This window comes from Mauremys reevesii, linkage group 16, assembly GCF_016161935.1.
Source record: "Mauremys reevesii isolate NIE-2019 linkage group 16, ASM1616193v1, whole genome shotgun sequence".
In the NCBI taxonomy this organism is placed as follows: domain Eukaryota; kingdom Metazoa; phylum Chordata; order Testudines; family Geoemydidae; genus Mauremys; species Mauremys reevesii.
In genome coordinates this window covers 33,883,172-34,133,251 of record NC_052638.1, presented here as the reverse complement: position 1 = coordinate 34,133,251, position 250,080 = coordinate 33,883,172, and the positions used below count along the sequence as shown (strand labels likewise).

The following is a 250,080-nucleotide window of genomic DNA, read 5'->3' as shown; positions in this document are numbered from 1 at the left end:
TTAATCTCATCTGGATAAGTGGCCAATAAACTGCAGATTGGAAGTCCTGGACTATAGTGGGAATGGTATATTCGGTCATCCTTCCATGCCTCCTGCCAAGTTATCTTCAGCATGAAGCCCATGAGTCCTCCAAGCCTACAGCCAAGCATGAGCACCGTCCACCCAGCCACTAGAAACCCTATAGTGGTAGAGCGAAGGGAGCACTGGTTGGTTGGAGGTCATAGAGGCACAGAGGTTGAGGCCAGGAGGGACTGCCAGATCATCCAGCCCACCCTCCTGTACATCATAGGCTACCGAACACTATCCAGCCACTGCCATACCCAGCTCAACAACCAGAACAAAAACAAAGTCTTATAGCCCTCAGGAGACTAAACTTGTGTGCCACTGGCTGAGAACAGAAGGGACTGAGGTGCAGCACTGCCTAAGGTCCCTGTAATGGCAGGGAACCAATTAAGCCCTGGTCTACATTTAAATTTAGATCAACTCAGCTGTGTTGCCCAGAGGTGTGAAAAATTCAAACCCCTCAGGGCCATAGTTAAGCTACCCTAACCTCTGGTGGGGAGGCAGATAGGTCAATGCAAGAATTCTTCCACAGACCTATCTACTGCTGCATTGGGAGGTGTCTTACGTACAGTGATGAACAAAATCTTCCATCGCTGTAGGAAGTGCCTGTAGTGTAATCATGCCTAAAGCCAGTGTGTTTCCTTGTAAAAACAAGGTGTGCGAATGCTCTGCTCCGTTAAAGTCTAGACATGAACACAACAGACTATCCCTCAGGAACTAGCCCATTTTAAAGACAGTCAAGGAGAGATGGACCCAGAAGAACCCCCTGGATCTGAACGCCCCCAAACTTTCTGAGTTTTGTGGCTCTGCCCCAGATCAGTGGTGGGCAACCAGTGGCCCATCAGGGTAATCCACTGGTGGGCCCTGAGACAGTTTGTTTACATTGACCATCCACAGCTGCCAGTGGCCGGGTTACTTCATTCATAATCTGAGAGAGTTCCCCTCCCACCAAACCCTCTGCATTCTTGCCACAGCGGCTAACCTGGGACCCCTCCCCCCAGGTCATCAGTCTCTAAGGAGGCTCATCAGCATTCCTTCCAAGAACACCTGCTAAGCCACCCAGCCTAGTTAGCAGAGAGCTGGCTGTTTGGGGCGGTGCTTTTCACCCTATCTCTGCTCCTGTTTGTGGAACTGCCAATCCTTCCTGCCTAATCATATGTAAACACATAAAAATGCCTCTTTTATAGAAGGAAACAAAGAGGATGTTTAATCCAAGGGCAAAAGACAGCAGCCTAATAAAGTAGTTGTCAAAATTCAAAAAAACAGTTGCTTTAAATAAATGTATAATTAAAATGAATTCCCCTCCCTCTCCATTAGCTTTGATTGTGTTACTATGCACTGGTGGAGAGCCACACACATTTCTGGGATGCAAAGCAGCCTGTGTGAGAGAGATCTTTTAGACTGCAGTTTTGGTGGGAGTCCTCAGTTGGTGCTGTTACAGTCTTACAAGTTCCTTCTCTTAGGGTGCATGCAGTGTACAGTCCTTGGAGAAAGGTTACTTTGTTGTTAGTTTAGTGATGTAATTTATTTTGGGGAAAGCTGTTGCAAATGGGAAGGGAATTTCTCCTGCTTTAATCTCTATGGGGAGCCAATTTTGGGGGTGGAGATGACCTCTGGGAACTGAGTATTAGTGTTTGGGGCAGTAATTTAAAAAAGAGGGGATTGTTACATGCCATTTGTAACCACTTCTGCTCCAGGACTGGTGTACATGGTGTAAATAAAATCCATTACACTAAGAAAATATCCTGACTATACCACTGATTTCTTTTCCAACAGGAAACCGAGCTGCAAAGCCCCAAAATCTGCTACCTCATAGCAGAAGGGCTACACAGCATAATAATGAGTGACTAGCAGAGGAACGACTAAGCCCTTGTGGTACCTGTCCAATTGCTGCAATGGATGACCTGCCAGAGACTGCTTTTTGTCCTCTGGAGATAGTTTAGCAGTGCCAAGGGATGGTGAATGAATCCTCGATAAGGAAATCACATAGGCACTCAACTTCAAACAGGCAAGTCACTTAGAGCTAGGTCCTTACTTACCTAGCCACACAGGGAGGGAAGTACGTAAGCTGCCTTGTGCCTCTCCTCAGCTGTGACTCTGGCTACAATGGGAGAGCAGTTAATTACTCACTTAATACTCCCTGCTGTTCATAAGTGGGTGGGAGGGGCACAGTAGGGTGGGGGAGTGGGAAGAGCCTTGGATCCAGATAGAGCAACTGGCCAGAGGTACTAAGAGAGGGCCTGTTTCCAGGAAAAGGAGTGAAGTACCTTCCTCTCCTCAGCACGAGGGGGGTAGCTGAGCCAGTAGCTCTAGCTCTGAGACAGAATTAGTTCCTTGTTCTGCTGGTTTGGCACAGCTGCACTGTGGGATTTGTCCCAGAGCTGCGAGGGGTTCTGCCACCGCCTGCCCTGTAGCTGTGGGTGCCTTAAATGCTATGCTGCTGTGGCTCACAGCCCGGACACCAATAGCCAGAAAACAAGCGTCCAGGTCAAACCTTGGCCTCCACTGCCCAGTTACTGTTTGCAGATGACCCCAACACCCTCCCAGGCCCAAGTTTTCCCCAAATCACTGGCCAATATGGCAATCGGCTGAGGTTCCCAGAACTGCGAATTCCTGAGTCACCCCCTCAGCCAGTGAGAGCTTTGCTACTGCTAAGCTGTGGGACACTCGCTGACACACCAGCTGGTCTTTCCCGCAAACTCTTTAGGACTCTGCCAGTCTAAACCTTGCCTTGCAGGTACCAATCAATCAATGCCTATTTCCCTGCAGTGTCCGGCTTTCTCACCAAACACTCAGAGAGGTCAATTGCTTCTTTAAAGAGACAATACTCTGCAGTGCATTAATTTAACAGGGCTTTGACAAACCCTCTTATGCCAATCATAGTGCTGAATTGGGTTAAGAGTAAAGCAGATTTAGTTAACACAAGGACATAGGATTAAGTGATGCCAAGTATAAGGAATCAAGATATAAAGGCTTACAAGCAAACAAAAGTAAAAAATACAATTCTAAGACTAAAACTTAATTTTAGCAAGTCACTATCTTTGCCTAAGCAGGTTTCTCACCCAGACTCAGTTCCCAGAGACTTCGAACCCCCTTCTGGGAGTTCAGATTCTCTGGCCCCTTGAATCCCCCAAGTGATAGAACCAGAAAGCCATTTTGGTATCCATCTCTCAACTTCACTGACCCTGTTACAAGAGGCAGGAAGGCTTCTGATTTTTCTTCCCCTCCTGGTGACTTCCCATCTCCCTACTGATTAATATGTAAATAGGGCTTACATTGTTTTGATTCCACAATGCGTAATTTACTGTGGAGACAGGTAGATAGCTCCCATCCCTTCTGTCTGGGAGAAAACCTGTTTCTCCCTGTGTTTGCTCAGACTTTAAAGCATAATATCCGTGAGCATAAATCCTCATATGATGGTTCATACTGATATTAATCACCAGTGGATCTCAAACATTCATAAAAGACCTTACTTGATACACTTGTATAATACAATAATATTGTATATAATCAATTGATTCAATTGCCTATTCTTTGAGGTTCAGCCTCACCCCCATCTTTGTAGCCTTTGAAATGTATTACTTGAAAAGTAAGCCCAGCCCAAGCTTCTCTCTCCTGCTGGGGTGTGGAGGCCATGCTGGCTTGATAGCTTTGTTTACCTAATATGTAAATGTACCTTCATTGCTCTGCCTGATGACCAGGCTGGTGAGCCAAGCAAATACACATTCCTTTGTCTAAGGCAGACAAATGTGTTTAGGCATTGCTTGCCAAACACATCTTAATATAATTCTGGCACATATTTATGTATCTTTGTGCACACCCCATATGTGTACCATGCAATGATGTTCGGGACCGGTGTGTTACCAGTTTGTATTTGACACTATATGATACCTTTTCACTCTAGATGATGACAACAGTGTGTTAGGTGTAATGAGTATGTCGGCCTGACAAGAGTCGCTGACACAAAGTAGCGAATCATCAATGGGCCTCTGTGTCACAGATGCATTGTCCCTTCTTCAGGGCAGCTTGTGATGTTACAGTTTAGCCTTTAGGGTTTCATCCTGCAAGGTGCTGAGTGCACTCAACTCCCCCTGAGGTCTGTGGCCATAGGGCCAGTCCTGCAAAGGGCTGAAGGCCCTCAGTGCCCACCGCGACCTTGCAGGATTGGGCCTTAGGCTCTTTGGGCCCCTGTTTAAACACCAATAAAAAGGTATAAATACTGCCCAATCTCCCCGGAAAGGGGAGCGGCTTAATTACTGTTTGCACACTGGGGGGAGGGGGATGCTAGTGAAGGCCACAGCACCATTTATTACCCAAGCTCCTCATGAATATAAATCGGGACAGGCACATCTTTTGAAGTGGCTGGTTTGAATTTGTGAGGCAGGGGAGAGGAGCAGAGACTCAGCCGCGAGGAATCATAAGAATGCAGGTGTGTACTCAAGGGGTGTCTGAGGAAATTGGGCAAAGGTTTCCTGGAAGAGCAGAAGGGAATAGGCCAGGGAAGACGGGAGAGAGCTGGCTGGAAGAACTAGGCTGCTGCAGCCATCTCACCTTGTTCACGGTCTTCCCATGCCCCAACAGGATATTGCAGCATTAAGGGCCGGGTGTAACCTGCAAAGTCAAGGTCCCACCACAGCAGGCTGGGGGCTGCGGGGAAAGGAGAGATCTGTCTGTCACTTTGCTATGGGGTGTCTGAGGAGTTTCTTATAGAGAGGATCGATCGTGGAAAGAACTGTGCTCAGGCCAGCAGAGCACAGAGGAGTGGTTCTGCTAAGGGCAAGAAGCTGAAAACAGAGCCCTCCCCATGAGCAATGTTAGCAAGCTAGGACCTGTAGCATTTCCCCCGAGTCACCTCCATTCTCTTAGCCAGCACGGTTACTGCACCCATCTGGGGTACTTGTATGTCCCCTGTTACCATGCACTCTGAACTCGCCCCCTGTAAAGTATTTATCCTCACAACCCCCCGGTGAGGCAGGACAGGGCTTTTCTCCCCATGTACAGAAGAACCGAGGGACTAAGTGACTTACCCAAAGCCATTCTAGAACTCTGGGGTGGAACAGGAAATTGAACTCAGGTCACCTGAGTATCAGGCTAGGACTCTAACCACTGGCCCATCCTTCCTCTTCCTCTGCGTCTGCCACAGGGTCCAGTAACAGCCTGCCAGTGACATTACCATTAACCCCTCCCCATTGCTGACAAACAGCAGGTAGCCATGGCATTCACCTGCCCATAACAGGTACAAATCACAGCAGCTGACCTGAGGTGGAATCACTGTTAACTGAGGGAGGCAGGTAGGATCTTACTTGCTTGACTGATTTCTGTAACGAATTGTCTTGTTAACAAGACCACCACATTTGCAGCATTTCTGTGCTAGGCCCGGGGGGGTGTCTCATCCCTCACTAAACACCCACCTCTTTGCTGCAATTGCAAAACTGAACTGCCAAAAACTGAACCAGGAGAAAGGATTTACTCAGGTCAGTGTGTGAAAAAGGAGGAGGGAAGGTGGTTATTGATTAGAGCAGGGGATTGGGACTAGAGATGGGGGGAAAATTTGATGCTGCTTTTAATCACTGAATTACAATGAGTTCCCTATATGTGCTGTATTGTCACCATTCTTAATATTAATTTGAGCCAGAAAGGGTTACTGAGGAGAGAGAAGCAGCATGCTGTTGCAAATTCTCAGACTTTCATTGTGAGGCTCAAGATGTCTAGTGGTTACCTGAAAGCGCCTGGAGTCCTGTGATTTTTGGGGAGAATCTCTGTTTTTTTTTAAACATTTGCACATTTTTGTTGCTATCCTTTTTGTTTGGAAAACACAAACACTGAAAGGTGCCCACTCAAAGTCCTTAAAAATAGTATTATTTTTAAAATTTCACAATCTTCAGGCAGTTTTCATGATTTTATTACACTGACACTAATAATGCCTGCATCTGTACTTTTCACTCCATGCATCTGAAGAAGTGGGTTTTTTACCCAGAAATAAATCTGTTAAATCTTTAAGGTGCCACCGGACTCCCTGTTGTTTTTGTGGTTACAGACTAACACAGCTACCCCCTGATATGATAGTCAAACTTACCCCACATTCAAGCTTTATTTTGCCAGTCAGCGGGGTGGTTTGTTTTTGCTGCATACAAATACCAAAAGGTCGTGAGCAATGGTAACTGGAGTAAGCAGTAAGAACAGGGTTGATTTTAATAACTACGCACATCCCCAAGAGCAGAAAAACGTGTTTTGACTTGTAAATGGCATAAACCTGTCATAGCAGTGATAGGCGTCTCACAGGCCCGCAATTCTACCCTCCTGCAGTTTGCAGAACAGAATGGCCCTATTCTTTCATTCAGCAGAAACAAAAACTATTTCCTCCAGGTCTTATTTTATTTTATTTTTTAGCAGAACTGGTTAAAAAAAATGTGCGAAGTTCTGCAGGGAATTTGTTCTCCTTCCCATGAAAATATCCTGACCTATTCTGTTTTTTAACAGGACAAACTCTAAATCCAAACGGAGCCCCCTTATCCAGCAGTTTGAAAGTCTGCACAGCACCCATTGCAGTCAATGCAAGGACTACTCCCGCGCTTATCTTCTGCACAGGGTCAATGTTTGCAGGATCAGGTCCTCACTTTGTTTACTTATTTCTGACTAACCATTGAAAGCCTCACTCAGTGCAAATAACTGCTTTCTGCATAATGCCAGGATTTCCTGGAACTTTGCATGACCAATTGTAGCCAAAAGTGACTGGACTGATCTCAACACGTCACACATGCACACGAGGGTGTGAGTGAGTGAGATGGAAGGGGCTGATTTTCCTTTATTCTTAAATTTGAAGAAAATCAAATATACAAACATGACTTGGTCTGAGTGGGCTGTTTCTAGAGTTCCCCCATCTTATCCTTAGACTCTACCAATGCCCCAACTCACAAACCTTTCTACACATTTGGATTGGAGCTAATGAAACCTACTGATTTTGGCTTCTGGCATGAGTCATCCGAACAGCCCTACTGCTTGGTGCGGAACCCTCAAACCTCACACCAAGGCAGCAGCCCAGCTGACTTTAGCCCTAGCGCTGAAGGAATCTCAACAACGTTGTGGTTTGGATGAAATTTGGATTCTTGTTTGAAAGTCTTGGGTTGATAGAATTGGGCTAGAGAAGTCTCATGGGAAGCTATGTTCTCACTGCACTTTGGCACCTTCACTTCACTTCTGATTCCAGCTGGGAAATGGAAACAGAGCTTCAAAGGGGGGAGGAGGGGGCTCTAGTTGAAGGTCACTTATACAAATGGGCAAAGGGGTGGAGAGTTCTCATTGTTCCCTCTATCCTTACTAACCCTGTGCTGAAACTAGCCAGCAACTCACTACTGCGCTGCTGTCACTGAGATGTTCTTGGCATCTGACTAATACCCAGACATTGGTGAGTCCTGCTTCTGGGTCATGATTTTATAAGAAGAACGTCAGCATAAAGAAGAACAAACACAAAGGAGCAGTATCATCACAGGGTAAGGTTTGAGGGTGGAGCTATTTTAATTAGTCATCTGAAGCATTAGGTTAGAAAAGAGAGAGCTTTGCAATTAGTCACCACTAGAGGAAGACTGTGGAATTTCAGTCTTTGCTTCCAGCAGTCAGTCAGTCAGGCTAAAACGTGGTGCACTTTCAACAGGGAACCGTAAAGACTAGGACTTGCTATATAAACAATTGACTAGGGTAGTTGTCTCCTTAGCTGACAGAAGACCATTCAATGAAGAAAGGATGGTATAGGCCTGTGTTACACGCCACACCCCTAATTCATGAAAAGTATTGGGATGATGCAACACATCATGAGCACAGCACATTTCTCTGAGTGGATAGTTTAAGCTCAGCCAATGGCCTATACCTGAAGGGTGTATTCCAGCATGTTCTTCCTCAGCCCTTGGCTAGGCTCCTTTCTTACCGTGTGGGTTGCACAATTACTTACCTGCAAACCGGTTTTGTTTTCATTGCATTTATACAATCAGCCTCACAATTCAAAGTTTTCTTTAAAAAGCAGGTCGATTACAGGGTCCCCCCACTCCTTTCTTTGTCATTGTAATAAAGAGCAGAACATAGGAAAATCCAGCTCTCAGAGCTAGTTATAAAAACCAAAGGTCTGGATTATGGTACATCAAAGGGAGACAGTAATTACTAACTCTCCATTTTCACGTGTGTGTGATTCATGAACTGCTTTAGGAGCATGAAGAAGTGATTTAGGATGGCTCAGACCCAGGTAAAAAATTAAATTAATAGTAATGAGCTGATTTCCATAGAAATGGGCTAATCTCTAACCCAGCTGTCAGTGCCAGGCAGGACCAAGCCACCCGGGAAATAGGCTTGGTGTTTGCAGCTCTTCGGGCCTACAAAGGGCAGACCTTTGCTCCTGGCAAGAGAAGGTGTGGTATGAGAATTTAAGATGAAGGATGGGTTAAAATTCTATTTGACTACATTTCGTGCTCTAAAAGCAGGTGAAACTATGTAGATTTAGGTGAAATGGGTAGCTGGCAAATTGTGAATCAATTTAAAAAAATAGTGTGCTATACAGGGACCCTCGGTATTATTCTGGACAGTGGAAAATGCAAAGAGCCATTTTTTTTTTAAAAAGTTGAAAAGCTTTGTTAAGATTTTATTGCAAACAGTGCATCCAGTTCGGTCACCTAGACAGTCAGTCCAGCACCTTTCCCCAGCACTAAACATAGACAGGCTGATATTCATTCAGCAGCACAGTAGCTACAAAAGGTACCTGATGCAGAGGAGCTGGGGCAGTTCTGGTGCATGGGAAAAGGTGGCCAAGTAGGAGGACTCCATACTTTCGGCATTTGCAGAGCAGAGCTGTGCTCCAGGGCCATGTAAACCAAAACTGGGGTGGATGGGGCTTGGGTGTTGGCTAGGAAAGGAGCATAACTCCCTCTCCACATCGTATCATAATCAGTGGAATTAGGGTCAGGGGGCCCATGTTCCTTGGTGGGACTGTTATTGATGGGACAAAGACACCAGGCGAACTGGGGAACACAGGAGTGCAGCTGGAAGCAACCCAGCCGCATGGATAGAGCAATCCCTAAGGTGTTGTTCAGCTTAACCTCCATTTGGCTTCACTCATTGCTAATGAGCTGTGGTGGTAGGCACTGAGCTGTGAGTGCTCTGCAGTGCCACAGGCAGCAGCGTGAACCCTGGAACTCAACCTGAAGCCCCCTGGAAGCCTGGCTTGTCCGTGGGGGATGGAGGCGTGTGAGCTGTACCCTGACCTGGCCGCACAGGAGGGTGACAATGGCAGGAAAGTAAAACTGTTACTTTACCTTATTGGGGAACAAAGAAGCTCTACACTGCCTCAAGCCTCACAGCATCCCTGGGAGCCCAGGGGAACGATCGCTCCCCGTAATCGAATGAGACTGTGGAGTAACACAGGTTTTTCACTAGAGACCAATGCACAGGGGAGGGAATAGACTCCCCCAGTTACTCCCTTACGCACACTGGCTGATACATGCAATTTTGGGGACTCAACAGACTTAATCTGGAACAGGATACTTTGAGGTAAGTGGGATCAGCACCTGCCAGTGATGACTCCTTAGACAGATGCTCAGACATGGGCAGGGGCGGCTCCAGGCACCAGCACGCCAAGCGTGTGCCTGGGGCGGCAAGGCATGGGGGGTGCTCTGCCGGTTGCCACGAGGGCGGCAGGCAGGTTGCCTTCAGCGGCATGCCTGCGGAGGGTCTGCTGGTCCCGCGGCTTCGGCGGACCTCCCGCAGGCTGCCGCCGAATCCGCGGGACCAGGGACCTCCCGCAGGCAAGCCGCCAAAGGCAGCCTGCCAGCTGTGCTTGGGGCGGCAAAATACCTAGAACCGCCCCTGGACATGGGGCACGCAACAGAAGCCTTAAGAGGAAGGATGAAAGCCCTGAGAGGCACAACACCCCCAGAAATACATATAGTGCTACAACAGCTAAAGAGAGCAGGTGACCAGGGTTCCACAGTGAGATGTATTGAATGTGGGAGACAGCATGAGTGGGTAAAGCCAGACAAGCATCCCGCACTAGGACAGCATTGCAAGGAATGTGGCAAGTTGAACCACTTAGCAGCATGTGTAAAAGCAGAAGCAGCTCTCAGATAGGGCTTGTCTACACTACGCGACGGATCGGCGGGCAGCTATTGATCCAGCAGGGGTTGATTTATCGCGTCTAGTATAGACGCAATAAATCGACCGCTGAGCACTCTCCCGTCAACTCCGGTACTCCACCAGAACGAGAAGCGCAAGCGGAGTTGATGGGAGAGTGTCAGCTGTCGACACCGCAGTAAGTAGATCTAAGTACATCGACTTCAGCTACTCTATTCACGTAGCTGAAGTTGCATATCTTGGATCGACCCTGTGCGGTAGTGTAGACAAGCCCAAAGATTCAGTCAGACTTGTACAAGAGAGGGAATGGCAGCTCTGACATCATGGCTCTCTCCTGGAGTCTGAGAGCACGTCAGGCTGTAGGGACAGGAAAGCAACGAGACACCATACCAAACTCTTTGCGTGCAGCAATGGTAATAGGGAAACACCATGTGCGATTTCAGCTGGATAGAGGGGCTTCCTGCAATGTGATTCCTCAGGGTGAACTAGGCTTGAATATGCTCAGTACAAAGAGCTGTTACAATTTAATAATGTACAATGAGACCATAATGCAGCCCATAGGAAAATGTGACCTCATAGTAACTAACCTGAAAAATAATATATGGTACCAGCTGAAGTTATAGGTGGTGGATGACCACAGACCCCTCTTAGGAAATACAGCCATACAAGCCATGGATCTGATCAGAGTGCGGCATCAGAACTTTATAGTTGCAGTGCAAGTTGCAAAAGAAGGACACTGATGGATGATGGAGACAATTGCATAGGGGGATATTTTCAAAGGCAATGGGTGTCTTGAAGGAAAGCTGCAGTGGGAAGTAGACCTCCCACAGTGGAACCTGTGTGTTTACCATGAAGGAAAATTCCAGTAGCACTACATAATCTAGTATGCAAGGAGCTCAAAAGTCTGCAGAGCAGGGGTACCTAGCATCTGTAGCGATCAATATAGCCTGGGTAAGCAACAAGGTGCCAATAAAGAAGTCATCAACAAATTATGCCTCTGCATAGACCCAAAGCTACTGAACTGGGCAATGAAAGATGCTACTATCCACTGCCCACAACTGATACCAGAACTCTCCAAAGCCAGAATCTTTATGGTTTGTGATGTGAGGGAAAGGTTTTGGCCCATAAGCCTGGATGAAGATTCCAACATGCTGACCATCTTTGAAACACCATTTAGTCATGACAGATAGCTGCACATGCCAATGGTCATAGGCCCAGCACCAGAAATGTTCCAAGGAACTCACCCAAGCACTGGAAGGACTTCCTTGGGTGAAAATAATTACAGATGATATTCTTATTATAAGTGAAAGGAGTAATGGTACAGAAGCTGAACAAGACCATGACTGAAAACTACAACCTTTACTACAGGAATTTGGGAACAAGAACATAAAATTCATCCCAGAAAAAATGTGACTCAAACTGCGTGGAGTGATGTACGTTGGACACCTGCTCACTGCCGAGGGACTATAAGCAGATCCCAACAAGATCAAGGCAGTCAGAGGCATGCCTGCTCCAGGGGATGTGAAACGGGTACAGCACTTCTTAGGAATGATAAATTCTCTGTCCAAGTTCTATCCACAGCTGGTTGTAGTAGCAGACCCTACACACCAGCTCACAGGGGAGAATGTTGAGTGAGACTGGGCAAATTCCAACAGGAAGCATTTGACACACTGAAACAAATGGTAACAGATGCCCTGTCTTGAAGTACTACCAGCCCAGAGAGTCACTGACACACCAGTGTGATGCTTTGGAGACAGGACTGGATATAGCTTTTTTTCTGTTTTGCTGGAGCAGCTGTTCGCTTATGCCAGCAGAGCTGGGTCAGACACCGAACAGGGGTACAGCCAAATAGCAAAAGAGCTTTTGGCCATGGTATTTGGAATGGAGCTATTTCATCAATACACCCTTGGCCGCCCATTTATAGTGCAATAGACCACAAATCTCTAGAGACAACCATGGCAAAGCCCCTTCTTAATGCTCCAAAGAGATACCAGAATATGGGATTCCAGGACAATTACTGGTGTTAGCCAACACCCTGAGCAGGGTATATGTCCAGCATCAGCAAGTTGGGGGTAGGGAATGAAGACATTGAATCCATTAGCATGTCACGCTCTCTCTCAGTTCCGTAAAGTGACGCTAGTAGAAATCAGAGAGTCTACGGAAAAGGATGTCCAACCATAGGCAGTCAAGAGAGTGATACTAGGGGAGGGATAGTTCAGTGGTTTGACCATTGGCCTGCTAAACCCAGGGTTCTGAGTTTAATCCTTGAGGGGGGCCATTTAGGGATTGGGGGGAAAAATGGAGAAAAAAAACTGTCAGGGACAGTACTTGGTCCTGCTAGTGAAGGCAAGGGACTGGACTTGATGACCTTTTAAGATCCCTTCCAGTTCTATGAGATAGATAGGGTGGCCAGAAGACAAAAGGTAGGAACAGAGCCATATTTTCAAATTAACGATAAAATGAGTGTGCAGAATGCAGTTATATGTTGAAGACAGAGAGCTGTTGTCCCCACCTTGTTGCTTAAGGATGTCATGCAACAAATACCTCACACCTGGACACGGACAGCTGACTCATATGGGCTCGAGCATGTTTACACTCACCAGGAACAAATACATAACTCTGCTCCTTGACAGAAAGGTGCAACACCTGCCGGTTGTGTGATAACCACCAGCACACAGAGATTCTGTTACCACATGAACTGATCACCCAACCATGGGAAAAGGTGGGAGCAGCCTCATTTACCTTCAATGAAAAGCAATAATTAAGTGGACAACTATTCAAATTTCTGGGTGATCAATGCCCTGCCTGATACAAGAAGCAACTCAGTGACTGGCAAACTGAAGGCCGTTTTGCAAGATATAGCATGTCAGACCCAGTGTTCGCTGACCATGGATGTTAATGTATCTCGTAAGAATTCAAGGAATTTGCACACGAATAGGAGTTTGACCACCACACCTTCTCCCCAGCATACCCTTAGAGGTATGGTAAGCTGGAATCAGCTGTGAAAACAGCTAAGAGACAGTTGCACAAGCCTGCTTCTTCTGGTGAGCATGTTTGGCACACAGGAATACCCCAACATAGGTGGGAGTCTCCCGGAATCAGGCTCTATCTCCAGGAGGCTACTGAAGACAAACCGGGAGATTTTAGGCCGCTAAAAATCCAGCGGCACAGGGGGGCTAAGGCAGGCTCCCGGCCTACCCTGGTTCTGCGCCGCTCCTGGAAACGGCCGGCACGTCCCTGCTGCCCCTGGTTGGGGACAGATGGTCTTTGCGCACTGCCCTCCCCAGTGCTGACTCCCGGCGGTTCCTGCAGGCAGGGGCAGCGCACGGAGCCCCCAGGCCCCTCCCCAACCCCCTACCCCAGCCCTGAGCCCCCTCCCACCCCTCCCACACCCAAACTACCTCTCAGAGCCTGCACCCCGCACCCCTCTCTGCACCCCAGCCCAGAGCCTCCTCCAGCACCCAAACTCCCTCCCACAGCTTGCACCCCAGACCCCCTCCCACACTCTGAACCCCTTGGCCCAGCCCAGAGCCCGCACCCTCTCCCAAACCCCGGCCCCTGCCCCAGCCCAGTGAAAGCGAGAGCGAGCGATGGAGGAAGGGGGGATGGAGTGAGCAGGGCAGGGCCTCAGAGAAGGAGGGGACAAGGGTGTTTGGCTTTGTGTGATTAGACAGTTGGCAACTCTAATGTAAACACGGGTGTAAATGACACAGCAGTGCACATAGAGTAAGGGGAGGGCTCAGGGCTGTCACAGATTTGAAAGCAGACAGAAAATTTCAAAGGCAGTTTTGGGCAACAAGTGCTGCCAAGGTGCTGCCAAGACACTGTGAACGAGCAAAGGGAAGGCCAGTGGCGAGAGAGCCAGGCACGAGCGAAAGGAGCCAGGGGAGAGGCCAGCACCAGCCCATTGAAGGCTGGAATGCAAAGGCAGACAGCGAAATGAATGGGGAGCTGGTGGAGTTGGCTGAGGACAGGTAGGATGTGGCTGTCTCTCCTCGGACACGTGAGGAGGTGGGTGGGCGGCAGCGCGCTGCACGTGGGGCTAGTGTAAGTAACCATAGTAATGCGCTCAGCTGAGCACAGAGCTTCAATCGGGCAGGATTTAGCATTTCAAAGCACAGTTCTCCTTTTTGTGACTCCTACCACAGGCTTAAAATAGACCACTGGTTATTTATAGAAGCTGTGAGAGCTAATCCTGCTTGGATCTCTTGAAAGGAACCAGATGATGAAGGGGGTTTTAAGTCACATCGGGCCCAGATCCTCAAAGATATTAAGGCACCTAACTCCCATTGAAATCAATGGAAATTAGGCACCTAAATACCTTTGAGGATCTGGGCCCTCGGTGTATTTGGGGAGGCCAGAGCCCCAGGGGAAGTTAGAATAGACCCAGCGCTGCTGCACTTACACTCTCGTCCCCTATGGGTGCTGAAAAGTAGAAACAGCCATAATGCTGTGCACTGGTGCCACCTCCCCTCCCCACCCTCATTGTGTACCTATCATTCCTGGGAGTAAAGACGGTGCTGAGCCCTAATGCTAGCGTGCGACGTCAGCCAGGGAAGCCCCCTGCACAGGAGGGATTCCCAAAGATCTTTTCCATCTCATTGTAAAGTCCCTTTCTGCTGCTGCCGCTTTAGTGTAACTGAGATCCAGGCCTGTGGCCTGCTTAGGATTAAAGGTAGCTGGAGTTTGCTGACCGGTGGCAGGCAGCTGGGGGAAGATAACACTTTCAACTGATCCTACTCACAATTATTTAAAGACGGAGCAACAGAGGCCAACATAAGGGATGTCTGGTTTTCTGGACTGAAACTAAGGCATAGCGAGATTTCAGACTAGTCCCGGGGCCTGCGGGGGAGCCATATCCTCCAAGGTGAGACATGGAGGCTGCTGGCAAACTTGGCTTGTTTCTCCCTCCGCTCTGGGAGAAAAAGGTGCCAGTCACTACAGCCTGCTGGTTGGAAGAGCTGGAACGTGCCATGCAGCAGGCACTTGACATGGGCTGGTTGCTGCAAGCGGCCGGAACACCTGGGATGAGCCGTTTGACCCAGGTTCAGCGGAGGTGGGGGCAGCTCACAGTGATTTCTCCCAGAGATTGATGTGACATGCACAACTATTTTAGGCACACTTGCCAATTTTCACGTGGTAAATAAGCACCCGACTTTCACAATAAGCCAAAAAAACCAAGCTACTCCCATTTCAAACCAAGGCCGAAACAAGCCAATCCCTATGAATCCCAACACTCTATGTGGCCAGATCCCCCCCGCGTGCAGTCTGGGACTGTGGTGGGCCTGCTGTGCACCCCTTGCTCTCCCCCCGCCTCTGCTTGCCAGGAGCCGATCAAAAAACAAACAAAAAAGCAGCAACAAAGCTATAAGCCAAAGACTAGCCAACAAACTCCTCCCAGGCCAATTAAGCCAAAAACAAGCCCAATTTCTGCGTTTTTTTCACGGGTTTGGCATGTCTGATTTTAGGTACATTAGTTCAGCCAGTGCCTGCTGATTCCACACTGCAGTGCCTGGCATAGGGGAGTTACCCCACCTGCTCGCTCCCGTCAGGGCCCTGCTGCCAGGTGCTGCAGGAGATCCAGAATGAACGGGGATTGGCTTGGTTGTAAGGAGTGCAGTGTACATGCCAACATGCTTCTGTCACTGGTGTTGCTGTGTGGATGTATGCAATTGTTGCCCTGACAAGCAAGACATTCCGTGTTCCTGTCGAGTGTAACTAACGAGAGTCACTGATATGCAGCACCTCACAGGATCAAGCCCTTAGACACATCCTGAGTTAAAGGAAAACATGTAACTCAGGCACCAGTCACAGAGCTGAGGTGGGAACAGCTTGGAAGGGAGTTAGAGAAAAAGAGGCAGAACTCCCTGTGATGTCAATAGAAAGTACGGTGGGGCAGGAAGGGGCTCATAATCCCCTTCCCATTCCCCAGATCCTACCCTGGCTGTATACCAGGCAGGATTTCTGGAATAAGTTAAAGCAGCCTAAGGACTGCTCTAAATTACACCATTTGCCAATGTTCCTGATGGACTGTAATGGCTGGGGTAGGACAAGGCAACCCTAGTCATGACCTCTACATCTGCCACAGATGGGGAAGGAGCCATTAGCCTGCTCCTCACCAGCAGAGGACCCCCCTCTGCACTGAGCTCATCCTGCCTTGGCTACGTCCACTTTAGATCATGGTTCTAATGGAGTGGAGAATGTGGCTTTTTGTGACAGAACTACAGAATCTGGCCCTCCCACCCCCAATTAGTGATACAGCCCAGCCCTCTCTACAGCATCTGCTCTATGATGCATACATGGTAGAAGCTGTTCATAGGTGTCTTTTGCTACTGCACATGCACATGCGGTGACACAGGGGTAGGGAAAGTTTACTGCCTTTTTGTGGTCTGAGTGGCTACGTCAAACAGCTTTTTCCTTTAATGTTGCAAAAACCTGATAGTGCTGTGTGTTCCAAAAGGGGCCTGGGGGGGAAATCTGCTTTCCTTTTCAAAACAAAGAACATCAAAGCTGCCCTGAAAAATTAAAAGCTTCTGGCTAGAGTCTTAATATATTAATAAAAAGCAAAACATGGATCCATTTCAAAGCACTCTTTCCAAAGGTCCTTGCTAAATACGAAATGGGAAATGGTTCATCCTAGGCACTAGCAAAACAGCAAGCCTTGCTTTTAATATTTTTCACCTGCAACCCTGGCCTAGCCTATGGGCTGATGAATATTGTGCTCTGTGGACTAATCTGATGATGTTGCACAGCAAGAAAAGAAAATGTTTCAAAGTTTGGAAAGAACTCGGAAAAACTAGAGTCACACGCGACACTTCCCTTTCCCCAGAGAGATAGGATTGCTGCGTGGCTTTCCCTTTCCTGATGATAAGCATATCCTGGTGGATAAAAATACATTTGTTCTTACCGTAAATTCCCTTTTGCCAACTCCTTCATCCCAGGCTGGGTGTTTGGGGCTTAGGCTTCCTTACAGGCATAGGAAGACCAAGAGCTTTGCCTGTTTCAACTCTGAATAGCAAAGGGAGAAACAATAATAGCCCGAGCCTGCTCCCATCAAAGTCAATGACAAAACATCCAGTGGCTTCACCTGGAGCAGACGCCGCAAGATCTAGACCACGGCAACAGTAATACACCTCTAAATTATTTATTCTTTCACAGGGCCCCATTGACTTGGCAGCAAATTGGACCTCAATTCTTCAGCAACTTCAAATACATGAAAGAAAATGGAGGGCTTTGTTTAATTAAATCTGATCAGCAGAATCCCTTGTGTTGTCTAATTAAATCCTCTTTCCCTACATTTTCAATGTGCCCCAGATTTCTGTACTGGCAATGCAGAGCTACGCGCCACAAAGTGGGGACAGACGGTCTAGTGTGTAGAGGTTTAGCCCAGTGATTAGGGCACTTCCCCAAAGCGGGGACACCTGGATTCAGTTCCTCTCCCTGATGTGGAGAAAGGATTTGAGTGGTGGTCTCTTACCCCCCAGGTGAATGCCCTCACCACTGGGCTAGCTTCATTCTCATGCTCTCTCTGGCCCAATGCACATTTAATTATTTGATACAAAGTGGAACAGCTTCAACAGAGAAGAGAGAGAGAGAGAGAGAGAGAAATAGGGAGTGCGCGAGCACACCGTCCCAGGATGCCCTATAGCTGAGCAGTTAGGGCACGCCCCTGGGCGACTCTGGGTGCCCTACACCAAGCACAGTGGGGATTTGAACCTGGGTCTCCCCTGCATTTCAGGTGAGTGCTCTAATCGCTGGACTATAGGATCCAAAAGGGGGTTACCCCCCTAGTGTTTTGTGGTGGGCTCAATCCAATAGGCATGCTCAGAGCACGCTTACCAGCTCAGGCCCCACTGCTGAGACAGGCAGGGGATTGCATCGTCCGAGGATCTCAGCAGCAGAAATTTAGGCGGTAGCTAAATTGGGGTTTTGAGGATCTAAATTTTTGACCCGGGTGCCTCAACCCATTTGTGGCTCTAGCGCCGTGCGTGTTACTGGCCAAAAGGCACAGCCAAAGGAGCAGTCATGATACCAAAGGAGCTTGGGCTAGGAGTGCTGTGGTGACCGTCCACTTAGCCACTGCGGGCAGGGCATTGCCGTACTCAGCTAGGCCTAAGGTGCTAGGGAAGGCAAAAAAAAAAGACGTTTTGGGAAGCATTGAGGAAGGGGCAGCATGGGAAGGTAGCTCTGCAGTTAACGGAACAAACACCTCAGTGTTCTGTAAATACAGTAGGTGCCTTTCCTACGCAGACATGAAAGGCCCATTGCTCAAATTCATCTGGAGGACAGAACTGCTACGTAAAAACCTTCTATTGTTATTAAGTGCAAAAGCTACATAAACATGAAGCACAGATCCAGACTCAACTGCCAGGGAGGTTGGTGCAGACAACCTGAGGGCTCCAGTGTAAACACGGGCTCGATGATATAGAATCTAATGTTGATTTACTTTTGTTGCTGGTGTTCCCATGGTTATTGCTGCGTAGAGGGGCTCTGCCGTATCTCCTCTGTCTTACTGAGACTTGGAAACAACGAGGAGAGGTTGAACTTGGATTTATCTTTGTTCCACAGGCCGGAATCCTAACTGCTGCTGGGTTTCCTTTGCCTTTCATGTACAGTGGAGATATTGCTCCCCCGAAGGCTTGAACCTTCTATTTTACCCCACCCAGAAAGTGGGGGCTTGTTTTTTGTTTAATTTTCAAACCACAAAGGGGTCAAAAGCCGAATGATTTGCAAAGAGTGCAGGTAGGAAAGTCCCGGAACGTACAGACCTAGCACTTTCCGTGCAAGTATCTTAAAAGTACTTCACAAAAAATGGGGGAAAACGGAGAAACAGAGAGGTTAAGTCACTTGCCCAAGGTCATACAGAGTCCAGAGACAGGACCACAGATTTCCATGCTCTAGCCATGTATCAGAGAGTGGATGGCATAATAGCCATGAGGTCTGAAATACCAAGTCTTGCTGGAACTACTGACAGCACCTTGTCCTACTAAGATAGTTCACCGCCAGTATCTATCTGGCATGCAGTGTATGGCACAGGAGATCTTTGCCAAGGTGTGCATGGGCACTGAAGAGCCCAAGGCTATTTTCATTATTGCAGTTTGGCCTTTGGAGACTCAGACCAAAATGTCGCCCTCTCACCAGCAATGGATGTTGCCCTCCACCCTAAAGTTAGCTGCATTTCACTGCGTACAAATTATTTTGAGACTTTTGGAAAGAGACTATTTATGGGTATATACAATATAAGGTCTGTAGCTTGGTTTTGATCTCCAAAAGAGAAATTATCCATCTACTGATAGACGAGCTTCCTTCCAAAGACAGATTCCAATGACATCGGGGGAACAGCATGCAGACCCCACCATGAAAGGGCAACCTGTCTGCTTTTTAGTATTTCTCTCAGCTAAACACAATCTGAGCAGAGCACGCCTCTTGCCGCTTAGCCATGTTATAGGCAGATGGCTTAAACGGATGCTGAGCTGTGTGTATCTGGAAGGAACCTGATACCTGGTCACAAATTTGTTACTGGACCTGGATTCATTCAGGGAAGTAGAAACTGTTTTAGCCATATTGGCATAAGTAAGAGGACATTAACTGGGCAGCCTGGGCTACAGCTGGCCACATCCTAGGATGGCCACTAAGTCTACCCTCCTCAGACCCCTCTGGTGCCAGATCTGCAGTTTGCTTTTTCTAATTTTGGTCTTGGAGGGTTGAGATGGGGTAGATGCAGAGAAGAATGGTAGGAGGACATGGGCCTGAGTTTCAACCTCAGTAAAAGGCCTTTGAAATTAAGCCTAGGTAGTCCAACAGCACACACGAGGGTGGTGGACAGATTCCATATCCTAAGGAGTCCAAATTCTGCCAGAGTTGCAACCAAAATAGCATTTACCTCCTGCATGGACAAGGCATCATTTCTGGAATTCCAGTGTTCATATCACAGGGTCATATCTTCTGAGATACTGAGTGCTTCCCACAAGGCCCTGAGCATCCTCCAACTCTCACTTGCTTTGACAGGACCTTAGCACCTCCCAGGACTGAGCCCTAATGGCTCTCTTAGTAAGTAAGAGACACAGGAACAGCATTAACTATTTGCTGAAGCACAGCAGAGAGATGACTTTCCTAGTATCAAGCCAGTCACCATCTATTGATGTTGCTGCTTATCACACTCAGCTGAAGATCTATAAGCCATACACCAATGTAGGGCTACTGGTAGTTAAATTGTGAGTTAAGCTGTGTAACACTAATTTGCCAGTTATTCAAAAGTAATTGGGCCAAACAGTCCCAATACAAGCATGTGAAATGTTGGAGCTGCACCCACTTGCAGCAGGTCTGAATTTGGGTTCTAGTTTTGGTTTCTTTAATATACTTTATTGCATAAAGGAGCCATTCTAGAGAAGGGTCTGGAGAGGATGTGCCTCCAAAATGGTCAAAGCCATAGTTTCTTCATTAATTGCAAAAAGACAATCTGGGTCGGCTGGAAAAGAGGTCAGGTTTGACTGTTTGATCAAATGAAGAGCCTGGGACAAAAATTCAGGGCTCCTGGTGAAGAATAAAGTCTTGCTTCTCTAGTCTCACTATGACAACTGATAAGCTTCTGATTAATGAGAAGCAGCACAGAAGGAAGGGTCTTTCAGTCATGCACGCAGAACTCTTTCTAACCTATAGAAGAACTTGTGACGCTGACACTAGTTAGGTTTTTGTTACCTAGTTCTTCAAATGGCATCCTCTTGCTTCTCCCAAGATCCATCCTTCTGAATTTCATCTATTACCCAAATCTAATTTTTATTAAAGATGTGTAAGCCCCAATGGTCTAAGTGCAAAATGTATCTCTATCATACTTTACATTAAGGTACCATTTATGCAATGTTGTTATAACCATGTTTCAGAGATGAATATTGAGTGTTATAAATTATTATAACTACATCGATAAGTGGGGTTATATATGGCCATAAGCAACCTATTGACCAGGACTAATAGTTAACTATCAATCATATACTAACCCCTAATAAATGGAACATCATCAGGCATACTTTGTATTAAAAACAGAATGCATACATACCTTTTGTACTTTATGTGACCTATTTACTATCTATTTCTCTATTTTTCTCTGTTTGTTAGTTTGGTACAAAGTTTCAAAAGTGCCTATGTGACTTATACAATAGATAAGTTTTCAAAAACACATTTGACAGCACTTTGTGCATAGTTAAGCTTTCACTGTGTGTGTAGATTTTTAAAATGTTTTCCTCCTTTTCTGCTGCTGCATGAAAATGAGACAGGAAAATGTGAGTGTAAAATTATAAAAATTGGCAAAGGGACCCAGGGTAAGGTGGAGCATCTGAAAATGCTAATCATTCATTTTTTAAAAAAATGACTAGATTTCAAGTTGTGTCCTCTTTTTAACCTTCCATTTAAAGAAAAGGGAAACCCTGAAAATTTCACTTGAAATAATCAATTTGGTGGTTCAGTAATCATGTTTAAAAGAGATCCCAATAACTTTGAAAGTGAATTTTGAACTACATTTCACCATTTAAAAAAAATCAGAAAAATAGAAAGCTGCATTAGGTTTAACAGAGTAATTAACAAGTCTTCAAACTATTAATGTTTTATTTGGTTAGTTTATTAAACACCTTTAAGACAATTACTTTTGGTCTGTACCCTTCTAAAAAATATTTCAAGTCTTGAACGGACCTCCAATACATAAAGCAAAGGTGACTTTACCATACACAAATTTCAGATCAAAATACAACACTCTGTTTTCTGACATTTATAAAACCCGGTCAATACAAACTACATTAAAAAAGATAAAACACTTTCACTGATCCTTGGTACAATATTACAGCACAATTTGCACATTGGCAACTAAGTCCCCAGAGCACAATTCATGTGCTTTTAAATGGGAACTTCCCCTTAGTTACTCAACATTATACTGAACATGTAAACAAAGTAAGTGCTACTTAATCCAGGAAAGTTTTTGTATCCCTTTTTGCATCATTAAAACATGTAAACCAAAGAACAATTCTGCAAGAAAGGTTACTGATAAGAATCAAGTAATTGTTCCACATTGTAACTGCAAAGTTATGCAGGATTATGCCATGAAAATAAACTGATGGAGGTGGACCAGAGAGTTTGTTGGGAGATTTTATGACAAAGTAAATTCAGCAACACATTATTCCTAATAGTGTATTATAAAGCTCTGAAATTACATCCCCACCAAATTATTTGAGGGTACAGCTTGAAAAATTACCAATTTCAACACTTGAAAGACATTCAAGTACACACAGTCCTCTTTTAACTGTTAATACAATTTGTTCCATTGCAAAACCCATTTTTTCAGCAGTAGGTCACAAAGTGCCATTAAAAATTGCACGTTTAAAAAAAAAAGAATACATGTTAGCATGAATAATGTTCGTTCATAACTATTCCTAGGAGCTTGGACTTTTGCTAACCTATGAAAGATGCAGAATCTCTTATTAAGCAAAACACGCCAACAAATCAGAAAATATATATAACTATAATGAAAACTGAAGTGTGGGTTGACAAACATTCACTTGGAATTCCCTAAGTAGCAAACATAACCATAACCATCTTTTGGAGAAGATAAACTAAATCAGAGTAATGACAAAATATAAGAGATCTGATTTTTGCAAACTGTATACCTTATGTTGCATAGGCAGTTGAGGCAATTGCTCATGCAAATTAGTTGTGCGATTCATATTTTCTACCTGCAGTTTTCAAAATCAGTCTTTTTATTTTTCCCTGTAGTAGTTCTCCAATAGCCTAATTTTGTTTAAAGTAATTGAATTTGAAATTAAATTGTATAGTTTCCACTAACGCTAAAAGAATATTGTGCATCAGTTAAGGGAAAATATATAAACCAATCCAATTACATGTATATTTAATTTTTTCAACACATCTCATCTGGTTCTAATTCAGAGCCCATTAACTGGGATGCCATAAGAACTCTGGAACTTTTCAGGTTCGTGACCATTAATGCCACAATGATATAATGAAGGAAAGTTGCATACTGCACAAGTAGTACATATTATGTAATTAGCACTCAAATGTAAAAACTATAGGATGGAAAAAAATTACAATAATATCTATAAATTTGGTAACTTAGTTGGTCAAATACGACTGAATTACTGCACACTGCTCTTTTCAAAAGATAAAGTGTTCCAGAATTCTGCCCACACTGCTAGGATTATTCCCTTTAAGCTACAAGTCCATTCTATAACTCACTATACTGACACTATGAAAATACGTGTGTGTGTGGGGGGGGAATTAATGTACAGGGGTAGCTAAGGGCTTTGTAGTAACTGAATGGAATGGAAGGAGGAACCATGGGAAAATTTCATCATGTATTTTAAAAAATATTACTAATAATTTCTAACACAAAACAGTAAGTATATTTTGAAAAATGCATAAAAACCCTGTCAATACAAAAATCCCCACTAAAATTACATAGCTAATGAATTTTAATCTAAATATTTTATGTGCTTTTCCTATAAAGGCCACTTTGACATCAAAGTACAAAAATTGTACATTTCCCAAAATAATATTTCTCAATTAAAAATATTGAATATGGAAGCATAAGAAACTTCTAATCTGCTAACAATGTGGACTGGCTACTTCTAAGGAAGAAAAATATTTCCTAGACTAACATTTTCAGTAAACAAAAACAAAACACTTTCAGACTTTTTTCTGATTGCATTGTTCTATAGAAGAATTTGGGTTTAGGACTGAAGTGAAACCAACAAGACATTTTATTTCACCCAAGCAGAGTTGATTTCAGACACTTCACAGTGTGATATGTCAGGTCAGAGGGATATGTACAAGTAAACAAAGGCTAACCTGAATTAAAAAGGGCAAAAAAGAGTGATGGGGATTAAGAAAGAGGCATGGGGTAAGGTAAAAGTATGTTCAGTAGACCAAAAAGTCCACCTAGAAGTTAACATAGAGGCGAAAAGTGAATGCAGGCAAGAGGTGGTAATTGGAAGAGGATAATTTACCAGTAGAATGTACAGTTAGAGGCAAATGTTTTCCATTTTCAATTCTGTTGACAAGGGGATGAGTGAAAGGGGACAGAAACACCATAAGACAGAACCAACTTTACTGGAAGACAAAATGGTGACAGAACTCAGGATCTCTAGCAAGACTCCGGAGCACACAGGATCCATCTCTGAATTCTGATGCAAGTGGTACCACCAAAACAGTGGCAGAAATTAAACAGATTTAGGCTGGGTTTTTGGTATCTAACTTCTTTAGGCTCTTTTCAAAAGTCCAAGCTACAAGTATTTCTGAAAATATCAGAGGCACCAGTGGATGACATGGGGATACATGCAAGAGCTACGTTTACCTGGAAGGATCCAGCACGTTACGATGGCCCAATATACCACTGGCATAAAGGAGTACAAATGCTATGAAGTTAATGGAATGACACTCACTCCAACTGGTGGTAGGTCTGGCTCCATGTCTAGAAGCTCTGCTTCACCAGGAAGAGGTTATTGGCAATAGTAATAAGAGATTGACTAGCGGGACACACACTGGGAAGTATATTATTTAAAGAGTCAGAATGCTTAACAAATCAGAGAAAAATCTGGCAGGAAATGGTGGATGTAGTTTATTTGGACGTGAGATTTTTGGGCACCAGTCCATCAAAAGCTTTCCTAATCTAAGGTCAGCATGGTATAAAGAGAAGTATTTGGGTGGGTAAGAAAAAAAATAAAAAAAAACATGCCGATATTAAAAACTTAGCACTTATATAAGTTTTATCTTCAAAAAGCTTTAAACCATTAACACCCCCATTTTGCAGATGGAGACAAAATAACCGGGGGAGACATTAAGGTGAGAAATCCAACCCCACTTCCATGGCCATGGCAGGCCTCTCATGCAATAGAGCTATTGTGGTAGGGCTGATGGTGGGAGGGGAAGAGGACTGTGCTTGGAAAAGCCACACACCGCATGCACTTCTGTGTTGCAAAAGGCTCAGCTCCACAGTGATCCTTGTGTGACTGCACAAGGTCCTCAGTTGCAGACCCTCCAGTCCTTCCTCTGTGGAAGAGGCAGGGCTCTTCCAGCCCCCCATCTCTCAAGCAGATACACTCAACCCCAGCCTGATTCCCCAGTTTGGCCCCGAGTGACTTACACTATTCAGTTTTAAGTCAGTTAATGAAGATCCGGAGTGGGGAATAAGATAGAAATAAAAGATCTGTTTCCATAAATTACTAAAAAAAATAAATAAAAAAAAATCCAAGTTAAAATCTTCAACAACCAGCAAGTTTATAGAATGACAGTCTATGAACAATTCGGTGACATATTAACCTTGTTCCTAAACTGAGACTATGTAACCGACCAGATGAGCACGTCTCTAGAGAACTATGCTTGAAGACTTTCTAATGGGAAAGCGACAAGACATTTTCCTTGACCCAGACAGAGTTTTACAGGAAAGTCATCATAAAATAGTGCTATCATAGCAGATATTGATGTAGGATACCGCAGGAGTAGCAGCATGCAAAGGCTAGACATTATGGGGATGTCAGCATTCTGACTTTTCTAACACTACTTTCACTGAGTGACTAATGCAATCATAAATGCTCCATTGAGACTGTTATTGCATTGTCCAGTGCTAAAACATAGTAAGGAAACAAAGTGGGTGAGGTAGTATCTTTTACTGCACTAACTTCTGTTGCTGAAAGAGACAAGCTTTTGAGCTACAGAGAGCTCTTCTTCAGGCCACCTGAAGAACACCTGAAGGAGGACACCTGAAGAAGAGTTACGTGCAGCTCAAAAGCTTGTCTCATTCAGCAATGGAAGTTTGTCCAGTAAAAAATACTACTTCAGCCACTTGTGTCTCTAATATCCCGGGACCAACACAGCTACAACTACACTGCAAAAAACATATTAAGGGCCAAATAGGGACTGCACATGATTCAGCCCCAAGACTGGACCGAATAAAAAGCACGAATGTTTTTTTTATTATTATTCTTTAGCCCCACCCAACAGGATCCACGATATTATATAAACCGGGGTTAAAGAAGGCAAACCTTGAAGACAGAGTATGAAGGAAAACAGTGACTTTTCTTTTGAAGGTCTGATTAGAAGAATCTCAAATAGCCAGACTCCAAAAGAAAAAATCATGAAAAGTGTTCAAACAATTAATCACAAAATGTACACATCCCTATAGTTCTTTTCTATATGTTTGTAAAGAATTTAGCTGTCAAATACTTCCTAATATTACAACATTTGCTAAACTCTCTTGTAGTAAGACTTCCATATCCTTCACTCCCAAATTTCCAATACCTTCCGCCAACATGGCAATACTGCACAAGAGGACAGTTCATTACTTAGCCAAGGGTGTTAGACAGCAGGGCTGAATTAACTACAGAACCACTGCTTGCAGGCCCACAAACCAAAGGGAGCCCTAGACTTATCCTAGTCTTGTTCAGAACAAAAATGTTTTAAATTGTTGAGATTTATATTTTGTTGCAATGTCACAAAGAACATTCCATTTTCATAAAAGGTCTGTAAAATTTTAGAAGCAGCAAAGAATCCTGTGGCACCTTATAGACTAACAGACGTTTTGCAGCATGAGCTGTCGTGAGTGAATACCCACTTCTTCGGATGCAAGAAGGACTTGCATCCGAAGAAGTGGGTATTCACCCACGAAAGCTCATGCTGCAAAACGTCTATTAGTCTATAAGGTGCCACAGGATTCTTTGCTGCTTCTACAGAACCAGACTAACACGGCTACCCCTCTGATACTTGTAAAATTTTACTATTTCTCATTTACACTCAAAACATCTTTTTTGAGCAAACATTCTAGCCTTTTTTAATGTCAATATTTTGAGCTTAAGCGATCTTGTTTGGAACATTATCAACCTTCTCAATGAAGAACATGAACATTTTGAATTTTTATATCCATGCAAAATCGTGTTTTACAAGATTTCAGAGAATGGACATTAGACAAACATGGTGTTAATTGCAATGAAATTTGGAGAACTGAAGCAAAACGCTTTCACGGTTTCCTAAAGTCCTGCCAGTAACACAGCAAAGTAAAATCACATCAAACTTCAAACATGATGTAATAACATGTAATGCCACCTACAGCTCATATCCCAGGGCTTGTATATCCCATTTTTTTCTTGCCCTGCTATGTAGGAAATGATGTGGACTCATTCTTACCAACATTCAGAGAGCTGCAGGAGGCCATGGCCTTCCATGCAGAGGCCACGTCCACACTGCAGCAGGGAAACGTAATTCTCAGTTTGGGCAGATATACACAGCCCTGTCTGAGATCCTGGGTATGTACAGGGGCAGCTAACCAGAGCCACCATGGCCACACTGCTCTTTATAGCATGCCACCTTGAGCAGAGCTAGCTTGTGTATGTCCACCTAAGCTGGGAATCTCACCTAACAGTTGTAGCACAGATGTATCCTGTCAGCAGGTTTGGCTCTGGTGCCCCCTCCTTCAGCTTTCCTTAAAAAAGGGGGAAGCTTCTAAGGTGAAGAATAGGGATGCTTTTAAGTTCCATTACTTATTGGTGAATTCCCCAAGGGGCAAGTGAACAATGTATATAATTGCCCATCCCCCCTTCACTTAGGGGCTCCCAGCATGGAGGATTCTCAATAAGTTTGTAATGCTTGCCATGGGATCAGCTGACCTCATTTTATGTTTGGAGAAGTGACATGGGCTCATAAATGGCTATAATCCCATGATTCTTCCCCCTCCCCCAACTGGAGCAGGAGCAAGAGCTTCTATGTTCTCCATGACATCAAAAACCTTTTATAATTGTCAGTTACCAATTCCCCAAACTGAGCTGATGATCTTGATTAAAAGAAAACAGGATTAAAAAATAGCTTTTTATCCCTTAGCCAGCATTTAAGGGACTTGCTCATCAGACCAACTAAGTCTGTTTTGTGCTCCTCTGGGAGTGCAAAGCAAACAAAGCTATACCACTTCAAGCTGGCACCACACCACATAAGTGGCAAGGCTGAGGGGAAAATATGTGGGGGTGGAGGGAGGTCATATCCAGAGCTCCACTGGGGTGCAGTGGTCCCTAGCTGATATAGTGGCCCTTTGTAGGCCACTGCATCAGATGCAACTTTGATCAGCCCTGAGGCTAAGTTGTGCCCAGTACCCGGGACTGGCCCAGCACCCTGAAAAGTCAGGGAGCCACGTGGATGGGAATGCTCCCCACAGGCAGGATGCAGGATACACCTCCCAAGTGCAAAGCAGATGTACCATTTGCAGGAACATGCACAGTCATTACAATTTTAGTTTAACTGAGTTAAATTTATCTGAACAATTTAAGATGAATATTTTGAGGGAAGCTTCCTTTGTGAAATGTTTCATATTTTGATTTTACAAAAAAAGGTCTGAAGGCTATTTCTTAAAATTTGCATTTGTATCTTTAAGGCCCTTACAAGTTAAGGAGCTGTACAAAATTAAAGATAATTGCATATAAGCACTGAATATTCAAGAAAAAAGCACCAACAGTTATCGATTTACTAGTGGCATTTTAACAAGTCAAACACAGTGTTTAAGAAATCAGAAGTGTGTCAAAACAGCACCTTTAGGAAAGACAAAGAATGAATTGGTCCCTTTTTATTCAAACTGAACAGAAGCTGGATACCTGAAGGTTCCAAAGTAGGTGGCAAAATCATGCTCTCAAATCTGGAAGATGGAAATCAACTTAGATATTCTGCTCTTCCTAGATGGGCAGGTTGGGAATTCCAAACAAAAAGGGCCTGATCCAACATCAATGAAGTCAATAGGAGTTTTTCCATTTACTTCAAAGGAGATGTAATCAAGTCCACACGTAGAGCAGAATATACAGTAGGACTAGAGAGAAGCTTGCCTAACTGGTCTAGTTCACTTACAAGTGCAAAGATTTTGAAGTACTTTCCTATTTAAAGCCATAAGAACATATGCCTTTGACTGCTTCTTACATTTACAACTACAAAAGTTTAGTTACTTTCAAGTAATTGTCTTGCAGCAGCTGCAGGAGAACCCTTATGCCTGCTAGTGAAGACAGACGTTGTTAAAGGAAACTAGGGTAAACTATCCTTGAACAATGGCAATATTCCACCCTGCTTCCCATTTGCGTCTAGCCTTTTGTTAAAGGATAGAATGCAATCTAAAAAAAATTCCACAATTTGGCAAAGTGCAAAAAATAAAATAAAATAAACCACTGAGGTAGCTGGGTATAAGGGTTTATTCCCAATTAAAAAAAAATAAAAAAAATCAAAGGACAAATTATTAAAAAGACAAATACTTCCTGCTACAAATAAAACAGATACGTGGAAGCGTGCTACACATGTTCTATCCATAGACCAATCATAGGTATTCAGATGAACTATAACCCATATATGCAGGGGCGGCTCTAGGCACCAGCAAAACAAGCTGGTGCCTAGGGCGGCAAAATCTAGGGGGCGGCAAAAGGCTGGGGCCCCAGCTCATCCTGCCGCTGCGAGCCGAGGAGCGGCCCGTCCCCTGCAGCCGGGGGGGGCGGCAGGCTGGGCCGGCGGACCTGCCGCAGTCATGCCTGCGGGAGGTCCACCGGAGCCCCGGGACGACTGGACCTGCCGCAGGCATGACTGCGGAGGGGGCGCTCGTCCCGCGGCTCGGCTGGACCTCCCGCAGGCATGACTGCGGCAGCTCAAGCGGAGCCGCCGGACCTGCGAACCGTCCGCAGCCGCGGGAGGTCCAGCCGAGCCACGCGGGACCAGCGGTCCCTCTGCAGTCATGCCCGCGGGAGGTCCGCTGCTCCCGCGGCTCCGGGGCGCCTCCCGCGCATGACTGCTTGGGGCGGCCAAAAAGGTAGAGCCGCCCCTGCATATATGTTTGATGGAAAGCAAGTCTTAACTGAAAATGCACAACTGAATTATTCATCTTAATGCAATGCATAGCATAGAAGAGAGTACAACGCCAGTGGCAAAATGCCAGTGTATAGAAAAGTAGAGTTGTTTGTGGCATATTCCATGCAGTTCCATTCAAATTTAGGAATTAGCACTGGGCTGGAGTGGTAATAGAGCCATGGTGCTAGCAAAGAGAAAAATGGAGAGGGTAGGAAGTAGTTAAATAGCAGACCCTCCACAAGAATGGCCAGAGACCTGTGACCCTCTGATTCCATAAGGTTTTGAAAGCTGCCCCTCTGGACTTCCAACAGAGGTCTGCAAATCCTCTGCCCCTTGATTAAACAATTGGTCATTAACACCGCAAAGTGAGCTCTAGGCCCAAATTACTAGCTGTGCTGAATATCTGATGGGTGCAGTTGAGGAGAGGGTCAGAAAAGAAGCCAGTTGCAGCCAGTTTTCTACCAGGTCAGGCCCCTAGAGACCATTCTGGCCACTGAGGATTACTGGAGCACTGGATCATTCTAGCCATGGTTTGTTTCAATGCCAGGAGCTGCAAAGGAGGCAGCACTTTTGTGAGAATTTATGGGCCCTTTGCTCTGGCCTGCCACAAGACTATAAGCGCGTGTCCCCGACTCTTGGAGCTTGATATTTCCCTCCTCACTCTCATGTTTAATATTAATGCTATATTTTAAAAGCGCACTATTAGTACTATGTAAGATCTGAATCAAATGCACTTAAGCATCAATACAATATTGCATTACTCTGCATAATACTATATACAGTCTCGATGAGAAACATATTTCTCTAGTGTTAAAAAAAACAAAAAACTTCCAAGTATGATGAGAAAAAACTACAAGGTTTTGGAACCTCACGGAAAAAATTAAATTCAAATGGGTCTGAACATTAGCCTTTTTTTGCACCAAAATAAGGATGAATTGTATTTCAGCAGATCATCCACAAATTATTGTGTGTGTGTGTGTGTGTGTGTGTGTGTGTGTGTGTGTGTGTGTGTAACAGCCACCAACAAAAAAGTTTAACACTAATTCTGAAAGCATTTGTTCATGTGACTGCATCTCTTGATTTCTATTGAAAATGATCTGAAACCTTAACAAGTGCTTTAATGAATAATACTTTAGTACAACTTGATTACTGTACCAGACATCCTTCTGTGCCCCCCTGCTGGCTCTTAGTCAATATACAAGCTTCAGGGAAGCTAGTAAATTTCTTGTTCCAAGTTTTGGGGAACAAAGTCTTATTTGTCTGCAAAGCATTTAGAGTTTACCAGCTCTTATTCTAATAACGAAAGGCTGAAATTAATTTTTCTGCTATAGTGCTACATTTTTTTAAACTTAAACAATTAATACAAGCAATAAGTGACACAGCTTAGTTCTTACCTTTAAGCTAGAATCTACGTTTTCCTATTGTGCTCCATGAATAAATTAATCAAACAAACAGACGCTGCCTAGCTGGAGCTCTCAAACACATGAATTCACAAAGAGAGAGAAACTCAGGAACAGCCAATGATAAATATGTTGTAGCCTATTACCTATTGCACATTAAGACCCAGATTTTCAGCAATGGTCTTTGATTTTAAAGGTGCAATTTTGTGCACAAAAATGGTTTTTAGCCTGCCATTAATTAAATGCAGGTGTTCACATGCACGCACAAGATTACATCAATAAAAACAGAGACAGAGCTGGGACCTGGTTGAAAAATCAGGCCCCCAAACTGGATTTAAATTAAATACAGCTTCAAAAAATACATTAATATTAGCATTGATATGGAGAGGGAAGGAAAATCAGATTTAGAAGTACTTACTATGTATAATTTAAAAAAAAAAACATATTTACATTTTCATAACTTATCACTGAAGTAACACTTTAAGTAAGAGTTTCTTCTAGAGATAGTAATAAGAAAGCATCCCTCTCCCAAAAAGGTCTCAATACGGTCTCATTTCATTTTTAAACGAGAAGGCCATATCTAGCTGATGGCATAATTCATTTACAGTCTGAGCAACTCTGTGACAGATGTATATGGTATTCACATGCTCATCCTGCTTGGAATTGAATAATAAAAAAAGAAAAGACACCATGCAACAAGATATAAGCTATTATGTTGAAAAGTTCCAGCCTTCCAGTTTAGTTTTAAGGCATTACAACATGGTCTTTCAGGTGACCTCCAATTATTATTGGATAAATTTCCCCCTTAGCTTTAAACATTTATGGTAATTTAATTTTTATAAGTAGCATACAAGCTACCTATTTTAGGGTTGCCAAGAAAATTTAAGGGATTCAAATCACTGAAATAAATGTAAAGTACCTCACCTGTTGGTAATGCCTTATGATTTAATGCATTTATTACCATAGTCCCTATTTCACCTAACAGAGAAAGCTTTGTGTCTGTTTAATTAGGCACTTGGAAAGGTGTTCACTAGTCTTAAAGCATATATTAATCTACATTTTATTTAAAAACTGGTAACTAGTCCAACTATTAAGTTACAGAAATGTCATCTGCCATTTTGCCAAACTCAGTAGGGCGGCCATGTTATTACAGCATTTAGTAAGTACTGTCTGTAAACAAGAGGTTCTTCCTCGAGTGATAAAATTTAACATTGCACCCTATTGAGGTTTTGTAGGTAAGCTGTGTATTCAGAAGGCCCAACCTACCAACAGACCTTAGAACACCTGCTTATGCATTCTGAAGTAAAGCCTATTTATTTATTTATTTATTCCCTCTGAACTAAATCCAACAGGGAGCCAAGTGCTATCAAGTCAATGGACACTGAATGCAATCAGCACTTCATAAAATCAGGCCCCAAATCTTATTGGATGAGTGATGTAAGTATGGTTGCCAACCCTCCAGGATTGTCCAGGAGTCTCCAGGAATTAAAGATTAATCTTTAATTAAAGATTATGTCATGTGATGAAACCTCCAGGAATATATCCTACCAAAATTGGCAACCCTAGATGTAAGGCGTACGAAAGTAAACACTGTGCCTCAAAATATATGTATATTTTCCTTTATGATGTACAGTAGCATGCAACTGAAACATGGACCCTACCTGGTAAAGAAAGCTTTTAATCACACTAATAAGCAAGAGGATTGCAAACATTAAAGCAGTTACAGTACTAATGTCTGTCTAGAGCTGAACACTTGCCACCAGTTCAACATCACCATAACATCAACAGCACCAAAATCCTGCAAATTAACTGAGAATCAGTACATTCTAAGTGAAAATAAATTTATATCTAATGAACCCTGGAGACAGAATTTATACACGCAGCTCAGGAACAAAATAAACTTAAGAGAAACCCAGACAGAATGCTTAATATGTCAATATCCTTATCCTAAATTAAATGCAACAACACAAAACTCCTTGAAAAGTGTCATTGAGAGTGGCACAAGAATACACATTGGTTACAATAGAAGGAACTGTAGCCTATGAGTACATCTGTGTCCCTGTTAATACTCACATTTGCTGTGACTTAACCTGAGACGCAACCTTCCTTCTGCAGGCGAGATTAGTTAAAATGAATTGCACTTTATCCAAATATTATTATTGTCAGCTGCCATTTTTTATTTACATGCATGTAACTAGTGCCCTAATAAAGAGCAGAGTGACCATATGCATCACATGGAGTGATGTTTCAAGGCAGCAATGTAGAGTAACACAAACCTGCAGAACAGTATTTAAAATAATAAAGAGATTTACAGTGTTTAAAAGTAGCATTAATTTACAAAAAAAAATCACTTTTTTTTTTTAAAAACACAGTGAATTTTAAACATCCCTGTAACAGAAGAATAGTGTATTACCTGTATATAGAGAGAAAACCAAAAGTTTGGCACTTATAACAGCTTTCCTTTTGTTATTGCATACTACACCGTGTATGGCAAACACATAATACCAAAAACAATCAATCATTCTGTATAGACTGTATATTTATGGAACTACTGAATAGAGAAACTGCACTTAAAACATAAAAATTCACTTTTGTACCATTGTGCAATTACCAAGACATGCAAGCACAAGAAATATTAAAAAAAATAAAATAAAATAAAAAAAGTACTACCACTTAACTCCTTTGAAATATTACTAACATCTCTAATGGAAACTAAACTGCTTGGGATTTTTTGGAAGGGGAACCCAATGCATAAAGGTAAAGTTAAGGACTGCAGTAGCTTTGATGAATGTCCACCTTTTATATTTTCAGTGATAACTCCGACTCATAAGACAGTGTCTGAACGTGCTTTTGAGTATTATGATTCCACAGGCACACAGAACCAAGTGTGTCTGCAGTGATTAATAAATAAGATTTTAAAAATTGGGATTAACTTCCAGATTCTTCATCTTTTCTTGTTAGTTTTAAAGAGAGCTTCAGGGCTACTGCAAGTCTCTTGACTGAGGACAAGTTGACACGGCATTGTCAGGATAAATCATGTGCTGTTGCTGGTAAAATATTAAAAGGAGAAATGACCTGTTTTGCTATAGTTAAGCAGAGGACTCTTAACTAGAGCTGTATAAAGGGTAAACAAGCAAAGAGGTTGTGAATTTGAAATCCAATCTAGCATTGGATGTTCAGCAGCACAAATTTCCCATGTGATTATACAATGTGTAGAAACAGACTTGGGTTCCCAGGCTTAAAAGACCAGAGACTGGTTACTACACTGATGCCACGCTGGTTGGCTGGGGAGGAAATGGTGCCAGGTGGATCTTTCTTTAACCTTTGCCAGAGTCCTCACAGCAAAACTTTATCAGAAACCACGCACTGTACTAGTTATTTCTGGTTTTGAACTTTTCCTCTACCCCTCTAGCAAAGAAGCCACAGGCTTACATTCTTAAACCAGGAATATGACAGTGCCACTATGATTAAGGTTGCAGAACCATTAACCCCTTTTTATTTTTATTGATTTATTTTAATAACTTGCCAAAACATTCATATTTTATTCTGAAGATCTCAATTCTGGGGCTCCACCTTAAGGCAAATTTTTTTTTGGGTAAAGTGAACAAAATCCTCTATTTATTTATTGTCAAGTTCAACCTAAGGGAAAGAAACACAAACCACCACTATTCCCATTTAAAAAAAAAAAAAAAAAAAAAAAAGATTGGGCTAAAACAAAAATGGCTGAAGTTTGAAACTTGACCCAAAACAATTCTCACGAAGGCCTTTAATTTTACAAAAAATATTTGATTCAAGACACAACCATTTAAAAACTGCATACTAAGCATGCATGATAGATATTTTCCTTAACGCATGCACTGTGTACACAGTAAGTTAGTTAGCTGTACACTTAAATGTACAATTATTGGTTCAAAGAATTTAGGCCCCAATCCTGCAGTAGCTCATAGAACTATTCACATGCTTAAAGTTAAACGTGTGTAGGTGTTTCAGAATAAGTGGCTTATACTCCTCTGTCAAATCCAACAGAGTATTTTAGCTACACAAGACGATTATTTTATTTATTTTCCTTTTTTAGAAAATGCAAAAATAACCCTAATGTTAATCCTACTTTACCTCATTAAATGTAAACTAACATTTTACTTATTAACTTTTGCCATAAAACATGGCCAGAGCACACAGAATTTGGGATTTATTTAAATTTATTTTGTGCATTTACTACCCAGTCTTGCTGGGCGATGAATGCCAGTAGCTCTAACTTCAGTTCTCAGGAGGTACTTCTTGCAAGATATTAGATAAAGTTTTCAAAAGCATCTACATTACTTAGGAGCCAAAATTCATTTTCAAAGTGACTTGGGTACTTAGGCTCTTTAGACTTAGAGCATGTCTACACACAGCCGCTATAGTGGTATAGCTCTGGCCGCTGAAGTGTGGATGCTTCCCATATCAATAGAAGGGGTTTTTCAGTGAATATAGTTAATCTACCTCTTTGAGAGGCACTAGGCAGTCACCACAAAGCTCTTCTGTTGACCTAGCTGCTTCTACACCTGGGGTTAGGTCAACCTAACTACGTTGTACTGTGCACACAATTTTTCACAGCACCACTATGCAATGTAGCTGGGTTGATCTAATTTTAAATGAAGACCAGGGCCTTAGGCTCCTAAATGAATAAATTACTTTTGAAAACAGAACTTATGTGATTTTGAACATTTTACCTTAAGCCTTTAATTTATAAAAAATGGGAATCTTTACAAAACTTTTTCAACACAAAATCTAAAGATGAAAACAGCAGCTTACATTTTTGTAATAAAGCATAATATAACAAATCTAAAGACAAATACTAAGTCAAGTAAATTTCTACTACAATGTGTAAAAAACTATTAAAAACATACTGATTAAAAATAGGTTACTGTATACAGTTCAGATTCTGCAGCACTTCAGCATTACAAAAATCAAGGGACTAGATTCTACCTGCAGTTATTGATTTAACTGGATTATTCTGTTACCATTACAGAATGATGAAAATTAGTAAATCTTGGAATGTTTCATCAAGGAAAATTTAGATAGTTGAACCATAGCTATTTTGTTCTAGTTGTGGTCTTTATTTGAGAAGATTACTTAGAATGGATCAAAGGAGTTAATCTGGATTTATACGTGTATAACGGAGGGCAAAACCTGGCCCACTGATTTTTGGTTGAGGTCCTTCAAAGTTTCAGAGTGGAAAGAATAGTGTCTTGTAACAGTACCAGCAACACTACAAAGTATTAGAAGAGTCTTTTTAGGGTGGAGATAAGGATAAGTTTCCAGCTCCATTTCTTTTTTTTTTTTTTTTTTTTCCCCCCTAGTGTTGTGTGTCACCCATCACAAGTAACAAAAATGAAATTAAGTAATGAGGTAAAGTGTGTTCTACCAGCAGATCTTTCCTACTAACATAACTCAATTAAAAATTACTCGCAGTGTTAACAAGACTTAAAAGGAAAAAGCCATAAAACAAATTCTTCACTACAACTGCATTCTAAAACAAGCTTTCAAAGCCAAACAGCAGTAATCAAGACTCTGTACCTTAGCACAGAGATCATCAGTAAACCAGCTTCTGATCCCAATATAAGTTACCTGTACAATTTCCTTTAAAACAGGAACCTGAAATCAAGTTTTCCACAATACATATATATCCTTTTTAATGCCCCACCTTTCCTTTTCCCCTTTTGCACAAATACACGTCCTCAGCACGGCAAACTTGCAGTGATTTTTAAGTCATCTGAAGGGAAAAGGAGTCCTATTTCTCTCTGAAAAGCAACGCATGTGCTGCATTCCTTTACCAGCCACAGTAAAGGTGTGACATATTTCACGCCTCAGTCCTTCCATCTATTTCAGTAATTGCAGCTTCCAAAATCCACACAAAGAATGCATGCTGGCCCACCAATACATGGAATCTTCAGACCATTTGAATGACACAGTGTAGAAAAACAATTTACACGTCTATAATATAGTGTAACTCTTAGTTCAATTTTAAATATATTTAAAAGATCCTTAGGAATGAAAACCTCGGAAATGAATGAAAAACATATGTACACCTCCACCCTTGTAGGCACAGACCTTGACTAGTGAGAAAGGGCTAGAAATAAAGGTGCAATAACCAATATCTCCCTCCAGCTGATTCAGATGAAGAACAGTCTTGCAGTATACCAGAGAGGCTGGTTTTCATACAGCCTATCTATGTACTAAAGCTATCCAGTTGAAGATAGCATGCTAACTCTTATCAATTCCCCTCAGGGGAAATGCACCTTAATTTTTTTTTACTTTTCAATACAATTTGTTATATTACCCATTCCTTCCTGCTTCAGACACAAGGAACTCCTTCATTAGTGTAGTTTAATTTTTTAGATAGTTAGAACTGAAGGTGTTCCCTTTGTCATGGTATTTTTTTTGTTTAATATACAGCTATTTATCCCCCAAACAAGAGCTGAGACTCGAGTTTTTAAGCATTTTAAAACAAACAAAAACAGATACCATACCAAAGCACAGCATATAATGTAAGTTTCAGTTGCAATAGCTTTGTTTTTCCTTATATAAAGCTATGTTATGGTGGACTGTGTCAGGTTCTTCCCATCTCCTCCATTTTTAGAGGATTACTCATGGGGAAGGAACACGAATACGGAACAATCCTTGCTGAAGCTGCAGTCGGAAAAGCTTGCAGTTTGCAATCCGCAAGGCTGCGCAGCCAGTGCGGCGAAGGTCGGATGGAAATAATGGTTTAGTATGGTGCCAAGTTCCTGTGCTCCTTTTAAACTCTCTAACGTAGTCATAATTGGTACCTAAAGTTAAGTAAAAAAAACAAATTCATTGCACACTCAGTTACACAGTATCAAGCAATTTAAGTCTAATGATGTCAATATATTTCCAGACCAAATGGAAAACAAAAACTGTTCTGATCAATTTCTGAATATTTGGCAGAACAGTTTTCAAAAGAAAGTAAAGCTGAGAAAAACCTGTATTTAAAAGAACAAAACTAAGGAAAAAGCAGCAACAAATTTGGGACCCATTTTACCTTATTTTCTGAAAGTTCAGTTACACATAGGTAGCCATGAAAGTAAGTTAAAAATCTTTCAAGAGCCAGTAAGAGGTAGGTGACATCAAGAGTAATTAGTTTCAAACATTTGGTACAGGCAATGCCAATTTTAGAAGCTACAATGTTTGAGGATTTCAAAACACCAGTGGGATGGGTTCTTTGCTAGAAGATGGAGCATTCCATGTGAAAGAGAACATCCAGGAAAAAGAGGTTTAGCCATTATGATTAAAATATGGATGTTGTGTTCATATGAAGCCTAGTTTCTGTTGTGACAGATCATCATTTTGGGCACGTTCCAAAGCAAATAATTATAATACAGGCCTTTGAAAAAAACACGTGGAAAACAAAATGAGACATTCACCGCAAGTAAGGAATAGGTCCACATACTTCAGAAGCTAAAGAGAAGTTATTTGGATGTACAAATCAATATCCTATACAGGATGTACTGAACTAATTCTCTAATGTTTCAGAGACCAGTATCCCACTCTAATCATTACCGGAAGTGCCATGGGTATCTGCTCTTCTTCCTTTAAACTACTATAGAGAGTTCTTAGTATTTACTTGGCAACTATGCCAGCTCCGTGCGTCAGATGTAAACTGCACATTTATAAAATACTTAGGAAAAAAGAGCCCTATGTGAAAAACTAAGCTTTTGATCATTTATGCAGACAGATTTATAACAGTACTAAGAAAGTACAAACACTAACTGCCAAGTTTACAAACTATTACCTCCCAGATTTTTATTATATTCAATGTGTTCATCTGTCTCTTATGAATTTCTTGAGAAATAAAAAGCTACTTCTATAAATGTTTATAGTTTTTAGAAAAGTTACTTGTAGAACATGGTTCTCTGCTTTTTCCTCATTCTTCCTCTTCTTTAGCATTGCCATTTTGCTTTAAAGCTATAATCTACACAGTTACATATCAAGAGTCAGGATTTTTTTTCATTCATACAGTAAAATATTACATTTTGAAGAGATAAACTAGTGTTTAGTTAAACTTGTAACACTAGTTTCTAAAAAGTTTCCTACATAACGTCATTATTCCCCTCTCTTTCAAATGTGTGGTGATTGTCCTTGGTATATATTCTCTTAGCAACATTAACTAGTGCAAAGAGGCAAGGACATCGTTGCAGAAATCTCCATAGCATAATCCTACTACAAGTTGTTATTGTTACTCAATTTGTAGGCTAGTCAGATGCACAAAGTTGCTGACGTACCAATGACAATGATTTTGAGGAACAGTTAATGAGGTTGCTTCTATGTTGTACACACACAAATCCAAGAACTTGCTATTAGCCTTGGTCTATTTTCCTAACCTTAGCAGCAGTAATCAACCAAAATATCCTAAAAGAATTCTTAAAACTTCGGAGGGATTTTAGATCATGTTCAGGGGCAGCTCCAGGCCCCAGCACGCCAAGCGCGTGCTTGGGGCGGCAAGCCGCGGGGGGTGCTCTGCCGGCGCCGCAAGGGCGGCAGGCAGGCTGCCTTCTGCGGCTTGCCTGCGGAGGGTGCGCTGGTCCCGCGGCTTCGGTGGACCTCCCGCAGGCGTGCCTGCGGAGGGTACGCTGGTCCCGCGGCTTCGGTGGACCTCCTGCAGGCGTGCCTGCGGGAGATCCGCCGAAGCCGTGGGACCAGCGGACCCTCTGCAGGAAACCGCTGGAGGCAGCATGCCTGCCGTGCTTGGGGCGGCAAAATCCCTAGAGCCACCCATGATCATGTCGGTGCTCAGAAATATACAAGTAGGATTTCCAGTCAAAAGGCTAAATTCTGGTGTTAGTTATCTGTCAATTTAATATAACACCACCCCCTCCCCCCGAGCACAATATGACTCAATCTTGAAACCTGGACCAAAATATGAAGTCTTACTCTTTTATTCTAAGATGTCAATTTAAATAATTTTAAAACTTAAGAAAATTAGAAGAAAACAAGCAACCTGAAGTTACTAGTTCTGATTCTAACCTGTATCAAGATCTCCAATGACATAAATACTGGCCCCAATAGGTACAGCTCCATACACAAAGGAAGAACTGGCTGGGATGCATAAGTTCTGATCATTTAGATAAATCCACCTGTAAGAAAAAGGCAAAAATTTTGTATATGAATTATTGACAAGATCTGTGAGCTAAAAACTCAGAAGCTTTTTGACAAACAGTTTTACCCATTATAAACTTAAGCAAAATCATGCAAACTAACATTTTAGAAAGAGGCTACCATTGGAAATTGGGCATCCAAGTTCCTTAGTCCTTGTCTATCAGCAAAAATATTGTGGAATAAGCTATTCAGTTATTCCACAACAGCTCCCTGTGTGGACGTTATTCCAGAATTCCACATGGGGGAGCTATTCTGAAATAGCTTATTCCACAACAGCTATGCCGGTCAATTTCCCTGGGTAGACAAGACTTTAGCAAGCTTTGAAAAATCTCAGTCTAATACTTGCTTTTACATCTGTGCTTATTTTAGGACACAGTACAGGAAATAGCAAGCTCTTATACTATGTTTTTGTTACCAGACACTCCCCATATCTCCCCCCATAAAATTCTCATGCCAACCTTGTAGTCCTCCTCAGTCATCGTCAGAAGTAAATTACTACTTAAGAAGTGTGCAGCAGTTGATGAGTTTTATTTTTCAACCAGGAACAGGACAGTAGATACTCTGTGACTGCTAGAGGATTTTTGGTAAGTGAATGAAATGTCTAGCCTTTTCGGACAGGAAGACAGTTTTTCCAATTTTATATCATGCTCTATTTGGTTTCCACCCCCATTGAAATACTAGGAATCACAGCTGTTTTCTCATTAAAGGGATCCCCCATCTTCAACGCTATGTCAGTCTGACTTTCTTACTGACTGAAGACCAATTGTTCCTACAAATACCCTTGCGAGCCAGAAAACTAATGTGTATTCATCACAAATATGCTGACAAGACTGGTTTATACAGTTGTCTGCTTGTAAAAATACCTGAAGTACAGAGCTGCCAATTTAATTGTCTCTTCCATGGTTCTGAAGTAAACCTCTACAGATTCCTGCCACATTTCTACAGATGCTGATGTACTTTTATTTACAGTTCAGTGCAGCAGCATCAAGACTACTTAAAAGTAACCTTATAAGGGCCATAAAAGACAATATAGGCAAGGACAAGAACATTTGAGGGGGAAAAAAAAAAATCTACAGGAGTCCTGAAGATTTTAGATAAAATGCCTGGAGATTTAAGGAAAAATATCCCCACAGATGTTGCTGACTCTTTTGTATTCCTGTACCATCCCCATTCGTTACTCAAAAGTGATTCTTTCTTGATTCAACTCAGTCAATTTGAGGGGAGGTTGATAAACAAATACGTTACTTTAGAAAGAAACAGAACTATTTGTAAGGGCTGATTAAAACTAAGAATTAGATGCCTACATTTCTACTTTGCGCTGAGCTTTCTGTATCATATGACAGAAGCTCACTCCCGTCTCACGATTCAGTACATTCAGATTTATATCTTTAAAACAGGCAAATAGCATCATACTTCGTTTAAAACAAGGAGAAAGGATAGTCTTGTGCTCAGGTACAGGGGTAAGAGTCAGGAGACTTAGTGCATAAAAAAACCCCACCAGCATGTCCAACTAGAGTTGACACTAATGTCAGTGATAGGACTTCTTCCCTCCAGCTTGCATTCACGCTTCCTGCCACATCAGCCTTCCTCAAGTGCTGTCTTAAGATGATGAGCTTTCGATTGTGCCTTGAAAGTTAACATGGATGAATAAGTAAATTCTAAATGCACTGGGCCCGCCCTTACACAGAACAGCCTGCCAACACCTCCCTCCTATGGACCAGGGGAAGCTCCAGCTCCAGTGCTTCCACGGATCTCAGCTGTGGTAGTATGGTATAGAGAGAGGAAGGGTTTTTTAGTTTGTTCCCACCCCTTAGCCCCCCCTCACACAACTTTTATGAAAGGTGGATACAAATATCTGCTCTGCCTGATTCTCTCCATCCTCCAAGTTCACTTGACGCAGACTTTACCAGCCTACTGGGTCTCAAAGTCTACAGGTATAGGTTTCAAGGTCCGCTGAAATTTACAAAAGCTCCAATTACTCTGCTTGTGGCTACTCACTCTAGTTTCCATGGAAACTCACAGTGAATCACTATAACCTGGAAAAAGGACTTTTAGGTCTAATTCACCACTGCAGTGTTACTTTAAAATGGTGGCACTTTAATCATTTATATAGCACCAACTGGTACAACATCTGGGAATCTCGCATTATTTAACAAAAACAAACCACATACACAATGTAACTCGTGTATAGGGAGAAAACCACAGCCAGTTCTTCAGGAGCCCAAGGACAACATTCACAGTGAAACAACTTCTCCTCCCACAGAACTCTAGAAAAGCTCAACTGTGAGGCCTACCAGAATAGTTGTGTTCACAGTGTCCTGCAGGATACAAACTCGTGAATCAGAAGAAGAGAGTTTTACAGACAGACAAACACCCTCTGCTGCAAACACACTGCTTCCCTTCTGTACCCCTGTGGGAGCTGTATCGAAACAACCCCCTAGTGTTTTTGGCAGTTTTACATCTCTTTGAATGAATGAAGGAAATTCTGCAGAAAGCACCAGATCTCATTATAGCTGTCATTTATGGCTAGGGTGACCAGATGTCCAAATTTTATAGGGACAGTCCTGATTTTGGGGTCTTTTTCTTATATAAGCGCCTATTCCCCCCCCCCCCCCGCATATCCCGATTTTTCACATTTGCTGTCTGGTCACCCTATTTATGGCTGCAGCTGAAGAGATATGGGGCAGAAGAGCAACCTTCTACCATCAGCTACCCCCGTACAGAGCAGACACTTTAGGAGGGCAGCTTCACTGGTTCTCTTCCACCTCCCTCACTAAAGGAGAGTCAGGGAAGCAGATTCTAAGATTTCATTTTTGCTTCCACCTACTGCAAGGAATGGACATACCAATATTTTCACTACATCTGAGAATCTACTTCTGGATTAGATATAGATAAACTGACAAAAAAAAACCTGAATTTGAATAAAAGGCAAATGAGGTGGGAAAATTTAATTTGATTGACAATAAAAAATAAGACTACTTTGAGTAGGAGGAAGTACTACGGTTGTCAACCTTCCAGGATTGGCCTGGAGTCTCCAGGAATTAAAGATTATGTTGTGATGAAATCTCCAGGAATTCGTCCAACCAAAGTTGGCAACCATAGGAAGTACACCAATACAGAAAGGTATGCTGAATAGGCAGAAGTGTGAGAACTTTTCACAACTCCGCTGAAAACATGTTCTTTCTTATTGGACCTGATGTCAGTTTGTGCTGGGAAATCACGTGAATCAGTTAAACTTTTGGGTTCATTTACACCAGAAATTTAAGGATTATGAGCCTGTGTGACCCTAAAACTAGCTGAGAGCCCAACAGCTTTTCTACTGTGGATTGGAGCAAAAAATAGAAATAATAGAAGCTGTAATTGCTCATGAAAATTACAGATTTAAAAAATAGCCAAACTTTTCAGGAACGATTACAGCAGTTTTAACAGTTAAGCAAGGAAGCAGCAAAAACAGGAAGGGCAAGGGGTCATTTTTCATCAGAGTTTGATTAGATTCCAACTTACTGTAGGTTGCTTATTTGCCTATTGTTTGCACAGTATGCAAATATACTGTACTGAGAAGGTCACAATGTTCAAGAGCTACAAAGTACGCTTTTGTAAGGTTACTCTTGTGTGCACTTATTTTCTGCAAATGGTTCTGCTGAAATCAAACTGAAGGAAGAGGAGGTGACAGCTTTCTTTGTAACTGTAGACAAAGCTGATAGATAATAAGGCATGTAAGACTAACAACGTATGTTTGTACGTTTCCATTGAAGATGACGGGGAGGGAGAGGAAGCTTTTCATTTTTTTAAAGCAATATGTGAATACAAAGAAGAGATAGCCCAAACGGCTGTAATTCATAAGAATTGGTAAGGGTTCTAATTCTGAATTAAAAGTGAAGTACAGAGACAGAATACAGCAGCTTACATTAAAAATACACTGTCTAAAGTGCGTACCTACTGTGAACACAATCCTTATAAATAAAAGTATCTATTTTCAATTTTACTTTATACACTTGACAGCACTTTATGCATAGTCCGTATTTTCTTTATCTCCAAGATACTGAAGAAATCCTTGTCCATTTCATGGGAGTATTTTTCTGCTTCTGGTTATATTTTGTTGCAAAAAAAAAAAAAACAAAAAACAAACAAACACCGTGCACATCCTATTTAAATGCTTCTCTCTCTATTGAATACTGGAATATTATAGAAATTAGTCATTTTTAAAAATTCAGTTTAACAAGGCATCACTTCTAAAACAGAAGAAAAAAAAACCCAAAAATTCACACATTTTAATAGTGCCTTTCAACCCAGACACTATCAAAGCAGCTTAAAACCAGTGCACAGAGCACCAGTGCAATGCAGCAATTTATGGGGTAGAAAGCAGAAGCCAGGAAGTCAGTTTTCTTTCAGAATGTGGCACAACATGTTGGAGGAATGAAGAATTTTTATGCAAGATTTAGGGCCACTCTGTATGTTTCTGAATGGAGCCATAGGATCCCAAATATTCACATTAAACAGACAAAATCTTTGCTTAAAGTCATCACCCAAATTCTCCCATCCCCACACCTGATACAGCCGGGTGAGCTGGATGTCACTCAACAGATAAAACTTTGGAGGGATGAAAGACTGAGTTGCCTTGACCTGTGGATCTTGAGAGTTCAGACACAAAGACTGATGCTAGATCACAAAGCCACCCCCACCCCATCTTTTCAAAACTTCCTTTAAAGCTATCTAAATATATCCACATTGTTTTAACTAGGACATACAGTTCACAACCAAACTCAAACAATGTGGATTATAGAACAATCTCAAGAGACCTGGAGCACAAAATACATTACCTACATATCGTCAGTCAAATTCATACACCTAGATGCAAGATCATTCCAAAACCAAATTGATTTAGAATTTTAAAAAGTGAGATTTTCAGATATAGCAACACTTAAGACGTCATGAGTACTAAAACTATTTAACCTTGTCCACACCATATTACAATCTATGCTGACACTCCACCTTGCTTCCCTTTAAAAGCTCTGAAAGCTATTTTATTAGTTGTCTTCATAATTAAGTTTTGTACAGGTCCCAACATTTAGACATTTGTTTCTAAAATGCCTCATCTGGTATGAAGAGATGTAGGCAAACTGCTAGGCATTATAAAAGTTTGTGACAACAGAAAAAGATATTAATTTGGGTGGGGGCAGAGGGAGAACTATGAACACTAAAACCATATGTGGCACCTATTGGCAGAGTGAGGTAAAGGCATTAACAAATTAAGGCCTCGCTCCTGCAGTTCAGTTCATACCTGCTGCTTCCATACCAATGCACCCTTGAGCCTGGGGCTTCTTGTGGGTGTAAAGGTCTGCCTGTGCAGATCAGATAACAAAAATGAGGCCCAAATTCTCAAGTAACAAGATCCAGGAGTTAGAATGAAGGGGTGAGGGCTGTAGGAAGGGGATTGGATAATCCTGCACATACATGTTGCTATATAAGTAATACATATTATTATTATCAAATGGCTAAGTTGACAGCTGGGGATTTATTGAGAAAAATTTGTTTCCATTCACAAAGGCAGTGTACTTCATGACAATGTACAGACTATTCCAGCATCTGCTACCTGTAACTAACCGCAAATTGCCATGATCTGCACGTATGCAGCAGCTGTCATTTTAATGCTTCTCTGAGAGCTGTTGGGCCAAAAGAGGCAAAGTTTTTGTTGTTGTTTTTTTTTAATTCATTGTTGGGGCCCACTTACAATTCGATTGCCCGCTATGAACATATCAATGAGAACGTCAGAATCTTCCAGTCAATAGTCCAAAGATGTTTATTCATGCAGCAAACTGTACAAGGGGATGTTGCTATCATCACAAGTGCCAGAGAACAGAAAACATTTAGTTTATGTCTACACAACAGTAATTGGCTCGCTGTGGTACAGTACACAAAAATCAACAGATAAAAGAAAAGTCCAAAAGGTTTTTTGTAAGTATCTTGCCAAAGTATGTATATTATGCACTAATCTCATTGCTGCTGCTCCATTTAACACAGAGGCGAAATCCCAATTATATTTCCTTAAACCTAACACTCTGGATAGCTGTGAGTCATATGCATACACACCAACACTACGGCAGCTTTAGTCAGAAAATAAGTGGGTCCAATATCATCCATGCATTTTAACTAGACAAAAATTTTGACATGTACTGTCTTTCTAATGGTATTGGGATCTGAGATGTGTTTTCTTTTCTTTTATATAAGAGAAGCCTTTTTGTAGAGGCATCTTCAAAGTATGCAATTTCCTTCACAATACCCTTACTGTGGGAACAAGTAAATTGTCCAGTGACAAACTAATATTCTGCAGTTAAGAGAAGATGGATTAATTAGAGGCAAACAGGTAAAGATTTAATTTTTGTGTATATCATAGTAATGACATACTGTTGAATCAGTCTGTAATATGAGGAGCAAATGTTACCCAATTAATTCAAAACTCATGCTCAGCAGAGTGTTAGTGAAGTTATAATGATGTATACAACAAAGCATATATTTTATATGATACAAGTAGAAGATCCTGTACTCCAAGCAAAGCAGTACATATTTTTTATTATTAGAATATATTATTCACAGATTTGAACAATTATTTAAATGTCATCTTTCCACTCAAACTCAGATAATGAAAAGTAGGAACTGACAAGGCTGAATTAGATGAGAAAAATGACAGCTTTACATGGTTTTCCAGGGGCAGCCAACTTACCCTCATTTTGAAACTTAACATACACTGTATTATATCAGAAACACGATCACTTAATTATACCAGCAATCTTTCTTCAAAAAATATGAGCACTATCGAGGCACTATAAAAAGTGTTTTGTTTTGTAAAATGCAGTCTCTTTGTATAGTCTTTTTTAAAATAGATGCAACTGCAATAGTTACAACTTCACTGGGCTCTAAAATGCTTTTAATGACTAAGATGAACTATATTCAAGTTATGCAGCATTCTGAATGTATTTGAAATACTCAATGACTGCTTATCTTCATTATCAAGATTTATACAACTAAAATATCACATGGTAATATAGCACCCTCTTCTGGTAAACAGCATTATAAAAAATATATATATTATCCCTTCTTGCTCTGGTGACTGAAGCTACCGTACTGTCCAAGACAGGAAGCATAAGTTACAAAGCTGGAATATTACCATCATTTACTTCTGGACTATGGGCCAAATTTTTATCTTGGTCTTCATCATTTCTCCATTTTTGCAGGCACCAATAAACTAGGCATAATTTTACACTTGTGCTTCAGGATGCTTAGAAGTCCAGGTCCCTAAATGCACTTTCAGTTATTGGCATCTGCAAGACACGGAGGCTATTGTCTGAAATCCTGGCCCAGATGATGAGTAAAATGAAAGGGAAGGTTATTTTTTGGGGGGTTGGGGGGAAGGGAGGGAAAGAGACATTATAGTCTTGAGAGATATTCTTTAAAATTTGACAAGTTTAATGAACATTGACAGTTAAAGTATTACCAATTTGCCTTTTACTAGTTTCACAAGAATCAATACCAAATCTTACTCTAAGAACCCCATCATTCTATCTGCTGAATAGTTATAGCTTTACTCAGTTGAATAGAATCTACTGTGGTTCCCTCATCTAACGTCTCTGCTTAAAAGTGGCATCCTTGGAAGTATTTTTAAACCATTGCCAGTTATCAACATTTGTACTAAACTCACTAAGAAGCAGTGACAACACCTTACCTGTCATCCCACCCATATCCAAAATTTGAATAGGTCAGGGTTTTCCAAACTTTTTAGAAACTTTAACATGAATCGACCAACATTGCTGGAAGTTTTAAAATTATTGTGTTAACATGGGATCTGGAGTCCTACTCCAAACAACTTTTGAAAAACAGATGCAACCTGGAAGCATTTCAGTACAAAAGAATGGCAGTCAGTGGGGGTGGGTGTTTTACACAATTTCAAAAGCTAGATCTTTCTTTTCTGAGTCCCCAACCCCCTTGCCATTTTTGTTGGTTTATAATCACGGTTTCCCCAAAGCCTCTCTCCCCCCCTACTGCTATGTGAAGGGACCATGGAAGCAACAGGAGATACCAATTATAGTTTGACTATACACAAAGTAAACAAACTGGAAAAAATAGAGAAAAAGTTATTTTTCTTTTAGGTTCTTTCAGTTATAGTCATCTTGGGTTTTACATGTAACAACAGGTAAAGCATTTTCATACCAAAGTTGACAATATCACTTTAGATCTACATCTTCAGAGATAAAAATCAACCTAGATCCCACTATTTTATTTTCATGCTATGGAAAGCCCACAAGTCTTTATATATAAAGACAAGGTCTTGAGACATGGACATTTTTATCACCTCTATCCTCACCAGTTCACTCCTTGCAACTCTTAGAATTTCTGACAACAATGGCAAATCTTGTTTCAGATTATAAAAACTATAGCACATTCCTGATTTATAGTGAAATAAGGAGAGAAAGAAACACAGCAGATATTAGCCCTTGTAAATTATGAATAACCAGGAATTATGCATAGCCGTCAGCTTGCTAACGGCCACTTCCTTTGGTAAAACTGATACCACAGGTAGAAATATCTAGGTCAGTTTCTTTGAGGTAAGAGGGACAAGAATAATTGGCATTTGTTGAAAAATTACATGAACTGCAATGCTCTATTACACCACAAGGGGAAAAAAGGGGGTAAGAGAGGTGTTAAAGATTTTCTAGGTCTACAGCCGGAACTACTTACCTTTTAAACTCATCATGATAAAATTCAGATTTGCATGTCACCATCTCACTGGCCTGATTATCATCACGACTTCTGACTCCACCAAACACGTAAAGCTCTGAGGCAACTCCACATGCCACTGCCCCAAATCTGAGGGCCAAAAGGAGAAGGAAACAAATGATATTTAATCTGTATACCCATAACCTTGTACATGCCCTACCATAATTCTCTACCTCTCTCATATTCAGCAGATCAAGTATGAAGTAATATTTAAAACCGCATTGTACAAAATAATAGAGCAACAGAGTATCTCTTTGGAAACAAAGATCTAAGTTCAAATTCAGTATGAATTCGAATACTGACACAATACCATTTTTTTCCCCATCCTGTAGAATAGGAGTAATTCTTACAACATCGGGAGTCTACATGAAACAATCATCTTTGGCCACAGATCCTCAGCTGCAACTGAGAAGTATCCAGTGCTCCTAGGAGCAAACGGGGTCAAAGGTGGCTTTGACCATGGAGTTGTCTGAGAATACTGCTCTAAATTGCAGTAGCAATAGGAGCACCAAAGGGACTGTTTCAGCAGCCAGAAATCACTGGGGCCTACACCATGGTGCCCTGGCTATCCCATTTCCCATCCCACCTCTCCAGCATTACAGCTAGGGTAGTAGCTACTATGACAGCTTCACGCCACCCAACAATTAAGTGAGACACAGGGAAACCACCTTGAGGCCTCTTTTGCCAACTTTAGGACTGCTGTGCATTACCAGGGTAGCACAAAACAGCCTCAACTTACCAAATGACCCAGGCCTTAGTGTTAAAACAGCTACACAAGCTGTTGACTAGTAAACATACACTAATGTCAGACACACAAACAGCCACACGGAAATTAAGATTAACAATTTCTGAAATTAAGATTAACAGTTTCTTTAAAAATAAGTGGGTTTGGACCATTTTTTTAAAATCCAAACAAGTGTCCTTGTAACCTGGATGTGCTGTTCATCTTATTCACCTTCTCTCTTTTAGTGGACAGATGGCTGTCCATTGCTGAGTCCTAGGGTCGTAACACTCAACAGATTCAAACAGTTTTCCATAGGAGCCTCCACCCATGGCATAGATTTTCTTCTTCATAGCTGCATAACAGCCAATCTTTAAAAAAAAAAGAAAAATCAGAAGTTGAAAACTGTAGTACCTTAAACCGACTATGTTGAGTGTTCTAGATGTAGCAAAGTCATTGTTCAGTAGTCAGCCAGTCTCATTAATACAACACAATCTGAGCAGTAAGGAAGTAATTTCTAACAATACATAAATAATACTGAATTTCTAGTTTTCAGCAAAAGAAAAACATTTGTTTGCTTGGAAAAGAAAAGAAAACAAGTTCACATTGAGTTACCCACCCCATTTTCATTTAGAATTACTCTGTAGAAACAGTAGAACAAGTATCCCCTAAAACTGCCCCTTATAATTAGCTCAAAAATATAGGACTTGTAATGGATTGTGGCCACCACCATAAGCAACAGTCCACTAGCTCATTAACCTCTGTCCAAAGGGGAAAAGTACAGCAGGAGTGAAGGTAAAGCAATCTTCACGTTGGGCCGCAGTTTAGTTTGTACAGTGACTCCTACATTTTAAACTCATTTATTTCCCTTTATTATACCTTCTACAGTGATTCCTGAGGTTCTCTTCAACCAAATGTATTGACTGTACAAAAGTGCATTACTAACACTTGCTTAGAAAATAAAGTTGACGAATTAGCTGTAGGATATATTAGCTTTTAAATGTTCATTAGTCAGACTGATGTAGTTACACTCGTTTTTCTTCAAGTTTATTCATTTTTAGTAATAACATATAAGAGATCAGACCAAATGAAATAAGATTTTACATTATTTTGAAAGGACAGTATCATTAAACAAGTAAACAACACGCATAAAAAAGCCCAGAACAAGTGCTTTCTTTCATTTTACAATTAATCACCATTGACAAATTTTGCATCTAACGGAGAGATGAAAGCTATACAAAGAAAAAGACACTTGGTTTACCCAAACTGCATCTCAAACAGCAGTGTCTATAAAAATTTGATCTAGAACAACATTTTGCTTTGATATATAAATTGAAAGAAGAGAGACTCCTCTTCCACCCCCCCCCCATGTTATTTTCATTGAGAAATATTCACTTCAAGTAAAAGCTGTAATATAAACAGTGCAAATATTTGAATAGGGACTTTAAAAAGAGTTTAACAATAATGCTTTTCTAAATTATGATGTAGTTCTTACCTTTCTAACCATGGTCAGATCTGGCTGCTTGGTCCAAGTCTTGTTATAAATGTCATAGCACTCCATAGAGCATAGCTCCCTTTCTCTATCCTCACCTCCCAGAATATAGAGAATTCCATCAATCTCTACCAAACCAAAATTATGTCGTGCCTATAGAAGACACCAATAAACATTGTAGTAGCATATTTACAACAGTAATGGCTGTGTAATCATTTTTAATACTTGCTCTACCTGCAGAAGTTTGTAACTCAGATCACCTCTGTTAAAAAAAAAAAGTTATAATGCAAAATATCAATCTCTGGAGCAAATTTTTTATTCTGTAATTTAATATAAGAACATAATATAGGACAAATAAGAGCATTAAAGTTAAAACAGAGGTTCAGCAAGTGAATAGTAGCATGTTTCTTTAGCATTCAGGAATCTGAGCTATGGACCATGCTCCATTCTTCAACTAATCCAGAAGCAAGAATTTCCCCTTACAGTGACCAGGTCTGGCTAATCAATGCTGCAAATAAACAATCTGGACCCATAATTCCCCATTGGTCCAGCTCTCCTGATGGTAGCAGTGGTGGAACCTGCAGTTTAGCCCGAGTGCAAGTGTTTTTAAACACATGTTTTCTCTAACCTTATTCACAGTAGGCTGTAAAAACACTGCTACTGGTTCCACAGTCATCACCAAAAGAGATATGCTGAAATCTCCTCAGGTGCAAGGATGAGTTACGGTATTTAATAGAAGGCCTTTGGTAAAGAAAATTCTGGAGCACAATCAACAACTTCTTAAATAAAAAAATCCTATACCTGCTTAAAAATAATCAACACCCCAAAAAAGTGACTTTCAGGACTTGAAATTATATATAGTGGAACAGTCACTTTTTTGATGGCAGCTAAAACATGAAAAAAGAACCCTGACCCTCAAGGCAAGCTGGCAAGTTTAAGATAAGGTTCAAGTTACTTTCTATGTGTTGCTCCACCCCCCATTTCATGCGCATCCTTCTGCATGGTCCAATCCTCTCATCACGTTAGATTCTCAATACTATTTTTATATATACACTTTTTTTTTTTTTTTAAAGGCCAATAAACTCTAATGGGTTACTTTATGAACAGAACCAAACATCAGAGTTCATAAGGAATTCTGCAGCTCAGCTCCATAGCTAGTTCTTCAGTAACAACCAACGTTTTCCAGCGGCTGCAGTTATTACTAATCCAAGCGTGGCATCTAGGAAATATATAAGAAAAACAAAAATCTGCACCATGGCTTTGACTGGATCAAGTGCAAGCAGCTGGAAAATCAATTGGTCTGACCTATACTGCATTCTAAAAGTACCATCTGTCCAAGATACTGTACTTATATGACCACACACACCCCCGCCGCCCATAAACATAGTATCTGAGTGCCTCCAAATCTTTTAATGTTATGAGGATAAATACATTCCTGTTAGGTAGGGGATTACTGTTATCATCATTTTACAGACAGGCAACTGAGGTACAGAGAGGCCAAGAGACTTGCCCAAGGTCACAATGGAAGTTTCTGGCAGAACAGAAACCTCCCAAGTCCTAAGCTAATGCTCTAACTACTACACCATCCATCCTCTACTTTTCAAAGGAAAAATAAACCCCCATACAGTTGGGTAGTGATCTTGCCTCATTCATTGGTGGCAAGGAACTCCATGAATTGGTATCAGGATCATATTTTTCTCCAGAGCTCAGAGTTTCCTTATTTTCATCTTGACCTCCAAGTACAAACAAAGATCCTTCTGTAAAACAAAGTGCATGTGAAGATTTTTAAAATGGAAGTCACACCAATCCTCATCACAGGGCACTGAGCCACATCTTGGAAACCACAAGTTCATAAAAATGCCGTATTGGACTCCAGACTGGCAAAAGGTAAAGAATGTACTTTTCCCTGTGGTTTAACCCATCAGTGCAGACTCTACAGGCCAAATTCAGCACTGGTGTACTCAGTGCAACACAACTGAAGTCATAGTGTGGTTACTTGAGTAAAACATTCCCATAGTGACAGATTCAGCAGACTCCAACAAAATATCAAATTATGATTCCAAGATCTTCACATCAGAGGGAATCCTCACAAGACAAAGCAGCATGCTGGGGGAAGGTGGGTGGGGGAAAAACGAACAGGCTCTAGTGTAGCTTGCTCTAAGAAAGCAAACTACATTACAAACTATACCCCATTTTTGACAACCTGGTGAGTTTACACTCCGCTGGCTTTTTGTTAAAATAACATGCTGTCATTTACCTGCCGAGAGTACTCCATGGTTGATTCTTGGAATACTCATAGGGGCAAGTTCAATCCAGAGTTGCCTATTAGGATCATAAAGAGGGCACATGCATCGCATCACAGCTGTTGGTTTCCGTGACCTGAAAAAGGAGGAAATATATATATATATATATATATATATATATATATATATATATATATATACACACACACACACATACACACACACACACACACATATATATACATACACACACACACCCCTCGATATAACGCTGTCCTCGGGAGCCAAAAAATCTTACCGTGTTATAGGTAAAACCGCGTTATATCGAACTTGATTTGATCCTCCAGAGCGCGCAACCCCGCCCCCGCCCCGCAGCACTGCTTTACCGTGTTATATCAGGTGGTGTTTATATCTATATATCTATATCTCTATATATCTGAATACTTACAACACAGGGTAACTAAAATTGCTTGATTAATCATGTATTTTAAGTATAGATTCATAAACATGTGCATCTGGAAAATGCCACAAAGATGCGGTCCCAGCACAAAAGAGCTTACAATCTAAGTTTGTAAGTGTATAGGCAAGAAGGAGGGAGGTGGGGACAATATGCGACGCAAGGAAACTAGCTATGGCCCTAGTCAGTGAGGAATTTTATATAAAAAGCAGATTATACTATCATAGAACATAAGTATTTCTTCTCCCAGTAGAATGAGTTTTAAATGTAACTGAACAGGAGGTGCTACTGAGTTTTTATCAATAGTGAACAAAAGTCAGAGCTGGGTCAGCAAAGAACAATTCCCTCCTCCCAACCCGACAAAATACTTGAAAAAGGAAAGGAGAATGGGCATTGTCACCTTAAATCTCAATGTAACGAACAGAGAATCTACTTTGGCATCGCAGGTAGGTCCTGATGCTAAAGCAGAGTTTTGATATTTTATTAAAATGTAACACTGATCTGAGGGGAAAAAAAAAAACCCTGTAAAATAAGTGTTGCTTTTGGTGTTCCATATTTATTCTTAATTAGGACTTTCGCATCAAACCTGCTCAGTTTACAAGTCTGAACAAAATTTTTCTGGCACCAGCATATGGTACCACAAAAGTTGTGTCTTCGGCTTTCTACCTCACTAACTATCAACACTGAGGATGTTTTAATCAGAAGTTTGCTATGGAACTACACTGCTATTGTAAGGACTCTCACAAACCTCACTCAGCCAATCAATGGACATATGATTAAATGTGATTAGAGTAATTTTTGTTTGTATGGTGTCTCGAATATGTAAAGCGCTATGATAATGCTACATATTTATTTGTATTTTAATACTCATTAAAGATGGATTTTCAGAAGTTTAAATTAAGTAACTTGTTCACTGAATATATTTGACATTCTAAAATGGATCAAACATAAGGGTGTTCTAGGCACATCTAACCATGCTAAAAAACAAGTTTTATAATGTGCCCAATTAATTCAACACTAAATGGGTTAATATTAACTTCACTTCTTTATCAATAAGAAGATTGGCCATACTGGGTCACAGCAAAGGGCCATCTAGCCCAGTATCCTGTCTTCCGACAGAAATGCCAGGGAATGAACAGAACAGGTAATCACCAAGTGATCCATCCCGTCACCCATTCCCAGCTTCTGGCAAACAGAGGCTAGGGACACCATCCCTGCCCATTCTGGCTAATAGCCATTGATGGACCTAGCCTCCATGAACTTATCTAATTCTTTCTTTGAACCCTGTTAATAGTCTTGGCCTTCACAACATCCTATGGCAAGGAGTTCCGCCGACTGACTGTGCATTGTGTAAATAATACTTCCTTTTGTTTGTTCTAAACCTGCTGCCTATTAATTTAATTTGGTGACCCCTAGTTCATGAGTTATGAAAAGGAGTAAATAACACTTCCTTATTTACTTTCTCCACACCAATCATGATTTTATAGATCTCTATCATTTCCACCCTTAGTCATCTCTTTTCCAAGCTGAAAAGTCCCAGTCTTATTAATCTCTCCTCATATGGAAGCTGTTCCATATCCCTAATCATTTTCATTGCCCTTTTCTGAACCTTTTCCAATTCCAATATATCTTTTTTGAGATGTGGCAGCCACATCTGCACGCAGTATTCAAGATCTGCATATACCATGGATTTATAGAGAGGCAATAAGTTACCATCTGCTCACTAACTGCTTAAATAATACAAGCCATTTCTGTCAGTAACGTACTGAATACTTACACTCTTTCTTCACCACCAACAGTCACTATACACTCAGAATAACCTCTGGGTTTGAAAGAAGCTAACATTGCCTCCCCCTGCTGTGGTGGAGTGAGTGGAATGTTGTTACATTCTTTGACAATCTCCCGTACCAGTGGTTCACTCATCATCTGCTCACGCAAATAAGTTGAATCTAATCCTGAAACCCACACTGCTGACATGACATCCTTCAGGTGAACCTAGAGAACCAGAAAAAATTCAAAATTTCCAAAACAGTTTAAAAACAAAATTTTGTTCACCATACTTTAGAATATAGCTCCAAGGGAATTCTTATGTGATATACAGAAAATACTGAAAAATATTTTATGGATAAAACAACTTAATTTCTAAATAAAACTATTTTAGAAAGCACAGTTTAAGTTTCTATGTCTTGTGGCAAACAATGGTTACTTCCCCTCCACCCAACAATAAGCTCATACATCAAACACACAAAGACTAACAACTGTGTTACTTCATTCAGTGTTTTTATCTGCAAACAAGGGGAGGATGCAGCTACAGTATAAACAACACTTCAGCTCAACAAAACTATGTAATTTAGTGCACGCTAACCTTTCTTAATTCTGAATCGTGGGAGATCCATCTAATTACTGCTTCAAATACATATCTTTCATTTCCAACATTCAGCTTTTCCAGGGATAGCACTTCTTTCAGTTTTTGGGGACTCAGTTCCAGGAACTCCTCTGTGCTGCTGACATCTCGGAAGTGAGTTTCCAGATACTCCGAGGCAAGGTAATAAACGTGACGCAAACAATAGTGCAGTGCAAAGTCCCGAATACCAATACAGTTCTCAGCAGCTATACAACCTTCTAAAAACTCACAGCAGAGGGTTTTAAGATCTGTAAGAAGCAGGAGATCAGCTGCCTGCAGAACATCTTGGATAGTGTCTTCATTTAGCCTGATCTGCAAGAGTTTATTGTAAAAAGTTACAACTACAATTCACTATCTGATATAACTTTATAACTGATTCTTAGGGCTGGTCTACAGGATCACTTACGATGATGTAACTTACGTCGCTTAGGGTGTGAAAAAGACAGCACCCTAAGTGACATAAGTTACAACCACCTAAGTGCTGTCCACACCGTGCGGAGGTGGAGTAATTATGCCAACAGAAGAGTGCTCTCCCGTCAGCATAGCGTGTCTTCATCAGATGCGCTGCAGCTGCGCCAATGTAGCGTTTCAGTGCAGACTTGCCCTTAGTGGCTGAATAATGGAATATAACATAGATGTAGAAGATGATTCGAAACTACCATGCAGAAGGATAAAGCCACTGCTGGTGGGCAACTTAACTGGGGAGAGGGTGGGTGCAAGCTGGGTAGAGGGCATCTGAAGGGATGTTTTGTCTGAAGGAACAATGAAATTGTTCAACTCATCTGGGAAAATCAACTATATTTTGCTGGTAAGACAAATCAGCACACACAGAAAAGAGACAGAGCCCCAACTGCACTTTTTTCATCTTTACTGTGGCCTTGATGACGAAACTATTTTCTTAAAAATGGTTTCAGCTAACCAAGAGCCAATGCCACCTGATGTGTTTGGAGACCTGTTTGAAATTAATTCGGCAAGGTCAGTCTGGTTCCTGATGGACAAACCAAAAGCAGATTTTAATCTGTGTTTTGCTGGGAGTCAGTAGTGACTAGGGAGGACTGAACGGATGTGGAGAGGAAAAACAAAACAAAACAAAACACCCACAACAACTGTGTCAGCCTTAAATGGCTGGAGTTGATGGATACCAGCGGGGCAATGAGGTGGGAAGCTTGGACTGCCCAGATGGAAAATGTTCTGTGAAGGTCTTCAACCTCCCAGGTTGCCAATCCAGACATCTTTCACAAGTACCAAAATCACACATTCTTTAAAACTAACTCAGTGAAGAAACTAGTAAGGGGTTTTTTTGGTTGTTGGTTTTTTTGGTTGTTTTTGTTTTGTTTTTTTAAAGTTTAACATTTATTGTTTAAAGTTTGTTTCTTGGGATACACGACATTAAGCAGAGCAAGAGAAGCACATCTGAAGTGCTTACAATCTATTTTTGGTTCATACCAGTAGCCTGCATTCTGGCGTATAGAAGTCATTTCATAGCAAAGACTCAAAGCACAAAGTTCACTACTGCTGCCTTTTTTGGATGACAGGATAAGACAAAAAGCGGGGGCTTATCTCTAACTGATGCTGCTGAATTAGACAGTGAGAGATGCAATAATTCTGTTAAGCACCATACCTGCCCACTGAAGATGTAATCCAGTATTTCTCTCATGATTTCGACAGATATCCCTTCAAGTTCAATCTTATATGTAGATCCATCATCCTTTGGAGGATTATAGTTCAATTTTGTTCTGTGGGGAAAAACAGTAACTAATGAGTCTGCAGTATCTGGTTACCAAAACATCACGGGTAGTACTTCCTTGCAGACGCTCTCAAAACAAAGGTACCAGGATATTGTTAGAAGAAAGGATATCACAAAAATACCTACACAGATGCATTCCAACAGGTGTGGGGATCTGAATCTAGATGTAATATATATAATAAACAGACTTTATGCCAGCTATTTTGGGGAAATTAGGTTACTATAATTTAAGAGGCTAGTCCTATTAATCAGGAATCATGATTATGGCTACATTTTAGTCACAGGAATTTTTAATAAAACTAATGGACAGGTCACAGGCTGTAAACAAAAATTTATGGCCTGTGATCTGTCCCTGACTTGTACTATATACCCTTGCAGAAACCCTCCTATTAATGAGATAGTGCTGTTTAGAGGTTTCAGATCTAACCAAATGTATGACCGTCTAAACAGCCTCCTATTTCAGGCCATAATAATGGTTAACCTGAAATCACTTACTTCAGCCCAAATCCAAAAAAAACAAGAACAGGGGGGAAAAAAATCAATCTTGAGAACATTGTACTCTTAGGGGATGGGGATTATGTTTTTGAGAAAAAGTACAAATATAAGAAGCCCAGAAAAAAAAATTGTATATATTATATATATAATTATATATATTATTATATATAATTTTTTTTTCTGGGCTTATATATATATATATATATATATATATATATATATATATATATATATATATATATATATATATATATATATATATATATATATATATATATATATATATATATATATTATATATATATTCAGAACCATGAAAATGCACACTGAATATACCCCTTTCAACATTAACTCTACCCCCATATGCTATCCTGAGGACAACTGGAAACAATAAGACCCCACATTATTTATCCATTAGACAGGTTCACTTTATCAGTGAGTACAAAAATGTTAATAAATTAAGATTAAAAGTAAGCTATGTGATAGAGACATAAAGTGGTCTTGAAATTTCTATTTGTTTTCAGTGTGTGGAAAAAAAAGTAGGTATAGGTATGGAGGCTAGGCTGTGCATAACTGTGAATTTCTATAATTTAATTTTAAAAGTAAGATTTTGAAATTGTTTAAATAGAGATGTTTCAGCAAGTAAGTATACACGGCTGGTGGAATAGCAGATACTTAATTACAATTCCCAGGACACTGATTTATTCTGAGTGTCTGAGTTGCATACCTGCCGCATAGTCACACATATCTAAGTGACTGGGGAGACTGACAGTTATTAGCAGCAAACCAGCATGCAGAGATTTACATAATTAGTTTGGGTTGTTTCATTCTCTAATTTGGGACTAGGCAAAGATCTTTTCTCTGATTGGCTCCTATACAATACTCTGAACTTTGGAGCTGTTTGGCATCAACAGAAAAGGCTGTGTCAGCTTTTCTTATTTCAGCTAAAGGAAATAGAACACTAAGATTTACATGCAAGGCAACCCCCCGCCCCAAACACCCCAACATATCAAAACAACAAAGAAAACATTGTATCAACCAATACAAAGGGAATGAGGGTAGGGAAGAAGGGGTGAAGTGGAGTTTCTGTTTGTCCACTTCTCAACTCTGCCCACCCCTTCCAGGCCATCAAGTATTTTCCCCACCAGAACAGCTGTCCTATTAGTTATTACATTGTATGCCCTGGGAGTAAGTACAGCCTCTTGCTCCAAATTCACCTTTGAAAACAATGTATGCAAAAGTATATTGCTGTTATCCTGGGGAGAAGAGCCCCGCTGACTGGAGTGGAGAGAAAGATTTCTATAAGAGGAAGAGTAGAAGAAAAATAAGGGAGAAAGGTTAAGAGGATTTTTTAAACTATTTTCTTAAACCATTTAATTTGCAACAGGTCGGCAAAGCAAGGGGTGGCGGGAAGTGGCGCGGGTGAGGGATGTGCTGGCCACAGCTTCCTGCCACCCACATTGGCCTGGGACGGCAAACCGCGGCCAGTGGGAGCTGCGGTCCGCCGAACCTGCCGACGCGGCAGGTAAACAAACTGGCCCAGCCCGCCAGGGTCCTTACCCTGGTGAGCCGCGTGCCAGAGGTTGCCGACCCTGGGCTAAAACATGTTTGTGGTAGTGAATCAATCCCAAATTAGAAAGTGAGCTCTACTCAATACTAGTTAGAGGGTTCTGAACCTGCCAAGGCAATACTCCAGACTCCCCCATCAATAATAAGCATTGAAACCTCCTCTGCAGATTTAGGTACAAACCTACTCACGCCCAGGGCCGGCTCCAGGGTTTTTGTCGCCCTAAGCGGCGGCGGGGGGGAAGCCGCAATCGCAATCGGCGGCAGCTCCACCGCGCCGCTTTCTTCTTCGGCGGCACTTTGGCAGCAGGTCCTTCCATCCAAGAGGGACCTGCCGCCGAAGAGCCGCCCCTTCCCCTTGGCTGCCCCAATCACCTGCTTGCTGAGCTGCTGCCTGGAGCCGGCCTTGCTCACGCCAAGACACAATGAAGGCTAAGTTGGTCTCCTCCCAATTCAGGTCCCATATATGCGTTTATGAGCCATCAGAGCGCCACCTCCCCACATTAACACTAATTAAGCCTTGTTTAATTTTACCATTAAAAAAGCTAGACATTTGATAATGTGTCTGGATTTATAGCTGTAACACTTTCCTCTCACCAACCTTGAATTTTGCGCATGCAAAACTTTTTCGATCATATAAAATAGGTCAGACATAGAAACATGATGAAGCAGTTTAATGCCACCCACCCCCTCCTCCAAAATACATGTTACAATGAAACAAGTAGGATTTATTTTTCAGGTCACACCCCGGCCCTTTGGCAGCACACATGGAAGCTATCTGTCTTCACCACACCCTGTAGAGAGTGCCAGCTTTCCAAATATTTTGCCTACGTACTTAGTTTTTAGGTGCTCTGAAAAGAATGAGCAATGTCAGATCCCAAGGCGAAATGATCCAGACAACAGCTCAATGTAAAAAATTAAAAAAAAAAAAAAAAAGGAGGGGAAGGAGAATTGTTTTGTTTTTGTTTTGTAAGGAGGAGGACTGCATTTAGTTTAAAGCTTTTCAGAGTAAAGAAAAAAAGAAGTTTGGCTAAAAATTAGATAATTAAGTTTTTCCATATTGTAGGAGGAACAAGATAATTCCTTCAAACAGCAGCCACAGAGACATAGCATTCAGCATGTTTTTCTAGCACCAACAGCAATTCCAAGTTAGGGCCCCACTTCTATATGTCAGTGGAATTTTTTGCTTCATTTTACTGTGTTTTAAAGGCATTGTGCTGGATCATCATTTCATTTGCCCCACTATAAATCTGATATTATTCTGCTGCAGTCAATGGATTTAGGATTTACAGCCAGTGTGGAGTAGAATCTGGCCCTCAATCTCCAGTCAAGTCTGAGGCCTTCTCTATAGTTGGGTTTAAGCCATCAGTGGCAAGGTGGATTGATTTAAACCCCCATATGGAAAGCCTTGATTTAAATAATAATTTTAGTAAACTTTTCCATTAGTTCTTCAGTTATTTTCTTTAAAAAAAAAAGCACTCTCATTGGTTGATATAACTACTAAAACATGTTGATTTACAACTAAGCAGGGCCTTTATATTAGATTTAGTACATCTTTTTTGCTACCCAGGAGGGTATGCTATAACTATATACATTTATTTAAGCCATTATATATCTTACTATTTTCAAATTCTTATTAGCTATACATTTTTAGTATGTTAGAAAATGGTGAATGATGGGTGGAATCATAAATATTCAAACTTGAGAAATGAGCTAAGCAAAGCTTAGGGAGAGAGAGACTATAAAATAGGCACATGAGACGACTAGGGTGAGCCCAATGGATGATCCCGATATGGTGCATCTTGGAGTCAGAGGCTGGCTCCCAATACCTGTGATGAGTTTTCCAGTCTCTTACACCCAGTAGGACAGCCTCTAGTTTCCCACAGGATCAAGCCCTTAATACAGTACCTGACCTATCGTGACATATTTATAAAGCTTGATCTCTAAAGTTAGATCTTTTCCCCTGATTTTTCTTTATATAATAGAGAAGTAGCCTTTAACTAAAGTTTTTGCTAAAGGTTTATGGGGATTCATTATATTTATTTAAATGTTTTAAGAGATAATAAATTAAAGCCTTAACATATTTTGTAATTCCTATTTTTAAAACATTTTTTAAAAAGAAAAATTATAATTTAAATAAAATAAGAAATATCCAATGTAAATAAAAAAAATACATTTTGATTTTTCCCCCCAAGAAAATCACTTATTTTTATCCACCCTTATCAGTGGGCAGAAACTACTGTAGCTATTCCAATGCAAAACCCAAGCATAGACAAAGAAGCTACAATTTGCAACAGTTGAGTTCATCTTGGTACAAATTGCAATTTTCCTGGTCTACGTTTGTAGTTTGTACTCATTTAGCTGCACAGGTTGCTGGCCACTGATGGGAGAAACATAACTAATCCCAACTAGAAAACCTTGTCCACCCTACAAAAAACCACAAACACGCTCATTAGTAACAACAGGTGTATCTGAAAGTGTTGATCACAGCTTGTCTTGGTTTGAACTGTGATCAGAACCAATTCAGCTCTGGGTATATTCTGCAGCACAGAGAAGGCTTAAGGGACATCCTCTTATATTAGAAGCACATTTTAAAAATCCTTAACCTTTTTGTGACAATGCATTTGGAAAGTGACCTGAACTATTCTAAAGTAATTAAAAAAAAATACAAAAACCTGTACAATATTATTCAACAGGTAACAGCTTAGCTAGTATAAAAAATACTAGTCGTCATTATATCTCTCTGGTTAACTTTAACTTAGCATCTCAATTATAAAGCTTCAAGCCACCGCTCTGGTGCAGGTGCCACCTAAATTTGGTTGTTATATAGCTCATGTTTCCTAACTTCCACTTCATAACAACTTGAAATTGAAAACAGCTTGCAGACTCTTACTAAAACATTTCCATATACATTAGGCATCATTTTAAAACCATGACTTGCCTACTTTGTCTTTGTCAAATTCCTGGAGTTTGGCTCTTAACCAAGAGCTGGGCCTTTGCCTTGCTTAGGAATACAAATTGTCTACCAATTTGTTAACTCTGCTCTCAAACATCTTACCAACAGCTACTAGAAAGGAACAAGACCAACTACAGATTAGGGTTGCTAAATCTACACATTATAAAAAAAATATATTAAAAATCATAGAACATCAGGGTTGGAAGGGACCTCATAGTCCAACCCCCTGCTCAAAGCAGGACCAATCCCCAGACAGATTTTTGCCCCAGATCCCTAAATAGCTCCCTCAAGGATTGAGCTCATAACCCTGGGTTTAGCAGGCCAATGCACAAACCAGAGCTATCCCTCGCCCCAAGTCCCTGCTAACAATTTAGAACTTGTGACTTGATAAGTTCATCATTGTTGGAAAACATTATCCTTAATGAGTTACCAAAGAGAACTATTTTTTCAGGTCTTATACTTCCCCATCACTATGGCACCTGAAAGAAGAAAGCAGCAAAGTTTAGCCAACCTTTATAGCAATTGTAGGATGAAGCAGTGTAAATGAAAATCAATTATTTAAAAAACCAGTAAAACAGTGTGAAGATGGTAGCATGATCATGTCACTCCTTTGTAGATGTGAGAAGGCAGTAAGCTGGACAACTGAGATTTTGGGAGGCTATGAGGAAGGAAGATGAGACAGTCAAGGAGAAAAGGAGCTCAGATGAGGATTTCAGCAAAGGCAATGATGCATACAGCCAGCATTGCAGAGTGCAAACTCACTGGCACAAGATATTGGGTATGTCTGCGCAGCAAAGAAAAACCCATGCCAGCTGACTTGGGCTCCAGGCCAAGCCTGGACATCTACACAGCAGTGAAACAGTCCCACAGCCAGAGTCAGCTGGCACCAGCTTTTTCTTTGTTGTATAGGCATACCCACTGAGGTCAAGACTTAGAAGGATTCAAAAAAGGGGTATATATTTGCAAAGATAGCTACAGTCACACTAGATAGGAGAAAATTGTAAAAGGTATAAACCCACATGCCTCAGGATTTAAACCTATCATTAACTATTTGGGATGAGGAACAGATTTCCCTTTTATTATTCCATAACTGTACACTACAGGGTTTCTTTCATTTTCCTCTACGAAGACAGGTATTTCCGAAGACAGGATACCAGACACTATAAGCCAGTGGTCTGATCCAGGATGACAATTTCTGGGTAGTGGCAGGCTGATTTACATAAATAGAAGCATGGTAGAAAGAGAGTTTGAGATCAAGGAGAACGTACAGTGGAGGAAACAGTTGGCCTGAACTGAGAAGGGAGCTAGAAGAGAGTTCTATTTGACTCTCAATTGGTTTCTCAAATTTGAATTATCTTATCTAAATAAAGAAAATAGTCTCTTTGTATGTGTAGAACAGGCCACTGAAAACAAAATCAAGTTTATCAATTCAACCGACTCTGCATCTAGGGTATTGCACAGTCCTTCACCAGTTCCATGGCTCTACATTCTTAAGGACTTGAGCAGTAAATATATATTTTTGGAATTGACTGTGTTTAGTAGGAAAGATGACTGATTAGTAGACACTCATATTATAGCGACCTCTGTCTCTTTAGAATTACAACTTTTTGTGTAAAAGCAAAATGGGTTAGAGCCACAAAGGGATTTAGGCACTTAAGTCCAAAATTTAGATTCTTAAAACCCTGCTTAGCTGATGTCCAATAGCATAGACACTTAAAAGGCCTTTAGATACCTAAATTTCAGCCAATGAGGCCTTCTTTGTATAGTCCTGCTTTAAGGAAGGTGTTAATTATGGACTTCTTATCAACCTTAGCATGAGCACTGTATACTCCATTACAACCTCATTTTATATATATCATCATGCTTCACCTTACTTCCATCCAAATAAACACACTCTTAAAAGGCACTTCTCAGGAAGGCCAGACACATTGAGTTTCTAGGCCAAGCTATTTTTTGGGATATGGTAAACCAAACGAAAGTTAGAAAGTTTTTCAAAAAGTCAACAACTCAGATACTTCTTAAACACCATGCTTGAAAATTTAACTCCACTTAAGTCAATAGGAATTTTTTCAATGATTTTAGTGGAGCCAGGATTTCTCCCAATTACTTTTAAAACAACTTTTGTGATTTATTCCTAACTTCCTAGAAAAATTCTACCCTAAGATGCAGTATGTGCCATTTCAGGGAGATTGGTAAAGAAGACTGAAGCTAAGGTGAAAACTAGCTTCCCACCCCTGGACTACAGAATGGCTTCAAACCCTGCACATTGAAGCATGTGTTACATCATGGTTTGTGTGTATATAATTAAAAAGTAGAAGAGCTGAAAGGAAGGGTGGGAGTTCAGCTTTGGACTGAGGGTAAGCATAGGAAATTTCAATCCCTAAAGTTAGTTTTATCACTACATGTCGGAAAAAACAGGGCCTTGTATCAAGAGTGCATCCACAACTTTAATTACAGCAGCATTTTGCATTAAATTACTTCACTGTTAATGTCAGTGTCTCATTCAGTTAAGGCAGTGGTTCTCAAACTTTTGTACTTTTCACATAGCAGGCCTCTGAGTGCAACCCCCCTATAAATTAAAAATATGTTTTTATATATTTAACACCATTATAAATGCTGGAGGCAAAGCAGGGTTTGGGGTGGAGGCTGACAGCTCACGACCCCTCCATGCAATAACCTCGCAACCCCCTGAGGGGTCTCTACCCCTAGTTTGAGAACCCTAGAGTAAAGGAGACTGTTTTCAAATAGAAATGTTTATGAAACATCTATAGAAATTTTGTAACTGCAGAGAGAAACTGAACAAATGGAAATTTAAACAAATAAAAGCAGAAAGAAGATTCCAGCACTCATGAGGAAAAAAGACAACACTTCTATTAGCTAATAAATGCTGTAAGACAAATGATACTGTGGCTGCTATATTATTTTCCTAATTAAAATCTTACATAAATTCTAGGACTGATTTTGAAGAGCACTTAATTATTAAGTCCAGTGTTAAGCAATGCTTAGAACTAAATGTATACAGTGAGTAAGACATTTTAGTCATCTGTCTTCTCACAGACTCCACAACAACAAATCAAAATGCTGTAAATCAATAGTACTTAGGATAGAAGGAAACATGGAATTAATAATGTGACACAAAGCCTTTCACAGCAGGTCTCCAATTCAAATCCAGTCCAGTTAAATGTTGACAGAGAGAGGTTAACATCCTAAGGTTGTTTATTGTTAATAATGTATATTACAGTAGTGCCTATGGGCCAACTAAGAATAGGGCTCCATTGTACTAGGCACTGCACAAACAGAATAGTAATCAGTCCCTGCTCCTCAGAGCTTACAGTCTAAATAGACAAGACTGACACAGGATAAGGGAAGGAGTACAACACAGGCAGAGTGAACTGCGTGAAGGCAGCAAACATCTTGTTAGTTTCAAGCCTTTGCACATGACCAAAAATATATAAATAAACTACAGTATTTGTTTGCCTGAAAGCTATTTCCATGAGTCTGGGGTTAGAGTTAATTTTAAATACACTGAAAAATACCGTGTGCTTATTTTTACATATACCAGATTATTGTACTGGAGACAAACCAAATCAGATTACTAGAGAAAAAGTAAGATGTGGTAATAGATACATTACTAAATTAGGAGATTATTTAGTAATAGCACCATGTGCATACGTCTGCTGCAGCTAAGCACAGCAACAGTTTGAAAACGAAGGACAAAAACACATCCATGTAGCTGAAAATCTAAATTTCATTTCAAATACAATGCTTAACACTTCAAAACACTGACTGTATAATAAAGCTTATTTTATCTATAAATATGACCTCAGAAAAATTTTCTTCATTAACAATAATCCTCACAGGCATAAACACAGCAAGGTCTACCATAAAATAAATGAACTGATTTGACCCTAAGAGAGGATCATTTTTAGTCTCCTAGGCTATGTCTTCACTGCAGTCAACTCAGGTGCTTGGCACCCAGGTCAGCCTAGATCAGCTGTGAGCAGCCATAATGCACATCCCAAATCAAGTTACTGCATCCTCAGTGCTGCAATCACGTGTGTGTTGCTAGGTTTCTGGGTCATATCCCATGTGCTGCATGCAGTAAGCTGAGCTGCTGTATAATTTCCCCAGTGAATTGTGGAAGAACTTGTCTGTCCTTCTGAGTACATGGGAGCAATTGTGGGAAGGCACTGGAGGACTATCAGCACTCGAGTGATTTATTCTTTGTCCTCAGTGCAAAGTGGGCCAGTTACTAACCTGAGTGAAAGTGGCACCTGAGCACTAACCTACATCCCCAGTCAGACTAGCTAGCCCAGAATTTAAAGCATCACTAAACTCAGGTGAGAGGGTTGTGTGTGTGTGGACAAGTGGGGGCCAAAGGGCAACACCCAAGTAACAGCCTGAGTTAACTGCAGTGAAGATGTACCCAAGAGTTTAGCCCAGTGCAAATAGTGTTCTCTTTAATACGCTATTACCCAGGTTAGGACAAATAATCTTTGCATGTTACCTAATGAATGTCACTTTTTTAAAAAAAGGCAAAAGAGTTCACACCACTCAAGGACAGAAATAACTTTGTAAAGTGCTTTAAGATCCTGTGAGGAAAGATATAATATAAGTGCAAATATTAATTTAAACAGCCCCAACAGTATTGTGAAATAGAAAAGCATTATTATCGCAATTATACAGATAGAGAAAATGAGGCCCGGGAGGGTAAGGGTTACATTTTCAGTGAGTCTCATGCAAGCACAGAGCACCGTGTGTAGGCCTTTGCAGGCCCTTGTTGTTCTGCACACATAAGACAGTTAAGATTTTCAAAGATTTAGGTATGCACATTGAAAATTACGGTAAAGCTACTAGCCAAGAATCTTAATACAGATGCAGCTTATTCCGGTAAAAGAATGCTCTTGCTGGTATAGTTTATACCAGTTCACCGACGGGAGGCAGGGGATCCTAGTGGTCAGAGCAGGGGTCTCAAACTCCCGGCCTGCGGGCCATCTGCAGCCAGCGAGCCTCCCCAATGTGGCCTGTGGGGCTCCAGCAGTTTTGGGGCCAGGTCTCTCCCTTGGCCTCACCTGCTGCCTCCAGCTGCTCCCACCTCAGGGGCCGTGGCAGCGCAGCAGAGCTGAACAGCATCTGCCTGCTTGCTCCAGTGGCTGCCAGCCCCTCCCTGCAGCCTAGGGGCAGGGCAGGGTTGTGCCTCTGCACGCTGCTTCCACCCTGAACGCCCCTGCGGCCAATGAGATGCTGTGGGGACGGTGCCTGGGGGCAGTCTGCCGGTCCCTCCTGCCTTGGAGCCCCAGGTAAGCGCCACCCCCGTCCCCCTCCCAGAGCCTGCACCCTCACCCCCTCTCCACATACCCCCTCCCGCCCCCAAACTCCCTCCCAGAGCCTGCATCCTCTTCACCCCCTCCCGCCCAGAGCCTGCATCTGGTCCCCACATCCCCTCCCGCCCCACACCCCCAACCCCCAAACTCCCTCCCAGAACCTGAACCCCAAACTCCCTCCCAGAGCCCAACCTCTCACCTCTTCTACACCCAAACTCCCTCCCATAGCCTGCACCCTAATCCCCTACCCCAGACCTCCTCCCCCACCCAAACTCCATCCCAGAGCCTTAGGCAGGTGGGAGGTGGATTTTTTGGGGGGAATGGAGTTTTAAGGGGACAGGTTCTGGGCGGCATGAGTGACATTGGCCCGCTGGGAGGATCTGAGGACTGGCACTGGCCCTAAGGTAAACTGAGTTTGACACCCCTAGGTTAGAGTATTGATTGGGACTCAGGAGACCTGGATTCTATTTCTGGCCTACTGGGTGACCTTGGGCAAGCCACTTCACCTCCCTGTGCTTCAGTTTCCCCCATATGTAAAATGGAGATAATGATACTGATTCATTTGGTACACCACTTTGAGAACTAATGATGAAAAACCCTATGAAAGGGGTAGGTATTATTATTACACTAGAGCTTTTGCCAGTATAAAAATGTTTATAAGAAGCCATCACACCCCCTAACCTGCAGTATAGACCTAGCTCTATTCACTTTCCCTGGGTTGTGTAACAGAGTCCCTTTTGACAAGTCAAGATATCAAAAGGACCACTTCTAAAGGGTGCAAAATGGTATGCTGTAATTCTTCTCTGCTCAAACCTAGTGCTGTACTACAAGATTCAGGTGCCAGACATGCAGGTGAAGTCTTCTGCCTCTTGTGAGTGAGAAACTTTGCCCTGGTTACACACTGTGGCACCAGATAAATATGTGCATGTATAAAGTGCCTTTGGAAGCACTCACCCAGCCTTCCTGGATCTCACTGCCCTCATGATATTACAAATGTGATTGGACGAAAGAGTCATGACAGGCTCCCAGGACAACTCAGCAGTAAAGACCTTATTGCCACTTCAGCCAACAAACATTTATGGATTAAGCAGATTTCTTTTACTTGCATCCCAGCTAGAGCAATATGAGTGTCCGCCGGGAAGCAAAGGCAGATAGGAACTAGCATATGTAAACCTTCTGTATGGTAAGCCTGTGCAGTTTCAGAATTGCTGTGTATTTGCCAGACCCTTCTTTCCTTTCCTTCAGCAGCTGCCATTTTTAACTGCAATGGGTAACCGGTCTGTCAGAGGGAAAACAACTCATCTGTGCCTCCTGACATACATGTGCCAGAGTCACAACTATCAGTCTAAGCAATCCCCATGCAAATCTAAAACCAGGTGATATACCTCTCTCTGTAGCCATGCCAGTGCATCAGCATACATACACGTGTGTGGGATTTTCTGAGGGGGTGGCTGGGCGTGAGCCGAGCCTCTCTCTCTCACACACCCTAACTTAAGTATTTACATGCTGATTTGGGCAGATAGTACATAGCTTTGGAAAATCTGACCACCAATGATTTGCCCAAGGTTTCAGTGCATGTGACACAGCAAGAAATAGAAATTAAAACTCCTGTCTGACTCCTGTGCTCTAACAATTATCTCCACTTCCTCCCAATTTGGTTACATTTAAAGTACCACCTCACATACTGGATAAGTACAAATCTGATTTCCCAAGAGTAACCACCCACTTCTTCCTGGCTAAGGTAAGGTTCTAGATTAGTTTAATTAATTCTAAACCTTAAACTGGGACCTATATATGGAAGTGAAGTGAACCCATATTGTGTTGAGACCTAGGAGATGGTGTCTGGTACTGAGTTCTCAAGACAGACAAACAAGGCCTCATTTAGAATCCTTAGTCTAGGCTTAAGTTGGATGACTTCAAGCTCCAGAATATCTTGCAGTGACACCAAATTTAGCAAACATCAAGCAGATCTCAGAAATGCAGTACCATTTAAAAATGAATATGGTCTGCACAACAATAAATGGGACTAATGTTCATAGCACCTAGATAAAAGTTAAAGATGAGCTAAAGTAATAAAATCGCTTTAAATTTACCACTCCTTTACGATGCATAAAGATGACCTCACATTATTTTTAAGCTGCTTTTTGCCTTGCTTTTAGACATTCTACATTTCATACATACACACAGTCCCATAACATCTCAGTCACAGGCTACTTCCTAAATTTTACCTTTAGATGCGAAGAGGTAATTCCCTTAGTTGCCATGACCTATTTCATCTGAAAGGAAAAAACTACTGAACTGTCAAGTTCTGCTGGACACTTCTGTTCTCCAATGCCAGTTCCTTGCCTTACCAGTTTTGCTCAGCTAAAGACCCTGAGAAGTCCGGGAGTCAGGCTAGACAACTGGGATAAGAAAAGGAGAAGAGTATAGGAGGCAGGAAGAAGGGGGGGAAATAGGGCGATGAGCAGCATGGGTAAAAAGTGGACGGGGGAAAGGGGCAAAATTACAGTTTGTGTCTCAGAGTTTGGTTTGGAGGAACCTGGTATCTGTATTATGGTTGGTTATATGTTGGAAGCCCAAGGGAATTCACTGAAGAGATGAGGAAGCTGAGAGAAACGTGATATTGGAGTGTTAAGATATGTCAATGAAAGTTACTTTTAATTAGCAGGTTTCTTGTGAGGGTGGGATTTGTGCTTGAATAACCTTAACTCTTCTAGCACATATCCATGGGTGCAGTTCATGTGCTCTCAAAATGCATGATATTAAATTTTTTCTTCCATAGAGAGCATCTCAAATTGATCTTAAGGTATCAATCAATAACTCTAATCTTTTACTTAAAAAGAAGTATAGGCTTTTCAATTGCAACAGTAGCCGACAATGTAAATAGATACACTGTTAAACCAGCCTTGCAAGAATATGACCTCTCTAAACCCCTCTTGGAAGCCTAATAACCTCAGTAAAGCATTAACTTCAAATCCTACTGGGAACTATCTAAAATATTAATAAAAATGAGTAATTCTAAGAAATATTTAGTTGGCAACAAGGCATTTAAAATATTGGTCCAAATCCTACCCATATTACTCACACTTATTTCAAACTCATTTCTTTGATTAGCCTATCACTGACCTCTCCTTCCTTAATGTTGACAGTTAAAAAAAAATGGATAAAATGCTTGTTATTTATACATCTCATTTTTGTCACTGTCACCTGTTTTCTATACCCTCTCTCTTCTTATCCCACTGTGTGTGTCACATCTAACTTTAGGCCCCAATCCTGAAAGCCAATCCACACAGCAAATCTTTGTGCTCTTGCAGAGATCAGGGCTTTAGCATTTAAGCTGAATGGGTAGGGAGTAGTTCTTTTTTGGTCTCTCAGCTATCATACAGAAGTAAAAGTACTACAGAAATAATCATGAAGTCAAATTTAAAAGTTATAAAGTTGGTGGCGGTTTCCTTTTGTATATTTTTATTTAGTTTTAATTGCTAAGCATGTTGAAGATATAATACAATATTTGAAAAATACAGTACTATCTGAAGTCTGTGTAGAGTTGCCATAAATACAATAATACTGAAGGGAAACAATTTCTAGAATGCATTTTTCCTTAACCCAAATAAAACAATGTATTTTAAGGCATGTCTACACTACCCCACAATTTGGTCTACAGGAGTGTAGATAGCAGTCAGCATCAAAGTGCTGCACTGTAACTCCCCCATGTGGATGCAGTAGGCACACATTAAAAGGTTCCTAGTTCACATTAACATAGCCTTTTTGAAGACCAATTTCTGTTTGAAGAGGACTATGTTAATATGCAGCACATTGGTGCACACTGCTATTCACATCTCTGTAGTCCGAACTGTGGGGCAGCAAAGACATGCCCTTAATTCTGACAGGGCTGATGCATGTAGTCTCCCCTAGGCATTTAGTAAAGTTCTGACATGTACAATACGTGATGCACAGCATTGTTCCAAGATGCTCATCTTCAGTGAATGTGGGTTCATTTATGTGCAACAACTTCAAACAGTTTGTAAATTTGGACTAAATTAAACTGAAGTCTAGAACTGAGTAGTATTGCCTGATGGTTGCTTGAACAGTAATCTATCACACATGAGTACTTTCTGGGAAGTACAACTGCACACATCATCTACATCTAGCCCAATCTATGCAGATGATCATAGCATCTTTTACAGGCAAATATAATTTGAGTGGATCTGAGCAAGTACCCAAGTATTAAGAGGCCTGCCATCATTTGGGATTTACTTTAATAATACTCAGCAGGTAGACAGAGAAAATTAAACATTTGCCACCTGCTTACAGTGGAACAATCCTTTAAAATGTTTAAAGAATAATCTATGGAAATCATTTTTAGTTCATGTACTCTCAGTCACACACTGCCATGTACTGTAAATATCCTGCCATCAAAGGCAAAATTGTCACATAATTGGATTCTTAAGCTTTGACTACACTAGGAAAGTTTCCCACTGCTAGCAATGGCTGCACCTGAACCCAGTGTAATTACGGATTAATTGTGAGCACAGTCCAGAACAAATTGTTTAGCACCAATTCAGAAACCAGGATTGTGTTCACTATGGTCTGTCCTGTCCTACACTTGCAGTTAAACTGTGTTCACCACAGTTTTGATTGTACCTGTTGCTGACACCCACTGCCAACAACGGCCAGTTTTCCCAGTGCAGATTAGGCTATGGTATATCTGGTGAGATCCAAAGAACATTCCATTATATTATTAGGGTAAGAGAACTGCAAAATTTTGTACAAAGAAAGAAGCAGCCCATTCATATTGTGTTTAAGTTTTTAAGTTAAAATAGGTGTATTTCAGAACCAATAAGTGTTTGCTGGAAGCTTACATATTGCCAGAAATAAAACAGCTGACATTATCTGTGACACAGGCAATACATTTAATGCTAACTCAAGCTTTTGTTTGTTTGTTTTAAATCTTTAAACCAACAGTGAAGCAGGATAATGACTAGTTTACAAACTCTGGAAGAGCCAAACTGTCACATGAATTTACAAAAAGCAAATAACCAATCCTAGAGTGCTGACTTTGTTTAGGGCATCTTACAGACAATAAACCCAGCATTTATGAAGATGAAATTACTCAGCATATGTGCATTGCTCTGAGAGCACTATACAAAGTACATACTGTTGAGAACAACAAACCATACTGAAACAGTGTCCTTTACTTTCATAATCTCCCTACCACTCAGTATTAACTTTTGTTTTCCTGGCTTGTTGGTTTAAATCGTGTCCTTATTATTGCCTAAGTAGTTGGAAAGAGACAAAGTGGGTGAAGTACTATCTTTTATTGGACCAATTTCTGTTGGCATGAGAGAGAAGATCTCCAGCTTACACAGAGCTCTTTTTCAGGTCTGGGAAATGTATTCAGAGTGTAATTGCTTGGGACATTTTCTGTTTAACAAACAAATACAGGCAAGTCTTATCTTACATGGGGGTTCCGTTCCACGGTTAGCGCATAAAGCGAAAACCATGTATACTCAAAATTACATCCCCAAGCCCTTTAAATCCCGCCCGCAGCTCCGGCAGCCAGGCTGGGGCGGCATTTAAAAGGCTCCTCCGGGCTCCCTGCCACGTGGGGAGCCCGGCGGAGCCCTCTAAATGCTGTCCCAGCCCGGCCGCCAGAGCTGCGGGCGGGATTTAAAGGGCTCTACCAGGCTTTCCGCCGTGGTGGGGAGCCCGGAGGAGCCCTTTAAATTCCGCCCACAGCTTTGGCAGCCGGGCTGGCATTTAAAGGGCCCAGATCTCTAATGAATGAATGAATGAATGATGAATGATCTCTACGGTGGCTGGAGCCTCAGGCCCTTTAGTTTGCCCAGGGGCTACCAGCCACCTCTACATCTGGGAGCCCCCTGGGTGATTTAAAGGCCCTGGGACTCCCAGCCACAGCTGGTGCCCCAGAACCTTTAAATCTTCAGGCCACGCCCCCCAGACGCCAGCCCTGCAACATAAAACTGAAATTGTGCATGTTAAATGTGTGTAAATTGTGACAGACCTGTAACCTCATAATAAAGGCATGAGTTAATGCAACCAAATATCATTTTCCTCCAAAGGCATTTCAGACCATTCTACAAATATTCAGTTACATAATTTTAATCAGATTGAATTGCAGAATTGATCCAGTTAAATTTTTCTTTTATAAAGCATATTTTTGTGTGTTTTAATCACTAGACTGTAGCAGCTCTTTCTTTGGAAGGGTAGAAGTACACACTCAGGAAAGTATTAAAAGCCTTTGATTTCACTGATAGCATATCTATACAGCAGATGGTGAAACTTCCATCTCAGCTGTTTACAACGTGTCTCCAAAATATCAAGGGCAATTAAATTTCCTCCTTAAAAACAAAACAGCTTTTGTTTTTAAGTTATGTGACCACAAGTACACACACACAACCCTACCTTCTAATTATTTCCTCTTGAGAAAAAAGCTAAATGCATGATGTTTCTTCCCTTAATTTTCAAAAATAAACATTTCTCTCCCCAGCTGAGATCGCGTTTGCCAGGTTGAAAGGGAAACAAGTTGATAGGCACTTAAATAAATAATGTTGGTAAACAAAACAAAAATCAGGCTTCCCTGTATCAATTTACTGGCGGCTTCCTAGGAATAGATGGGCTGGGCGGGGAACTGGCAGAGCCGTCACACACACACACACACAGCAAGTGCCCAGCACTGCAAGGCTGGCGCACTGGGCTGAACTTACTTTCCGGGGAGAAGAACCTGCGCGTTGCAGGGCCCCTGTGGCAGGGCAACGGGCTAGCTCGGGGCTCACCTTCCTCCGCCGATGGGGCCCGCGGGCAGGTGCCTCTTAGGGAGCTGAGGGTCAGGGCGCGAGCGCCCCCGTCGTGCAGCCGCCTCAGCGCTGGCCGGGCCCCGCCGCCCCTTTCCCTCACCAGCGCGCCAGGGCCCCGCGCCCCTCCGGCTCCGGCCCGTGCCCCAGGGCCCCGCTCCCGGCCTTGCCAGCGCGCCCCTGGAGCCCCTCACCTGATGTAGGGGCTGGCGGCCGCCAGGATGTTCTTCTGCACCGGGATCTCCTCGCCCTCCAGCACCAGGTGCGCGTCGCAGAAGCGGCTCTCCTCGCGGAAGGAGCTGAGGGCCCGCAGCAGGCGGGCGGCGTGCTGGGGGTCGCTCACCGCGCTCTGGCCCGACATGCCGCCGCCGCTGCCGCCCGGGGTCGAGTCCCCACCGCCCGCCAGGGCCACGGCTGAGACCGGGGCCGGCTCCGTCTCGCTGCGGCCTCGCCCGCCTGCCCCGCCCCCCTCCTCGGTCCCCTGACTGCTCGGCTACCGGCTTCCTCCCTCACTGCCCCGGCACCATCGCTCCCGGCCCGGCTCGGAGCTGACATCATCTCCCTGCGCGGCCCGGCCCCGCCTTGCGGGGAGGAGCCGGAGAGCCGCGCGGGGCGGCGGGGGAAGCGAGGACGACTCCGGCCCCGGGGCTGGGGAGGGGCCGCGGCCTGGGCCTCCCAGTACGCCGCCCTGCCGCACGGCCCGCGGGGCTCCCCGCCCGCCAGTCGCTCCCCTCACGGCCCCAACTGCAGCCCATTGCTCCCGCCCAGCTCCCCTCCTCCCTCGCTGGGTCCGTCCACACTGCGCCCCGCTGCTCAGGGCTGAGCCCAAGGGGCCCGCATCAGTCTGACTCGGGCCAGCCAGCACTCAGGCCCCGGCTCCTAGGGCTGCGCTGCGGGGGTGGGTCAGGGCCCCAGGCTTGTTGTGATTTAGGTACAAGCCCTGTTGTTTTGCTGTGTGGATGCTGCTCAAGCCGTAGGCCTGTGTTAGAAGGGCTGCATGGTGCCCTGTGGATGTGTTGGCACATCAGACTCAGGTGTAAACACAGGTTTACAGGGCATTGTGGGTGCTCAAACTCGGGCGTGGAAACAGTGAGTCTGCAAGCCCAGTCCCCATAGACCTGGAACTACAATGTAGTGTAGTATAGACATACCCTCTGAGGCCTCCCCTGAGTCCCACTGCAGGGCCTAGGAAGCAGGGACCTTCCTGCTGGCACCAGCCCTTGTAACTGCTCTGACATGGGAAGGAAAGTGATTCCCAAAGCTATGACCGCCTTACAGCTCTCTGCCAAGGGCAGTTCTGAATTCATGCAGCTGGAGCCTTCGGGATGTTTGGTGCAGGGTACCTTGGCCTGGACAAACTGGATAAATTTTTATTTTTGAAAATTTAGGGGAGAAACATCATCCATTTAGCTTTTTTGACATTATCCAAGGGATGGGACTGGATGCAAAGCATTATCCATGTGCAGGGCCGGCTCCAGGGGTTTTGCCGCCCCAAGCAGCCCAAAAAAAAAAAAAAAGCCACAATCGTGATCGCGATCTGCGGCAATTCAGCAGGAGGTCCTTCGCTCCAAGCGGGAGTGAGGGACCCTCTGCCGAATTGCTGCCGAATACCTGAAAGTGCCACCCTGCTCCGGAGTTGCCGCCCCAAGCACCTGCTTGATAAGTTGGTGCCTGGAACCTGCCCTGTCCATGTGGGCTTGGTCTAAATGAAAAGTTGTACTTGTTTAACTAAAGGTCTGACATTGCACTGATGGGAAAGACCAGGGGAAGCCTACATACCAAACTGTGGCCCCAATGTAAGGTGTGGGAGGGATATAGATGATTATCTCACTGCCTTCAAGGAGGCTTGCAGTTTGATCCTGTAGACCAGCACCACTGTCATCACCCCCTCAGTCCCAAGGTGATAGAGGCATATAGCCAGATGGATGGAGTTGATGATTCTGGGGACTATGAACAGTTAAAAAAGGCTCTACGGATTGAGCTTGGATTGACACCTGAGGCTCATAGGAAAAGGTGTCTGGGTCTGCAAAACACCAAATGTGTGATACCCCATAGGGATCAGTTCTGGGTCTGTTTCTGTTCAATATCTTCATCAGTGACTCAGATAATGGCTTAGAGAGTATACTTACAAAGTTTGCAGATGATCCCAAGCTGGGAGGGATTGTAAGTGTTTTGGAGGATAGGTGATAGTTAATGGGGAGATATTCATGCGGTGGAGAGATTCTGGGGTAGAGAACTCTTGTCAACCCCTGTGTAGTAAAACTCCATCAAACGCTGAAAGGATGTACAACTTGGGTTAAGGTTCCAAATGTGAAGCCATGTGCCCTGCCTACAGCTTGCATCCCTGTACAGACACAGAAGTGATTGGTAGCAGGGTTCTTCATTATCTCGCCTTTGACATCCTCCTCAGGAATGACTGTATCACTTTAAGACAAAACACAGTGACTCTTCTTGTAACAGCCAAGGGCTTGAACCAGGCGCTGACAGGAAGCCAAAGGGCTGCTGTTAGCCAAAATGCAAATAGAGTGGCTGGCAGGGAGCAGGAGGGGTTTTCCCCCTTTGCGGTAACACATGGGAAAGGCTGTTAAGCTCAGGGCACCTTCCTGTCTGTAAGCACACACCTGAAACTGAGTGGGGTAGGAGGAAGAGCCCCCACCCATCTCCACACAGGAGGTATGAGTCACACTAGCTAAGGAGTGACCCCCCTGAAGCCCAATGCTATGACCAAAGGCACAAGCTCACTGCCTATCCTTACAGGGAAGGAGAGGCAGAACTGAGTACAAAGACACATGCAGAGAAGGAGGACTGCCAAATATGTTTGCTCTGTCATGGCATGAGAGAAGCCCCAGAGAAAAGTAAAGCAGCCAGAATACCGCTGCTAGTAAAAGAAGCGTCTTGTCATGTGGTGGCCATAGACATGGTGGGTTCTCTTAACCAAGAGATCCCCAAATCACTGCCCACCCGGAGTGGGGAGGGGGCAACAGGTTGATCCCAAAAGGGGAAATATGTTCCTCCCATATGCACAGTCCTGGGGTGAAGACCCAACTCCAGAGGCGGGGTCTGTCAGTGCTGGGGAGCACCATGTTACCCTCCCTCTCCAGAGCTTCAGAAATATGGCTAGGTTAAGATGAGCTTTCCAGGTGAATAAACCTACCTGGATCCCCCAAATGCTCAAGGGGTGGCCACTTCCTACCAGCCTGAAGGTAAGGACACCCTAGGCTGCAGCCAAGATGGCTGACACATGGAGGAATGTGGAATCACTGCCCTCCTCACACCCTGGAAGGTGACCGGGAGGAGGTGATGGCAGGATCCCATTCCAGTTTCAAAGCTAAAGGTTTTGGGATGGCAAAAGGGAAGAGGAGTGCATAAAGCTCCCCATGTGCACCCTGCTAGTGTCAACTATCAGACAAGTCCTAAGGGGAGGATGTGAAACTGCTCTGTACTGTGCTATGGAAACTGCTGTGTGTAAGAATCTTGAAAGTGCCCAGTAGGTTAGCTACCAAGTGGACGGTAACTATGCTGTAACATCCATGAGCAATGATTGTGAGTTCAAACTTCCCTAGGTCAGTGGCTAAAGTGACCCCACTCACTTTGCTCAAAGGGGGAAGAGATGTGACACAGTGGGAATTTTTAATAATATTGTAATGAATAATATGCCTGCCAGTAGTAACTTGACTAGAGATTGCTGCCCATTCATTGCCAAAGGGTTAAACAGCTGCTCTTGGGCAGAGCTGGAGACCTGAGGGGAGAGTGTGTCACAGACAGAACCATCTGGAGTGATATGAATGGATCATTAGAGGACTGGCTGAAACTGACCCATATCAATGGAGAATCAGGAAAGACACTGATGCCCCAAGGACTGAACAGTTTACACCTAACAATGGGAAACTCCGTCAAGCAGGTGGAGCACATGAACCCATGGTAGAATGAAGTGGGCTGAAAGGCATCAGGTGGCTGGGTTAAGAGGTGGCTTTTGGAGAAACGCAGCAGCTCTCACTTGGGACTGACAAAGAGCAATAGGGAGAGAGTCAAAATAGCAGCTTGGCTGGGTGGAGCGCTGGCTTGGCCAACATGACCTATGTCTTGACCTTTGCTCAGGAGCAGTTCTGGGGGGCAGGCGCTATAGCTACCCCAAAATTTGTCTTAGCACACCTCCCCCCCATAGCCACCCTGTAGCAGCTGCTGCTTTCCAGCTGCCCAGCTCTGAAGGCAGAGTGGAGAGAGCGGTGGCTGCTGGTCAGGTGCTCAGCTCCAGCAGCAGCGGAAAAGTAAGCCTGGCGGGGGGGCCCAAGAGCAGCCCCCAGCCCATGTCCCCGTCCATCAGGTTATGCCACGAAAGGCAGGGGGAGGGTCAGGGACTCCTCAAAGCAGCCTGGACTGACCTGCTCCAGCCTGGACTCCTGGGTCCTGTCCTTACAGTTGCTGCTCCCTGAGGACTCTGCTGGCCCTGGAGCTGGGTCCCCCTGCCCGGCAGCTCTGACTGGCTGTGAGCAGCCACCACCCTGCACTGCCAAGCTCTGGCGTCCAGCCTCTGACATGGTATGGGGGTGGGGCCTAGGGACAAGGGGGACATAGTTCCCCCAACTTTCTGTCTGGCTGACCTCAGCTGCCCCTGCCTTTGCTTCTCATTGCTAACCCAAGGACTTTTCGCTGCGGTGTTCCAATTGACTAACAAATTCTATTCTGTTTTGAAAAGGCTGCCTGGTATCACTGCAGATACTCGCTGAGGTGCATTGGTCGCTGAAGAGTGCAGAAGTCTCTGTCCAGAAGCCTGTTTCAGTTGGACTCTCTGGGCAGAGCTCACAGCGTAAAACAGGAGTGCTGGAGCCCAGGTGCTCAATCTTGGCAGCTTTGAGGCCATCTGGCCTACCCTTAAGGAAGAGTATGACCCCTGGATGTCTGCACACTGAAGGGTTCCTCCAACAGACTGTTTAAAAGTGGGAGCATAGCACAGATCCTGTGGATCTGTGACTGGTGAACACAATGTTTACTGACATTTACTGATAAAAATCTAATCCTTTCAAGTCTATTTATAGCGATATACCTTGTTCCCCTTCTCTTATGGGAATACATTATACCAGTTATAAGCACTTTCATATTGGTATAACTACCTTCACACAAGGGGCAGTTATACCACTTTAACCATACTCACAGTCAAGGCCTTACACTGGTTTAGCTTCCCCCAGGGCACTATCACGCCTCTAGCTAACGCATCCCCCAGGACATGTATACCTTCAATAATAGAATGTAGGGTTTGGAAGGGGCTGAGTGCGCATCTTTCAAACCCTACATTATATTATTGAAGATATACATGTCCTGGGGGATGCTTTAGCTAGCTAGAAGCACACCACTTCTGTATATGGCTCTGGCGTGCAACGCCATGAAGGCAGATTCTATAGATCACACACACTGCTTTAAAGGGTCATGTCATTATCAGGTCACTTTCAGCCCAGTGTTCAATTTGGGGAGTTGTAGGGGGGAAGGGTTGTGTCTTCTTGTGTTTTGTTTTCCAGTTATACAAACATTTCTGTTGGTCTTTAGGGTTGTAAAAGTTGTAAAAACAAAGTTAAAATGGTCAAAGTTCCCCTCAGAGCATCTCCAACCAAACAATGCCGCATCCTATGTAGTGCACGAGACCCAAAGAAGAAACTGACTTACTTATCTTGCTGAAGCTGAAAAAAGTGGAAAACAGAGTGAAGAAAATGTAGATTTAAATATTCTTCCAGGTCTAATCAAAGTGTTGTTTGCAGCACAGGTGAGGAAATAGTTTTGTAAAATAAAAATAATTTTGGCCTATATTCCTTTAAAGTGAATTTGGCTTTGAAAAAAGGTGACTGTCTGTTTGACCATAGTTGAAAGACACAGGAGAAAGGTGGCAGCATGACTGTGTTAGAGATTGAAGAATTTTGCTTCAAAACAGCTACAGCACAGGCACTGCTGGGCAAGCTTCACTAAATTTTCCTGCCAATGTGCCTCAACTTTGACCAGGATCTGACTGTTCTCTCTCTTTGCTCATACCATTCAATTCTTGCCAAAAATGGGGAAGGGATGGAGAGTTATGGTAGTTTTTGTGCTGAGGGCAAAGTCTTAAACCACCAATATATTTCACGTTACCCAATGCCCAGTGTGAAATATATTGGTAGTTTTAGTCTAGCTCCATTTTTATTTGGGAAATGAAATGGTGGGTTTAGTCCAGCTTTGATGGACTTGTGTTCTCAGCTCAAAAGTTAAAATATAATTCCACCTCTTCCTCCTCATTGATAGTCTCAGGAGAAGCCCAAGGACCGAATGGGTTTGATGTCAATGAGAATTTATGGCAACATGTGAGATTGGACCTTCAATTCTTATCTACCAGAGCAATTGGGTAGGAGGAATCCCTGGAGGCAGTATTGCTTTTAAAATGGAGAGGCAAGAAGCTGAGGCAAAAATAAAATAAGGCTGGTGGGTCAGTTTTTCTTTTTGGAGGGTTCTGGAAATCAGGAGCCCAAATTCAGGTTCACATCTTCAATCTTTTTTATTCTGCTTTTTACAATATTTATACTTTTTCCTATAAAATCTTATGCTTTTGTTGGAAAGACATCTTTTCGCATTAGGAGAAACTAAAGGCTTTAAGCATTAATGAGAAAAAAAATTAATAAAATAAGAAATAAATAAAGCGAGATTCGTTCTTTCTTTTCAGAGCCGCAGCTGGCAGCTAAAGTAACATTCCCAGAAAGGAACCAGAGGCTGGCCCTTTTCCAGTTATAGAGACTTTATTTAAAAGGACTGTACACAAGATTTTTAGGCCATATATTTAACATGCCTTAATTGCACATTAGGAAATGGCCTGATTCCAGCTGATTCTCCTTTCCTTAATAGCATTCAGTGTTTAAATGATATCAAAATTACAATTTGGCACTGAATAAAAATGCCTTAAAAACTGTGATGCTACGCTATCAAAGTTACAGTGTGTCTGATCCCCTTATATACCAGCTCAGATGCATATTTTTGTTACTCGCTTTTAAAGCAGAGATATCAGAAATTATTTTTAAAACAAAAATGTACTTGAAATCAGGACGACAAAAATTAATACTGTCTTTTAAAATATGTTAAGTGTATGGCTTAAACAGCTTGATGGCATTTTGTTCAATAGTTCTTCTACCCGAAGAATCAAAATGTAATAGTCTTAAATAAAATTTTAACACGAGAAGATGAAATGAGTGGTTTTGCAAAGGCAACTTTCTCCTCTCTGAGTCGCACAGTATCCCTAGACTATGATATTTTGTTCTTCATGAAGGCACAGATCTAGTGATGGCACTGGGAGATCTGCACCATAGACCCTGAAACAGCAAGGCACTGAAGCAAGCACTTAGCTTTAAAATATGTGAATAGGCTCACTGAAGCCAAAACTTACAGTTAAACACTTGTTGATGTGCTTTGCTGAATAGGTGTCACAGAACAAGAGTATCATGCTCCAGGTTTGTTGTGCACATCTGAAAAAAAGAATGTTGACAGAAATTGAGTATGTGCTTAATGTCCTTGTACAACATAAAAGAAAGAAAGCACAAAAATAGAGGGGCCTACGTTACTTAGAACCCCAGCAGTGAAATACTTTCCAGTACATGGTCAGTGTGATATAAAACATGGATAAATATATATTTTTAAATATCATCAGATTAAATCTTCTGGTTTGGGTGCAAGGTACTGAGTGAGGTTGGGCTGGGGAGACCCAAGGAGGTGCCAAGACCCCTCAACTGTTGAGGTGAGTGGTAGTTGCAAGCACTCTGCACCTTGCAGTATATATATATATGAATGAAAGGGACATTATTACTCATACTTTGGGGCTTGCACAACCAAGGGAGTAGTGCTTTGAATAAATTAGTTTGAAAGCTGTCATTAAGTGGCCTGGTTTATTTAAAAACAAATAAGTTGTTATGTTTCTACTGCCACCTGCGTGGGTTATTATGTAGGGAAAACATGGTTGTGTGTCTGGTTTTCCTTCAAATTATTAAACCATGACTTGGCTTCCTCATATAGTATATGTAGGTCAATAAGGAAAGGTGTAACAAATAATACACAGTTTTAGTAGGACAAAATAATGGTCCTGCTTTGCTATTTATGCCATTTAATGAAACCTTTGGGTTAGTTGATAAAGATCATATGAGTACTGGTACCAGTTAAAGGGCCAATGGTCACATCTTTGGAGTAATTATATCCCTTATGGCCTGATTCTGCTGCACAATAATTTCTTGTTTTCTAAATTCAATTGGGGCCAGTTAATCTATATTACTACAGTTTGAAGGCACTAGGCCAAATTGTCCTCTGACTTATACTGGTCGTCTCTTGATCTATATTGGTGCAAGAGGGGAAATCAAGCTCTTCAGTTTTGTTCACGGTGAAGAATGGCAGGAGTCCAAGTCATTGTGATATACATCTGATTACCACATATCCTTTCCACAGGCATAGATTTATGCCAACTTGCCACACCAGAGTAATCAGTGAGCCCTGTCCCAGTCTGCAAAAACACACACCCCTTGATATTTTCAGCCTACAAGTGACAGTGTTGTCATAATCAGCCACAAATTACATCTTAAAAGAAGAAACTTCTTCCACAGTTCTGCTGGAGCAACTTTTGGAGTGATTTTATTCTTGATCAGGGATCAATCTGGATGGGTAGGTTGGGAATTTAAAGCGTTATGGCCCAAACCATCTTGCTTTCAAGTCAATGGGAGCTGGAGTACACTTTGGGGTTTGTAAGTGGCTTTTAGTTGAATCTGAAAATTTTCTTCATTTGTACTGTTTCTCTCTCATTTTAAGCAGACAGTAGAAATCATGTTAACACACCCTGCATTACATAGCCCAACTATGTATGGAGCAGCTCAGGAATAATAAAGCGATGAATAAAGAAAATAAGTCTTACAATGACTTTTGACCATTTTTCTACCTTCAACATAAATCCCAAATACTTATTTAGAAATTAGTAGACCAATCTGAATTATTCTTGGAAAAGATTTTCCTGTACCACATTTTATGTTTACCAGTGTCAGAAAGTCCCAAAGTTGACTAGGTTAAAGAAGTTGACTGGGTTAAGAATCACATTTGCTGTATATTGACTACCAAGTCTATGGTAATTAACATGAACAATGAGTTTTCTACTCCAGATGGAGTCCAAAACCCACATCATTACTAAAGGGAAGCCTGCAGTGGTGGTTAAACACCTGTTTTATGACTTGAAGCCCAACAAGTTTTAAAGAGGAGACTTATTTTACATGACTGTTTGCAGATAAAGGACAGTAGGTTGGCTTTCTTTTAAAATGGCACTCTCCAAAGAAGGGAAGTAATTACTCTTATTTTAAATGTAGTTTTCCAAACTGGTGGTGGTGTTGTGTTACTTATAAAATGGTAATCAATCTGTTCCTTAGTGGGTAAAGTTCTAGGGCACTGGGAGTGGAGTGGTGTATGTGTGTCTTGAAAACCTCAAAGACTCCTATTTGTGCATGCGCATCACATTGTGAAATGGCTCGTTAAATTTTAGGGTGGAAATCTATTCGAGTGCATGCAAATAGTTGGATGCCAAAAACTGCATGATTAATTCAGAGTCTGGCTTCAAGCCATTTTGCTATTGTGGGCCTCTGCACTGCAGCTCCATGCCAGGTGTCCGAATGCCTATGCCCCAAAGTGGTGCACAAACTAGGGGAAAGTAGGCATTCCTCTGCCTACATTGCCTACAGGCCTGATGCTGTATGTGTGCTCAGAGCTCACTTCCTGAAGCAGGCCCTTATAGGGAAGCTTGCACAAAATGGAAGGAGGAAGAGGCTGAGCTACCTCATCATTTTTAGCCCAATGGTTAGGGGACTCAGCTGGGATGTGGGAGACCCCCAGTTCAAGTCCCCCTCCACGTGGTGGGGAGAAGGGCTTTGAAAAGGGATCTGCCAGGGTGAGTGCCCTAACGCTGGGCTGTGGGGCTCCCTCAGTCCTGGTGCAGATGCTCCACTGTAGTTTAGAGCATGAAGGAAGGATTGGGCCAGAGGAAGAGAGCACACGATGAGAATGAGAACGACTCTATTTCCTGGTAGTTAGCACAGTCATGTGGGAGACCCAGGATCCAATCTCCCTACTCTAATGACTTTTTAAAATTATTTATCCACAGCGGAATAGCTTCAACATGTAAAACTGAGGGAGCGCCCTCCTCAGAATATCCTACAGCCCAGTGATTAGAGCACTCACCTAAGAGGTGGCAGAGCTCTGTTCAGATCACGCTCAGGTGGAAGGGGGACTTGAACTGCAGCTCTCCAACATCGCAGGTGAATATCCTAACCCCTAGGCTAAAAGTTATGAGGGAGGCCCGCCTCTACCTCCTCGCTAAAATACCATAGGTGCCTTATGCCAAGCGAGGGTTTGGAGCAGAGACTCCCAAGCAAAGGAAAGCACCTCCCTGCAGCCTGGATTTACATATCTATTGCCAAGACAGGGGCAGGGCTTAGCACATACCTTCAATTTCACACCTACCATTGGCTGGCTTTTGTGAATCCCATTCTGAGGCACCTGTCTCTCTCCATTCATTGTATAGGGAGCCTGGGCAGCGAACTCAGGCCTTGTGGAGCCCAATTATTTTCTAGGCACCTCACCATGCCTAAATTTCTTTGTGAGTCTAGCCCTGTGACTCTGTGCATCTTCGTTAAACACATGCTATATGTTCTTTGTACTTAGAATGTACATTGCTAATTACAAATAGGTAGAGAGTTTTCCTTCCACTTTTAGCATAATGTGTAAGTTTAAAAATAAATATGAAAAAGATAAATCTGCAGTACTAAAAAACTATTAAGCAAAGAATAAAGACAAATAAAAAATCCTCCCCCAACCTTAGAGAAATTTGCACCTTAAGTGCCCAGTTACAGTACAAAAAGAGTCATATACTACCATGCTGGTCTGCAGTGCTTTAGCACCTCTGGGCTCTAACGATTTTTTAAGTGCACGGTTATACTTGCACTGCAGATAGGCCCTAAGTTATCTCTCTTGAAAGGAGGCGGTAAGGTCAGAGCAGTGGAAATTTACCAGATGTAGAACAAAGGAGGCCAAGCGATGAGGAGGGGTTTAAAATAAAGAAACAGAGAGGAACAGGGGTCATATGGGAAGAGGAAACATAAAGCAGGAGAGAGCAAGGTCAAAGAGCTGGGTAAGGGGCACCAGGAGGGAGAGGCCACATAGCATATAGAAACTGCCTGGGGCCAGGAGTCCCTGCCTGCTTTCCTGAGTTTGGATGGTCCCAGGGACTCTGGACAACCCAAGGGATTCAGACTCCACCCAAAGAATGGCCTGGGGTAGTGAGGAAACTGAAGCAGGGACATGCATTTGTTTTGTATGATCTGTACTTTTCTGTGCTTTTGTATGATTAAGTAAAAAAGAGCATAAAGGTGCTAGACTGTGCAAGGTGTGTGATCATAATTGCTGCATCCCCCTGAGAGAGTTAAACCGTTACCCGAAGTTTCACCCCTTTTGAGTGGAGTTCTGGGGGGAGGGTGCGTTTAAGTGACTGGGATAGCTTGAGGGTCAGTGCTGGTTCTGAGAACCTGGGGCAGGTAAGCTGAGCTGCCTCGTTTCCAAGAAGAAGGCCCATTGCCTGAGTGTCAATGCCCAAGAAATGTGCCAGTGGGGCCAAGAGAGGAACCAGTGAGGCAGTGTGCTGAAGCTTAACCCACCCCAGGGATCCCCAGCAGCAGAAGGTTGGATTCCTCAGAGCAGTCCCAGTGGGTGGCCGGGAAGGGGCACTCATTAGGTTTTGTAACATTAATGGAAGCAATTCATTCAACGTAAGTATCTGAGCTCTGCTAGTAATATATGCATAACAAGGAGAGGTTACAACATTAGAGGTAAAGAGACAAATCACCATTTATCTTTGAGACAATGCATTTAAATGCCATATCAGATATTCCTAAGGGAAAACAATTACAGTGCAAAGGTAAAGATTAATTTAAATACCATTAAAATATAATTATGTGTTAATAAAAGCATATGCTCCATTTGAAATTGTTATTTAAGCTTCAGTTTCTTCCACAAAGGACACCACCCGCTCCCTTTTTTTAATGCCACAAAATGATTCATACTGCAGAAGTTTTCTAGGCTCCTGATCAAAAAGCCTCAATTCACTTAGACATTTCACTTTGGTCTTAGTGGAGCTTTAGAAATCACGCACCAAAGAAACAGATTTCTATGAATCATTACTGGTGTAGCTCATACTTAAAAATATCAGGATTTCTGACAGGCGAGAGAGAGAATTTTGATCATATGCTGTCTTGAAACAATCCATGAAAGTTATACAAACTGGGCAAGCCTGACTCATGCTGTTTGCCATATTGTAAATACAGTACCTCCCCTTTCTCAGTATAGTCAGTGACATATGGAATAAAACACAGCTCACTTCCACTAGTGTATACAACTTGTAAGGTGTAAAAGAAAGGAATGTTCAGAATTTAGCTTTTTTTGTATTCTGTCAAATGATTTTTTTGCAATAGTTACTTGCCTGTTGTGCATATCACTATTATTTGTAATGAAAAGTAACTTTATAGATGTAGTATTTGGTTATTCTTTGCCATAACATAGGGTGGTTCGCAAATGACAAAAGGAGTTTTCCTTAGGGCCAGTAGGTGGGTTGTCACATTTTAATGTTCACATAGTAAGATGAAGAGTCTTCTATTCGTGCTCTGCATTCAAATCCTTCTCTGGTATGAAGACTCCATGCAGGTCCAGATGCAAGTCTACATTAACTGTGGCCCGCGCCATCTCTGTGAATGTTTTAGCATCCAAGATGAGCAGGAAAGGTGCTTTCCTGGGATCTGATGTCACAATGGAGGATAAAATAAGACCTAAAAAAGTATAAATAAGGAATGTATTTTAAAAAAGAGACAAACAGATTTGCTTTCCCAAATAGAAAAGGCAACAACATCAACTGATAAGTCTGGATAACCAAGGACAGCAATGAAAACTGCTTTGTGGATCAAAAAGTCTAAGAATGCTAAAAAGCTAATGAATGCCTCCATCCTGTTGCTGGTCTGCCTGGTGTATACCACAAAGAAAAGATGCGGAAGCAGTAGTCTCAATTAAGTATTTAATTGTGTGCCCACATCACAACTGGTAACATTGTTGGGCATCTCAGCTGTGAGGCTAGGGACTTGAATGGGTCCTAAAGACTGCACTCCTCACCCACCACTGCAGGTGGTTCCTCCAGAATAGCACTGGCACAAGATGACGTGGGAGCTTGCAATACTACTGAATCTGCTGGGCCTGGTCTGTAGTTAGATGGCTTCAAGCTTCAGGACATTCAGTCTAGCAGTTTTGAAGAATTCTTTGATGCCAACCTGATAAAAGATGGCTCCAGTGGGCTGCATGAAAAATCCATTTATTTTTAAAGTCTAGCTTGGGAGCATACACGTGAGCTGAATTTGGCCCATTGTTCCTTTGCAGGAGTGGAAGGAGGCAGTCATATGCCCAACTTTGAAGAAGGGTGACACAATGAAATGTAAGAACTAGCATGTCATCTCCCTCCTCATTACAGCCTATAAAATCTTATTTTGGATACTCTTACATAGACGTATTGCTTCGATAGAGGAAATAGTAAGAGATTATCAGTGTGGATTCTGGAAAAACAGGTTCATTGTGAATCAAGTATTTTCAATTCATACACTACTTGAGAAAAAAATAGGAATATGATCAAAATACATACTTTTTATAGACTCTATAAGAAAGCATATGATAGTATATCACAAGATGGCCTCAGGGTTTTTTTCACTGACAAAATTATTAGGATGGTACAGCTGGTACTAGAATGATCCTCGGAGTGGAAAACCTACTTATGAGAGGAGATTCAAAGAGCTTGGCTTGTTTAGCCCAACCAAAAGAAGGCTGAGGGGAGATATGATTGCTCTCTATACATATATCACAGGGATAAATACCCAGAGAGGGAGAGGAGTTATTTAAGTTAAGCACCAATGTGGATCCTAGAACAAATGGATATAACTGGCCATTAACAAGTTAAGTCTTGAAATTAGGTGAAGATTTCTAACCATCAGAGGAGTGAAGTTCTGGAGCAGCCTCCCCAGGGGAGCAGTGGTGGGCAAAAAACCTAACTGGCTTCAGGACTGAGCTTGATAAGTTTATGGAAAGGATGTAGGCAGTCCTGTCATACCAATGGCATGTAGCCGATCTGCAACTGCTAGCAGCAAATATCTCCAATGGCTGGTAATGGGACACTACATGAGGAGGGTCCTGAGCTAAGCATATCTTGGAAGGACAACCTTATGGTCTTTGACCTCATGGCTCACCAAGGAGAAGATGAAGGAATAATACTGAGAGAGATCTAAGAACACTTAATGTGAATGACCATTAACAGAAAAAATTACCATTAATGAGGAACATATGCCATTGAGAGAAAGAGGTTAGGGCAGATGGTGAAAGAAGTTAAGGACCTCCATTGCCATGGTCTACAGAGCTAGGGAGAAATAGTAGCAGACATCTTTGTTTGCAGGAGCACAATGGCTGAGGCTAATTTTACTTACCCCATGGCACTGTTGCTCAGTGAAAGATTTCATATTAAAAAAGTCATTGACAATAAAACAGTTAAAATTTCTTATTCTTCATTGCAAGTCATCTTGACAGTAAAGGGCTCTGCATACTTATATACATTTTTATCCCCAGTTTCTTACAAGAGCAGTCTTCTTACCATCATCCTCTTCTTTTAAATCAGGACTGGGAACAAAGACAGGCTCGGCGGGCCAACAGTGCTCCTCCTCCCAGATGAGCTTTTTCTTTGTCAGAACATCAACTTTTGTTATCTAAATTAAGACAAAAATCATTCAGTCTCCATTCTAGCTCTTAATTTCAAAATCATTCTGTGTACCGTACAACAGAGTGGCCGGGTAAAATGACAGGATCAGTACTGCAAGTCAGGAAGCAATGAGACATCATTACTCCAGCATGCCACAGATGAAATATTTGGAAAACTTCAGGCTCCTCAGTCATGTTTAGTGGCTGTATAGCCACAGAATCTTGTTTGTGTTTAATAGGAGACAATTTCACTTTAGAGACTTGAGAGCAGAAATTGATACTGTTTTACAACATTACAACTGTACCTGTCAACCAAGGATCTCAAAGCAGTTCACAAACGTCAGTTAATTATTTAAGCCAGATGACATCTCTGTATCAAGTGAGTCAATAATATTATCCCCCCATTTTACAGAACAAGAGCCTGACACACAAAGTTTAAGTGATTGCACAGGGCGCTTATAGCAAAGCAAGGAATAAAATTCAGAACCTCCTGATCCTTAGTCCTGTGGTTCAATCATTTTCTTTCTGTGTGACCTCAGTCTTTACAGAGTTAAAAACCTTAAGTAGTTAAACAGGACAAATATTAAAACAAAATCAAAGAGACAAGGCGAGTGAGGTAATATCTTTTATTGGACCAATGTCTGTTGGCGAAAGAGACAAGCCTTTGAGTTTACACAGAGCAGAAGAACTCATTGTCAGCTTGAAAGCTTGTCTCTTTCTCCACCCGAGGTTGGTCCAATGAAAGATATGACCTCACCCACCTTGTCTCTCTAATATCCTGTGACCAACACAACTACAGCCACACTGCAAAAAGCAAAATCAGTTCATTGTGATGGTTTAAGTAGCTAATAAGCCAATGGGGCCAGGATTTCACACATGTACTGTAAATATAGCAGTAAATATCTCCGCATCTCGGCAATGGGCTAAGTGCCTGAGCAACCCAACACCCAGTATGACAGAGTTACTATTTCACATTCAGCTCCATTATCTTCTGTATGCATCTGCACTGCTAAAGGTAAATCACTGTTCCCATTCTGAATCCAAAATCTGAAGAGATCCCTGACTTAGAACTTAAAGGTATTTAAATGAATTACAAGATACAATATGCAAAACAATATCAGATGTCTTCATTGCACCTACTGCATATCACAGATGCCCAAAGGATTAGGCAATGTAAAAAATAAAACAAAACAAAAAACGCTCTAACAACAACTAGGATTTTATTTAAGTAATTTGTAAAGGAGGATTATCTTTGTTAGAAATCACAAACTTGCTGATTTGTTTGAGCTAACGTCAGATATGCTGACAAACATTTTATTGCATCATTGCCTATTAATATTACAGATCCAACTTTATTTTGTAATCAGCTGGGATAATTAAAAACAGGAACAATTAGTGAACTCTATCTACTTGGCCTTATATTCTCTCAGTAGGTTTTAGGATAGATTTTGCCGAATGAGCAACAATTATCAAGAGCCAGCTTGTCTATAGAACTTTCTCCGACCCTCAGTTAATAGGATTGTCCAGCTTACAATCTACGTGTGTTCTCAGAAGTATCTCTAAAAACTGGTATCATGGAGGAGTATGGGGCTGGGGCTCTTCCAGTCTAGGGCTGGTGCCCCAACACAAGTTAAAGCTTCCTGAAAACATCAGAGGGTCAGAGTGAAGGGTACGTTGTGATGAAATAGGCATCTCTGTATGTGGTAACAACAGTCTGTATTCTCAGCTGGTGTTAAGTGGTCATAGCTCCATAATTAAACTACACTGATTTATAGCAGTTGAGAATCTGGCCCAATTAGTTTATTTTTTTCATGTGGGCAATGTAGGACTTATGTCCTTAACTTTTAATCCTTCTGCTTTTAAGTGCCGGAGTTTGTAATTGTGATAGTCACAACAATATGTTTACGTTACTTGTTTAAGAAATGTGGATTTTTTAAATTTTTTGGAACATTCACATTACAGAGCAGAACCACAGGCTAGTAATGTTCCAATTCTGACCTCACAACCAGGCAGCTTTGCTATGGTTGTATGGATGTAGGTCAGGGCATAATTTGGACCATGTAGGTTAACTAGTGAAATAAACTGCCTTCACTATTTGCACACTGTTTAATTTGATTTGGGTTATACAAATACAGTCATGCAATATGCAATCAGTGTTATATTATACCTTTGTGGGAACTGGACTCCACTGAACTTCTGTTGCATAGATATATCTGTATTTTTTGCCATTATAATCATAGTTGATGCGAGGCAGCTCTATTCCTACAGGTAAAGTGAAACATACATACTGGTAACAAGGAAGGAAAATAGCACAACTGTACATCTAAGACGTTAAAAAAAATGAAGCACATATAGTCAAGATCTTCAGAAAAGATCTTCAGTTAACCTCTGCAATATATATGCCTTGGCAGGGTCTAAGTTAAATTTGCTTAGACTTTACGTACAGATATATGGATATATTTTAAAAAAACCGAAAGCTGAACAAGTATATAGGTGATACAAATTCATAAACCACTGACATTTCACTCTCATGGTTTAGCCACAGCCTCATAATCCCCCAATGTATTTATATTCTTACTATTCAGTTACCTTTCATTTTTCCAAAAATACATAGTAATATAGTGTGTTTACCTGTGAGGTGCAACTGGAGATCTCTTCCCCAAATTAAAAATAGATAAATGTATGCATATAGATAATCTTGCATATTTAGATCCTGTGAGCTCAGATCTGACCTGAAACCTTAATGTCATGATATTTTGAGCATTCATAATCTACCTGTTCCTTGAACAGATATTCACATTAGATTTACATTAATTATTCATTTAGCTTGGATCTAGCAGTTAGGTTACTGAGGTGAACCCATGTGGCCATGCGGAACCTCACTATTCACCTCCAGAACCTGACTGCTAGATCAGGGCTAGATTATATGGCATTATTTAAGAGCTATTAGTAGGGGTGCTGGAACAATTTTTGTACTGGGGGTGTTGAAAGCCATTGAACCAAACCGTAATTCCTGTATATGATGGAAACCATTTCAAGCCAAGGGGTGCTGTCACACCTCCAGCACCCCCACTTTCAGCATCCCCGATATCATACTAGTGTCTGTTATTATAATGCACCCACGTTTAAGAAAATACAATGGAAGATTTTTAATGAACACGTCTCACCTTCACATAACATTTCAGGCTGACAGTAGATGTTTCCATCTTTTTCTTTCAGAGCAGTTGCCGTAGTTGATGGAAGTTTGACTAAATTAGTACCTACTTCTGCATCCTGCAAGAGAGAGATGCTAAAAACAACAAGACATTTCAAAGGACATATTTCTAATTTAGGACTTTCATCAAGGTTGATTTTACTGTATGTAAATTGCTATTAGGTTCCATTTGGCATAAGCCAGATGATCCAACTTCCAAAGGCTGCTTTCTCAGAGGCATTTCTCTTGCATTATTAGACTATGAGCATTTCTGTTTAAAAGCCCTTAATTTGCAAGGGATTCTAATAAATCAGCTATAGGTCAAACTTGATAAAGGTGTCAGCCCAGATGCTATTTTTGATTTATCACAAAAGCAGTGTAAATTCCTCATGTTATTTAGGAGTTAGGGCTTAAGGCTGGGATTTTCAGTCATTTAAGGGAGTGAGGCACCTAAATCAATAGGGTTTGGACTCTCATATCCCTTCAACTGCTTTGAAAATCCCAGGGTATGTCTACACTACGGGATTATTCCGATTTTACAGAAACCGTTTTTTTAAAACAGATTGTATAAAGTCGAGTGCACGCGGCCATACTAAGCACATTAATTCGGCGGTGTGCATCCATGTACCGAGGCTAGCATTGCTTTCCGGAGTGTTGCACTATGGGTAGTTATCCTGTAGCTATCCCATAGTTCCCGCAGTCTCCCCCGCCCATTGGAATTCTGTGTTGAGATCCCGATGCATGATGGTGCAAAAACAGTGTCGCAGGTGATTCTGGGTAAATGTAGTCACTCAATCCTTCCTCCGTGAAAACAACGGCAGACAATCATTTCGTGCCCTTTTTCCCCTGGATTGCCCTGGCAGACGCCATAGCATGGCAACCATGGAGCCTGTTTTGCCTTTTGTCACTGTCACCGTATGTGTACTGGATGCTGCTGACAGAGGCGGTACTGCAATGCTACACAGCAGCATTCATTTGCCTTTGCAAGGTAGCAGAGATGGTTACCATCCCTATTGCACCATCTGCCATTGTAAATTGGCGATGAGATGATGGTTATCAGTCATTTTGCACCGTTTGCAATTGGAAATTGGCAATGACAGTTATCAATCCTTTTGTACCGTCTGCTGCTGTCATGAGTGCTCCTGGCTGGCCTTGCTGAGGTCGGCCAGGGGCGCATGGACAAAAATGGGAATGACTCCCCGGGTCATTCCCTTCTTTATGTTTTGTCTAAAAATAGAGTCAGTCCTGCCTAGAATATGGGGCAAGTGTACTAGAGAACCAGAGAGCACAGCCGCTCCATGTCAGAGCCCCAGAGATCCCGCAGAAATGAGCTGCATGCCATTCTAGGGGGTGCCCCTGCAACAACCCCACCCATTGCTTTCCTCCTCCCCCAACCCTCCTGGGCTACCGTGGCAGTGTCCCCCCATTTGTGTGATGAAGTAATAAAGAATGCAGGAATAAGAAACACTGACTTTTAAGCAAAATAAAATGAGTGGGAGGCAGCCTCCCGCTGCTATGATAGTCCAGGGAGTACAGAATCTTTTCTTTAGACATGAAGGGGGGGGGGGGCTGATGGAGCTCAGCCTCCAGCTGCTATGATGAGGACGGTTACCAAGCATTTTGTACCATCTGCCAGGAATGATGAGGAGTCATTCCCATTTTTACCCAGGCGCCCCCGGCTGACCTCACCGAGGCCAGCCAGGAGCACTCACGGGATGATGAGGACAGTTTTCCACCATTTTGCACCGTCTGCCATCAGGAAAGGAAGGGGAGGGGATGCTGCTGTTCAGTGCCGCAACTCCACGTCTACCAGCAGCATGCAGTAGACATACGGTGACATTGAAAAAAGGCGAGAAATGATTTTTTTCCCCCTCTTCTTTCACGGGGGGGTTGGGGGGGTGGTAAATTGACGAGATATACCCTGAACCACCACAGACAATGTTTTTGACCCTTCAGGCATTGGGAGCTCAGCCAAGAATGCAAATGCTTTTCGGAGACTGCGGGGACTGTGGGATAGCTGGAGTCCTCAGTCCCCGCTCCCTCCCTCCATGAGTGTCCATTTGATTCTTTGGCTTTCCATTACGCTTGTCACGCAGCACTGTGCTGAGTCCCTGCTGTGGCCTCTGTCTATCATAGCCTGGAGATTTTTTCAAATGCTTTGTCATTTCGTCTTCTGTAACGGAGCTCTGATAGAACAGATTTGTCTCCCCATACAGCGATCAGATCCAGTATCTCCCGTACGGTCCATGCTGGAGCTCTTTTTGGATTTGAGACATCATTGCCACCCGTGCTGATCAGAGCTCCACGCTGGGCAAACAGGAAATGAAATTCAAAAGTTCGCAGGGCTTTTCCTGTCAACCTGGCCAGTGCATCTGAGTTCAGATTGCTTTCCAGAGCGGTCACAATGGTGCACTGTGGGATACCGCCCGGAGGCCAATACCGTCGAATTGCGGCCACACTAACCCTAATCCGACATGGCAATACCGATTTCAGCGCTACTCCCCTCATCGGGGAAGAGTACAGAAATCGGTTTAAAGAGCCCTTTATATCGATATAAAGGGCTTCATTGTGTGGGTGCAGGGTTAATTCGGTTTAACGCTGCTAAATTCGGTTTAAACGCGTAGTGTAGACCAGGCCCCAGTGTGTAAAAAAATTAATGTAATGGCTTCTCATTTTAAGTGTGTGTGCGCGTGCGTGCGCACGTGTGTGTGTTATCTAGCTCACGTATTATCCTCAGACAATGTTAAATAGACACCATGTACATTGATGCCATTTGGTGTTTTTTAAAAAGCTTAACACTGATATTTTCTTTAATTAAAATGCCACCGCGTGTTCACATTAGTAGTTCAATGAGATTTTTCAGTATAGTGTCTTTCTGTACAACATTCCTGAATTCTTAGATTGCAAGGTAGGAAGGCAGGACAATTTGAGCGGCTCCATCAAAAGAATGCAAGAACGGCCATACTGGGTCAGACCAACAGTCCATCTCGCCCAGTGTCCTGTCTTCTGACAGTGGCCGGTGCCACATGCTTCAGAGAAAATTAACAGAACAGGGCAATTTCAAGTTATCCATCCCCTGTCATGCTTCCCAGGTTCTGGCAGTGGGAGGTTAGGAACACCCAAAGCATGGGGTTTTATCCTTGACCATCTTGGCTATTAGCAATTTATGGACCTCTTCTCCATGCATCAAATGTATCCTCCTGCATTGCTACAGGACTGTTTTCATGGCATTAACAAGACCCAGTTTCCAGGGCGTAACAAGGCAGACAGTATCAGCCATTCCAAACTGAATCAGGTTGAAACTTGCCTGGCAAGTTGCTGAGCAGTAAATGAATTTTCCCTACAAAACAATGATGTAAAACAGTTAAGCTGTTTCAAAACTACAGAAAGGTTTGATTCTTCCCCCTGCTTTAGTAAAGCTCTCATTGAAATAAAAATCCCATCATCTTCATAAAATTACTATTGAAAAGCAGCTAAGGGTTTTTTTTCAGGGAGGGGTTGGTGGGTAAGTTGTGAGGGTGGGGTGAGGGAGGATTTTTCACAGGCTTCCACTAATGTGCATCAGATTGTATGTGCAAAAATCCATGCTTGCACCTGCCAATCAAGAGCCATATTGATACATTTATTCATGCGGGGTAGCATCTTGCCCCACAAACAGTTCCATTGACTTTGAAGAGACTAGTTAAGTTGAATAGGACCTTTCTCCATGAACAAAGGGATCAGAAGCTGGCCCCAAGTAACTGCCCAGTGCTTGTGCAAATATAAATCGCCCTGCACACACAAACAAAATTACATACCCCCCAAATTTTGTGGATATCATTTAAAAAAAAAATCAGGATTTTGGACGTGGCCTGGCAAACCAATGCTTCATACACTTTTTCATTTAGTGAGTTATTCAAAATTACTGCTCAAATACAATAGATTAAATGTTACCTTGTCAAACCCCAGAGGAACCACAAATCGCTTGCAGGCTGGTATGGAAGTGAGTTTGGTGTTTTCCTCCAAGTCTTCATTCAGGTTTTTTAAATAGAACATTTGATATAGGCTATTGTCTGGATAGGAAATTACATCAACAACAACATGGCCATCCTCCTCATAAGCATTCACATGGTGAAAAAGGACCATGGCATCTGTATAAATCTTGGTGGATATATCCTTTTTGGTCTTTTTGTCTATGAGGTGAATCCAAGTCTGAAAGATGTCAAACATGCTAATGTTTAATAAGCAGCAAATTCTTATTTTAAAAAAATGTTATTTCATTGCAAACCAGTGTTTCCAACTTGATGATGGTACATTTGCTTTGTTTATAACAGGGGTAGGCAACCTATGGCACGCGTGCTGAAGGCGGCACTTGAGCTGATTTTCAGTGGCACTCACACTGTCTGGGTCCTGGCCACCGGTCCAGGGGGAGCTCTGCATTTTAATTTAATTTTAAATGAAGCTTCTTAAACATTTTAAAAACCTTATTTACTTTACATACAACAATAGTTTAGTTATATATTATAGACTTCTAGAAAGAGGCCTTCTAAAAACATTAAAATGTATTACTGGCACGCAAAACCTTAAATTAGAGTGAATAAATGAAGACTCGGCACACCACTTCTGAAAGGTTGCCGACCCCTGGTTTATAATGATGTATTTGGAGTACTCAGGTTGTGCCATTAAGAGGCGAGAATCTGGGTAAGAGGCACAGCAGCTTTCACCCCACCTTTACACCTTCCCAATTCAGGGCTGCTCTGGGAGCTGAAGTGGCCCCCATAAAAATTGAGGACCCCTGGGAGGTGTCTAAATTACAGTCACCTGTCTCACCTGACTGGAATCTCCACAGCGCTACATGCAGAGGTCCAACATGCCCTCTCACACATGGTTCCAACTCTGGCATACCAGGGGCATCCTCAGAAGACAGCCTGCAGTTGCCTTCTTCTGTTTCTGCATTAGGAGAATTCTCCCTCAGCCGAATCCAGGGTTTTTAGAGTGCCATTATGTCAATCTGGCCCTCTTGCCTCATGTAAAGGAGCCAGAATGGGGATTAGAATCTCACCTAAAGTGTCTACACCTATTGACCTAAATTTGTATATTATGTTGTTTAAACTAGAGGTGATTGTACGTGGTTACTTGACACAACAGATGAGCAGAATCTCTCTGCTGGTGTGGGATATTTCTAATAGTACCCAATACTATCCTTTTTCTCAGGTACCTCGACACCAGAGATTTACTTATGGGAATTTTAGATGGGGTGGGATAGGAATCTTAAGGAAAGATCCTGCTATCTACTGAAAATATATATAGGAAGAGAGGGGGAAACACATTCCTCCAATGGGAAGTGACTGAACTTTTGCAAGCAGGGAAAATATAGTATAGAGGAGGAATGGTTATTGCTCTGGCTTCTCTGACTGCTTGGGACGTAGTAGGAAAGGTACCTTATCTTCTTTATGGAAAGAAAGGCAGGACGCCCAGTTGACACCTCTGAAGTAGGCAGTTGCCAACTTGAGAATGTCCAGTTTGAATGGCTGCTCTAGGAAGATGATATAATTTTCTGTAACTCCAAAACTGTGATAGTAGCTTGGGTGAAGGAGAGACTGGGAAGGGATAGAGCACAACACTTCCAGGTGTTTGAGATAGGATTTCTTCTTCTTTTCTTTCTCTAAACATAAATTAGAAAGATAAACTGTAATTATGTAAACACTTGCCACTCAGTGAGATTCCTTTGCATTCTCCTCTTAGGGGCCGAGTTCCTTCCCTTCTCCAGGATTAGCAGGGGAATTGGCCCCCTAGCCAACAACCACACAGATAAGACCAGGGCCATCCATGCAGAGGACCTGAGCCATTGCAGTTACTCCCAGCCCCTGGGGAGTTACTCACAGGCCACTGCCCCTGAAGTTCCAGTATGGAGGGGGACAGAAGTTAAGTACCATAAGTACTGACAGCTGTACAGAAGGGACTGTATGGCCCCATGCTAGTGTAACCTCCTGGTGAGCTTGTGCTTCTGGCCATCCTCTGTGCCACAGATTATGTGAGTCTATTACAACCCTACCTATCATGCCTGTCTCTTAAATTGTAGCCGTTGATTCTTTTCCCTCTGGAGGGCCCAAGTTCAATCCTGGCGTGTTGGCCATAGGGTAACAGCTACATTAGCAGCCAGGCCCTGCCCCATTGCTACGTTTAACAGACATGCACAGAAAGTAGATCACCGTGAAGAAGAAAAGGTGAGTGACCGTATGAGCTGTGATGCAAATGCAAAGAAACCAATGAACAGCCTTTGCTTTGGTGAGGGCTAGCAATGGCAAAGCTGGTGAGGAATGGGACCTACATACAGTTTCATGTATTATGCATGGCTCTAACCAAACATTGTCTGTCCCCACTTTTATAAGCATTTTCACCCACTATCCTTTTCCCTGAAAATATATTTATAAAGACAGACACATTTTACAAATTCAAACACCAAATACTACATGCTGGATACATTTTTTTTCTGTGCATCATCCCTTAACATATCTCACAACACAGAGAATGGCAAGCTAGGAGTAGGGACCAATCCTTCTGAAACAACAACATTGTTCTGTACTGAAATATGAACAGCAAAAAGTGATAAAGATGAACCTTTTCAAATACCAACTACCCAACTAGACTGAGCAGCTAGTTCAGGAGTCCCATCTGTCTTTTTCTAATGTAATTTACACGCAGTTACTCACCACCTGTCACCTTAACAGTGAAACATCAAATGTCTTTGTACAAAGAAGTGATGTTAAAAAACAAACAGTGATTCAGTTGGTTTCTAGACCATTTGTGGCACAGCCCTCCACCCTCAAAAGAAACCAATAACAAACGAACAAGGAACTCAGAGACACTAGCAGAAGCCAACTCTTACCTGGCACTGAGGAAGGAATTTTAAAAATAACATATTTTGTCTTCCCCTTGTCAACTATAGAAGTGCCCATATTGAGAACATTTCCAGCGCTGTCATAATGGGGATGAGAAGTTGCCAGGTTCACCGCTACATATTTATTGTAGTCAACCTAACAAAGTGACAGCATAAGGATTTATAAAGAGTATGTGAAATTACTTAGCCTACATCACAAAAACTATCACCACCTTTGGCACGCCCAGCACAAAGGCCAAAGACTCAGGTCCTGTTTCAGGAAAGCCTCCCAATTCAGGAAACCACTTGCTTAACTTTCAAGTCTTTAAGTTAAAAACATAGAACTCAGGAGGACTTAAGCATGTGCTTAAATGATTTCCTTATTTTGGGCTTGAATGGGTCATGGATGCTGAGCTTTTGATCCTAAAGGTCACCTCCAGGATGAGGCACAAGGGAAGAAGCTTTCTGTAAGCAAAGGTAATTGCCATTGCCAATCCCTCACATAGCAAGGCTGTTAAACCAGCAGCTTTCATGAGCAAAAAGATTTCTAAGTTATTTAAAGTTGATAAACAGTATTATAGCAGGGGATAGGGACTGGGAAGTTATTCATAATAGAAAAGATTAACTACAAACCATGTCTTAATTCATTTAGACTTTTTTAGAAAATTAAAGAAATGTCTTGCATAAGGAAATTCAGATGGTATAATGACTGAGGAAGTTGTGATATAACTGGCCTAGAGAATTAATTACACATTATATAAATTGTTGCGTAATAGGGAGAGCTCGTAGGACCATTAATCAAAACAAATAATCCAAAATAATCAGATGCCATAAGCACAAGACCTGACATTATGCCTACAGCCAAGTAGGATTATGCACAAGTTAAAACTGCAAAAGCCAATACTTACCCTAAGACACCGGGGATTTTGTAGTTTGAAAGAAATGAAGAATAAAATATTGTAAGTTAAAATAACTGACATCATAAGTTGGCATCTACAGCAACTACCCCAGTCTCCATGGCTCCCAAATGGCCTATTCTGACACAGGAAGCACAGGATAACATTTTTTTTGATCTTTCCACATTTACTTATGTCAAATTTGGCTGCCTTTAACCTGACACCGTGGGCTGTAAAGGTCAGCATGATACTATATTCATTAGCAGATAAAACATCCATGTTGGATACCACGTTTTACCTTCTCTAATGTCTCCAGAGTGTGAGGATTAATTTTCCTAATGAAGTTAGTCTCGCTTGTAGCATAATAATCCTCACCAGTTTTCATAATATTGATCAGGCAGTTGTCTGTGAACTCAGGAATGGCGTGGGACAAGTAGCAGAACGCCCTGTGGGGATGAAAATTTCATATAAATACATTAATATTGGAGATCAGCTATAGTCGCTTGAGCTCTCAAATAGAACAGAAATGATCATGGCTCTGTTCGTTACTTGTTTTGTGTTATCCTTCCCTTGAGCCCCTCAGAGAACTGGAAGTTGTGCCTGCTACTGGAGAGCAGGATGTGACCTGTATGCCGCACAATCATTGGAAGTGGGTTTATTATTTAAATTTGTACTATCTCTGCTGGCTGCTCCTACAGCCACACAGTACAATGTTTTGGGCCAAATTTTCAGCAACTCTTAACCCAGTCTGGAAGTGTGAACACACACAACTGCTGCTTTTGCATGCACAAACAGTTCATCTAATATCTGGCCAATCCTGCTCCTATTGGAGTCAATGGCAAAACAACTATTGACTTGAATGGGAGTAGACACTATCGTGTGTGTATGTGTGCGTATGCTTCTGCATACAGCTAGAGATCACATTTTGAAAGTCTGGCCGGTAGGTCACAGAGATTGGTAACTTTTTCAATAGGCTTTGGTAAGAAAGTGGTGGATTAATACTCCTTCTGACAAAACATTTTTATACCCAAGAATATTCCCTATTATATTACAACATATTCAAATAAAGACTTTGGGCATAAACTGCTTGATAGTTTTCTGTAATACTTGCTTAAAGAAATCAAAAGATTTATTGGAGCACTGCAAGTAATAACTCCAGCACACACAGGCAGGACTTAACTTTGTAGTTGTTACTTGCAATGTGCCAATGAATCCTTTGATTTCTACAAGCAAGTATTAAATTTTTAAAAATGTATACAGAGACTGGGAATCAGATCCCTGGCATTGCCAATGGCGTGTCAATTTTAAACTTACATACAAACGGAGGGGCTTATTTTGTATGCGCAGAGGGAGAACAGAAAAGCAGTTGTGTTGGAGAAATAGAAAGCAGAACCTCGTTGGAAAAACATTGCTTACTTGGCAAATAGGTTTTTGCATGGATCTGGATAAGCCATAGTTCCAAACTCTGACACCACAATTCTGTTTGCTTCTATATTGCAATTATATGTGTCACTGCGGAGGTATTTACTTCTGTAGTAAACTTCGCCTGACAAAGGGCAAACAAAATCTTTGTATTACATGCATACTGAGAAGATATTTTTTTCCTTAGAAAATTAATATAGAACACCTGTCAGATAAAGAAATTACAGTAGAACCTCATCTGGTTGGCCTCCAGTTAAGCAGACTACAGATTGTTTTCAACCTCTCATTTTTTAGAAGGTGTTTTGTGTCTCTGAACAATTTCAGGGGAAAATGGGGCTGTGCTGTACTTTATTCCCATTGTTTATACATATAGGCTGTCAACACTGATAGCCCAAATTTTGACTTACCCACTTCCCTTGGTTCACAAAACGTTCAGGCAATATTTTGTGTATGGGGTGTTGAGAAAAAGCTTTTAAACTAAAAATGCCAGCACTTGAAAGCAACCCTATATAAGGAATTGTTACAACAAACATTGAGGGAGTTCTAAAATTATGAAAGACAACATGACTTTTTCCTTTTTAAAAGTCCCACTTTACTAAATTTAACCTTTTAAGCTTTTAAAGGCAGTTCCTTTAAACTCACAATGATGCTGTCACTAAAACAGCCCCCAAGAAGAATCTGTAATTTCTCTGATGATGATTACAGAGCAGGAAGAGTCCTATTAGGTCATCTAACCCACCCCTAGTCCAGAATAACCCTTTGTTACATTCATTAAAACCTCCTCTCTAGAGCTGGAATACTTGCAGGCAGCTATTTATGAGCATTTTTATGATACTCATTATTAACATATTAGAACACCTGTCAAACAATGAATTGCGCCTCACAGCATGCCTGTGAAGTAGGGAAGGATTATTATTCTCATTTTATAGGAACTATAGGAACTATCACAGAGAGGTGAAGTGACTTGCCAGTCATCACATAAAAAGTCTGAGGGAGAGTCACACACAGAACCCAGATCCCTGAACTCTTATTTCTGTGCTTTAATCACCAGCCCATGGTTCCTCCATCAGGAGAACAGTTTGTATCTCCAGACATAATGGGGGAGGTGTGGCTGAAATCAATTTTCTTGGCAAATTTCAGTCTCCGGTGTTTGTAAAAAATCAGCACTCTTCTAGGCCTGAAGCAATGCCTGTATAGATTAAGCCACTTCACGCATATGGGCTTGTGTGTCTGAATAAACACAGCTCCCTTTGCTTTAGGTGATGCAATAAACTGGCAGTTTCAATGTCTGGCCATTTCTGTTTATGGCTGCGTTCTTAAGACGCGCTGAACTGGGCAGGCAGACAGGAAATGTGTTTCTGGAATCTCTCATCCCAACACAGCAATGGAAAATAAAAAACAAACGGGGGCAGGGAACCCAATTCTCCTACAAAGCTGGTATGTTGTGCAGCCAATAAGCACAGTGAAAAACAGCCCCCATTATGTTCTAAAGCAGATGAAATAATATTCGATTTCCATATTGTATGGTAGGGTTGAGATTAAAAAGAGATCAGTATGGACAGAGGAAATATTGCTTCTGATCATTTCCAGCACCTTGCCTGAGGGTGGCAAGGAGGATTTGCACAGTCATTTAAGTATTGTTTATATAAGTGCAGTAAATATACCTGAGACCTGATTTGCAAGCTAAGTTGCAAAATGGCCTAGTTTCACTCATGGCTGCTGTCATAACTAGGTTCAAATCCTAAGAAGGGTGTTTAGCCCATAATGTAAATAGGCTGTTTGCCCATGTCAAATAAACTTCTGTACATGATGGGACTATTAAATGTCTGGAGATATATCTATCTCATAGAGCTGGAAGTGACCCTAACAGGTCATTGAGTCCAGCCCCCTGCCTTGCCCCAGATCCCTAAGTGGCCCCCTCAAGGATTGAGCTCACAACCCTGGGTTTAGCAGGCCAGTGCTCAAACCACTGAGCTATTCCTCCCCTCCTGAAACTATTAGCTGATTCAGTTTGGAATTGTGCAGGAAGGGCCAGCTCTACCATTTTTGCTGCCCCATGCAAAAAAAAAGCGGCTTGGACTGTGCCACCCCAAGAATGGACGAATGCCGCCCCTTACCATGTGCCACCCCAGGCACGTGGTTCCTCCGCTGGTGCCTGGAGCCGGCCCTGCATGCAGGTTACTGGGGCTCTGGATGGAAGCATAGTAGCAAAATCTCTATACCCCCTGGATGCACCATGGCTATCTTCAGCTGTGGTGCAGGCAGAAGCTGCTATGTGCTTCCAAACAGCTGCAGAATGGAAATTGTAAATGGAAATGCAACTTCTATTGTGAGCTGCATTTCTTAATCCTTTACTTTAATACCTACTCAAAACCATGGTATCTAGACCAGTTAACCAGAAATCCTGCCCTAGACTGAAATCTTGATCCCACTGAAATCGGTGGGAGATTTGTCATTGGCTTCAGTGGAGCCAGGATTTCACCCCTGGTGTAAATATTCTGGGTTGCACAGCTCTATGCATAGTACCTACAGCACAAGCCTGCGAGAGCCTCAGACGCCTCAGCTCCCATTGAGGTCAACCTCAGGAAGGGTCGAAAGACCTGGCCCTTTAATGGGTGCTAACATCCTTGAGGAAAACATAATTGACTTACTTTTTTTGAAATATTTAAATTAGTTACTATGAGCCAGCTTTTTCTCTGCATTACAGCAGGTTTGTCTCATGCCACCAGCATAAATGGTGGCTAAGTCCATAAATGGCTATAGGAGTGGTTAGACAGGTCCCTAGCTGCTGTTGTTAGTCAGAGGATGGATGGAGATGGATGAGAGGAGAGAGATTGATCATTGCCTGTTAGGTTCACTCCCTCAGGGGCACCTGGCATTGGCCACTGTCGGTAGACAGATACTGGGCTAGATGGACCTTTGGTCTGACCCGGTACGGCCTTTCTTATGTTCTTATGTTCTTATGTTAAATCTGACCTAAAGCCAATGTAGGTGACCCAGGGAGGGTCACCCCAGTGTAAGGGGGATCATCTTGTGCCACTGAGCAGCTCCTAGGCAGCCCTGTTCCCTGCAGCCAGAGAAGGGCTGTAGCTGGAAGAAAAGGGCATGGCTGGGCATTCCTGCTGCCCAGCAATCCTAAGGTTCTTGAATGGCTCTTTGGAGCCAATGGCAGCTGATGCAACTTAGAGCAGCCTTTAGCAAGACTGATCCAGCACAGAAACCTCAGGATCAGGGGAACATGCAAGGCTGATTTTAAGCCACCTTTGCACATTCGTCTTCTGAGATGAGCACAGCATTTCCACCTCAGAGACGGAATGTTGCACTGAGACGGGCAAGACCACCACCCGTTCTCTCTTACCACCATTGGCAGCTGTGTCTGTAAGACTGCACTGACTGTCCTGCCCTTTATTTGATGTTCACTAGCTCCACTGGTCCTTGTTTGTCTGATGTTTTGCAGGACCACATGTCTAATAGGACCTTTAGCTAAGCATCTGAAACAATTCAATGTATGAGTATTGTAAGCAAACTCCACCCACAGTTATAAAACCTTTTGCTTCTGTTTAAAGACCAAGATTTGTTTTGGATGCTCGTGCTTTAATGCAGCAACTTACCATTTTTAAATGTAAAACTGTGCACCAGAGCCAAGCCATCAAACCAGTGGTTATATTGGGTTTCCCCCACTGTATGCATGCCTGGGCCATTGCGAAGAAGAATCCCCTGCAGCCAGCTTGGTAGCTCACCTGTAAAGAAAAAGGACACAGTTCATTTCCACACCAAGTCAAAGGTGACCTTGTGCACTAAAGGACAAATTTCCAAAGGTAAGCAGGTACATTTTGTATTTGCTCATGCCATTTAAGTATGCCTGTGTGGCCCTAATTATATGCAAAACTGAAAACATGAAATTACATGAACATAATTTACTAATTATAAGAGATTGATGAAGGAGGAGCATTTTCTTCCTGAACTTTCATTTTAAAATTACCCATCTAATCCCAATTTGCTATTACCAGCAAAAGCCAGGGCTTACCAGAAATAAATTATAGGAGTCATTTATAGATCAAATGCCTCTCAGTGGCCAAGATGCCAATGTAAACTGAAGGCTGGTTGAATTCCAGTAACAATTCCACTAATAAAATTACACAATGTAATGAAGTGTCATGATGGCAGTGCTTCAGAACACTAATCATGTCAATTCTGAGAGTAGAAATAAAGATTATAAATATTGTATTGATAATACATAAGTGCTATCCAGGGTTGAATACAAGATATAGGGATTTGGTGATTTATGACACATGAGGAACAAGAAATCAGCTAAGTTACTACGTGTTAGTCACAAAAAAAAAATCTTTGCAACCTTAATAATGCTTTTTTTTTTTTTAAAAACAAAGTCAAGCACTCACAAGTTAGGAAATGCCAGAATTAAGCTTGGCTGTTTTTCCTTTGTCGTATACATCTTTAATTACTTTATCACATTCTATTTTTTTCCACAAGATCCCTGCCTCGGTCAGTGCACAAAATAGATGACACTCATTTAATGAGAAGCTCTTCAATATTTTGTGTCTTCCTCATTGTTCAATGGGAGACCCCACTACACACTGTTCAAACCCTGCTCTGAAGACAGAATTATTAATAGAGCTGATCAGAACACTTTCAATGAAATGTTTGTCAAAATATCTGGTTCCATCAAAGCTGAAACATTTTGCAGGGATGTACTGATTTTGACTAAGTTTTCAATAGGAAGATTTTTGAGGTCCAGGATGGTCCTCTCTGGTCACTTCCACCGAGAAGCATTCCTGATCTTTTCTGTCAAAAAATGGCTGTTTGAACACAGTTCTGGTTTGTGAAAGTGGTTGAAAGGTTCTGGTTTTGTTCCAATGCAGAATGAAAACAAATTGTGAAACCTTGAAAGCTGTCTTGAAACTAAATGGTCATCCTCTTGTCAGCTCTAATTATTCATTGCCTCATAGGCTCTTTTGTGAAATGTATTGCTCTAGTATCTGACTGCTTTATAAATATCAATTAACATATTTTCACAACACTCCTTTGAGATGAGGAGCTATTATTATCCCTATTTTACAGATGGGAAACTGAGGCACTGAAATTAAGGTCAAAACTATCCACCAATTTTGGGTTCCCAATTTAAGATACCTATGACCTGATTTTTCAGAGTACTTAGTATTATATAGCACTGTATGTTAGAAGCACAGCTCCCATTGACTTCAATTGCAGCTGAGAGTGCTCACCATTTCTGCAAATCAGATGCTCAAGACAGACACCCAGAAAATGAGGAACACACAGTTAGTGGACACTTGTGAAAAGTTTGGTTTAACTGACTTGTCCAGCATCACACAGGATCTCATTCAGCTGCCTTAACCAGGAGCCCATCCTTTCTCTTCCTGCAATCCCCTGCCTCCTTTGCTACACACCTTCCAACTTCTGCAACAAGTGAAGCAGGGGTCCTACAGACAACTGTCTCCTTCACTGTACAGCCCTGCTCTGCCCCAGAACAGGTCCATCCTGTGTACTGAATGAGGCTGGGGTCCTGTGGGAAAAATAATAAAAGGCCATGTAATTTGTGAGGGATATTGGTCCATTTGAGTGAAGCCTGGTGTGTAAAAACTTTAATTTTCTTTAGTAGGTATAAAATTTAATTCTTTGTCATTTAATTAGGATTTGTTATTAACAGGCTCTAAGGCCGCTCTGTCTCTCAGCCTTGATGCAAAGAGGAAGGTGACCCTTCACCTAATTAAGCCATGAACAACTGGTTCCCTAATTTTTTGCTGGTGCAAAGAGCAGTTGAAAAGGGACCTCTAAGAGTATTTTAAGAAAGGCTGAGTGGGAATATGAGTGGGTGAAAAGCAATGGCAGTCACCACTAGGGCATAAGTCACATATAAGAATCTGTCAAGGCCCTAGTAAATTCAGGGCCATGTGCACTCCTAACTGTTACCCCCTCCAGGGGAGCAGAGGGGACTGAGATACTTCCATGAAGCAATCTCCTGCTTATCATATTTTTGGAGTAGCCTACCCTTGTGGTCTAGTCTAACGCTGGTTATTAAAAGAGAACGTCCAGTGAAAGGAGAGACTTTCCAAACTGACCAAGAGCCAAGCTTGCCCATCCGTGACTGGGAGAGGACCATGTTTCTGGGTTATTAGATTTGTGGTCCCCTGATTTGCTCCAGGGAGGTGCCATAAGGTCGAACAAGCTAAAAATCACCACCACAAGGATCCAGGTAGATGTGGAGAATGGCATGTTCCTCCTAGTCCACCACAATGTCACCAAGGGCTGATGCCTTTGCTTTCTGTAGGCTAGCTCTAAGGAAGAGGAGACCAAGACCACTACTGGCTATGCCAGCCTGACCAGCACAGAGGAAGCCCACCGGTCAGCATGAGGTGCCAACCAGAGATATCATCTGTTCCCCTGACCTGCAGTTCTGGGCTGATGCTCTGAAGGCCACGCAAGCTGAAGAACAAATCTTTTTCTTGTATTAAGTAACTTTCTCTTTTTCCCCCTTACCCTATTTTGTTATTGCATGGAGACACCTGCCAATATTACTGATTTTTCTCTAACCCTTTTAAAGCGTGTATGGCGTGTGTGTACACACACTGTGCACATGTAAGCAAAAGCGTAAGTAACACTACATGCCGTTAATCATTTCCCACGTGCTAAGTGAGTCCTCCCTTAAACCATTTTGTTAGCTGGTTTGTATCTGTATGCACCATTCTGCACTAAGAGGGAAATGGAGAGTTGCAGATCTTTGATGTATCAAAAAGTGGGGAAATTAGCCGGGAACTGAGCAAAAAGAGGATCCACATGGCCTGAGCTAGCGTTTAAATTAATGAAAGGGAAGGTGAGGGACCAGCCAGCTCCCTTCATCCTAAACTAGCCCATAAGTGCTTACAGACTCTAAAGGGGAGGGACATATGTTCTCCCCCGTTTAGCTGGGGCCAGCCCAATTGCCACCAGTGGCACTTCAAGGACTGAGAAGGAAACAGCACTTCCTTAAGCCTCCAGCATTTAGTATTTGAAAGAACTGACTTGTTGTCTTAATTTCATGATTTGATTACCGGCTGTGTTCATCTGCTGATATAATCAGTTGGTGATTCCATTCCACATCATTCTCAAAGTGCTTCATTCCAACTGTGACCTTGATGTGATCATTTGTATTGTAAGGTTTTACTTCGTTTAGTAAAAGTTTAAGTAATTGCTCTTTAAGTTAAAGTTTGCTTGTTTATTAATTTGAAGAAGGGGTGGGTGTTTTCCTCTCCCTCAAAGTTGCAACAAGGGCCAAGTAACCTGAAGGGCAAAAGTAATTTAGTAGAGTATTTGAGGGCCACTTGGCTCTGTTTCCAAATAAATATCTATCTTCCTCACAAAGACTGCATCATAATGCATATTCACAAGGGGTCCAAATTAAGGTTGTAAACAAACCAAAAGTAAAGCTATTCCATCATGTGACATATTTTGACACCCTCACGGTCATCATGAGGGATGGAACCTTTAGAACCACCACTCAGACCTCGGTCACTTCAAAAGTCATTGATAGTACAAGCATCCTCTGTGGACCAGCACTAGAGGGGGATGAGACAAACACTTTCATGATGCGTTTCACAGATATTTGCTAACAGCAGAGGAATGGTGAGACTCAGGAGTTATGAGTTCCATTCCAGGCTCTGGAGGAGAGTGTTACCTATTAGGCACAGACCTCTGCCTGTTCTCCCCAAATGTGACTCCTTCTGCCACACCCCTTCCAGCCTGTCTGTCTCCAGTCCTGTCTCTTCCACACATCTGGATCATCCCTGTCCCATTCTCCTTGCCTACCCACTTCCAGTCAGCACTCCTCAGGCATCTCGTTTCAGTTCCAGTCTCTTTGCCCAGCAAGTCTTAGTGTCACCCCTCTGGAATCCCTGTCCCAGCCTTCCCCCACCCCAACTCCTAGTCCCAGTCTCTTTAACCAGACATTCCCAGTCCCGGCTCCTCAAGTAATCTCTCTCTTCCCTACCTTGGCCTCCAGTCACGCCCTTCCCCACATTCTCCATCCCCACTTACTCCCATTCATCCTCCTGGGATCTTTGTCCAATGTCAGTGTGACCCCCCCCCCCAGCTCCTTGTCCCAATCTCTTTGCCTAGCCAGTCCCAGTTCTCCTTTGCCCCAGCTCCTCGTCCAATCTGTTTTCCCTCCCCTCTGATCTCTTTCCTCCTGCCCCACTCATTCTCAGTTCCCATCTCTGTGCCAGCCAGTCCCAGTCTCTCCCCGGCTCCTCCTGTGATTTCACTCTCCCTCCATTATTGACTCTCAGTCCCCTTCCCCTGATTCCCAGTCCCTCTCTCCTTCCCCCACCGATTCAAGTCCCCCAGGGTCTCCATCCCCATCTCCACCTCAGTTCCAATCTCCTTGCTCAGCTAGTCCCAATCTTTCCCTGCCCCACCTCGACTCCCAGTTCCCCTCTACCCATCCCACCACCAGCCAGCCTCCATGCCCTTTCTCCCCACCTATTCTCCTCTGCCAGGTCTGCGTTTGAATCCTGCAATTTTCTCTTCCATGCTGCCTCAGCCCAGCAGGGGGCATTGACTCTCCTGGTCTCTCAATCAACCTACTTTCAGTTCTGGTGCTTGGATCTGGACCTAGCACATCTCACAGCAGTGCAGAGCTGCAACTACAGGGACAGTCCTGCTCAGCCCAAACTGGAACCTGATCAGAATGGACGGAATCTTCAGGGAATCTGAATGCTAAAATTCAAGTCTCTACTGAGCATGTGTGAACTCAGATTTTTCAAAGGCTTATAACTTGACCAAATTTGGGTGGATTTTCACAGGGATAGCAAAAGGCACATCCCTGACACAAAGGCCAACCCCCTGTTAAATTTCAAATCCTTGCTCCAAAGCACGGGGACAGGGAGCAGGACAGGCCTAATACCGTTAAAAAAAAACCCACCATTTTTTAAAATATGCAGAATGTCATCTTGTCCTGCCAGCCTGGTTCTCAAAACTGGCTGAACAATTCTGGCTGACATTTTTCAAAAACATTGAGCCTGAGGCAGACACCCACCATGGAAAATTTCAGTTTGGCAAAGTTCTAAGCAACTGAAAATAGGATAGTATAATTAATAGACAGCAGGTTTAAAACAAATAAAAGGAAGTTCTTCTTCATGCAGCGCACAGTCAACTTGTGGAACTCCTTACCTGAGGAGGTTGTGAAGGCTAGGATTATAACAGCGTTTAAAAGAGAACTGGATAAATTCATGGTGGTTAAGTCCATAAACGGCTATTAGCCAGGATGGGTAAGGAATGGTGTTCCTAACCTCTGTCTGTCAGAGGGTGGAGATGGATGGCAGGAGAATGATCACTTGATCATTACCGGTTAGGTTCACTCCCTCTGGGGCACCTGGCATTGGCCACTGTCGGTAGACAGATACTGGGCTAGATGGACCTTTGGTCTGACCCGGTACGGCCGTTCTTATGTTCTTATGGAAAGTCAGGCAACCTTAATAAAAGGCGATTTTATCAGGCTTGCCTTTAATACATTCCAAGAACATTTATTTAACTAATACTGTGTACACATTACTACTATTTATATTGTAATTGATCCAGTCCTGGGCCAGGATCCCATTGTGCTAGGCACAGTACAAACATACACACCTTCATGTGGTATTAGGTTTGAAATTCTGTGCGGGGAGGGGAATGGATGAAGATAGATGCATATCTGACTGTTCTAACAAGAGCTACAGAAGAGTCTAGGCTCTGACAGACAGCATAAAAACTCAATGATCATATTGTGGCTGTTACAGGTGCCAACACAAAAGCAGATAAGAACCCGTCGCTGAAGTATGGGTGGGGGGGTAATATGTTTTTATTATTCTAGTCTTCTCATGTACCTCCCTTTAGTCTGTAAGAGGGAGCCATATGAAGAAAGTGGCTCTCTTCAGTATTGCCACTAGAGGGCTGAGAGTAGATAAATAATGTACGTTTAATATATTCCGGGTTTTTTTCAGATTGCAAAAGCTTTATTTCTTGTTAGACATATAACAGAACTTGATGGGAAAAAAACACAAGAATTCACTTTCTCTTACCTTCCACCTCACTCCCCCCAAAAAAGGATACATATCTGGGGGGGAACACTTTAAATACCTTCCCTGCTCCCCCCTACAAAGAGTACATAAGATGCATTAGTGCAGAGTTTCCCAAGACATGGGGCAAGGGACTACGCAGACACAGAAGATGTATCAGTTAAATTAAGTAGGTCTCTAACACCACATGGTGGGATTGCTTTCATTCTTCATTAAGTGGGGCTCAGCTGGAAGACACTGTTACGGTATGTACACAATACTGTATACAATAGAAGTGTTACTTTGCACACAGTGAAGAAGACTATTTCTAACACAGATCTTGTATGTATTATTTTCATTCTCTTGGCGAAAACAGCTAGTATCCTAATTAAAATATATCACCACCACCACCACCTCCATAACCGCATTGGTTGTTGAGGCACCATCATTGATGAGCAATCAAACAATTGTCTCCACGCCTGATGATTGTGTGTCAGTGCTTGAGTCTCTGCAAAGTCCATTCCTGTCCACACTTACGTTGTCAGTCCATCTCTTCTTCTGTCTACCTCTTCTTCTCTTCCTCTGTACTGTCCCTTGGAAGATGATCTTGGATAGGCCAGATGATCTTGTTACATGGCTGTACCATTTCAGCTTGCGCTTCTTCATGGACATCAGGAGGTCTTCAGATGACCCAGCGCATTGGATGACAATGTTGCGGACCTCTTCATTAGTGACATGGTCGAAGTAGGAGATACTTCCATAAAATCCTGGGTCTCTCATCTCTACTACCTGTATTTTCCATTCAAGTTCTATCATAAGGGTCCATGTCTTGCACGCATACAGAAAAATGGAGATGACCAATGCTTGCAGCAGTTTCAGTTTGGATTCCAGGGAGATGTTCTTATTCCTCCAAACTGGCTTTAGCTTTGCCACTACTGCTGCTGTCTGTGCAATTCTTGCCAGAATTTCTGCTTTGGATCCTTCATCAGTGATGATTTACTCCAAATATTTGAAATGTTTCACTTTCTCCAGTTCTTGTCCACTGACAGTGATGTGAGCTAATCCCGTCACATTTGTCATCAGCTTGGTTTTCTCTGCCGTATTTTGCAGAGGTTTCATCCAATCGTTTAACAAGGTTGGCAAGTTCATCTTCGCTGTCTATCAGGCCGTCAATGTCATCAGCGAACTGAAGATTTGATATTGTTCGCCCCCCAGTGTTGACTGTGCATATGTGATCTTCTAGGGCATCAGTCATTATGTGCTCCAAGTAAATGTTGAACAGTGTGGGCGAAAGAAGGCAGCCATGCCGGACTCCAACAGTGGTGTGAAACCACCCTCCTATTGTGCCATTGACGAGAACTGCACTGCTGGCCTTGGCATACTGTTGTTTAATGGTAAGAATAAGCTTATGACCAACATTGTACTTCTTCATGGTTGCCCAGAGAGCTTCATGCCATACTCTGTCAAATGCCTTCTGGAAGTCAAAGACGTGGTAGATGTCCTGCTGGAGTTGTAAGGACTTCTCACATAGAACACGAAGGTTGAAAAATCTGTTCTGTGGTACTTCTTCCAGCATGAAATTCAGCCTGTTCTTCAGCGATGATGTTCTCCACTTGTGGCTTCAATCTGTTCAATATGACTTTCAACATCACTTTGCTGGGATGGCAAATTAAGCTTATGGTCTGGTAATTTTGACACAATTGCAGGTGGCCTTTCTTTGGCAGAGGGATGATTAGTGACTCTGTCCACGTGGAGGGCCACTCACTGGTCTGCCAGATCTTGTTGCAGATCTTGGTGATTACATCTATTACCTTTTGTCCTCCGAATTTCATCAATCAAGACAAAGAAGGGAACGGTCTTACAGAAGAAAGGGACATCAATAGGTGGACACACTATTGCTCTGATCTATACAACCGCCAGACAAATGGAGATGCTAGTGTCTTAGACAGCCCAGATTCAGCGGAGGATGACTTTCCAATACTGCATGAAGTGGAAACAGCTGTGAAATCACTCAAGAACAGAAAGGCTACAGGTATTGACAACATCCCAGATGAATTGATAATTAAAATATTTACAGGCTATAAAAACTTCAGGGGACAAACTCCATTGGCCTTATTCACACAAGTAGTCCCAGTGGAGACAACAGATCTACTTTTTGGAGTAAGGTGAGCAAAATTTGGCCCTAGATACACAGAATTATCCAAAAGGTGAAGAACGCTGTAAAAGATAAATGGGGAAAGGGAAGATGATAAAGCAATAGAGTGATGAAAAGTGTTCAGAAGGAGTAGGAGTACTCAAGAAATGATATATGGTAAGAGATCCAGCCATTCAAGTTAGATACAGTACAACATTTTTGCTCATCAGTATATTTAGTTGAAGTAGTCCAGTATAAATATCTGACAATAGGAATGTTTATCTAACGTTCTTATTTGCATAACAGAACGCCTCAGGTTATGCAGTCTCCAAAGACAGTACAGGTGACTGTGGCCCTTTAGAGTCCTCCCAACAACTCTACATGGGGCATTGGAACAGGAATCTGTGCAATGAACTTGGCCCACTGGCCATGACCCAGCCAACCCTCATTTCTGCCACACCACTGAGGATCAGGCTAACCTGCCTTCCCTACCATGCAGCAAAACAAATTTAGTATTTCTGCAGCATTTGGGGCCTTGTCCATCCACAGACGATTTGGCCTTGGTAAAGCTATTCTCTGCCCTGAGATATTTCACATAAGAAATGGGAATCATCTTTGCAATTCAAAGAATATCTAGACTCAAGTTAAAAGAGAGACCTAATTAAATCATGTTCTCACATCAGATTAAAAATACTCTAAAGATATCTGGAGAGTCAAACAACAAAGACAAACCTCTTCCAGTGGCAAATATTATGGAGCAAGGATGGTTTTGTGGTTAAGGTATTGGATAGAGCTTTAGAAGACCTGGTTCAATTTCTAACTCTGCCACAAACTTCCTGCATGACCTTGTACACATCACCCAGGGCCACATTTTAAAGATATTTCGGCACCTCAAGATGCAAATAGGCACCTAAGTACTTTTCAGGATCTGGACCTAGCTACCTATGGATACAGCTACACTGCAAAATAAACCCACGACAGCAAGTCTTAGAGCCTGGGTCAACTAACTCAGATTCATGGGGCTTGTGCCATAGGGCTAAAAATCAGTGTAGGCGTCCCCGCTCAGGCTGGAGCCCAGGCTCTGAGACCCACCCCTGAGTGGGAATGACTACACTGCTATTTTTAGCCCCCTAGAGCAAGCTCAAGTCAGCAACTCGCTGCTGTGGGCTTCCCCCCCACCAGTGTAGATGTATCCTATCTGGCTCCTGAGGCACCTAAGTCCACCCTTTTGGCACCACTTACATTTTCAGATCTGCTGCTCAGCTACTGCCTAACCCTGTAGGTGTTTAAATTTCCACCCGTCAGCATTTGCTTAGCTGCCTATGCACTGAAGCCACTTCACAGGTAATGAGCTGCTTGCAGCCCTAGCTCAAGCCAATGCCCTGAAGCAGGATTCTCAAACGAGGCAGGGGAATGCCTATCTCACCAGCAGAGGCCAGTCAAGTAGGCAAGTTCGGAGCACACCTAACATAGGGTGACCAGATAGCAAGTGTGAAAAATCGGGACAGGGGGTGGGGGGGTAATAGGTGCCTATATAAGAAAAAAGCTCCAAAAATCGGGACTGTCCCTATAAAATCAGGACATCTGGTCACTCTAATCTAACATCTGTTTCCTACCAGCCCCCTGCAACAGAAGGAAGCCACTGATGCATGGAGGTGCAGCAAAGCGTCTGCCCAAAAGGCAGCTGGGGGCACTGGGAAATATAAGTGAGACAGACAGCCACTGTTTCAGCTGCTAGTGCATGGGTTACATAAGCAGGTGACCTGTCTTAGGCCCTACCTCCAGGAGAGGATTCATGGCTGAGAGTCCCAAGCAGAAGTCAGCCACTTAGATGCCTAAGCCCCTCTCTTCTCTGCCCCTCACCTCAGCATATCCCTCCAGGTTAGTTTAGGCAGCTTCCTGCTTAGCCGTCCGGCTTCTGAAAATCCCTTCTGTACACGAAACTTTCCTCATGCATTATACTGGGAGGGATGGAGCCTAACTCACAGCTGAAAATTCCACTGAGCAGCAGGCCACCTCGAGGTCAAACATTGCAATGCTGAGCAGAGTAATGCCTAAAGTACCTCTAAGGATCTGGACCCTAATGAGATTTTTTCCCTCCAGCTACAAAGCGGAGATAAATGATATTTTCCTATGCCCCCTGAAGGATGTGAAGATGAATCCATAAATGTTTGGAAAGTGATCAGATATTACAGTGATGAAGTCATGTTAAATGAGCATGTTATTAGACAGGATAGCACAGTGAGTTACCAGTGAAGTTCCTAGAAACAAGGAAAGCCAAATAAAGGCCTCATAGATGGACACTGAGATCAGTACATAGAGTGAGATAGATAATACAAGCCACTGAAAAATACACACAGGGGAGGTGTGCGTAGCTGACTGAAAAAAATATTGAATGTTTAAAGAGATTCTCTTTGTTTCCACAATCAATAAGTAACTGGACCATCATCTGTTTTAAGTGTGTTCCATTCTGAAAAGTGACTTTAAAAATTGGCATTGTGGGATTCTGTGTATATTGTCTCTGCACCATGACCTAAACCTGGAATCTGAGAGTCAAGCTGGGTCCTCTGAGGCACTGCATCTCTACCAATAAAGATTTTGCAGTTGAGGTTTTAAGCAATTCTGGTTGAGGATTGCAAGCCAGAATACACACAATCCAGAATCCAGTTCACCCCTTATTTGTGTTAGCCACGATTATAGGAGTGAATAGCAATACAATCTTGTTTTTGTCTCTAACATCAGCAGATGTTACTCTGAATTCATACCAGGGGCAGATCTGTTGATTACGAAGACGCCACTTTTGCCTACTTGCTGTTCCAACAACAAACACTTTTTATAAAATCATTCACCTTGCTGCATCACAAAACTCTTTAGAACGAGATAAAATGTGGCAATCAAATCAAGGCAAAAATACTAACCATGGACACGGTATCTACTGAAATGATTTCACTCAAAATGCATTAAAAATATTGATTTTCATTAAATCACCAACTTAAATCACATGACTTTAAATTACCCTGACTCAGCAGAACCGTTCCTTTTTCCCTGGCTTGTTCTGCCCTCTTTGAAATAAAGCCACTGGGCATTACTTATGTCTGCCTTTCTATTTGTCTTTAGAAACAGCTCTACAAAGAGTTACAGTCCCTCTCTCCATCTCCAGGAAGTGAAAATGACAATGTCAGCCACTCCTCTGAACTGAACATGAAGAAAGTGACTAGAGGCTAGTGACTGAATACGGAAATAGGGAGAAACTGAAAGGACAACGAGAAAGGCGGGGAGGGGTAATGGGGGTTGCCTCAGATTTGAATCCACCTGACTTTGCTGGCAACCACGAGTTTCAATGACTCCTTTTCAAACTTACTTGCAGGAAACGTACACCCGGAAATGTACACCCAAATATGTCCATAAAGTGAGAAAAGGCCTGCAATTCGGGGGGAGAAATAAGATCTGATCTCAATCTTCTAAACAGCCATTCACCTCTCTCTCATATTCTCCCTTTCATTAGACCCAGCAATTCCCCTTTTCAGTGTTGTCTTGGGGAAACAAGTGCTAGATTATTAACTCATTTGAAAACACAAAAATACCCACCCAGTTTGGAACAGATTTTCCTTACCTTTCACCTCTGCTTTTATGGGCTCTGGGTGCTCCTCTTTATTTCTACCAAAGATCACATCCATGTCTGCTGCACTTACACAACCTGTATATCCCCGCACAGCTGGTGCTGCTCCTGTGGTCCGCTCTCTGACTGGGCTGCGAACAGCTCTTTCCTGTTATTTATAGGCCAAAGTGCGCCTCCAGCCAGCTGCTGGTGGCTGATAGTCTGTCAATTTACAATAGCTGTTCTTTAATCCTTAGCACATATAATACCATAATTCTCTCCGTCCCGCTCCACACTTAACTCTTTATCTCTGTTCCATTCATAGACAGAGAGAACTAATTCATTTGCCTTTTTGCTCATGATTGAACAAGAGATCAGTTCAGCAGGGGGCTATTGTCTGATCCCAGCTGAATCCCAGGGATTCTGAGAAACTTTGGATATTAGATAGGGATCCTTGCCCATATGACAATGCTGAAGGAAAGAGTAAAAAACCTCCACCTGCTACTGTGATTCTGTTTTTAAGGAGCTAATTAAAAAAAAAAGTCTCCAGAGCTGATCACAGCCTTCTCTTTGGAATACAAGTTTGTGCCATTCTAAGCACTAGCAGGAAATGATCAGTGCACAGCTCTGTGCTTTATTTTTTGAACAGACTGTTGAAAAGTAAGCTAAAGGGCACCTCTCTGAATGAGGAATGGCTGTCTTCACAAACAAGGGTTGTAACATCACTCAAATCATGTAATGGTGAGTAAGTGGGGTTAGGGACTTTTTTTTTTTTTTTTAAATAAAGAGTTAACTTCACTGCTTTTGTTTCAAGATTAGGTTCTTAGCTGATTCCAGTGTTGTTCATTTTGAAATCCTCCCATCAAAGAATTATTTCAATATAAAGCATGTGATTGCAGAGCAAACCAAGGGACTATATATAACATGAATGATAAGACTCCTTGTACAACTGAATATTATACAACTTCATGTGAGATTACCTTGGAAGTCAGAGACTTATTTGTTCCCATATGTTTAAATCACCTCCTAATAGCTGATTAAGCAATGAAAATATTTACATGCTTATTTTATGTAAAATGTAGCTTTCATTACCTATGAGAGCTCTTGCTTGCTTGTGAATATTGCTCCTTTTGTCCTTACTCGCAGTCTTCCCACAGGTCTGCCTTCACACTGCCCAGTTCAAGGCAGTCATCATGCCGCCTTCTTCATTTGGAGAACATCTCACACACTGTGGGCTCCAAGAGAAATAAAGGATAATACAATAACCCAATACAGCTTCTAAATATGGAAATAAAGGTGCTTTGCTGGAGTCTGTAGCATTAGTGAAGAAGCAGCAGGATTTTAAGTGAGGGCTTGAGAGGGAGGAATCAAAGGTGACCCTCCATCACACAGGCTTAGTAATAGGTTTATTAGCAGTGATAGAGAATGGAGAGTATTTTGGAGGAAAGATAAAGGGCCTGATTCTCACACTGCACCCCTTTTCCCCCCACCCCGTGCAGAAGCCTCTCTTGCAACATAAGGCTCTCCACTGGCCCTGTTCCCTGCCCTGGTGAAGAGGGCATGGCCAGAGTGTACTGCACAGGGTGAATAAGGGAGCAGGGGAAGCAGAACATAAAGCAGGCCTGAGTCTGATCTAAATTACATCAGGAGCCAAACAGGTCCCTGCACAGTCCCTGAAAATGGGGAGCACAATGATGGCTTAAAACCACCTTTGCTCCTCACCTCCCGGAGGCCAGGAAGGAAGTAACTGAGAATCAGCCCCAAGGAGTCTGACCCTGTTGCAGTTAAGCTGATGATGGGACAGCCTGTGATGTATAGGGAGATTTGCAAATCGCCAGCGGCAGTTGCAGTAATGAGAATGGCTGAGAATAAACCAGAGAGGAGGTGTAAAGGGAGAAAAGGAGGCGGCCAAGGACAGAGCCATGTGGGAATCTCACGAACAATGGGAAAGAGGAGAACCCACTAAAAGAGATGCTGAAGAAACTGTCAGAGGTAAGAGGAGAGCCAGGAGAGAGGAAAGTCATGAAGGTCAAAGGAGAGGACAAGACACTGAGGAAAGTTTGATTTTTAAGAACAGGCTGGCCAAGCACCTGTCAAGGATGACTTACTTTTACTTGGCCCTGCCTCAGCACAGGGGGATGGACTAGATGCCCTCTCGAGGTCCCTTCCAACGCTACATTTCTACTAGTGACAATGTAAAACCAGCAGAGAGATCCAGGGGCGGAGCCAGGTTTTGCAATGGGTCATTGGTCATGGGCTGGAGAGTGAGCCCACCCCGCACTCACCCAACATGCGGGGCTCCAATGCACCACAGGGCTGGGCCCAGCTCCCCTCTCCACACGTTGAAACCTGGCACACAAGGCCACGGCACCTCTCAGGTTTGATACAATGTCCTAATCTGAATAATCAATAGACACATTACCTCATTTACAAAAGTTATCCTCTCACAAATTCTTCAGTTCCTCATCTCCCACCCCTTGTCAAATCCATCCTCAAGTTTCCCCTCCTTTCCCTCTCCCTGGATTTCCCAACTCACCACCCCACACTGGCTCCTAACAAGTTTCCTCCAGGTCCCCCTTTTAAATTCCTTTTCTGTACCACCTAGAGCCCCCACTTCAAGATTCCCCTCCACCTTTCTGTCTTGCTCTCTCTCTCTCTGTGTCTTCCACTTTCCCCATCCCCACTCTGCCTCTTCCCATCCCTGAGCTTCTCTCCCACCTACGGCACAGTCCCAAACTACGCACAGTCAAAGAGCGATGCACTACATCACACAGCCTGGCATTGCTCTCACTGTATCTCTGTGGCTGTGGACAGCTGGGAGCTACACTCAAGGAGTGTGGCTGGTCTTTAAGGCTAGTCCTGGAGGACCGCCTAGACTAGAGCAAGCTAGAGCCATAGAAATGCAGTGGAGAGCTCTCCAAGTAGAAACGATATTTGGGAGCCAAGTGGAAGCCGCTCAGAGTCAGATCCCTCCCAGCCAAAGGGCTGCTTTACATTTCTGAGCACTTTTCCTGGAAATAGAGTTTAGCAGCCATTTAATACTCAGTTCAGTGCAGACTGTTGCCAAGGGGAGCCAGACACACAACGTACGTCTACATTAGACAGTGTTGCACTTCTTTTCTAGCACAGGTGCTAATAACAGTGAAAGATATAGTGCTGGCCAAACTCAGAACATCTTGTGCCTTCCTCCTGTCAATACTAGCAATGACACTGTTACTAAAAATGAGTGCCACTGCACCAGTGCTGACCAATGGAAACAAAATTTTCCAGGCCAAACAAGGCCTACTCTTGTTCCTTTGTTATAAAATATATAATTCAAACTGTAAGCATGTTTGCTTTTGTGTATGAAAAAACAGTAGTGAATGTTTCACACAGATCTACTTATAGCTGTGTGATAATAAAAACATAATGAAGCAATCTGTTTACCTTTGGACTTGTAGTTTGTCTACTCAAGAAGTAGATTAATACCCTGCTAAGCAGATAGGCAATGATATTATTGCTTATTTGTGTTTGAAAATACATATGTTTATCAAAATCACTTTAATTTCAAGGTCCTCCAGTAGTAAAAGTCAAGTTATCATCAATGCTTGTAAGTGAAGGTACAAATTGTTGGATTCAGTTTCTAACCTACCCTGACTACATTTTCCCATCTATTACTTTACCAGATATGGACTATAATAGCAGAACTGATATCTTACTGAAATGATATTGACTGATATCTCGCTGTGCCAGGATATGTACACTGTATTTTTTTATCTTTGTTAACTATTGCCTTGTGAACTTGATCTCCTTTTGAAAAACAAAATAACATTCAGCTTTATCATCTGTGAATAATTCCTATACCCAGTGTAAATACTTATAAACAATTATTGACATCTACTGATAACATTTTCTTAGCTATAATATCAATAGCTAAAATATTATAATAATTGGACTTGTTTACCAATAATGTTTTGACCAAAATAATTGTTTCTATAAGGAACTTTTTTTTTAAAATTAGACTTCTCTTTTCCTACATTCATCTTTGTTCATTCTACATATAGATGTTAATAGCAATATTAAAATAATTTAAGTAAATACTCCACAAAACCATTAGGTAAGGGTATGTCGACACAGCAAATAAAAGGTGTGTTCTTAACTCAGATTAGCTAAGCAGTTTTAGCTAACGTGGGTTAAAACAGCAGTGAAGACACAGCACCTCTGCTTTTAACTCAGATTAGCAGCTCGAGCTAATGCCTACAGGGAGTTGGGGTTGAACTCAAGCTGCTAACCTGATCTAAAGGCCAGGTAGCTGTGTTTTCACCGCTATTTTAACTCAAATTATTTGCAGCATAGACATACCGAGAGTAAAGGTTGCTCAAGGCTATTACCAATTGAGCCAACATTAATATCTACACCAACCTCAACTCATTCAGTCATCAAGACACCCTAACATTCAATGACTGCTGATTCCACAACAGCCTCCTCCTCCATTCCAGCATGTAACCAAGCACAATCCACACCTTCACTTACTTACTATCACACTCAGCCACATAATCCTAACAACAACCTCCAACAACGCCAGGCCATTTATGTGTTTTAATGTTCAACCAGCATGTTCTAGAATTTACCGAGACATGTTTCTGTCTGTATGAGTATGGAGAACATATCTAACTCTCACAGAGGCTAGAGTTAGGCTGTGTGACTGAATGAGATTGTGATGAATGGTGGAGGTATGAAGGCATCTACAGTAGAAAAGATCAATGAGATTCCACTGTATTTCCTATTATCTTCTGGTTTACGGTGTTAGGTAGAATTTTAATTAAATGCAGACTTATCCACAGCTGTTTTCAGGCACCCTGCTGCCTAACCCAATGTGGCCAAGTGGCTAGAATAGTGGACTAGGACACAGGAATTTGGGTTCTACTCTGTTCTTTGTCATGGATCTGCTGTATGACTTTGGGCCCTGTACCTCAGTTTCCCCATCTGTATAATGGAGGTAATGATATTTATCTACTTTGTAAAGTTGCCATCTACTGATGAAACATATTGTAGAAGACTTTTATTATTATTATTATTAATGAATCCCACCTGTTGTAATCCTTTTCTCCTGTAGTAACTGACTCCTAGCTTTATATCAGTTGCTCTTCTCCTCTAAACTCCGCAGTAGCTCAATAAGGAGAAGAAAAACTAAGCACCAGTTTAAACATAAGAAACAACAGGTCTGGTTCTGCTCTCACTTACACCTGGGAGAAGTAGGAGTGACTCCACTCATGTCAGTGGAGTTGCAATGGCTGGAAGTTCTGAATCAAGCCCACCTTTTTGCAGCTCTGTCCATGGTTGGACACAAAGTTGTCCATAGCATTCTTGTCCAACACTGCAAAGCTAGTTAATATTTTACCCAGGGAGGGGAAGTTTAGAATGATAAATTCGCAGCCCAAGTCCCTAATTAAGATACCATCTAAATTGTACCATTAGTGAGCTGTCAGGACATATCAGCAGATATCCCATACAGCCCTTCCACGTGCTATCTGAGTTCAAGGCTAACCCTGATGCTCAGCGCAGGGGACATAGGACCAGCATGATCACGAGATACTCTTTGCACACGTTTCTCCCCCAGTGACCTTGGCAGCAATCAAGTGTAGGAAGGGGCAAGAGATGCAGCAGTCTCAGTTGGGGAGGGAGTAGGAGACTGCAAATTGAAGAAACTTGTATTACTAGACCCTAGACAATTTTTAAATTTCCTCTAAAAATATGCCGAGGGCTGAATGGAAGACTGGGAGACCAATCTGCCCCAGAGAGCAACCATGCCCTCCTCTCCCAACCGCCCCTTGTTACAAGAGGAATGTTTCATTTAGCACTATGCAGCGTGGTAGCCACAAGGTGGGTGAGGTAATATCTTTTATTCTTTATCTGTGAAGAAGAGCCTGTGTAAGTACACAAGGTTGTCTCTCTCACCAATAGAAGTTGGTCCGATAAAAGATATTCCCTCCCCCACCTAGTCTCTCATTTGGCTCTCACTCCACATAGGCCTGTTTTGTTCCCTTGTCTGTGATGGTTTATCACTCACTTGTAGAGATGGGTGAATAATTCCCAATGAGTGATGTATCGAATGCATTGTACCTCTCCATTGGCAAATTGTCCGTGAGCAAATCTATTTGCTGTTTGAACTTTTTCACCAAATACGTCATTTTTATTTATGGAAAAGGGCCCTGCAGCTTTTGACGTTTTTAAAAAAAAAAATCAGAACAAATAAATTAATCACTTCAGTGGCTAATTGTTTGTCTGAAGCTCATTCACTCCCCTAACAGCGCTGTAGCCACATTGTCCCATCCACGGCATAAACACAAAGGGATGTTAGACCCGTATCAGCTCTGGCACTGCTAGACTTACAGTGCAGCTAGGCCCTAAAACATTTTGCTCAAAAAGTACGTTGTTTCACAAATCCTTTCCATATGAAATGAGTGAATGCCTCACCAAGGTTCTGATACCAGCCCCTCCACGTTCTAGTGTCCAAAACGGGAATGCGAGTTATCTTTACTGGGTACAAAAATTAAGTTATCAAGCAAGAGTTAATTTGCTAATTAAGATAATATCTCAATTGCCCTATGGCAGAGTTCACTGTGTGCAACAGTTCAGAAACCTGAAAAAAACCCTCTCAGCCAGCGACCCAATCGGATTCTGGGCTGAGCCTCTCAGGAGGTGCAGAGAAACAGAGGAGCAGGTGGAGAGAAGGTGGCTGCAAACTCTCTTCTCTACTGCTAGGCTGCTCTCTGGGTGGCATGGCCTTTGTGCAAACTAAAGCAGCCCTAGGTATTACTCTCATTGATGGCAGCCTTCCCTGCTTCCCTCTGAGCTGTTCTGCAGCCCCCTCCTGTCTCATTCCCAGCCAGCCTCCAGGGGCCGTCCCCAGGGGCAGCGTAGGGCTGTCTATGTTGGCCCTGCTCCACTGGAGGTATTCCCCAGAGGGTTGCTGCAGCCCCTTCATGCCACTGAAGCAGAGTAAAGTGGCTGGAGCAGGGCCTAGAATCCATCTCAAGGCCTTTTCTTCAAGGTTCATTCTTGAGAACGAGAGGGTGGCGTCTACAACAAGAACGAAAAATACTTGAAAGCCATAAAATAGACAGAAAACGGCCCAGCATGGGGTTCACCTCAGCCCTGCAACCCATGTGTGTGGAGCCTGTCTTCCCAAAGTCTTTCTCCCCTGAGCGTATGTGGACGGGTTGGGGGAAACTGAGCTAGAGTTAACCGCTCAGAGACCAGAGCACCACTATTCCCACCTCAAACTTGGGTTCAAAGTTAACTGGAGCATCCTTACATCAGACTGGCCTGGAGAAAGCCTGGTTTTGTGGTTAAAGCCCCACACGAGGACTCAGGAGTAGAACTGGTTAAAAACCGGGAACATATTTTACAAAAGAATTGGCCCCATTTTGTGTTGAAATATTTCAAAATTCAAAACATTTCAACCCAGCTCCACTCAAGAGGAGCTCTGGGCTCAGTTCCCTGCTCTGCCACAAACTTGCTGAGTGACCTTCGGAAGGTCACTTCTCTCTGGGCCTCAGCTCCCCATCTGTAAAAGGAGGGTAACAGGGCACTCCTTGTCTGCCTGGCTCTTTAGATTGTTAAACTCCGTGAGGCCAGGGCTGTTTGTATAGCACCCACCACAATAGAGGTTGGATCTCATCTGAGGCCACTGCTGTAATATTAAACAATCAATGGTGATGTTGCAGTCAGGCTGGGGAGAGGCTGCCCAGCGCAGCACTCAGGTAAGCCCACCCGATGGCAGAGGTTAGGACAGCGCTGGGTAAATATGTAGTAATATGGGCTAGTAACAGTCTGATAGTCTGAGCACAGGGCCAGGATAAGCCCCTACAGACTCAGCAGTTACAGGGAAATCCCATTTTTCGGCCCTTGAGTGGAAGCAAGTATTAAAGCGAAAGGAGATTTATTGAGCTAATGGCGGGCTATGAGTAGGTTTCAGGGGGGCCACCAAACAGGGCCAACAGACTCGCTGGGGCCCAGGGTAGAAAGGCGAAGCCCCACTCCATGGGGCTGAAGCCCAGGGCCCTGAGCCCCACCACCTGGGATTGAAGCCAAAGTCTGAGCAATGTAGCTTCGCGGGAGCCCCTGTGACGTGGGGCCCAAGGCATTTGCACTACTTGTACCCTAACAGCAGCCCTGGCTTTTCTATGCAGAAAAGCCATTATGGTGGCACAGGTGGGCCCTGGAGTTTGTATAGCATGTTGGGGGGGGGGGGGAGAGACTCAGAAAGAAAACGGTTGAGATCCCTGCTGTAGAGCACTCTTTGAAGAGACCCCAAAATACCTTCGACAAACCTATCTAAGGAAACTAAAACACCAACCCCCTGCAACGTAGCTTGGGCAGCACCGGAGCTGTGTTATAGAGCATTAAGAATAAAGAGATGATCTGAACAGGGGAAGGCAATGGCCCAGATAGGAGGCTTCGAATTTAAATCAGACCTAACTGCAAGAGTCAGTGCTTTGGGCTAATGAATATCATAGCGTTTATCCTAGCAGAAGACATACAGGGTAGAATGTCTGTGATATCTAGATGGTTGTTGTGGCCGCTTTTGCATTTGCTTGCTGATTTCAGAGATTTTTCTATCAAACTCACTGGAATCCTAGATTACTTTGAGCCTTTTCAGGGAGTGGCTTGACATAGTTATTTATAGGTTTAGCCAAAAGCAGATAATATAGGAGAGTTTGTTAACAAAGAAATGTGGGAAAGGCACATTTAGAAACAAGCCATCATATAAGAAAAGCCTTGTTACTGTGTCACAAAAGTAAAGCATTTTCTCTGGCTGTAGATTATAAGAACAAATTCTGCACATGCTGGAGTCATTCTCCCTGATTGTTTTACAAGCAAGCATTTAAGTAGAACTTATCCTAAGTCCTGCATAGCTACGTGAAGCTCTCATTGTCTTTAGCCTAGGCACAAGGTGAATACCGTATTTTACATGAGTGAATAACAAATAAGAATTGCATTTATCAGGAACTACTTCAACTTGGTGTATATCACACCCTTGACACTCAAACTAGGTTGGTTTCAGAGGGTACTTGACAAGTACAGCCCAAGAACTGATCCCAATAAAAAGCCTAATACTAAATTTGAGTCCTAACCTTAGCTAGAGGCTTAACCTTACCCCATTCTCCAGGTTGCCCTGAACCATCCTCCCAGCATGAGCTACAGCCACAGCAGGAAGCCAAATACATCACCAAAGCAGAAAGCATTCAAATGGTCACAGATTCCATGGGTTTGCACCTGTGTCACAAATACTGGGCCTTTGGTTGTAGATTTAATTTATTTTAATGGGACCGTCCTTTTGTTCTGTGTTTGTACAGCCCCTAGCACCATGTGGTCCTGGTCTGAGTCATGGGAACAAAGAGGGCACCTCTTTCAGGTTAGCAATGAACGTGATGCAGGTAGGATAACCTAGACACTATGTACCCCCATTTAAAGATGGGGAGGGAATTAATCTCTTCTCTATGGTCCCTTTTCACCTACATAGATCTTGGTGTAGAATGCATTCCAGGCCACATCAGGCAATTGCTTACACCCCAACCATTCTCCAGGGCTGCAATAACCCAGAGTTAGAACCCTACCAAATTCATGGCCATGAAAAATGCATTGCGGACCATGAAAGCTGGTCTTTTGTGTGCTTTTATCCTATAGTATACAGATTTCACGGGGGAGACCAACTTTCTCAAATTGGGGGTCCTGACCCAAAAGGGAGTGGCAGAGGGGAAACACAAAGTTATTTTAAGGGGGTCACAATATTGCCACCTGCCTTCAGAGCCGGGCAGCTGGAGAGCGGCGGCCAGGACTGGCTCTAGGTTTTTTGCCACCCAAGCAAAAAAAATAAGCCACCCAAACTGCCGCAGCAAAAAAAAAAAAAAGAGGCCAGAATGCCGCCCCTGATATTGTGCCACCCCAAGCATGTGCTTGGTTTGCTGGTGCCTAGAACCAGCCCAGGAGGTGGCTACTGGCCAGGATCCCAGCTCTGAAGGCTGCCAGCAACAGCGCAGAAATAAGGGTAACAGCACTGCAACCTCCCCTACAATAACTTTGCAACCCCACATCTCCTTTTGGATCAGGACCCCTCAGGGTGACCAGATAACAAGTGTGAAAAATTGGGACAGGGGGTGGGGGGTAATAGGTGCCTATATAAGAAAAAGCCCCAAATATTGGGACTGTCCCTATAAAATTGGGACATCTGGTCACCTTAGGACCCCTACAATACTGTGTAATTTCAGATTTAAATAGCTGAAATCATGAAATTTACAATTTTTAAAATCCTATGACTGTGAAATTAACCAAAATGGACTGTGAATTTGGTAGGGCCCTACCCATAGTAGAACATCATGGCTGCTCTAACCCACACCGGGGGCAAACCAGCCCATCCCAGGTTAATGGAAGCATATTACCTCCCCGCTTGGTCCATGTGGCATGCTCTGTGCCAGCACAGAGATCAGCTCCCCTGTAAGACTTTGGAACTGTTTTCACCACGACTAGGAGACCAAAGTTCAAAAATATGAACCTTAGAGAACTGAAAATGCTTGGATGAGTCACGCTTTCCTTACAGGAAAGTTCTGTAATAGAACAGAGCTCTGCAGTTGTTTGAATGTAACCCTGTGCTGTGGCTGTAGTGCAGCACATCTATTCCGAATGAGGAGTAAGGTTTATATTTCCCAACAGCATGCATCCGATGAAGTGGGTATTCACCCACGAAAGCTCATGCTCCCAAACGTCTGTTAGTCTATAAGGTGCCACAAGACTCTTTGCTGCTATTTCCCAACAGTGACCTCCAGTTGTGGTTGCTCAACTTGAGACACGAGGACCCGACTTCCACAGGGGCCAAGCACCCACTGAAGTAAATAGGAGTTGTGGGTGCTCAGTACCTCTGAACTATCAGGCCCAATGCCAAGCTAAGGTTCCAAAAACTGACATGCATTAACGAGCCCCAAGCATGCAAAAATAACGAGTCAGGCCATGAAGTATCATGAGGTTGGCTTAAGTATAATGAGATTTTAAAACTAAATGTTGGGTTATTTTAAACTAAATGTTGGGTTATTTTAAACTAAATGTTGGGTTATTTTTGTACATCTTGCTGTTTAGCCTTCAGGGGTCATATGTTCAAGCCGTGCTCCAGAACCACGAGGGCTAGAAACTGTTTTTTGTTGTTGTTGTTGTTTTGGGGGGGGGGTGAGAGGAGGGAGCAATGAAAAGTAAATTGTGATGGTCTCATAATGCCCCGACTCTAGGAACTGGGGATTTAAATAAAAACACCAAATATCACAAAACTTGCAATAAAATTGTGAGAGCTGGCACCTCTGGTATGTCTATAGTTGAGGTTTCTGGTAACCAAGGCCTGACTTAAGCAAAATCTCACACAGCAAGTCAAGGGCAGAGTAGGGAATAGAACTTGAAAGTGCTGATCCACAGTTAATGCTCCAACCATTAAACCACATTCTCTTAACAGTCTCCCATGTGTATTGATTTTTTGTTTCCATGTGTTTTACATCAGCCTGTGGTCAGGCCCCAGTTCTAACCTCCCATCAAAGGTCAGTTGGGGCTTATGTGATGCCAAAGAAAATCATTCCTTCTTAGAAAACCATCATTTACTTGCCTGAAATGCCCTCTCTCTGCCTCTGGGATGGCTTCTCAGATAAACTAACATGCACAGAAAAATAAAATGCCATCCAACACCTAAGCCGGTTTTCCAGGATCTACCCACTGACACGCCCCACACTTTTGAAGAAATGGAAAGCAGCGTTCTTTGCCTAGGAGATTGCCCTCTGTAGATAGGCCTCATTAGTAATAAAGCACAGCTACCTGGGCTCCAGAGGGATCCACCTTTCTCCTCTCAGCTCCCTGGAAACCCTTCTGAGGTCTAGCTGCTCCTGGAGCCTGTCTAGGCCAATGCTGTGTCCCTTCATTAAGGAAGTTGGGGCACAGGTGTCTGATGACTAAGTAGAACCCCTTTGGGGCCTTGAAGAGTCATGGAGCCCCTATGGGTATGTCTACACTGCAGATGGGAGCGAGTCTCCCAGCCCAGATAGACAGACTCAAGCTAGCACACTAAAAATAGCAGCGTGGACATTGCAGCTCAGGCTGTAGCTTAGGACCTCAAGACTAGGGGGCTGGGTGGGCTTCAGAACACAACGTAACATCCACCCCGTTAATTTTAGCATACTAGTTTGAGTCCCGCTCCTGTGACTCTGTCAACACAGGCTGGGTGGCTCCCTCCCAGATGCAGTGTAGATATACCCAGAGATTTCAGGACAACAATTTGCTGTCAACATTTTAACACAGTATCCCTCAAAAATGTTGTGCAGCAGGCAGTGGTACGTACCCTCTCTGCAGGTGGGGCTGGGGAGGTACTTAGATTGAAGTGTTTCTATTGTTCCCCATTATTGCTGACTAGTTCAGCATTTTTCTGCTGCTGAACTGGACTCATCCTTCTACCTGGTTTGCCCAGTGACATCACAATCCAGGGCTTGTGACAAGTGTCAAAGGGATGGCATCTGCTGGAATTTGATATGGCTGCTGCACATGACACATTCTATTCTCACATCACCTGAACTGGCCTATTGACAACATATAGAGCCATTGCCAGGAGGGTAGAGTCTGAGTTGTAGAAATTAAGACTAGCCAAATAGGAGCCAGATTATTAACAACCATCATTTAGGGGAAAAGGCCAAGATTTTCAAACACAACAATGTTCTAACAAGTGATTCTGGGTGCCTCCATTTTTGGCAACCAAACTTGAGACACCTGAAAGGGGCCTGATTTTCAGAAAGCGCAGAAATCCTCTGAAAGAAAGGCCCCTTTAAAACATCACAAGCTCAGCATCCAACCTTACCCATAGCTCTTGACCTCTAGAGAATGTCAAAGACTTCTCCCCCTGCTGGTACACCCCCTCGTGGCTGGGGACAGCATAGCAGGCTCTTTCTCTATTGAGCACCTAACAGCTGCTCCAGCCCTGCCATGGTGTCTCTTCCAGTAACTCAGCCAGGTCAGCATTTAGTTGTACCCCTTCCAGGATAACAAGAAGTCCAACAGATAAGTGTCCAGTCTCTCCATCCACCCCACAGTCCTTGATCTAGGCCCAGTGGGTCATATGCCCCTTCCTCTGGGCTTCCTCCCATCCCTTCCCTTCCCTTCTCAGGGGTTTATGCCACCTCACCAATGGCAGACAGGAGAACCCAGGTTCACCCTCAACACTGGATTCCAGTCAGGGACCCTAAGACAGACAGTCAAGATTCAATCCCTCCAACTCCTTGCTGCCATCTTCCTAGATTTATTCCTATCAAGCTTGCAAGCAGGGCTCTCCCACAGCTTCTTCAAGTTTACCCTTCCCACAGGGGCTTGGATTCACAGGGCTCTCCTCTCAAATCCCCCAATAAATCCCAGAATAAGAGTATTAATTTACCCCCCCTCCGCCCTCCTCAGGCTTGACTTTGCATCCCTCTTTCAGCCCTCAGTGGAACACCTCCATTCCCCTCTCTTATCCCAGAGAGAGACTGTAAAACTCCTTCCAGCCCTTGTGAGTCACACTTCCTTTCTTTATAGTAACCCCAGCTCCTCTCCCAACTGGGATTCATCAGTCATTGGGCCTGGCCAATCCTCCAGGTGCAACCAGGTACCTTAATTGAGAGCTCACCTCCAGTTAACCTTTTTTGTGCCAGTGTGGTGTAGACCCCCATCACACTTCCCAACAGTCTAGCAGTTTTCTTTCAACTCAATAACTACCACCTGCAAAGGTCCAAAAGGGGAAATGTTTTGCAGAGTGCTTTTGACAACCAGACCTTATTTAATTGTGGTTTGTACCAAGGCCTTTTCTGATGTTTCAGACAGCACAGTGATTTCCTCCAGAAGCCTTCACTTGATGGCCACCATCTTGTATAAGCTATAGGACAGGTTAAGACTCTGTAAAGATCTGGAGGACCCCTAGACAGCGGCGGCTCCAGGCCCCAGCACGCCAAGTGTGTGCTTGGGGCGGCATGCCATGGGGGGTGCTCTGCCGGTCACCGGGAGGGCGGCAGGCGGCTCCGGTGGACCTCCCGCAGGCGTGCTGCGGAGGGTCCGCTGGTCCCACGGCTTCGGTGGAGCATCTGCAGGCACGTCTGCGGGAGGTCCACCAGAGCCGCGGGACCGGCAACCGGCAGAGCGCCCCCCGCGGCATGCCGCCGTGCTTGGGGCAGCGAAATTGCTAGAGCCGCCCCTGCCCCTAGACACAATTCTCAGAAAGATGACGGACTTATTCCAATAGGAGCAAGGGAGTTCACAAATGAAGTAGTTATTATATTGCATCTTAGAGTGAGGGTTTGAAAATATGGGAAAGTTTTGACACTGTTATAGTTAAAGCTACAAGACAATCACTTTGCAAACTCCATTTCATTTGGATTAACATGCTTTAGATTAGCAAGTCATTGGGACAGAACACATGCTATAGGACTGGCTGGTCTCAGACAGACAGATACATAACACAACAAGGATTAACATGTCCTGCCCTTTCTTTCACATTTTTAGAGAGTCTGTCTGAATACCTCAGTGCTTCGCAAAAGGCAAACAAAAACCAGAGTGAATGGCTCTAGGCATACCTAAAATCCAGATATCTGAAATATTCCATTATGTCTTATACTTTCCTGCTGAAACCAGAGTGCTGTACAGTGCTTTCAACACCTACAGGTGATCAATTGCACATCCAAAACCTATCTGGGACAATGAGGGAGAGGTTTAATTAAGCATTTTTATGTCTCCACATCGAAATATACAAATGCAGATAGAACAGGAGTACTTGTGGCACCTTAGAGACTAACAAATTTATTTCAGCATGAGCTTTCATGCAGATGGAGCAGTCAGATACACCAACCATGATCTTTTGTATATATCAGAAGCACGTGGCTATTTGATCTATTTTTGTTACCCCTATGTATCCCCACTTCCATACAGTCCAGGAAAACAACAAACTATTGTATCTCGGTACAATGAAGCCTCCAAACTAACTTCTATCTTGAGGAAGCTATTTAAAATGAAGATAAGTTTATATGGTAAGAAAATTTTTAAAAATCATGTGTTTTACAAAGCATTAAATTCAAGGGGCACTTTCCACTTGAAATCTGGTCAGTTTCCAAAAATTAGTTTAAAGGAGTTTCAGGTACTGCATCTGCCCCTGAAAAAACCCCTGCTGATTATGGTGGCTTTACAGAGATATTTTGCTATCTTTAAATGTTTTTCTCTCCCCTGGTACTGTGTGAAAGACCCACACAAATACCAGAAAAGTAACTGACTGTTCACGGGACAGTGAAATGCACAAAGTCAGCAAACTTCTCTAATCTGCTTCACGTATAGGCATTTGATGGGTTACTCGAGGCAACAGTAGATTTAAAAAAAAAAAAATCACACAGCCGTAGAAACTGCCAGCTGCGGACTTGTCTGGAGAACCTGCTTGATGCTTTAGGCAGCTCTACTCATCACTGTTCTCTTACAGGCATGATCCAAGGTCCACTGAAGCCAAAGAAAATACTTCCCTTGACTGCAATGGACTCTGGATCTGCTGCGTCAGTTCTGCCTGTGGCATCTCTAATTCTGGCATTTCTAACAGGATCTGCGTGAAACTAGATTCTCAGCTGCAGAGAAAGGATCAAAAGATATGAAAGGATCAATCCATATCTCACAAATATGGCAGTGTGTATCAGTTGCAGGAACTGCATATTCCCACATCACTGAGACAGACTCACTTGATAAAGCACAGCTTTCTCTATCTGGGCCTCCTCTCTGAAACCTGTGATCTCAGAAACAGCATCTGTTCCAGCTTCTTAGACCAAGTCCAGCTTCCTCAACGCCAGCCAGATCAACAGGGCATGGGAGGATTAAGGCCCTTTCAGACAAATGTAATTCAAATGTACAGTATTGAACCAAGTAAACAATGCACACATTCAGCTCCGCGCCTTGTGACAAACCTTATAGTGCATGATTTTACCTTAAAATACCTTAGTTCTTCTGTGCCCTGCTGAGCTGGTTGAGTGGCTGGGAAGGGGAGTTGTAGGACAGTCTTTGAATTGACACTCATACTGTAAGTGCTCATGGGCTGCAGTGCGTACGGTTTTCTTTGTAAGAAAGGCTTGAAGCATAAGACTTAAAAGTGTCCCATTTTTGTAAGACATGATTTATCACCGAATGTAAGAGCCTGAATCTCCTTTCACTTACACTAGTGTAAATCGAGCAACCACACTGAAATTGGTGGAGTTACACCATGTAACACCCAGTGCAAGAGGAAAATCAGGCCCTGAGATTCTAGGGTAAAAAGAGCTTTAATCCTAGTAGGGCTGCAGAGCCAGCAGACTTTGGGAAACCTGGAGGACATCCTTTGCATGCAAGCTCAAAAGCACGTATGCATTTTAGCACTTAAAGACTGTGGTCTAGCTTCCCAAAGGCCATCCCATTACCTCGGATTAGGGTATCAGATCTGCCGGCTTACAATGTAAACTTAAGGCCCCCAAGACATTCTGATAACCATGGCAATATTGTAATTTGAAAAACAAGTTTGTTTTAACATTAACTCCCTCATCCACTTTCTTGTAAAGCTACAGGCAGCAATGATCAAATAAGGGAGCTCTGTTTAGCTTCACAGGGGATCATGCAAGCCTTTTCTTTTTTGTCACCAGATATGGAATTCACCTGGGTTGATTACTTGTTTTGAATTTAACGCATCAAAAATCTCAAAGTGAAACTTAATTGGAACAGCTGAGAGTCCCCCGGCTGTGTGTGTGTTAAAGCAAGAGCAGCGTGACCATCATATGATAATTATATATATCTTACACTAGCATCCAAAATCTGAAATAATAATAAGAGAAACTCAAATCAATTAAAAGCAGCAAAGAATCCTGTGGCACCTTATAGACTAACAGACGTTTTGCAGCATGAGCTTTCGTGGGTGAATACCCACTTCTTCGGATGCAAGTCTATAAGGTGCCACAGGATTTTTGCTGCTTTTACAGAACCAGACTAACACGGCTACCCCTCTGATACTTCAAATCAATTAGAAGAATCTAGATGAGCAGCTTGGTTCTTTCCCATCTCTATAATTCCCTGTCTTCCTAAATTCTGATTTTTCTCATTCTTCATTCATTCCTATTGATTACAGCTCTTTTTGTTGTTGTAAAGCACTCACCCACAAATGTTCAGTACAATGAATCCTTTGACAGAGAGGCGTTATCTTAGTGTATCATATGCCCAATGGCAACATATATCAGCTTTATCTTTTCCATTCATGGACGAGGTGAAAAGTCTAATGACCACTATGCAAACTGGCTTGATTTGGAATGAGACGTTTACACAATGGTTCTCATATCGCCCATTGCAGCGAGTTAGCATTGACACTTACTGCATGTATCCCCAGACGCAATAACCTTTATTTATTAGGAGCAATCTGTTCCCTATGCTATTGCTGGTATTATGTGACAAACAGCAAGGAGGAAAAAGAAAGACTGATGGCATAACAGGATGACAGCCCAAGCCTTTGAAGAGAGAGGGACAAAAAGCGTGGTGATGTGGTGCACAACACCAGTGCTATGGAGGGCTCCAATCGCTGAGCTAAGAATGTGGCTTCTAATCACTGTTCTCTCCTCTCTCGTTCTCCGTTCGGCTGTGGAGGAAATTGCTCTTGAGGAGGGGATACCTTGTTCAAAGTACCAAGTGGCTTTCAACCTTTCATGCTACGAGTTTGTGAGACTCCAGCGCACTTTCACGAGCGCCCAGAGCTGGTGTGAGAGAGGAGGGGGGCACCTCATTTTTATTGAAAATGAGGAAACTCAACAGTTCTTGCAGAACCATATCTCCGAGGACAGGGAGTGGTGGATAGGACTGACCTCAAGTTCCCTTCTGAATGAAACTACAGAAGGTAGGTGATCTCAAAAGAGAAATAGAGCCTTCTTTTAAGTTAGGTTGCAACTTGAAAGAGCTACTACATCGCTGTAGTAATGCAAGGAAACCCTACTGTAGGGTTCTGCTGATGAGTGACTCTTGTTCTAGTATCATCAGAGGACATCTAGGGGCATATACCAATGTATTACAGAGCTGCTTCTATTATGAGAGGCATCATGACCCTCTGGACCAGGAGGCAGGGGGTCTGGGTTTTATTCCCAGCTCTGCTACTGACCTGATGTGTGACCTTAGACAAATCACTTCAACTCTTTGCACTTCTTGTCCCCCTCCCATTCTTTGCCTGCCTTGTGTATTTTGACTGTAAACTCCTTGGGGCAGAGACTGTCTTCTATGATGTATTTGTACAGTGAGTAGCCCAGTAGGGCCCAGATCTTTGGCTGGGGCCACTAGATGCTATTGCAATACATATAACTACTATTGTTATATGGACCCTATCTGGAAGACCTTACTGAGGTCCTCTTCAAGTTGATGGCCCATTTTAAACATGCTCACATATCCACACTCATGTAGACAAGACCATCTCAAACACAAGGCAGGACCTAATTTAATGGCTAGGGCAGGAAACTGTAAGCGAGGAAACCTGGGTTTTATTCATAGCTCTGTTACTGATTTTCTGTGTGACCTGGGGCAAAGTCATTTTATCTCTCTCTGCCTTAGTTTTCCCATCTGTATATTGGGGATGGAACAATATTTAATATCTACTATCCCGAAAGCTGTAGGAATGTTATGCTTTTAAGAGAAGGAAAAACCAATGTCTTGTTTGTTTTCTGCTTAACTCATCTCAAATGCTTTATCAAAGGACTGCAGGGTTGTTCATCAGTCGTAATAATGGGCTAAATCCTGCTCTCTGTAACTCCAGTGTAAATCCATTGTAGACTTGCTCTATACTACAAAGTTAGAGAATGGAGTTAGCCCAGATTTTCACTGGTATAGCAGAGCAGAATTTTGCCCTTTTTTATAGATATGTATACACACAATATACACATATATACACACAAACAAGGTAACGGAGTGAAATGTAAGGGCTTGTGATATGCAGGCAATCAAATTAGATGATCAAATGGTCCCTTCTAGCCTTAAACTCAATGAATTTATAAATGAATATATATGATCCAGTACCTAAACGCCATGCAAAAGGATACATTTCCTTAATGAACATCACTGAGACTTGGAAGACTGTGTTATGAAAGGTGCTAGGCATTTAAAAATACAGTTTTAAATGAATACAACCAGAGTCCCTTTCCAGGTCTTCATCCCCCCTCTTCTTCCAATGGTGCAAGCCGAGCTCTGTAATGTACTAACAATAAAGTCCATAGGCTTTTCAGGAATAGGGTGACCAGATAGCAAGTGTGAAAAATTGGGGTGGGGGTGAGGGGGTAATAGGCACCTATATAAGAGAAATCCCTGAATATCAATACTGTCCCTATAAAATCGGGACATCCGATCACCCTATTCAGGAACTGCAGATGAGCAAAATGCAGCTTCATATAAGTTTGTGTGACAAATAAATAGTGGTGTTTCTCCCTCAGTCATGTTTATGAGAATGTATTCTTATTTAAATGGTGATATAACAGACTAGAATCCCCAGTCCACCTTATGTGTCCATGGACCCCTGAGACATAGGGATTGGCACAGGTTGAGGGGTGCGTTTTTGTGGGTGTCCTATGTTAAAACGTTGGAAGCACCTCACTGTTAATATTATTATAATTCTAATCCAAGGACAATTATTCAGACAATTATTGCAGTGGCTTGGATTTCCATGGGCTCAATATCCGCTCAGGAGGAAAATCTGAACCTCTGTCAGAACCACACGCCTACATTACTCCAGCATAAGCATTTGAGAGGCTATATAATGTTGGTGCCATCTGTCTCATGACAATGGGCTTGATCCTAGCACCGCGATTCAGGCAAAACTGCCATTGGCGTCAGTGAGAGATTTGTCTGAGTAAGGACTGCAGGACTCGCCTTATAGCTGTGCTTCTCACTGACAATAGCCCACGTCTCCCACAAGGTGTGGCTCGAGCCTCTTTGTTGGCACTCGCTACTTGGAGTGGCTGTTCCCCTCTCCTCATATGTGTTGGGTTCTGGGTTCTTTTTTGTGATACCTGGTGCCTCCCCGCAAGGGGACCTCCTCATTGGGCTGAGACACAAAAGGGTGCTGTCTCTTGGGAAACTGAATAAGTTGCCACTGCTGGCCAGGAGTATAAAACCCAATACACAGGAAACAACAAAGTACATCAACACAAACCCCAGCAAAGAAATGCCACCAAAACCAACAGTATAACAAAGGGGAACTTTACTGGGAGCAGGAAATTAGGATCTGGGGAAGGAAAGTGTTAGGGTTAATTAACAAGGACTAAAAACATCACCAAATTTCTCACCTCCCACCTCTTCCCAGCCCCCAGCTGTCTCCCTGGCACCTTCCCAGGCAGATGGTACGCTGAGGGGTTGCTGCAGCACTGGGAATGTTGGCTGGCTTAAACAAAAAAAGGATCCTCTTACAGTATCTTTGCCTCTGGTTGGAGCAAGGGCCTCTCCTGGCTCCCCAGGCTGCCGTCCTGTGTAGGGGGACCACATTTGTTAGATGGAGAAAAAACACAAGAAAAATAAGGCCCAGCGCTGTATTTTAAGGGATATTTTAGGGAAACACCATTTCCCTTAGCTGCGCATATCACAGATTTTTCTCTCAAGGGTACATTTCTACTGCCCTCAAGTACATAATGCAATTATCATGCTTCAATTTAATGTTTAAAATGGTACTTACAATACATATAAATAAATCTCAAAATCAGTGACAGGTGGTCACCCTCAAAGGGACAAAGCAATGCAATAAGGGATGGTCCCTTAACATAAGGGATGGTTGCTCAACCTGCTCGGCTGGCTCTCGGTAGCCGAGTCGGGTCTCTGCCTCTCAATGCTGGTCTCTGCAGGGCTGGAACTGCCTGACCCATGCGCTAGACCCTACAGAAGTTCAAAGACTCCCTTTGGGGGGAAGGGGTGTTAATCTGAGACTGACTCTAAACTGTTCTTCTCTCTGAGCTGCTCCCAAACTCCAAACTGAAACTACAACATGCCTTTATGTGTCTGAGTCAGGCCCTCCTCTCCCAGAGCAGCTGAGCAGCCCCGACTCAGCACTGGCCCAGCAAACTGCTTGACCCTATCACCTCCCTACTGACCTAAGCAGGAGTTTCTAGTCCATTCTGTCCCAAATCCAGACTCTAGTAGCCTTGATTGTTGTAGTCTAGACTCTGGAGGCTCAGTCCAGAGTTCCAGGAGCTGGCAAACTCCAAGTGATGGTTACAGACATTTTCGATGTGGTTTACTTTGTTCACAGGATCACTGATTTGGTTGGACACTTCAAATATAAGCTACAGCAACTGGCATGAGGATCAGCCATCTCTCTTAGCCAATTGTGGATACATCCTGAAGAACGCTGGCTATAAATGGGGCATGACAGAAAACTGCAGTCAGGAGTTTGACTTCATTTGTGAATTTGGTAAGATGCACAGCAGATGGTGCTAGAACTGAGCATGCTGTATTTCAGGCAATGTTTAAATTACCCAGGATTTGTTAAAAGTCATCATTCAGTAAATAAATATCAAGCTTATTTAAAAAAAAAACAGAAAACCCAGGCAGCTGTCCCCTTTGCATATCTGCTGGCAGAGGGAAAGGTCCAGAGGGGGGTTGAGCACCAGAGTCAATGGGAATTGTGGGTACTCAGCACTTCGATGGTTCAGGTTCTAATGCCGACAAAGGAAGTGGTTGTTATATGATATGGATCTTGATTGCAACGAGGGGCAAGGATGGGACTACTAAAGTCATTTCCACATGTGCCCAAAGTCAAGAATAGAAGCAGGTTCCAGAGATGGAAGGCCACTGCATTCACTCACTATGCAACTAGTGACTGGTTAATTCAGACTCTGAACTCCTAGGAGCACAGGAGTAACTGGAAACCATTATCTGAGCACATTCTTCTTGTCTTTTCTCAAACCACATCTGCTGTACGGCACTGCAGCCTGCAGTTTCCCCTAAGGTAAGGAGAGGGACTAGAACCTGTAGTTCACTCTGGCTCTCCAGCAGGAGACCAAACAAATGCAGCCTGTGGTGCCTAATCTTACCACCCAGGTAAATCCTGGCTTGGATCAAGCAGCCACGGAATGGAGTGCTGACTATACTAGTTCCTCCAACATACACACCCACATATAAGGAGAATTTGTGCTTCTCATCGGTTTCATGTGAGTGAGGCATTTTAAGCTGCTCATTTGCATAAACTAGAGCTAAGGTCACAGGCATCTTAATATTATTCAAGATAGTTTAGTCCAAAGCAGACTGCGAGGAGTTAGGGGGGATCTCACAAAACTGGGTGACTGGGCAACAAAATGGCAGATTAAAATTCAATGTTGATAAATGCAAAGTAAGGATATTGGAAAAAATAATCCCAACTATAACATATAATGATGGGTTCTAAATTAGCTGTTAGCGCCCAAGAAAGAGTTCTTGGAGTCCCTGTGGATAGTTCTCTGAATACTTCTGTTCAGGGCACAGCAGTGGTCAAAAAGGCTACCAAAATGTTAGGAACTATTAGGAATGGGACAGAAAATAAGACAGAAAATATCAGAATGCCACTATAGAAATCCATGGTGCAGCCACACTTTGAATACTGTATCCAGTTCTGGTTGCCCCATCTCCAAAGGATTTAGTAGAACTGGGAAAAGTTCAGAGAAGTGCAGCAAAGACGATCAAGGTTATGGAACGGCTATAAAGAGGAGACTAAGAAAGATTAGGGCTGTTCTACTTAATAAAAGAGATGACTAAGGGGGGTGGATTATGATACAGGCCTATAAAATCAGGAATGGTGTGGAGAAAATGAGTAGAGAAGTGTTATTTACCCTTTCGCACACTACAAAAATGTGGGGTCACCCAAGGAAATTAATAAGCAGCAGGTTTAATACAAACAAGAGGAAGTACTTTTTCACACAACACATAACTAACCTGTGGAACTCATTGCCATGGAATGTTGTGATGGCCAAAAGTATGACTTGATTTTAAAAAGAACTGGATGCATTCATGGAGGATAGGTCCATCAATGGCAAATAGTCAAGATGGTCAGGGGTTCAACCCTATGGTTAGGGCAACCCTAAACCTCTAACTATCAGAACCCAGGAAGATAGGGGTGGATCACTTCAGAAGTGCCCTGTTCAGTACACTCCCCCTGAAGCTCTGGTATGGGTCACTGTCAGAGATAGGATATTGGACAAGATGGGTTGACCAACACGGCAGCTCTTTTGCAGCAGAGTCTGGTTGCAGATTGACTAATATACATGAATCCAGTGTTCCAGCAAACTCTAACAATGCTCCTGCCCTGCTCTACTATCAAATACAGTATTTTATGTATTTAAAATTAAAAAGGAAATTTTTCTTTACAACCAGAATTATCACCCCTCTCTTTGGAAGGAGGTCAGCGTTCATTACCATAGGGCCTAATCCAAAGCTCTTTAAAATTTTTAATTGATTTTGTTGCAATGGGGTTTGGATCAGGCCTTTAATGAGCAATATTAGAGTTGAAACAGATTAATAATAATGGGTTCCATTACATTATTTCTTCATTAACCCAGAAATGAAGTGTAGAAACTCCTGGCATCAATCAACCATTTCAGAGATTGATCCAAATCACTGACTTGTTTTCAACATCTCCAGTCCATATCCACCGAGGCACAAATAAACTTCACTAATCGTTAGAACAGGGGAGCGGGAGAGAGGACTAGGTTCTTGTACCAGTTCTGCATGCTATGAGTCTGATCCAATGTCCAAGGAGGTCAATGGCAGTCTTTTCATTGGCTTCACTGTGCGTTGGCTTGAGCCCTATGTGATCTTTAGCAGCTCACATAACCTCATTGTGCATCAGTTTGCCCAGGTGTAAAATGAGAATCGCAGCATTTACCACCCCCCCACAGGGCTACTGTGAGGGTTGAATCATATTTCTAATATGCTTGGCATCTTCAGCGTGAATGTCTATGAGGTCTGACAAACTAGTCTATATGCTCAGACACCAGGGCCGGCTCTAGGCACCAGCAAGCCAAGCACGGGTTTGGGGTGGCCCAATTTCAGGGGAGGAATTCCGGACACCTTTTTTTTTTTTATTGCTTTGGCAGTTGTGCTCCCTAGAGCCGGCCCTGTCAGATATAATGCTGGTAAGTGCAGTATAAAAGCACAGCTAGATAGATGGCCTTGTAACTAAGCTTTCCTCCCTTCTGTTGTTCTTCCCAGAACTTTTCATGCTTCTCTATCTGCAGTTAAAGCTTCACAGACCTTGTGGGATTTATTCTTTCCATTTCACTGTTAGATGCATAATAAACCATAGCACTATACTATAGTCAAAATACACATTTCTAAACAGGTTTTGAATGGATGTTAGTCAATTAATCCTACTTTTTTAAAGCATAAATGCCATGCAGAACTTGCTGAGGGAGCAGCTATAATGACAACCTTCTTTGTGGAAGGAAAAGAACAAAAAAAAAAAAAAAGGCAGTAGATAATAGCCCCAACTAGAATTTAACAGCAAATTATGTTACAAGCTTATTTAGACGGCTCTAATCTGTAATCTGGTCATGTTGCTATAGATACAGCGAGGCTTAGATTTAGCCATTAAATAAGGATAGCACACAATTCCCACAGTGTGCACACACTGGCACTGCTAATCAAGGCTTTCAAGAGGAACAGTCACAGTTGCCACTGGAGAATGATGTCCTTAAATCTGGGGCAACTGAAGCAATGTCCTTCTGTGGCTCCCGTAAGTGACACCAAGGGGTTTTCAGGCATCTTCTTTCTTAAATAAGTTCAGGTCGCTGGAAGAATCCTAGACAGTTATCAGCTTGCCCCTCAAAGAATAAGGTGGGTGTGTTTAGGGGCATGAACCTCAGGGGCGGCTCTGGCTTTTTTGCCACCCCAAGCAAAAAAAAACAAAACAACCTGCAGTGTGGCTGGAGCAGCAAAGCAGGGGAAGAAAAAAAAACAAACCACCACCTGCGGCATGGCCAGAGCAGCAAAGCAGGGGGGAAAAAAAAACCTTGCAGGGCAGCCAGAGCCAGGGTGCAGGGGGACTCCCTGCGCTGCAGATGTGCCCTGGTCTAGCGGAGGGGAGGAAGAGGGAGGGGGTGAGAGAGAAAAGGAGGGCGGCCAGGACTTCAGCGGGGCGCTTGCCACATGGCCCCAACCACCACACCACCTGCCGGGTGGGATCCGCGCTGCTCCGGTCGGCGGGGAGGGAAGGACGTTGGTTGCCAGGCTTGCTGCAGACCTGGCACCGGCTGGGGCAGACGGAGCGCGCAGCCGGCTCCCAGCAGGGTGCTCCCCTCCTCCATGCTGCCGCCCCCTACAGGGCAGCCAGATCGGCGAACCAAAAAAAAAAGCGGCCATGCCGCCCTAGGATTGGGCAGAATGCCGCCCCGTAGAATCTGCCGCCCCAAGCACGAGCTTGCTTGGCTGGTGCCTGGAGGCGGCCCTGATGATCCTTCTATGCTTACTCACCCACACAGTCCCACTGAAGTCAATGGGACTTCACATGTGAGTAAGGGGCGCTCCCATGAGTAGGCTACAGTCAAGCCCCCTATTGAATAAGTAAGCTCTTCTCTTGGGCAACTTCCTGAGCCTAAAGCAGATCACACATTACCTAGGGGCTGTCTCTAATCTTACAAGTAGCCTGAATCCTTTAAGTATTGCTGGTCAAAACTTTTAAAGGAAAAAATGTTGAATTAATTTTTTTTAATGTTCTTCATTTTGAATTCACTTTTCATTTTTTCAAGAAATTAAGTCTGTAAAATGTTCTTCTTTTGCTTTTCAAAACAAAAAAAATGATGGTTTTTGTTCTTTGCCCCCCTTCCATTTTCTTCTCATTTTCCCCATTTTCTTCTTCTTTTTCTTTAGTTGTTGTTTTTGTTCTACTGAGTGAGAAGAAAAAAGGGAGAGAAAGGGGGAAAACAACAAAAACCGAAAATTTTTGGTTTACTTTTTTTTTTGTAAAAAACCCCCAGAAATTTCAATAAAATGAACCCAAAACAAAAGGCATTATTCATTAAAAACATTGATGAAGAATTACAGACAACTTTACCTTTTTGTTTTCCATCCCAGTGTCATTTAAACTTGGTTTTTTTAACACACACACTCAGCAGAGCCTTCCACACCTCACTTCCTCCAAACCGCAAATACAGCTTTTTGCTCATTCTAACAGGCGTTGAGGAGCCAGCATGCTAACAGTCGAGACTATTGCAAGAGGTGATCAAAAAAGGGGGAGGGAACGGCAGTTTCCCCCAAAAAAATCCCCCCCACCCTTTTTTTTCCCAGAAATTCACAATTCTTAAACATTTCAACCAGCTCTGTAGTTGTTCAGAAATGGAGACAGTTTCATGAAAATCCCATCTGAATTCTCCCGTTTTTTTAAAATGTTGAAATTTTGTCAAAATTTCAATTAAAAAAAAACACTTCAAAATAACTTTAGTTGAGACCCACCTTCAGGAATCACGATGGGGGTCTCATTTCTTGGGCAGGATAAGACCACACAGATTCCTGGTAGGGGAGAAGCTGTTCCTAGTCCCAGTGGCAGAGGATGCACTGTATATCCTTGTCTGAGATGACATCTGCTCTTCCTTTCCCATCAGAATCTGGCCAGAGCATTGCTTGTGATAACTTCAATGCCACCATGCAATGTGGATCAGGAGAAGTCATTCAGATTGGTGACAGTTTCTATGGGCGGAAGACCCCTCACTACTGTGTATTGGAGACTCCCCTCCAGCTTGACACGGAAGAGGATTGTAGCTGGACCAGTGTCAAGGATGAAGTAGCAGGTAAATCTCTCATTGCAGCATTTGTCAGAGTTCTACAGTAAGCCCTACAATGTGTGGTATCTAAAACAACTTACCTTGCTTTATGTCTGTGGATGTTCATGGGTCAAATTCTGCTCTCAGTAACACCTGTGCAAGGCCAGAGTTGAGTTTTACATTAGTGCCACTGACAGCAGAATTTGGCCCATTACTGGCAAATAAAAACTACATATACGCAAGCTTGATTCTAGCTGCCTTCTTGTACATAGCCCATTGTTCAATGGTTAGGCCACTAATCTAGGACTTGGGAGATCTGGAGTCATGTCCCTATTCTGCCAGAGACTTCCTGAGTGACGTTGGGCAAGTCACTTGACTTCTCTGTGCCTCAGTTTCCCATTTGTAAAGTGGGGATAACAATACTTTTCTGCCTCACTGGGGTGTTGTGAGGATAAATACACTAAACATGGTGAAGTGCTTTATGCTGTACTGATGAAAAAGCTTTATACAGAAGCGAGGTGTTATTACTATTCAGCTATGCATTTCTTACGTTTTTAGTTTTACTCATTTTTTCACAGCATGATCAAAAGCTTTCACTCTCATTCCATTGCAGTTTTCTCATCAGTAGAGTTTAGCTTCATGCCTTGTTCATTCTTTCAGTCAGACTAGGAATTTATGGGACACATTTAATTGTTTATTGCTAAGGCAGAGCCCAGTGACGGTTGAAGTGAAACCTCATGGAAGAAAAGTACATGCAGGTGAAAGACACTGGTATTTATCCACCAGATTTTAGGCTACAAAGTTTTCTGTTCACTTGGGACTTTATTCATCCATTGTTCCATTTGTACAAATCCCATTAAAGTAAATTTCTTCCCACATTTCTCTTGTCTCTCTGGCATGGAACCTGCACAATATCATTGACTTTAATTCATTATTTCATCCTTATGTTTATCTTTCCATCCTATTTAGTTATCATGTCAATTTCATCTACTAAACACCTAAAAATTGGGTTCTACTTTATAATTGACATAACCATAAATTCAATGCACATCCTAGTTCCTTCCACTTTTGTAATAGTCATAAGTTGTAGGGTTTTTTTGCTGGTCTCCATCTAAAGCATGACTGATTCAAAAAATCATGCAGCTTGTCTGATCATCTGTTCCTGCCCCTCTTTTCCCCATTTTTCAATTTTGCTCAGAAATCGATGGCATGAAAATGCCCTTTTTTTACTTCAATACCCATCTTTTCTTTGAGTTGTTGTGAAATTTAAAGTTTGGTACTTTAATCTATCAAATGCCAGTGCACATGAGACTGTGATGCCTTCCAGGGCAGTGTCACGGACTCCAGGCGTGCCAGGTGGCATCAGATGGGACCTTCTTTGGAGATCCTTGTCCTACATTGGGGAGCTACTTGTCTGTTCAATATCACTGCATGGAAGGTAAGTATTAAAGTTGTAGCCATAGTGCCCATACTGTACGATGTTTTAACATTGTGACTGGTGACATAGCTCCTTAAAATAGTTTTAGAAGTTAGAGACAGAGCTGAACCAAGAATATCAGACATGGATCTGAAATTCCAGTGTCTGAGGAGGTTCAGATCCAGCATTCAGGTTGGGATCCATCACACAGAGAAAGCCCCAAGTGGAGAAGTTCAGGTCCAGATCAAAATTTCCCCCAAATCTCAGGGGTTCCAGCTGTACTGTTCCAAGTTCAGGTACAACTTTAAAGACAGACATTTGCTTTCTTTTATAATTTAATGTTATGTGTGTGAGTGAACTCAAGTACTTGTGAAAGATGCTGGCATGTTAGCAGTGGAGATTTTAATGTATCCACACTTAACCTTTCTGCCAATGGCATTGGCAGCAACAAGGGCCAGATCCTTATTTTAGGGGATTTTCAATAATTCCTTCATTTTGGGTTCAAACCCTCATCCAGTAATCTGGAAGCCTAAACCACTCTGGAGCCTTTGCTAAGCAAATCTGAACTCACTCTCAAGCACAGAGGTTTAAACAAATGAATTTTATTGGGGGGAAGAGAAAAAGAAAGACCAGGTTGAACTAGGACAAATATTTCCAGTTCAATACCTTCCACCACCATTTACCTCGGGGTGCATAAATCACAGTCCCAAACAATTAGACCATGAATGGCTGACGCAGTTTGTTCTACCTCCCAGCCTCCCATTTCAGTTCTTTGGTCCCCAGCTTCCTCACTCATAGTTTGTGATTCCAAGAGTCCAGGAAGGTCCCTGTTTCGTAGGCAGCTCTCTGATTTCAGCAGCTAGGACAGGGAGACCTCACCAGAGTCACTAGGCTGACAGACTGTTGCTATGAATTCCTCTGTTCTCACTGTAGTGCAACTGCTCTCACTCTGCTGCTCTCCTATTGCAAGCTGTGACCTGTGGGTAAATCCAAATGCTGCTTTGCTCTGCCTGCTGCTCATGTGACAAAAACTGCTGCAGGGCTCTGACCTCTGCTTGCCACTGGCTAGACAACTGGAAGCCTCTGGTGAGCTCTGCTCTCCTAACACAATTACTGCTCTTAGCTCTGCTCTTCTAGATATAAGGGGACCAGTGGTGTTATGAACCCCTCAGAATCCCTACCACCCAGGAACAATGCACGTTCTTTGCCCTTTCTCTCTGGCTTTGTCCAGGGCCTCTTACCCGACTAGGGTTGCCAACCATGACTGAAGCTATTCCAGCTATTTTCCCCCCAACATGACGTAATGTCATTTTCTTAAAATAGCCTATCAGAATCTCCCGGCTTGCTTCCACTAGTCACCAGGAGATTGATACCGATTGCAGGAGACTCCAGGCCAATTCTGGAGGGTTGTCGCCCTATACCCCACTTCAGCCAACATCACTTTCATCAGGATGACCTCATACCCAGGCTTTGCCCAGGCTTTGCCCAGGGGGGTTCCCAACAGGGTAATCTCAAAAATATGGGCCCCAAGTACAAAACGTAGTCAAATTATATATCCTAGCGTCCCCAAACTACTTGCAGTTAATATGTAAATAAGATACTGCCTCGCACAGTTGACTCTCCAGTAGATGACAGCAGAGAACAGAGTTGATATTTAAATGAGGTACTGGCTCATTTAAACTCTCCTTGCTCTCCAGCAGATGCCATCAGAGAGCTCACTCAGTTACCTCCCATCTCTGGTCGGCGTCAAGCCACAGGGCTTACACAGAGAATAGGTGTAGCTGAGGCAGTAAATAGCACGAGTATACTCAAAACTGCCTCAACAAAGTGGTTCAGCTGTGACAAAGAAGGGCCACTCCTAAATTTCCATGGCCCATTCAATCCTTGGCCTCTCGGCTAAGAAGTTATCAGTTAGTGTGACATAGACACTTGTCCCCTCAGAACTGAAATGATTCCAACAAACAGCCCTCAGTGCTGAACTGGGCTGGAGTAGGACCAGTGATCCAGAGGTGAATCTATAACCTACTACCATTGCCCTGAGCTATGCAGTCCCCCCATGTTTTTTCCCTTCAGCTCCGTATTCTCAAGGAAGGCTAGGCTAGAACAGTGAAGCACACTCTGGCAAAGGACACGGCTAAATACAGATTAATTGCATAAGAAGAGTGTGCTTAACAAGAAAGATCACGTCAGATAACAGCTGTATAGGGCTTTGAATAAATATATATGACTAGGAATCTCAAGTATGTACAAAACTCTCAAGAGTATAACGTTTCAACAGGAATCATGACACGCAAACCCAGGGAAAAATCAACTTGGTACTTCATGTCTTTAATTCCCTCAATTGTCTTAACAAGGCAGCATTTATCAAGCAACTGTGCTTCAACTAAGTCCAGATGCCAACAATACATGAAAACAAGTTTGCAATGAGCAGGTGATGACGCTGTGCTCTGTGCATTATGTTTTACAGGTTTGCAACTGGCCGTGACTGAGACGTGCTTTATCTTTGAAAATATTACAGTTTCTCTGAAATGGCTACTCTCTCCCTATTCTGGCAACCTCTCCTGTATCATTAGCACTGGAGATGGACACACTATTGATCCCTATTACCCTCTAACGTAAGATAAAGCTTTTATACATGATTTTACAGAAAGGCTAAGGATTTTTTAGTTTTAGAGGTTTGGGAGGTATTTTGTGTTTCAAGTCACTTAAAATGAGATGTTGCAAACAAAGCAGTGACAAGACATGCAGGCAAGATGGGTGGATTTTGCTGTAACTTGCTTTGAAATTGTTAAAAGCAGCAATGCCTAGTCTATTAAGCTGCCAGCCATGATCTTTCATCTGCTCAGTATGAGTGAATTCCTTTTCCTTCTAGTGGACTTTAATCTAGATTCTGTACACACAAAATTACTGAGAAACCTGCTGCCCTTCTAAGGAGAAACTGCCAAGGAGCTTAAAGCTAATATCTTGGGGCTTTTTCAAAGAGTATTTTTCCATACCTGTTATTACTGAAAATGGTTCCATGGTGCTTTGTTTATCTTTATTTTATTCTAATTCCATGAAAACTTGGATTCTTCATTGCTAACAATTTTAAATCAATACTGGATGTTTTTCTAAAAGTTATCCTCTAGGAATTATTTTGGGGAAATTCAATGGCTGAGATTATACAGGAGGTCAGACTAGGTCACAATGGTCCCTTCTGGCTTTGGAATCTATGAACTCTTTCTTTTAACCACCAAATATTTTTCTGCAGTATTTGAAAATCACACTTTTCTGCATTGTTCTAGTGCAGGGAAATCCAGAGAGGGAATCACCTTAAAAACTCATCCATCTACTTATGTAATCCAAGATGAGTGAAATGAAAAATCAAAGAGCAGAAAGGGCAAGAAGTAGAGTGGCTGTTAAACATTCTTTCAGTGTTAATAGCTCAAGATGTTATTAATGACACAGGGAAAGAGCTTTATAAAAAAACCCAGTATTATTTTTAGTTTGACCGTGTCTCAGCAAGTGAACGTGTTTTATCGTTACCTCATTCCCTCAATCCCCCACTAACCGGGTTTGTCTGTTTCTGTCACCTGTTGTGTCCTGTTTGACACCTAGACTGGATGTGCTCTAGGGCAGGGATTGTCCCCTATGGCCTTGTCTTACTCGGAAAAAGGGGTCCAGCTGAGGTTGTGCTTAACCCATCTCAGCTAACTCATGTTAGCTAAGTCCTATCTAAACTCAACCTTTTTCATAGTCAAGATAAGACCTTTATTATGTGTCTGTACAATGCCTAATGTAATACGGCTCCGACCTTTGATTAAGCTTCCTAGGTGGTACTGTAATAAATAAATAGTTAATAAATAATGGTCCCAGGGATATTTATTTGCATTCCATGGTTTATCTCACCTCCTTATTCTGCTGTGGGCGTTGAACAGGGCTAGACTGCCTGGGGAGAGATTTTCAGAAGCCCTTAAGGGAAGTAATTGGGACTTGTGATCCTAAATCCCTTAGGTGCTTTGGGGTATTTCCCCTATGTTGTTACAGAGCCCAGTGGCTGCAGGAGCCTTTTCTATAGTAGTGTGCCTACCATTGATGCTGCTAGTAGAGCTGCACCGGTGTTAGCAATGAGAAGACATTTTTGCCAACAAATTCAAACTGTCATGAGCAGGACATGGACAGTCTGAGCTAGTGGTTGGAGCAGGAGTTGGGAGCCAGGTCAGATACCAGGAGATCAGATTCTGAGATATACCAGAGGGCAGACTGACAGTCAAGAGGCCGGCAGGCAGGGGCGGCTCTAGACATTTCGCTGCCCCAAGCACGGAGGCACGCCGCAGGGGGCACTCTGCCGGTCGCCGGTCCCGCAGCTCCGGTGGACCTCCCGCAGGTGTGCCTGCGGAGGGTCTGCTGGTCCCGCGGCTCCAGCACGCCTGCGGGAGGTCCACTGGAGCCGCGGGACCAGCAGACCCTCCGCAGACATGCCGCCGAAGGCTGCCTGCCTGCCGCCCTCCCGGCGACCAGCAGAGCGCCCCCCGCGGCATGCCGCCCCAAGCACGCGCTTGGCGTGCTGGGGCCTGGAGCCGCCCCTGCCGGCAGGGTCAGGTTACCAGGAGATCAGAGTCAGGCAATAGGAGTAGGTAGCACCAGGGAAGCAGTCTGGGAAGTGGGAAGGAGGGCACTCACTTGCATGGACAACTTCCTGTTCATGATTTAAATAAAAGCAGGGAACCAATCAGGACCCCCAGTGTTCCACCAATCAGATCCCAGGACTGGAGTCCTCTGTTGGAGTCCAGCTTCTAGTTCTGAGGACTTGTTAGCAAGTCACTGGGTGGCAGGTTGGAACTTACTGGTGCCTGTGGACTGGGCTTTGAGACCCGCAGTCCCTGACAGAAGCATAGATAAGACCATGCTTAGGGAGAGAAAAATAGGCCAGCACTGGGATGATCTTGCACGATGCTGAGTATCCTCTGCTCCCACTGACTTTAGCAGTAGGTTAAATGGGGATGAAAAATTGGGAGGGAAGAAATGTAGTGTGATCGTCCTTGACATACCATGTTACGACATATGAGCTGGGGACAGGGAGACAAACTTAACCCTGGAATAATACACAAGCAAAATAGGAATCAGTGTGATTGCAGGAGATAACAATCTCCCTTAGAGCTATAATTCAGGAATGGTGGCCATTGCTTTCAAATCATACAGCTATAAACCTCTCAGTGCAACCTTCCATGACAATTGGATGTCCCCTTTGCATTTTTAAGCTTGTCCAGCAATGTGACACACCGGTATACCTCTCCTGGAGAGTTTACTGTCTTCGTGGAATGCACAACCAGTGAGTGGCACGTTACAGCACAAAAGCTGGTGACAGTTCAGGATAAGATGGATCAGCTCAGCATTACTGGGTGCTACAGCAAGTACGAATCAGGAAACAGTTCTCACTGCAGGACCCTGTATGGGGAGATGTTATGGATCCAAGTTGAACTTAATGGAGGTGAGAGTAATCAGTTTGCACAGTTGAGTAGCAGGTTCAGTGGGCACAGGCAGAATCTCCACTAAGCAAATGTGTATTTCTTTAAATGAAAGCTTTCACTAAATGTTAACTTTCTCAAACTAACTTTGCCCCATCCCTGTGCAGTCTATGTTATATGCTTCTGGAACACTTCAGATGTGAGCCCAAACCTTTTTCTCTTCTGGATATGTCTGACAATCAAGGAGCACACTGGCCTAAAGAATACACCCTGCTCTTATTGGCACTGTATTTAATAGTTAGAGCAGGGGCACTGGGAGACCCATCCCTTGGTTTCTAGCTCTGCACAGACTCATTGTGTGACCTTGAGCAAGTCACATAACCTGGCTGTGCCTCAACTGCCCATCTGCATAAAAAATATAGCAATATTGACTTACCTCAGATGGAGATTGTTAGGATTAATTCATATTTGTAAAGCATTCTGAGAACTTTGCTCTCAAGGTTCTCAGCTAACTTACATCAGCATACAGCCACTACAGTTATTAAATTGCTTGTGTGTGCACACTTGCCTCCTTGGGTCAGTGGTGCGCATCCTCACCAGGAGCACTTGTATGGACGGTATTGTCAGTGTGGAGCAAAGCTGCTAAATAACTGCAAAGCATGATAACTATATATTAGAGCTGGATGAATAATTCATTACAAATCATTTATTAGATGAATTTGTCACAAGCAGACTGATTTTTCTCAAATGTATTTGTTATTCAAAATTATTTACAGAATAATTTCTATAGATGGTTCTTGGTCTGCAGATTGTGTTGAACATTTTAAATAATCAATATTCATGCTGTTTTGATTGGACACATAGTGCTTGATCCTGCCAGAGAGCCACTGGCTCCAGTCCAGCAAGGCACATAAGCATGTGCTTAACTTTAGGCACAAGTCCCATTGAAGTCAACAGTGATACTCAGAGCCTTAAAGTTAAGCATGTGCTTAAGTGCTTTGCTGAATCAGGGCCAAAGTGCTCAGCACCTTGTAGGACCATGTCCCGTGACGTATCTCTAGTTCTTGACTGGGTGATCAGAACTCTTAGAATAAGGTTTCTGGTCTGCATGCTCGTGATTAAGAATTCAATATTATTATTCAATATTATTTGCTTGAATTTTGTTGTTTTCACAACATTCCTTCCTTCATTTGTTAGAATATTCATTAAAAGCAAACACAAAAGGGGCACAAAAACAGATGAAGTGAATGAATTTAAAAATTGAGATGAATGTTTGCAGAACATTGTTGCAATAGTTGCCTGACTCCGTTATTTATGCACCTCAATGTGACAAGGAACAGGTAGAGTTGGATGATCTGTGACCAAGTTCTGAAATCCTACTTTCCAGGTACTGGAGTGACCTACACTGTAACAGCTGACAATACAACTCTGATTGAATCCAGCGCAAAGGAAGGAATTGTCCCTCACAATCTGACGCTTGATGGTACCTCTCAGCAGCTGATTGGCCCAGGGGTGCATCAACTGGAAATTCTGGCGACCAGCAACACAACGACATCCGAGATTTCTGAAAGCATTGCTGTTCATTTAGTTGAACCTATATCTGGTCTTCAGGCTGCATTAGCCTCCCACACACTGGAAATGGGAAAAGACCTGGAGATAAATGTCTCTGTGGTTCATGGTGCACCAGATAAGCTGAAGTTTGAGGTGGTCGGGTCTAATGAAACTTACTCTCACCAGAAAGACATCCGTAAAGGAGAATCTAGAATATACAGTATTCCTGTTCATACTGAAGGTACAGCTCCCTAGCATGTTACTTTTTCCCATACACAAAGAGTCTGAATTATTTTTTTTTTACTTTAGATTAAGGAAAGCAAGAAAGAACAAAAGTTAAATCTCCATGCGAGAGAGCAGTGTCTGTATCTTCTTTGCAACAGGCTGCAGCAATTCTGAGAACAAAATAGCTGCTGTCTCTGCACACAGACTGAGTTCGGATAGACTCAAAGGTGTCCTACATAGAAAACATGAGCATCACAGTTTCAGAGCTATATAGGCCACATAGCAGATACTGTATTTTTTCTCTCCTTTAATATTTCTTTGTAATGCTTTAAAAATCAATAGTTATGGTCAAGTCTCAGTTTGACAAGAGGTTTGTTGTGTGTCTGTAAGAAGGATGGGACATGCAGCTTGTTGTGCCCTCTGTGTGGCAGCTGTGCAGTTACATATTTTCTGTTTTCACTTCTTTGATTCAAGCAATTATTTTTGTGTAGCCTAAAGGTTCAGGGCCAGTTCTATACCAGTGTGACTCTGATGATTTGACTGGTGTCAGGTCAATGCAAACTTGGTGTAACAAAGTGGAGAACTGCGCCTTCAGTCTTTTATTTTTCTAACAAATACAAGATCCGACACTTAGCAGCTATGTATGCCCATGAGCATTAGTGCATGGTAATGACCAGAGCTGGGCTTTCTGACATTGCAAGACATCGTACACCAGGCTTCGTACCATGACAGTGGTAGCACAACTTTCAAACTCTTGATGTGAGACAGTGCGGTTAAAGTGTTCTGTCTGGTACCTGGAGTTGGAGAGGGCCCCACAATATCTGCAAGGCAACTGAGGGGCACACACTGTGCAAGCACATTTTGCTGGCAGGGCAGGGGGACAGTCCTAACAGACTCGGGGTGAGACTTGAGGCAGAAGCCACATTGTCTGGATGGAGTTGCTCTGATGTGGGCTGTCTTGGACTGGCAATCACACTGGAAGGTTGTGTGTTGGCCCTGACTCCAGCTATTCTGTCTCCCGGGTGGAGATATTGTGAAAAGCTGCAAATGTAACCCTCTCCCACTCACTGTGATGCTCTCTCCCCCTCTAGTGGTGGCTGGGCCACACGGAGAGGTTGATAAGCCTGCCACAGCTTGGCAAACAGTAGATTTTGCCTTTTAGCTCAGGCAGGTGAAGCTCATGCTTTTAGATTCAGAGGTCACAGGTTCAATTTCCACTGCTGCTGACTCACTCACAGTCAGGGTGTTACAGAACCCTATAACCTGGTGGAGTTTGTGATCCAGTGAAGTTCAGTTTGGAGGCAGGCAGGTTACACTGTTCCTGGATGTAACAATACCATGGGATAGTAGGTGCTGAGCTGTTTTCTGGGTCTGGAATTGGTGTAAATAAAACTGTAGTTGGAGGCTCAGAAGAGGGACAGAAGAAAGAGTTCTTTCCTCTGGAGCGAATTTGACTGAATTTTATTGCCCAATAATCATAATTCTTGTAAAATCCCAAGAGCTAAATGATCAAATAACCCCTAAATAACTTATTTTAAAGATGTCGTTTATTCCAGTATTGCCTAGTAATTCACAAGGGAGGAAGAGGATTTCTTCATGAAGGCCTGGGACACAAAGTTGGATTTTATGACTCAAACATGTAGGTCCAGTGCACTGCTGCTGCTAATGCCCTATCTACTTTTGGCACCCTGTCCTTCCTAGGTACGTTTGTGGTCAAGGTGCTAGCTATGAATGCCTTCTCGAACATGAGTCTGGAGATTGGGAGCATCACCGTATTGGCCAACAATTCTCTTAAAGAAGGTAATAATGCTTACCTAGCACTGCTGTTTGCAATCATATTCTGTGACCCTTTACAATAAATCAGTTCACTGCCCTGAGTGTTTGCATGGTCTGCATATAGGACTCTAATAATTGCTTCCCTCCTGAGCCAGTGCTGATAAGCCTCTTGGACACTCTGGGGAAAGAAACCAGAGCCTACATATTTACTAATTGACTCTCTTGCTGCTAATCTCAGTAGAAAGGCAAGAGACTGACTAGGCATGGAGAAGGGAAAACATGCTCCTCACTCAGTACAGGTGTCCCCTTGTATAGGGGAGGAGGCAGGTTGGCTATGCAATACAGGGAAGCCGGCATTGCTCGTTCTGTTACTGTCTCATTCAGCCCCAGTTGCACTACAAAATCATTGGCAGTTTTGCCACTGGTTTCAATAGAGCAGGATCAAGCCCTATATAAGAAAATGGACTTCCAAGGACTGTCCATTATGTACCTCGTACCAGCTCTCAATTCAATTTAAAAAATCCTTTAAAAAAAAAAAGCCAGTGGCTTCTTATTACTTTTGCCTAATGAAGAGAGCTACCCTGGCTTTGATGTGGTCCCAGGTTAGAGTCTCTCCGCACAAGGTTACATATTGCACATGTGCTGTTTGTGCTAGAAAGAATTAGCTACAGATGTGGCCTGGGAAATACCTCCAGATGTTGTGTAATGTCTGAATCTCAGCATAACGTGAACCGCTGTTGACAAATAACATGCTGCTAGATAGCTCAAGTCGCAGCTACATTCCTACTAGTGTAAAGCTAGTGATACATTTGATCCAATGAACTAACGGGTTATTGTAATAACTCTGAGCCCTTAATTTCCACTGCTCTTTCTCAAATTGTCTTTGCACCCCCACTTAGGCTGCAAGCTCTTTGGGGCAGGGACTGTTTTTTTGGTCAGTGTTTGTAGTTAGCACAATGAGATCCTGGTTCATCATTAGGGCTCCTATGCACCATGGTAATACAAATAAAATTCTGATTTTTATTTCACTTGCACCAGTTTAACTCCATCAACTTCAATGAATTTACTCCTGATTTACCCCACTGTAAGTGAGAAGAGAAGCAGGACCCTCCTCTTTATATTAGTTGCTTATTGTTATTATTTTGCCCATTGCAACATTTCTGCTTATCATAACCTGGGAGTTTGATTCCTGTAACCCTGACTTTTAAACAGATTGCAGGCAAATCATGATTTATTTAAGTCATAATGCTCAGTCACTGCTGTCTGGCAGCCTCACAAATGGCAGTAAAACATTCTGTTATCTTCTTTATATTTAACAGATTCGTCTCAGAACAAAGGCAAATCCAAAGCAAACATCCGAAAGACAAATGTGAGTATTGTTCAAAAGGTATAACCTGAGGTGGAAAAGCTAAGAAATACCTCTTGGTTGTTAAAGTACTGCCTGAAGAACATTTGCAACACACATAATTATGGACCCGATTTTTCATGTTGCTGAGTACCATCAACTCCTGTTGACTTTATTAGGGTTAAGAATATAAGAACAGCCATATTGGGTCAGACCAAAGGTCCATCTAGCCCAGTATCCTGTCTTCCGACAATGGCCAATGCCAGGTGCCCCAGAGGGAATGAACTGAACAGGTAATCATCAAGTGATCCATCCCGTCGCCCATTCCCAGCTTCTGGCAAACAGAGGCTAGGGACACCATCTCTGCCCATCCTGGCAAATAGTCATTGATGGACCTATACTTCATGAATTTATCTAGTTTTTTTTAACCCTGTTATAGTCTTGCCCTTCACAACATCATCTGGCAAGGAGTTCCACAGGTTGACAGTGTGTTGTGTGAAAAAATACTTCCTTTTGTTTGTTTTAAACTTGCTGCCTATTAATTTCATTTGGTGACCCCTAGTTCTTGTGGTATGAGAAGGAGTAAATAACACTTCCTTATTTACGTTCTCCACACCAGTCATGATTTTATAGACCTCTATCATATCCCAGTCTTGTTAATCAATCCTCATATGGCAGCCATTCCATACCCCTAATCATTTTTGTTACCCTTTTCTGAACCTTTTCCAATTCCAATATATCTTTTTTGAGATGTGGCGACCACATCTGCACCCAGTATTCAAGATGTGGGCGTACCGTGGGTTTACATAGAGGTAATATATTTTCCGTCTTATCATCTATCCCTTTCTTAATGATTCCCAACATTCTGTTTGCTTTTTTGACTGCTACTGAACACTGAGTGGATGTTTTCAGAGAACTATCCACAATGACTCCAAGATCTCTTTCTTGAGTGGTAACAGCTAATTTAGACACGGTCATTTTATATGTATAGTTGGGATTATGTTTTCCAATGTGCATTACTTTGCAGTTATCAACATTAAATTTCATCTGCCATTTTGTTGCTCAGTCACCCAGTTTTGAGAAATCCTTTTGTAGCTCTTCCCAGTTTGCCTGGGACTTAACTATCTTGAGTAGTTTTGTATCATCTGCAAATTTTGCCACCTCACAGTTTACATCTTTTTCCAGATCATTTATGAATATGTTAAGGTCCCGCCCCCGAAATGCCACCCCCGACAGAGGCAGCAGAAGGTCCAGCCACTGCGGTCTCCGCCCCCAAAAGGTTAGCCCCCTAGGCAACCGCCTAGGTCGCCTAGTGGGTTGCGCTGGCCCTGCCTGGGGGATACCACTATTTACCTCTCTCCAATCTGAAAACTGACCATTTATTCCTACCCTTTGTTTCCTATCTTTTAACCAGCTACCAATCCATGAGAGAACCTTCCCTCTTATCCCATCACTGCTTAGTTTGCTTAAGAGTCTTCGGTGAGGGACCTTGTCAAAGGCTTTCTGAAAATCTAAATACACTGTATCCACTGCATTCCCCTTGTACACATGCTTATTGACCCCCTCAAAGAATTCTAGTAGATTGGTGAGACATGATTTCCCTTTAAAAAACATCTTGACTATTCCCCAACAAAATTATGTTCATCTATGTGTCTGAAAATTTTGTTCTTTTGTTCTTTACTATAGTTTCAGTTGAGATGCTTAGCACATCACATGATTAACATAGAATCCACACTTCATGTCTTTGAGGCAAAATACAGTCTTTAGATCTGTTCTAAAGCTCTTCGTAAAAGCCAGCCAATAAAAATAAACAGACTAGAAAACTCATTTCTCCCAATGACCGATCCTACTTGGACTGAAATCCTCTTACAGTTTTTTAAAAAGTCAACTAATTTTTTTTAAATCCAGCTTCTGAGAAGATATTCATTAAATAGAATGTCCCAAATTTATTTTTAATGCCTTTTTACATGGTTTCTAAAGGTTTTTCTGCTCCCCTGTTGATATTTATAAGGGTCTTTTCAGCAAAGGAGAAGCTAACAGTCTATTGAGAGTAAAGGATGAAATTGACGATACCCTAAGTGCAGTCAAATCCACAATATTAAAGGAACTGTAAAAACTAATTAAAAATAATGGTTTTGTTTTCTTTGCAGTGTAATAATCTTAAGGGTTACTTGTAACTATAGCAAGTACAGAATTTCACACGGAAATGATTTTCAAGACAACAGTGTCCCTTCAAAACAGACTTCACTCAAAACAGAAACTATGTCAGAAGAACAAGAGACATTACTCATCTTTATGGCTAGAGCCCTTATGTGTCAGAACACTGAGAAACAGAAAAACCACATCATTATTCATGTGACACCTATTCTAAGAGGAAGAATTGTCTGGTGGTTACAAGCACAAGACTAGGAGTTGTGACATCTGGGTTCCAGTCTCAGCTCTCCTATAGACTTTCTGTATGGCCATGGACAAACCGTTATTTAAGCTGATTGGGCCCTGATTTTTTAGCCCTGGCTCTCTCTGCTAATAGTACACCGCAAATCCCTTTTTCTTATTCATTATAAAATAATGAAAGGTTAGACATCTGTTCACGCACATTGCTGCTCTAATTGGTACTCTCACTTCTTGTTTAGGATGACAAAAGGAAAAATAAAATATACATTAAACCTAGTCGCCATGTGGATCCGTTCACAACAGTTACCCTTGACTGGCCAGATGACAATGATAATTCTACCTTCACCTGGGCATGTGGTATGTGCAGTGCATGTTTTGACTTTTTCCTACCATTAGCTAGCTGCCTAATGGTAAACTCACCATCATACTGGATGTGCTGTGCCAGACTGACTGTAAGGGTACGTCCATACTACCCGCCCGGATCGGCGGGTAGCAATCGACTTCTCGGAGATCGATATATCGCGTCTCATCTAGACGCGATATATCGAACTCCGAACGTGCTCCTGTCGACTCCGGAACTCCACCACCGTGAACGGCGGTGGCGGAGTCGATGGGGGAGCCACGGACGTCGATCCCGCGCCGTGAGGATGGGTAAGTAGTTCGAACTAAGGTAGTTCAAATTCAGCTACGCTATTCGCGTAGCTGAAGTTGCGTACCTTAGTTCGACCCGCCCCCCTAGTGAAGACCAGGCCTAAAAGGGTATAGACCTCACCTGGCTTTAAAAAAAAGCTACATGCTCATTGTACAGTCAAAATATCACCCTTCACGCTAATTCCACAATACTACTACATGGTCCCCAGTCTAATCTTCTTCCTCGCGATGGCTGGTCCTCGAGCTCCATCTCTCAGGATGTGTATCCCCAACCCTGAGCCCCCTCCACCGTGGATCTACTTCCACCTGACTGATATTCAGAGTCTTATGAGCCAGCTGTAATTAACTGGGCAGCTCCCAGCCAAGTTCCAATGCCTGACAGCAGAGGGTGTCGGTGCTGCCAGAATATCATATCCCCTTTTTACACTGAGGAGAAGCAGGCCTGCTGTATCTGAAGCTGGGAGAGGCTTCTATTTTTCAGCAGCAATGAAAAAGCATTCAGGGTTTAAAATTGGACCGGGACTCGGGAGATCTGGGTTTTTTCCTCTGCCACTGGGCAGGTGGGCCACTCTGGTTAAGTCACTTCATCTCTCTGTGCCTCAGTTTCCCCATCTGTGAAATAGAGATAAAGAAGCTCGCCTCCTTTGTGAAGCATTTTGAGATCTATGTCTGAAAATGAAGAGCCAGATATTATTACCAACATTAAAAAGGAAATGTCTGTGCAGGGGCTTGCTGGCCTGAGTGGCAGGAATGTGTGCAGCATCAAGTAATTCCCACGGACCAGAGCATGGCACAGATCCCGCCTGCCTGCCTGCCCCCGCCAAACTCAGCGGTGACCCTGCGGGTGACAGTCAGAAGCCCTGGAAAAGAAGAGAAGCAGGACGAGCAATGTCTGTATGTGACTGCCAGACAAGGACTGCACCCAGAAATCAGGTCTGCCTTGGAACTGTAGTACTTATTCCCCATTCTTATTGCTACATTTCCTCCTCCAGCCACTGAAATCAATTAGAGTAATGTGCCGATTTTCAAAAGCATAGAGGGGCCTATCTGCATCTTTAGGCACCTCAGTACCTTTGAAAATATGGCTCTTAGGAGCCTAAGTTTCATGAGACTTAGGCCTGGTCTATGCTAGAGACTTAGGTCGATGTAAGCTGCCTTATGTCGACCCAACTGTTAGCATCTACACTAAAATGCAGCTCCCACCGATGTAACTCGCCCACTACACCGACTTAATGACTCCACTTCCACAAGAGGCATAACACTGAGGTCGATGTATTCAGGTCGACGCAGTGACAGTAAAGACACTGCATTGCTTACATAGACTGTTGCTGCCTTTCAAAAACCTTCCCACAATGCCCCACACTGGCAGTTAAATTGGTGCAAGCGCTCCTGGTTAGACCGTGCACCGCTGACACCAGGAGCATAGTGTGGACATGTAAAACCAATTCAATTACTGCAGGGGCTGTGCTTCATTGTAACTTAGGTTGATGTAATTTTGTAGTGTAGACTTGCAAAATTTTGTATTGTAAACTTAGTCTTCTAAGGCCTGGTCGACACCTAAAACTTAGGTCGATTGAGCTACATTGGTCAGAGGTGTGAATTTAAGCCAACATAAGCCCCAGTGTAGACACTGCTAGGTTGAGGGAAGAATTCTTCCATTGACCTAGCAACCACCTCTCAAGGGGGTGGATTTAGTACATCAACAGAAAACCCCCTTCTGTCACTGTAACAAGTGTCAACCCCTCAACTGTGCCACTGTAGCATGTGTAGTGTAGACACATCCTCAGTACCTCTGCTCCTTTTGAAAATAGGACATAGGCTCCAAAGTCACTTGGGAGTTTTTGAAAATGTTGCTGTTTGTGACGTCTATCTACCTCGTAACCCACGAGTTCGGCAGATTACAACCAAAAGATGGAAAAAATCGGGTGGGCTTTTAGCTGGGAGTACTGTCATCTTTTGGTGCATAACTACTGTCTTGCCTCCTTCTAGGTGTGAGACAAACTGCAAGCTAGTGAATGTCACTGCAGAAGTTGTTTTGAGAGCCACCATGCAGGAAGGCTCCCAAGCTGTACAGTATAACTGGTATTTAGATAACACATTCCAGTCAAAGGTGAGATGAGTAGGTTGGTCAGGAATGCTGCACCCCCAAAAAATAAACACCCAGATTGAAAGGAAGCCCTTTGAGGTAGGGGTGGGGGGCGTCTCCCTAGGTACCTTAAAGACATTTGCTGCCAGTGGAGATAATCATGATAATTGCATGTGTAAAAGCAGGCACACAGTTGCACATGCATTTTTCACACAGATTTCCAACCTTGTCATGTATATTCAGGTGGACGAATGTTTCACCAAATATCATTCATTCTTTGTCACTATTAGTGCACTGTATTGCCATGTATCATAGTGGGAAAAACTCCTGCTGATGTCAATGGGTATGTTTTTTGAATAAAGGCTTCAGGACTGGGTCTATAGACAATGTAGCACACAGAACTCTCTGGATGGAAATCACAGTAAACAGCCTCCTGCTTTGTTAATTTTCCTGTTGGGTTTTCCAGCCTCCCTCCCTCCCTGCAGTCTGCAGTCTGAAGGGTTTCCGACAGAGCTCCTTGACTTTGCTTCAGAGCAACAGATCTACATTGGTATTGAACAGCTCCTTTCTGCAGGCACATGGAGAAGCATTTCGGATTAAAGTAACAGGTGGGAAAAGCCAGAGTTGAAAACTCCATTGAGATACAATCTCTTTGCAATATGGAGACATCGGACATAGTAGGAGAAGAAACATCTTAAAGGACAAATATGCTGTTAAATAATTTGATACACTAAGTGCCATTATGTTTACAGTGACCCTTTTCTTAATTTTGCCAGACTATGGTGTATAGTTTGGTACCCACACACACAAAGCACAGAGTAGAGGTGTGGCAAAGCTGCAACTGAAACACGTCCCTGGGGGCTATATGTGGTATTACAATAGCTGTGCCTCTGTTTGTCCCATGCCTTCTATGGCCGATTTCAGCCATTGGTGTGATCTGGCCTTCCTGCCAAACTAGGTAACAGAGTCCAACCCTTCTCAGGGTCTCAGAGTGCTTCACTTAATGTCCACCAGAATGTAACAAAACAACGGAGTCTTCAGCCCATCTGGGCTCAGCGGGTTGCCTTCTTCTTTTCAAACCATCCCAACACCAGCCCCAGGTCCTGGATTTCACGCTCACCACCAAAGGTGGTCACACTCTAGCTCCACCCATGGTTTCAGGCAGAGCTCCTTGACTTTGCTTCAGAGCAACAGATCTACACTGGTATTGAACAGCTCCTTTCTGCAGGCACATGGAGAAGCATCAGGAGTCCCTGATCAGCCCCTATCTCCAGTCAGGCTTCCAGCTCAGGGCTCAGCCACCCAGGCTTCTCTCAGTCCTCAAGAGAAAGCTCTCAGCTACCATTCCTCCCTGGCCCCTCCTCTGGCAGACCTTTGCTTCTTCCTTCACAAAGACTCAGCCCAACCTTAGCTGTGTTTGACCACAAATGAGGCCAGATCCCCCTTCAGGCAGGAATGCTGGAACAATTTGTATAGTGGGGGTACTGAGAACCATTGAACCAAACTGTAATCCCTGTATATGATGGAAACCACTTCAAGCTAGGTGGTGCCTTCAAGTGCAGCCTGGTAGGTTAAATGGCCTCTCAGGCCACTTTAACCCTTTTGTCTCCTGTACACCCCACACAAGCAGTAATTTGAGGTGAGTGAGGGCTTGTCTATATGAACACTTAGTATGTGGCAAATTGGGGGGGGGGGAAATCTACCCCACAATAGCATACTGTGCACCAGGGGTCTATGTGGACCCTGCTGCCATGTGCTAAAAGTACCCTAGTGCACTTTAGCTTACTCCCATTTCAAAGCAGAGTAGTGCCCAGCCGCAGGGTCCTTACAGACACTTAGTGCCTGGCAGGCTGGTGTGGGGTAGATTTACACTCTAGCTTGTCACAAACTAAGTGTTCAAAAAGACAAGCCCTGATTCAACAACCCTAATCCAAGATGATGTTAATCATCTGATTTAGACACATCTGGAAATGTCCCTATGATGAATATTCAATTTTATAATCCAGCTTCTCTTTACAAGGGGAATAAAACCATGTTTGTATAGTGCTGTCTATGCTATAGATTAGCCTATGAAGGTATCTCAGCTCTGGTTAGACAACATTGCCACTCCCAGAGCCTGAACAAACTGCATCATTATTAGCGTACGATGCTCAGTGCTGCTGAAAGTTGTCAGATGATCATCACTGATGTTTTCCCTCTGAACTTTCCAGCAATGACTCAGCATGAATATGGCGATGAAATCTACATTGTCAGCATGGTGCCCTCACCAGTGGTCCCAGTCTGCGCTATATCCCCCAAGGAGGGATCGGTGCTCACCAGCTTCACAATCTCCTGCAGTACGGCCTGCTCGGAGGACTCCTGCCCCCCTGCACACAGCAGCCTGCTCACGTACTGCTTCTACCTGAAATCAGGTACGTTCTGGGGCTGGTTTGTTTGAATGGCAGCTTCCCTGTGTGAGCACCCAGCCTTGTACTTCCATCACTAACAAGAGCACAGGCATAACCCACTTCTGCTGCTGGCCAGATAATAACTGGCCAGATTCTCATACCTTCAACTCGGACAGAGTAGCCTCTTGTTCTGCACATAGGATTGTTCACTTTAAACTTGTGGATTAAGATGCAGCCCTTGCTCAACCTGGCCCTATGACAGCGGAAAGAAAAACGAGGTATGAACAGGGCATATATGTATAAGAGGGCCATGACCTTTATGATAGTTTCCCTTTAGAAACTGCAGGAGATTTTTAAAGGATCCCTTTAAGGATTGTGGAATCACCTTAGGCAAGGAATCTGAATTTAAGGGTCATTATCAATTTTTCTCCAGAGGAGCTATTTTAATTTTGCAAATCAAAACAAAGAGACATGATTCCATGGTGATAACTATAGGCCCAATCCTACGTGGCGTCTGAGTGCCTCTTTGGAGGATGCTGAGCTGTTCAGTAGGGTGTGAAGTGTATGATGGGTAACACTGTCTTTCCTCTTTCAGGCTCCCTCCTGAACTGTGGCCCACATCCTGAACTCCTGTCAGTTTATCTTCCCCTTGGAGAAGAGGAAAATAACTTTGTTTTACATGTTACAATTACTGTCAGCAATAACTTTGGTGACACAGTCCAGACTGATGCTACTGTCAAGGTACACAGAAAAATTGTTTCCCTTCTAGGCTTCTCACTGCCAATAGCTAAACCTGTGATTCTGGGGAACTGGCCACCTTCCAGAGCCTCCTCTCCCCATTTTATACCCATTACTCGCCTGTGCTCCACAGCCACCATCCTCCATCCTTCTGACCAAGGAGGACTAGACAAGCTTCCTTGTAGAATCCCATGAGCAGCCAACAGTTTCTTCCATCACAGTTTGTTCAGGCCAGAATTTAGGGAGACAGTGAACAGCACAGGCTATGTATAGTTAGTCTGGGAGTTAAAAAAAACCAGAGAAATACCAGAACCTGTCTCCAGGGGGCCCAATAATAAATCTTTATACTTATTAAAAGAATGTGCACCACTGCTTCATCAGTGTTACTCACTGGAGTTACTCATCACTCCTCTGATTTCAATGGCATCATACTGGAGTAAGACTGAAGTACTGCAAAGGTGAATTGGGCCCTCTCTCTCTTTTCTAACATGAAGGATACCACTACCTATCAGTATCTGTCTTCAGTCAGTCAGGTGGACCAAACCAGATGCATCTCTAGGCGAGACGAACTGTTTTGTAAGTTAAGAGTTGGAAACTTTTGATCAAAACATTTTTTCAGATGAAAACAGAATTTTTTTTTTAAACAAATGTTTCTGCAAACGTTGTTTTCTTTTTCCTGGGTGGTTCTAAAGATGGTTGGAAAATTTCATTGGAAAAAAAAAGATCTCTGAAAACAGGGGGAACAGTTTCTTGATCAGCTCTCATTATGAACATCGCTAGAATAGTAATGGAGGTTGTGAAAGGGTAATAATACCAGCAGGCAGCAGTAACAAGGCTGTGGGCGTGTCTAATTGCATCATCAGGTTCGACGTGAAGATATGAACACTGGGAACCAGACCCTGCAGGCCACTCTAGCTGAGAAAGCAAATGCCATCTTAAAAGAAGGAAACAACAGCATGTCCCTGTTCCAGCTGTATAAGTCAATGTCTTCAGTCCTTAATCAGGAGAGCCAGGGAGAGACCTTTAATACATCTCTGCAGACCGACACCCGAAGGGAGGTCAGGCACCTGGTTTATTTTCTTACACTATAATGATGCATTTTCCATATTCTGTAAAGACCATGGACGATTTCTTGAGTAGCTCCAAGGGCTGACAAACCTCCTTCCAAAGTCAATGGGAGTTGTAGGTTCTCAGTATCTCTCAGGATTTGGGCTAGCATTTGCCATAGGTTTCAGCTAGAAAGAAGCAGCTGTTCATTTCTCACCACTGGCCCTTCTGATTCATTGACTTTTCACCCCTTCCATATCAACATTCTCCCTCTTGGCTATCCCAGCACCACCTCCCTGAGTGCTGCTCATGGCACTGCATTTACCCAGAGACTGACTGCGGGCAGCTAGTCCCTACTAAAGCCAGGGCACTGGCCCACCAGCAGCCAGTGGGGGATGCTCAAAAGAGGTGAAATATCTTCCCTTCCCTACCCCAGACCCCTTAGAAATAAGTGCATTCCCTCTGTGATTCTCCAAACCCTCTCCGCCTGGGCTGAGGTAGTAGAGTCCCAACATCTGTCTTGATTCTGCAATCCCTAAGTAAAACTGCATGCTAAAAACATCATTCATGTTGAATTTAGTGGGGATCTCTCAAGGGTGAGAGTATGGCTGGAGCAGGGAACTGGGGGTCAGGACTCCTGCATCCTATTCCCAGCTTGGCCACTATTTGTGGACTGGACCTGTTTGCCTGTGTGTGTTACACACCTCACAGCAGTGGGATGAGGCTCAATTCAGGTGTGGGATGAGGCTCAATGAAATGTTTCCACTGCCTTGAGCTCCTCAGAGGGAAAGAGGCTAGAGAAGTACAATGTATGCTGAATTCATCAGCTATGATTTGTTGTTCTTCTGAGCCAACAAATTCTGCAATTCTGCTTTCAGTGGAGGAGGTATTTATATACTAAGGCCTATACATTCATCCCAATGGGTAGGAATTCACACAAGTAGCTTTCATTACTGTTAATGGATGTTATGTGTGTAAATCCCCTGTGTCTCAGAGTGACAAAATATCCCTGTGATTATACAGTCAATAGCTACGGAAAGTGGCAATTTGCAAGTAGAGCTAATGCTAGCTTGAATTATCCATCCTGGGGAGCTTGTTTCTGCCATTAGATCTATAGCAAACTTAGACTGTCAATATCCAGCAGTATTTACATTTACATTCTCAATTAACATCTTTGTTCCTTTCTCTAATTATCTCCTTTCATCCCAAGCTGAGAGAGCTGATGCTGACAACTCTGTCTGCTGTTAATGTAACATCAATACAGACTGCTCTTAAGATGTCAGAGGTACTGAAAGAAACCACTTACAGGAGTGAAGAGCTCTCTTCCTCAGCACAGGTAAGCAGAGCTTTGATCCACATCTCCACCCACAGAACCACACCCCCTGGCCCTGAGAGAGCATCAGTATTTGCAGTAGCCCATTCTTTATTTAATGTTTTAGAGAGAAGGGATTGTGTCAGGAGACAGTATTGTCTAGAGCGGGAGACGGGGAATCAGGACTCCTGGGTTCTATTCCTGGCTCTGCCACTAACTCAGTGACCAAGCTATAAAATAGGTATAATAATACTTAGCTGTTTCACAGGTGGGGTAATTCATTCATGCCTATAAAGCACTTTGAGATCCTAGGATTAAAGGTATTGCTATATAAGTGCAAAGCTGAGTTATTCCAAAATCCATTTGGCTTCATGCTTGTAACTTCCTGGCATTTGCCTTACTGTCATGTACATGCTCCCACTGAACTAAATGTTATAAGCACCTTTCCACAAGAGGAGTTTCACAGCAGCAGTACCTGGGCATAGCTGTTCAGCTTTACCATAATTGCTAGGAGTCCCTGAATGTTACTTGAACAACATTATATAATCAGTAGATGGTGCTGTTTGTTACATGGTTCATCCCAGTGTTTCTTGTGCTGTGCTGTTAGGGAAGCGAGTCAATGGGGAAGGGACAGAATAATTCTTTTGCAGGCTGTGTTTTCCCAGCACACTAGCAATAAAAAACCAGTTTCTCCTGATTTCTGAGGCGGTTTCAAATGCAGCCAGGAAATGATGCTGGAGTATTTCAGCAATGGATAGTAACCGTAGTCAAGACAAAAATGTAGCTCCGTCAGATTCATGAGCAGAAGGTTAAGATTGAAGCTGTTGGGGTCGCAGATCTGAGGGATAGGCAGTGGCTGCACTGTGTAGTAAAATTTGCACAGCCCCTTGACCACTCTGGGCCTGGCTCCTGCCAGTGTAATTATTACCTTGGTTTCATGATCACAAAATAATCAGTGTCTATAATTAGGCATAAATGGGAATGCACAGCACCCTTCTATCCTCATATGGGGCTCAGGCCATGGAGAAAAAAACTGAAATAAATTAATTACATACATTTAACAATATAGTAGCATTGCTTGGGTGCCGTGACAGGGACACTCATCTCTCGTGGATGCCTCCTGTCAGCTGGGTGGGATGCTGCAATCCTATTTCTCCCCCGTTCTGGGCACCCCCTGTAGGTTGTTCACCTCACTAGGGGGGTCTTTAGTGGCTCAGCCCTCCAGCCAAGTCACCCAGTCCAACAGTGAATGGACCCCTAATGGTAGCAAAGAGTTCAGCACACTGTCTGCCCTCACCAGTGTCTTCAGCCCTGTCTCAGGGCCCCTTTAAATCCTGCCTTGCACTTGGGCTTCCCAACAGAGCCTTGTCCCCTTCTTGGTTCTTAAGCCACTTTGCTAGAGGGCCAGTGGAGGGGACCTGGGCCTGCCCATTATTATGGGTGCTAGCCCAGGGGTCTTAGTCAGAGCAGCCCTGTATGGCTTCCCTCAGTTTGCTGCTGCTATTCCCTGGGCCTTTTCCCCTGTAGCCCCTTTCTCTTCACCCTGACCTCAGGCCTGAATGTCTCAACTCCTCTTCCTCCTCGCTGAATGCAAGTACCACCAGAACCCATCTTGTGGCTCTCACGTGTGCTCCTGTGACCAGGAAGGGGCACCCTTCCTTGCTTCTCCAGTTCCAGCCAGGAACTAACCTGCTTAGCCCCTGCAGCTCCTTTTATCTGAGCCTGGTGGGCTCTGATTGGCTCCTTCTATTCAGCCTTTCTAGGCAGGCCTAAAGGAAACACCTTTGTTGCTCTTTCCTGGAGCAGTGTGTGGTAGGACTGCAGGGCCTCCAGCAGGGGGCCCCAAATACACCCCATCACACATACAATACACCATGGAATAGTCCATCTGTCTTTCTGGCTCCCGCCACCCTCAGATCTGAGCACTTGTAACTAGCCAGGGGCTCAGTCTTATACTGTTGAAGTCAATGGGAGTCTTGTTACCAATGGGGGTAAGGTTGTGCCGATGTCCCCAAGTTAGGCAACTGCATATAAAACATGTCAAACTGTTACAGTTGCCAGGATTGTTCTGCCAGCTCATAGCATCAGGTCCTGATCCTGAAGGGTGCTGAGCACCCTACACTTCCATTGGGCACAATGGAAGTTGAGCACTTCCAGGTGTTGCTCAGCATCTTTTAGGATTGGGCCTGAAGGGCCGGAATGTGATATTCTCTCTCTCACTGAGCAGTTACTTAGGGTGTAAACTGTGAGGGGCAGGGAACACCTGTTTGTTCTGTGTTTGTACAGCACCTAGCACAGTGGGGTCCTCGTCTATGACCAGGGCTTAGACACAATGGTAATACAAAGACATAACAACAGTGAAAATACCTTTCTCTGCAAATAGCCCCATTGGACTATTCATGTTATATAGCGCAAACAGTGGCTCATTTTAACACCTATTATTTTTAATACACACACACATAACTATTTCCCCTTATCGCCTGTTCAGGTGGAAGCCAGTAACTCTCTCAAAGATGTCAGTGAGTTCTTACTCACTGTAAGCACAGAGGACAGTGAGGATTATCAGAAGCGAAAGGACGCAGCTGGCTACCTGTTCAACGCAGTGAGCAATGTGCTCACAGCTTCCATGCAAAATGGGACGGAGGATACTTCATCGTCAGAGGTTGGACAGGTTGTTTTCATGTGGTTCAGTTCTAATATACAGTGCACGTGTGTCTGCCTGGTGTGGAAGATAAAAAAGCCCTTCTGACTTGTGTATGTTTGAAAGTGGCGTTGCTTAGAGTGCACTGGGGAGCTACAAGGGTGCAAAGGGGTTAGGCTGAACATCAAGGTAAATAGAATGGGGAGATTTTATTAGATTATAGAATAGTCTCCTAAGGGAAGGGATAGCAGCCTCTTAAAACATTACTTGAGATATTTGAAAACAGACTGGCCAGAGTAGTATATTACAGAATATACTGTAAGGAGTAATATTTCCCCTAGTGGATAAATTAGATCATCTACTGTAATAGGATTCTTCCATTTCTGATTCTATCCCTCCCTACTGAACCATATCCTGAGGAAGTTACATGTGCTCAGCGCCTCTGAGACTTCAGCTCCACTGACTTCATCAAGGGACTAAACTGAAATCAGTTACCTTACTTGAACCTTCTGAAAAGCTTCCGCCTGATTTTCTATTCAGATTTATGTGGTATGGGTTTTTCATACTTCTATGTGAATTATTACAAATGCCTTTGTAAGCATTTTAATTCCATCACTGTGAGTAGGGTGTGATATTAATCTAATTCGAGAGGTGAGGATATGAATACCTTATAACAGGGACAGCGCAGGGTATTCAGTATAGAGCACGAATATGTTAATGAGAGGCTGAAGATACTAATTTTGACAGAAGGGAGACAAAATGATCTGATGACCAACTTAAGGGGCCAAAGTTGGCTAGTGGCTAGAGCACAGGCTTAGCAGTCAAAAGATCTACATTCTAATCCCAGGTCTGACACTGGTCTACTGTGTGATCTCCAGACAATTTCACTTAAACTCTCTATGCTGCAGTTTTTCCATTTGTAAATTAGGGATCATAATACTCCCCCAGCCCAGGGTGGTATGAAGGGTAAGCAATCGAGCCCTGATTCAACAAGGTATATAAGCATGTGCATTAAGCACAGAATACTCCCTTTGAAGTCATGTACAAAAGAGACTATTCACATACTTTGGCATAAGTAACTTCTGAATCACAGCCATAAAGTTGGTGGTGCTTTGAGATCTTTGGACAGAGTAGTGCATTATAAGATTATAATTACTATTATAATATTTAATTCACTGTATGCATTGCTCATGAGAATTATGGATATGGTCTACACCAAGATACCCTTTTCATGCTTTCATAATAGACTGACCTTTAAATCATCTATCTATCTATCTATCATTTTGCACTATTCCATCACTTTGGTATCGGAGCACCTGATACTTCATTCTTTCATTCACAAATAGTACTTTTCCAATTTCTCAGCAGACACTAAGGCTTGTTAATTATTTCTTCCAGTCATTTTATTGCTTATAATAACTTTAACTGAGGTTACCAAGATATCACCCAGTCTTCTGCCTTAAAAAGAAACACTGAAAATTAGAACTAGGGAAGCATGGTTATAAATTCAGACAGATCACAAATGGAAATTAATGCAAAGAATGTGTTCCCTGCTCTTTTCAAATAACAAGTGCATATCAGGAGGCTCCCTTGTCCTTTCCAGAGTTTGGTCTCACACCAGCTGTTGGACACAGTTGAAAACCTGCAAAGCACACTCCTGATTGGGAAACTGCCAGATGATGAACCAATGGTATTGGTCGCTCCCTCTGTCGCAATGTACATAAACAGGTAACAGTCAGCACATTTCAGTTATGGCCTGTCCTTCTACATGCCTTACAATCTCCAATCATTCTCAAGGAAAATATCTATCATTTTCTCATTAAATGGAGTCACCCACCCAAATGTTATACAGGTGGTAACAAATCCATAGGTGCTGTGATGTTGTAACTGGTGATCCATTGTAAAAACAGTTTTAACTCCAACTAATTTCAGTAAGACTAGGCTGAAAATTCTCATATATGATCTGTAGCAAGAGAATGATTCTCTGGGATTACATAGCTCAAGCATCACCCTCTTAAATTTGTAGATACCTGGAAAACACTTGTTGTGAAAGGGTAATTTTTCTTTCTTTTTCAATGTTTGCTGATGCTGCTGTAGGTAAAAAATTGTCACAGTTTGGGCAGAAGAAAATGTGAGTTCTCAGGTCATAAAATCATCCCCAAATCTGTTTACTTAGAGCATGATTTTCAACTATGCAGATCACACTTGACAGGCAATTGCTCATCTAATTTGTGCAGATGCAACAGTAGTGCATAGAAATCAAGTATTTGTTCATGTAAATGGACATTTAGATGCACTTGCACCTCCCAATTCACAATACGAGTATAACTGCAAGCCCAAATTAAGTGCGCAAATGCAGGTGCAAATTTTTTAAAAATCATGCCCTTTAATTATTCATTACCAGTGGCATGCAGAGCATTACAGCAAGCAGAGACAGGTCCTGAAGTATTTGCCAGAGGAGTTAGAAATGGTTCTCCAGCCCAGTTACACTCACTCAGCCAGGAAGCCTTTCTGGATGTAACATCAACTATGCTTAGCAACCCTGCACTGTGCTATTAATACTTCTGTCTTTGTCTCCATCTGTTCTTATTTTCTCTGCTTGTGTCTGACCGCAATTCTGGACAGGTTACAAACAGACAGCATGGATGGCACATCCATTAACATCTCTGATTACAGCTCAGCCAGCTTTACTCTCCCCTCTGCCTCCTCTCTCAGTGTCTCAGGAGACAGTGATGAGACTGTGGATATAAGGGTAAGTGACTGTTACTCTGACTTGACGTATTCGATAAATTTATTAATTCTCTTGCTCTAATGAGTTTGGAGCCTTTTCTCCTTTCACAATGATCGCACTGGCACATGTGGTATCCTGGTTCTTGGCCTTCCAGTTATGTCAGCAAATTCACTTGGAATTTATCAGGCCAGAGGAGCCTTTTCCTTTTCTGATTGCATGGGATTTGGTGCAGGTAGTTGAAGGGAACTGGGAGCTTACTGGAAAGGCACCTCCCACCACAGTCCTTGCCTGATTCACTGCTCTCTCGGCTGTCCACAGCAATGGACTCAATTGATAACTCTAACCCCATTCACCATTTGGTTGCATTCACTGTCACGAGGAGTCAGCTGATCTATACCATTATTTAACCAGCAAGCCTGAAACACTATTTTCCCCAAGCAGCATATGAGTCAGTTGGAGCTACTCAGATCTTGTAGGGAACAATAGGGCCCCAGATTTCCTGCCAGTTGGGTGTCTTCCATTGTCTGATCTAGGACACACTCTATTCCCTAGTACATTTTTGTCTTGTTATGATATTTTTATATTCCTCTTTCTCAGGGTCTCCCGGGCTGATTCAAAACAGTCGGCCTGGCAAAATCCTATACACTGTTGTAGTCTAAGTGTCTCCTTCCAATTCCCCCTCTCTATTTCAGCTCTGTTAAGTCAAGACCCCAAACTTACTAACATCAGTGGAAACACTCCCATTGTCTTCACGGGCTTTGGATGTCCCTCCTTTTTTCCCCTGCATCTGTACTCATGACTCTAACATACTCTGATATGCACCTCAGGCAATAGATTTATGAATGCTGTCAACTCCAGTAATTTCAGGAGAGGCACAGCAATTTGACTTTGATGGAATAACTCTGGATTAACACTGGTGTGACTGAATTTGGCCCCCGATATCTAAATCAGTGGTTCTCAACCAGGGTACACATACCCCTGGGGGAACGCAGAGGTCTTCTAGGGAGTACATCAACTCATCAAGATATTTGGCTAGTTTTACAACAGGCTACATAAAAAGCACTAGCGAAGTCAGTACAAACTAAAATTTCATACAGAAAATGACGTTTATACTGCTCTATATACTATACACTGAAATGTAAGTACAACATTTATATTCAAATTTACTTATTTTATAATTATATGGTAAAAATGAGAAAGTAAGCAATTTTTCAATAATAGTGTGCTGTCACACTGTTGTATTTTTATGTCTGATTTGTAAGCAAGTAGTTTTTAAGTGAAGTGAAACTTGGGGGTACACAAGACAAATCAGACTCCTGAAAAGAGTACAATAGTCTGGAAAGGTTGAGAGCCCCTGATCTAAATGACCCATGAAAAGGATTACATATGAATGGAAAGTGATTTCTGCATGTTAGAGATACATTAGAGATGGGTCTGAGCTGCAGTATTTATATGCAGATCACATTCCAAACTTTCCCACAATGTAAGGTCTGGGATTGGTCCATTATTGAGATGGGGCCAGCTTCAAACTTGGATCTGGAGCCGAACTTCCCTGAAGTCCAGGGTTGTTTGGCTCTTGGGTTTGGTTCTGACTTCATCTCTAATCTACATGGAAATCTAAAAATTGTGACTTTAATAAAGTATCTTGTACAACTCAAATGCTGCTTGTCATTCATGTCTCGCTGTAGATGGTGAGCTTTGCAGTGAATCCCTTTTCCTTAAGTGACGCCAGTTTTGAGATCACTGGAACCGTGGGAGGCCTAAGTCTTACCAGCGTTGATGGATTGGTCATACCAGTTAATGACCTTACTGAAAACATTGAGGTAAATCCAATCCTCTCTCTCAGTGTGAACTGGAGTCTAATTAGATCCTTGGATGGCAGGTGCTCTATAAATGTCAGTTGTGTTATCAACATCATCATCTCCTCTCCAAGTAGCAAGCTCAGTAGAGAAATGGTAATGTTGTATTTACTCGCAACACACAAAGAGAGAGCATGGTGCATGCACATGCTAGGAAGGAGTACATATGGTTTGCAGGATGAACACAATAAGCATCTCTTTCATAAGGTCTATGTGTGGGGCCCGAAAGTGCATCTTGCTTCTGCGAGTGATTCAGCCTTTCCTTCTCCTTTATCATGTGGATGAACAAGAAGAAACATGAGAATCCTACTGGCTAAGGAAGATGGCTGCTGGCTATGGTCAGCCTGAAACACACTGTGATGTCTAAATAATAAAACCATCATTATCCTACCTCGGGGTAGCGCAATGAACTTAATGACCTCTTAAGACCCCTTCCAGCCCTACATTTCTCTGATTCGCTCATCTCAATATTGCATGCCCATATTACTATCTCCTAGACCTCCTAGCCTATGTGTAAAATCATTAAACTAATGCCTAAATCATTCAACAATGCATCTACATATCAATCTGTGCTTCAGGATGACCATAATCTCAACTCCTTAGATTTAGCCGGTATCTATATTGTTACTCATCTGGAAAACAGTCTGGAATCATTTTGATGAGTAGCATGCCATTCATTTCCTAAAAACTCACATATGCAACACTTGCAAATGTACTTCAAGCCTGCCCACATTCCTCCCTAACCTGTGTATCCAGTCACCATAGAGCTTTGAGATGAACCAATGTAGAGTTGATATGGACTTTTCAGAAGCTTGTTCTAAGTATCAAGCAAATTGCATTTGAGCAGGCATACAATAGGAAATCTTATTTACGGTAGCTGTCCACCAGGATGGATTTGCTTGGGAATGCTTTCCCTATAGTATGTTTTGAAAGAGGGTTTTTAGAAATAAATCCCATAAAATGTGCTTTGATCTTAGCATGTAGCTGCATCGTGTTACTATGTAATAGGATCCAGGCACTGTCATACATTTTTAGGAATGTATCTCTGTGTGTTCAAATATAGATAATGCTGCCAAGATTTTCAGCACCTCAGGAAAACAGGAGCCTGTTGAATCTGGGCAATTTTAGTGCTGTCCAAGTCAATGTCACCTCAGAAAATACGTCTCTAGTGATCCACCTGGAAACTGAACAGGATATTCCACTAATACTGTACTTGGGATATGGCTACCACCCAAATGAGACTAACTATGATATGAAAGCTCATCTGCCCCTTAAGAAAAACACTGGAGGTAAGATCATTTACCAGGGACATTTGATTCCGAGCACTTTAGGCTCATCTACAAACTACATGAGTACCCTTAACTTACACTTTCCAATAGAAGCTGATCACACTCAATATGAGCTCTTAGGCCCAGATCCACAAAGGTACTTAAGCTCCTAACTTTCACTGATTCAAAAGGAAATTAGGATCCTAAACACCTTTGTGGATCTGGGCCTTAATTCTCATATATAGTGCTGTCATCCAAATTTTTTACAGATGAGAACAAACATAAATTGTAGAGATGAGCTCAAGCTCAGAAGTTTGGATGTGTAAATGGCAATGAACCTCCTCAAAGTCTGAAAGTTCCAATCTGTGTCCTGGTTCAGGTCATCTCTAGTAAACACTATGCACAAACAGAAGCAAAGAACAGGTGTTTTGAATAATTAACCTTATAAATTAACCAGAATAAAAACCTATATTGATAGTTGTTCTGATAACTGTTCTGTTATTCTATTTATTTTATTTATTGGCATGTATACAATATATCTGTGTATTGCTAAAACAAATTCTTTCTTACATAGCCTTCAACTAAAATATTTCTGTTCAAGGTAAGTCAAACACATGGGTTCTTAGCCCAGAAGAACTCATTTTCGGAGAAGGGACTTACTATCTCATGATGGAACAAGACATGGAAATGGATTCTACAACCAAGAGAGATCTAACCATAGCTGTCACTTCCTTTGTATCCCAGTGTGTGTTCTGGGATGAACTACGGGGCAACTGGAATAGCTACGGGTGCCATGTAAGTAGAGACAAGCAGAAGAATATTGTCATGGATCTTTCCTCAATACATTTCAAAGCCAGCCTAGATAACAATAACATTTGATAAAATGAATGAACATGTTTCTTTGAATTCTTGATAACACCATGAAACAAGACCGGTTTGGGATGGGAGAAGGTCATGAAGCTCAGGTTAGTCCAATATAAAGTGGAACTTAGATACATTTTTTCTAGGACATGCATCTAAGTGAGAAGTGGTTGAAGCATTTTGAATGGATTATGTTTAGTACTATAATACCCACTTCTGCTTACGTCTTAGAGTCACTGTCCTCTACTGGATTTTGTAGGATCTGCGCACATATAACAATTCTTCACACCTAGCTCAGCTAGCTTTCCAGTTTCTTTAGCTTGTGTCATAAACAGATAGTTAAGGGTTAATGTCTCTTTTACCTGTAAAGGGTTAAGAAGCTCAGTAAACCTGGCTGACACCTGACCAGAGGACCAATAAGGGGACAAGATACTTTCAAATCTTGGTGGAGGGAAGTCTTTTGTTTGTGCTCTTTGTTTGGGGGTTGTTCGCTCTTGGGACTAAGAGGGACCAGACATCAATCCAGGCTCTCCAAATCTTTCTGAATCAGTCTCTCATGTTTCAAACTTGTAAGTAATAGCCAGGCAAGGCGTGTTAGTCTTATTTTTGTTTTCTCAACTTGTAAATGTTCCTTTTTGCTGAGAGGATTTTACCTCTGTTTGCTGTAACTTTGAACCTAAGGCTAGAGGGGGTTCCTCTGGGCTATATGAATCTGATTACCCTGTAAAGTATTTTCCATCCTGATTTTACAGAGATAATTTTTACCTTTCTTTCTTTAATTAAAAGCTTTCTTTTTAAGAACCTGATTGATTTTTTCCTTGTGTTAAGATCCAAGGGGATTGGATCTGGACTCACCAGGAATTGGTGGGGGAAGGGAGGGGGATGGTTAAATTCTCCTTGTGTTAAGATCCAAGAGGTTGGATCGGTGTTCATCAGGAACTTGGTGAAAAAGCCTCTCAAGACTGCCCAGGGAGGGGAAGGTTTTGGGGGGACAGAAAGTGATCCAGACACTGAAATTTCTGGATGGTGGCAGTGTTACCAGATCTAAGCTAGTAATTAAGCTTAGAAGTGTCCATGCAGGTCCCCACATCTGTACCCTAAAGTTCAGAGTGGGGGAGGAACCTTGACAGCTTGCTAGGTAAGTATGCTGTACTTTGAAGCCGAAGGTTGAGAATGTTGTGAACATGATCATTCTTTGGCTTTCAGGTAGGTCCAAAAACAACCCCCAGCAGCACCCAGTGTCTCTGCAACCACCTGACCTTCTTTGGGAGCACCTTCTTTGTCACGCCCAATACCATTGATGTCAGCAAAACAGCGGAGCTTTTTGGCACATTTGTGGACAACCCCGTGGTAGTGACAACTGTGGGCTGTATCTTTCTTGTGTATGTGCTGGTAGCTATTTGGGCTAGAAGGAAAGACATTCAGGATGATGCCAAAGTAAGCACTGTGCTAATAGATAGTGTGATAGGAAGTATTTCCCCTCTGTCTGGCCTGCTCTGCTGTGGTCACATTAATGCAGCCACTTAGGACAGAGTGAGTGGTCAGCCCCCTTTGTAGCTGATGCCACTAATTCTCCATAAAGGGAATGGATGATCCAAGAGTGATTAAAGAGCTTGCATTAGACTGTGTAATTTTGTGTAATGTCTTTGTCATCTTCAGTGTGTTCCCGGCAGTATACATGAAGAAGGAGGGAGTCTAAGGTTTTAGTGGTTTGCTTTCATTAAACTTTTACATCAAGAATATAACACAAGACTGAGTTTATCACTCAGGGTATCCTCAAATGCTGTTCATTTCTCTGTCTCTCTCTAGCCTACTTCTAGACATAGCCAAAAAATTGAGGGGGAGACAAGAGCAGTTTTTGTCTAAATATTTCATGGAAAATTTTGGCTTACTGCAGAAATTTAAATACTGAAAAAATGTGGGGGTTTGGCCAATATATCTCAGCTTTCAAACATTCATTTTTTCAACAACAAAAATAAACATTTTCCATGGAAAGTAGACATTTTTTGCAAAAAAAAATTGTCATAAACCTAATTTTGCATCAAAAAAACAATTTTGACAGAAAATTTTCTACCAGCCCTACCTACTTCCCCTTGCCTCCACACTTCCTGCTAGGTATACGTAGTGTCCACAAGATGGCACCATGCCACCTTTCCCATCCAGGAGCCCAGAGAAAGCCCTGCTCCCGGCACTGTTACTATTTTACCATCCATAGCATTCTCCCGGTGGTATTGTCTCTCTCTCTCCAGGTGAAGATCACAGTGTTGGAGGATAATGACCCCTTTGCTCAGTATCGTTATCTTGTGACAGTTTTTACAGGGCACCGTCGAGGGGCAGCCACAACCTCCAAGGTATTGATGGAATTACAGATGTGTTGGTATCTTCTGAATGTTTAATAGACCCTCAGCATATAGAGCTCCAGCTTCAGAAATATTTGTCACATCAGGAAACTGACCTTGTCATATGTAAGCCTAACATCTAAGGGAGGCAGCAGGCTACCAAAGAGAGCTTTGGCTCCTCCAAGGGAAAGAGCAAGTAATGAAGTGTCTCGAAAGGGGACCTCTGGATCTGGGTGGCAGAGGTAACAGCAGCAGTATGCTGTGCCTGGCTCTGCTACCCACAGTGCGAGGAGGAATGGGAAAGTCCAGAGGATTCACTGGGCACGATTACATCTGCAGCCTCATTCACTCTGCTGCAAAACAGGCCAAATAAGTGAAGCTCTCCCTACATGCACAACAATGTAACAGCAGTTGCTTTTATGTTACTAGCAGCTGCGGCAGCTTCCATTACACTCAGTTCATAGGATTTGGCAAGCCTGTCGTGACATCCTGTTAATTGTGGGTCAACGCCTGAGCTCCTGACTCAGTTTTCACTGAGTCCCCGTGCAGGGCAGCTTGGCTTCAGTGGGAATTTGCCAGAGGCTCAGTAAGGAGTTCAGGATTAGGGCCCAATACAAAGTACCCGTGGCCCAAGTCATGAATGCAAACAAATAGTGCCAGGCTGTCAATTATCAATACACTCATCCAGTACGTCTTTCAGGTGACTCTCACCCTTTACGGCCTCGAAGGAGAGAGTGAACCCCACCACCTGACTGACCCTGACACACTAGTCTTTGAGCGTGGAGGAGTGGATGTTTTCCTGCTCTGTACCCTGTTTCCTCTTGGGGAACTGCAGCGTATCCGACTGTGGCATGATAATTCAGGAGACAGCCCATCCTGGTAAGCAAGGGAAGAGGCTATGAGGAGACAGAAGAATATCCTTTCTGATACCACTTTTCCCTTCTGTTGCATTTGTCAAACATTCATGTATTTATCCACACCCCACCCTAGGAAGCTGGAATGTGTTATCTCCATTTTGCAGATGGAGAAGCTAAGTCACAGATAGGCTAAGGGTCAGAGTCTGACACCCACACTCTCAGCGAGTTGCACTTACAGTGACCTGAATTCCTTGGCGTCTTCCCCATATGAGCTAGTTCTTTATTTTTATGGCACAGGTATGTGAATCGTGTGCTGGTCCATGACCTGGCTCAGGATCAAAAATGGTATTTCCTCTGTAACTCTTGGCTGGCCATTGATGTTGGAGAGTGTGTCCTAGACAAAGTGTTCCCAGTCGCTACTGAGCAGGACATGAAACAGTTCAGGTAACTTCAGCCTTGCGTTCCTGTTGGTTATTGACAGCAATCCATTCGAAAAAAGAAGGGATGCAAAGAGGGCCTAACCCAAAGCCCATTAACGTCAATGAGGGTCACAGCCTTGACTTCAATGGACTTTGGACCAGAGCCAGAGGATTGCTTAGCTGCATCTGACTGTTAAACTTTGGTATTACTGCTCTGAGGAGAGGGGAGAAAGACCATTCAAAGTACCCAATACAAACCCCAGCGCCAAATCTGCTTTACTATGTATTTTCCCTGACAGATTAATAGAAATTGCTTTTGATGTGTTTGGTCCTCACCCTACAATTACAGGGACAGGAGCTACATTTTAGGCCTCTGCAAAAGGCATTGGTCTCGTGGATGCATTTTGGGGGACCCGGCTATATCCAGTGCTAACACAACCATCTCACACAACCCGAACAATGAGAACCCTGTTGAGTATCATCTCGTTATTATTTAACGTCTGTATTGTGGGAGCACTTAGAGATGTCAGTCAGCACGGGGCCCCAAACTCAGCTCTATTTCCCCCTCTTAGACTCACAGACTTTAAGGTCAGAAGGGACCATTATGATCTTCTAGTCTGACCTCCTGCACAAGGCAGGCCACAGAATCTCACCCACCCACTCCTGTAACAACCCCCTGACCTATGTCTGAGCTACTGAGGTCCTCAACTTGTGGTTTAAAGCCTTCAAGCACTTCCTTGCTTCCCCTTCCTTCTTCCCAGTAACCTGTTTTTCATGAAGACTTCCAAGGGTTTCCAGGACGGGCATATCTGGTATTCGATTTTCAACCGCTCTCCACGAAGCACCTTCACGCGAGCCCAGAGAGTATCATGCTGCTTCTCCCTGCTGCTCTGCACCATGCTGACCAGCATCATGTTCTGGGGGGTGCCAAAGGACCCAGCTGAGCAGAAAATGGACTTAGGTAAGTGTGAGTGACTGCTCGGGCTGAGCAGAGGGGAAGGGGAAACAAGGAGCCACAAAGCAGTTTCAATGGGGATCACTCAGCAACAAGGTTTTTCCACAGGCGAGGGGCTCTAAGTCTGGCATTTTCACTTTGCTCTGGGACTATTTTTACCCTTCCTCTCTGCCTGACGATGGCAGGTAAGATCGAGTTCACGTGGCAGGAGGTGATGATCGGCTTCGAGAGCTCCCTCCTCATGTTCCCCATCAACCTGCTCATCGTGCAGATCTTCAGGAACATCCGACCCCGGGTGACCAAGGAGCAGGAGAAGAAACCAGGGAAAAGTGGCCGAGTGTCTCCAAACCTGCCCCCTCCCGCTCAGGCAACCCAGAGCGTCACACTCACCCCTGAGGCTGTGATAAAGGCAAGTCCCTCTGCGCACGGCCTCTTACAGGGAAATAGTTGAGAGTACTGATCTGTCCCAAGGGTGTACAAAATACATTGCACTGCTCCCTCCTGGTGGGTGTACGCATCAGTATGAACTCACTGTTTATTCTGTGTGGCAAGAAAGTACTATTTTGTCCAGATGTGCTTCATAATTCCTTAAGTAATAAGCCAAACATTCACTGAGCGGTGTCTCTCTGTTAGAGACCCTCTTGATTCTGAGGGATGGAGTTAAAGAATGAGGGGTACTTAGCTAGGATTACCATTGTCCAGGTCAAATTCTCCATGTAGGGGACTCTCGCTGATTTCATGTGCCTCCCTAAGCAGATATTGAGCCTTACAGGTATGTAGTGATGGACTAATATCACTGTGTTGTGTGGTCACAGTCTAACATCAAGGAAATGAATAACATTTGTCCCCATGATACAACTAACAAAACAAGACATACATGTAAGTCATGTTGCTTAATGCACAACTGGAAGGCGCTCTAGTCCTATCAACATGATGAGCATGGTATTAGAATCTATATAGAATAGGATAGACTCCCCAGCCCAGATGAATTGTGTGTATTTTCACATCCTGAAAGCTTATATTGTTGGACTTAAACCTGTCAGATCAGGACTGTCCCATGAGACTGTCTAACCCTGTGAGAGTTGAAGGCCTTATCCATGCTGGGACAGCGCTGTAGCTTCAGAATCAGAAACCCCATTGTAGATGTGGTGCACCAGTGAAGCTTATCTTGGTTTCAAACTACATCAGAGTAAGTAACCAGAGCCACTAGGTGACTGCCATGCTGTTGCTGCATCTTCCAGGATATTAGGAGAATTGCCAATTCACTGTTTAAGACCCTGAAGACTCCGCTACCATCCTCAGAAACAGACCTTGGAAAATCTACTGACATCAACACACTGTTGGCTTTGGTTGAGGACATCATCTGCCAGCAGAACAGAGCTGGGCAAGAGTTTTATGATGAGAGTAAAAAGAAAGATGATCCTATTATCATCACACTAGGGTCTGTAGACATACAAGGTAAGCTAAGAAAAGCCTCACTGAAATGCCTGTAAGTGAACCCACCGCAATCACTAGATATGAGGACCACTCTTACTTCATTTTGAGTTTAGGACAGTTCAGTGAAAACACCATGTTTTCTTTGCTGTAGAGTGAATGGTGGCTCTCCACTGTCCTGCTTTTAAAACCAATGCAGGCTTTTCAGTGTTTACAACGAGTCAGTGTCCACGTAGCATCAAGATCCTCATGTCTCAGTGCTTCCATAACCATGTTGTCCTTTCCCTCATCCTTCCTCTCCCTGCGCTGTTGTCCCCTCCAGTTCCAATTCAGGGATTGATTCTGCCACCGGGGCTCATGTTGAATATTACCTTAGTCTGTAAATTGCCCCATTGATTGCAATCCCAGTTTGCCATTGGCTTTTTCAATAGATTTATGCAGTTACAGACTGCTATGGTAGCCATTGAACAAGGATGTTTGGTCTTGTTGGACTCATCTATTGAGGTTCTGAGGTCATTGTCATAAAATGTTGTTTGCCAGGTGTGAGGAGAATGCTACTGCTATGCTCGTTGTATAAGTTATGAAAGCTAGATTATTAGTATTAGCAGTCACCATAGATGTGCATGTCACCTTCAGAGTAATTCCCTGCCCCGAAGAGTTTACAATCCTAAACCCTGATTCTGCCACCCTTATTCACGCTTTATTCCACGAGCAGCCTAATTTATTTCCCTTTTTCCCCTCTCCCCCATTTCCCTGGAGAAAAAACAAGAAGCCCAACTCCAGAGAAAGGAATGGGTGAAAGGCTGAAACACAATGACTACAACCGCTACTTGTACATGCAACTCCAGCACGTAGAGATGGAGTTGGAATTACTGGGACCTCACAAATTCCAGAAGGCTCAGAGTTACATCCAAGCTGTTAGGCAGGTCCAGCACATGAAAGGCCTCCTGGAAAGACACCTCTGCTCTTCAGGATCTATCAGTGAGAGGTAACAATCACCCCTATCATTGGTATACATAGAGGCAGGTTCAAATCCAGCCCAAGCTGGTGGTGATTGAAAGTCATTACCAGCTGATGACTCCTTGATAATTATATAAATATTCTTGGAGGAGCAGCAAGGGAATTTCAATGGAATGAATACTGCATACTGGGGCAACTCATCACTCTTTTGTTTATACATTTATGCCTCCAAAACTAAATGTTTCAATGCAGTAAAACATTATAGTAAAGAGCTGAGGACAAGCTCTGAGCTCCAAAGTGCTCAAGAGTCTGTAAAAGAATGGATGTGCAGGAACCTGTTAAACAACAGAGACAGAAATGGGTCAGAAAAATCTGATTTTTAAGTAGGAAGTATTCAAAAATATAGTGATGCTGCTCTTCATGGACTCTAAGCCCTTTTTTATAGGGGCATCCAACAGTCACAATGTAGTGGTGGGTCTGTCAGCATCTACATTAGAAATCCTATTTTCTGGGGTTTTAGAAATAAAGCCCATAAAATGTGCTTTGATCTTATATCTGTATACCTGTTTGTATCTGTATACCTGTGATTTGTGTGCCTGTATTCTCGACTATCAGGATACTATTTGTATCATTGTATCTGTCAAAATAATTGGAAAATAGTTAATAGCTTTTAAAATCTGACTTTCACATCAGGTGTTTCTTATATCTGTTAAGTCCAGAGTTTGCTGTTGTGGTTTGCTTGTCTCACCAGTAAAATGACTCTCTCATGATGGTTGACTCTCCAGGTGCTCCCCTACTCCAAGTTTCTCTGGGGATGGCAAGAAAGGTTCCTCTTTCAAAGGCTTGCCCTGGTGGTTTGTTTTCATTGGCTGGTTCCTCATAGCTGCCACCAGTGGCGTGTCCGGATTCTTCACCATGCTTTACGGGCTACATTATGGCAAAGATAACTCCATCAAGTGGCTGATTTCCATGGCCATCTCCTTCTTTGAAAGTCTCTTCATCACACAGCCCTTAAAAGTAAGGTCACTATCAATACAAAACACTGGCTAGGGAAGGGCTGATCCTGCAGTTCCCTCAGGCACATCACTCCCATTGAGGTGAACTTGAGTTTTACATTCAAAAGGACTGCAGGACAGAGCTCTTAAGCAAGAGATCCTTCCTGTAAGTTAAGGGTTTCATTACAGTTGAGTTATAATGGCATGTTGATTTCTCTTGGCAGGACTCTTGTTCCCGTTTGCTTCATTTCACCTTATTTTGTCTTATTTTGATAGCTCCCAAGCTGATGAAAGTTCCCAGTGGGAAAAGTATGGCCAGAGGGCAAAAACAATCACAATTAGTGAGATTCACACAGCATCTTGGGGTCCATTCTCTTTCTGATTTCTTGTTCATGGAATTAGCCTGTGTTTATAGAGCAAATTAAAAGGCAAGATTCTCCTCCCCAATCTGTAGTGCCTGGATTAGAGACGAGCATTTAAGGCAAAGTCTAGACCTCTCCTCGTGCAGAATGTGGAGATTCTGAACGAATAGCTAATGTCTTCCAGGTGTTGGGATTTGCTGCTTTCTTTGCTTTGGTTCTGAAGAAGGTGGAGCATGAAGACGAGGAAAACACTGCTGTTGATGGGTCTCTGTCTTCACCAGGTAATTGTGTGTCATACCTGGGGACTAATTAATGAATGTGAAATGTCTCATCTGAGACTTTGAAGTGCTTTATTCATGCATATGGTCAGGGTAGACAACCCTATTTTCCACCTGTAACCTTTGGTCCCTGATCCCTAGGCCTGCTGCTCTAATAACAACACAGGCCAGGGATCCCTGGAGTGCCCAGGGGATCTAGCTCCATAACTTCCCCTGAGCATGTCTCCAACATGCCCTCTAGACTGTGGGGGGTGTGAGGGGAGGCAGCTACATTGGATCTGTTAGTTAAGGATGCCTCCATGCTTGAGGAATTCTCAGGTGCCCCATTAGGGCATCTTTAGGGCCCTTTTGCATCTTTAGAGCATAAAAATCTATCGGAGTACAGAAAAGCTGCTGCAGGCACAATGAAAAGGAGAGCATAAAACCTGATCATATGTTTACTTAGGAAGAAACGCTACATAGCACGTAACAGGGAGGCCACAAAACCAGAAAAGGAAACTCCTTGGATCAAAAAGAACTGTCTATCCCCATGTGTCTTTCTTCTATATCTCAACAGACACCCCTTTGACCTAGCACTGTTGTGAGATTGCCCTTGTAACTGGATTGGTATAATACTATTATTTGCGACTCGTCTAATTTCAGGAGTCTGATGTCAGACCCTTGTTCCCACCATCACTTGCTCTGTCCCCTGTCAGAAGTGGGAATGAACCATGTTCTCATTCTTAGTAGTAGTAGAAGACCAAGAACCGTGAATGGGTCCTGCTGCTATGGCTGATTGCTGTTGCCTCCCACACTCTCATCTGCATGCCGCAAACTTCAGCAACTGTGTTACAGTTTCAATATCCAAGGAACAGAATTCAGAAGAAGGGAATAATATTTAGCAGACTAGCTGAAAACGTAGGAACTAAAATAATGGAGAAGGATTTCAGAGGGATGCAAATATGAAGAAACCAATTTAAATGATCCAACTCTCATCCAAAATATAAAAAACAAAATTGCATATGGAAAAAAGAATGCACAGGGAATGCACACAGCTTTCCAGTCCCAAACACAATGCAATTTACATTAGTGCTGGGCTAACTTTACAATGTTTATATCATGGATTGTTTTGCAACAACCTTTACAACAACTCCACAACTTGATGAAAATGGATAAATTCAGTACAGTGTGATATGCTGCACTTTTCACTAGATTTTGTAAACGCAGGCCTGAAAAAATATCAATAAAACCCAGCTTCTATCTTAGAGAAGTTCCCTCCATGTTCTTCATTGCCATTATATGCAACTCCTTAGTTTACTATTGATTTCACTTCTCAGCTGCTGTTCTACCCAAGATGGAACTGATGTGCTACAGTTCCCATAACGCAACTGGTGGCTTATGTGGCCTTAATACACTTTATTTAAATGTACTGTAGTCAATGGGAGGTCCATTGTCCAGTATGCAGAGTACTGCCTTAATACTACAACTCACTACCACAGTTCTCAGGCTTCTGACAGGCATCTTTTACTGGGCAGGCTCTGAAGAGTCCTTAGGGCACCTCCATCTGCCTACGTAGGAGGCCCAATGACACAAACTGGGTTACATAGTCTCTTTGTGTTGGTGAGGACGGGGCTCTTGGCTCTCACTCCCCTAGTCCCTTTGGCTACTCTCAGATTCTCTAATCTCAAAAGGGGACAAGGGCATAGGCACCAGCTGCCTACTCGGCCTGCCTCGAGGCTTGCTGGACCTATCTTACCCAGCCAGTACACCAGGGTCGCTGTCTTCTTGTAAGCACAGGGCCGGGGCGGAGAGGGAGGCTGGTAAATGACCTTCCCAAGGGCAGATCCCCCCAAAAGCTTCCAGGAGTCTCCTCCGTGAGCTGTAGAACCACCCTGGACTCTCTCCTAGAGCTGCTCTGCTACTGCTGGGAATTTCCCATTTTTAAGACCTTATTCCACCCGTCAGGTATCAGAGGGGTAGCCGTGTTAGTCTGGATCTGTAAAAGCAGCAAAGAGTCCTGTGGCACCTTATAGACTAACAGATGTATTGGAGCATGAGCTTTCGTGGGTGAATACCCACTTCATCGGCCCACAAAAGCTCATGCTCCAATACGTCTGTTAGGCTATAAGGTGCCACAGGACTCTTTGCTGCTATTCCACCCTTGACATGACTGACAGGGCTGAGGGGCAAGGCCAGCCTTCCCCAAGGCAACTGTGTAACCCCTTCCATCACTGAGCAGGGTTTAGATACTCCATTACTCTCCCTCCCCAATATATCACAAGCAAGACATCCCAGCAAGGAGTCATGGACCTGCCAAACTGGTAGAATCAAGGAAATGGTGCTATTCCCCAGAGCTTTGTGTTTGATTTGCTGTTTTCTTTCAGCCTGATCTTAAGAGGCCAGCAAGGTCTAGGCCTGCTTTAATTTATTCACCAAGTGGGGAAGGGGGGGGTTCAGTGGGTAGAGTAAGCAGTTTTCACCTGGGAAATTGCCTTTTGCGGTAGCAATTGCACCAACCCTCTTACAAAGGGTATGTCAATTTCCGGCACTGGACTGGACATCTGCCAGGCTTCCCTGTATCTTTCTGAAGTGTAAATCCTGCTGCCTGTGATCAGCCCTGCAAGCCTTGCGCAGGTCATTCCCCATTGTGTTGAGATCTATTTTTATCTTTCTCTTCATTTGAATCTTCTTTTTCCCCTTCTCACAACCCAGGCGGGTGTTAAATCATTTATGGTTCTTGATATTTGTAGCCTGTTTGAGCTAAAACCCTCGGTTCCTTGTCCTAGCTAGTCGGTAAGTCTCCATTATTTTCCATTTTCTGGATGTTCAGCCTTTGCTGCTAGGCTTAGTTATACATGTATAAATATACCGTGTAGGTGTCTGCATGTAGGTACCGTATGTACATACGCTGTGGGCCAGAGTGTGGGGGCAGATCCTCAGTGGGTGGAAATTGTCTTGGCTCAGTGAACTCTGATGAGACTATGACAATTTACACCCACTGAGGGTCTGTCCCATGTGGCTTTATCATTCACTGCTGTGTGAGATGGGTGCGGGGGGACACCGCTCTCCTGGCAGTTTGCAGAGGCACTGCAGGAGTGCACACAGGGACTGCAATGGCAGAATCTGCTGGCCTGTGCTGAAAGGGGCTGGGACCAAGGCCCCAACCTTCCCAGCTGTCTTTGAAGCCTCTGGTCCTGCTGCTAATCCCTGCCCCACTGTATTAACTGCACAGGGCACAAAGCCTGGGGACATGCTGCCTACCCACTACCTCTGTGGGCTGGTAGACAGAGTCATTTCCTTTCTAGCTCTTCTCTCTCCCCCCTCCCTTTGTTCCTATTTGTCATTGGTAAAAATAAGAAATTTTTCTCTTCTGTGTGTTTTTTGCTGACGTTTCTCTCTCCCCCACTCACCAGAAGGCTTCGTGCTGCTGGGCATTGGGTCTGTTGGGGTGGGGCATCCTTTGGACCCACCCAGGGCTGGGCTGAGAGCCAGGGGAGCAGAGAAGAGAAGCCTGGACTTTTGAGTTGTGGCCTGAGCCTGCAGCCCTGTGTTTATAAGCGGCACCCACAGCCATCTACATAAGGGGCACAGTGGGAGTGGGGAGGGAAAGTCAGCAGCTGTCAGACTGGTCACATTAGCTGCAGAAGTAGTATCATGTGGATCAGGTAGTTTTCCCCCAGCACTGATCCTTTCCTCAGCCCTTCACCTCCATTGTCCTTTGAACTAGTCTGTTGCCCCAGCCCAGGGTTGCTCTCTCTCCCTCCCCTGCCCCGCCCTGGGTGAGAAACCCTGTATAACTAGAAGTGTTTCCCTGAAATGGCTGGGGTGCCCTAGAAATAAAAAGCAGGGCTTGGAGGAGCTGCTGACATGTTGACTTTTATTGTTCTTATACACAGGCGACTCAAACCCTTTATTTGGAGCTCGAAGGGATAGCAGAAGCAACATCTATCAGCCACCCCCTGCCACAGACATTCAGAGAATGAAGAACAATCACATCAAGGAGCAGAAAGCCTTTGCCTTAATCAGAGAAATACTGGGTCTGCAATCTGCCCACAAATGATCTTCTTGTTTTAGTGACAAAGCTCTTTCGTGTGTTTGCAAATCAGTGCTAATATTATCCTGCTGGACTCCTTGGGTGGGGAAGGGAGAGCTTTACACAGGCATACCTATTGGATATATGGATTGTAAATAGTGAATTCAGAGGGTGAAAACAATAATGGGGTAATAGCTGGAGATGCCAGTGGGGCTAATGGTGGGTTTTCTGAGGAAGGGGCAAACACGGCTTGCTTGTATTTTAAGAGAACAGGCCAGAGGAGTGTGAGAGTTTGTGGAAAAGGCAGAGGGAGAAGATGAAGATTAGTAGCTGGGAGAAGGTGGGTTTGCTCCTTCCTGTGAGCAAGAAATACCCATAGTTAATATCCTAGGCTTCATTCTTGCTCCCTCTGAAGGCAAAGAAAAAAAATTGCCTTGACTTCACTGAGAGCATCTTTGAGCCTCAGGCCCTTTTTATAGCCTGAGTTACTGCCGGTGTCCTACCCATTTGCCTGTTCTTTTCTTGAACCCTACTCAGATTCTGACTGATGGGTTGGCTTAGACTGTTGTGTCTTTCCCCCATCACATGTAAATTCAGCACTGATCTGATGTAGTCCAGAGAGAAACATTTTGCCAGACATCTTCTTAGCCTAATACTAAGTGATAATAGCAATAATTGTCATGTTGCTCTGTAGACAAACAATATCAATTCTAACCTAAAAGAATGTTTGCTGTTCTTTCCAGCCTACTTGGGATTTTTATGGATGCTACTGTTGGTTGCCTATGGACAAAGAGATCCCAATTCCTACTACCTGAACAAGCACATTGAAAGCAGCTTTACGGATGGGTTTCGGGATATCTACTCTTATCAGGACTTCTTCACATGGGCAAGAACTACCTTAGTCAACAAGTTATATGGCTCATATCAAGGTGCAGAGTTCTGACTGGATACCACATTGTTTGACTTGGCATTCAAAACTCGGACTTTTGTGCATGCCCCCAACTTGTCCATGTGCCTTGGGCTTCTGGGGAGGGACATTAGGGTGGAAGTCTGGTGAACTGATGATTTACACACATTAGTGTCATCCGGTATATTACCCTATTAGCTGATCAATATCTGCATAGCTGAATGGATACAACTCAGTGCATTAAAAACACAATAGGCCAAATTCATCTCTGGTGTAACTCTACATAATCTGTGTCTAGTGTTGTACTAAAATATGCCGGGTGGTTGTTCCATGATCTTCTGTCATTTAAAACAAGGCCAAACATCTAGATGGCAGCAGGAGTTAGTGATACTACCAACTTTTCCCCCAGATCTGTGCTTATGGCTTAGGCCACCAATGAATACAAGTATTAGGGAGCAGATGAGAACCCCATCAGGGCAAATCCCAAAGCATAAATTTAGCCCATTTTTGGTGCTCAGAAGTGTCTCTGTGCTATTGAAGTGCATTGGCAGAGTTGGGTGTAGGATAACTCTGATACAATAGACCAAGACTCATGAGCTCTAGGTTCTATTCCTGGTGCTTACCTGTGGGGTGATTTTAGACAAGTTGCTTCCCCTCTCTGACCCTCAGTTGTATAATGGGGATAATGATACTGACTGCATGTGAAATATTTTGACATCTATGGATGAAAAGGTCTATGTAAGAATTAGCTCTTATTATTACATTATGCCTGACTCAACCCAGGACGATTAATCCTTTGTTTTCTTGAGTATTAAATAAAACAAAGCCAATGTGAATTTAAGAAATGAATCTAATAATAAACAAGACAAAAACATATTTCAGTGAGGAATAAATGGGAGTTGAGACTATATTGATTATTGAGCCTGACATAATATCAACATTGACTCTTTTACATACCTCTTTTAGGCTTCATTACAGATGGCAACTCCAAGTTGGTAGGCAGTGCCCGAATTCGTCAAGTGAGAGTGAAGGGGAACACCTGCCCGATAGCTCCCAAACTGCAAGGCTCGATCCAAGAATGCCATGCTTCGTATTCTCCCCAAGCAGAAGACACGTCAGACTATGGGGAACACTGGAATATCTCAGCCTTCGATAACTCCTCTGACTTGAGTTCTGCATGGCAATATCAGAGCCAGTCCAAACTTAGAGGGCATCCAGTGTGGGGCAAACTTGCCATCTATAGGGGAGGAGGATATGTGGTTCACTTAGGAACTGATCCAAAGAATGCAACCAGGTAGCATTTTTATTGTGTTTGGGTTTTGCTACTGTTGTGGTTTTGATTTGATTCATGTTTTATGCTATTGTCACCTTGTGTTACATCACATATTAACCAAAATCCAATCCAGGATTATAACCTGATTTTCTAAGATTAGAACTATGCGCATGTACATAGATTCCAGATTTACACTAACAATTACCACACAATCAAAAAAATTAGAACGGGAAAAGACCTAGTACTTCCTCCCAGTCAGTGCAACATTACTCCCTCTTCCACACACCCCAGCTTTTGGTTTAGTCTACTTTTCAATACCTAAAGCAATAGGTTTTCTACCTCTTCCCTTTACAGATCATTTCATAGTTTAACTGAATGCCATTGTTAGGAAATACTTCAGCCTAAATCTTCCCCTGCTCATGTTCATCCCATTAATCTTAACAAGATCTTCTTGGTCAATCCTAAACTTTTCATCTCCCTCCTCAGTGTTTATGCTCTGCAGATGATTGCAGACAATCATATCCACCCTCTAGCCACAGTTAGTGGAGTGAATTGTCCATTACAGGAAACAATCTTCTGTGTTTGTGAATAAAAACAGAGATTGCTTCTAGGAATGAAGCAATAGAAAATGGAGGCCTTGGAGACAAGGGGCCTGTGTATTACCAACAGGAAATAGTGTCCACCATAGAATATCAAGGTTGGAAGGGACCTCAGGAGGTCTTCTAGTCCAACTCCCTCCTCAAAGCAGGACCAATCCCCAGGCAGATTTTTGCCTGAGATCCCTAAATGGCCCCCTTAAAGACTAAACTCACAACCCTGGGTTTAGGAAACGAATGCTCAAACCACTGAACTATCCCTCCCCCCAGTATTGGAAACCCAAGTGTACCTATTTGCCTACAGATAAATTAGATGTTGGCGATAGCTGCATAGGAACTTACCCAGCCTGGCATGGCAAAAGCTAACTGATCAAGCCAGTATCTTGGCTTCAGTACTAGCCAACACCTGAAGCTTCATAGGAGACTAAAAGCACTAGACTAATTGTGCAGTGTAGACCATGGAGGGACAGAGAAATTCCTCAGTTTGGACCCACACATCAGGTGTCCTTTGAAAGTCCCTGCCTCTTGTCCCCACTTTCTGTATGTAGTTTCCAAACAATCCTACCCCTCGTGTAACACCACACACCTCTAATATGAGTCAAAAGTGATTAGTCACTCTCTCTTTTGTGCACTCTTTGGCAGAATTCTCCAATATCTCTTCAACAACGTCTGGCTGGACACCTTCACAAGAGCAGTGTTTGTTGAATTTACAGTCTACAATGCCAATGTGAACCTGTTCTGTATTATAAGCCTGATGTTTGAAACAAATGCATTAGGTAAGAGCCCACTTTCAATTCTAGCACTTCCAGCTCTTGCATTGCAGTACACAACAAGCAACAGACTTTGGGAGGAATTTTCAAGAGACGAGAGCTGAACACAGCTTTATTTTTTCAGGGGCCTTCTTCACACATGCAGAACTGCAGAGCATCCGGCTCTACCCCTACACAGATGGTCTGCACATCTTTGTTGTTGCAGCAGAAGTGATTTATTTCCTATTTATCATCTACTATATGGTAGCACAGGTAAGACCCAGCAGAAGCTTCAGTTGCCATGTGTCACTGGATCCGATTCAGATCTCAAAGACAAGGGTTTTACATCAGTGTAATTCAAGCCACTTCATTGGTGTTGCTTCTGACACAGGTGCTGGAATTAGGTGTGCTGGGGGTGCAGTAGTACCACCTGGAAGCAGTTTCCATTATATTCAGGGTTTACAGTTTGGTTGTATGGCTCTTAGCACCCCCACTATACAAATTGTTCCAGCCCCCCTGCCAGTGTGAGGTCTGAATCAGATCCTGTACCTTTAATAAATAAAGGAAAGGGGGATTTCTCTTGACTGGAGTACATGCTGGGGTACAAGAACTGGTTGAGCAGATGTGCAGGGGTCTCTTCTTGTGCAGAGGGGACCCTCAATCCCAAATGTTGGACTGAACTGTTTGTAGCTCCAGGAAGAGCTGGGGCTGGATCAGCAGCCTTAGCAAAAATGAATGGAATCAAAGTTTGTTAGAGTGACATGGCAGTGATATATTTGATCTACCCTCCTCACTTTATACAGTCATATTGCTGAGATTCTTGCCAAGGGCTGTTGGAAGTGAAACTCCTGTTTTTACAGGGAAAGCTCATGAGGGCTCTGAAATGGAGGTATTTCCACAGCAAGTGGAACCTGCTAGAGCTGGCCATTATACTGCTTAGCTGGAGCACCCTATCAGTATTTGTGAAGAGGACAATCCTGGGGGCACGTGATATCAGCTACTACCAGCATCACAAGGATGAGTAAATGTTCCATGACTGCCTTTCTCTGCTTTAGCTAGTACCTCCCTTGTTTTCCCAGCACCTCTGCTGCCTGAGATATATGCTCTCCAGAAGTAGCTACATTTTACTGGTGGATGACATGAATCTGTATGGCTGTATTATGTAATCCATGTAAGGATTTTAGGACTTGGATTTATGTCAGTGACAGGAATTAAAGCTACCTCACCTGGGGAAATGCTAAAGGACAGCAGGCATTAGCACCACCTCCCCTAACATGGGGTCTATGGAACTGATGGGTCTTGCTGGTGCAGGCCCTATATGAGTATCACCTGCCTTGCCCTCATCTCACTGCAGCTACCCTGGGTAGGTACATGGCTACTGTTTAAGAGCTCAGAGCAGAGCCAGACACAGCAATATCCTAGGACAGAAATTAACAAGCCAGTCACAACAGAGAAGAATTCAACAGGCCCATGCAGATTTGAGACACCTTTGTAGTATGTTGTTGCAAAACAGAGTAACAAACATAAGAAATATACAGCCCCTTTAAGCACCAAAACACAAACATAACTGGCTTCTCTCAAAGCCAAGCTATTGTAGCATGCCTACTTCAGCCAAGAATGCCCCCCAACCGGTCCTGCTCCAGCCTTATTGCTAGAAACCCCTCCCCCTTTCACTGTTAGATTTATTACCCAACTTCCTGCAGCACAATCTTCATATAGAATTTGCAGAGCATTAGTTATTTCTCCACAGCTGGCCCAGCCTTGCTATCCTGCAAACATAGGAGGAAAACAGGGTCCCTTTCAGAGCAAGATAGTAAACTCCTTCCCTGTCAATCTCCAGAAAGGGTCTATGCACCCCATTACACTACCCAACAGTAAACGCTAAGCATTTGCTTTAGGTGCCTGTTACTCCAGGGTTTGCTGAGTAAGAACTTCCTGGCCTGAGTATTAGAAGTACTCAGGCTTTAGTCTATACCTCAGATAGGCCAGCCAACTCAGATGTAAAGCATCACCATGCACAAGAGACTCTTGTGTGAAGATGGGATGAGAGGGGAGTTAGGAGCAACACCTGAGTAAGAACCTGAATTAACTTTGCAGTGAAGACAAACCCTGACTGACCAGTGCTATCAGCCTGCTCATTAATCACAGTGCACAGAAGTGTTCTGAAAGTTTTTCATGCATTGTTTATTAATCTTTTCTCATAGGTGTGTAAGTTTCAATGAAACAGCAACAGCTGATGCAGCTCTTGGCTACCTAATTGCTTTCCTGGTGCTTCTCTCTACTGTGAAATTGTGGCATCTCCTGAGGCTCAACCCTAAACTAAACATGATCACCTCCACCTTGAGGAGGGCTTGGGGTGACATCTCTGGATTCATCACTGTTATTTTAATCATGTTCCTGGCCTATTCCATTGCTGTGAGTATCTTTATGGTTCCTGTTTGCAATCTGCTAGTTGCAGATAATATGAATAATTTCTGAATAGTGAAAACAAAGTGGCTCTGAAATGTAAGATGAAAAAGCTGTCCACCTAGATCTTGGGTGAGTAGTCGGAGGATCCACTCTCCAGCATACGAGTGGCAAGTTAAAATATCCACTTATCTGCTCTTTTGCAAACTGAAATGAAGTTCAACAAACATGATAAAAAATATAGATTTCCTGTGCATGGTGTATATGTGTGTCAAAGAGCAAAGTACAGAAATATACTTGGGGGGCAAAGATCTTACAGGACAACTAAACAGGGGAGAGTGATTGACTGACAGCACCAGATATGATATGGTTTGGAACATGTAAAATAGATATAGGGAAGATTTTTTTGGGTTCCTGCCCATTGCTGGTTCTACAGGAATAAAGTTCATTATTATGTAAATATACTAGTTCATTCAATCAGGTTAATGAATTACAGCACTATAACTATTTGTTTTATTTGAAACACTGTATGTACATTACCATGTAGAGAGCAGGTGGGATATAGAACAGATATGTTCAATCTGTCACTGAAAAGATTAGGTAATAATTAGAACTTCTCCAAAATAGCAATAAACCACATCTAAACAGTAATTTCAAAGAAGGATAAAACACTGAACTGGAACTCGGACCAGGGTTCAATTCCCAGCTCTGCCACAGACTTCCTGTCTTGCCTTGGCCAAGTCAGTTAATCCCTCTGTGCCTCAGTTCCTCATCTGTAGAATGGAGATAACAGGTCCAGTTTCTCATCTACTTACACTGTAAATTCTTTAAACTAAGACCCCCTTTTACTAAGCATGTGAACGCCCAGCACAGTAGGGCCCAGTGTACGTTGGGTACCATTGTAAAATAAGCCTCCTGCAACAAAAACAAACTATTTGCATCTTCTCTTACATTATTTTCTATTTATATTACAGTAGCATCCAAAATGCACTCTGTACTGTACAGGCACAGAGGAAGATGCGGTCCCTACCCACTAAGATTTTGCAATCTTTGTTCATTAACAAATTAATTGGAGACACATAACTAAACATTCTCCACTTCCTTCCCTATGCTGCTCTATAGTACTGCTGTGTATTAAACACCAGAGGTGACTGCATTTCAGTGATAGGTGAAGTGGTATGTATATAGTTTGTAGAATATTTTGAGATCTTTCAAGAAGGCACCATTGAGCTGATATTGAGAAGTGCTGAGCACCCACAAGACCACTTGAAGCTAATAGGAGCTGCAGGTGCTCAGCATTGCTAAAAAATCAGGTTTTATTGAAGTTATGGCTATCTACCACTTGCTTCCTTGCTACTGAAGGAAACCCAAAAAACTGGTTCCCCCATTCTCTCCCCTGCAAACACTCCTGTTATTGACAGAAAAAGTCAGGAATTGAGTAAGGTGACTTGTTTGATAGGTCCATTACTCTGCATGTGGCTCATGACCCAAGCTCCAGTCATAGAAGAAGTAACTCACAGATCCTGGGTTCTTGCCTACTCCATGTAACTTTGATCTCAGACCCTAAATGGATAACAAACCCTTGTGATTATGATGCAAGATCTGCCTTCTTTCCTTTGCAGACAAATTTGATATTTGGCTGGAAGCTGCACTCCTACAAAACCCTCTTTGATTCAGCAGAGACAATGGTCAGCCTTCAGCTGGGAATCTTCAACTATGAGGAGGTACCAAATCTATCTTTCAGAGATTTATTTGTATTGTGGTAGCACCTACGCTGATAACTATCTTTTGTACAAACAGCACAAAAAAAAAAAAACCAGACAGTTCCTGCCCCACAGAGCTAAGCTGCTTTTATTTGCAGATAAATAAAATGAAAAACTAAACCAGAAAATCATGTTATGATTTTCTATACTGAGGGCTCAATCCAACTCCCATTCAAGTCACTGAGAGTCTCTGAGTTCAATGGGAGGTGGATCAGAGCTATAAAGAGCAGCCATATGGTTTCAAAGTGATTTTAAACTAAAGAAAATGAAATATGAAAAAATATTAAAGGCTCCAGGAAAGAGAGCACCATGTGAGTCTTGTCTGTAACATGCTACATTTGCACTGCTTTGCAAAATGACAGCAGCCACTGCAGACAGCAGACATCTAGAAATGTACAGGTGTAAAAACAGAAAAACCTAACCTCCTAAAAGTTTGTATTAAAAAACCACTTTAAATATTAACTTTAATACAAATTCACAGAGGCAGACCTGAACTCAAATCAGACCTGAGCAGTCCCAGAATTTGGGGAAGTAAGGGTACAAAAAGTCAGATCAGAATTTTATAACTGTGGCAAAGTACCTTCTCCTCAGCAGTCCTCTTTAGCTTTGGAGACATGGGCTTGGGCAAGGCAAATCCTTATAGGTAGCACAGGGTCTGGCTATTCCTTTCCTCAGTCAATCCCTTGTGCTTGTTTTCCTTCCCTTCTGAGGAGGGAGTGTCACCTGCCTAGAAGGGTTTGAAGTCTTACTGTACTTAGTCTACTAGCAGTTTCTCTTACCCCTCTATGCAGGGGAGGGTTTAAAAAGGTCTCAAGCAGTTGGCGCCAGCTGAACCTAATTAGTTCCCTGGTAACCCCTTTTCCAGCTGAACCTTATTTCCCCGTGGTTCTCTCTCCTCAGTGGATAGGAAGAGGCCTTTTAACCCCCTGGGACTAATTCTCCCCAGTAGCTGTTTGTCCTGGGTTTACCACATAACTGACACTCATTATTATTATTTCTATCCTCACCAAAATGTGTGGTGGTAGGTGCTTATCCCTCTCCCACAGAGATTACAAGATAGTGGAGGCATGACTTAACAAGGAGAAAACAAGACAATAGTGAGGAGCTGGAGCGAGATGGGGAAATAGCAATAAGAATACAAAGTTACTCAGTGAAAGTAGCACACGGTTTAGTAGAGCCAAGAGAGTGGGACTCGTGTTTTAATGACTAAGTGGATGTCTTATGTAGCTAATTTCATGTAGAAATTGCAGCAGCAGTGGGGTTTCTTATAAACAACAGATGATCTCATTTGAGAAGAAAAAGTGCCAGCTCTGAAATGTATTCACAACTGCAGAAAAGCAGATAAATAACTCAGTGGGGCATTGTGAAACTAGTTTGAGAAATCAACACAGCTACATTTGAATGTTTTCCCTTTCTAGTAGAAACTCAGAGAAAGAACGTTGCTTCTGACAATCTCGAGTTCTGTCCTGCTGAACTCAAATCCAAATAGTACAGATAACACTACTTCATTTTTAATAAAACATTGAATATTTGATGCTTTAAAGAGAGAAGTGCTTAACGCTCTCAGACAGCAAAAAGGGAGACTTTTGATTAGTGTTAGACGTGAGTCTGATTTTAAAAGCTCAACTGCCTGCTTTATATCTGGGAGCACTTTCTCATCAAGCAATGAAAAAGAGACTAGGGTAAAATATATTTCATACCCTATTCTCTATTTCATTTAAACCCTCTTGAACCCTTCATTAAGACACATACTCAGGTTTTAAATAGCCACCTTTCCTGCTAGCCAATGCAAAATTATTGTATGGTTCATTTAGACAACAGACATTACTATCAGTAGTCTATATGCACCACCTGAACCACAGACCAACCATCCTCTTGGGGCAGCTATATACGTACACCTGCTCTCCAAGGGGAGTTCTGTTTGCACAATAAGGGACAAATGTAATATCTGGACTTTTAATACATTTTTAACTCCCTGATCTCCCAAGAAAAATTCTTCCATGTTACAACTTTTTTTAGCCAATTCTTTTGTGGATTAAATTAGTTCCTCTTTGTCATCTTTTATGGGCTTCTCTTTGTTTGGTACTGAAGGTTACTTTGTAATCATATTATAGCTTCAAAACTTGTTTGTGTGGTGCTAATCTCTGTGACTCTTCACCTTTGACATAGCTATCTTGTACGTGCCAGCCTGTCCTTGTATGAAATATTTGTCAATCAATAAATATTTGCCCAAGCCTGCAAACAGTTACTATTGTGTTATATTTGCTACTGTGAGAAATCTCATTGAAGCATTGTAAGCATGAATCCCAGTAGTAAGTGTCTGCAGATGTCCCTTAGCCTAAAAGGAAAAAAAACAAGTCTATTTCACATAGGGAAGCACATTTTCAAAAGGAATTAAACTTGTAGATCCAGTCAATACAGGCAAAAGCTCATGCTTTTCTTGTGGACTATTTGAAAAACTAGTCTAGCAGAAGACTAGATGGTTCAGAGGACTGGCAATGGGCTAGAAAGGTGTCTTACCTCTTGGTCCTAGGTTCAAATCCCCCCTCCTGCCCCCAGGTTGCCACTTATGAAAAATTGTTGCTAACTGACTCCTATTTCATAGTTCTGATTAAATTAGTTTGGTGGGTCTCAGTACAGGCTTGGTTTTACAAGTGTCCATGTCACTATAATTAGCCTCAGCAAAGAGGCCAATGACTGAATATATATGGAGGCTGACCTGCCCTTTCACTACAGGGGCAGACTGTCAGGAATGCATGGTGAAGCTTGCACTGCCTGTGCTGTTTTGTTCTAGGGATAAGCAGAAGCCTTTGGTCTCCAGGTCTGTCAAGCTTACACCTTCATGATCACTAAATTCACACACATTTAAAAAACAAAAGAAAGCATGGCCCATAATACATATGGATGCATCACATGTTCTATCAACTCTGATGTATAGTACATCATAGCATGAAAATCACTCCTGGAGAGAGAAGAAACCTATTGTATACTCTATCAACAACTTGGATGCCCTCTTCAAGGTTTTAAGTTGACCCTGCTTCCAACCTTTTTCTTCTATAATAAAAAACATAATGCCGTATTTTATTTATTCTCCAGGTCTTGGACTATAATCCAATTTTGGGCTCCTTCTTAATTGGATCCTGTATCATTTTCATGACATTTGTGGTGCTCAATCTGTTCATTTCAGTGATTCTGGTTGCTTTTAGTGAGGAACAGAAACATTATCAGGTATGTTCATCTAAATTGTTCTATTATTTAATATTTACATTACAGTAGCACACAGTGGCCTTAATCTGGATTGGGATATTTTACTGTGCTGCACAAACACTGATGAGGACACAGTGCCTGCTTTTAAGAGCTTACAATCTATTCCAATTAAACACATTTTAGCTTTCGTAAAGTTACACTGCTCTTTTCAATTCACAAAATCAGATTTTCTAAGTCAGCCTAAATTTTATTAATAGAAATATATACACTCTTAAAACAACTTGTGCACACAAGTCAGGTAAGCATCTAGCTGCCTACTTTTTGTGCATTAATCATAGTTTTATCTGTAATTTCTATTATATGCACCTACACCAAATCCAGCAATTTCAGTTTAGGTTGAAATCCACTGAAGTCCATGGCAAAGCTTCCTTTTGAGATACCAATATTGTGGCATGAAATTCTCTTTGATACTATACATGAAGCCCTTGATGAATCTGTTGTGTTGTATATAAAACCAAGGGAATGGAAAACAGAACAGATTGTTAATGTAAGCACTAGATGCATGTATGCAACTTCCACTCACTTTACTAGGAGTTTTAGGCATGTATCTGTGGGAACTGTTGGGTGTATAGCTAGCTGATGAATGTCTGACCCTACTGAAGTCAATGGCAAAACTCACATGGACTTGAGTGGAGCCAGATTTTCACCCAGCATGTTGCAACAAGCTGAGGTTTTTTTTGAAGTGATGGTGATATTCTGCCTCATTCACCTGAATCCATGTCTGTTCTACCTACAGTATTTACATTCTCTATGTGTAATCTTGGCCCAATTGAAGCAAATGGTAGTTTGCCATTTATGTCAATGGAGCCAGGACTTCACTCCATTTATTTAAACTACCAATCCATACACAGCTGCAGCAGCATGGGGCTTTATTTTTGTCATTTTTTTTAGGCTTCAGAAGAAGAAGAGATTGTTGATCTAATGCTGATGAAAATTTTCAGTTTCCTTGGGATTAAATGCAAAAAGGAAGAGAAGCCGACCAGTGTTGAGCAACTGAAAGAAGCTGCTAGCACTTGACAACCATAATGACCAATTGCTTTCTGTAAAGTCTTTCCCTCTATCCATTTTAAACTACAGCTGCTGTGGCTGGACTTAGATATTATGGCTCCTATGTGTAAAGTGGTGTCGTCTGCAGAGCTGTGACATAAACAGGAATATGTTCAATAATAAAATCTTGTGTTGTATGATGTTATGGGATATTATCTGTGAACTAGTAGTAAACAAATCTAGAATAATGTGTCCAATTATGTATATTGTTTTATAATTTCTGTAAATGTACTTTCATGTATTTAATAAATGCTAAATGTTCACTGCAAAGTTTATCTAAATTATTTGATCATAAAATCACCAAGCGATAGTGTCCCACTTATTCAATCTGTGATTTAAATGTCTTAGAAGGAATGTGCATTTAAAATTCAGCATCTCTCTTTGCATATTCAACATGGGCCATATCATCACAATCACCAGGTCATGCAGGGGAGTACTAAGGTCTCCTTCCCTGGAGCCATTATAGCTTGGGGACTAACAGAGCTCTTTCGAGAGACAAGGTGAGTGAGGTAATATCGTTTATTGGATAAGTATCTGTTGGTCCAATAAAAGATAGTACTTCCCACCTTGGCTCTCTAATATCCTGGAACCAACAGGGCTCCTACAACACTGCATACAACATGGATCTTTGTTTTTTGGGGGAAGTGGGGTACTTAAGGATCATCAGACTTAATGACCTTACAACTTATGGATAATAGCTTCAGCCTGAGTCATTGTCTTCCGGAGTATCACTGAATCCCCACTGACTAAGGCTGTGTCTACACTGCCACTTTCAGCGCTAAAACTTAAGTCGTTCAGGCATGTGAAAAAAAAACACCCTAAGGGACAAAAGTTTTAGCACTGAAAAGTGTCAGTATAGACAGCGCTACCACCCCTCATTCAGGATGGTTACTTTTTATCGCCGGGGGAGCTCTGCCCACGTCATATCACAGAAACACCCTCCTCCCCCCCTTATATGTTATGAGTAACAAGTAACATCTGAGTCTGCAAAAGTATGGTAAGTAAAGAATAGCACGTGACATGGGGTACGGTGGGTGCTATGAGTTAGCCACACACCTCAGGTGCACAGGGAGGCACAAAGGACAGCTCCTGAGAAGAGCAGTTAGGCCAGGTTTACACTAGGAAATTAGGTCGGTGTAACTTTGTTGATCAGGGGTGTGAAAAATCCACTGCCCTGAGCGAGGCAGTTAAACCAACCTCACTTCTGGTGTAGACAGCACTAGGTCGATGGGAGAATTCACCCATCGACCTAGCTACTGCCTCTTGGGAAGGTGGATTACCTACACCAACAGGAGAATCCTTCCCGTCGGCATAGGTAGAGTCTTCACTGAAGCACTACAGCAGCGCAGCTGCAGCACTTTAAATGTAGACAAGCTTTTGGTTTACATCACCTGTGCTTCTAGTAAATTAGTCCACTCTAAAAAATGGCAAAGCTAACTTTTAGAGGCAAATTTCCAGAAAACTTCCTGAATTATTCTCACCAAATTTGCAAGCAAATCCATACTGAACAACCCACAGGGACACAGTTACCTGATTCACATGAGCAAATGACATGCTTCTGAATAGGCCCTTTGAAAAGGTTGCCTTCACAATAATAAAAATAAATTATGTGGGCTGGAATCTTAGCTGGCCAATCCAATTGCTCCTCAGTCTTGCCCCTTTCCTAGCTCTCTCTTATAATAATAAAATCACAGTGGTGTTAGTGTGACATACACATCTTTGCATCTTTTAAGCTTTGAAAAAGTCATTACTAGCTACCTTCATTATTTTATTGCTGTTGTTATTGCATAACAATATGAGTCATATTCTCCGATTGATTTTGTGCACAAACTAAGCTAGTAAGAAGTTACCAGCAGCTTTCCTTCCATAGGTTGATTCTGAACAGAGTACAATGGACACTCAGTCAGAAACATACAGCCAATGAAAGTGAAAATATTCAGTGCCATGCTAAAGTGGTTATACAGAATTTTAAATGAATGTTTTTCCACTCAATAAGTGGCAATCATGTCTCATTATGAGCATGCTATTGTGATAGTGTCCAGAGGCCCCATTAAGAGATCATGGCCCAAATGCATGAGGTGCTGAACACAAATATAAGTAAGAGTAGTAGCCCCCGAGAGCTTGCAATCTAAGTATAAAACAAGAGATTACAGATGAATAAAAGAGGGGGGGGGGGGGAGAGGAGAGACAACAAGAGAAAAGACAGTTATGACAAGTGCCTCCACTGGTGCAAGTTGCTGAGGGACAGATTTGGAAGGTGCATGGAAGGAAACACCAGTCATCCGGTTCTTCCGCACTACTGAGGGGGATTCTAGCCAAGCACTTTCTTCAAACAGCGAACAAAATGGAATATTATATCACTAGAACAGAGAAAAAAGCCCACTAGAGACCAATAGGATAGCCCCTCTGGATATCACATCTTTACTGTACTGGTGATGCCCATAATTTTTGTTGATATTATTTTGCTTTCTAAGTCCCTGATTCCACAATGAGAACCACGCAGATGGTTCCCTGAACCTACATGGAGCACAATTTCTGCCTGAGCACATCTCCTCTGATAGTATGTTATCTGGTGGACTCTACTGAGGATCTCAGCTGCCTTCAGTCATGTCTTTTAACATACTGGATCATGGCTACAAATATGGGAAGAGATTTATGATAGCAGATAGCAGAAAATAACAGAAGATCCAATGGAGGGAAGCTGAAGATAGACAAATTCAGACTAGAAATAAGGCACAAATAAATGAGGGTAATTAACTATTGGAACAATTTTTCTACAGATATGGTAGATTCTCCATCATTTAAATCAACACTGGAGATCTTTCTAAAAGATATGCTGTAGCTCAAACTAGGGTGACCAGACATCCTGATAAAATCGGGACCGTCCCGATATTTGGGTGGTTGTCCCGCGTCCTGATCTTTGGTCAGGACACAATGTGTCTGGATATTTTGCTCCGCCGGCAGCACTGGTGTTTTGGGGTTTTTTTGGCTCTGCGGCAGACCCCCTCCCATGTGTCCTGATATTTTCTTCATCTCATCTGGTCACCCTAGCTCAAACAGAAGTTATAGGCTTGATGCAGAAATTATTGGGTGAGGTTTTATGGCTCTCTCCTACCTACATACCTTCCCCTTCCTCCCAGTCCCACACTCACTCCCCAGTTCTATCCTCTCCCCACATCCTCCTTCTCCCATCACAGCCCCCTTCCCTCTCTCAGAGCCTCCTCACACCTGGCCACTCCCCAGTTCTGTCCTCCTCCCACAGCCCCCCCACGCCCACACCACTCTCCCATCACAGTCCCCACGCCCCCCTCAGAGCCCCCTCACACCCACTCCTCAGTTCTGTCCTCCTCCCACAGCCCCCCCACGCCCACACCGCTCTCCCATCACAGCCCCACGCCCCTCTCAGAGCCCCCTCACACCCACTCCCCAGTTCTGTCCTCCTCCCACAGCCCCCCCACGCCCACACCGCCTCCCATCACAGTCCCCACGCCCCCCTCAGAGCCCCCTCACACCCACTCCTCAGTTCTGTCCTCCTCCCACAGCCCCCCCACCCCCACACCGCTCTCCCATCACCGCCCCACGCCCTCTCAGAGCCCCTCACACCCACTCCCCAGTTCTGTCCTCCTCCCACAGCCCCCCCACGCCCACACCGCTCTCCCATCACAGCCCCACGCCCACACCCACTCCCTAGTTCTGTCCTCCTCCCACAGCCCCCCCCGCCCCCCCCCTCCCCCGGTCGGCCCCCCCCCCCGCCCCGCCCTCCTACACGTACCCCCAGGGCGGAGGGCGGATCGCGTCGGTTAGTCCCGCCCTCGGCTCCGCCCGCGGGGTCAGGCTCAGCGCGTCTCGGGACTCTGCGGGGCCGGTGCGCGACGCGGCTCGGGGCGGCTATGGCGGCGTTGCGCGCGCTGCGGAGGCTCGGGGCCAGCCTGGCTCCGCGCTGCCCCGGCCGCTGCGGCCCCCTCATCTCGCCCCGGCCGGGCTGGCCGCAAGCAGCCTCGGCCCGGAGCCTGGGCACCAGCGCGCTGCTGTGCTCGGGTGAGTCCGGCCACGGGCAGCCGGGGATGGAGCAGCGAGGGCGAGCTGCGGCCGGGCCCACATGGCGGGAGGAGGGGCCCCAGTGCACGCGGGCTTCCCGGGGGGCCCCGGTGCGTGTGTGGCCCGTGCTCGGGGGCCGGGGGTGTTGGAGCAGGCGCGGGGGGGCTCCGAGTGCAGGGAGGAGCTGGTGCATGCGAGCTTTAGGGCTGGCGTTGGTGCACCCAGGAGTGGGAGCTGCTGCTGCTGCGTGGAGTGTGGTGCACGCCCCCGTTACTTTGTTGGCAACGAGCTGTGTCCCGACAGTGGCGTTTAACATCTCGGGAGAGCGAGGCTTACCGCAGTGGTTTCCAGCCTTTTCTCCTGGGTGAACCCCGGAAAGTTTTCAGAGGGAGGTGCGGACCCCTTTGGAAATCTCAGGCATAGTCTGCGGACCCCCATTTGAAACCCACGGGTGAGAGGAAAGGGGAAGGGTCCTGTTCTAAATGGCAACGCGGGGAGCCTAATCCAGAACGCCTGACTCCTACTCTCTGAACGCTGGAAATCTGCCTGATCCCTTAATCTGCAGAAAAGGGGATTTATGCCTTAAAATCACGCATTTTTAAAGACGTAACTTTTAGTGACACAAATAATGGGGTGGAGTCAAGTTAATAAATCATGTTCCACTGTATATAGCCTGGTTTAAAAACAACACAACACGTTTTGCAAAATGGACAGTGAGACATTATTTTGGTCACAGATGCTTTCTCTGCAATAGTAAAGGTCTTACCTGTTTTTAATCAATAGGTAATGCTGCAGTGGGGTACAAGCACTACGTAGACTTAAGGCTGGTCTACACTGGAGGGGGATCGATCTAAGATACGCAACTTCAGCTATGTGAATAGCGTAGCTGAAGTCAAAGTATCTTAGATCGATTTACCTCACGGCGCGGGATTGACGTCCGTGTCTTCCCCTGTCGACTCCACTACCGCCGTTGGTGCTGGTGACGTTCCGGAGTCGACGGGAGCGCGTTCAGGGATCAATATATCGCGTCTAGATGAGACGCGATATATCGATCCCCAAGAAATCAATCGCTACTCGCCGATACAGCGGGTAGTCTAGACATACCCATAGTACAGCCATTTTCATCACTATGGCATAATCCGACCACTTGTTAGCACTGCTACCCAAGTGACCATGTGGTGCTTCTTGCTGATCTTAGTGTGCTTGAGGCCTTAGATGGTTTTACTAAGGGGTGGCTCCAGGCTCCAGCACGCCAAGTGCGTGCTCGGGGCGGCAAGCCACGGGGGACACGCTGCCGGCGCTGCGAGGGCGGCAGGCAGGCTGCCTCCCGCAGGCGTGCCTGCGGAGGGTCTACTGGTCCCGTGGCTTCGGTGGCCCTCCCGCAGGCAGGACCAGGACCCTGAACCCTCTCTACTTTAGGGAACTTGGACCAGTGTAACTATACTGATGTAGCTATGCTGTCCGCTCATATGAACACCTAGTGTAGATGTGCTGCACTGGTGCAAAACTGGGCTTGCAGCAGTGTCACTTACTCCACTTCTGCCTAATGTAGGACAGGTACTTTGTCCTGGAAGACAAAACAATGGGATATGTTTCTCCTTTTGACTTGGTTTACCATGCAAAAAAGGATTTCTGGCAAATAGTGTATTACCCATGAAGTTCTTAATCAGAAGCAGGCTTCTAGTTTAAGGATACTTGCAAAGATGTTATACTGCTGCGCAACTGTGAAAGTGTTTTGAAGTCTTGAGCTTCCATTACTGATCCATTTATTAACTCTTAAGAGAAGACCAGTACCAAAAAAAGAAATCAGAAGTCAATACATAATGTCCTAGACAAAAGAGATGCAGAAAAAGGAGGAGGTGGGAAGGGATGTGATGACAGGTTTATAATAGCAATGACCTCCAGGTACTGAATTTCCTGGCAGTTAATAGCTAGCTGGGTTAAGGGCCTGAGGTATTCCCTTGTTCCATGTAAATAGTGGGGAAAAAATGGCTCTCTCATTAGTCACTCCTTGCTTAATTACAAGAGTGATTCTTGAATCATCTCTCATCATGTCAATCTTTCTAATATATGGGGCATTTCTTCTGTAGATATATCCTGTATGTAATAATTAAACCACACACTTCTTTACAGAAAAAAAAATGAGTATCTATATGCCATTGCCTGTTTGTGATGGTTGGCTCAGGTTTTTCTCACTTTTAGGGCATGTCTACACAGGGATGCTTAGGAAAGTTAAGCTGAATTAACTGAAGAGATAAATTTAAAATGAATCAGTTAAAGCCAAAGCAAATTCACTTTGGAAGTGAATTAAGCTGAACAGAACAAAGGCCTCGTTACTTCCCAATGAGCTCATCCACCTGGGTTTAACTAACTTTAAATTCACGCCTTCAGCTAATTCAGTGTCATTTTCCTGAGTCCCCATGTAGACGTGCCTAGAGTTTTCAGTAGTAATAATGAATTGTAGTAAAGCAGATCGCTTAGTTAATCTCAGGTTTTTGTTGTGTTCAACGTTTAAATGTTCTTGAGACCATTCCAAGCAAGGTTATTTATTAAATCTCTCTACTGTTTATATGAATTTAGAATGTTTGTTGCCATAGTGGACTACAAGAGTTTTTTGCTTTTCTTTTTGATGTGCTATAAAGAGCAATTTACAGACTGTTCCAACAGTTCAAAACACAAGTTTTTTAAAATTTTGCTTTATAATCAAATTTTATATATGCTTGTGTGTCTTCATGATGAGTTAGTGGCTGTCTCGTGTATGTGAAATACATAACGTTTGTGTTCAGCTAGGGCTTGAGATCTGCTTTGATCATTTGTCTTCATGGGTCCTGGAATTGCAACTTTAAAATTAGGGGTTTACAGCAATATAGTTGAGCCGCAGTCCAGGAGCCCAGCAGGTTGATAACAAAAACTGCTGAGTTTCTTCAGGCAGGGGGTTACAAGGTAGGGGAAACTTTGAGGTAGTATAGTGGGGATTCAGTAGGGGACCAGTGGCTGAAATTTCACCCTACAGGAGAAGCCAAAAATACAGGGAGGATCTTGGAGTCAAAAAGGAAAGCCAGATAGGAACATGAATTGCCTGGTCAGACTGAATTGCTATGGCACAGGTCATACAGAAAGTTTGGTTTCATAAATAGTCTTTTCCAGTTGTCAGAACAGCCCATGTCTGATTGGACACATGTAGTGAGTCAGGGTGAAGAAAAAGTACAAAATTCCCCCACTGATGCTGTACGTTCCCCTCATTCCCAAATGTGGCAGATGGGGGGGAATGGATGAGTAGAGGGGAAAAGGAGCCAACTGGAAGTTTAAGGAATAGGATGGGGAGCTGTTAAGAAGAGGTTGGGGATTAAAGGTCATGGAGAAGAGAGGTTTTCAAATGGGATTCCAAGAGGGAGAATTAAGTATGAAGAGGTAGGGCATCAGCATGGAAAGAGGCGCACTCAGGAGAGAATCAGAGTAGTATTTGTAGAATACATACAGAAGTATGAGTGAGAATTGCTGTGAAGTGATCAAACTTTAACTGGGTCTTCTATATAATTGTCTATTAAGAAGACAGTTCTCTGGTGACCCTGCAGTAATTGCACAACAATTATATAAATGTCCCAGAAGCTGATCCTGCAACCCATATTCCTGTGGGGTAATCCTTACTTGCATGAGTAGTCTGATTAACTGTAATGAGCATAGGGTGCAGAATCATGCCTCTTATCTGGATTTGCAGAATGAAATGAATTCAGTAAAATATGGACAGTTTGGGGGATTCAGTGATCTTATTTCCATTTTTTTAAAACAAAGTGTGAATTGTTGCAATAATGAATAAGTGAAAAATAAATGTACTTAAAAACCATTATGGTTGAGTTTCTGCAAGCTGAAATATTTTTTCTGCAAAGGGATAGTATGACATCTCCATGTTATCTAAGAAAGTTCAAATATAGTGCATTGCATGAGGCACTGTTAAAGTTGCAGTGTTACAGAAATGTCATTAGGGCTGGCTTTAGTGGGAATAACGTGGAGAATTGGCGTAATTAAACAATTCTGAATTTGAGGGAGAAACCTTGTAAAGTTGTGTTGGACACACATAACAATGAATAAAATTCTTAAACTGTTATTTTAATTAATAGTACAGTCTTTTTTCCAACTAAATCCCATCTGGTGGTGCTTCATGCTCCACACTTTGAGCTGGTAGCTTTAAATATCATTTCCTATGGCATATTTAGATTGTCCAGGGCCAGATTTTGCCATCTGTGATCAGGCCCCTACTGTGTCACTAAAGATGTAAATCAGGCTGTCTTTTTTTGTAATGGATCTAAATGCTTCTGCAATTCACACTTGCTAGTTATATATTTTGGCATCTAAAGCAAAATGATGCGATTCTGATGCACATTTCAACACTTCACATGTGGTCTGTGTTAATATAAAGCATAATAGCAGCACTTACAAAAAGTGCCCCAAACATGCAGTTCTTACCATAGCTGAACAATAATGTTCAAAGCCAAACTCAAGAGAAAACAGTGTTTAGAACAGCCAGTATATTAGAGTATTTATAAAAGTAAAATGTCAATATTTTCTGAGATATCAAATCTGTTTCATTTTAGCCCGCAAATTCACAGACAAGCATGAGTGGATATCAGTTGAAAATGGTATTGGGACTGTAGGAATCAGCAATTTTGCACAGGTATTGATTTTTTTGGTTGTCCTTCAATATTTACTTGTACATTCCTGCTCTTGTCCTTGAACTTTGGATTGTTACCCTGTCCTTTTATTATTTTTATTGCATATATTGTACACTTGAAGCATATTATGGGCTTAGATCTCAAACTATTTCCTAAAATACATTATACCGCTTCAGCATTTGTGGATAATTTTTTGATCATGTTAGTTCTCCATTGGATTGACTTAGACTTGATGAGCATTTTAGTTGTTAAATCAGAACAATAACAAATCAGATGTATTACTCTTACTGTTTTAATCTTGTTTTTTACTTTCTTATAGGAACATTAGACAGCATGAGGAAATTATTGCATTGTACATGTTTAGGCCAAATTTTGCTCTTAATTTTACCCTTTTGATTTAAGTGGAGTTGTGAACAGGAATAGGATTTGGTGCAGAGTCTGTAATGTGTGAGATACTCATTAGCATCCTCATCTGTGATGCTTACCAAAGATATTGGACTATTAGCTTTCAGATCCTTGGTTGGGGTATTTTTCTAGCTTTAGTCCCTGTTATGACTGGTTAATAGGATGCTAGTTAAAGATGTGCATTAAAAACAAAAAATCCAAAGAAACATGCCTAAACCTGGTAACAACCAAATGTGAGACATTGAGGTATAATATATGGGACAATGTCAGAAGCTTTGACTGTAGTGGGATTCATGTTCTTTAGGATAAATAGCCTTTCTGTAATTTCAGCTTTCTGAATGTGTAAATAACATCTATTATCATAAAAGATCCCTAGGTTTGTGTGGGGTAGAGATAAAGATCCCTAGGTTTATGTGGGGTCTTAAAGGGCTTGACCCTGCTCCTGTTGAACTCAATGGCATAAATCCCAGTCACTCAAATGGCCCAAAACCAGACAACTGATGAGTACTGTCTACTAGGCAATGAGTAAATTGTCTGCATCGGGTAGATTAGGACTCAAATATTGCATGGTCTTTCAAATGACACAAACAGTAAATGCTTCATGCTTTGGGGGTCAAATCTTAGTTCCCTGACATCATTGGGAGTTTTGCTGTTAGGACCCATATTGGTTCTATAAAAGATCAACAAGAGTTCTGTCACATCGTGCCTGGAGGAATGATTACGTAATTCTTTCTCATGGACTCATAACACAGCTGTAAGCTTATTAAAACCCTAATATATGAACACATTTTGCAATTTAGAGAGCGTGAGAAGCTAACTAGTTTGCAAATTGTGTATCAAAAAACATGATTCCTGTTAAGTGTGCAGCTTTTGAGTGGGGTGGGCACCAACATTAAGCAGAGGAATATAATTTTAGTCTAATCAGTTGTATAGTTACAACCTTAAATCCCTCCTCCACATGCTCATTTAGCTTTTACTAGTGTATATTCCTGATGCATTTGGTTTGTTTTTAGGAAGCATTAGGAGACATCGTTTATTGTAGTCTTCCAGAAATTGGGACAAAGTTGAACAAACAGGGTAAGTATTTTTATTTTAAGCTGTTAAACTATTGCTATAACAATTCTTAAGTTTTAATCTAAACTAACGTAATTATGCCACTTCCTCAATTCTTGTTTTTCATATAGTTAAACATTGTTTGTTTGATGTTACCCTCAGATCCTGTCATATTTAATTTCATTTATATGGTTGCATATAAAATATGGATTGTTCACATTTTTAAGAGGGCTAAAAGCCTTATTTCTAAACTTTGAATGTTAGAACAGAGCAAATAGGGTTCTCAGATCTTGCTTAATAGGAGAACCTGCCTTTAAAATTGTAAAGACACTTAAAACCAGTTGTTTAATTTAAATGTTTGCTTAAATATTTAATTATACAAATTTAAATAGAATTGCTACAATAAACTTTTAAAATTGTACAATTTTCCATATTGTGATTTGACAACCTGCCAGTGCTTCTAGGTGACTTATTTGTTACAGTTTTGCAAGGTACTTTTTGGTTGTAGCATTAATCAACACAGCAGCTGATGTGGTGCTTTACAAATTGGAAGCTTTGTACAAACCTTGACCCTCTGGCAAGTTACCAGAGCTGGAATTAGATTTTGATAGTTTCCAGATTCCAGTTCCATGCTTGGCCCATGCTGCTTCTCAGTAATTTAATTATGCATTATTAAATTATAAAGAGTGTAATAACTTGTAAATCACTACAAAAGAGTGAGTGTTAGCAAGCAGGAGGAGGCTTTTCCTTTGTTTTCATAGGGAGTGCTGGTGTTCTGGTACATGTTCTAAAAATCATTCTTGCCTAGAAACATAAATAATCCACCATGGACTACAGACGCAGAAAATTGCAAAAAAAGATTACAAAAGAGGTAAAGCAGCAGGACCTCTATTCTGAAATCCTTGTAGTGTAAAATGTCTGCAGCGGACTATTTTAGCCACACTATGTACAGAAGGGCCTGAATGTCAAATGTTGGAGAAAGGCCCTTTGCTTTTGGGCTTCTAATTAACAAACTCAAAATTTTTGTTGTACTTTATAGTGAGAAAATTCATTCCTCCTAGTTCCTATCTGGTCCACCATCTCGAATGCTGATTCTGCACTGTGCACATCTTAATTCCAAACTCCCGGACCCATTACATTCTGTGCTCATACCAACCTGCTGTTCTGACAATTCCAGGTTCCTCCAGCCTGTTTCTCATTTCATTACAGTGTACGGCTGCTTTCAGTAACATTTTGCCACCTGCCATTTTAATAACTGTATAAAAAAATATGGAAAAGGGGGTGAGCAATTCACTGGTACCCACTTCTTGATTCTGAATACTAAGGGATTTGTTCTTCTCCGAGTGCATGTACACTAGCTCCTGATGGTGTTTCTGAAAAAGTGCACTCTTAGGCCTTGTCTACACTACCAAGTTTTGTCGGCAAAGGTTATGTCACTTTAATTAAAACCGCTGTTGCATGTCAATGCTATGCTCCTTGTGTCAGCAGAGTGCATCCACACTAGCAGCTCTTGCATCGATACAGAAAGCAGTTCACTGTGGTAGTTATTTAATGTGCAAGTGGCCGCAGGGTACTTTCGGGAGGGTTTGCAATGCCTGATGGGGAAGGTGTAGTGTCACATGATGCACGTTTCTCAATCGCATGGTTCTATGGGCATCCTAGTAGATTTTCAGCCATTTTTCAACTGAATTGTGCGGGGGAGGGAAAGACCATAGGCTGACCGACCTATCCTGAGGTGGGGGAGGAGGGACCCCCCGTCAACCCCCGGCTCTGCTCGGCACAGCAGTCTCTCCCCAAGCAGCCCACTCTGCCAGCCTGCCTGCCTTGGTTCTGAGATTCCCTCCCTGCAGCCTTCTCAGCTGCTGGGAGTGGAATGCTGAGCAGCTCTGTAAGCTCTCTGTGCTGAGGAATGTCAAAGCAGCACAGCAGTCCCCCTCCCCGCAGCAGGCCCCTGTGTTCCTACTGCAGGACAGAGCAGGAGCAATCCCCTAATGATCTGCTCTCTGTTCCCAGAGCAGCAAGCTCAGCTGTCAGATATCCAGAGCTTTGAAAAGAGAGGGGCACATGCCTGCAGGGCATCAGAGATCAAAGCAGTGAGCAGAGTGGTCACAGGGCAGGCATTGTGGGATACTGGCAGAAGCCAGTTCCGTCGACCACACACACAGCAGTGTCTACACTGACGCTTTATCGCTTTAACTTTTCCGCAAAAAGCTTTATGCCTCTCATTGAGGTGGTTTTATTTTGTCGGCAAAACAGCAGAGTTTTGCCGCCAAAAGTAGCTTTGTAGTGTGTACATCTCTCAAGTTTTGTTGGCAAAAGGCAGCTTTTGCCAACCAAACTTTGTAGTGTAGATAAGGCCTCAGTGTGTTAGGAAATCAGAGTTCATGAGACTAATGCTTTGACTATTTCACAGGCAGATTACTTGAGGTAACGGCTAGTTAGCAGCTACTCAGAATTTGTATTTATACTCTGCAGCAAAGGGCTGGATGTGGTTACTGGTGCCTAGCCCCTCTTTGCTGGTCAGAAGTTTTGTTGTAAAGCATTGTAAATAGGCTTGTCAGAATTCAATTTTTTTTTGTTTTTTATATTTGACAGATAATACTGATGTTTAAACATTTTTTTATTTGATCATTCAGTTTTGCACAATTACACAAAATTCTGGGCTTGAAGGTTTTTTTATGTTTATCAATTTAATTGTAGAATTGCAGAAAATTATGGGGGCGGGTCAGAGGTAGCTATTTAATGCCAGTAGATATCCTTCTAATAAGAATTCTAGTAAGTCCTCAAGGTCTATCTGTACATTTTAGTTATCGATGAAAATATTTTTTTGTTTGTGTGCAATGAAATCAATGTTTACTGACATTTATTGATAAAAATTGAATTCTTCCAAGTCTAATTGTAAGTAAGGCACCAACCCCCAGGTTGAGCTAAGCGACAAATTCCCATCCTTTGTGCAGTAGCAGGTAATGTTATCCCTGGACTGCCCCTTCATCCAGAGTACATAGTTCAAAAAGAAATTTCAAACTTGAAGCCTGTAGTCATTGTAATGAAACCAGGGCCTTATCTTCAGCCTGTGTGAAAGTCTTATCCTTTCTTTCTTGTTTAGTTTCCAGAGACTTATCAGGGCTGGGTCATCTTTAAAACCTTTATCTACAAAAATAAATCATCAATGCCTTTCCTTTCCTCTTTTTTTTTTTTTTTTAAACACAATCCTGTATTTCAGATGAGTTTGGTGCTCTGGAAAGTGTGAAGGCTGCTAGTGAACTCTATTCTCCTCTCACGGGAGAAGTAACCGAAATTAACGCCACCCTTGCAGATAATCCAGGACTCGTCAATAAATCTTGTTATGAAGATGGTAAGAAGCTATTGTTTCACTTTCAAGGGGTAAACAGCACTTCTATGATTAAGATCCAGATGGTGTTTCTATCACAAGCAGATCTTCTATTGTCCATATCACCAATTTAATTATTTGGAATCTAAAAATGTGACATGGAGGGAACCTGGCCTAGTCTACACTACAGAGTTAAGTCGACATAAGGCAGCTTATATAGACTTAATTATGTCAGTGTCTACTCTGCTGCCTTGCTCCCACTGAGGTAAGTGCCTTACTACACTGACATCATAACTCCACTTCCATCAGAGGCTTAGGGTTTATGTCAGGTAGTTAGGGCAACGCAGTGTCTGGACACTGTGTTACTTACATCAGTTGTTGGCTGTCATTCCTGTCAATTTCACAGCTGCCTGCTAGTCGTGAAATTGACCAGAAAGGCTGGAAAGCTCCCTACTGTGAATCCTGTACCCGGCTCAGGTTGTCACCCCAGGGCAGGTGGAGGTCCCCAGTTAGAGTCTGGGGGGACAGCTGGGCTCCTGGCAGAGAGCTCCACACTGAGCTGAGAGTCCAGGGGGCAGCCTGGCTTCCGGCAGGGAGTTGACAGCCCTGAGCTCCCAGCAGAGAGCTCTGCTCAGAGCTGAGCCCCCCCACACTGCCCCTCTTAAGTCGGCAGAAATGCTTCTGGTGAGGACACACACCAGCGACAGAAGGAGGGTAATGTGGACGTAAACAACCGCAGTAATTACTTCAGTAGTTGTAAGTCCACCTAACGTAGGTCTACCTAAGTTTGTGGTGTAGACATGCCTCATGTCTCTGAGCATTCTCTAATTCCAATAAACCCTATAGTATGAAATTGGTAAACATTTTAGTCCTGTCTTCACTAGGAAATTGACCTGTTGCTTACAACTTCCTGAAATCTTCAGCACTAAATAAACTGTGGTTGAGTTTAAATCTCCTTGTAGAGTGGTTATATTTCCTCCTTTTAAGGTTAACAGATTTTAAAAGCATCTGAAAATTTTTTTGCATATACTAGATGACCAAGCCCTTGAGTCCATTCCAGTTTTAAAGAGCTGTAGGTACGTGGGGGTGAACTTAAAACATTATTTCCTCAATGTTTGGATTTAGATGCCTTTATTTTAATAGGTCTAATTAATTTGTAAAAAAAAAAAAATTTAATTTCTTATTTACAGGTTGGCTTATCAAGATGACTGTGGATAATCCTTCAGAACTTAATGAACTGATGAGTGAGGACGCGTATGAGAAATTTATAAAATCCATTGAGGACTGACCTGGAATGCTAAAATAAACCACTACAAAACACTTACTTCAGCGTAGTTTGTCATAGATTAGTGGTATACAGGAGGTCTGACATTGGGCAGCTTGAAAAAATTGCATATTCCAGAAATTTTGGATAACGTTTCAAGACAAATATGCTGCCTCTGAATCGTGTTGTACTAAAGAGCAATCCTGTGACAATCAGAGATTGCAGATAGGAAAAAAAAATGCTTAACATTTGCTCCCTGTTGCTAGTGATTTTTTTAGCTTACTAAACTTAATTATGTAATTTTCAGAGTTTGGAATGTCATCTAGAGTAAACTAAATTTAGTTCCTAAAAATACACAGAAAGTGTAGCATTGTAACATGCAACAGTCTTAACAGCAGCGTGGTAACTGTGTTAGCTGTCCAAATACATTTACATAGCTAACAGGTTGTTGTGATACGAAAGCTGCATCAGGTTTCAGGTGTGCATAGCAATGTAATCTTTAAAAAGTTTAGATTAGTTAAAATTTTCTACAGATAAGCCTAGAGCCTTGCAGCAGACTAGATAACAGAAAATAAAAAAAACTGACTTTACCACTTATGTTTGCTGTTATTTTGTATTCCATGTACCATAACCCATTTTACATATTTTTATAAAGTTTGGTATCCTGTTTGGAACTTGCAAGATTAACCTACCACTTGAACAAACTTGGGACTCAAAATACATGCAACCCTTCAAAGGCTCGGGATCTGTATATTCTAACTATGCATTTGCGTGCTAGAATGACTAATCTCATTCTGACACATACGTGATAGAAATGCAGCCCTCTCTAATGCTTTAACACTATCTCATGCCCTTCTCAGGCAAAACCATGATGGGTTCATTGATGGGTTAAGAGGACCTGAAGTTTCAATAAGAGGCCAGCTATGCCTATTATGTATACAAACTGAAGGATAAATCCAATGTACTAAAAAAAAAAAAAACTGATTTAGGATTAGGGGGATGGGATAGATGGAAGTGATGTGAATGAATGAATAATTCCCTGTTGAAAAGTTTTTGAGAGGTGAGAAAAGGATACAAGCACAATTCAATTGAGGGAAATTACCTGTATACTTCGCTCTTCATACGAGTTCTAGAGCTGTTTGGATTTCATTGTTTTTCTCTAATTCTTGTGCAGAAAGCATTATTTACTTCTATTAAAAATCATGTTAAAGTTCAGTATCTATCAGCTGATGGTTAGGAAACAGCAGGTTCTACCTATTCTTTAATGTGACCCAATTGGGAAATGGTTGCTTTGATCAGATGCGAATGTTCAGGATTGTGTATGACATCCTCTTGTGTAGTGAAGAAAAGCCACTTGGGGACTACAGAAATGTCAAGCTTTTGGATAAGTGGGTAGGGAGTGCCATCATAAGGAGATTAATAACTGTTTAAAATGTATTCAACTGCAATAGTACCACTTGTTATAGCCAGTACTGCAAGATGGCTGACAATGACAGGCGTTGTGCAGCCTGAGCCTAATATAAGTAGGCTGTGAAACATAGTATGTGACCTACAAGTGTTAATTTGCCATGTCAGAATATGCTGAGTGAATTATTATGAAGGGGTCTTGCTTGGGTGTACTACTGCTCTTGTTCCTGGAGTTCTACAGTGAAGTCCTTCCACTATGTAACCAGTCTCTTGCTGGTGTTCATACTTCAGTGCTCCCTCAGGGATGGCACTGGCAGTGAAGTCTCTTTCATTCAGATAGACAATTGTCTTGTATCTGACTCTCATAACCTTTTAGCCCTGTATTATAAGGGCTGTCCTAGGAGGCTGGATCTAAAATTCTGTACTTAAAACCTTTTTAGGTGATCCAGATGCCAAAAAGCAACCTTCCTGATTCTTGACTGCATCATCTTCAGCACATCTTAGTATTAAATCAAGAAGTTTGTCAAGAACAGGGACCCTCTTACAGCCAGAGAAAGAATCCACATAGTCCATATGTTTCCATACCTCAAACTACATCTTGTAAGGACTGTTGCTGTCTTTCTTGTAGTCATTCACAACTTTATAGAAAATTCTGTCCAAGAATCATGCCTTTGAAATAGAAACACTGTGATAGACAATACTATCAACAGGTATGTGAATTTAGGATTGCCTAAGACCTACTTTTTAGGAACTATTTGTTTTAAGCTTTCAAGTAAGTGAGAGATGATGCTACTAAAGCCAATTGCTCTGAAATAAGTCATTTCCAGTAATATATGGAAATTACATAATGTCCTGTTTCCATGTAAAAAGAACAGGAGTACTTTTGGCACCTTAGAGACTACCAAATTTATTTGAGCATAAGCTTTCGTGGGCTACAGCCCACTTCATTGGCTGCATAGAATGGAACATATAGTAAGGAGATATGTATACACATACAGAGAACATGAAAAGGTGGGAGTTGCCCTACCAACTCTGAGGCTAATTAAGAGACAAAACTAGCCCATTACATTCAAGTTCAGCAGTTTCTCATTGGAGTCTGTTTTTGAAGCTTTTCTGCTGCAAAATTGCCACCTTTAAGTCTGTTACTGAGTGACCAGAGAGGTCATGTAACTATTCTTGAAAGAGGTTCCAACTGGCAAACTATTTCATAGTTCAGTCCTTGTTTACCTGGGATTTTTAGTGTCCCCTGACTTTTCTTTCAGCGTGAACTGCAGTCACTGAGATGTCATATAGTGGCTTGATCACCTATCTGGGACTAAGGTGCTTGGCTGACTGTGTGACCTTGGGTAGTTCATTTAATCTTTAGGCTTCAGTCTCACCATTTCTAAAATGGAACTACACACACAAGGGTATTGTGAGGATAAGTTAATGGATGTTGTCAGAGTGCTTTAAAAATTAAAAAGCAATTATGCAAATAGAAAGTATAACAATTGGGTGTCAATGGGCCTACCTCATTGTTAACACAAATTCATAACAGTCATAACCCATGTACTAATGCAAGGTTTTGCATAAAAACTGAGGGCAGAGAGGAAGGACAGAATAAAGTAATTCTGAAATATATGGCTAATCAGGAATTACAAGAAGGGAATCTATTCTGGGATACAAATTTCCCTTCTCTTATCTGCTTTCCATAATTGGAAAGAAACGTGCTACCATGTTTTGTGAATATAACATCAAGTGTTCTGTTATAGGGGTGTCACATTTAGAAAACAATAAAAAATTACATTCAGCAGTTTATAGCCAAAGTGTATATACAGTAGGATACTAAAGTATAGTATTATATAAGATTGAGAGATGGAAGAAAGCCATTACATTGTCCAGACTATCCTGCTGCCAATACAATATGTCCATTGCCTTGTCTAGGTTAATATTATATAACTCTAGAGAATCCAACACTTCCTTTGAAAGACTAGCTAAAATTCCTAAATGGCTTTAGTAATAGGAAATTTCTGGACAGAATAGACATGTTGTTGGCTAAGTACATCACACTGTTAGAGCATGGTAATACTGTAGGTGTCATGTTGAAAGCTGTGCCTTGGAATATGTATAACTATAAATATGTATACAGGTCTGACTGATTCTCTTGGCTTGTCTGGAAATAGTCAATAGCCAATACGCCAGATTTATCCAGGCGAGCTTTCTAAGGCCTGGTCCACACTGGGGGGCAGTGTCGAGGTAAGATACGCAACTTCAGCTACGGCAATACCGTAGCTGAAGTTGAAGTATCTTATCCCGACTTACCTCCCGTCCTCACCACTCGGGATCGACGTCTGCGGCTCCCCCGTCGACTCCGCTACCGCCACTCGCTCCGGTGGAGTTCCGGAGTCGACGGGAGCGCGTTCGGGGACCGATTCGGCGGATAGTCTGGACGTACCCTAAGAAACTTAGGTACACTTGTCTTAGTGAAGTAGACTTCATAAAGCACTGATCTGACCAAAATGGAGGCAGGGAGAGAGATGACTGGTGTTGGAGCTGTCAGCACAAACTGATATTTTTACCATAGTGTCTAATTCCTTAAAAGCATATATATATATTCAATTCTTCACCAAATCAGAGAGTATCCTACTAAAAAATTCATTTTTACTCAGAGTATTATGGGACCATTAGAAAAAAATTGTTAATCACACAGTGGATCTAAAGTTAGATCTAGGATATAATCCTGCTCCTGTTGAAATCTAGGAATTTACCATTTACATCAATGGAAACAAGATCAGGTTCTTATTCTGTACAGCAGTGTTCCCTGGAACATTCCCTACCATTCCCAAAAAAGTTCTCCAGGCATTAGGAAGCACAAAGTCCCGGGATTTTCTGACGAGCTGCCCAGTCAATCCAATCTAAATCAAAGAGGAACAACAACAAATTAACAAGCTCTTGTTTGGCTATCTTTAATACAATTCCTTGCATGCTCACATATTCAGGCTCCATGGTGAACTCCCTTTTAACCACATTATGTAATAATTCCAGTATGTAGTTATATCCCTGTATATTTTTATCTGTTACTATTTACCCTCCATTTTGCTCTTTGACATGAGAAACAGTTTTCTTCCACTTTCTTTAAAAAAAAAAAAAAAAAAGAGGACTGTGTAGGGCATATGTTTATAAATGTATATATTCAACCTTCACATAACAAAGTTGTGTCAAACCAAAGAAGCAAGGAACTATTGCTTAGCTACTTCAATAGTTTTAGAACAGAAGGTGCTCTTGCATACAATATGATCAGTAATACTTAGGCACATTGTGCTGAGTCAAGTGCAACAACTTGTAGGCACAAATATACACCAGTCACCAGCATGTGCAACAGGAATGAAAATTGAACTTTCATCTCCCAAACCTGTGACCTAGGAAAATCAGTTCTACTAGCTCAGAACATGGAAGGGAATGCAGGCACATACAAATAAATCTGACATTCCATCCACTAGAGGGCAATAGTGATTTATACACAAATCAGTAGATAATGAAAGGATGGTTGATTTGCAGCCACAACGATTTTACAAGTTTTTAGTCTAAAGCTTCCTTTCCTACTTCAAAATAGTGATTTGAAAATAAAAATAAACACAACAATAGAAAGACCAAATATCACTGGTGGAAGGTGACATAAAAAAGGCTTATTCATTATAAAAAGGCAAATAAAGGCAAAATTCCAGTTCATGTTCCTTTGAGGGCCATTTTCACAACCCTAGCTGTTCTTCAGGTTGTAAAATATGGCTGCCAATGTATAATTTTGCCCATTTTCTTTATGGAAGCTCCACTAGAAAACATGGATAATTGGAACCTGAAGCTCCTGTGCCTTTATTAATGCAGGTTTGTCATGTACATGCCAAGCTCTTCTAAACCAGACGACTGCAGCTTTCACAGCCACCAGGTTCCTTGGCAAAGATGCCATCTTCTTTCTCCTTCCCCTTTCAGCTCTATTTATAGTCTTATTTGCAGGTGGGATCTCCACTAAGAACAAACACTGTTATCCAAAGAATACAAAACACAATCTTCAGGCTCCGGTTGGCCATGATACACACTTTCTATACCTATTGACTGTTGATTAGTCTCATAACTTTTTAAGGATATTTTACATTATCAGAGCAGCTGTTTTTCAAAGTCCATGAAGATGTCCAGTTTTCATTTTTGCTCTTTGGTGCTGAATTCTGGGCCACAGCAGCAAATGAAAGTTTATTGGAGGTGCTTTGATTCACACTTAGAAATTCAGGGTGAGTGGTAAATGAAGAAAAATGCTCAGAACCTACTTTGGCTGTATCAGCCTCCTTGTGTTTGGCAGGCTGACCCTGCACTGTGACTGAGAGAGTTAACCCTTCCCTGCTGGCAGAGAAAGCCATGCCCCTGAGGCTCTGCTGGGCATGCTCCAACCAGGAGTCAAGCATAAAAGCCTGCAGAACTGGTCAGCCAAGGCTGGTGAAGGGGGATGCCCAGCAGAAGCTCCAGCCCAGTTGCAACTTTACAGGAGGGAGCTGAGGAGCCAGGAGGCAGGCCCAGAGACTGGCAGCTGTTAGAACCCCAGGGAGCACCAGGTGCTGAAGAGCCTGGTACCACAGGGACTGCTACCTTTGGAGAACTGGTAGGAAGTGACCCAGGGAAGGTAAGGGAAGGGAGTGGTATCTACCACCACTCTGAGGGCAGCGTGTTGTGGTAAGATTCCTCGCTGACCCGTGGCGGACCATGCCATCGCTGGATCAGAGCCTGGTGAAGGCAGGTGGACCCTGGGGTCCCCTACCAGGGGGTCTCTAACCCCCCCTTTGTGATGACATAGTTCACTGACCCCTCTCTCACCCCAGAGGAGATAGATGGACTCTGGCTGCTGGGCCATGCTATCCCCTGAGGGGAAGAGAATTTAAAGACACTCTGGCCATTGAGTCCTGCTGCTTTAGGAGCGCATGATAGGGACTCCGGCCACTAGACCGCACTATCCTACTAGGGGAAGTGGATTTAGAGGGACTCAGGCCATTGGGCCATACAGCCCTAACTACTGGGGAATTAGTAAAACTGACATAGATGCAGGGAGGTGGGGTTAACCTTGCGCCCCCCCCCCCTTGAAGCAAAGGGGTTGATCAGGTACAAAACCTGCCAAACTCCTGAAGAGACAAAGAGAGTTCCAGATCTGTTTGGAGTCAAATGGGGGTAGAAGTACCTGAACTGAAAAACATGGAGAATAAAAATGTGCTCATTTGATAAGTTAAGGCATTTTACCTTCCTGCATTATTCCTTAATCTTTACAGTGAAGGGTTAAGTATCCAAGCATTACCTGCCCTTCATTCACTGTTCCACTGTCACAGATGACATGTACCTTTCTGAGTCCAGGTATGAAATCAGTCAGAGACATAGGGCATTTATTTTTTTACCCTTAAAATATTTGTTTTCTTTCCTTTTAATCGGATGGGTGCAAAACAGTCGCCACAGCCCGGAGAGCATATAAGAGTCACTTCTGACATTACCTAAACTCACCTCGTCTAATATCCTGGGACTGACACAGCTACAACTAAACTGCAAACTGCTGGCATTGTCATTACTTAAACAGGCTGCTGGGATGTAGTCAAGTGTGATAAAGTCTCTGTCCTCTCCCTCAAGGCTCTCTTGGCCTGCATTATAAAAGTCATGAGCTTGCTCCCAGACATTGGTAGCCAGAATGACAACTTTCTGAGCTACCAGCTGAGCCAGAACTCAACATTTCTTTAATGAAATGCACTTCAGAAAAGGATGATCCTGTGATTAAAGCACAGGACTGGAAGTCAGGATATCTGTCAATTGCCTACTGTATCATGACTTCATGTGTGATCTTGAGCAAGTTACTTAGCCTCCTAGTTCCTCTAAAAAATGTGGGGACAACAATACTTCCCTACCTTGCATGGTTTCATTAATTAATGTCTGTAAAGTGTTTAAGATCCTTGGATTGATACACCTATGCACGGATTATTATCAGAGAAAAAACATCCATACACCATTCAGCAGTGTGACATTCAGCAGTGTGAAACTAAGCTAAAGTAACAATAATAATGCTCTGCAGCTCTGTAACATCTTGTACCTGGAGATCTGAAAGTACTTTACAAACATTTATTAATTAAGACTCAAAGCGCCTGGGAGGTAGGTGGCTTGATATTAATTTTACAAATGAGGAAACTGGCATAACACAGAGACTGTGACTCCATAGTCATACAAGCAGAGCCAAGAAAAGAACCCAAGAGTCCCAACTCACAGTTCCCTGATCTAACCACTAAACTTGTAATTATTTTTCTATAATTATAGACCTCAAAGTTCATCCACTGAATTGTATTTTTGCTGTATTAATTTAATTCATCTCATCTCTATGGATTATCTTTGTAAATAATTTTTCTACATGCTATAATAATGGTGTGTGCTGGGTAAGATTAATCTCTTTTTAACCGAGGGCATTTTTTAGAACATCTCTGGTTACACTCTTTAATACCTCTATGGCACTCACAATAGATCTCTAAGTAACATTCCTGAGCAAAATAGACTTTTGGTGAAAGAATCTCACCCTAGAGGTTGGATCATTTCAGTAGTGCTTTGTGTATATAGTTTGTAAAACACTTTAGATTCCCTCAGGATGCAAGGCTCTATACAAATGTATGAACTATTATCATTCACTGCTGAGGAAACATGATCATATTCCAGCAACAGAGAAGGGAATTGTTAAAAATTAATGTTGCATCTACAGTACTGAAAAATGAAATCAGGTTTGCATGATAGTATTCCTTTTGAGAGCTAATGCTGTAATATTTACCCATACACGATTGTTTTTAATTTGTCATCAGACACGGATACAAAACATATTCAGTATCAGCTTTACTGTCAAATTAAATTAGTAGTAAGACAATTACTTACCTTAAGCAACTCTGATTACTGAGCTACAAAGATGGCACATCTCCATTTCTTAAACACAGCATGTGTGCAGGGTTGGCCTTACCATGAGGCAAACTGAGGCAGCTGCCTCTGGTGCCAGACTCGGGGGAGGGGGTGTGTGCCACTTATACCCAGAGTGTAGTAAATTGTCTACTGCTGGTGCATATGTATTCTCTCTGCTCTAGATGCACAGAGATGGTGGAGTGCTGTGCTGGAGGAAGGAGGGCACAAGAGACATAACAGACAGGCAGGAGAAAAGGTGAGAGGGAATAATGACTGAGCATGTGCACAATGACTGAGCATGTGCACAACTGCTGTGGGTAACATAAGAACATAAGAACTGCCGTACTGGGTCAGACCAAAGGTCCATCTAGCCCAGTATCTGTCTACCAAAGTGGCCAATGCCAGGTGCCCCAGAAGGAGTGAACCTAACAGGCAATGATCAAGTGATCTCTCATCCATCTCCATCCTCTGACGAACAGAGGCTAAGGACACAATTCTTTACCCATCCTGGCTAATAGCCATTTATGGACTTCACCACCATGAATTTATCTAGTTCTCTTTTAAACACTGTTATAGTCCTAGCCTTCACAACCTCCTCAGGTAAGGAGTTCCACAAGTTGACTGTGCGCTGCGTGAAGAACTTCCTTTTATTTGTTTTAAACCTGCTGCCTATTAATTTCATTTGGTGACCCCTAGTTCTTGTATTATGGGAATAAGTAAATAACTTTTTTTCTTATCCACTTTCTCAACATCACTCATGATTTTATATACCTCTATCATATCCCCCCCCTTAGTCTCCTCTTTTCCAAGCTGAAGAGACCTAGCCTCTTTAATCTTTCCTCATATGGAACCCTCTCCAAACCCCTAATCATTTTAGTTGCACTTTTCTGAACCTTTTCTAGTGCTAGAATATCTTTTTTGAGGTGAGGAGACCACATCTGTACACAGTATTGAAGATGTGGGCGTACCATAGATTTATATAAGGGCAATCATATATTCTCAGTCTTATTCTCTATCCCCTTTTTAATGATTCCGAACATCCTGTTTGCTTTTTTGACCGCCTCTGCACAGTGCGTGGACATCTTCAGAGAACTATCCACGATGACTCCAAGATCTTTTTCCTGACTCATTGTAGCTAAATTAGCCCCCATCATATTGTATGTATAGTTGGGGTTATTTTTTCCAATGTGCATTACTTTACATTTATCCACATTAGATTTCATTTGCCATTTTGTTGCCCAATCACTTAGTTTTGTGAGATCTTTTTGAAGTTCTTCACAATCTGCTTTGGTCTTAACTATCTTGAGTAGTTTAGTATCATCTGCATCTGTATCATCTGGGTCACATAGGATAGTTGAGAATTCAGCAATGTTACAAAACATGCAGTTGCCAAGATTGTATAACAGCTGCTTTGGGAACAGACAAGTACCCGCCGTCGAAGGACCATGTAGGATGGAAAAACTGACAAGTTCAGGATCTCCTATAAGAGAGACTTTCAGATTGATGTACACAAGCTTGAATTGGAGAGAAGGAACATGGAAGCTGAGGAGTTTTTCTGCTTGGCTCTTTCCTCACTGGAACATCATAAGACTACAAGTTCAGTTCCTGCAGATTGGCAAAAGTCTGAGGTGGCATCATGTATAAAGAGGGGAAAAGTGAGTAGAAGTACAGAGGTTATTTTACGTCTGTATACATCAGTGGTGAAACCAAAAATTGAATACTATGTCTAGTTATTATAAAAATTAGAGATGGTGCAGCAAAGAGCCACAACAATCACTCAGGGGCTGGGAAAAAAATGTCTTATAGTGAGAAACTTAGAGAGCTCAATGTTTAGATTATCAAAAAGAATATCAAGAGGTGATTTGATCCCAGTGTCTAAGTACCTTCATTGGGAGAAAATACCAGCCGCTAAAAGGGCTCTCTAATCTAGCAGAGAAAGATACAACAAAAAACAATCACCAGAAGTTAAAGCCTGACAAATTAAAAATAAGGCAAACATTTTAATTGTAAGGATGATTAACCGTTGGAACAGACTGCTAGGGAAGTGATGGATTCTCCATCTCTCGATAGCTTCAAAGCAAGACTGGATGCCGTTCTGGAAGACATGCTTTAGTCAAACACAAGGAACTGGGCTCAATAAAGGATAACTAGGTGAAATTCTATGGACTGTGTTATACGGGAGAGACTAGATGATCTGATGATCCCTTTGGGCCTCAGAATCTAAACATTAACTAGCAGTCCAAAGTTAAAGAAGGAATCTGCAACATAATGTGCTGAATTTTAAGTTTGTATATTTAATTTTCAAGATATATTTATGTTCATCTTCACTTAATGTCCTTGTTCAGATCTAGTCCTTGTATTGCTATCATTTGTTATCCTAATATATACAGTTCTTTTCTGGTTTCCCAATCATGTATATTGAGCAGGATGGTAACATTTTGTTCCTGCATATATAACTTATCTTTTGGTTTTTAACATGTTCCACTATCCTGGAGGAACTGTCCGTGGTGGGAGAGAATATTCAGTGATATTTAGGTTTGGTTAATTTCCCTCACTGTAATGGTGCTGGCTCTGTTCAAGTATTCGACGTCATTTGCTATCAGACTGATTTTCTTGTACATTTGTTTACAGTCTTTAGTCAGGACATGGAATGTGTTTTGCTTACAGATATATTTTCATACAGATACAGAACTTGATTTAGATTATTTAACTACGAAAATGATTCCACAAACTCAGAGGGTGATTCTGTATTTCTTATATCAGAGAAGTAGTCTTGCACAAGAATTCCCCATATGTAGGGGATTGTCATGGATTTGCCACAGAAGCTCCTAAACCACTACTCCACCTTACAGCCAATGCTGGGTTTGAAATTTGGAAAAAGGATTAAGATTGAGACATTCCTATGCCCTGGAAATCCCTGGCTGTTATAACAACCCCCTAACTTGTGCTGTTGACAGGCCCAGCCCAGAGCAGCCTCAGGCTCAAAGTTATATTTGCAGAGCTCTCGTCTCAGCTGTACTAAGTGCTCCTCAGCTGCAAGCTAAAAGCTGGGCAACTGTATTGATTCTTTGTTACCATGACAAAAGGTGTCATTCTTATATCAGATTAATATTTTGTCTTGATTATATGGTGTGTTTTGACTGTCATTCAAAACATTCACAGGGAACAGTTTTTTCACTTCTCCATGGACTTCCATAGATTTGTCATCTCTAATAAATATCTCATCCTGTGTTAATACACATTTTCTGCTCCCTCATGCTATATGGATCTTAGCTGATTTCCCTGACAACAATCACACAAGTGTCTCCGGTCATGTCAGCCAATCAGGATTGTAAGTGCAGATTGGTTATGGCAGAGGTTCTCAAACTGGGGGTCAGGACCCCTCAGGGGGTCATGAGGTTATTACATGGGGGTCATGAGCTGCCAGCCTGCACCCCACACCCTGCTTTGCCTCCAGCATTTCTAATGGTGTTAAATATGTAAAAAAGTGTTTTTAATGTGTAAGGGCGGGGTTGCACTCAGAGGCTTGCTGTGTGAAAGGGGTCACCAGTACAAAAGTCTGAGAACCCCCTGGGTTATGGGAAAGAGCCTAGTGCAGTGCTGTTGAACCACCACTTGCAGTCCTTGAGGCAACAAAATGTGGCTGCTGAGGGCAACTGTGTTAAGAAGTAAATTTGTAGTTGATTATGAATTGAAAATATGTTCCCTGAGCTGTGACTTTAAAAATGAAATATTTGTATCAGCTTAATCACTATAGGGAGGAGGTAGAGGACAGACAGTATCTTCCTGTCTCTCATCTTCCCTGCAGCCATATGAGCAGCTCGGGTGTGAGCCAGAAGTGCATTATCAGCTCCTATCCCTTACCTATTGTAGCTGCTCTGGCTGCCTGCTGCTTTACAGGAAAGGGAGAACAGTAGCTCTGCTTGCACTATAGCCTGCTCCCTTACTAGGCTGTGGGAGCCCCTGCAAAACAGGATGGAGATCAACTGGATCTGCCTGAGTCTGAAGGAAAGTTTAATAAGGATGTCTCCCTTCCTCCAAACTACCACATAAGGATAGCCCAGGAGAGGGTAGAAAGAGGAGAGACTGAGAACCAACAAACAGGATAATCCCAAGTAATGGACTTGCAGTGCAATGCAAGGAAAGGGAGACAATCAATTCTCTGCCCTACAGTATTATTTTTAACCCCTTCACCTTTCTGAAATAATAGATTGGGCCTTCCGGCTGAAATTGGACCCTGGTGTTCTAGATCATGAACACATTAGCTTTACCAAGCAGAGAGAAATTAGAGTTAATTTTTCCTTTCCTAAATATAAAGGTCAAGATGGTGAAAAACACATTTAACAACAGATTTTTGTGGCTCTCAGTCTGACCACAAAAAGCGATGTTAAGAGATGGACTCACTAGTAACTATACTCTATGGGAGTATTTCAGTCTAATATCTGTGTGTTTGAAATTATGCTGATTTCATCTAGAAGACAGACAATCTAATTTGTACCTAGTGCTGGAAAAATCTTTTCCACACAACTGAGTAATTATTTGCACTTCTTTTAGAACCATGTAGACAAAACTTATTCTTCAAAATACAGCAAGCCATATCTACTGGAATGTTACCTAAATCAACCAGACATTAAAAGCCTGAGCAAGTAGTAACTTGCTTGAATACACAGCTACAGAGTTTTATGAAACAGCAAGCAGGTTAATAGGAAAGGAACCAGAATGCTGATCCATTATTTAAGAGAGGACAGAGCCTGTGGGCTCTTGACAATTCACAGCAGTAGCATGTAACTGATAGAAGCCTTAAAGCAAGAGGAAAGAATCTGACAATTTAGTTTCCTGGGCAAACTAAAATATCCAGAGGTTCCATCCTATAGACACTTGTAGATAGTCCCTATCACTAGCATCATCATACTGACTTTATTGGAACTACCTGCCTAAATCAGGATTTCAAAAATTGGATTTACCCCCAGAATGCAGGATATTATTTTATTAAACAAAGAGTAATAAAAAAAATCCTCTGTAGAATTACAAACTCTGAAACTTTGTTATTTAAACACTATCATTGTAATCCAAATATTCTGCTTGTTTTAAGGATCTGTTTTAGAATTATTTAAAAAATTAGAAGAGAAAAATTACTTTTGAACCAGAATCATTTTCACTAATGTTTGATATACTGTAATTTCCCTAAAATAAGCAATTTACACTGATGAGCATATTATATGACAAGTGACAATGGCAAATTTTGCATGAGACATGTTGTAGGTGACTTCTTTTTCCTTCCTGTAACTGAAGTATAATTTGGATTCATCTTATTGTCCTGTGACCACTGGAATTTTCTCCCTAATCTATACTGTGCACCTTACCATGATATCTGAGTGCTTTACATAGAATCATAGAACTTAAGATCAGAAGGGACCATTATGATCATCTAGTCTGACCTCCCGCAAGATGCAGGCCACAAAAGCTGACCCACCCACTCCTGAAATAATTCTCTCCCTTGACTCAGCTGTTGAAGTCCCCAAATCCTGACATATTCTAAGTCACTTTAGCAAGAAGGAACTTTGTTTCACCGTATTGGTAATTTTTGGCTAATAGTGACTTCTGCATTGATATTTTTTCAGGGGTAAGAAAGTTACATGAAATGTTTCAAATTCTATATGTTATTATTATCCTTGAGGTTGAGTACTTCTTTCACTCTCCCATTCCCTTGAGATTACACAGGACAAAATGATAATAAATCCATTAAGGTTCTCAGCCAGATCCCTAACACTGAAACCTCATCAACTTTTTACTGGACATTATTTTGAGGTTTGTAATAGTTTTAGATTGAAAATGTAAAGTTATCTATCTGAAAAAAATACTGACAAAATAAAACAGAACCGCTTGTGCTTCAGGCCTTAGTAGTTCATGTTTTATTTAAGCATTGTATAGAACTGGATGCTAGACAAATTTCTTTGAATTTTCTGCTTCACTAGTATTAGGAGCTTTATCCTTTAAAGCAGAGAGCTAAGATGGGGAAATTATATTCTTTGTAAGAGATATCTTCTACCCTAATATTTAAACAGTGGCATATTATGAAACTTCATTGAAGATCATGGGGTTTAAGAATTTATAATTTATGCTAATAGTTTTCTGTTACTTTTAACAAAAATATGAGAAGTAGATGAGATGATTGTGTTGGGAGGTAGGTTTTAGGATTATTAGGAACTGAGGAAAGGAGGAGCCTATACAGGAAGGCTGGTTTCCATCTAAACCAAACTGGAACCAGACTGCTGGTAAAGAATAGAATAAACAGACACATAAATGAAGACAATTTGTTGGGGAAAAGTCAACATGGCTTTTGTAAAGGGAAATCATGCCACACCAATCTATTAGAATTCCTTGAGGGGGGCCAACAAACATTTGGAAAAAAGACTGCGGCAGTGGACATACTGTACTTGGACTTTCAGAAAGCCTTTGACAAGGTCCCTCACCAAAGGGTCTTAAGGAAAGTAAGTAGTCATGGGGTAAGAGGGAAGGTCCTGTCATGAATCAGTAACTGGTTAAAAGATAGGAAACAAAAGGTAGGCATAAATGGTCAGTTTTCAGAATGGAGAGAGTCCTGCAAGGATCTGTACTGTAACCAGTGCTGCTCAACATATTCATAAATGATCTGGAAAAAGGGATAAACAGTGAGGTAGGAAAGTCTGGAGACTATACAAAATTATTCAAGATAGTTAAATCCAAAGCAGACTACAAAGAGTTACAAAGGGATGTCATAAAACTGGCTTCCTGGGCAACGAAATAGCAGATGAAATTCAATGGTGATAAATGCAAAGTAATGCACATTGGAAAACATAATCCAAACTATACATACAAAATGATGGTAAATTAATTGTTTCCTTTCAAGAAACAGATCTTGAAGTCATTGTGGATAGCTCTCTGAAAATATTTGATCAATGTGCAACAGCAGTCAAAAAAGCGAACACTGTTAGGAACATTAGGAAAGGAATAGATAGTAAGACAGAGCATAACATAATGCCACTATATAAATCCATGGTAAACCCACACTTTGAATACTGCATGCAGTTCTGGTCTCCCCATCTCAAAAAAGATATATTAGAAATGGAAAACAAAGAGAAGAGAAACAAAAATGATTAGGTGTGTGGGACAGCTTCCAATGAGGAGAGATTAAAAAGACAGACTCTTCATCTTGGAAAAGAGATGACTAAGGGGGGATATAATAGGGGTCTATAAAATCATGAATGGTGTGGAGAAAGTGAATAAGAAAGCACCTTCACATAACACAGGAATCTGTGGTCACCTGATGAAATTAATAGGCAGGTTTAAAATAAACAAAAGACAGTACTTCACACAGCACACAGTCAAACTCTGGAAGTCATTGCCAGGGGATGTTGTGAAGACCAAAAGGATAATAGGTTTCAAATTTTTTTTTGATATGTTCATGGAGGATAGATCCATCAATGATTATTAGCAAACATGCTGTGGGTGTCTCTAAGCCCCTGACTGCCAGATGCTGGAATTGGAGACAGAGGATGGATCACCTGATAATTGCCCTGTTCAGTTTATTCCCTCTGAAGCATCTGACCTTGGCCACTGTTGGAAGACAGGATATTGGGCTAGATGGACCATTGGTCTGACCCAGTATGGCCATTCTTATGTTCTTATTAGATGAATGATTAACCACAAAATACATGCACACACACTTGGGGAGAGATGAAATTAATGGCAATAGTTTGTTTTCAGCCTTTTCAAAACGACAGTGAAGAGAGAATGAAAAAGTGAAGACAATTAAGTGTACTCTCTTGTAAAATGATATACCCAATGCTACAGATCAGCCATGGAACTTTTGTTATTATTTTTATCACCCCAAAAATAAGCCAAACTGCTGCTGCTTCTGCATCTAGCAGCTGCCATTCTTTTAAAGTTACAAAAGAAAAAGAAAGACAAATTAGGCATCTCACATTCCCCCTCCTTTTATCTTTGTTTTTTCCCCATGTATACAAAAAGCCTGAAAGATTTTTCCTCTGTATTTTACGTTAGAAATTCAAGTCTTGGCTGCCACAGAAGACTGTGAGACTAGTGAAATAGTGACATTATATGAGGCAAAATTGAGAGCCGAGCAATTGAGAGGAAAATGCAAAATCAATACTTGGGGGGAAAGGATGTGTTGATTAAAGTTTCAGCACCCTTGCCTCTTCACAGCTGAAGTGACAAGCTAAGTATATCCATCAAGTGGTCCTCCAGCAGCCTGGTTAAATTATACCAAATATTACTGATATTTCTGAAGTCAAACAAAGCTCATGCTTTCAATCCTTACCCCTTCCAACCCTCAAAACAAAAAAGTGTCCCTTCACTTTCTAGCACCTAGAATAGGGGTGGGCAAAATACAGCCCATGAGCCGGAACTGGCCCATCTAACATTTCCGTCCAGCCTCCTCTGCCCCCACACGATCTCTGAGTCCGGGCTGCTAAAAGTCCCGTGGTGCAGCAGGGCACTTAGGCAGGCTGCATGCCTGCCGTGGCTGCATGCCACTCCCAGAAGTGGCCCTGAGATGGAACATGCCTTTGCAGCTGGAGAAGCTGAAAGCAGCCACGAGATTGCTCCAAACTTATGTTGGGGGCTGTACTCATGCAAAACCAATCCTCAGGATTGAGAAGAGACAAACAGCCCCTTTGCTACCTCTCTCCCAATATGTGCCCAGAGTTCAGGTGAGTATCTGACCTATGGAGTAAGAAAATGCTGTACAGAATGTGTCTGTAAGATGTGCTGTGATACAAGAGTATGAAAGTAAGTACATCACTTTTTTTTTTTTTAACAGCTTAGAACCTGGCATGAGAGCTCCTTGCAGCTGGTAATACTTAACATTACTTACAGTAACAGAAAAGGCCAGATTTTCAAGAGAGCTCAGCAGGCTACAGCTCCTATTGAGAACATCCTCAATGGAAGCTGCTGGGTGACAAGTGCCTTTGGACGTCTGGCACCAATAGTAGGTTCTGGGAACTTTTGAAAATCTAGGCCAAAGGGATAAGTCTGCCCTCACACGTGAAGGTATATTGCCCATTGCCTTCTAACAGGTTGTATGGATGTATAAGAGCACAACCTTTGGCTATTAATTTTTTTACAACCTGCAACTAATAGAACTTCTTACTCATCAGTTCAACAAATAGGTTTATATAATTATCACACTCACAGTTTGTACCACACATCTTTAATGACAACTAATAGTTACAGGTTTATAAATATACCTTTTCCATCATAGTGACACAACCAGTGACTAGGTATGATTTAAGTAGACAAGATATGTAATGTTGTTGTAAGGCAAGATAAATCACATTTCTATTCACAGGCTTCAAAAAAAGCAAAGGCATTAAAACCCCAGAATCAACTTTTTATATTACTGACATGAAATAATTTTTTAAAAAATTAGAAACAGCAAACCAAGATTAACTTTTGAAGTGCAAACATTACAGAAAACACTAATATCAAAGCCAATTTACCAGTCCATGTTCAGAAAAAGACAACTTTTTTTAAATAATGTCAAAGTGAATCAAAATATATAACAAGTTATTACAACAAATTGCATATGTTGCTGAAAGAATGCGGTCTTCAACAGCTAGTGTCTTCATTTGTGATTAGTGAGAGAAACAATTTATGTAACATTGTAAAAGCAAAGTTTGTTTGGTTCAAACCATTTTAAGAGTGGAAGACACCTTATAATATAGGCCTTAGTCCTGCAATTGGATCCATGCAGGAAGGCCTTTCCATACGAGTAGAGCTCCTTGGATTATTAAGGGGTGAAGTCCTGGATCTACTTAAATAAATGGATTTCACCCAAGGGGACTGCTCACATAGATCTGAATGTCACGATTTGTTAGGATCCACACCAGCAAAGCACTTAAGCACATGCTTAAACTTTCAGCAGGTGAGTGGTCCATTGACCTCAGGTGTACTACTTGTGTTTAACTTGAAGCACAGGTTTAAGAACTTGGTGGATCAAGGCCTCAATACTACTTGGTGTATTTTTAAGGTATAAAATAATAAATATTACAATATTAATAAATAATAATACCATATTTTGCAGGCTCAAACCAAGCAGCTTATTTGAATAGCATTGCAGAAGGGATTTTATTTACCAAACCTTCTGAAATGCTATTTTGTTAGTATCAACTATAAAGAGCCTGATCCTGCCCCACTGAAGTCGCCTAAAGTTCTATCACTGATCGCAGCAGGAACAGGATAAGGCCCACAATGCAAACATTATTTAAGACATATGTTTTTCTTCCCAAGCCCTTTCATATGGTATTACAGATGCAATAGACCAATGCAGGAATGTTAACTAACATTTCAAGTTAATCTCTAAAAAAAATAGGTGTACCACTATATTGCATAGAAAAAAAAAAATCCCTGGTATAAATATGCTTACACTGGATATGGAGGCTTTTTGCCTGCATTTTACTAGAACAAATGCCCATATATTTTAAGTAGTACAATTCACATTTAATGATGATTTCCTTGACTATGTTCTTTGGAATTGCTAGTGTATGTATTATTTCAAGAACATTTTTTATTCTGCATGCTATTGTTAAGTATTATAAGACAATACACATTGTGTGTTGTTGAGTTTTACAGCAAATTTAACTATTTCCACTCCCTAACTTTATAGTGAACATGTTTGTAAAGCCTTAGAACAACTTCAGACCTAACAAGTTTTCATTTCAGTTATGAAAGGCTCACCAGTTAACATACTAATTACATATATCAGAGATTGCACAAATAAGTTGCTGACAGTATACCTACTCATTAATGTTGGTAAAATTGCTAAGTTAATGCCGCTAAAAAGCGATGCACATTAATTTACAGGTAGAAGAAATTTTGTTCAGAGACATGTTTCTTATAGTGAGCACTTGAATGTTGTGGTAGAGACTGTGCAAAGAAATTAAATCCATCCATAAATATCATGATATGAATTATGCACCATACAAGCAACTGAAATACACATTTAAAGGAGGGGTAAACACTACACACATCAGCCTTGTAAAAAACTAGAATTTCTGATTCCAACTAGAATATACATTTAGAATTATATCTTTATAAAAAGGTGCACATGTTGAATAAATATATTTTATAACATAAATTATGGTCACAGTATTACTTTCTAGACAATGACATGGTTTTATAGGGTTACCAGGAAGACACATTTCTCATTAGAACACCTTTCATTACAATATAGGAAAATAGTACCTAATCCTTCTGGCTGCTGCAGACTGCTGGACTGCTGGCACAGTAGAAAAAATGTCAGCAGATTAGTATGAATTCTTAGGTTTTTGTTATAAAATGCATTTTAATGGGAAAGCCATGAATAGACTGTTCAAAAAATAAAAACTAATTAAGGAACACATTAGATTTCTTATTAGTCATTCTTGAAAGGCACCTAAAAATTCATTTTATGTTTGAACATATATTAAAAAACAAATTATGAATGCTACTATAAATTAATTTACATTTAGAATTATATAGATTTAACAGATTTTTGCCTGTAGGCTCTATCAAAACATGCTTCAAGCATTTGATAAAAAGACCAAGGTTATGCATGAACAAACATCTGTTCATTCCAGTGATTCATTTTCCCCATACACAAAATCAATTGTGTGTTTATCCTTTTGTTTAACAACATGTAGAGGCACAGATATACATACTCAAAAAAACACTTTTATGATCTGACCGTTGTGACTAGATGCAGGTAAAAATTAGCTTATCTTAAATAATTACATTTAAATTGACTGTGCCAATGTTTCAGTCATTGATTTTAAATACTTATGGGCATTACTATCATTAGCTAATTGAGGTTTAGTTTATAGTTACCTGAGTGTCACATTTCCTGGCATTCTGTTAAGGATTTCTAATAATGACTGAAAGAGCTCGGAAATATAGGCATAAAAGGCATTAGAATCACATGTAACAAATCCACAGAGTTAAATGTGAAGCAGCAGACATCAATGTGCATCATACATATAGTACAATTTGACTTACAGTATAAAATACCATTATATTGCACAATACATAACATGGCACATTTCATAAAGCTACAATTCTTGCACTGTAAACAACAGATACGTTTTTACATCTTTGACAGACAAAAATAATGAATAATTTTACTTAAAAGTAAAATGTGTCATTAAATGTTATTGCCTTGGCAAGGTCATTCTAATATCAGTTGGAAAGGATGCTGTGATAGATTGACAACTCACAGCTGACAACTTTTCTAGAAAATATCATCTGCAAAACATTCATATATTCCTAAAAAATACTTTTAATGCTTTACCTTGGCAATATAGTATTATCTTTATTCTGTAAGACTGTACACATTTGGTTTTAAAAAGTGGGCCTGATCCTGCTCCCATTAAAGTCGATGGAAGTTTTGTCATTTACTTCAAAGGGAGCAAATTCAGGCCTATTTTTTTTTCAAAGCTGTCATATTTACAAATATTGCATCGACTGCCATTCTGTAGCTACATTTTTTCATTTTTACCTCTCCTACGTATCACAGTGCTATGTAGCAACCCAGATATGGTACTAGGCTGAGCATATAAACATATGGTAAGCATACATAAATATTGCAGCTGGGAAAAAAAGCTCACTATCAGCGCAACTAAAAAAAGGTTATTGGAAGTCTAAATAAATCCTCCTCAAAAATAAATTATTTTAATAAAAATTAAACTAATTCAGTGTATGATTAAAATAGTGTAACTTTAGCATATCACTGAGATGATTTAAATACCCAACAATGCATTGTGAGCCTGCTCCTACTACCACTGAAATCAATAGTAAAACTCTTCAGTCAAAGCAGAAATGGGCCCAATATTAGCTTCCCAAAATTTGGAAAAATACACAGTGTAAGTGATTGTTAATAACTATATTTTAAAATAAGCTTTTAGAAAACTACTGCCTATCCTTACAAATTTGGATCCAATCATGTAAACACACATATTTAACTTTAAACACATGCATATACCTACTGAAGTCAATTTGCCATCTGTTGAAGTCAACGAAGTTACTGAGGTACATAGAGTTAAGCATGTTCATAAGTGTTTGCAGGGTCTAGGGACCGTTTTTGCAAAAACATTTCTTGTTTTGCCCTGCTCTGAAATGCAAAACGAACTGATAACAGCTGGCTTGTGAGTTGGATCTCCCAGTTTACATTTTAAAAGGAGGAAACCCTGCTAATCTGCTATAATGTGTTTACAATACCTCTGCTGAATAACATGCACCTAGTTTTCCTGACTAGGTAAGAAGTTCACCTTCCAGATTTATATTTGAAAAATAACAGAACAAAATCAATAATGTATCTGATCAGTATTACACAGCTTACACATTTATACCCCAATTCTGCAAGCAACACTCCAGTTGAAAGCAACAGCAATTTCATCTACATTAGGACAGCAATTCAAGTCAGAACTACTGTGTGTTGATTATTAAACAAGGTAAAACTATAACTGGCTAATAAATATTTGATGCATGTGCACCAAATATAGGTTTTCTGAATTAAAAAAAATTAAGATACAGTTTATGAGAATAGATATTTTTAACAATTAAACGTCTACAAACACTGAAGTAATCAAACGGCACTCAGATGCAATCCCTTTAAGATAATTGTTTCAAATCACTATAATTAAAGTCCTTCAGAGCTGAAAATAGTTGTCATAGTTTTCATATTTCCAAAGCCATTTCAAAACTGTATTACAGTAAATCTTTTCAATCTCCATAAACAAATAATAGGATACATAATGTTTTATATGGGTAGATACTAGTCAATTTATTTCCAAATAGCAGTGTTTTCATTTGATTAATAATCTGAATAACATTTGTAGACCTGCATCTGTTACAAAAAGTATAAGCAAAAATATGCCAGAAAGCCATAACACATACATAAAGAGATATTTGCCAAGTGTTTCTTCAATTTTCAAAAAGTGCTCTTAAATGGATAATACTCTCTCCCTCCCTCTCATACTAAGGCTCTTAGAAAACTGGTTAACTGAAAAATATTTAGCATATCCTTATCAAAATATACTTTATATAATTAAATTGTGAACAATATAAGGCCTTGATTCTACAAACATATGCATGCTTAGCTTTGCACACAGTGCATAGAGTTAAGCACATGCATAAATGTTTGCAGGATTTGGGCCTAAATATTCCAAATTGTGAAATACACAATAGGACTTTGATAATATATGTGTATTACTAGGTCTTTATTAAAATTAAAGCGATTGGAAAAATGGTTTGGAATAAACAAACACCACCACCACCACCACCACGAGAAATGCTGGTTTTGCTATTATTCCTCATGGGACTAGAAGCAGATGTAACTGAAATCAGGTGAGAAATCCTATTCTCATGACATTTCCAGCACAGTGCTTACACCATAAATCTCCTGACTCTGAAGTAATCAAACAAACATTTGGACCCTTATCTGAATCAAACCAAAAACTAGACACCTTGGGAATCATCCTGCAAGATGCGGAGCACGATCTGAGAGATGCTGAGTGCTCTTAACTCCCACTAAATTCAACAGAAGTTGAGGGAGCTCGGCATCATGCTAGATCAAGTGGCTTTGAAGATTTTACTATTATTACTGACATAAAAGTGTTACTAAAGAACATATTCAAATGCCCATAAAACTCCATCCTAATGCACTACATAAAGGATCCAAAACACTTAGGCCCCTGATCCCGAAGCCCACATTCACATGAATAGTCTCATCTAAAGTCAGTCATACCACTCACATGAGTAGTGTGTGTGGTGGCCCCATTCCTACTCACACACACACAAGTGTAAGTGTTTGCAGAATCAGTGCCCTAATTTGGTCCCAGTACAATTCATATTCAGCTAAACGTCTCAGTAAAATTTATTTTAAAATGAAAAAATATACTGGCCTTGTTCACAGTTAATAAGACACTAAATGCGGATTGAAAGGCAGATATTAACGTATGTTTTAAAGTCATTTCACATCCTCTATGGCAGGGGTGGGCAACCTGTGGCCCATCAGGGTAATTCGCTGGTGGGCCGCGAGACAGTGTTTACATTGATCATCCACAGGCACGGCTGCCCACAGCTCCCAATTGCCGCAGTTCACCGTTCCCGGCTAATGAGAGCTGCTGGAAGCGATGGCCAGCACATTCCTGCAGCCCACGCCACTTCCCGCTGCTCCCATTGGCCAGGAATGGCAAACCCTGGCCACTGGGAGCTGCGGGCAGCCGTGCCTGCATATGGTCAATGTAAACACTGTCTCGCAGTCTGCCAGTGGATTACCCTGAAAGGCTGCGTGCAGCCCGCAGGCTGCAGGTTGCCCATCACTGCTCTATGGCAAATTGGCATCTGGAAAAAGACCCAAGGGACGGCCAAATTGCATTTCAAGAATGTATGCAAGTGAGACCTCAAAGACATGGACATGGATGTGGACAAATGGAAAGATCTCACTCAGGAGCACAGCCTTTGGAAACAACAGCTCAATAAAGGCCTCTGGAGTTACGAGAGGAAGAAGTCCAACTTAGTAGAGAAGAAAAGAGCTCGCACAAGGCAGAGCCATAGGGCTGAAACTCTACCTTTAAATGTGACAGATGCGGCAGAGATTCTCTCTCTCGGGTCTCTTCAGTCACTGCCACAGTTGCCATAAATTGAGGAAATTCTTTCTCTCTCAGGGATGCAGACCCATGGTCTCTCGAGACTGAAGGACGCCTACTACTAATTTCAAAATCATTTTGTTAATATTTATTTTGCTTTGTCTAGATTTAAAAGAAAATATGTCTTGTCATAATGAAGGAGATGTAGGGGCCCTTTATGGAATCAGTGGGTTAGTGGAGTTATATTGGGCAACTTTTTTCAAAAAGGCAAAACTCCTGCACTGGTACGTCAGCATAAAAGATTAAATTCAAACTGAAAAGCGCTAAAGAGGATAGGGATGGGATATAAAATATAATTATGGGATATTGTAATGTGTACTGAGAATGGGCTCAATTCTCAGTTTTTATTCAGGCAAATCCCCATTTGCTTCAGTGGGATTTAATGACTCAATCCTGCAACTATGCATGCAAGTAACTTTACTAATATGAGCAATCCCACTGAGCTACATCAGATTTTTACATAAATATTTACAAAAATATATATATTATATAGTTTTTAAAACAAATATCAGTTGAACACAAGTTTTTGAAAACCAGTTACATTATCCAACATTTGTCAAAACATATACACAATTAAAAACTATTTAATACTAAACTCATTACACCAAGGATGAAAGTTTGTAGCCTAGATTTCACATGTGCCAATTTTCATGTGGCTGATATGAGGATGCATATTCTGTATGCAAACATGGACTTGAAAGACTGCATTTGGACTTACACTTGCAAGCACATCCAGTTTGTGTATTTGCAAATCTAATCCTTAGCAGACCGTGTTTTAATGCACAAATCACAGTGCAAAGGACTGCACGGACACAGTGGAATTGACACTTAACAGCATTTTGCTTTCTCAGCACTCTTCTAAACATTTTTAAATAGGTAAAAACAAAGTTATAAAATGAAAACCTTTATTCTAAATTGAATTATTTTTGTAGCATGAGAAATAAACCCAGGCAAAGGATCTTCTGGGCTTCACCACTCAGCACTGGTTTGGGCCCAATACTGTAGTATTTGCTCACTGAAGTAAAGTCCCAATCTGGCAAAGTAACACACCTGAGTGGATTCCTATGCCCACATAAAACTACACTAACATCAATGGGGCACTGAGCAGGGGTCCAAACTGTTAATGAATTTGCTGGATTGGGGGCTCTTACTTCAGTAGGATTACTCCAGTGAGCTAGGGAGGCAGGATCAGGCTCATCATCATATTTGAGCTCTATGCTTCTAGGGCCTGATCCAAGTCCCACCAATTTTAATGGGAGCTGGACTTGGTCTCCAAATCACTGGAGCTGGCTTGCTTGCACTCCAGGTTCCCAGTGATGACTAGCAGCTAGAGGCCATATAAATACAGAGTTTGCTACAGATTATTCTGCAATTGTCCAGTCCATACTTTACAACAACTTCTATTATAACAACAAAAATGTAGCAAGCTTGAGGTGGAAGATATGGTGGAACTCACAAATTACAGTACAGGCCTTGCACACTTATGCTTTGCTCTTGCAAAGAAGTTTGAAATGTTTTCCCCTAAATAAAGTTAAATAGAAAATATAAATAATTTATATTTATTTGTAAACAGAATTCAAAAAATATCTTCTAGTGAAATATAAACAAGCATTTTAAAACTAAGAGACTGTGACTAACTGCAGGGCAAACTATATCCGTGAGAAAAGTGGCAAGATTACAGTGGAGCGGATAAATGACAAGGCAGAAGAGGATAACTGTAGATAACATTGAAAAGTATCTCAGATCCCCCAAGATCTCGTAGAAAAGCTCCTTAGTAATATTTCCAGTATAGCGAGTACAAGTTTTAGTGGAATAAAAAAAAAAGAGATTTGGATGGACCTGCCAAACCGTACTTGCTCCTATTCCCCAGTCCCTGGCCATAGAATTCTTGGCGGGCTGGATGTGCCGAAGTCCGCCGGTGCCAGCCCCTTGGGGTCTAACAGGATACCCGCTCGATGCTCCAGGGGGCCCTGTCACGTTCATGGCGGGAAATTCCTCCCCCAGACGCCCGGCTTGTGAGAAGGCGGCGAGGGTGGCCTGGGTCCGGGAGGGAGCTCGGCTCTCCCCGGCAGAGAGCAGGCGACGCCCAGCGGTCCGGCCGCAGGCCGCTCAGATGAAGTGGATCCAGGCGCCGCCATCGGGCTCCTCGGTGGGGGAGGTGGCGGCCCGAGCTGCGCGCTGGCGGCCCCGCAGCCGGTAGTTGAGCCCCTCGTTGTTGTCCCAGTACTCGGTGCCGGCCACCCGGTAGCGCACGGCGAACTCCAGCGTGCCCCCCGCGGCCGCCGCCGGCAGGTGGAAGGAGAAGCGGTCGGTCAGGCCGTCGGCGGGGCCCGGCGACAGGTAGGCGGCCGCCACCTCGGCGCAGCTGACCCAGCGGTTGAGGGTGTAGCGCACCGAGACCGCCTTCTCGTAGGCCAGGTTGAGGACGCACACGGCGCCGCGCAGGCCGGCGGGCTCGGCCCGCACCCACTCCAGCTTCACCTTGTGCCGCCGCACCCTCTCCGCGAAGCCGGGGCTGGCGCCGGGCTGCGGCGGGAAGAGAGGCTCCAGCAGCGGCGACGGGCCGAACAGCACCGGCTCCAGCTCGCCCAGCGCCGGCGGCTTCCTGGTCTTGAACAGGTCGGCGGCGCGGGCCGGGAGCGGCAGCGGCACCTGGGGCAGGTCGGCCTCGCAGAAGTGGCGCACGGAGATGAGCTCCAGGCCCAGCGAGTCGGCGAAGCGCACGGTCTTCCTGCGGGACGGGCTCTGCTGCAGGGCCGGCCGCAGGCTGCGCTCGCCGGGCGTGGGCAGCGACTTGGCTCGCCGGCGCAGCGTGGGGCTGGGGGGCACAGCAGGCACCGAGGGCTCCCGGCCGCGGGAAGGCTGCGGCTTCTCCCCGGCGGCCGCTTCTCGGACCACCGGCGTGGGAGACGGCGCCCCTTCGCGCTCCGGGCTGCAGTCCCCCTTGCAGTGCTCGGCCAGGCTGCCATAGAGGCAGGCGCTGCAGCTGAAGTTCCGAGGCAGGTAGAGCCGAGGGGGAGGCGTGGGCACTGAAGTGTGCAGCGAGGTCGCCTTATCCATGGGGGGCGAGAGGGCGACTAGGATGAGCGGGGCGGCTGCTGCTAGGGCTGAGCCCAAGTCTAATGCATGCCCAGAGCTCTCCGTTCCCGCGGCTGCTGCTGGCTCTTCCGCGAAGCTCAGCGGCCCCCCCGCTCTGCTGGTTGTGTCGTGCAGCCTAGTGCATGATGCCAGCGGGGGCTCTGTTCGAGCCTAGTGCATGGTGCTGAGCCGCGAGCCCGACTGCTGCTGGGACGATCTCAGAGTCTCCAGTATGATGCTTCCTGGTGCTCTCCTCGCTCCAGCTGTTGGGTCTGGTCGGGGTCTAGGAAATGATGATGCCCGATTATCTCGGAGCTCTAGCCGATCCTGCTGCTGCTTCTTTACCGGAGCCTAGCGTATGATGCTGCCGGAATCTGTTCCCAGGCAGCTGCATGTGCCTGCGTTATACCGGTAGCACTGCGGTATCCATTAAGATTTGGGGAGAGACTGTCTGTGACGCGCTCCGGCTCCCTAGCCGCTGCTGACGCACTGGAGTCATGCAGAAAATTACGCATCTCCGTCCCTGTGTCATCCTTTGTCATCGCTACTCTGCTCTCCGCCCCGTCACCTCTTCCCTCCCACTGTCTCCCTTGTCCTCTATCCCGCTATCATCCACTCCCTCTTCTCCAGTTATCCGCCCTCTTTCCTGGTTTTCAAGGTTCTTCCACCCACCCTTTTCTTCCTGCTCCTATTCTGGGTCTTTCCAAAACGATCTGACACCCCCCACCCCCAAAGGCGGTAGGGTTTCCCCCGTGGCAGCATTACAGTGCACTGCTGCACCACTCTTCCTATCCGATCTGTTACAGAAATAGCAGCGCCAAGAACGATGCAAAGTGCAGCTCTGAAAGCCAAAACGAACTGATAAGAAACAGCTGGCTTGGGAGTTGGATCTCGCAGTGTACATTTTAAAGGCGGAAACCCTGCTAATCTGCTATAATGCGTTTACAATACGTCTGTTGAATAACATACACCTGCTACAGTCCAGCTAGAGATTTGTGTTTGTAATAAAAGCTAAATCCCAGTCTAAACAAGGAGGATTGATTACAAAATATGAACAGTTTGAGCCTTTATTAAGTTAATTAGATTAGCAAACGGTATTCAAACGAATTATACTTTAATGAAGCCCAGCTGGCAGCTCTTTCTCACAAGAGGTTCAAGGAGCTAACAGACTACTCACAAAGATGTTTCGAATCCAGACTCTATAAACTGTAGTAAACAAACATTATTAAAAGCAGCAACCAGGCAACAGAATAAACACCCAATGTAAAAAAAAAAACCTGACACACAACTCTTCAGTTTCATTTCTAAGCAGGGTCGTTTGCATCATCATTAACTCCAGCACTCCCTAGTTCTAGAAAGTCTAGACGGCTGACTCTGTGGGTGATGACATTAATAATGAGACATGTCAGTATGACAAGGATTCAGAATCTAAAAACAAAAACCCCCAAAACAACATGCCAGCAGAAGACAGGGAACAGTTTTTCTGTTGGCTTAAACCAGGGGTCGGCAACCTTTCACAAGTGCTGTGCAGAGCATTCATTCACTCTAATTTAAGGTATCGCGTGCCGGTAATACATTTGAACATTCTTAGAAGGTCTCTTTCTATAAGTCTATAATATATAACTAAACTATTGTTGTATGTAAAGTAAATAAGGTTTTAAAAATGTTTAAGAAGCTTAATTTAAAATTAAATAAAACACAGAGGCCCCTGGACCAGTGGCCAGGACCCAGGCACTGTGAGTGCCACTGAAAATCAGCTGGCGTGCCGCAGGTTGCCTACCCCTCTGGCTTAAACCAAAACTGTCAGCAACTCAAAAAGGAGTTTTAAAATTACGTCCTATGATTATATCCAATTTGTCTATCTTTTTATGCTGGATGGGTCATAATTAGGGAACAAAAAAGGAATGTCCAACAGTGTTAAATGTGACATTGAATTTGCTTCATAATGAACTGAAGTAGCCTTGTAGTCAGAACAATAGGAGGATCATTTTGGGCAGTATTCATGTGAAAGTAAAACAGTAACAACAACTGTTAGATTTGAATTCAGGTGGCATATACAGTAGTCTAGTATATTGAGATTGTCTCCCTTTCTTGTCCCTCATGCTGCCTTCTTGCGCTGGCCTTTGCCCCCTCCCACCAGTGCAATTAATGTCTCAAGGAAACAGCATGAACCCCTGCCTGCTTTTTCTGTTTGCTTGAAGCTGGGAATGGGGGACAGGCCTTGGATCACTTGCATTATCTGTTCATTCCCTCTGAAGCACCTGGCATTGGCCACTGTCAGAAGACAGGATACTGGGCTAGGTGGACCTGTGGTCTGACCCAGTATGGCTGTTTGTAAGCTTATGTATTTTGATCTGTGCACTTGAATGTTGGAGTAAAGATTATAGAGGCCCAGGCAGTGATTAACATACATTTTAGTTCCATAAAGCTTATATATACTCTGTTCTAACCATTTATTTTTACTAATTTTTATCCCTAATCATGGGAATGGTCATTTCTTGTCTGTAATTCTATAAGAAATTAAAATGATTGGTGTCATGCTTTTGTTTATGTTAATTACTTTAATTTCACAACCACTAAATTATACACGTTTTATTTGTAAGATTAATAATGTTCAATAAACTAACCCTATGTATTCATATCGCCTTCAGGAGCCTCAGATTTGATAAACTAAACAGATTTAGATCTGTTAACTACTTGCATGGGAAACCCTCAAGGAAAATCTTGATAGTAGAGGGTGGGGTGATTCTGTAGGTGGCATTCTTCTCTTTGTAGCAATGTCCCAGCATGGTGCCAGAGATCAATGTGAGTTTGGAGGTGCTGTTTATGCAGTATGATAGTCACATTCAGGGGCCAATTCAGACCAATGAAAGGTTGTGTCACTGCTTGTCCTGTAACTCTGAGTGTCTTAAAACCCTTGGAAGCTGTAGCTCCCTGTCTGGATACTCCCAACCAGCATACACTATGTTGAGCATCCCTGGTCCAGCAACTCTGAATCCAGCACCCTGCTTGTTACATCATAGTCACACTCTGGTTTCTACCAGCCTTGGTAACTACTAGCTATGTGACCCCAAAACATCCCCATCCTGAATTTCCCCAAATTGCCCTGAAATGTTCAACCCTCTCCTGGAACATTCAGAGGAGTTGATCTTTTAAAGAGACAGAAGCACTGTTTATTTTAGCTGAAATTAATAAGTTCAGTTCAAATATGGCACAGGGCTGGTGTAGATTAAAAGTAAAACAAAACTAAGAGGTTTTAGGTGAGTTCAAGTACAAGGGATAGAGACAAAGTGGTTACAAGCAAATAAAAGTAAAATAGCTTTCTAGTGACTAAGACTGAACAAGCTATAGCCTTGGTTCAAGGTATATTTCTTATCAGTCTTTCTTCTTTCCAGCCAGGGCTGACTTTCTCTCAGTAAGGATCTTCCACCGAAGTACAAGGTGCTGGTTTTCCTTGTCTTCCAAGGTGGAAGATCTTTGCATAAGCTGGTTTCTTACCTATATTCAATTCCCAGAGATTTAATCCCCTTTGGTTGAAGAAACCATTTTTTTCAGCTTGCAAGAGATCTGGCCTCTTGTATGTCTGTCCAGTGCTGGATGCCAAAATGGAATTGTCTTGATCTTATATCTTCCAAAACTCACTCTTTTGTCCCTAGACTCAGGATGACCCCATGCTGTTCTTCCCTTCCTGGGGACTTCCCATCCCCCTGCTGATTCATATGTAAATAGGACTTCTATTGTTTTTGGTCACACCTGGCTTAATTTCATTGTCAAGTATCAGAGCCACTACATGCATCCGACGAAGTGGGTATTCACCCACGAAAGCTCATGCTCCAATATGTCTGTTAGTCTATAAGGTGCCACAGGGCTCTTTGCTGCTTTTAATTTCATTAGAGACCAGTAGATAGCTGCCTTCCCACCTGTCTGGAAGAAAACCTGTTTCTCCCCTTCTTTGGTCACAGACTTTAAAGCATAATATCAGTGAGTATTAATTCTTCATATAGTGTTAGTACATACATTTTACAATGATATTAATTGCCACTGCATCATTAGCTTTCATAAAAGACCTTACTTGATACACTTTTATAACCCAGTAATATTGCATACAATCAGTTGATTCACTTACTTATCTTTTGACGTTCAGACTCCAACAAGTGACTATTTCCCCCTCTCTCTAGGTTGATGGCTTTGTTTACCTTTTATGTAAATACACCTTCACTGACTCTGCCTGATGACCAGGCTGGTCAGCCAAGCAAATACACATTCCATTGTCTAGGGCAGACTGGTCTAACGCATTGCTTGTCAAAGACATTGTAAGAACATAAACATAATTCTATACATACCCCATACATACATTATGCAAGAATATTAATGATGAGCGAGTTATTTGTTTTCCAATGATACACTACATGTAACCTTCTGGGTACATATCTTGACAACGGTGTGTTAGGTGTAGTGAGTATGTCAGGCCTGACAAGGGTTGTTGACACAGAGTAGTGAACCACCAGTCAGCCTTTGTGTTACAGATATAGAGAGACCATGACTACTTGGGGTCATCAGAGATCGTGTAATACTTTACATGGCAGGTGTACTTAGGATTTCACTGCTGCTCTTGAAATCTTTCAATTCGTTCCTCCAAAGTAAATTACCCAATCACAGAAATGAGATGAGTGGAAAAATTAGTGCCACAAAAAAGATAAGAAAAATGCCAACTCAAAAACAACTTCAGGCCAGCCAGGTCATAGCAAAGTGAGAGGCAAACAAACACACACTATTTAAAGATGTTCCTCGGTGACAACACTGCTCAGGGAATGAGTGTTAAATAAAACATTCTCAGTTCTTTTACTCTTCTCCATATAGAACCCCAAATATCTTTTAACCTTACAAGAGAGTGAGAAGGGCTTACAATGATGGGCATGTGGATATGGGGGGGAAATGGTGGTGATACAATAGACTCAATAATACGGGGATCCATACCCACCTTGGAGAAGAATCTCAGGCAGGTGCGGTGGAATGTCCCTAAAACTGGGCGGGACCACTCCTTCCCCAAGGCCCCCCTGGCACCTCTCCTTCCCCTGAGGTTCTGCCCTCGCACCACCCCTTCCCCCGAGGCCCTGCTCCCGTGCTCCCCTTCCCCCAAGGCGTCTTCCTCCCCAAGACCCTGCCCCCCACTCACTCCTCTCTGTCCCTCCCCCTGTTGCTCACCCTTATGGATGGTAAAAAGTGGGGGGGCCATGGCTCCCCTTGTTCCAGCATCCCTAATCTCAGGCTATGTCTACACTTAAAATGCTACAAGCGGCTGTAGTACTCCAGTGTAAATACTTACTACAGTGACAGGAATGGTTCACCCACACTGCTAAAGGTAATCCACCTCCTGAGAGGCAGTACCTATGTCAACAGAAGAATTCTTCCATTGACCTACCGTGTCTACACTGGGGGTTAGGTTGGCTTAACTATGTCTCTCAAGGGTGTGGATTTTTCCACACCCCTGAGAAATGTAGTTATTCCAATGTAACTTTTCACTGTAGGCCAGCCATTAGATGAGTTCATAGTGGTACCGTATCCTCCTAAAATTAGATATAATGTGGAACAGTCAAAGCCTGAAGATCACTCAGTCAACAAACTGAGGTCAGTGCCACCAGAAAAATGACCTTCCTTTTAAGAAACTTGAGTTCATAGGTACTGAGTAGCTCAAAAAGAGCTTTAGTGAGTTGTGTCAGAATCACATTAATATCCTAGGCGCTTTTAGAAGTGTCAAATAGCATGTGGAACTGACAAGGGGCTTCAGAGACATTGACCTATCTTTGATTAATTTATGGTAGGCCAAAAGAACTGCCAAATGAACGTGGCTGGAATTAAACTTTAAGGTTGATTCAGACAGATGAAGAAAGATTTTTTCATGAGGCAAGAAAAGGGTCCATTTGGGCTTGCTTGCACCATGCCACAGAACTTTTCTACTTATAACTTTAAGACTTTCTAGTGGCTGGCTTTCAAGGGTAGGTCCATACTTACCCACCGGGTCGACGCGGAGAGTTCGACTTCTCGGAGTTCGAACTATCGCGTCTAATCTAGACACGATAGTTCGAACTCCGAACGCGCTCCCGTCGACTCCGGAACTCCACCACCGTGAACGGCGGTGGCGGAGTCGACGGGGGAGCCGCGGAGTTCGATCCCGCAGCGTCTGGACAGGTAGGAAATTCAAACTAAGGTAGTTCGACTTCAGCTACGCTATTCGCGTAGCTGAAGTCGCGTACCTTAGTTCGACCCCCCACCCCCCGTAGTGTAGACCAGGCCCAAGAGGCCACCAGAACACAAGCCAGCTTCTTGGAGACTATGACGTCATGCTCAGGACACCCAAAAATGTGAGCTATTGTGTCATTCTTCTGACAGAGCAGGAGTGAGAGCATTGCTTCTGCTAAGCTGTGTGTCTGCTCCCAAATACATCACCCTGTCTGCCTTGCCAGCAAACTCTAAGACTCAGCCAATCTAAACCTTATCTTGCAGGAAACAATCAGTGAACCTCAGTGTAAGGATTATTATGAAATCTTAAAAAAGAAAGTTAGCTTAAGAAAACAATATATA

General features: G+C 42.6%; 5 protein-coding genes across 16 annotated transcripts; 2 read left to right on the top strand and 3 right to left on the bottom strand.

Moving 5' to 3' along the window:
* Positions 1-33,289: 33,289 nt before the first annotated feature.
* On the bottom strand, positions 33,290-76,126 carry GAN (gigaxonin). Of its 4 annotated transcripts, none has more exons than XM_039503860.1 (11): positions 75,770-76,124; positions 58,294-58,408; positions 56,634-56,984; positions 56,046-56,263; positions 53,826-53,947; positions 53,213-53,325; positions 51,572-51,721; positions 50,311-50,447; positions 49,317-49,445; positions 40,452-40,561; positions 33,290-38,236 (listed from the first exon to the last, which is right to left on the bottom strand). In XM_039503860.1, the coding sequence occupies exons 1-11, from the start codon at positions 75,934-75,936 to the stop codon at positions 38,055-38,057; spliced, it is 1,794 nt and encodes a 597-aa protein (XP_039359794.1). In that variant the 5' UTR covers positions 75,937-76,124; the 3' UTR covers positions 33,290-38,054. The 4 variants fall into 4 exon arrangements, with proteins under 4 accessions (XP_039359794.1, XP_039359796.1, XP_039359795.1 ...); XM_039503862.1 differs by lacking the exon at positions 75,770-76,124 and adding an exon at positions 75,558-75,683; XM_039503861.1 differs by lacking the exon at positions 75,770-76,124 and adding an exon at positions 75,489-75,584.
* Positions 76,127-87,425: 11,299 nt separating this feature from the next.
* BCO1 (beta-carotene oxygenase 1) lies at positions 87,426-191,615 on the bottom strand. Of its 9 annotated transcripts, XM_039502671.1 has the most exons (15): positions 130,875-130,957; positions 122,221-122,311; positions 120,808-120,920; positions 119,615-119,750; positions 118,538-118,744; positions 106,356-106,484; positions 102,739-102,868; positions 101,621-101,768; positions 100,436-100,583; positions 98,988-99,211; positions 97,501-97,758; positions 93,542-93,647; positions 92,542-92,636; positions 90,271-90,382; positions 87,426-88,417 (listed from the first exon to the last, which is right to left on the bottom strand). In XM_039502671.1, the coding sequence occupies exons 5-15, from the start codon at positions 118,599-118,601 to the stop codon at positions 88,245-88,247; spliced, it is 1,587 nt and encodes a 528-aa protein (XP_039358605.1). In that variant the 5' UTR covers positions 118,602-118,744; positions 119,615-119,750; positions 120,808-120,920; positions 122,221-122,311; positions 130,875-130,957; the 3' UTR covers positions 87,426-88,244. The 9 variants fall into 9 exon arrangements, with proteins under 9 accessions (XP_039358605.1, XP_039358602.1, XP_039358604.1 ...); XM_039502668.1 differs by lacking the exons at positions 120,808-120,920; positions 122,221-122,311; positions 130,875-130,957 and adding exons at positions 164,725-164,816; positions 191,496-191,615; XM_039502670.1 differs by lacking the exon at positions 122,221-122,311 and having other exon boundaries at positions 130,875-130,993.
* On the top strand, positions 136,127-201,909 carry PKD1L2 (polycystin 1 like 2). Its single transcript, XM_039502663.1, has 43 exons — positions 136,127-136,427; positions 139,806-139,967; positions 145,126-145,311; positions 146,612-146,722; positions 149,169-149,316; positions 151,942-152,171; positions 153,536-153,940; positions 155,626-155,724; positions 157,020-157,069; positions 159,679-159,796; positions 160,816-161,023; positions 162,080-162,200; positions 162,643-162,784; positions 164,387-164,587; positions 165,159-165,304; positions 166,165-166,359; positions 167,559-167,684; positions 170,149-170,331; positions 171,905-172,029; positions 172,927-173,053; positions 174,721-174,855; positions 175,955-176,180; positions 176,761-176,954; positions 178,227-178,457; positions 179,270-179,371; positions 180,060-180,238; positions 180,514-180,660; positions 181,397-181,596; positions 181,776-181,999; positions 182,832-183,048; positions 183,784-184,012; positions 184,770-185,001; positions 185,526-185,622; positions 189,495-189,635; positions 190,375-190,560; positions 191,505-191,832; positions 193,050-193,183; positions 193,302-193,429; positions 194,017-194,177; positions 195,361-195,571; positions 197,185-197,286; positions 200,422-200,553; positions 201,484-201,909. Exons 1-43 carry the CDS (start codon positions 136,127-136,129, stop codon positions 201,607-201,609), a joined length of 7,446 nt encoding a protein of 2,481 aa, XP_039358597.1. The 3' UTR covers positions 201,610-201,909.
* A 3,546-nt stretch (positions 201,910-205,455) lies between these two features.
* GCSH (glycine cleavage system protein H) lies at positions 205,456-216,990 on the top strand. Its single transcript, XM_039502686.1, has 5 exons — positions 205,456-205,677; positions 210,270-210,349; positions 211,766-211,829; positions 215,029-215,160; positions 216,327-216,990. The coding sequence occupies exons 1-5, from the start codon at positions 205,530-205,532 to the stop codon at positions 216,422-216,424; spliced, it is 522 nt and encodes a 173-aa protein (XP_039358620.1). The 5' UTR covers positions 205,456-205,529; the 3' UTR covers positions 216,425-216,990.
* A 25,408-nt stretch (positions 216,991-242,398) lies between these two features.
* On the bottom strand, positions 242,399-244,392 carry LOC120384259 (protein phosphatase 1 regulatory subunit 3E-like). The gene has a single exon (XM_039502685.1). It carries the CDS (start codon positions 243,478-243,480, stop codon positions 242,530-242,532), a length of 951 nt encoding a protein of 316 aa, XP_039358619.1. The 5' UTR covers positions 243,481-244,392; the 3' UTR covers positions 242,399-242,529.
* Positions 244,393-250,080: the final 5,688 nt, after the last annotated feature.

Bases quoted from the DNA above. Each gene is read 5' to 3' on its own strand.
- GAN (XM_039503860.1), bottom strand. From the start codon at position 75,936: ATGTCGGGCCAGAGCGCGGTGAGCGACCCCCAGCACGCCGCCCGCCTG. The intron at 58,409-75,769 runs GTGAGGGGCTCC...TTTTCCCCACAG, and splicing joins GCCGCCAGCCCCTACATCAG to AACAAAATTGAACTATAATC. The intron at 38,237-40,451 runs GTTAGAATCAGA...ACTTAACTTTAG, and splicing joins CATTGGAGATCTTGATACAG to GTACCAATTATGACTACGTT.
- BCO1 (XM_039502668.1), bottom strand. From the start codon at position 118,601: ATGGATGTGATCTTTGGTAGAAATAAAGAGGAGCACCCAGAGCCCATA. The intron at 99,212-100,435 runs GTAAGAGTTGGC...ATTTATGTTTAG, and splicing joins AATTCCTTCCTCAGTGCCAG to AGAAAGAAAAGAAGAAGAAA. The intron at 88,418-90,270 runs GTAAGAAGACTG...ATACTTTTTTAG, and splicing joins TTTAAAAGAAGAGGATGATG to GTCTTATTTTATCCTCCATT.
- PKD1L2 (XM_039502663.1), top strand. From the start codon at position 136,127: ATGTGGCTTCTAATCACTGTTCTCTCCTCTCTCGTTCTCCGTTCGGCT. The intron at 164,588-165,158 runs GTACGTTCTGGG...TTCCTCTTTCAG, and splicing joins CTGCTTCTACCTGAAATCAG to GCTCCCTCCTGAACTGTGGC. The intron at 197,287-200,421 runs GTACCAAATCTA...TTTATTCTCCAG, and splicing joins GAATCTTCAACTATGAGGAG to GTCTTGGACTATAATCCAAT.
- GCSH (XM_039502686.1), top strand. From the start codon at position 205,530: ATGGCGGCGTTGCGCGCGCTGCGGAGGCTCGGGGCCAGCCTGGCTCCG. The intron at 211,830-215,028 runs GTAAGTATTTTT...CCTGTATTTCAG, and splicing joins GACAAAGTTGAACAAACAGG to ATGAGTTTGGTGCTCTGGAA. The intron at 215,161-216,326 runs GTAAGAAGCTAT...TCTTATTTACAG, and splicing joins TAAATCTTGTTATGAAGATG to GTTGGCTTATCAAGATGACT.
- LOC120384259 (XM_039502685.1), bottom strand. From the start codon at position 243,480: ATGGATAAGGCGACCTCGCTGCACACTTCAGTGCCCACGCCTCCCCCT.